A 268,025-nucleotide genomic window follows, 5' to 3' on the forward strand; every position below is an offset into this window, starting at 1 on the left:
GAACTACATGTTCCTTCTAATACATCTATTTCTATATAGATCACGCATAAACAACAGGTGAGCAAAGACAACAACAGCAGGAGCAGCAACAACAAAAATATAGAAACACAACAATAATGAAAGAACAGGAATAGGAAGAAAAAAAAAAGATGACTAAGTGGTTGAGCGATCAACCCAGAAATTGAATGAGTAATTCAACAACAGTGTGAGGTGAGGGACTAAACTGATCAACCTCCTGACTGACAGTGAAACTGCTGACTGGTTGCCTGAGTGACTGATATCCACGTAAAGCTTTACTGATTCGTAGCATACTAATCATGACATTGTACAGGCAGGCAGGGCGAGAGGGTGAAAGTGAGAGTGAAGGCATAAAAGAGCAAAAATGGAAGGAAAAAATAGTGAGAAATAGAGCCAGAGATGGAATAGCAGTAGGTGAGCAGAGGGAGCTATGTGAGGCTTCGCTGGAGTGCAGTTTCAGGTTGCTCCAGATAAGACTCAAACAGGAAATTGCAATATGGTGGTAAAGTGTCTCAAGTGGAATACTAAGAGACTCTTTCTGTTTCCATAAGCCTTCAGCAGAGGACAGTATGTCATTGAAATCTTTTAATGCATTTTCTTGATGATTATTACCACAGAGGTCAGCTTGGTAATAGCCCTTTAAATGTTTGTAATTGCCCTAGTTATGAAGCCTCAATTTCTGCCTTACACTGCACCAAGCCAGCAGTATGTTTTCACCAGGACAAGTGGAGCATTTTTCAGAAATGTTTTACTGTTTACAAGATTTTTTCCAATTGTAATTTTTAAACTACTCAAGAAAACATCTCATCCAGATAGAGGGTGTTCACATATATATTTTTTTCCTGCATATATTTCCTTCTGCTCCTGCAATCCTTTGAGAGGCTTCAAAGGACACATTTAAGTTTCAGCAGATCTGCCAAGTATCCAGCAGGGGGGAGTGCTGATCTCTACTAAAAGGGACAGAAAACACGCACATATAAAAACCACAGATTTGACCCACAGATCAATCTTAGAAAGGCTGTTTACAACCATATGAAACAGTGCAATCCTTTAACTTTATGATAAATATTTCTTGACCATTTCACCTCCCACCTAAGACAGAGCTTAATGTTTTAAAATGAACCATCAACCTACACTTAAAGAGAAGTTACTGACACAATATCATCAAACTGCTGACTAAACTTTTTTTTTCTTCAAAGCGGCAAAATTGAAATCTGCACGTGCACTTACAGTAGAATCACGTGCAGTAAATTAGGGACCACAGGTAAACATTCCACAGGGTATGCAGCATGGTGCAGATAGGAACACCACCTAATGAAAAATTACTAACTATAACAATACACCAATGCTGTGCCGCATTCTCCCACAGACACACACACACACAAAATACACTGGTGCTGCAACAGACTGTGTTCTGCTTATTGAAGAATGCAGTTCATTTTCAAGCATTTTATTGCATGTACCAACGTGATTGTATATTGGGTTCTGAATGCATTAGAATATGACGGTGACCTACATCTTAATACTGTGCCTGAAGGTATCCTGCACAGACCAACTCAGTTTTGCAGAAAACTGTGTGTGTTAATAGTATTTTCCAAATATAAGGTGTAATATTGAGCTCGTTCTTGTTATTTGAGTGGGTGCATTATAGAGCTGAAACTCTTAAAGCTTGGCAAAATCGCATATGAAACTTTGAATATGGTTGTGAGTGTAATTTAAACCAGAATATATTTGTATTTGTGTTATAAAAAGTAATAGCAACATGTGGAACACAGTGGACACAGAAGCCATCTATGTCCACTGTGAGCGACCATCTTTGAACAGAGGCGGTGGTTTACGACACCAACTCTCTGCCATCTATAATCCAGTTTTGAGATCCCTTCCCAGACGCCTTAACGCCCACTCACATCCTGGGCCATCTGATCTCAGGAATTCGCGTGATAAGGTGGGGCCAGGTTTCACAATGAACTCACCCGAAACTCTGGCTGATTGGGACCCACGCCCAGTTTCACACCTTGGCTCAGGCGATTAGAGGATCATCAGGGGGTCCTTTTGTCCCTCTGTGGGGGGATACTCCCACTAGGTTTATAGCTGGGACTCTCCACCATTTGACCTTAGAACTGAAGAAGCTTCTCGGATGAGAGGTGAAACGTCTTCAAGTAACCTAAAGAAGTCCAGACTCTTTTCTTTGCAAGCTCCTTTGACTACGATGACCAGGATGACTGAGAACCTTCACAGACATGTGGAACACTAACCCTCTCTTGAAAGTTATACAACTGCTTGGAGGGGTCCAGGAAAAATGACTCAAATGCAAGAGTTTCAGGTAAAAGGAGACAAAAGAAGGCTTTTTATGGCCTTTTATTAAGGCTGTTTTCAAAAGTTTCAAAATTCTAAAGGCCTCACGAAGAAGACAAAGTGACAATCGGACTATAGGGACAAGAGAGACAGGACTTACCTGTACACACACACACACACACACACACACACACACACACATAAAATAAAACACGAAGTAACTGAACTTGGAAATATGCAATACAGAGACAGAGACTTGACAACAAGAAAACACTAAGAAGGCTGGACTAATAAATACCAGAATTTGTATGAACTGAAAACAGAATAACAATGCTAAGGAAAAATAATATTACAAGAATAATCACAGAAACAACGACAAAGCTCAATCTACAAAAGTAATTGAAACTAAAGCTCTAGAATAACGAAAAGCAAACTAGAAACTCTCATTAACAACCAGAAACTCAATGAAACCCAATAAAAAGCCAACGGTCCATTACAGATGGAGTTTCTGCTTCCATGAGAATGTGTGGATTTACTTGGGTCTGAGTGATGCAAATTTTGATTTGGTGCAAGGCTATGTGCAGATATTTTTTGTATTGATATTCAGTGTGACTGTTTGGACTTGACTGTTGTCCAAGTGCTATCTGCAAGTGACTATGACACAGGCGATAACCAGTTCTTTAAATTCAGAATGTAAGTGGCACTGCAGAGTAAAATGAACAGAGCTTGACTTTGCCCAGGTTCTACGTTGGAAACAGTTTTAAGTTAGTGTGTCCTCCACAGCTGTGATAGTAACTACACAACAAGAAAATACAATATGAAAACTTAATTTAAACATTTTTTTTTTTCAAAAACAGCAATCACAGTTAAGTTAACCCTCTGGGGTCTAGGGCATAATTAAAAAATGTACCTTTATATTTCTCCTTTTGCTTCTCCGTTATATTTCTCCATGTCTGTCTAGTCAGGTCAACCTCATATGTCTGAATTTACAGTTATTTTATTTACTCTATTTTGACATGCCTTTTTAATACAATTGACCTAAAATCACACACACAAAATCAGAGTAGTAAGTAAGTACAATACTTTGTTACTTTACTTAAGTAGCTTTTTTCTGACTACTTTTTACTTTCTACATTTTTTAAACAAATATCTGTACTTTCTACTTCTTACATTTTCAAATCAGGCTCGTTACTTTGGCTTTAACGCTTTTGGAGGGAGTTATTATTCCATCACTGCCAGCCTCCAAACATCAAACCTAAACAGTAACACAGTATGACATGCAGTCCTGTTCGTTTATCAGTTACCAGAGAATGTCGCATAAAAGAGATGATATGTGCTAAAGTCAGCGGTTAAAAATGGGTTGTGTTTTCTGTTTTTGTTGGGGTTTTTTGCCACAATACCAAAATGACTGCAGGTGTTTATAAGTTGTGGTTGTGGTGCTTCAGCATCTAGCTAGCCCTACTGAAGATGAGCGAGCATAAAGGGAGTGACTTTTTTTAAGTGTCATGTAATTTCAAATGCATTGTTTCTATCGGGTCAATGAACATCAGTAAACACGCAAACCTTTTGTGTGCAGTTTGTCGCACAGTGGTTGCTAACTAAAGGTGGAGAAAGATAAGAAAGACAAGACAGAAGAGAAGCAGGTTAGTGCAGGATAAACAGGTTAGTTTGCTGTACTGTGACAGATTTAAAGTAAAGAACAGTGTGTGTGACTGGTGCACGGTGGCTGTGGTTTCATAATCAGATTTAGGTTACATCAAGTGTAGCAGAGATTAATATGAAGCCAGTAGAGATCCATTCACAAAATTCCACCTTCACACCAACTTACTGCAACTTACAACTAACTATACTGTCTAGTATAAAAACGGCATAAATAGTGTACTGTTGGTGTAGAGGATGGAAATCAGCCAGGACAACTCCTGAAACATCTGCTCACATCTTGCTGAATTCAGCTGTGTAAATCCCCAAAGAGCTGCTGATCACAGGAGCTCTCAATAGAAATTGTTGTGAGTTATGATTCTTTTTCCCACAGCGAACCCAATTTTAGGGTTTCCCCCACTCGCTGAATCTACTTTAACCCCTGACTGTACACATTTTCCTGTTTAGAGATAGATATATGTTTTTTTTATTTTGCGTCTTTTTCTTCAGATTCAAGCTGAGTATAGATACAATTTTAAAAAACTTAGACTACAGTTTGTATTCCCTTCAACTGATATTATTTTGGCATTATGTTAGTATAGCACAAGGTTCAGTTAGCTTTGCACAAAAATAGGAACAGCCTCCAAAGAGCTACTTTTTACTTTCTTATTTTCAGTACATTTAAGAACCTGTACTGTTTAACTGTTATGTGAGTAAAGAAGTTGAATAAGTTCTTTAACTTTTATTGGATAATTTTTAACAGTAGTATTTGTACTTCTAATTAAGTACAGAATGTCTGGAATTTTGCCAACTGTGGTTGCCATATAATTGTTGGGTGACAACAATTATATGCTGTGTAGCAGGTATGTTTGCTGTGTCTTTTTTGGGGGGGGGGGGGGGGGGGGGTTGCTCACAAGCAGAGAGTGCTTGCTAGCGCTGCCTTAGAAAACTATGTTTTTACCATTTCTTCCAGCACTAAATGTGGTGATAGTATTCAGAAAAAAAAATTGGGTATATTTTTTATCATGACTCTGATTTTGTGTGGCCTATAAACACAATTTAAAAGCTTGTATATAGTTTGAAGTCCACACTTTCAATGTGACTAGATCTTGTCGCTATGTCATCTTAAATCAGTCATTGTATTTGGACATGCCAGCGTGACCCCAGAGGGTTACGTCTCTAAAGTCAAATAAGCAGAGCTAATGTGGGAAGTTTATTTTAATGCAAGAAAGAGGCAGAGAAGGCTCTCAGAAAGCTGGATTTGATTGGCAGAGGTGAAAGTCCACTGAAGGTGTGACAGATTGTTGGCTAGAATAAGGCTGGCAGATCTGAAAGAGCTGTAACAGAGCTGAAAATCAATTGGTAGCTGCAGTGGTTGGGTTTGCCATCATAAAAGATCAGAGTAGTATAAATGGACATTATTATTCTAGGTTTAGTTCAGTGTAAAGTTTACGTCTTTCTGTTTTGTTTCTTGTGTCCTATTTTACTTTGAAGGTTCACATCTTATGTCAGTGTATTCAGTTTTACTTTCCCTGTCCCGTTAGCCTAATTTCTCCCAGCTGTCTCTCCCCCGTTTCCCAGTCCCTGACTACTCCCCTGTGTATATAAGCCCTGTGTTTTCCTTTACTTTCTGTCATGTTGTACTCTCGAATTATTGTGTGTGGTCTGTTTACCTGTCCGTTAGTTTATTTCTCCCCAGTTTTGCTAGTCTGCTGTTCAGTCTGCAACCTGCAATAAAGCTGTTTATTTAAAGTTCACCTTTGCCTCTGTGAGTCCTGCATTTTGGGTCCTTTCTCTCTGCCTGCCTGCACACAGCCAAGGTACTAGATGAATATACTGCAGTGTTTTAATAGGTGTGGCAGGTGAGTGATGATTTAATCTGTGAAGATAGATGGGGAAGTAGTGTTGAGATATATAATCAGAAGACACTGGAGATAAGTAATATAAAGGAAAACAAAATGACATTTAATTTGTGAATATTAAGAAATGTTGAAATGCTCAAAAGTGAAAAGAATTTAGTATGGTTTAGGTTAATGTGATTCTAACTGTGAAAGTAATAAATGCATTAATTAAAGAGAGCCTACTTCCTCTTATAGTAAATATTCTGCTTTCAAAATAAAATAAAAAGGGAAAAAATTGCATTAATTTATGAACACTTGATTGGAAACTAGTATATCTGGAGAAAGATGAATATGCTACGAATTAAAAAGTTGTATGCTCCGTTAGCCAAGAAGCTAAGATATGCTAAGCCAGCTGTGAAAACAACATTAGAGATAAGAGCTGGTGTCTGGCCTGACTTTACTGTGACAGTACTGTTCCCCAATGCCTTGCTTTAGGATCATCTCCATCTGGTCCTTAAAAGTGAGCTCTGCAGCCTCATTTACACCCCCCCCCCGCACTGATGCTGCCCTGTCTGGAAACCTGATGGGACAGTTCAGGGCAAAAGTCATCATGCTGGTTTAAATATAGCACACACAGAGCTTGAAGGGATTGAATAGAGGCCAGGGTCAGGGGATAAACCCCTCTAAAATATGGTAGTCTGAAGTGTTCCTTAGTTCATGGTAATATGGGTTTTAGAGAGAATTTAAGCTTAAGTGTAATGTCATGCTGTAAGTGTTAAGTGGGCTTCTGCAGCCTGTCTCATGCAGCACAGCATCATCATAGTTCCTGGGGATGTAGTGAAAACTCTTTTTCCTCACAGGCGTTAGAAAGGGGAACACCTGGTAAGAGTCACACAAGTGAGACAATTGCCATACCATACTAGGATTATGACACACTTATATTCAAGACAGGTACTTGGACACATAAAATACTATGCAAAAGTTTTGAGACACCCAACATTTTTAACCAAGCTTTCGTGTCTTTCTTCAGGAATTGTTCTCCAGGCTTCTTGAAGTAAATTCAAAGCTCCTCTGTGGCTGCCTTTTGTTCTGTTCTCTGTCAAGATGATCCCACTGTTCCCCAATGCTTCAATAATGCGGAGGTCTGGGCTCTGGAGAGGGCAATTCATGAGTGATAGTGTCCCATTGGGTGTTTTTCTATCCAGGTATGCTTTTACTATACTGGCACTGTGTTTGGGACCATTGCCAATCAAACACTTTGCTGTAGTGGATCAGAATCTGACTGTACTTTTCTGTGTTCATAATTCCATAGATTTTGATCCCTAAAACCACTGGTTGAAATGCAGCTTCAATGCATGACAGAGTCTCCACCATGTTTTACAAATTGTAGACCATTGTTGCTCTGTTCTGAAGTCCTCCAAAAACACTCATGGTGATTTGAACCCAAAATTTTAAACTTGGATTCATCACCCAATAAGACCTGTTGCCACTGTTTGCCTCCCTTAAAAATGGCTTCTTAACAGCTACCCTTCCACTGACCATTTCTGACAAAGATAACTAACTGATATTACAATGTAAGGTTGATGCTGGGAGTACAAGTATTATTTTATAGACATTTTTTTTCTCTTGAGCCCTATTGTCAGCAAATTTCAACAAACCCCCAAACCTTTTTGCTTAATTGAAAAGAAAGTATGTTAGATATATTGAAGAAAACACCAATCAACCAAAATATAAAAGTCAGTAATACCAGTAATCAATTTATCACTTTGACAAATTGATTGACTGTCAATGTACTGGGACAGTTCTAATCTACCCGGACCTCACTTTGTAATCCATAATCCCATGGACCTAAAGGCAGTGTCACTTTGAGTGTCTTGGTAACAGACACAGCACAATTCACCCAGAGGTCCTGTGTCCAAGCCCCAAAGTACAAGACCTGTTAGTTTTAATGTTGTGGCTGATGGATTTTTATGGGCTCAAGGTAATCCTATAAATAACTCTTGATCTAATAATGACTCAGGTAACTATGAGAGATTAGGATAGAGGCAATGCAAATACCTATAGGAGGTGAGCTTTATGTCTGACCCAGACACTGAAACACTCCATTAACATGCGATTATAGACAGTACCTATGGGCACATGAAATGAAGGTCAATTGCAGAATGGCTGAATGGTTTGAGGGCAGACTGCTACAGCTCAGGCAGAGATTCTTTAGCTAATAGCACATAGTTTGATGGTTCCCTTGAGCTCTCATATTACTGGTGAAATCAGTAGTTAGGTTGCATGCTCAGGTATGTAAACCTTTCTGAGTTTTGGGAAAAGAAATAAACAAACAAACAAACAAAACAACAACAACAACAAACCTGTATGCCACTAATCGGCCTTTCAAGACATTGGCAAAGTAAGTAAAGTAAATGAAAACGGTGGTTATAAAATTTTAGTGACAGTCCAGCTTTTACCCGCTGGCTCTATAAATTTTTTCACTGCTTGACTCAGTTATTTATGGGAATACATTGAAGCAATATACACAAAGCCCACAAAGGCTTAACCTGCCTTACAGCATCCCTTCAGTGATGGAAACAGAAGACAGATTTTACTTTGCCACAGCATCCTTTTATTTGTGACATGCTTCTGTCCTCTGTTTTCCCTTGATGTGTGGAGTGATTTAGTAATAAGAAAGATCAATGTTTGTTTATTAACCCCTAGCAATAATAGTGTTACCTGGATCTTAAGCAATATTCCAAACACTGATGTCAATTAAGAAAATATAGTGTACTTATTGTATGTGCTTCTTTTTAACTTCAGTAACTGCAACAGTAATAACTTTATTTTCATCTACACCTAAACATTTGACAAACTGGTGATATACTGGGACTTTCTTGTTGATACCAGAGGTCAACTGGCGAGACTGGCCAGACTGCACCAAAATTGGGCAATAGAAGACTGGAAAAAACTTTTCCTGTTCAGACGAGTCTTGATTTCTCCTGCAGGATTTGAGTGGTACGGGGTCAGGTTTTGCATAAACAACATCAAAGCATCCATCCTGCCTTGTATCAGTGGTTCAGGCTGCTGGTGATGGTGGTGGAACATTTTCTTGACACACTTTGGGGCACTTAGTACTAATAGAGAATTATTTAAATTCCATAGCCTACCCAAATATTGTTGCTGATCATGTTGATCCCACTGAACCCATCTTCTGACGGTTGCTTCAAAGAGCATAACATGCAAACGAACATGAAAATGAGTTCATTATATTCAGTGGCCTCCATGGTCACCATATTTCATTCCAATAGAGCACCGTAGGATGTGTCGGAATTGCAATTTGCGTCATTATTTTGCAATCTTGAAATCTGCAGAATCTATGCAATGCTATCATATCAATATGAATAAAAATCTCCAAACGTTTCCAGCACCTTGTTTAAACTATGTGAACAAGAATTACAGCAGTCCTGAAGGCAAAATGGAGGTCCAGCCCACCATCAGCAAGGTTTATCTAATAAAGTGGCTGCAGAGTGTATGTTCAGGATTTGCTATAGCTGGCAAGATATATTGTAATGGCTGAATCAAACAGTACATTCAGATGCAATCAATGTCCAATGGTCAAAGCTTGGGGCAAACACAGGTACATGGTTCAGGAAGCAAACAGTTAACTAAAGGGACACAATCTGAAAACAGCCCAAAGATTTCAACAAGCAAATCTGACGGAGTGCTCTAAAAATGTCAGGGGTCCAAATGAGAGACAAGAAAATACTAGAAAGCGCAACAAACTGCTGAGATAATCTGACAGTAAATAAAGGGAAACATTCACTATCTGTGCTGAGTGAATGATTTGCTGTTGGGAAACAGGTATGGCAGGCCTGTGTCTGAAAAACAGAAACAAGTGGAGGCAGCAGAACTAGCAATTATAAAATGGAGTGGGCTGTTACGTACATTATATCTATAGCTATGCATAACTTTGCTAAGGACATTTTTGCAGTCATCCACTAGGTTCTATAGCAGTAATGCAAATTTGGCTCAGGGAGGCTGCCCTGAAGTGTTGGGATAATGAAACCCTCTTTGGAGCCTCCATGTCAGTGTCAGCACATTCAGTAGCTAAAGTGGTAATAAACTGCTCTGGCATACAGGCTCCCAGCCTTCATGGGTACAGCTCACACAGTATTGGCTAATGATCAAGATCTGTGTGTGTTTTTTATGTTTGGACTATGTATGTCCCTATAGACAGAAAATGTTTCTGAAGTCCTGAATAACTTTTTTTTAAATGTTATTTGTTTTTGCATTGTATTCTCAATTTTATTGTTGAGACTAAGATGAATTAATCATCTGTAATGTGAAATTTCCCACAGCTTCCTTTGGAATGGTATGCCATACCATTGTGACTTAGTGGCTCTTAGTTTATACAGGTTTATAGTCTATGACATTTTATTTCATCTAAGGGAAGCTTTTACTGCCTTTACATTTGGGAGGCTGGATAGCGTAAACGTTTAAAACCCACAAGAACATAAATGGGAAAGAAGGTCAAAGCACACTGAGTGCGCTATTAATAGGACTTATTTTCTGTGGTGATATTTAAAGCACATTTCTAAACCTTTCTGAAGGTACACTGTTTTTATACCATCTTTCTTTTTGTCTTCTTTTCTATATTTTGTTTTCCTTTTAACCCAACAAATGAATTCTCTTTGAACTTGTAAGGACTTTTGATGATCAATAAATGAAACTGAAATCATTTGGAATGTAGTGAAAACTTCTGTGAGTTAGAACTTTACGTCTTCCCACACTGAAAATGTAAGCGGTTTAAAACTTAGCACTCAAAGTGAAGTTTTATAGTTTTATTCTGTCACAGTAATTATTGTAAAGACCCTATGCACAGAATATACATTCTGAATCATTTTAAAATTGCTCTCAACATGACACAAAGGGCATTTAGTTTTATTAGCTGTAGTTATTCGTTTTATATGAGCCACTTAAAGCTCTGTTGTCAGTCTGCATAGTCTTATGAATTCTCGAGTTAGTAAAACTGAGACAATATTTTTCAAATGAAGACTGAAATAGACTTACTGATATACATGGCATTTAGCAATTAGCTGACATTTGTCCAAAGCAATGAGTGAGCTAGCAGCAGGGATTCACTGATTTCCTCTTGATGATGGTGAAATTAGCTGCAACTCAGATTGAGAGAGCCTCTGATTACAGAGTAATGACTTTGGGTTTATTCTGGTATTCTTAGTATCTGCTTTGTAAATGAAAGTTCTCGTTGTTATGTTAATACAAATTCTCTTTTCAAAAACCAAGTGAATAAATTAATTAATATTAGGTGGTGACTGTGTTTCTTGGTATGGGAAGATGCAGGGAAATCTGGAAAGCTGTTCTCATTTAGCCGACAAGCTTTATTTCATTATGAAGTGTTCAATGGCTCTGCTGCAAAGTAATTTTGAATCCAAGTGGAAACCATGCAGTAATGCTCTATTCAGGAACAACAATGTGTTTTTTTTCTCTATCATGTGAGGTTTTTGTAAAGCTGCTCAAACACGAACAACCATTTAAACTCCCTCTACAGACTCAGACACTCCACACGTACACCTGCAAACAAATGTCAAAACCAATTGCACATCTATTGCAAAACCAAGTGGTACCTCCAAAAGAGACTGAAAATGGTTGCAGCTATGAATAATGCACAGGCCTGCAAATAGGTTAGGATTGATTTAAATGTATTACTTGTTGCAAAGTGATTTGATACCATCATTTATTCTCTGAATCGCTCAAATGCACAAGAGCACATGGGGCATGCAGGAAAGCCTCTGAATAATTATATGGCATTAGATGGAAATGGAAACTGCAAGCAAAAAAACTTAATTCACTAAAGGTGTATTGTCATGCATATATATGTACATGTGTATAATGCAATTCTGTCCCTCTGAGTGCATTTTAATTGACCTGAAAAGGGAAATGAATCTTAAATGTAATGTGTAGAAAAAGAACCCTCAAATACGTATGATCTGTGAGCCTACTCAGTGTTAGTATGCCAAAGAACCTGCTTGCTAGTTGATTTCAGCTCACTTTTGGAACAATACTAAACATAAGGTTTAGCTAATAACAGCGGACAACAAGTGAATGACCTCTACTTACAAAAGACAAGGATAGTTGCACCTTGTCTATAGCTACTGTACATTTAATTCTGACACCGCGTTTCTGTAGCTCAAACAGTCCCAATGAGAGCTGAAGCACACACAGCTGATAGTCACATACCCACAGAGTCTGGATAAGGAGTTTATTTTAACCATAACAAGTCCATATGTTTAATGACACAAATGTCCTAACAGCTAGCAAACCATGGTTTTGAATTTTGCAATGATATTTATTTTAACTAGAACATATAAATTTGCAGGCAGTTATCAGTGTTTATAACATTTCACATCACATCTTTCATGCATTGTTCCTTTTGGTTTGCATTAGCAAGTGAACTACATTAAAGATAGAGCTGTAGAAATCTACAAGAATAGAAGAGAACAGTGTCTATATTAAAAAAATAGATTAATTTTGAAATTAATTAGATTAAATTAAGTTAAATTCATGTGAAGAGCAAAACAATGCCATGTGAGGTGCCAGAGGCAAGTGGTAATAGCACAAGTCTTTTATTTAATAATAATAATGGAGTGGATTTATATAGCGCTTTTCTAGGCACCCAAAGCGCTTTACAATACCACTATTCATTCACTCTCACATTCATACACTGGTGGAGGCAAGCTACGGTTGTAGCCACAGCTGCCCTGGGGCAGACTGACAGAAGCGAGGCTGCCATATCGCGCCATCGGCCCCTCTGGCCAACACCAGTAGGCAAGTAGGGTAAAGTGTCTTGCCCAAGGACACAACGACCAGGACAGAGGGCCCAGGGATTGAACCGGCGACCTTCCGGTTACAGATGCGATTCCCAACCCCCTGAGCCACGGTCGCCCATGTTTAAGTTTGATTCCTAGACAGTTACTACTGCTAAAGGCTGTAAAACCTGTGAAAATACAGTTAAAAGACCAAAATCTATGCCCTCCTTTGTATAATTCCATTGGAGTCTTTGTCCGGCTGATTCTGACCCCCCCCCCCCCGGCCTTATGTTTGACACTCCTGGTCTAGGCAAGGCAAGGCAAGGCAAGTTTATTTGTATAGCACAATTCAACAACAAGGTGATTCAAAGTGCTTTACAGAGACATTAGAAACAAGAACAAATAAAAAGCATGATTTAAAATTGATTAAAACAAGCAAATAAACTAACTAACTAATTAACAAACAAACAAACAAACAAACAAACAACAGTATATAAAATCAAAACAGATAAAATCAGAACAGTAGATAAAATCAGTAGTTAAATGTAAGTTTTGAAATTTAAGCTTAAAGTGTGGATTTGGTGCTTTATTCAAATGCAGCTGAGAACAGGTGAGTCTTCAACCTGGATTTAAATAAACTGAGTGTTTCAGCTGATCTGAGGCTTTCTGGGAGTTTGTTCCAGATATAAGGAGCATAAAAGCTGAATGCAGCTTCTCCGTGTCTGGTTCTGACTCTGGGAACTGATAAAAGACCGGATCCAGATGACCTGAGGGATCTGGATGGTTCATACTGGGTCAGGAGGTCATTGATGTATTTTGGTCCTAAACCATTCAGAGCTTTATAGGCCAGCATCAGAACTTTAAAGTCTATCCTCTGACGGACAGGCAGCCAGTGTAAGGACCTCAGAGCTGGACTGATGTGGTCCACTTTTTTGGTCTTAGTGAGGACTCGAGCAGCAGAGTTCTGAATGAGCTGTAGTTGTCTGACTGATTTTTTAGGTAGACCTGTAAAGATGCTGTTACAGTAATCAAGCCTACTAAAGATGAATGCATGGACTAGTTTTTCCAGGTCCTGTTGAGACATCAGATCTTTTATCCTTGATATATTCTTGAGGTGATAGTAAGCTGACTTTGTTATTGTCTTAATGTGTTTTTCTAAGTTTAGGTCTGCATCCATCACTACACCCAAATTTCTCGCCTGGTTTGTGGTTTTTAGATGTATAGATTGAAGTTCTCTGGTGACCTGTAATCGTTTTTCTTTGGCGCCAAAGACTATTACCTCAGTTTTGTTTTTGTTTAGCTGGAGAAAATTGTGGCACAACCAGTCATTGATTTCCTCAATGCATTTACCAAGAGCCTGTACAGGGCCTCGGTCTCCTGGTGACATTGTGATATATATTTGTGTGTCATCTGCATAGCTGTGATAGTTTATTTTGTTGTTGTTTATAATCTGTGCCAGTGGGAGCATGTAGATGTTAAACAGAAGGGGTCCCAAGATGGAACCTTGGGGAACTCCACATGTGATACTTGTCTGCTCAGATGTGAAGTTACCTATTGATACAAAGTATTTCCTGTTTTCTACGTATGTTTTGAACCAGTTTAGTACAGTTCCTGAAAGACCTGTCCAGTTCTCCAGTCGTTTGAGTAATATGTTGTGGTCAACTGTATCAAATGCTGCACTGAGATCCAGTAAAACTAGGACTGACATTTTTCCACTGTCTGTATTCAGACATATGTCATTAAACACTTTGGTCAGAGCGGTTTCAGTGCTGTGGTTCTGTCTAAAACCTGACTGGAAGGCATCGTAGCAATTATTCTGTTTTAAGAAGTAACTGAGCTGTTGAGAAACTGCTTTTTCAATGATCTTACTTAAAAACGGGAGATTTGAGATCGGCCTGTAGTTGTTCATTTGTGTCTTGTCAAGATTGTCCTTTTTCAGTATAGGTTTGATTACAGCAGTTTTTAGTGATTCTGGAAACACACCAGGTACCGGAACAGCTTCTTCCCCACAGCTGTCAGACTCCTGAACTCTGCCTCCTGACATCTTACCCACGTTAAACTCATGGACTGAACATACACACACCCACAATGGACAACTGTACCCTCAAACACACAATAATAACATGGACTGAACCACCACTCACAACCACTAGCACTTTATATAGCCTCTGTAGAAACTACCTACACCCTCACTTATCTTAACTGCACTACTGTATAGCTCTGTGTAAATAATCATTCTGTACATTCGATAATCTTTAATCCTACAACTGTTTACAACTTGCATAGTTCCCATTTCTGTATAGCTGTATATCCCAGATTCTGTAAAGTTATTTATTTCATATTCTGTATAGTTTTTCATATTTATATCCTGTTCATATCCTGTACATAGCTTGTACTCACTACAGCCTGTACATACTTATAGTTATAGAATATTCACAACATACTTCATACCGTGTACATTATAACATACCATAATAGACCCATTTCTGTAATATACTCACATATCTATATTATTGCTAATATATATTGTAATATATCTATATCACTAAAGCACTTCTGGATGGATGCAAACTGCATTTCGTTGCCCTGTACCTGTGCATGTGCAATGACAATAAAGTTGAATTCTATTCTATTCTATTCTAATAAAGAAAAGTTGACGATCTGTAACAGGTCTGACTCTAAAGTCTTTGAGACCTTTTTGAAAAAACTTGTTGGCAGGACATCTAAACAGCAGGAGGAGGAGTTCAGTTGACCTAAGATGTCCTCCAGGTCTTTGCTGTTAATAGGTTGAAACTGTTTCATGGTGTTTAAACAGTTTTTTGGTGGACACAGTACATATCCTGGATCTGCTGTTGATGTACCAATTGCTTGTCTAATTTTTTGGATTCTTTCAGTGAAGAATTTGGCAAAGTCATTGCAGGCCATGGTCGAATGAAGTTCAGCTGCCACTGACACAGGAGGGTTTGTTAGCCTGTCAACTGTAGAAAATAGGACCCGAGCATTATGGCTGTTTTTAGTGATGATGTCAGAGAAGTAGGACCTCCTTGCATTCCTCAGTTGTAAATTATAATTGTGAAGTTTCTCTTTATAAATGTCATAATGAACCTGGAGGTTTGTTTTTCTCCATCTGCGCTCAGCTTTCCTACACTCTCCTTTTTCATTTTTCACCAGTGTGGAGTTTCTCCATGGAGACTTTTTCCTTCCAGAGATAACCTTCACCTTAATGGGAGCAATAGTGTCCATTACATTTAACATGTTAGCATTGAAGCTATTGACGAGCTCATTGACTGACCCTCTGGGCAGGTCAGGTGTTAATGGGAAGACCTGGTTAAAAATTGCACTACTGTGTTCAGTTATACACCGTTTTGTGATCACTGTTGTTGATATATTTGTGTGGGCTGAGATTTTACTTTCAAAGAAAACACAGTAATGATCAGACAGGCCCACATCAGACACAGTAACCTTTGAAATGCTCAGGCCTTTGGAGATCAGTAGGTCAAGAGTGTGTCCTCTATTATGTGTGGCCTCTGTTACATGCTGAGTCAGCCCAAAGTTGCCCAGAGTGTTACTCAGGTCTTTAGTCCCTTTGTCCTGAGGGTTGTCCACATGAATGTTAAAATCCCCAGCAATAATTACACAGTCAAAATCAACACAGATCACAGACAGCAGTTCACTGAGGTCATTAAAAAAGTCTGTGCAGTATTTGGGAGGCCTGTAAACATTAAGAAACACAACTTTGGATGGGGCCTTCAGCTGTAAAGCCACATATTCAAAAGACTGAAAACTTCCAGGAGATAGCTGCTTACATTGAAATGATTCATTAAATAAGACAGCAACCCCTCCTCCTCTCCTGCTCGCCCTGACCTCACTGATAAAACTGTAGTTAGGAGGGGTCGTCTCGATGAGAACAGCTCCACTGTTACTTTGGTCCAACCAAGTTTCAGTTAAAAACATAAAATCAAGGCTGTGCTCAGTGATTAAATCATTAATTAAAAATGTTTTCCCAGCTAGAGATCTAATGTTTAATAAAGCCAACTTAAGTGTTTTAGAGGTATTACTTGTCCCCTCGTGTTTGGGAGCAGTCTGTGGCACACAAGGTATGTTTACTATGTTTAAAGATCTTTTAGAGTGCAGCTCTCTGTGTTTTGACCAGGCCACATGTCTCCTGTCACCTAAAAGTACAGAAATTTTAAAACCTTCTAGTAAACAGGGTCCCAGCTTCTCCTGGGAAAAGTCATCACTGCCATAATCCTCACAGCCCGGACCCTTCACACATCACGCATCAGACTGCGGAGACAGGGCATGAAGAGGAACTAAGGGGGGCGAGGCTGGGCAATGTGACTTCGATTGCTCTGTTGAGGGTGGGGCTCAATGGCGAACCTCTGGTGGGGGGTTTATGGGGGACAAAAAGGGATTGGGACAGGGGGTAGATCTGAGCCCAGCATTGACCCGCTCCATCATCTCCTCAGTGAATTTCAGGTGTGGGGAGGAGGGAGAAAGGGAGGGGGAGGAGGGTGATGGCCTGTCAGGGGTTTGGGGGACTGGGGAAGGTCGTGGTCCCTTGTCCTGGTCGTTGGTGTTGTTGAGAGAGTTGGAGGCAAATAGGGACCCCTCTTCTTGCCTTAGATGTCTCTCCTTTCTGAGGCTCTTCCTCAGATGCCATGGATGTCTCTCCTTTCTGAGGCTCTTCCCGGGTGGGGGCAAATGGAGCTCCTCCTCAAGGTTTCTGCTGGGCTTTGTCTGTTCTTGGAGTACTGTTTGTTCCTCTTTATGAGATAACTCCTCGTTTATCTCAGCCTTGGCACCAAGCACGGATGGATGACGTATGGAATAAAACAAGTTGGAGGTGAACAGTTTCACCCCTGACTTGTTAAAATTAAATCCATTTGCTTTGAACAGATGCCTGTGTTCCCAAAAAATATTAAAGTTGTCGATAAAGCGCACTGAGTGGTCAGCACATGCTGATATAAGCCATTTATTCAGTGTAAACAACCTGCTGAATCTCTCGTCTCCTCCTCTGACCGGCGGTACAGGTCCACTGATGAATACAGCTGCATTCAGAGAGTTTACAGTATTTAATAATCCAGTAAAGTCCCGTTTCAGAACCTCCGACTGTTGTTTGGACACATCGTTTGACCCTGTATGCAGAACAATGTTTGTCACAGTTGGATATTCATCTGCAATTTGAAGAATTCTCTCCTTCAGGTTGTTGACCATATCGTTAGGAAAGCAGAGGACTTTAGTGTTCTTACCGCACATCCTTTGTACATCCTTTACGGCAGAGTCACCCACAATCAGAGTTTCAGGCCTAGCCTTTAGCTTTCCCTGTGGCCTTTCACTTTTCAACAGATTTTCAGACCTTATTTCGCTGCTTTTAGATGGATGGTTGTCCGATATAGATCCAGGGTCCTTTGATAGTGGAGCAAATCTGTTCTGCAGTTTCACATTCAGTTGTTTTGGAGGTTTGTTGTTAACCTTCCTATTCACGGTTGTCCAGTCCTGTTTCCTCCCGTATACAGGGGTAGAAGAGCTTCTCTGTCTCGTAGGAAGTGAAGGCCAGTCGGTTTCAGAGATTTCAGCTCGCTGTGCCCTGCCTGTGATACGTCCTCCCCCTTCCAGGAGACATGATTTATGTCTTGGTTTTGCACCAAGACAGTCTAAGGGGGGATTATCACTTGAGGATTTATAATAATGCACAGAGTCTACTTTCTTGGTCATGTTATCTGTGCTCCTTAGCTGTGTACTAGCTTGCTCATCGCCATTGTTTTGAATCAAAGGCAAGGTTGTTTCATTTCCACACAGTCCATTTACCTCCACGTTTACTTCTAAGCGATGAATTTTTGTCTCCAGTACTGCAATCTTCTGCAGGAGGCTGTGGTAGTCATCTGTGGAGAGGGAAGGCATCTGGTCTAGAGCTCCACTACTTGCCTCTGCAATTCTCTCCCACCAGACATCTGTGACACTGACACTCTCTCTTCACTTTCTTTTTAACCTGGCTGCTGACTTGATAGTTTTTTTTTTTGTTTTTTTTTATTCTTATTGCTTTTAACATTCTGTGTAATGTGACCTTGAGTGTTTTGAAATGTACCTAAAATAAAATGATCACTCATCATTTATTTTTGTTTTGAAGACATCTTCTGTCAGCAAAAAAACTACTGAAGTACTTGCTAAAAACTCAGCATTAGCCTTTTCTTTATAAGTCTTTCCTCAGTTATTTGTGTGAAGGGCAAGTCAGAGTTCTGAATACTTGGTGGTGTCAAGCAAGATTTTTTAGTTAGTTACCAAGCATGTTTTATCAAAAATGTTTAATGATGTGTTCTTCTTAGTTCATGTGATTAGCAGGTTAAAAGTTTATTTCTCCTAAATTATTTATTCACTTATCATAAGGTATTGTCATTGTTATCTGTAGTTTGTGGATTTCAGCTTATTTAAAAAATATGACTGTAGGCAGAAACTAAATTTAGTAGAGCTGAGCATCTCCAGTTATCAAAGCCCCCAACTCCCAAGTAAACTATAATAGACTAATCCTCATCTAGCATTATTATACCAGGCACTTTTGTATAATAGTTGACGTCTGTATATGTAGTTTTACTCACAGCTTTGTGTTTCATGCTGATGTTGGAAGTGGGTAACATATGAGACCATAGTCCTGTTTAGCAGTCTTTTTAATTTTTCTCCTTCCATTCTTTATGTCATCTTACTCTGGCTGCTATGTTCTTGCAACATGACTGGCTGGAGCAGTTAATTCCAGCAGTGTCCTGTCTGTTGTAATAAAAGTTCAGTTCAGTGATGTGCAAGGTTTAAAATTGAATTATCCTTAGATGTAGTAAGATGTGAACATAGCATGACTGTGCTTCTGTATGTCTGTGTGTTTGGTTGAGAAAGAGAAAGAGGTCAGGAGGTGGGAGAAAAGAATTGGGAGCTTTCCCCCTGTCAGCATTCAGAGACACTTTGGATTTCAGTTTATGATACATTTAATAGAAGATTTATAGTACACATGAACAGCCTGTAGATTTCCAGAGTACAGAATAATTTTAGACTTAAAAAACCCCAAACACAGTTCATGAATTAAATTGTTTATGTATTGCGGAGCACTGAAGATTGCAATCTCAGATTCAAGTGTATTACAATCCTATACTGATACAAGGAGCATAAAGCTGTCTCTTAAAATCATTGTAGAGAGCCATAGTGACAAACGGCAATGAGGTCGCTAGAGAAGCATAACATTGCCATGAACTGCTGTGTATGCTTGTGCATAAACCATGAAGTAAAAATCTATAAATCACTTGCGGAACTTGACAGAAGAATACCAGATGCAAAAAATGTTGTTTAAGCATAGTGCTGTTGTAAATTCTTTTCCATGTTGTCATCCATAGTATTTGTTATCATTTTTTCCAACGTTTGTGGGCCTCCAGATATATTAAATGAAGTAAAGGGAATTCAGGGTTATATTGTATCACTGCTTACAGTTGGATTATATTACTTTACATTCATTTACAAGCAGTTAAAGGTTTGTACGTGTTGTTTTCATGCCTATTAAGCTGTAAAACCCATTAATAGATTTGTCTTTTTACATCTCTGAGCCTGTGGCACCGTGGAACTTTGTTTCCAGTCACCGTAATTGTCATGAAATGGGACAACTTTAGTGGACTAGCATAGAGAAGGATAGACAGGAGAAGCCACTCTAGAAGTGTAGAGGAAGAACTAAATTCAGGACTAATGAGCAGTGATGGGAATAACAGCATTACAAGTAACAGCATTACTTTTTTCAGTAACGAGTAATCTAACTAATTACTATTCCCATCGTTACAACGCCGTTACTAACAAGAAAATGCGGTGCGGTCGCGTTACTATTTTTTAACAAACAGACGGTTGAAGCTGTCTTCACCTTACCGCTTCTTATATCAGTTGCATGGAAGTAGCTGTCTACATAAGTAATCTGGGTGCTACAGCTTTAAGATCTCCCGCGGACGGCAATCATTTGCTGGCAGACGATCACTTTTTGGCACAACACCTGGAGCAAAACAATCGCATGTGTGCTGCTGTTTGACTGAGGAAGAACAAAGTAGTCGTGGTAAGCCAATCACATGACTACTTCAAGATTACAAAGCAATAAGCTGATATATACCAGTTTTTCAAATTGTGTTGATAGGCCATGTAAAACCAGAGTCATGATAGACAATATATACGCGGCGTTTTTTCCTCAATAGTTTCGTCACATTTAACGTCCAAGGACAGTGCTAGCAAGCACTCTCTGCTTATGACCAAAAAAACAAAAAAAACAAAACAAAAGCAGCCCTTTCGTGTTGGTGGAAAAATGCACCATGTCGACCAATCAAAAAAAATGATGTGGTAACATGACATTTGGTTGTTTAGGAAGACAGGGAAGTTTTAGGCGTGACGGAGAGAGAGTGAGAGACAGGAAGACAGCAGAAAAAGAGAGAGAGCGAGTTTTGAGATGTGAGAGATTTGTGAAGTTTAGCGTGTTTGGAGTGTGCAGTTAATGTGTTGTCTTGTGTAGTTTGTGTGTAGTGTTGTGGATAGTTTTGTGTTGTGTGTCAAAACAATGAGGCGACTGCTGAATGAAAACAGGAGCAGTGATACACCTGCTGCTGTCAGATCTGCAGGTATCAGGCTGTGATGTTCTCCTTTATAGTGGACAGAAATTATTTTTTTGGAGTGGCACAAATAATTTATGTGGCATCTTACTGAATGCAGAACAGCTGATTGTTATATAAATAGTTTGAAATGGTTATTTTAAAAAAAGGTAAAAGGTAAATGGCTGCAAATAACTTTGTTGTTTGCAAAACTTGTACATAGGATTTTAAAATTGACAATTTATATTTGCATTTAAAGTTATGAAATATGATTCAATAAACATGTTTGTGGTTGTTACAGCAAAAAATATAACCTTTTTTACTCGGATTTTATGTTTTTTGTCTGATGTTAGATCAATTGTGTTAATACAGTATGTCAAAATGAAAACATAACTGTAAATTCAGACACGTGAGGTTGTGCTGAAAAGGATGATACCAAACAAGGCAAAGGAAATAGTTTTAAAGGTGAAATGTAGAGGGAAAATCAAAAGTAGTTAATAAAGGCCAATTATACCCTGGACCCCAGAGGGTTAAACATTTTTTTATAACGCAATAGTTACTTTTCAAGTAATTAATTACTTTTAGAATATTGTAACTCAGTTACTAACTCAGTTACTTTTTTTGAAGAAGTAACTAGTAACTATAATTAATTACTTTTTCAAAGTAACTTGCCCAACACTGCTAATCAGTACAAAGCTTGAACTTAAATAATTTCTTAAAGCAAAAGAAAAAAAATCAGGAGTCCACAACAAAACTCTAAACACTGGATTGAAGACCGAGGACCATGATAGAATGAACTGAGACCTGGCCAAAGTGTTAAAAAAATACAACAGTCTTTTATTACAGAGTACACCTCATATGATATGATGGGTTAGTCATGCACTTTGACTGTACTGAGAGTAAATAAGTGTTTTGCATGTCTGTCAGTTGAAAGATCATAGATATGAACAACATCATCGCGTTGATCTATGTGAATATAACAGTAAATACTAAATGTTGAATATTATTGTGCAGCACGTAGGATCGACAAGAGTATGGCACTTAATAAAATACTACTGTCATGGTGTGTGTGGGTGGGTGTGTGCATCTGTAAACATACACATGTATCTGTGTGCTTGTAAGTGTGTATGTGTGTCTGTTTATGGGCTCAAAATGTGGTCATAAATATTTTGTACTTGTAAAAAAGATTTGTATGTGTAAAAAAGATTTGTGTGTGCGTAAAAAAAGATTTGTATGTGTAAAAAAGATTTGTGTGTGCGTAAAAAAGATTTGTATGTGTAAAAATAATTTGTGTGTGCGTAAAAAAGATTTGTATGTGTAAAAAAGATTTGTGTGTGCGTAAAAAAGATTTGTGTGTGTGTAAAAAAGATTTGTGTGTGGACTTAGCCAAAAAACCCCTGCAAGTTACAACTACGAATTTTGACCCTATTTTTCTTCCTTTCATCTGATTGGTGATGTAATGTGTAACAATCCAATCAGAGAACAGATGGGTTTGGCTGTCGGAGGGGCGCTTTTTTTGAACTGCAGGTCTTTGAAGGGAATAAATGCCCTTTTACATGCCAACCCAGCGTTTTCCTTCATCACCACGAAGGAAAACAGTCTGTGGTCGTCCGAGTTTGGTGATTTTTGTGTCACAGGACTACGTGTTTAATACAGGGACTTCCACAGCCTTTTCAACAGCGCTGCGGACCGCGGGGCGGGGGCGGGCAGTGTTTTGGAAATGACAGTCTTCATTACAAAGCTTTCTTCGTTATGAATTAGCATACATGTTTTTATTGAACATTTGAAGAACCAGCAAAAAAAACAAACTCTTGTAGAGGACATAAAGTCAGAGATAGAAAAGACAAGGAGCAGGTGCATCTAGTACAGGTAGAGCTGCTGCAAAAACCCACAGAGCCCAGCAGCCAGCGCAACAAATTCTGGATCCTTTGCTTTTAGTTAGCAGTTAGCATTAGCAGCACATCCTGCGTCCGATGTGAAAGGACTTTTATGCTGCCACTGTGACTCACAGCCATGGTCCTGGGTCAGCCCTGACTTTGTGTTAAACTAATCCTAAAGTAATAATGGTATTTCTAACCACTGATATACCACAACTTTTTCCTTTCAACAGCTACTGAAAGTTAGGGGACCTAGCTGCTATCGGATATTTATATAGCGATCCTCCAGCTTCAAACTGTATCACCCTTCAAGGACCTGCAGTTCAAAAAAGCGCCCCTCCGACAGCCAAACCCATCTGTTCTCTGATTGGATTGTTACATTTGTGATTGACATGACATTGACCAATCAGATGAAAGGAAGAAAAATAGGGTCAAAATCCGTACTTAGAAAAAACCCCCTGCAAGTTACAAGTCCACACACAAATCTTTTTTACGCACACACAAATCTTTTTTACACATACAAATCTTTTTTACGCACACACAAATCTTTTTTACGCACACACAAATCTTTTTTACACATACAAATCTTTTTTACGCACACACAAATTCTTTTTACACATACAAATCTTTTTTACAAGTACAAAATATTTATGACCACATTTTGAGCCCATATCTGTTTTCTTGAAAGAGACCAGCTGCTCACAGAAGCACCATTGCTGGCTGCAGGGATGTGATTCCTCATATCAGCAATTCTTATGGATGAGAAATAGAAATGTAAAAAGGCAATGTATGATGCACATCATCAACCACATGCGTTGTATGAATGTATGCACAAGTTCTTTTTATTCTTCTATTTATTCTTATATAATTTGGTCACTCACAAACGTGCAGGTAAGGAATAATCAAAGCTTCCCAAAACTTGTTTTCCTCCACGTGTAAAGATAAGATAAGATAAGATAACCTTTATTAGTCCCACACGTGGGAAATTTGTTTTGTCACAGCAGGAAGTGGACAGTGCAAAAGTTATGAGGCAAAAATTAGAATACAATAAGAATAAATACAGTACACAACTGTACAGAATAGAATAAAATAAAATACTATATACAGTAGAATAAAATAAAATAAATATACAATAAGATAAAAATAGAATACAAATACAAATACTATATACAACTGAGTAAAAATACAACGATGACAGAAAGGATTATTGCACTTAGTATTATTGCATATGTATGGATATGGATGCATATGTAAAATCCACACATCAAACAGTTTGGGTGTTTCAGTTGGGTGGCTCTGAACCTTTATGACACCAGGTGTACTTGTCGATGTTAGGAATGTTTAACCTTGTGCTCAGTCATTCTCCAATGCTATAGTATGACATGTGCATTAACTGTACAGCTTACTTCTTATGTTTAAGGGCTACATAAATGTTCCAATGGTGCCACTTTGAGCAACCTGCTTGTAGAGTGTCAGTGCAGCTGACAGTGATATACAGAGGTAGACTGCAGTGAAAATGAGCTAAAGAAAATTTGTTTTGCAATAACTTAAAAATGACTCCCAGAATTTTCGGCATCTTTTTGAAGATGTCTGTTGATGTGCACCGTTCTTTGCTCTCGGGGCTCAAAATTATAAGTGCAGTAACACAAAACAACAAAATTACTAGTAAGCAAAATAGCTGCCTTGCAATAATGGTAAGATTAAGTGAAATTATGCATCCAAATGATTTAAAATGACCTTATTTGTATTCTGCAGCTTCCAAAGATGATTCTTAGCATTAAAAATCATTAAAGACTTTCTGATCCATATCAACACTCACACAAATAACAATTACGCAAGGACAATTTAAGTGATCATTTGGATCACACAGTTCATCACAATTATAATGATAAAAATTAAGTATAAACTATGGAAATTATTATCCACTGCATTATTCACGCACTGCCTAAAGCGGACAGAAAAGTGAAAAAAAAGCACTACTTTGTTAAGTCAGTTTTGCAATTTGAAAGGAAAGTAATTAATTGTATCTTTGTGTATCTTAAACATGTTTTACTCTGCTACTTTACTACATACTGTACATAGAAGGAAGTCAGCACAAAACATACAGTTCAGGTCAGTAGGTCATGGGATTACAATTTAATAAGGGACCACCACACTTTTTTATTAAAAAAAAGGGGGGGGGGGGGGTGGGTACAACTGTCTCAGCATTTCATAAAGGCTTTTTTTCTTAATTCTTTTCATAGTGTGAAAACAATACTATTGACTAAATATTTTGAGTAAATATGAATCTTGTAAGCTCTCATTTAGGGAGATGATAAAAAACAGTTTTATCCATTCTCAGTGCACTGAGAATGGATAAAACTGTTTTTTATCATGATGAAATGTGGATGTGATTTAACTCATATACAATGATTTAGCATAAACGGGTACATCCTTTAGGACATTAATACAAATACCCAGAAGAGAATTTAACTAAAAACAAGAGAAGCAGGAGAGCAGTGATGGTAAAGTATTAAGTCTATATGACAGAGCAGGACATGTTTAGTCTTTGGCCCTTTTTGTCATGTTGTTTTGATGTCATGTTAGACAATTTCACCCCTGATGCAGTACAACTGACAACCATTCAAAAAGGGCTAAAATGTGTGGGCATTTCCTTTCAGCTAGCCTCAAAGTGAAAACTCCTGTGTCTAGAAAGGGAAACTGGGCATGACATTGACTATGACACAATCAATCTGATTCAAGCGTGAGACTGTGCCATAGAGCATACAGTAAGCTTTTTCTAAAGACAATGGTGAGTGGCTCAAAGGATCACTGCCACCTGTTTGACACAAACAGATGTCTTTTACTTATGCCTTGGCAGCTGAGAAAATAGGTTTTGAATTTCCGGTCTTTTTTTATGTAGCTGTGATGAAAACGGATCTCTTTTAGTACATTGAAGGGTTTCTTGAGTCGTTCATATTAATAACCTGCCAACCTTATGTGCATGTACTGAAGGAACAAAACCACAAAAAGAGGATGATAATCAATGAAACTGGATTGTTATTGCCAGCCACACATAGATCAAAAAAGCAATTGGAATTCTGTTGCCCTGTGTATTTTAAAGTGCTTGAACAGTCAGCCCCATTTAAAAGCCAGGACAGCTGATTACAGGGCCACCTGCACAAAGTGTGGGGAGGACTACTTACCAGCGTCAGGTTCTATTTGCTGCATTTGCAGCGTTGGTAGGTTACGAGGACAGCTGACCTCAATAGACAAATGCTGGGTGCAGTGAGAATGCCTGCTTGTTGGCTCCAGTGCAGATCACTACAAGTGTGGGTGAGCGCACACTGTTAGACAAACACACAGGAAGACGATTGGAGTCACAGATAAATGCACACAGAGAAGAGTGCACCAACAGCCCTGTTCGTGCAAATATTTGAAGGTGCCAACCGAGGGCTGCTGCCGAATGTTAAAATGTGCAAAATCCTTTTTTTCTTTTTCTGCCGCTCTCTTTTGCCAGTTTCATGTGTTACTCAGTTATAGAACAACACAAACACCACACAATCACACACAGAGCAATAACAAGACAAACATCAAAAGGTCTCCTTTCTTTGTCCTTGACAAATATACATATGCAAACACCAATATTTAATACAACATGTGGCCTAATAATGAGTGCTTGCTCAATTCAAGACTATGAAAATGATTCTGCCACATAAAGAGGCAATTACAGAAAACGGCTACATCCACCTACATCGTCTTTAAAGCCTTGAATAGCTTAGTGTCTCTTTAAATATTCAGTATCTATAACTATAACCAGAACTTAATGATTTCTAATCCTAAACTGGTGACTGAGCTTCACTGTTGGTGTCTCTTAGTTGTGTAACTCACAAGTTGGTTTTCAAGAACAATTTTTTAAAAATTTGTCTGTGGCAGTAGTTCAAAGTTTTTCTGTCTCAACCCACTTCGGAAGCTGAAAAGTTCATGGCCCACACATCGCAATTTTTAATCAATGAGTAACAATAACAATGTGTCATGGTCCTGGGTCGGTGACCCAGCGCTTTAAGTTTATTATTATCATTTTCCAATTTATTATCATGATTATTATTATTGTTTGAGTTCTACGTGTTATATTCGGTCTGCGTCTGTATCTGTCTGTCTATGGTGTCACCCCGTCTGTTTGTGAATCTGTCTGTTTAGTTCAATGTCTTGTCTGGTTCCATGTGTCTGAGTTTCCTGTTTTATTGTGAAGGTCTGTGTCGTATGTGAGTGTGCTCAGTTTACGTTTCCCCTGTCTCGTCAGCTGTGATTTCTCCCAGGTGTGTTCCCCTCCTGTCTCTCATCCCTTGATTACTGCCGTCTGTGTATTTAAGCCCTGTGTTTCTCTGTGTCAGTGTCGCGTTGTACCATCAGATTATGCCTGTGTGTTTCGGTTCTCCATATTCCATGTTCACTTCATGTTTTGTTTTCGTACCAGCAATAAAGCTGAGGTTTTTGAGTTTCAATTCAGTCTCAATTCAATTCCAGAGTCTCAGAGTCTCACATTTGGATCCTCCTCTCCATCCGCCTGCACACAGAGCCCTGACACAATGATTCAAGATGGGGATGAGCTCATGGATGAACCTGAGTGCAAAAAGTAATGTATTATCACTATTCAGTGGTAAAGTCCCACTTTTTCAGTGATACAATTTATCAAGCAGCAGAGCTGTGCAGCCCACAGGCATGAAGAAGTATGATTAATACTTACCAAAGGGACAAATAGTTCCCTTAGTCTTTTCAATAGTAATTACAGCAAAATAATAGGTCTCAGGAGACTCATAAAAATTGTTAGCCTGCACAGGCAGTTTTATCAAAGTAATCATCTACTGTGTATTACTATTTATACCATTGCTAAAGAAACTCCTGAAAGCCACATAGCATATGATTCAGAGAATTCTCACATAGCACAAAAATGAGTGGTGGAGTTTGAAGTAGATGATGTTGCACTGGAAGTAAGTCTTTTATTTTGGAAAAACAAAGCAAAATAAACCAACTGTTATAATTAATTGTATATCATATTTATACATGTATGCAAGTATGGAAATGGACTAATAGGCCGAATTATACCTACTTGTGGTATGACTCGACTTAAGCGGTCAAAGAAGTGCAGGAGACTGATGCTGTCCAGTGTAGCAAGTGATTTATTCACCATTCTGTGGCCCAAGAATATTTACAAAGAAACAAATAAGAAACTCAACTCTATAATAAACTCAATTCAAATAAACATAACTGAACTTAAATCAACGGAAATTAAGGTCAAACTGCACACAGCTACACTGACCTGAACCCTTCTTCTGAAACACCTGAGTTCGTCTGCTTAAATAGTCCCCTTAATCAAACACTTTCTCCTCTGGACTATTCCATTCAGTAGGTAGGTGAGATGAACATGATTATATTCATCCTCTACTACTCCTCTTGACTGGCAACATAAACTCTGGTGTAATCAATACATATCACAACATTAAATCTATTTCTTTATAAACCCTTTAAAATCAACTTTATTAAATTATAAGAATTCTTCCCCTCCTGCCCTTGGTCTCTTCCTGTGACCTCAGATGAACCCAGAAGGTATAAAGCAGGAAGTAGAACTACATTTCCTCCTTTTGCTTCTGGAAGACAGGTAGGTAAAGGTAAGTTCAAACAATACAAATTAAAAGTTGAAATAAATAACATGTTAACTTAACAAACTTGCATGAATTGATTTAAACCAAGATGTTATATTATATAATCTGTAAAAGTGCAGAACATAAACAAACCCGGGATAGTAGATGTTTGCCTATTGCAGATTACATGTGAAATATGGTTAAATCAAAACAAGAATGTTAACTAAGAATGTAGACAAATGGTCTTCTCACCCACTTTGTCACACTCCCCCCCCTTAAGACCGTTACTCCTCTGAGTCACGGGACAGGAAATCAGCAATGACATTCTTATGTCCAGGTCTATACTGGACCTGGAAACGAAAAGGCTGGAGAGATAAATACCATCTTGTTATCCTGGCATTAGTGTCTTTCATATTATGAATCCATTGCAAAGCACGATGATCAGTCTCAAGAACAAACTCTTTCCCAACAAGATAATATCGCAAGGTGTCTAGAGCCCATTTAATCGCCAATGCCTCCTTTTCAATGGTCGAATACCTCATTTTCCTTGGAAAAAGTTTTCGACTGATGTACTGGACAGGCAACTGCTGCCCTTCCTCTCCTTGCAGTAAAACAGCTCCCAGACCCACCTCAGAGGCATCTGTTTGTACTGTGAATGGAAGGTTAAAATCTGGACACTGCAAAACAGGTTTCTGACACAAACAGTCTTTCAAATCATTAAATGCATTCTCAGCATCTTTCGTCCACCTGATCCTTGTAGGACTAGATTTTCTTGTCATGTCAGTCAATAAAGCTGCTCTTGAGGAAAAATTTGTAATTAGTCGACGATACCAACCTACTAATCCCAAAAATGATCTCAACCTTTTCTTTGTGTTTGGCAAGAGTGCTGCAGCAACTGCATCCACTTTTCCAACCTGAGGGCGAATGCCTCCACCCCCTATTACATAACCCAGGTACTGCACCTCGGGCTTGGCGATGTGACATTTCTTGGCATTTATGACAAGTCCAGCATTTGCGATACGTCGCAACACATCAGCAAGATGTTTCAGATGATCTTCCCATGTACCACTATAAACAACAATGTCATCAATGTAGGCAGCTGCATATTGTTCTGCACCCTTCAACACTCGATCCACCAACCTTTGGAATGTAGCTGGTGCTCCATGCAAACCAAAGGGCATCACTGTGAATCTAAACAGTCCACTCGGCACTCTGAATGTTGTTAAGTCCTTAGATGAATCTGTCAAGGGAACCTGCCAATAACCTTTACAGAGGTCAAGGGTAGTCAGAAATTTAGCATTTCCCAAACGATCAATTAGTTCATCAACCCTCGGCATTGGATAAGGATCAAAAGCAGACACAGAATTTAACTTAGAAAAGTTTACACAAAATCTAAGCTTAGGATCATCTTTCTTTGGTACAAGCACAACAGGGCTACACCACTCACTGTGCGATGGCTCAATGATTCCTGCAGCCAGCATCTCCTCCAGCTCACTTTTCAACTCAGGCAATAGCTTAGCTGGGATACGGCAAGTGGTATCTCTAATTGGCCGTTGGTCTGGAGAATGCAAAGTGATTTTGTGTTCAATGAGGTGTGTACGACCTGGCTTTAGACTGAAGAGTTCTTTGGTCATAAGTGATTGCACCTCCTGACGTCTTTCCAAAGGCAAATGGTTTAAATCTGGAAACACAGTTTTGACAGCTGAAGAAGGGAAGTACTGCTCCTGAGGCTCTTCCTCATCCACAACTGTACGTGCCCACATGGATGTTGAGTCCTGTGGCTGGTCAGTCCACTCTTTCAAAAGATTGACGTGGAACACTTGATGATTCTTTCGACGGTTTGGTAAATGAAGCTCATATGTGACTGGGCCTGTCTTCTTTGTGATTTCATATGGCCCCTGCCACTTTGCAAGAAGACTGCTCTCAGAAGTTGGCAAAAGTAGAAGAACTTTCTGTCCCTCACGGAAGACTCTTCTTCTTGACACTTTATCATATCTTTGTTTTTGCCGCTGTTGCGCATGGGCCAGATTGTTATTAGCAAGTTCTTGGAAATGTTCTAGCTTGTCTCTCATTTTGAGGACATGTGAGAGTTCACTAAACCTCTGCTCTGACATCGAACCCTCCCAAGCTTCTTTCAGAACATCCATTGGACCTCTGACAGGATGCCCATAAAGTAGCTGGAATGGTGAAAACCCAGTAGAACTTTGTGGAACCTCTCGGTAGGCAAATAACAAAAATGGGAGCCATTGGTCCCAATCTGACCCTGTTTCATTCACAAATTTCCTGAGCATTGATTTTAAGGTCTTGTTAAATCGCTCCACAAGGCCATCAGTCTGTGGGTGATAGGGACTGGTCTTGACACCCTGGATCCCTAACAAACTATATACTTCTTTAAGCATCTTAGAAGTGAAATTGGTCCCCTGATCTGTGATGATTTCTTTTGGGATACCTACTCTGGAAAACAACTGAATCAGGCAGTTAACAATCTGACGAGCCTTTATTTTCTTCAGGGGGAAGGCTTCAGGATGTTTTGTGGCATAGTCACAAACTACAAGTATGTACTTATGACCTGCTTTACTCTGTTCTAGTGGGCCAACAATGTCCATGGCAATGCGTGAAAAGGGTGTATCAATGATGGGCATACTGATAAGCGGAGCTCTATCTGCTTTCCTGCCTGGAGCTGTTAACTGGCACTGTGGGCAAGCTTTACAGTATTGTACCGTATCACTGAACTGTTGGGGCCAGTAAAATCTGGGAATCATTCTAGAAAATGTTTTAGATTGTCCCAAATGTCTTGCCCAGGGAATGGAATGACTCATTTTCAAAATGGTAGATCTCAAACTCTGGGGGATCACCAACTGGTCACCAATCTTGCTACGGCGATGCAACAAATCTCCCTTAACCACAAACACTTCCTGCCTTCCCTCAACTGTAGTTGACTCTGGAACACATTTAGAGAACAATGGTTTAAGTGTTAGGTCCTCTTTCTGAAGCCTAGCAACCTGACTAGCACTGGGGAGAGACTCAGTCTTTAAAGGATCTAAAATGTGTTCAGCTACTCTTGTTCCCTTCACCTTTTCATGTCTTCTCTGTCTCTTGCTCTTTTTTGGTTTAGAACGAGTGCTAGACTCGTCCAATGGGGCATCCTCATTTGCAAAAGGTAATTCATCCCAACCCAAAGCATTAACCTGTAGCTCCTTAGCTTTTGACCTTGTGACCGCTAACAAACTTTCAACGGTTTCAGTCTGACAGGGATGCTTGGCTATTAGCTCTGTGAGTATTGGGAGATCACGGCCCAACACCACTTGATAAGGCAGCGTTTGCAGCACTCCCGCCTGAAAGAGTGTAACACTGGCCTTCTACTTCAATTGCAACTTCAGCAACTGGGTATGATACCTTATCACCATGAATACAGCACACATCCACTGTTGCTCCTGAAAAGATCACATCCCTGGGAAGACTGTCTTGTCTAACCAGAGAGCGATTACTTCCTGAATCTAACAGAGCTACACAGGGTTTGTCTTCAACAAATACCCCAATTGATGGCTCACGTTGCTGACATTCAATTTCATTTTTGTGATTCTCACTGACTTCAGTTTGTCTAGCAGAACACATGTAATTTTTACTAACAGACATCTTTGTACACTGAGCTTTAAGATGACCTATCTGACCACACAAATGACATGCTTTATTGGTTTTATTTTTTGTCTCAGATCTGGCAGGATCTGAGTTATACCAGTTCTGTCTTGTGTGCTTAACTTTCAAGTCAGGGCCACCACCTAACTTGTTGAATGGCACGTTGGAATTTGACTTAACTGGTGTGAAGTCTTTTGATGGTCGACGACCTGCTAAGAAAGCTTCAGCCAGTTCTGCTGCTTCCTTGGAAGTCTTTGGGTTACGTTCCTTAACCCACGTCCGAAGATCAGGATTCAAAACCTTGAGAAACTGTTCCATGATGATGGCGTCTCCGATTTGATCCTTTGTCTTTGTTTCAGGATTCATCCACTTGATGTACAACTCCTTTAGGCGGACCTGCAGCTCCCTTGGTGTTTCCTCTGCTCCAAAGGTACTAGAACGAAACCTCATTCGATAGGTGTCAACACTTATTTCATATTTCTGCAAGACAGCACACTTTACTTTTGCATAGTCCATAGTGTCATCAATATCCATGGCTACATAAACGGAACGTGCTTTACCAGCTAGCAGTGGTGCTAGGTGAAGAGCCCACTCATCTCGCGGCCACCGGCAAGCATGAGCAATTCTTTCAAAGGTGATTAAATAATGTTCAATGTCCTCACCTTCATTGTAAGGTTGCATTTTTGGCCCCTTCCAGCCTGAATGTCTCACCAGTGTTGAAAGCTGTGCCTCACTGCGTTGATGTGCCGGCTCCAAGTCAAGCCTATTTGATTCTTGTGTGCTGGCAGATGGTTCTGGAGTAGGTGCTCTCGAAGAAGCCGATGTAGATGCTTGTACTTCAAGTAACTGATGCTCTAGATTGCCATGCTGCATCTGCTGTTGAAGCTGGGCAAACTGATGCCGGATTTGCCTCCATCTATCATCCTGGCGCTTGTGCTCTTGCTCCAGTTTAGCATCGCGTTCAGCCTGCTGTTGCATCAGAGTTTGCAAAAGTTTGGACAATTCAGCCACATTCTCTTGTCCAGAAATATGGCCACTTATTGCCCCTTGTTGGTCACTGCCATCTTGTAAATCATCTGCTTCACATTCTAGAACATGCCCTCTCTTTGCTCGGGTAGACATCTTCTCCACTCCTTAATTGGCCTGGAATCCCACTGCTGCTGCCACCAAATGTGGTATGACTCGACTTAAGCGGTCAAAGAAGTGCAGGAGACTGATGCTGTCCAGTGTAGCAAGTGATTTATTCACCATTCTGTGGCCCAAGAATATTTACAAAGAAACAAATAAGAAACTCAACTCTATAATAAACTCAATTCAAATAAACATAACTGAACTTAAATCAACAGAAATTAAGGTCAAACTGCACACAGCTACACTGACCTGAACCCTTCTTCTGAAACACCTGAGTTCGTCTGCTTAAATAGTCCCCTTAATCAAACACTTTCTCCTCTGGACTATTCCATTCAGTAGGTAGGTGAGATGAACATGATTATATTCATCCTCTACTACTCCTCTTGACTGGCAACATAAACTCTGGTGTAATCAATACATATCACAACATTAAATCTATTTCTTTATAAACCCTTTAAAATCAACTTTATTAAATTATAAGAATTCTTCCCCTCCTGCCCTTGGTCTCTTCCTGTGACCTCAGATGAACCCAGAAGGTATAAAGCAGGAAGTAGAACTACATTTCCTCCTTTTGCTTCTGGAAGACAGGTAGGTAAAGGTAAGTTCAAACAATACAAATTAACAGTTGAAATAAATAACATGTTAACTTAACAAACTTGCATGAATTGATTTAAACCAAGATGTTATATTATATAATCTGTAAAAGTGCAGAACATAAACAAACCCGGGATAGTAGATGTTTGCCTATTGCAGATTACATGTGAAATATGGTTAAATCAAAACAAGAATGTTAACTAAGAATGTAGACAAATGGTCTTCTCACCCACTTTGTCACACTACTGATCAAACTAAACTCAGTACAGCAATGTTGACTGAGGGGATCTTGATGTTCTGTATGAACAATGAAAAAAAACCTAGGTCTGTTTCAAGTAAAAAGTGGAAAATTCTCAAACATCTAATTTCTCAAACATCTAACTCAAACATTTAATTTCAAACCAATTAAGCATGTATTTATTTGCCTGAGATGGATCTAAATGCATAAAGATCTGGGTATAATTGCTGAAAAGGTCTGACAAAGTGTTAAAGGAGTAGCTTCCTTTTTTTCTTATGGTTTACATACTGCTGATTTTGCCAGTGAAAATCAGCAGTAGTAGAACAGGAAGTGAACTGCAGTGGTTGTGGGACTTGATATAATGAAATTGTGGATAGGTTTCAACAGTACAATAGTCACTAATTAGCGTACAGCTATTGGCTTTCTTTTGCTGTTGTTCCCAACCTATCTAGGTAATGTTTTCTGAAGTACAGAAAATGACTTTTGTTCTTTTGCATCAATAGGTAAGTTTACATTGATGATTAACATGGTATAATGGGTCCTTTTAACAAGGCTGTTCTGCATTAGGAAGCAGTAGTAAGTTTATATATTTATCATGATTTGGCAAAAAATCCATAGCAACCTTTCAGCTACTATAATTCAAGTATCCTGGGAGAAAACTAGACTTGCGCCTCCTTTTAACTTTGATTTCATGATTTAGAAAACAGTTGATGACATATTTGATTCAGGCCGTGGAGATAAAGCCATATCAAGAGCAAGAAATTCTCCAGAGAGAGTGAGATTTAGTGGCTTAATGGCGTAGGATCATGAATTTCAATCACATGAGTTTTCCTCCACTATGAAGCCACACATTTTATTTATTTTTTGCTTCACTATTTCCCTCTATATATTCATGGATGAAGCAACTACTGTAGCCACTGAGGCTTTATGTTTCGAATCTGGAATTTTGTCCCCCTTTTAAACGTAATTTGTAGTTATGCATCCTGTAAGTATAGTTCATAAATCATATAGCAACATACAATTAAGTTCTATCATGCTTTACTGCTAAAGTAAATCACTTCAACATAAAGTTGTATCAGAAAAAGAGGTCAATAAATAAATTTCATTTATTTGTTGTTGCACTCACAAAAATGTAGGTCATGCAAGTGTAGTAAACAGTTGCATTACTGACTGTTCCTCCAGGTGTTGTTGTTGGTGGGTGATGCACTTATTCAGATCTTTGAAGTAATCAATGAATTTGTAGCTTGCCATGAGTTCTCTTTGTGCTATAATAGCAGTCCAAGATAAAAGTCACTGCGGCATCATGGCTCAGCTGCTTGTTGCTGGTATTGAAATTTTTATTGTCCCTTCCAGTATATTTCCTTCTGGCTGGTTAGTCTTTATGCTGCTGACTGTATTTACACTTGCAAAAAGCATAATATTTATTTTCCTTGAGTCTTTTCCAGTGTCTTGGGCAGTGTATTGAGGCTTTTTATTGTTTTTTTTATTTCATTTTAGAGACTGAAGCCTTCACATTGAAGTATTTAAACAACATAATAATGTGTTTCCCCCAGTAATGCGTCATTTGGGGAAGTTCTGACTTTAATTGTTCATCCATTCATTTATCCACTTTGCTTCAGCCTGAAAATGGTTGTAATAATGGCTCAGCATAAAAATGACTATGTTTTACTTTCTTACTTTGAGTACGTTTCACATTTCATTCCTGCTGTAATTTTTACTCGCCATCCACACACATCCATCCATGCGTGCTCATACATCTCTCCCTTTCTTGTTCATCCTCCTGTCCTTCCTAACCTGGTGGGATTTGCTCCTCTTGGATAGGCTCAGAACCAGATGGTGCTCAAAGGCTTAAAAGTTCTGACTGGCACCGTTTCTGATTTATGTTTATCTGTGAGCTGCCTCGCGTGCGCTGAAAACATCCGGGCCAGTGGTTCATGTCTGTTTATGCATAGTGCAGTTGACCTTTGGGATTTCAGTCTTACAGTTTTCTGGGGACAATCTGCCCAATGAAGCAAGGCACTTGATGCTTCATAAAACCTTGACACCACAGGCGTACACGTGTGTGGGTTTAAGTGTGCATCCATGTACTTGAGACATGCTGAAAAAATAAATAAAAACACAAATTTATGTAATTATCAGGTCCATGGTGGGCTTAACTTCAGAAATCACGTACACTGTCTCACAGAGTCACACAACTGTGAAAAACGGCAAACCACTGAAAAGGGCAATTTAATATCATGGTCTGAAACTCTGAACAGTATCTTTCCTTATCAGCCTTGTCATGCAAACAGCAGTTGGTGTTCATACTGCATGTGCTTCTGAAGAGGTGAGCGATAAGGAAAGGGAGGAGGAGAACTTAAAAAAAAAAATGAGGATGTGACTGAGATACTAAAATGAATCTGTTGGTCTGCTCCAAAAGACAAACACCATGGCAACCACATGATAACACAAAAGAAGAAAAGATTGTCCAAGTCTCAATTCTTGAAATTGTTCCTGAGTTGATTGGTTCAAACATTCAAATGTGTTCTGCATTTACAACCTTGTGAATCCAAGTAAGGATTAATGCATGATGGGATTTTCTGTGAATGTTGTAGAAAAAAACACTTAAGTGTTTTATAAAACCTTTTTAGAAATACTGTTATGAAAATACACAAACTATCCAAATGACCATTATATTAACACCTATCTAAATAATCAGAATTTGTTCGTGACAAAATAGAAATGTCAAGGCTTTAATGTGACACTTCCACTATTTCCGGATCATGATCCCGGGTCATAAATCTGGCTGTAAAGGCTTTAAAGATATATCTAATTTAATAGCTAAAATAACCAAAGTGAGTCAGTCCAGCAATGGGTATTGTCGTGTATCAATTATTCACCACGCACTGTTTTTAATAAATTGAGAATAAACCACCAGGTGACACTGTTCTCTGTTTATAGATCTTTGACTTTGGAGTATGACTTGCAGGGTGTTTTGCCTCTAAAATGTTCCCTGAATAGAAAGGCAATGGCAGAGAAGCACAGTGACAAAGAGGGACAGAGTAACAAACAAGAAAAGTGCGTTTTTGTCTGGGCTTCTAATTGTCTCGTAACATGATTGATTCTGTTTAAGAAATATAACTCTTTACTAAGGACAATGCCAGCCAATTGACTGTAAAAATAAAGCCACGTTTGTATCTCTGAGAAAAGGTGTGTGTGTTTGTGTATATGTGTGTGTGCACTTTTGCCTGTGCTGCAGTTATCTAGATTTGATTTTGTCCTAGTTTGCTCAGGTCCGTAATTCTCGTGTATCAGCCATACTCAAAAACAATCAAAAGCAAAGCCCATCTCCTCTGATTGGAGGATGAAAATTAGTCAACTTTACGTGCCCTTCAGAAACACGACTCATTAAATTGGTGGACATGTAATCAGAAATGGATTTGTGTTTCAAAGGGATGCAGAGAATAGTGCGCGTGTTCAATGAATGGTACTGACGCACGAGGGAGTCACACCTTGTTCTTTGTGTACTTGTTGAGAAAACAAGCAAACATGTGACCGCTATCTAGAGAGGTTAGGCAGGATACAGAGTGCGTTATGTATGCTTTTTCATTTCAATGTAGGTTTAATTGTATTTTTTTACATCCAGAAATGACTGGGCGGAAAGGGTTTTTCCTTCGGGACTGTTTATCATCATATTATCTCAGGCCTCAGGTGCCTTACTCTTATACCCCCCCACCCACCCACCACCACCACCACCAGCCCCATCTATCCCATCAATGAAAAGCCTTTTCATTTTCCTCAGTTACCAACAGCTTCAAATATCAAACTATGGACGGTTGGAGGCGTTTTATCCTTTCTCTTGACTTTACTTACCAATTTTGCTATATTCATTTTATCTTCTCTCAAAATAAACAAAATTACCTTGATCTCTCTCTCACACACTCACACACACTCACACACTCACACACACACACACACACACTCTTTAGCTCCTCTGTGCCCTCATCATGGGCAACATTTTTCCCATTCCCCTTCCATTAGCAACTGAAGGTCATCTTAATGGGGCCACTGGCAGACCAGAGGAATTGCAATTTAAGACAAAGACAATTAGACATTGATAGGACAACCCACCCCCACCTCTGACACATCAAACCCACATGTCTATGTATGCACCCATACAAATCATTCAACTCCTCTCACAAATCCTTGGCTTCATTGTCATCATTCTCCCACTCTCAGTCATTCCATCTGCCATTCTCTCACTCAGTCACTCCATCTGTCCCTTTCAAGTCTCATTGACCATTTTGCTCATTAGCTTCTTACTCACAGTTGCCCACACGTGCAGAATGCCAGTGCTTACAGCTTCAGAAAATTGCTTATTTGCAGCTGGAGAAAACGGATTCAAATATATAAAGAGAAACAATGAAAACTGTGTACACAGATTCTACATTTAAAGCATTTGACTCTATATATCATGTGCTAAATGGTAAAAGAAATGTTTCAATGAAATTCATCACACTGTGTCTTAAATGGGTCTGCAACAAAAGCGCTTTGGCTGCTTTGCAGAGTTGTATATAAACATAACATATACAGAAATATGTATCTTTTGAGAGGGCAGCTGGATCACTGAAACAGGGCTTAGAAGGAAGGAGGGACTCAGCTATATATTTCATATATTTAAGCCATGGTTTTAAACCAAAGCCTATAAATATATAAATAATACAAAAAATATATTAAAATTTGTCCACCAACCCGTTGACCTCATCTATGCAAACAAGTGTCTTATAGAGCAGTTCATTAGCACAGTGACCTTAAATAAAGCTTAAAATGCCAAAGCAAAAAAAAGTGGTGCTTAACACAGGGTGGAGAGAAGTGAACAGGATCAGAATCAGAATCAGAATGGGGTTTATTGCCAAATGTTGAGCAGGTTTACAACATTAGGAAATTGCTGCGGTGCTTCAGTGCAAACATAGTGTCATAAATAGCACTTAAATAGACATGGAAAAAAATAAAAGTAGGGATAAGAATTAAAAGTGCTACGTGGAAAGATATGTGCATGAGATATACATGAGATATATACATGAGAATAAGAATTAAGAGTGCTACGTTGAAAGATATATACATGAGTGCAGGTGGTGATCAGTGCCAAACATGGAATGATGCAGTGACACAGCGTAGGGTCATGTGTTAGTGATGGGTACAGTCATATGGTTATTGTTCATGTGTCCAACAGCAGAGGGGAAGAAACTGTTCTTATGGCGAGAGGTTCTGGTGCGAATGGACCGGAGCCTCCTGCCTGAGGGGAGCAGGTCAAACAGACTGTGTCCAGGGTGAGAAGGGTCAGCTGAGATCCGAGCTGCACGCCGCAATGTCCTGGAGGTGTACAGGTCCTGCAAAGATGGGAGTCTGCAGCCAATCACCTTCTCAGCAGAGCGCACAACACGCTGCAGTCTCTGTTTGTCCCTGATAGTGGCTCCAGCGTACCACACGGTGATGGAGGAGGTGAGGATGGACTCGATGATTGCAGTGTAGAACTGCATCATCGTCCGTGTTGGCAGGTTGAATTTCTTCAGCTGCCTCAGGAAGTACATCCTCTGCTGGGCTTTCTTGATGACGGAGGTGATGGTGGGCTCCCACTTCAGGTCCTGGGTGATGGTGGTACCCAGGAAGCGGAATGAGTCCACAGAGGTGATGGGGGTGTCAGTCAGGATGATGGGGGGGAGTGGGGCTGTGTGCTTCCTGAAGTCCACAATAATCTCCACTGTCTTCTGGGCATTCAGCACCAGGTTGTTGTGGCTGCACCAGGACACCAGACGTTCAACCTCCCTCCTGTAGGCAGACTCGTCCCCGTCCGAGATGAGTCCAATAACGGTGGTGTCATCTGCAAACTTGATTAGCTTGACAGACTGGTGGGTGGAGGTGCAGCAGTTGGTGTACAGGGAGAAGAGCAGAGGAGAAAGAACACAGCCCTGAGGGGAGCCGGTGCTGATGGTCCGGGAGTCCGAGACATTCTTTCCCAGCCTCACATGCTGCTTCCTGTCCGTCAGGAAGTCAGTGATCCACCGGCAGATGGGATCAGGCACATTCATCTGGGAAAGCTTGTCTCGGAGATGGTCTGGAAGGATGGTGTTGAAGGCAGAGCTGAAGTCCACAAACAGGATCCTGGCGTAGGTTCCTGGGGAGTCCAGATGCTGCAGGATGAAGTGTAGGGCCATGTTGATGGCGTCGTCTACAGACCTGTTGGCTCTATATGCAAACTGCAGGGGGTCCAGGAGGGGGGCCGTGAGGGTCTTGAGATGGGAGAGAACTAGGCGCTCAAAAGACTTCATGACCACAGATGTCAGAGCCACGGGTCTGTAGTCATTTAGTCCAGTGATCCTAGGTTTCTTGGGGACAGGGATTATGGTGCAGGACTTGAAGCAGGCAGGCACATGACATGCCTGCAGTGAGGAGTTGAAAATGCCAGAAAACACTGGGGCCAGCTCGTTTGCACAGTGTCTGAGGGTGGCAGGAGACACACCGTCTGGGCCGGGAGCTTTCCGAGCATTCAGACTCTTAAACTGCTTCCTCACATCTGCTTCATGAATATGAAGAGTTGTGGTGGGAGGAGGTGGTGTGAAATCCTCTTTTGTGTGGGGTGAGGAGGGGGGTGTTGTAGGTGAACGGTTTGAAGGTGGTGATGGCTCTATGGAGGGGGGAGAGGTGGGGGAATTAGTGTCCAAAGTGTCTCTATTGTTGGGGCCGTTGGAGGTGTGAAGGCTGCCTGATGGCTCGTCAAAACGGCAGTAGAAGTCGTTAAGGGTATTGGCTAAGAGCAAGTCATCAGTGGAGTGGGGGGTTTTAGGCTTGTAGTTTGTGATATTCCTAAAACCTTTCCACACAGAGGCCGAGTCATTCTCTGAGATCTGCTGCTGCATCTTCTCAGAGTGCTGATGTTTAGCGATGTCCACTTCTTTAGTGAACCTGTGATGACTTCTGTCCGACCATGGTTACAAACATTATTATATTTCGGTTACTTTAGCTAGGTTAAATTTACTTTAGTCTTGTGGTAACCTAGTTGAAGAAGATGGAGTAGGTTTATAGCAGTGTTTCCCAGCCTTTTCGAGCCATGGCACATATTTCACATTAGAAGAATCACACGGCACACCACCAAACAAAAATGTCACAAAAAGCACCAGGTATAGCAGAATTGTCTCGGTTTGTCCCCAGCAGTGTTGGCCAAGTTACTTGAAAAAAGTAATCAGTAACTAATTACTGATTACTTCCCCCAAAAAGTAATCCTGTTACTTTACTGATTACTTATTTTACTTACTACTTATTATGCATCACTTATTATGCATCAAACAAACATTAAATTATATGCAACATTCACTCACCGGAAGAAATTTGTTTAACATTTAAACCTATTTTCTGCACATTCCTGCACATAAAATAAAATATTTTTTTGTGTTTACACTCAGTCTTTCAAATAAATACAAGTGAAACACAGCAGAAAATAAATAAAATCAAAGACTAGCGGTCCTGTTGCTCTATTTTCACCTGTATAGCGGGAGTGGGGTAGGTGGAGGTTTGCCCTGGTGCAGGTGTGCCGCAGCAGTCAGTGGAAAAATACGCGAGTGTCTCCGTAAATTTCACATTCTGTGGTAGCGCACTCGGTGCTTGCTTGGAAGTTAAGGGTTTTTTTTCGCTGTAAAAAGAAGTTTTCTTCCCACGCAGTGAACAGCGGACGCTAATGTTTTTGTCACTTTTTACGGAATCAAACTCAAAGTAAGGTCAGTACTTCCACGCTTTAAATGCTGCACGCTGATACTCTCTCCCACACTCGATATATTATCAATTCTTGATCTGGACACAGCTATTGCCACAAATGTCGCACTCGCTTACATCATTGTCATGAGACACTCACAAAAGAATCACAGTTTTAGTAACGCAGTAACGCAGCATGCTTACGGAAAAGTAACGGTAATGTAATTATCTTTTTTGTAATAGTAATCACTTACTTTACTCGTTACTTGAAAAAAGTAATCGGATTACAGTAACGCGTTACTGCCCATCTCTGGTCCCCAGTATACTTTTTTTGCTTTCTTCTGACCACTACTCATGCTAGGGCCTTCATCTGGGTCGGAAATTTCTCCAGGACCACGTCAGATTGAATGCTTTTTCTTTTCAAATATTTATCTATTGCTATTAAGTGCTGCCTCTTCTCACAGCATGACTATTATGTAATTTCTTCTGTCTTCTTCTGTTTTACTGGCAGTTGGTAACCCATTTAATTAGAGCAGGTAGTTGTACTGCCCTCTAGTAGAAGAGAATATAATTGTTCTGCCCATTACGCCGGTCGCTTAGAGCACCAATCAGGTGGAACCAGATAATCTTCCACGGCACACCTGATCATTTCTCGCAGCACATAGTGGTTGGGAAACACTGGCTTATAGCATAAGCTGAAATAACAGTGTCCATTCCCAAATGCTGCATTTGCTTTCTATGGTACTGATCACAAACTAGAAGGATGTTATTGATATGATTATTGCCATATGATTTTATTTTTGCACTTTCAGTATGTGTGAGAGAAAGAGACCGACAGAGAGTGAGAGAATGTGAGATAGTGTGTTTGCTCAGGTACAATGTGGCGGCAAGAATCTAAAAAAATGCCTGCCCAGGGGCCTATCATAGAGATGACATACATGGCAGTCAGGGCTGCTAACCCACACATTTTATTTTAACAACTCTATTGTGAAATTAATTTGACGGAAAGTGAGTGTAAAGAAATCATGATTCGTATTACAAGGAAAACTTTCAGGAGGACATATAGTCAAAGATATCATAGCAGGATTGATTTGGTTCGTTAAATATTTTGCTTAAGATACACTGAAATGCCAGTTAAGTGTACTTGCCTGGTCTGTAAGGATAAGTAGCACTACAAGTAGGAATAGTCACAGTAAGGATTTAAATATATCGCTTCCTCGAACTCATTTATGATAGCTACTGCATACTACAGTTATAATACAATCTTCATGCCAGACAAACTTTAAGATAATAATAGTGATGATACTAATGATAATCACAATTCGTAAGTCTCTTTCAGATGTGAAAGATGGAAATGACTACACCTAAATAGATCATTTAGTCAGCAAGAGAATTCATTCTTATCCAAAACAATTGCTATTGCAGGGCTCATTTAACGCAATTTTGACAGCGTCTTTTTTATGTTTTGTTTTGTTTTTTGATGGAAAATCTACCGTACATACCATAATGATAAAATGGAAGCAATGGGGAAGGGAAGATAAATGCTGAGATATCTAAATAGATTATACCTTCTGTCTTCTATCTAGCCAGTAAGATAAATCCCCCTAGGGTATGACTCATCTCAGGAAGTCAAAGCAGTGGAATCTAGTGTTTTCCGGTAATGCGTACAACACCAAGTCGCGACTGCTTTAATTTGGAGGGCTGTCGTGTTGAGTCAAAGGAGGCTAGGAAGCACTCTTAGATTTTGTACATGTTTGCACGTGTATGTGTGTGTGTGTGTGCACGCGCATGGCTGGTTGCATGGGTACACCTAACACAATCCCAGTTGATGAATAGTTTAGCTGAGTTTCATTCCATCTCATTAAAGGCGTTACATGTCTCTGTGGTTCTGGCTTCTTTCTAATCTCATTAAAGCTGTCAAAAAAAGAAAACCATCAGTGAGGAACCAGCAGGCCGAGATAAAGTTGCTGTCATAGCCCTTTATTGGATAAAAAGGGTGACGGTGTTTGGTCAAGTTAAATTATACGTCCCTGTGTGTGTGTGTGTGTGTACGTGTACGTTAGTGAGTGAGTGACAGAGATAAAGTGAGAGACACAGAGACAGTGAAGAACATTTGTCTCTACACAACAATTTGCATAGGCTAGACTTACATCACAGATTGCCAGGAATGATAAATTGAATGGACAGGGAACAGTCTCACCATCATCAGACTATCACTTTCTCCTTCTCTCCATTAAGATATTACCTAGATGTGGCTTATTAAAGTAATTTAGATAGAACTTTCTTGATATCATGGGTAATGAAACAAGGTCTAAAAGGATTATGTCTGGGGGTTTTTTTTTTCGAAATAAACAGGATAGCTCATATGCTATCCTGTTTGACTCCAGAATGATGATAGGGTTATATTCAATAATAATGGTAATAATAATAATAGGTAAAAGTAATATCATACAGTACAGTGTGATTTCATGTGTTAAGCAACATAATAACTATCTTCACCACTAGGACATACATGAAAAACCCCTACACACTAGTTATGCATTTAAAATCTGTAAAGCTGGGCACAAAGGCACAAATGAATGCATGCCTATGCAGCATTATACTCCTTTATGGTTTAACTAATTCATGCATATAATAATTAAAGGCAAAAACAGTAATAAACTTGGCATCTTTGTTAAGTCTGTAATCTTATAAAATCAACATTATACACAATGAAAACCAATATGGCAACAAAATATTTACAACAACCTGCTATTACCGGAGCCAAGCATGGCATGTAATTATAACTGTCAAATCATTAAAATCACTTTTCCGATTTCTTTTCTTCTTCAGAGAACATGCTAGGAAAACAGAATTATGCTGTGATTGCCTTGTAGTCCAGGCTAATGATTCACTCTCAAACAAATGAGTGATGAGTAAGCGATGAGTGACATTTTTTTTTGCACACACACAAACACACACACTGGTTTTGACTATCTTAACTACTATTCCACGTGTGTGTCAATTTTCCTGCCAGAAGACAAGTTCACTTGACATTAATACATGTCAGTAAGTGAATGAGTCTCCACCAGTCCTGAGTTGAAACAGGTGCACCAGCTGGCAAAGCTTGAGAGAAGCAAGTCCCATCTCTACTTCCAGCTGGTCCTCCAAACATACTCACCCATTCCATAAACAAATGTCCTCACAGCTTGCATCTCCACCACTTCCTTCTTCTAACATTTTCCTTTAAAGCATTCCCTCTCATGTCTAACCTCTTTAATAATCCATGACTTCTTCACTTGCTAGATACATTTCCCTGTCTTTTTTATGCTTTTATTTTCTAGGTAGCGTTGTGATGGAAATACTAATTTTGCTCCAAGGGTACTTAACTCAGCACTAAACTCTGCTTAAGTGTTTCTTTCAAGTGTAGCTGTGGTGGCATGAAAGAGCAGTGCATGTGTCTCAAACTCACTTACATACAGTATGCTGTTTAGGTTAGGTCAGAACAGTCAACAACAACTCCCGTACAGTTGCTTATTTGCATTAAGTATGTAAGTGTAAAGGAATGTAGTGATGCAAGTGCACACTAAACCACTAATACCTCCTCAAGTACCAGTAACTCAGTAAATGAAAGGTTGACAATGAAGTGCAATGGCAGAGAATGTGAAGAGAGGAGGAGGTCCCAAATGCAGACATTTACAAGCGAGTGAAGTTGAACAGGAAGCAAGCTGTTTATCGAAGGCTGGAACAAATAACTACAAATAAAAGGCAAAATGAGAGACTGAGACTTGACTAACTAAACCGGGCAAACTGAAGCTAAGCTAAAACACAAGGAAACCAGAACATAAGACATGAACGAGGGAACTGGACCATGATGCAAGAAACACAGAGAGCCAATCAAAGGACAGAGGAAAACAGTCACAATATAATCAGAAGAGGGGAATTAGGGAAACTGGAAACACACAGGGAACAACTGGAAGGAGTTGACCTAACGACACAGAGGAAGCAAAACTAAACACACTAAACACAGGACGCGACACTGTCAAAGTAAAACAGGAAACACTAAGACGCAGACAGGGGAGACACGGAATGATATCATGAGGGGAATATGTAAACCAGAAAGGGAGACAAGACAGAGGGAAACACGGCTGTAATTTAAGAGACAAACACAGAGGACATGACAGACTCACGCAGGAAACAGGGAATGACACATTGACAAGAAAACACAGATCATAAGACTAACTAAACTTAGAACCTAACCAAGACTAAACTCCATACCAACTGTAAACAATAGAACTTAAACATTTCCCCAAACAGCAAAAAGGAGTCAAAAATACGAAAGACATTCAAAATGCTGCATCAACAATCCAGCACCCTGACAGGTTCAGAGCAGCAACGTACAGCGCCACGAAAAAGTTTTAACTTTTTTCTGATTTCTCAGCTTTTTTTTAAGATCAGCAAACAAATTTAAATTTTAGATAGCCTGCTTAAATACAAAATTCAGTTTTATATCATTATCTCATTTATTAAGGGAAAAGAGCTATCCAAACCTCTTTGGCTTTACCACCCTTGCCATCATGTACTGCCATCAAACTTTTGTTATAACTGTAATGAATAATTTATGCTTTATTGTGGAGGAATGTTATTTACTTATTTGTTTAAGGTTATACCAAAGCATTTTGGACACAGACTTTGACTAGGCAACTCTACAATTGTCATTTTGTTTTTCTTGAACAATTCAGACAATGACTTGCCTGTGTGTTTCAGATCAAAGTTGAAATTGTTAAACAATCTTACTGCCTGTAACAAGGTCAAATACCATGGATATCGTATTGCAGATCAAATGTAAGACAATGGTGACATTTATAGCCAGTGTAGGATAACATATTTACAACTGAGTATCCTCTTATATAAATTAGTTTTCAGGCTGAGCACTTTGAGAACGAGACAGATAAAAGGTTTAGGACCACAAGTTATCGGTTCATTGTGGAAACACTGGTGTTGTTATGTCTTTGTGGGAAGGTGATTTTGGTGTAGCTTTTATTTGATTTTTTTGTTGTGGTTTTTTTTTTGTTATGTGATTTGTTTAATTTTTGTTTTAAATTGTGGACTTTAAGTCTGGAATAAATAAAGATTATTGCTGAATCATGAACACAAACCTTAATGGAGACAAGTAAGCCTTGCAGTTTTTTAGATGATCTAGGTTTTTTATGGCCTTCTGAATAAGCTCTCAATCACTCTTGGTTCACCAGGTTCACCATACTTCCAGGTATCTTTTTTCCAACTGTGGATAATGGCGCTCATCTCATCCAAAAGCCTTAGAAATTGTATTATGGCCCTTTCCAGACTGATAGATGTCTTGTTTCTCACCTGTTTCCTTAGATCATGTTTCATGTTTCTCTTTAGATTAGAGAATTATGTACTGGTTTTTGAGGTATTTCAGCCTAATTCACTTTGTAAGACAGGCTCTATCAAGTGATGGAATCAATTTTTCACATAAGGCAAGGTAGGTTTGGAAAGCTTCCCCCCTTAATGGATGAAATCATCAAGAAAAAAAAGTATTTTCTGTTTACTCAGGTTATCTTTGTCTAATATTATACTTGTGATGATTTGAAGCATTTAAATGTGACAAATATGCAAATCAGGAAAGGGGGTTACATTTTCATGGGACTGATAGTGAGTTGTTATTGGCATTCACCATCTGAAAGCAAATTTATTGTTTGGCTAGGGAGTGTTATTGATTACAGCCTCTTGGTAAAATGAACTAGTGTCATGACAACTGGGAAAGAAGTAATTAAATGATATTTAGGGACCACAGACGAGCAGTTTAAATGTGTCCTAATGTTTTGTTTTGTTCTGTTTTTTCAAAATAAAGCACATTGTTAAAATAACACATTTTTTTGTATGTATGTATTTAATAATTACAAAATATAACTTACTGTACACAAATATATGTTTGCGTACACTTGCCTAATGTCATATATCAGTATTCTCAGTATCAGTATTCTCAGTATCAGTATTCTCAGTGGATGCGTTAGATCAGTTTTGTTTTTTGTTTTTTTAAATTGGTGTTAATAAATACAGCATTGATCCTTGTTTCACTTCAATCACTATACTCAGTCTGGTGGAAATAAAAGATGAAATTTTAGACACTGTTTACTATTTTTAGAATGCCCAAGATTCCACAGTATAGCATATTATTATGGTGGTTTATATTATTGAAAACATCCCAATGCACCACAGCAGTTTGTTAGAGTGTGCCTACTTCTAAGTAATGTAGCAAACATTTCCCTATTGGAAAAGGCTAACAATCCAATTACTAAAAGGCAAAACCTCACTAATTAATCATAGTAACATGTTTGGGTTTCTGTAAGAGATTGATGAATTTCCCATCACATGTACCTTAATTAAACCGTGCCTAGGACATGTTTCCCACCCTCTTTTTTTCCTTGAGGTTGCATTGTCTATTGGATACTCTTTCAACACTCAGCATAAAATAGTGGGTTACATGTTATAATTACTTTCCAGACTAGCTTTTTACTTATTGGCTAATTTGTCCCCCAATGATGAATTCAAGCCTTGCCAGTCCATGGTCCTTTGAAATATGCATACATAAAAATAAGTAGATTTATGTTATGGAACAATGTAAACACTTCACGTTTTTGCTGTATAAGCGCCAAAGAAAATAGATGAATGTTTTTTATTTTTTTTTATTTTGCTGTACTAACTAGTAATTTATCATCACCCTCTCTTCAGCAAGATGGTTAAATCAAAATTAAAAAAACAAAAGGGCTACAAAGTCACACCAAGACATTCCGTCTTTAAATATAGTCCATAAAAACATGGCTTTAACAGCAGTACAATTGTTTATCAACAATGTGATTATCTCTCAAGAGAACAGTTGTAAAATTTCATCTCAAATTGGATTTCTCAACTACAAGAAATCCTATAAGACATGCCAATGAAGAGGAAGGACTGCAGGGCAAGTCTCATTAGGGCTAGAATATTTTAAATTCACCTTCTTTTGAGATGCAAGGACAACAACAGTGACTTTAATTTGTTTCAGATTACTTTGGTGACCTCTGTGACTCTACAAATAATTAAGGTTGCTATGTATCTTATTTTCAGTCTTTTATTTGACTGAAAGGACTACGTCGGTTTTTTGGAATTGATGCTCCGTGGCCATCCAATGATCAGTTGGAGAAGTTTACACAATTAAACTGTGGGGTGCTACATCTCCTTTTTGTTTCATCAAGGCTTCTGGCAATTACACCAAAAAAAAAAAGGCCTGATGTTATTTAAATCTAAAGCCATTTCCTTCTCATTTATGTTGAGAAAGAGTCACACAAAGTCCCATGAGGTAAGTGGTTTCTTCACAGTATAAATAATTCATTTCAATGTTATTTTTTTTAGAGGTTTTTGCTCATCTACTGGGAATAACATTACATCTAACTGTTGTAAAAGTCTCAACAGTAAAGAGATTTGTTTCATGCTGAGGAACCAAAGAGCCAAAAGCAGGAATTTGTCAATTACTTCACAAACGTTATGACATCTTGTGCTTTTCTTTCAAAGTCAGTTCTTGAGAGGGTGAGAATAATAGCATCATGTAACTCTGAAAAAGCATTAAATGAACGTTATATGAATGAAATGGATTGATACAATATAAAGGTGTGATGTCAAGCACGTTATTTTATTATCTGCTATTAACTGGAGTTAATAAGCTCTTATTAATAGTTATTTTTTTAAAATAAAAAAGCCTATTTTCATTGCTAAAACATCAACATCAAAGCATCATTCTTTTGTATAAAAATATTGGAAGCTGGCAGTGCTACCCGTCAGGCTCCTAGTAGATGCACCTATGATATTCGTTCAGGTCACCAGGATTTGAACTCAACCCAGAGTTTTAGTAGATGCATCTATTGTATTAACTTGAAAGTCTTATGTCGACTCATTTATTGTATTCACTTACACAACTCAATTGTCCACGCTTCCCGCCCGGCCAATGGGGTAACGACAATACCCCATCGACATTTTACAGCTTTGGAGTAAAACTGATATGGTACAATAAACAACAGATACTTACAGGAAGCACAGAAGTGAATAAGGCTGATATTGCTTACATACTAGCCAATCTGGGATGTATGTTGACAGATTCCATTAAAAACCAAAAATCCCTTAAGTAGTTCTCTACCTCGGCCCTCTGAGAACTGCAGCAATGTCCCTTTTGCATTTTAAATCCTACTAGAAATGCACAGCGCTTTAGAAATTTTTCAGTAATGCTAACACATCAATGTGGGCTCTGATTCAATTTTCTGACAATCCACACAAGGGGTTTACTCCATGTAAGACTCCTTGTTGAAAGACTTTCTCCCGACATCTCGTTTCAGATTCCCATGACACCCCAAGGAACAAATAGAATATTGCCAACACAGTGTTACAATTCAAGCAAGACGCTAAAATTGGAGAATGAGTCAAGGAGAGAGGGATTGGTTTTTTTTGTTGTTGTTGTTTTTTCATTATTCCTTATGTTTTGGGACACATGAAATAATTCACGGTAGTTCTTCAATTTCGTTTATTGTTTATCCATCTGCATTTGTCACAGCACATGCTTTGTAAGCTTCTCTTGAAAATGTTAAGCTGTTATTGTGAATAAAGTAACAGCAGTCCTGTTACAGAAATCAAAGCTTTGAGTATTGATAGTTTACAGCTCCTGCTGCTGTACTGTTTCATAACATTTAAACAGAGAATACACAAAAAACAATACACTGATCTTTAAATATTAGAATATAGACAGATTTGATTTCATTTACTTTACTTACTTGCAAAGTACTACGAAACCATTGCTGGAATCATTGCTGTGAGAGCCTGATTTTGCCCTTTTGTTTCCTCTGAACAGAGCTTCACTGACAACTTTGTGTTTTAGTGTTTACTGTTTAACATATTTCTTGCAGGGCCTTTGAGGTATTAACGTATGAAATTAGCTCCCTACCAAGTTGAAATCATCAGTATATTTTAATGTTTTTTCCTTTTGCAAAAAGAAAAACTTGTCAACATTGTTCAATTTCAGATGGTACCTTTTCATTGTCTTCCTCTTTGCATTTTGCTTATTGGAGTGTTTGCATTTTATAGCTTATTCACTGTGTGTACCTATCCAATGAATTCAGATGGAAATATGCTAGTGGCTAAATTTGCTTTTATGAGAACGGGCTTCATTCATTTGTATTCACCCATTAACTAGAAAATACATGTGCATGAAAATACCACTGGGTTCATGAATTACCGTATTTTATTCTTACTATTGTGCATGTGTCAGTCAGAATCAATCTAACCCAACAGACCTGTACAATCTGTATACTATCTGCATACTGCCAGACCCCCATATCTCTATGTAAGGTGAAGCTGAGAAAGCATTTGTGTTGTAAGAGAGGATCCTGCATTGCTGAGGCAAAAAAGCAGGAGAAAGTCCAACTGAAGAAACTGAAACAATATTGTCTGAAGAGCACTGAATGAGGACCAGAGATCGTTTGAAACCGAAACTGAAAATTATTGAAAATTGACACTTCCAAAGTAAAAACTGGTGTTTTTTTTTAAAATTTACCCCTTATTTATACAGGTAGTCCCATTGAGACCCAATGTCTCATTTGCAAGAGAAACCTGTTCCAGACAAAAATATTAAAATGTCATATTAAAATTAAATAATTATTAATTTAAAAACAAAAAAACAAAACAAAACAAAAACTAATGTACATAGTCATATTAAAAACAAAAACAACTTCCCAGAGACGATTTCACAAAAACATTTGTATGTATTTTGAAGTCTGCAAGTGAAATCAATTGAGAAAGCTTCAAATCCTTTTGCAACATGTTCCATGAAGATGGGGCAGAAAAGGAGAATGCCTTATTCCAATCTCTGCATGAACTGATGGAGTGATGAATGTAGGTGTTTGTGGACAATGACGCTTAAGTGTTTACCAAGAAGCTCTAGAATTTACAGTTCTTAAAACAGCCTCTTATTTTGCATGCTTTTTGTATTGTGTTGCAACTTACCCCTTGTTGTGCCCTTTAGTCTCCAACTCTTTAGTTTACCTCAAATGTCTTTTGTGAAGTAGACATTTTTGAGGTTTTAGTTTTAAAACCTTTTGTGTACATTGGGACCAAATGGGCCTCATCACAGTTTACATTTAGTTAATTTCTCTTCACAGCACCTATTTCATGGTGGAAAACCTGAGATGTATGTAGACATATATCTCATATAGACTTTCTTTTTTTTAAAACAAACAAAATAATAACGTAAATATGCAAAGAAAATTATGTTTTATGGAATCTGTGGCTTCATAACCAGGGAAAAAGGACTGTTTTCTATTTGCAAAAAAATATGAGTTATAATCATATCTTTGGTCTCTGTTCTTTTGCAGCCCTAATTTCTTCCCCTGTGTTTTTCTATAACGCTGCAAATAGAGATAGCCTTATTAAATCAACTCTGGTGTGTTGCCATTTGTTAGCACATCAATTAACACAACAGGCCAGTGTCAGCACCCTACATCTACTGTTCAAAATTGATTTGGGGATTGTAATATTGACACAGGAGCAGAAAGCTTGATTGAAGCTACAGGGGAAAAAAAAACTCCCAGCAAAATTCATTAACACACTCCTTGTTAGCTTGTAAACAATAAACAAAACTAGTTGTGTGTTATTCGTTATAAGCTCTTGAGAAACATAATATTACCATAGTTTAATTAATAAACTAATTTATTTGACTTCGATGCAGGTACAAACCTATGTGAACTTTGCAACCTCTCCAGCTGAGGCCCTTTTCTCCATATAGATGTGCAATAACCAATAATGCTTGGTTATTGCTTGCAGACATGCTGAGAATCAGCAAAGAAGCAATGCCAACATGAGACTGCTGCCAATAATGAGCTAAGAGCAGGTACTCACCAGGCACCGTCTGTGCTGTGGTGCCATTTCAGCACTGGCCAGTTTAAATGGCCACACATCTACTAACCAAATGGCCTTCAGGAGGAGCCAAGAGGGGCTGGCTAACTGAGCAAGTGGATGACTCATCGTGCACAGCCACATGGTTTCAGTAAAACAACACACAAAAATAAGGCTAGATGCTTTAGATGAAGCACATTAGAATTCACATACAATATCACATGCATCCAGACTCCTAGAACAGATACAACTTAACAATACTGAAGCTTGGTAACTGTATGAAAACTATGGTGTAAGAATTGGCAACATAATTTTACAGTTTGGGGTCATCAGTAAAGGTTATGCTTTATTTTGAAATTGTTCAATTTTCCTACCTCTAATATCTATGATTTATATGCAACACTTCAATTAATTACTTTTAAACTTCTATTTAGCAACAAAATGGGAAATTTTTAGAATTAATAAGGGGTATGTTATATCAGCTGTTAGAAATCCATCCAGCCATTCTCTTCCCAGCTACTATAGGGTGAGAGGCAGGGTACACTCTGGACAGGTAATTCAATTCCCCTTCTTTGCAAGCCAGTGTGGCAGAGAGCACATTAATGTTGGTGGTCTATTGAGTACACATTATTCTTCAAATAAAAGAAAAACTGTGGTCTTATATTTTTATTACTTATTCATGGGTCCACAATTATGCTAACAAGTAGCATAGCTTCCAAATAATATTCTGCATGAAGTTCAAAAATCAAAATGCACTCAACTGCTCAATGTAGGCACTGAATGGGTCTGTTGAGAATAACTAAAACAGTCCAGTGCATTTTAATGCTAAGAAGATATTTAATCCCTTGTGCAAGGACATATAGTACAAGTAACCCTATGGTAGCAGGGTAACATGTTTTTGAAACCAAAACCTATATAATCCCTTAAATTCCTAATGTTAGCCACCTTGTTCAGGTCTTTGTTTATTTGTTTAGGTTTTTTTCACTAAGAAAACTGAGAGCTAAATTCTTTAATTTAAGTGTTAAAATGTTTAAACTTTGTGTTGCGACTGCTGTTGTAATGTTGTGTTATATGCAAATCTCAGTGTGTAGGTGCCTTTCCGTGATTGGTGGCTCCAGAGGGCGGCTCATACGGATTGGCTAGCTACCTGTAGACAGCTTATATGATGACACCGCCATGGACGGCCAGTCATTTATCCTCGGCTCATTCCAACCAGCAGGCCTTTTGTTACTTGCCCAGCGCTGTTCACTTAAGTAGGGGTGGACTGCCTTTTTGTTGATTGTAGTTTTCTCATGTTTTTTCTTAGTTAGGGAGGCACGTTGCTGTCATTTGGTCTGTTTCTTTTGAGAAGGTAAATTTGTTAAATCCTCGAGATTGGCTCCTTTTGTTTGTTGTTTTGACGTCAGCTCCTACTTTTTATTACAATAAAACTATGATGGAAGAGAGAGTGAAGCAGGGTAATGTAGTTCATTGCAAATTAAAATGACACATCAGTCAGTTTTAATTTCTCTATATGTCCTACTCTAGTTCTTATTTGTTGTTTTCAGTTACATTTTTGTCCTTCACTTTTTCTGACTTTTATTCTATATTTATCCCTTTTCTCCCATTATATAAATTAAGGTCATTGATGCAAACATGGATTATATGCAGCCCATCCTAATGCAACTGATACTGGGATTTATCTTGTAACACAGGTTGGGTGGACAAATTGTTTATTCAGTGTTATGCAATTAATCTGTTTTGCCATTTAGAATTTCTTTATTGTTAAAGATAAAATGGGTAATCTCTATGTATTTGCATATGGATTAGTAGAATGGTGCCAAAATCCTTATGGAAATACACTTGGACATTTTTCAGTTCTTAAGAAAACATGAGTACTATTTTTTCAATTTCTCACCATCATATTAGTATAAATTCTGAGCTTATTCAGTACTTCGTTTATTGGAATAGATTTTTTTGGCTTCAGAAATTTTTCATAGACATAGCCAATAAAAATGAATGCAACACATGAAACTGGAAATTATATTGAAAATAATTTGCCCATGAAAGCAATATACTTTATGTATTATGCTTTCACGTTCTTAATCCCTGCTAATGTAAAGAGATTGCGGGTCTGTTCTCCCACGCAACCATTTCTGTTCCATAGCTTTTTTTATTCCTCTGGATCTTTCCACAGTGAAATTAATTAAAGACACATGGAATAACGTATTGAAATAATATTCCTGGCAGAGAAAAGTGATTTTATAAATACAATTGCCGGTCCTTTTAATAGCATCAAGTGCTTTGGAAGATTAGGGACAAACAAGGATTCATGCATTGTGTCTTCATTTACAGATTATCCTATTCAAGTGGATTTGTTCATTAAACTCGCTAACCACAAGGAATCAAAAACATTTTTGTTCAAGGGTGGCACAGAGAAACTTCTGTCTGAATTTCTTTTAAAATTTAAATAATGTTGCTAAACTGGCCTTATTTAATGCTACTAATGTTGTGTAACAGAAAGGATGTTAGTGCTTTTAAGTGGAAGTGGAGCTATTTCAGATATATTCAGCCATGTAATTTAGGGCTAATGTAGCTAATGTACCATTTTCTTGGCACTGACAGACAGTCCAGTCTTCCTTCACTCGTCTTTCCTATCCACATGGGCAAATTAACACATAATTGTACAACATTTCTGCACAGCTAGGGCACCCTGTGGGTTCCACCTGGTGTAAGCATCTCATGGTGTGGTATTCAAAGAGCCTCTCTTCCTCTTCTCATGCTACTCCCAGGAAGTAGAGGCCATGTTAAAAGAAATAAGTCATTTTCTAAGTGTTCAGTGGGCTTTTATACTGTACACAAGTTATGACATCACTAATCTTGACTTTAGAAAATGGCAGGACAGGAGTGGAGGGAGGAGAGTCTGGTTGATATATCATTTTCCATCTGGTCTATTTTTGGTCACCTTTGGATCTTTACCAAGAAACATTTCCTGGGGGCCATCATTGTCTAATTTACGTTGTCATATAGACCATACATGATGCGTTGAATACACCTGTAAATGTCTGGGCACGGAAACGTAAAATACATACACAAAAAGGAAATTGTGAAACACGTAAAAATATTTACAGTATTTGTGTTACTACACTATCCCATTTGTCCTACATATTGCGTGTACCCTTCTTACTTCCTGCTACCCCCTTTGCTATACCTCTGAGGGCAGCTGGTATTGTCAGAAAAATAGCAGCGAGGTAGAAGTAGCCAAGGGTATAAAGCCTGCTCTTTTGGTCCATTTTCTCTCCCTCTAGGGAGCTCCATCTTCCTCATGATTTTCTTGCTGTTTTCTTTTCTTGCAGCCTTATTCAATGCACATTTCAATCTGCCATCCATATACTCCATAGGTAAATTTCATCTGTAGTTTTTCAGGCATGCAGCTAATTGTAGTCTTTGGAGCTTGAAAAAGAAGGCGAGTAGACTTCTTTAAACTTAAGCAGCCCCAAAATGGACTTTTATCTCAGGGAGTTTATAACAACATTAAGGACAATGTTTAAAGAAGTCCAGTCGTCGTCTTTTTCAAGCACCCAACATTGCACATGTAGCAACACATTTGTAAGAACCTTTGCTATATCTTGATGTATGTTGATCAACCAAGTCACTGTCAAAAGAGACTAAATGAGACATTCTGTTTTTTAAAAGCATTAAAAATGTCTAACATCAAACAAAAGTGAGAACATAAATAATATTCATAACCAAATATGGATGACCAAGACAATAAAGAGTCATGTATTTGGTTTGTAAATGTGTTTGTATGCGGATGCATATTTCTATGTACTGTATCTATCTAATCCTTCTGGGTCTTTGCTGGTATGTGATATTCATTCATAATAGAATATACTAAATGCCTACATTCATCAGTTGGCTTTATATGACATTTGAATCAGGAAAATATACCCGATGAGAACTGCTATTGATATTAAGGTGTAGAAAAAGCAGTTTTCCTCACTGGTGATTTTTCTGTGAGCGTGAAGTGAGAAGTGACGCTGTTAAAAAGCACAAGACGGTAGCCACCTAGTGACAGTCAGTATGACCTTAACTCCATATCCTGAGTAGTGTTAAAAAGAAACCGAACTGCAGTTGTTTGTGTCTATGCTATGTGAACACATGGCCTCGTTAGAAGATTTAAAATGATTACAGAATTTACACTGGGAATGTCTGAAAATTGTTTTATTGTTGAAAATCTAGAAAAACTGTGCACACTCGTATTCAGCAGATTTGCTTTTTGAATCTTGGGCTTTGTGACAGCAACGTGACATTTTTTATCTACACTCACTTTGTGTTTTGCTCACTTAATGAATGCTTTATCAAAATTTCTTTAATTATCTACAGATTCCTGATGTAGATGCATAGCAAAATTGCTTTTACTATATATGTGTTTATCCAACCTATATTAAACATATTTCTGAATAGACTGCACAAAAGAGAATAATTAATTAAAGAGCTTAATGTATTCATCTAAGAAAACAAAAGACATTACTACACAAAGTTGGAACATATGCATTTTGTTGATTAGCTGCCAGTACATTTTTTTTAAATCACTGTTGAATGGAATGATAACTATAGCTAGAACATTTTTTTCAATTTGTGGGAAAATCTGGCTTTTAGCCCAGAATTTTAAAACAGTTTCTTACAATAGATTATGCTCATTCTAAGACCAAAGCAATGCATTAAGAAAATGTGTTTTCTACTCCCAAAGTAGACAAATTATTGCAGTTCTAAATGTCCCACAAATGGACATCAGTGGTTGTAGCAGATCTGTACGTTTGTTTTTCTTCATCCAACAACCTGTTTGTACATAAGGAGAAAAGAGTGTGCTTTCATGATGATACCTAATGACACCACCTTATTATCTGATGTGTAATTCTTTTAATTCAACCAATGTGTTTCTCACATTAGTACACATCGAAGTCCACTAATGCATGTACTGTATCAATAAAGGATTAAGATCAGACATTTTTGGGTCACTGCTGTCCCTTAAGGTATTGCTAATATTTTTCTAGATTATTTAGACCAGGGGTCGGCAACCTTTCTGATGATGAGTGCCATCTAAAATTTCCTCAGAAGTCAATGTGCCATAGAATTGCACTAGCAATACATTTAATAATGCTTTATATCAACAGTTACACACTATATAGAACAACTTTATAGAATTATATTTGTTCGCAGATGTTGGCAGCTATCAGCGAATAGTTTTCCACTATTTTGAAACAAAAAAAAAGGACACATTTTATCCATAACATGAACTCCATAACTGCAAATGCACTGTACAACAGAAAATGCAAGTGCTATTTATGGTCTCCTCACAACAATGATAAAAAAAAACAAAAAACTGGACCAATATGGCATGTTTGTTAATACAGGGATACTCATGTTAATGTGATCTCTGGTTTCCCACTCAGAGACACAGGTCTCTGAGTGTCCTGCATTCAGAAAGCTACCTGAGTACACTCTTCGTGTGAGAGAAAATCTGCTCACACTGATATGTAGAGCCAAATACTGTCAATAAGGCCTCTGCAATGTTCTGAAGACAGTTAAACTTGTCAGGTAGTGATGTCCAGCAGGTGAAAATGCAAGCCCCATGAACACACACAGCTATGGATTCCAGCTGCGTGCGTAGTTCTGCAAACCTTGACCCCCACAGAGTCGAGCTTTTCAGTTCAATCAGCTGAATTTCGATGTCCTCTGTGTCCAGCCAGTTAATGCGAGACAAATCCAGCTCATTAAATTTCTGGTTTGATACAACTTGTTGGTATATGTTGATTTATATACATTTTATATCAGATAAAAACTTTGGTTGTAAGATTCAGATAACTATTTATTAAAAGCTGGACATTTTAAATGAGAATAAGAAAGAAAAGTATTTCTTTGTGCCCCCCTTTCCCTGTTAATGAGACCCGCCCCTGCACAGTTACCAGCCGTCAGCTACAAAGGATCCTGGTGTTATTTGCCTCTCAGAAACAGTTCATAACTTTCGGTTCAACTCATTTATGTCACCTAAAAGGTAAACCTGTTTCTCTATCACCTGTTCAGCTCTGATGACTCAGTAAGGACATCTCCTGGTTGCATCTTCATGTTTCCCTCTCACCACATATCCAAACCGATATCATAACTGATACTGATGACTTGTAGACAATAAAGTGAAAGTGGGGAAAAAGACCCTGAAATAAGTACTTTTAAATACAGGTTTATTTAATATTTCATATTACTTTTTGGTCTCTTATCAATATTTTTCGCACAGACTTGACAATAAGTCCAGTATCTTCCTGATTTAAATTCTGCCTATTCTGCAATCCAAACTAGAAGTTTGTACCCTCTTATTTAAAAATCTACTGCTAATGTTATGTCTGAGAGAAATAATCAAATGGGATATTTTCATGAAGTATGAGTCACCATAAGAGCTAAGAATTAGTTTCATTTTCTAACCATAGACAAAATGCATGTTAGAGTTTGGGTGATTTCCTCAACAAGTAAACCAGAGGCAAGACACACATATAAGCACACATAATCATAAGGGCACACACAGTGGGACTGGCTGACAGTATCTTAAGTCTAATCAGAATCTTAATTAGTCTGCTAGCAGCGTCCCATTAACATATATTCCTCCTAATTAACTAGGGACACACACATGCAGAAGAAGAGAAGCAGAGGCAGAGAAATTAAAGATGTTTCATGAAGTTACATAATATGAGAAAATAAATTAACAAAGTAGAATAACAAAAGTAAAGCTTGAATCCACCAACCTTATTCTGCCTTTCTCATAGGAAAAGGTTATCTCAATAGATACGGTGGGAAAAGAGCTTTTCAAGCAAAGTCAACAAACACATTTAACCATTACTTTACTCTAGATACGGAAAAGGAATGTGAAAGTAATTGGTCAGTTATCTCACAGGTTAGTATCAGACAACAACTGAATAAACACAGATTTAATACATAAAGTATATAAAAGGAAAGCTGAGTGGAAGAGAAAGATGTGTTAGGAACAGGGGTACGAGGAACACAGATGACCACAGGCTTCAGAAGATTGTCAAGAATCATCATTTCATGGGTAGGTGCATCAAGTGCCGCTATGCACAGATTTGTACAGGAAATGGGCTACAACTATTGCATTCCTAATATCAAGCAATTCCTAAACCAATGTCAGAATAATCTTACCTGGGCTAAGCAGAAAAAGAACTGGAACAGATTCTGTAGCTGATTGCTAGAGTTGAGTCTTGGATTATCAAAAATTGAATCACATAAGCATTTATATAAAAATGGAAGGTGGGCTTTTATATTAGAATACACTGAAACACACACTAACACGCGCACATATACTTCCGGTGTCTATATTTATCCAGATGCTCTAACACAAAGTCATACTTTTGTATTGCAATTATCCCTCAACACTGAGTCACCATTAAAAAAAATGCTGGTTTGATATATTGGCTGAACAGTCACTGCTTCCCTTTGTAAGTTTAATCGCAAACTGAAGACTGTGGGTGATGACCAAAAAAGGTGTTGTGGGTGAAAGATAAAAAGACACATTTCACACTCGTTCTAATGTCTTTGTTGCGATGCCAAGCTTGCCTACCGCTCTATGTCATGACTCATGTACTCCTATTCAGAGCCACAAGAGCTCTATTTCTACACCACGGTGGCTCTGTTTCAAATCTCAGCATAACATTCTGCTTGTGTGGAATGGAAAAGGTTATGCATAGTTACATACAATTTTGTTGCTATCACATGCAAGTTCTTTTGATTTATCTGGCTTTGGCTGGACTACAGTCATGTTAAAACATAGGTGTGTGTGTGTGCGTGTGTGTGTGTGTGTTTCATTATAATGGGAAGAGTGTTTAGAGAAAACTCTGCTCCAGTGAAAATGGGCTCTTTCAATTATTCATTCAACAAAATTCTTCAGTGGGAAATGTACAGGTGCAGAGTCTTCTTATGGCAGTTTTACTAATTTTACAGATTTGTGTACAATATTCCAAAGTTCATACATATGTGAATGACTCATTAACCTTCTGAAGTGTTGGTATGTGCTTTCCAGAAGATGAATCACAAAAAGAAGCCATCATGTCAGAAAATGACCCGTTTTAGCTTTTTTGTACTGCATAAGCATCAACTGCATTATATGTTGCAGTCGGTCATAATTCAAGTGCATTTGTCTACTTTTTGTTAATTTTACACAACTGGGAATACTTGCCATGCATTGAGATCACTCTGCTTTTTCCCCCTCATTTGAAATAAGTGCAAAACAGGCATTCTCTGAACTGTATATAATATTTATTATCAGGGAAATAATTTCACTTCCCAAGAAAAGACATAATTTTTACAGAGCTTGTCTTTCAAAAATGTGCAGCTATGTTCTTATGAGTGCCATATACAAGGGTTTTCCAAGGTGGAGGGTGTTGAGAGTGAGTAGGATTGATGCTGCTTGGAAAGAGGTCCAGGGCAGCAGGAGGCTAAGGCTTCTTCTGTGACTGTGTGCAGACATACTCAGCCAGAAAGATGTGTCATTTAGGCTTTTAAGATGTCATTCGTTCCAGATTCTCCTAAATAGAATCTAGAATTTCCAAAAACCTTAACTTTCCAGGAATTAAGAAAAAAAAACATTTTCAAACCATTTACAACCATGTATTTTATATGAATTAAATTTTAAACAAGGTATCTTGACAGGATTTCGTTATCATACAAATCATTACATTTTCACTATCCCTAAGGGGCAATGCAACCAATAAGCATTGTATAAATATGAAAAATGCTCAAACTTGTTTTACAAGGTTTAGAGAAAAATGGGTTTTGCCATTTTTACATTGGAATATAGAAGTATAAAAATATATGAAACAAAAAAGTGCTGTGAAGTACAAACACACATCCAAACTGTGCTTTGGAAATGCATTGCTATCTGGCCAACATGCACCCACTTCCCACACTCATACTCAGATACATCATGTGTTACAGCACTATTATTAAGATTTGTTTTTAAAATCTGAGTTATCTTTATATGTCTACAGCTGATGTGGATAGAATAACTTTGTTTATTATTGTATATTTTTTTTTAAATACTAGCCATGTCTAGATTGTGGTTATGGTCAAATACTGTACCATACTTTTAATATAGTTACTGTGTACTGTACTGTATCATGAGCATTATATTAAACAGGAGAAGGGAAATAAATTACAGGGAGAACAGATAAAACAAATGCACCAAGCCGCTTTTTTTTCTTTTTTCTTTTTCTTTTTTTTAAGTACAAGTATATTGTAGTCGGTGTTGTTAATAGTGTGAACTGTGCTGACCTGAGATGTTTGACTTTTGGTCTGATACAAGGTATTATTAGCCTCTTAATCACATGACCTTTTGTATTTGTGTGTTTTTGTGTTAGTGGTGGTGTGGACTAAGCTGTGTTTAGCTAATTATTGGTACAAAAATCTCGTATACATTTGCTGAAACATTATAGCAAAAACACCCTGCAAAGGAACATCAACTACATTCATCAAGACATGTTTACATTTTGGCAAAAACAAATACTTATTCTCCGATTAATAGCATAAGATCAAAGTGATCAAGTGACATTGTTGAATAGATTATTTACATTACATCTGCTTTTGCATTCTCTCTTTCCATGTTACAATATAAATGCTATTGAAAATCTTTTTTGTTTTTTTTTTGTTGTGTAGAAAGTTCTTAAGTATTTATTAATATGTATTAATATGTTTCAATTTCTGATTAACAATATATATGTTTGCTATATACATATATAAATATGCTTTTGGAACATGTTCCCAAATTTTTTGTTGAACTCCTCAGAGATTCACACCAACAATCATTTTCTAGTAGATCCCTCTAAAAGTGACCCAAAAAGAGAGCAAGAGAGAGAGAGATAGAAAGCTATATTAAAACAACAAAGACGACAAATTTTGTGACATAATCACCATAACCATTGAACAAAAATACAATATTTCACTTACAATGCACAGTTTTCAATCTTAAGAAAGCAGTGTGAAATTGACTATTTTGATAATTAACATATATAAATACCAGAGCTGAAAGCTCACTTGAATCTGCACAGTGTGTCTAACTTGTTTGTGAGCTGTTGGAGAGTGACTATAATGGTTAAGTAAATTATTTCTAGAAAAGAAAATTGTATTTTTAATAACACCACAAGTAACTATTAAGACATTTTTTTAATAAACCTGTAAACATTATGTATATGTATTTGTGAAATGAATTAAACACAAAAACTGAGTGAATATTTGGGTAATTAGAAAAAAAAAAGATTTACTTCTACACAGAGCATGCAGTGGGTCATAACTGTTCTTGGCCACACTTTGATTAAACATTAACATATTAATGCTTAGAGTATTCACTCATGCCTTAAGACTCAAAATGAATATCACTCCAGAGGACTTCAGCAATATGCGCAAGATTGTGTTTTAGGTAAATATCTGAAGTTAGCTTTCCCCTCTTCCACTATATTTAACAATGTTTATGTAGGTACAATTTCACATGTGAGGCTTTGCTACTCTTTTTTTTTTTTTTACCTCTAGTTTTGTTTTTGTTTTTTAACAGAGCAATTTGATGATCTAAATAGTATAGAGCTACAGGAAAGGGACTTTGGAACTGGTGTATCGCTGCCCTAGGTTTGTTTTAAATTGAAATTGAAATATATAGTGTAAAAAGATCAATAAGGTTTCTCTTAAAACACTCCCATGAGCACCAGATGTTAGAAGAACTATTGAGCCTCTATGGCTTATAACAACTTTTGTGCATAATCAGTTGTTCCACATAAATTCCACCTTCTGGGCAGTACTGTTAGCAAGTATTTTGTCATTGTTCTAAATTCATTGTGTATTGACAGCTGTATATTTTGTGATTGTCAACATATTTTTCAATGTAAAAACAATACATGGTAATTTTATACCCATATATAGTATACAAGTCTAGCTTGGGATTAAGATGAATAAATAAACACATTTGAGTCAAAGAAACAGAGAAACAAAAAAGTCAAAATAAATATTCAAATCGTGGTGTCAGTTGCTACTATAATGACATAATGCTTGTATATTTATGAATTCTATTCTTTCCATCGAACACAGGCACCCATTTAATTTCACTGACTGTTTTTTTTTTGTACAAAACAAGAGACGAAGAAACAATCATTATATCATCAAGCAATTTAAAGCAAACCCATGTAACAACGATAAACAGATAAGAAACAAATTAAAGGAAAAACAATGAAGTCACTGATCACTGAAGTGATCAAGTGGGGAGAACCGGTGGCTTTGTTTTGCCGATAGTGGCATTTTGTGGGAAGGTGGTCCAAAAACCTACCAACCAATAAACCAAACAGAGATTTTGGTTATTACATTAGAATACAACTAAGAGAATATGTTTTGGATTAATTTTCCATCTCTTCAGCAGAGTTCCACAAAATTGGGGAATGAATGTGAAAATGCACTGAATTGATTTTTGTGACACATGGTGGCCCAGCACCATCTTAATAGATTATATGTTGGATTATCCTTTAATTTGTCATGCATCTGTTAAAATAAATCTCATTTAAGTGAATAACAGGAATAATATTGTTTGTTCCCTTAGCTGTCTGACACAGTGGATAGCACCCAACAATCATAATAAACTCACTGTATTTTCTTTTAACATGCAACTCTTACTCAATCAATCTGGAATGTTTTGGTAATTTCCCCATTTTCAATGATTTTTCAAATAACAAAATCCTAAAAAAGTATATTTCAGGCCCCCGTGTCCCATATAAACATGACATTTTGATATAATTGAGACAGAAAGCCCTATTAACCTGAAACTTGCTTCAAGTACTTTGAATTAGTATCGGTAAAAGTAAATGGTCATTATAAAGTGTCAGCTTATCCATTCATATCTCATTTATATAACAGTTTGGCAATTACTGTTTAGTTTAAATCTAAAGTAATAAAAACATAAGAAACGCAAACATTTTAAATAACGGAAAGATCCACACATCCCATAATACATAAAATGTTAAACAAATACTCAGGAACAGGCACCTTATGTTTGTAATCTCTAGTGTAAGGTTTTCACGTGTAAGCCAGCAAATGTTCTTTTCCAAGTTATGACAGATCCAGTCCGTAATTTACCGATTCAGTCTAGCAATTACAAGATCACATGGATAGAAAACAAACAAGACACAAAGACAAAATTAGCAACATATTTGCTGTTTGGTCTTGCCCTCATGAATGTCCTTTTTATTAAAAACATTTTTTTTATCCTAATTAACGTAATAAAGCCAGTAAACAACATTAAAGAAAGAAAATACAGTTGGAAAGATCATCCGTGACCATTTGTCAATAGAGTTTACATCAGACAAGTCAGGGATGGTGATTTTTAGCTGTGAAGCACGCCTCCGTAGTCTGCTTTTCTTTTGAGTCATGTGACGCTCCAATGCATTTCGGCCAAAATTGTGCCTGGCCAGCCCTGCTTTGCGATACTGTAGAGCTGAGCTGTCATATGTCAACATGGTATTCCGTGGGTCATTGAGACCCAGAGCCAGCTCTGAAACACCCATATCGTTCTTAATATCCAGGGTGCCCAAAAGGATGTTTTCATGTGGGTCCATCTGCCCAGTAAAAGAGTAAAGTTTGTTAGATTCAAGTTTATGTAGTGTTGGGTTTATTTTTGAGACATTGGCATTGACATTAGCACAAAACTCATTTGAAATCACCTGCACATCATTTTCAGATACCTTATTTTTTTGATCAAGTCCAATTGCTGCATCATCCACAAAGATTGGTTCCCACAATGACTCATGGCCATCCATATCACGTTGTTTCATTCTTGCATACAGCGTGTCATCTCTGCCAACTACATTCCCCACCAGCCACTGCAAGCACATTCAAACAAAACAATATTGCTGTGGTTCAGTTGATGGACTGGATTAAAAAAAATTGTTACTGTTACATTTTGCAGTTTATGAAATAATTATCTTCTAGTGCAGCGGTCCCCAACCCCCGGGCCTCGGACCGGTACCGGTCTGTGAGTCGTTTGGTACCGGGCCGCGAGAGTTGAGGCTCAGGTGTGAAATGTATGGTTTTCAGGGTTTTTATCGGTTTTCAGCGTTATTTTGTTATCGTTTTTATCGTTAACTCTGTTTTCCTGGGTCTTTTCACGTGTGTTATGAATAAATCTTCTTTTTTTCGGTACCGGTACTAGTTTTATTTTGTTGTATTTATCCGCGACACCTTAAAGGCCGGTCCGTGAAAATATTGTCGGGCATAAACCGGTCCGTGGCGCAAAAAGGTTGGGAACCGCTGTTCTAGTGTTTCCATTTCAAATTCCATGTAGACATAACCTAAATGGTTAACAGAACAGAATTCCTAAATTGCTATATAGACTGTGCACTCTTTGAAATAGGTCACAGGATATAAATGCAGTTATTTTTCTATTTGGTTTTCTTTGGCATTTTGCCTTGAGTATTTCAGCAGTCCAGGTGCAGCCATGTTAGGGTGATCATTTGCATTTTGTCAAGGCGAAAAGCCATCTGTCTCCGAGACCCTCCTCTTTTTCACGAGTCATTTTGGCTTCCAAACACGGGCTACAACAATCCTACTAAGCTGCTTTAACAGTGAATGTTGTTAATTATTATTCTGGACTCTTTAGACAATCTGAATAATCCATTTTCACTGTAAATGCGATTTCATGCATTTTCATGCATGTAGAGGTAAAACATCAGATGTGGTTTGCCTATGTATTCAAATATATGTTTCTAGTTTTTAATTGTTTATGTAAACATTTTTCTGAAAACCATACTAATTCTCAATAAGGGCCCCATTATACCTGTCCTCTTGTGGTGGCAGAGCAGCATTATACAACAAAGTTGACGTCAATTTGACACCAAGTTGCAATAATTCTGTTGCAAGCCACCCTTTTGCCAATTGTGTAACCCGGGACATTGTACTACTGCTGCCAATGCTGGGTTGAAGACACAAGGATCACATTGGTTCTTATCACCATTTTATTGATGAAGGCCAGAGATTTGCAGACTATACAAAGTGAGATGTTGCAGCAGTTTGAATAGGTGAGACTTTGTGGGGAAAAAAAAACTTAGCAATTTTTTGACTTCCAGTTTTGGCTTCTTATTATCTAAGTGCCAACACCTATCGTTCACGAGAATACTGTAGTGGGTACCTTACCTCAGGCGAGCATAAATGGATGTGGCTGTGTGAAGATGTCAACTATGTTGTGCAAAGTGACCAATGCAGTGAGTATACTGGACTCAACAAGTCCTTTCTAAATGCTCGTAGGCAGGTAGATGACCAAACTACAGGGACAAGCTAAGCTATTAGATAGTTACCTTGTTTGGATCCATTCTCATCTTTTCATTGTTGGCCATAGCTGTCTTCTCCGCTGCCTTTTTCTGACGCTGAGGGCCCCGGCCAAAGAAGATGTAGTTTACTAGGGCATACTCCAGCAAAGCCAGGAAAACAAAGACGAAGCAGCCCATCAGGTACATATCTATGGCCTTGACATATGGGATTTTGGGGAGCGTTTCTCTCAGGTGAGTGTTAATGGTAGTCATGGTCAGCACAGTGGTAATACCTTAACCACAAAAAACACAAAAAAAGATATTGAGAAATTCAGTAGTCAGATTTAAAACTGCAATTTTGCCCTTTGACCTCAAGATCAAGGTCAGAGGTCCAGTTTTCAGAAAATCTTGTCAATCTGATAACTCAAGAAAGAAGTCATACCATAGAGAAATCTACGACAAATCTTGGACAAGTCTGAGTCCCGGCCTGTGAGTCTAAGGTCAAGGTCAGAGGTATACTTCTCTGAAAATCTTATCAATGCAATAACTCATGAATGTGGCGATGTAGGATTTTCAAATTGATGCCATACGGGAATCAACTAATAATCTCAAATGAGTTCAAATCTAAGTGACCTTGAACCTCAATGACAAAGTCAGAAGTCAACTTTTCTAAAAACCACACGAGTACAATAATTCAAGAAGGAAGGAATATTAATAACGTTGTGAAAGTAAGGCCTTCACATATAAGGTGAAGGCCTTACTGTATAATATTGGGAAGTGTAAAATTTTCTTAATAATAGTGACCAAATAAAAGGAAATAAAATTGAAAAAAGACTGAGATTGTGGAAAATAGATTTCTTGCAAATAGCAGAGCAACTCAATAATATGTACTCTTTTTTAAAAATGTCAGTAAGAGGGACAAATATAGAAATGTGTGAGGAAGCTTATGTTCTGACAGTTGTGTTCACCTATCAGAAAAATGGAAAGCTGTTGTAGAGTTTTATAGAGAAAACAAAGAATGATTTCCAGAAGCATCCTTTGTTTCAGCAGGGTTGGATAAGTCTGTGGGAGAATGTGCACTGCTGGTTTTTTGTGGAATGCAGCTGGTGTGTTGGGTTGTCCAAGACGGACAACGGTTTGTTCAGTGACTTGCTGCGCACCATTGGCTGAAATGCCTCCAAATGCTGGCTGCTGATTCGATTGATTAGGTGACCTTGATCAGTGAAAGTAAAGGGTTTGCCCCATGATTTTAAAAATATGCTTTAGAAGAAGAACCTGAAGTGGAGTATTTTGAAATTCAAATGTCAACCTTGATCTTGTTCATTAGTGGAGAACTCCTATTGAGAAAGACAGTTTTTCCAAAGCCTTCCCAAGCAAACTGTCAGACTATGCATATCAATGTGTTGAGAATTTGCTTATTATGCACGGCACACAAACCCCTGCAAGAGTTATTACATGGCAATTTTTCCCTTTTTTTTGTAATTTTTAACACAATGTTCGCTCTTGGATGTACATGTGTTGGGCTTACATTAGCACTGTTCTATTCATATAAAGGAAATGAGAAATGGTAAGAGAAGCCAGATTCTAATGCTTATATGAGAACTTACTAAAATGGTTAAATTACAGTGCTTACGTGTCCTCCTACATATGCCTCATTCATTGAAAAAACAGCAGTACTATTTCAATTCTAGTGAACAATTGGAACAAAATTTCTAAAGTAGTGAGTAACATATAAATAAATTAGAATACATTAATTTAACAACCATTAAAATGCTGCATTTAAATTAAATTACAATAAGAACGACAACAAAAAATAACATCAAGTACTATAAAAGTGCAAACTCTGCTGAGGCAGCTCACTCATTTCATTTTAATGGAGTAGTATTGTGTTTTGTATATCAGGATTATCTTTGTTTGGCCAAGTTTGTGCACACAAACACTGCATATTCAGTGTATATTTATTTAGTTAATTTTGTTGTTGTTTTTAACGTACTTGTTGTACAGTAAAAATTGGTTAAGGGCAGCACGACGTGTGTTTACTTTGATTACACAAACATTATGTAGGAGTAGGTAATAAACAATGGGTACTACTCTGTATATAAGTGGTCATGAGTAACTTTATTATATATTACACTACAGTATATTTCTAACTAACTATGCAGTTCATTTTCTTTCTCTTGCCAATACTTTCTTTAAAGATTTAACACATTTTGGGGTAAACCTGAAAGAAAGGAAGATGTGAAATGTAAAACTGAGATCAGGGGTCAAATGGCATGACCTTACAATATTCTGTAGGGCCATGATATCCTGTCTCTCAAATGAAAATACCATGAAAATTTTTTAAGATGGCGCCGGTGAGGTCGGTGAGGTCGGCTGCCGTCACGACTGCTCCGACCACTTTTTCTTTGTCTTTGTTTGTCTTTGTTTTTTAAGTTAGTTTTCAGCGTTTCTAAATCGGCAAAATCATCACCATTGGGTACATTAGGTATGACAGTGACACTCTTGTTTCTATTGGTATACAATGTACTCACAATTCGAAGTTTTTAACTCCGGATCCGAGCTGGCCGAGTGAGATCTCGAGGGAGAACAAAGGGAAGCGGCGGCGGCCTAGAGGGAAGCGAGCCGGCGTCAGGAACAGGCTGAGAGCTCGTGCACACCGCACACCTCTGCCTAGCATCCTGCTCGCCAACGTCCAGTCACTGGAGAACAAGCTTGACGACCTCAGGGCCAGGATAAAGTTCCAGAGAGACATTCGGGACTGCAATCTCCTCTGCTTCACCGAGACATGGCTGAACCCAGCGGTGCCGGACCACGCCATCCAGCCGGCCGAGTTCTTCTCGGTTCACCGCATGGACAGGACACGGGACTCGGGGAAGTCAAGGGGAGGCGGCGTGTGTTTAATGGTGAACAACAACTGGTGCAACAGTGCGAACGTTGTTCCTCTCACACGCTCCTGCACACCAAATCTGGAACTACTGTCCATCATGTGTCGTCCTTTTTATCTACCTCGGGAATTTACATCGGTCATTGTAAGTGCCGTTTATATTCCACCACAAGCGGACACGGTCACCGCCTTATGCGAGCTGCATGAGGCACTCACACAGCACCAGACACAACACCGGGACGCTGCGCTTATTGTGACGGGGGACTTTAATAGCGCCAACCTCAAACGCGCAGCGCCGAACTTTTATCAACACATCACCTGCCCCACCAGGGGTGAAAGGACACTGGACCACTGCTACACTACGGTCAAGGACGGCTACAAGGCACAATCCCGCCCCCCGTTTGGCAAATCTGATCACGCCGCCATCTTCCTCATGCCAAAATACAAACAAAGGCTGAAACAGGAAGTTCCGGTTCAGAGGAAGGTCGCGCGCTGGACGGATCAATCGGTGGCCGCGTTACAGGACGCACTCGATGACGCAGACTGGGGCATGTTCAGAAACAGCTCAGACGATGACGTCAACGTGTTTACGGAAGCGGTTGTGGGATTCATCGGGAAACTAGCGGATGATACCGTGGAGACAAAGACTATCACAACGTTTCCCAACCAGAAGCCGTGGGTGGATAAAACCATCCGCGACGCTCTGAGATCCCGCACCGCTGCCTACAACACGGGACTCATGACGGGGGACATGGACCCGTACAAAGCCGCGTCATATAACGTGCGGAGGGCGGTGAAAGAGGCGAAGCAGCGCTACGGGAGGAAACTAGAGTCACAACTCCAACAGAGTGACTCTAGGAGCCTGTGGCGGGGACTAAGGACAATAACGGACTATAAAGCACCAACAACCGGTATGACGAACGCGGCCGTGACTCTGGCAGACGAGCTGAACACTTTCTATGCTCGCTTCGAGGCTGCAGCTAAGGTCTCCAACAATGCTAGTGTTAGCGGCGCTAACGGCTGCAGACAGGAAGATACTGCCAGCACCGGAAACGTGCTCGTCATCTCCAAGCATGAAGTAAGGAGAGCCTTCAAGAGAGTGAACACCAGGAAAGCAGCAGGACCAGACGGCATCCCAGGTCGTATCCTAAGAGACTGCGCATACCAGCTAGCTCCTGTGTTCACTGAGATATTCAACATCTCTTTATCTCAGTCGGTGATCCCCACATGCTTCAAAGAGTCCATCATTGTTCCTGTCCCGAAGAAACCCCACCCTGCTTCTCTCAATGACTATCGCCCTGTAGCCCTCACCTCAGTAGTGATGAAGTGCTTTGAACGCCTGGTCAGAGACTTCATCATTTCTTCACTACCAGACACACTGGACCCACTACAGTTCGCTTACCGTCCAAATCGTTCCACAGACGATGCCATCTCTCATCTCCTCCACACATCACTCACTCACTTGGACACTAGAAGGGGGAATTATGTTAAAATGCTCTTCATAGACTACAGCTCTGCATTTAACACCATAATTCCCTCCACACTCACCACCAAGCTGGAGCATCTGGGACTCAGCTCATCTATGTGTCAGTGGATCTCCAACTTCCTAACTGGCAGACCACAGGCAGTAAGGATGGGCGGACATGTCTCAGCCTCCACCACTCTCAGCACTGGAGCCCCCCAGGGGTGTGTTCTGAGCCCCCTGCTGTACTCTTTGTACACATATGACTGTGTGGCCACTACCAGCTCCACCACCATCATCAAGTTTGCTGACGACACCGTCGTGGTGGGCCTGATCTCTGATAACAACGAGACGGCCTACCTGAAGAAGATTAGGAATCTGGAGAACTGGTGCCAGAGGAACAACCTCCTTCTAAACGTCAGTAAGACAAAGGAGCTGATAGTGGACTTCAGCACTAAGCAGGAGAGGAACTACCAGACCCCTGTCATCAACGAGTGCCCAGTGGAGAGAGTGGACAGCTTCAAATACCTCGGAGTTCACATCACGCAGGACCTGTCATGGTCCTGTCACATCAACACCGTGGTGAAAAAGGCCCGACAGCGTCTCTACCACCTCAGACGCTTGAGAGACTTCCAACTGCCCTCCAAGGTGCTCAGGAACTTTTACTCCTGCACCATAGAGAGCATCCTGACGGGAAACATCTTAACCTGGTTCGGGAACAGCACCATGCAGGACAGACGAGCTCTACAGAGGGTTGTGCGGTCAGCTGAGCGCACCATCCGCTCCGAGCTCCCTGACCTGCACTCAATCTACAGCAGGCGGTGCTGGACCAAGGCCAGGAAGATCGTGAAGGACCTCAGCCATCCCAACAACAGACTGTTCTCTCTGTTGAGGTCAGGAAAGCGATTCCGCTCCCTGAAGACCAACACAGAGAGACTGAGGAGGAGCTTCTTCCCGCAGGCGATACGGTCTCTCAATCACACCACCACACAGTACTGACCCACACATATAGTTCTTACACACACTGGACTTTCTGGACTTTGTTTTTGCACAACACTGGTCACTATATTCTTCATTTCCGGTTAATACTTGTACAGCTGCTGTTATTGTGTATATATTTATTTATATTTATATTTCTTCATACATTCTTATATAGTTCTATATTGTGTATTGTGTATTTTGTTGTACAGTTATTTCATTTTTAACCTTAATTTATATTTTATTCCTTCCTAGTTAAATTTACCCTTTTTAATTTTTCATATTTATTTCCTATCTTATTCATAGCCTTTTCCTTTTTTGTTTTCTTTAGGTCACGAGCAGTTGTCCAAGCATTTCACTACATATCGTACTGTGTATGACTGTGTACGTGACAAATAAAATTTGAATTTGAATTTGAAAATTAGACACTGTTCATATTTTTGCAAGTGAGGAAACCCAGTGGTTCAGGGGGTTGGGACGCTCATCTTGTAACCGGAAGGTTACCAATTCGATCCCCAGCTCTGTCTGTTTTGGTCGTTGTGTCCTTGGGCAAGACATTTCACCTACTGCCTACTGGTGTTGGCCAGAAGGGCTGATGGTGCGATATGGCAGCCTCGCTTCTGTCAGTCTGCCCCAGGGCAGCTGTGGCTACAACTGTAGCTTGCCTCCACTAGTGTGTGAATGTGAGAGTGAATCAATATTGGAATTGTAAAGCGCTTTGAGGGTTTCGAAAAGCACTATATAAATGCAATCCATTATTATTATTATTATTATCATTATTATTATTATTATTAATGCATCACATTCAAAATGAGCAGCATTATAGACTTATTTTACTTTTTTTATATATTTAATTTGATTTTTATAGCATTTAAATTGTGCTAGTCATTGCATCCAGGCTTTAAGAAACATTTTTTCAGAGCATCCCAAGAGTTCTAGCCAATTAATATAAATTAATACTGGTCAAAATAGGATTCAAACAATTTTCCCAAGCTGTTGTGATAAGAGCTTAACAATAACAATAGATTTTTGCACATAGTGATCATGTGACATAGCCCTTACAAGTCCATTTTAATGCCTGAAAGGAGGTCAGGATAAAGTAGATTCTGAATCTAGTATGGCGAAGGATGTGGCCAAACATTTCCCAACTCTGACCTGCCTCTATTATAAAACATTAACTTTTTTCATTAAATCCCATGCATGCCTTCCCCTGGACCACTACATATAGCCCAGTCGTCAATCAGCAAAATTGCCTTGTTGACAAAAAGGAGGGGTTGGGTAGAAATATAGATTAAGCTGAATGAATGGAATTCGGTAAAAAGAAGACAGTGAACCACTGATAAACACAGAGTAGCTCGTTACAAATCTCCCAGGCAACATGGGATTTACATAATCAAGAATGACTGGAGGAAATTGCGGCTCCCCAAAAAAGAACAGACGGTTTCTGGTTTAAAAGTAGAAACAAATCAGCCTAGTCAACCATCATTATAGTTCTATGATTTAACCCTATACTTGATTAATATTTGACCCACTAACACCCACAATACTTGCAAAAGATACAGTAACAGTGTGGTTTATGTGTAAAGTTCAAAAAGTTCACAAAATCGAGGAAATAAGCAACTAGAGATAAAATGAGAAAAGATGAACAAGAGAATGTAAGATGCATGCTCTTCATTTTTGTATTTAGTACAACCAGCACACAGGTTGGGCAAGCTTTCAACTACATATTCCCCTTTTATTGGCCTATTTATTGTTTTATGAACCTTACCTAGAGCCACTCTGGCAGCAGAGGCATCGTAGTTGATCCAGAAGGAGACCCAGGAAAGGATGGTGATGAGAATAGAAGGCATGTATGTCTGTAGGATGAAGTAACCAATGTTTCTCTTCAGCTTAAAACTCAGAGACAGACGAGGGTAAGAACCTTTGGAGAAAGGAGAATAATAATTAAAAATAATGTTTAAAAAAGAGAAAATGTCACGGTCTGTGGAGAAGAAATGCTGGTGTGTGTGGTGGACCCAGGTGCGAACGCAAGTGAGTAGACGGGAGTGAACTTAAACTGAAAGCGAGCCTTTATTATGGCTGATGACATAGAGTTCAAACAAAGCAGAAATACCGTGACCAAACTAAACTATAACTAAACTGGGAAACTGATACTGTGATAAACTATAAAGACTCAGAAAACTATGACGATGACTGCAAAGACTGGCCGTGAAAACATGGAGGGTGGGAACACAGATGACGCGACACAGACTGAAAGAAACACAAAGACTAAATACACATAAGGGATGATCAAGGGAAGTGGAAACACATAAGGGGGAACAGCTGATACACATGGACCTAATGACAGGACAGGGAAAGCGAAACTACATACACTGACATTAGACACAGACTTTCAAAGTAAAACAGGAAACATGGAGATTAGACGTGACCTGAACTTAACCACACAGACATGACGCATGACAGGTAGATGCACGAACCAGGGAGACTGAGTACAGGAGGAGATGACATAAACAACTAAGAAACAAAGGGCTAAGCAGCACCCTAGAAATTAACTAGACGAACTAAGCTAGAGCATAAATGAATACAAAAGATACATAAAACTCAACACTGGGTCGCACAACCCAGGACCATGGCAGAAAAGATGTGAAATGCCAAAGATATCAGGTGTGTGGCAAAAAATATGAACACAATCATCAGTAATCAGGATCAGTTTGAACCAAGTAATTTAAATTTGTTCTTTCCAATATCACTGACTGATGAGCAACTGTTTTTTACTACCTTCCTTAAAAAAAAGGTCATGGCACACACTCAAAATAAAGCTTAAAAATCTGAAGGCTGAAACATGCTTCATTAGGAAAACAGGGGTTTGTGACCATGTTGATCACGTGGTTCTGTCAATGACAGTGGTGTTCTGTCAGGCCAGAGGAAAAATCTCTGCAATTCTTGACTAAAATTTGTTTTGTGGTATCCAGAGGATAAAGTCTAACTTTCGTGATCTTGTGACTTTTGTTCTATGAAGATGAATGAGGACAAATCCAGGTTATTCCTGTATAGCCTGTTATTTGAAATGTCAGCATATATGTGATAGAAACAAATACAAATTTGGTATACAATAAAGTCTTACTACAATTGTCCAACTACAACACATTTCTTTGAGGGTTTTTTTTTCCAATTACAGAGTTTTTCAAATTAGCACTATAATTATGACAGTTTTATAACCAAGCTGTATCCAGTGAATGTTTGACACCAGGGGAATTCCCCCATTTCTATATTGGGTAATAAAATCCAGCACACTTCAGGTAGACACTTGGGTAAAGTTTCTTGCATACTAATAGTATACCAATACACAACAACACACATACATACACGCACAAGCAGTGTGTGCAGACAAAACAAGCTTTCATTGGTGCAGCTGCAACATTCATATTGAATTTACGTTACGCTATCATTCAGTGCAGCGGCTTTAACTAATCACCAAAAAAATCACTGTCCTGCTCACAAATGCTTGTTTGCATGACAAAATCATGAATATGAAAAACTTGAACATATGAATATTTCATTATATCAGGCAGTGTTCTCTTTTGTTTGTTGTTAAAATGTCATGGTATCATCTGCCTCCGAAGACAATGATTCATTCAAAGATCTGTATGCCTGTTTGTTTTCATGATGTTTAGGATTTCTGGAAATTATTTTTTCATATATATAAGTTGAAACAGTGAAAAAAGTCAGTACTGATAAAGTATGAAACATCTAAACTCTTTTATGAATATACAGAGACACTGAGAGATATAATAATGAAGTAAAATTACTAGTAATAATAGTAACAATGATAATGAATCATGATTTTTATGATGCGTTACCTGTGGAGAAGACAACATTCTTGGAAATGAGCTTATGATCCACAATGGAGAACTGGGGAAGTTCGATCTTGTCTACTCCTGTCACAGCATTATCTCCTCCTCGCCAGTAGAATTCAATGTCATCTGTAGTGTAACCATCTGCGAGACAGTACAAGCAACAAGAATAACTGATTGACAATAAGGTCTACACACTATATCTGTTCACGATCTATCCCATGTCGTTCTTGTATATTTAATTAGTAATGATTAGGTTTGCATTTGTTACCAGTTTACAGTCTTTTGACTTTAGATGCAGTCACTGGGCTTTGGTTTACTGATGAAAAATTCATGGCAGTCCGCAAGGAAAAACTCTTTTATTCATTTGAATTTTTTTTTTTTTGTAAAAGCATGTGCATTTTAAATATGCTTCCTATTCCTATTTGCTTCCTTCTCCTCAAAAGGCCTGCATAGTGTATATATGGTTTGAAATGTTTCTAAGTTGTGGGTTTGTTTACCTGTTATTATTTTCTAGTCAAAACAATCGACTTTTGTGCTCTTAACACTCCTTGAACCACACATATAACAGTTCGCAATACTGCAACCTTGGAAGAATGAATGCTGGTCATTAATTTTTGTGTAACTAACATATTAATTCTGTTAGTTACACAAGTAAAGCTCAGTAGTGCAATTACTGTGTGTTAAAATCTTATTCAAAGCCATCTCAACATGAAGATACCCTTACTATTTAGATCTCTCACTACTGTGCACTTCGCAATAACTGCAATGTGGCAAAATATTTATATGTGAACTAACGGTTGTGAGTGTGAGAGGAGATGACCTGAGAGATAGCTAGGATTATAGCTAAAATGAAAACCTAGACCTTCTGTGGCTGATTACCAAGACTACGTGAAGTACCTTCTTAAGGTCTACTAGAACATGGACAATCACTACTGTGACACCACAGCAACTTTGATCACTGAGATGCTTGGCTACAAGATAAACAGCCACAAAAGGCAGTACCCTCCATCAAGATAAAGGCAGCATGGAGGAAGATTAGCCAACTATTGGTGCTGCTAATATAACAAATGGATGCATAAGAAGTAAGCTGCCCATACCTGAGGCCTTAGAAATTGTCAAGCAAAGTCTCACAGCTATGGCCAGCTGCTTGAACCTGAGAGACTGAAGCCAGGTGGCAACAAAGAGAGGGAAAGTAGTCAGAACTGAGGGGATTGTACTACCAGAAGGCAACACTACAAACAACGAAGACAGCTACAAGTACCTGCAAATTCCACAGGCAAATGGGAACCATCAAGAGGCCGCTAGGAAATCTGCAATCATCAAGTTCTTGCAGAGAGTAAGGAAAGTCCTGAGAAGAACAACATCTAGGCAATCAACACCTATGTCCTTCTAGTTGATAATAATATCGTGCTGTGATAATAAGCTGGCCAAAAGAGGAGATAGAAGCCACTGACGGCAAGAAAAGAAACTTCCCTATTATGCAGGGATGGTTTCACCCCAAATCCAGCACCTTGAGACAGTACACTAAGTGTAAGGAAGGTGGGCTAGGACTAGTGAATGTCAGAACCAAGAATGGGACACCCAAATCCAAGATGGCCACAACTGACCGTGTGCTTAGTGAATACCTCAGGCAGAAGAAACCCAAGAAAGAAGAGGAGCAAGAGTAGGAAATATCATGGAAGGACAGGCCCCTGCACTGCATGCACCACTGACAGGTAGAAGAAGTGGCTGATATTAAGAAAACCTATCAATGGTTAGACAAAGGTGGACTGAAAGACAGCTCACAGGCACTAATGATGGCAGCACAGGAACAAGTTCTAAGCAGAAGTTCGATGGAGGCTTATCTGTCTGCTTTTTATTTTTATTTATTTACTTATTGTAATTTTTTTTTGTTAATGTGTATGTGACTTTCGGTCATTCTTCTATAACAAAAAGTTTCCAAAGAAGGAATGGTAAAATGACTTCCTCAGTACAGGTGCCAGAAAAGAAAAAAATCCTCATGGAGTGAAGTGTATAAGGAAATTATATTAGTTGAGATGACTGAAATGAAGTCAGGACTGGTCAGGGGCAGACAGAAATAATTTTAGTTTGGATGAATTTTTTAAGCGACAAAAAATCCAAAAGTACTAGCTTACTACGTGTAGAAATGGATCCTGGTGTAGAAAGTAATATTAAATAAATTCTAACAACAGCTTATCAAGCTTAAACGTGCTGCTGTTGTTTAGCCGCTGGTTCCCTCTTTCTGGTGCAAAGTGGGCCAAAAACAAACAAGAGAGACGGACTCGCGACAGAAAAGCCGATCAGCTGATCATTGATCAGTTTCATGATTGAAGTAGCAGCAGGAGAGCGAGGGAGAGGGAAGAGGCAGTCACTCCATATATCGGTTGTTATGCTTAACGTTGGAATGCTTTACAAACATTCAGAGATGAACTTACACACTTGCTTTACTTCTCTCTGGGATAACTTTCTCTGAGATGAAATGCTGGTTTGGTAGCGACAGGTCTCGCACGCCACAGCAGCTCTATCACGTGACGCATACTGCTCTGACGTGCTACGGTTATGAGCCGAGTTACGCCATGTCGCAAGTTTTGTGAGGCGTTTTTGTGATATTTTTTATTTCTCTCCGATATCCGATCAAATTAGATTAAACAAGACTGTTGCAAATAATTAAATTTTTGCTTGATGCATAAAGTTAAAATATTAAAACTAATAAAACAAATTTTAAAACAAGACTTTTTCATTTAAATACATTTTATATGATCGATTATGCAGAAAAAATAGAATTGGGCTGAAAGGTCTATTGCTTTATTACGTATTCAGGTTGTGTATCATGTTTTTTAAAAGTAACTAATTACTTTTGAAAATAAGTAATCTGTAAAGTAACTGGATTACTTTCTTGGAGAAATAATCAGTAATTATTTACTAATTACTATTTTCAAGTAACTTGACCAACACTGATGACAGCCAATGAGTGCGAAGGATATCTTTGACTTGTAGAAGACCTGGTAGTAAATACATGAGAGGGTTACCTAGACAACAAGAGTCTTTCTGAGCCATGTGCTTATGGTGAATTGACAATATGAGGTCATAGCAGTAATTATCAATCTGTGTTGTGGACACACTCAGGGGGGAACAGAGCTACTGCATGACTGAAGTGGATGACTGAATGGGGGCATGTTAGGAAAAACAAACTGTCAACAAACAAGGACTACACACACCTCTGTACTGTAATAGCATAGATGAGTAGAAGTTTGACCCAGTGCTCTTATAACTTAGTTTTTAGTTACCTAAGAACTTTAACCCTTAGACTGACTTTGCAATTTTATTTTACTGAAGTTTTTGTGTCAAAGTGTTTAGCACATTCAGATTGTCTTAATTCCCATCCCATATGAAATTAACTGCAAGGAATATAGTAAGAGACACAAAATAAATAATTAGTTGAGAGTATATCTATTAATTACAAAATGGTGAAATAAGAAACTTGGCTTTGTAACTATTAACTGGCACAAGATTACAGAACTTAGATTAAAAAAAACAATAAGTTTTAAATAATAATAAAACACGGGGTGACGATATCTATTTTACACTAGCACAAAACCTTCTCTTATGGATTCCAATGTCAGAGAGCACCGCCAGACCAAAAGTAAATGAAATTGTTCACGATAACATCAGAGGAGATAGCAATACAATACTAAAGCTATTTAACTGGGACTCTGGCATATCTCCCTGACCAAATCTGACTCCAGGCATTTTTATCAAGCTTATGAAATAATGTCTCAGTTGATTTGTTTTAATGGGCAAAGAAGGATTTTGGAAGGAGATAAAACACTGGCTTTGATATTGCTATGGGCAGAAGATAATCAGGGATAATAAAAAAAGTGTTTTTTTATATACTTATTATAAAAGAATACCAAGTTCTAATACATATATTAAATACCACTGGCATGCAAGGTCATGATAAAGCATTATGAATCAAAACAATCATGTTATTCTTCACATCTATACTTTTTTTCTAAATATATTGTAAATAAAACTTGTAAACACATTTGGCATTTGCAAACATTTGAAATAAGAATACTTTGAAATACAGTATGCTGTGACTCCCTAAATTTTGACTGTTTATTGAAAATTATTAAAGTCACCAAGCAAGTCCTTTGGATTATTTTTTCCCCACAGTTTATCAGACGAAATGCATATCAACTTAATACATATTAATAGACATTCTGTGATGCGTAAACACATGTGTCCACATACACATTCACAAACATCACCATCACTCTCACACAAAAATCGATACTTGAAATCCACCCCCCGACAAATGCCTGCTTCACGCATAGCCCAGTGAAGCTGAGAAGGATACTCAACTCTAAATATGTCTGCAACTAACTTTGATTTTACAAAGTTCAAAGCGACTTTAATGTTATTCCTAGTAATTAAAAAATATCTTTAAAGTTTTGCAGTATACAGCAAGCTGCAGCTCACTTGGATGCCTGGACAGGGGCGGAACATCTAAAGATAAGATAAATAAATAAGCCATGCAAGCCCACGTGTGGAAACCATTCACACCCCAGAGAATGTCTGCAGTTTCCAAAATGGGCTCTGATAAGCAGTGATGGCAACAGCGAGATAGAGTGGAAGTGGCTGTCCATATGATGGGGATCACTGGTGCAGAAAATATAACTATAACTTGACAGAGATGCTGTAATGAAATGATAGTTTCATAGTGAGCACATATCGACTGAAACATCTAATGTAATGTGCCTTTTACTTTCCCCTCAGTACATGTAAAAGTTATCGAATACGTACATAGCTGTCTTAATTACTTTGTTTCATTTTATGGCTTTTAAAACAGCTTTGCTGAAATGACCAATTTTGTCGTCTTGTGTAGAGCCATACATTTTGTAAAGTTACTACACTACAAGTTTGTAAAGCTGCTACACGAAGATGCTTCTTGGCTAGTGTTCAATGTTTAACGGCTGACTGATCCTAATCTTGGTATGATTTATTGAAAAGGTTCACAGCTACTGTTGTTATGAAGTCAGTGTTGTATCTTTTGATCAAATCAGTTTTCTTTTGAAGGTAGGGCTATACAGCAGCATATAGACTGTATATTACTGTAACAGCGACACTGAGCATTATAAATAATGTATGAATGGCATTTTCAAATGCAAGAAAATCCTTCAATAATAGTCTAGGTGTGAAATTTTGTATACTAATACAAACTTTTGTACCATAGGATCTGAGTTGATCTGAATTGAAGCATGATTAATACTTTGAGATTTGTGTGCACGGTAACAGATTAATTAACTTTAACAGTTTTACATCTCGCTATGCTGATAAAGTGTCCACTGTTCCAAAACCTTATTTACTTGTTATGGAGCACTTTTGCCATAGCATGAATAAAAGCTGGTAAATCAGCGGTTTTACATTTGCCTCTAAGTCACATAAAGTTCAATTTGAAAATAGAATGGCTAATGGAGCGATACATACAGAGTAAGAAAGAAACACTTGTGGTGGAACTTTGAGAAAGGAAAAAAACACTGATGAATTTATAAAGGAGATAGATGGATGGAAACCAGTAGTCTACCCTTTTATATTAGCACTGGGAGTCCTTTAAACCTTTTAAGTGTGCATGTGTTTTCAGAGGTTTTGTCTATTGGGTATGTTTTAGTGGCTATGATAATTACACATACATAATCTATTTGATGGATGCTCACAGCCACAGTTAGTAATATCCAGCTAGTTTCTTAAGAGAAAGAAAACACTCCAACCACATTAAAAGAGAAGGATGTGCGCTTGTGGTACTAATGAGTGGACATATTGTGAGGTGAGCTCATATGTACACCACTAATGCTCCACTCCTCTCCATCTTCCTCTCAGTTGTTTACCATCATTCTCTGAACTCAGACAATTTGTTCAACTGGACACTACAAAGCAGGGGGTTACATTTGCAGTAAAAATATACATGAAGTTCCCATTTAGATTTTATTATAGTATTTTTTCTTGTCTGTCCCCTTGGCATGACAAACTATATATAGATGATATGTGGCAGTTGTGTGCATTTGTGTATGCAAACAGCAACAAGGACCTGCCATGATCCACTTCTATTCGAATATCACATGAGTGGCTAACAATACTCATACTGGCTATACCCACAAAGGTATAATTCGTATAAATACCAGGTAACAAACTGGTAGATAAACTTCTTCTACATAACATGGAAGCTCCACACATATGAGCAAAGCTCAAAAGGGTATTGAAACAACAAAATGTCAAAGGACCAGGAACTGGCGGGTAAAGCAGCAAATAGATAATAGACAGTGAGACAATATGAAGCCTCTTAACAATAATGAGCACCTTGAAGCAACTGTTATTGTAATTTGGTGCTATATAAATAAAGCTCAATTGAAACGAACAAGTGCTGATGAGCCCTTTCCATTGTAGGAATAAGACCCATACCATCAACGCTTTCAATGTCAAAATAGATATTGGCTTAAATAATAAAGTGGCCACAAGAGTTGGTATGGCAGTAACATCAATACAAACAAACTTCTGAGGGCACTGATGGTTCCATCTAAAGTCCAGCACCATGAGACTCCACCAGCCATGAAAAGAAGGATGGTGAGGATTAGTGAGTGTCAGTGCCAAGATCCAGTTGTGAGAGCCAATACATATTCCTGATGTATTCAGAACATTTCTGAATACATTAGGAAGATGGGTATTGGGGATGAACTGCTATGAGAGTGCCTTAGGCAGCAGAAGATGTATAGTATGTTGACAAGATGGCGCTGGAGTGACGGCAGCCTTTCCAAGTAGCTCTGCAACACCGCACCTTTTTTGTTAACTTTTTTAGACTAGGCTTTTCAAACTTTTTTTCACCTTCGGTGCAATAGACTCAATACTTGAAATGTGCAATTCACTTGTATTTTTATTTTTATTCCTATTTATTCTATTTATCCCCTTCGTATATTTTATTTATATTGTCTCTGTATTTATATATATGTGTGTGTGTGTGTGTGTGTGTATATATATATATATATATATATATATATATATATATATATATATATATATATATATATATATATATATATATATATATATAATATTCTGTAACTCTGTAACTTCTGTCGGTGCTGTGCTTTTTTGGAAATCGAATTTCCCAGAGGAACCCACCCGAGGGATTAATAAAGTTCTATCTAATCTAATCTAATCTAATCTAGTAATGAAGAGGAGGAGTAAAATCTATGGGATACAAGCCCCTCCATGCAATGTATGCATCATCAGCAGATAAAGGAAGTGACTGAGATCAAGAAATCCTATCATTGGCCACAGAATGCAGTCCTGAAGAACAGCTTGAGAGCAGGCCCTTAACATTAGATCCATAAAGGTAGGATTCTACCAGAGAAGAATTATGAAAAGGTGCCCTGGAGACTGTTAAGCACATAGTAGCAGTGTTAAGGTTGCAAGCTGGAAAGACATACACTGAAAGGCATAACAATGTACTGAAGATATAGCACATGTCGTACATACATGTGCCACATATGAATTCAAAGTACTTATGGAAGAGTTCCAAAATTTTTGAAAGAACAGAGCTTCGAACTAACCAACCAGACATGGGCGTGGCTGACATGGGGCTAATTATAACTGTGAGATCTAGCAGTTCTACAGTAACATAGGAAAGATGGAGTATGAGAACACTGAGAACTATCAGAGGCTGCTGGACCAGCTGGAGTAGAAATTGAAAGTAAAGCTGCCCAAAAGTAAAATGAGTATTGGGGGTTTAACTCGAGTATTTGCGAAAGGGGGGGGGGGGGGGGGGGGGGGATAAATGCAGCAATCAGTTTACTTTCTAAGCAATAACTAAATGACAACAATGACAAAAACTGACAAAACATGCATGATACATTTAAAATGTTTTCTTCCATTCTACTTCCCTTTATTACCCCTTTCCTCAAATAAATCACCCCATTTATTTATTTACTTACAAATGTGTGTATGTATTTATTTATTTTTATTTATACAGTTTCCACTTCAGAATATGCCTTGATGTATTTTGTAACTATTTAACTGAATACAGAAAGCTTGATTTTAATTATTTTCTTATTGGTATTTATTCTGTCAATTTATTTTTTGTTCTATAAATGTCTTTCAGAATGGATACAGAATATATCCATAACTGAAATGCAGTTATGGAGCTTTATATGCCTATCATGAACCAAGCAAACATTGTGGTACGAACAATGTGGTTTGTGTATAATAATCATGGATTACTACAACAATACTCTCACAGATACTTTTGTAGCAGGCTGCTAGATTACAAATAGCGTGTTTCATTTGAACAGTTTGTAAAGCAGCTGTGAAGCTGCATGAACCCTTAGCCATGAGTACAGAAAGTAAAGTTCCAGTCAAAATAAAATCATCTGACATGACAGTCATCGTAAAACTATGATAATCTTAATAACAGATAACTGTTACAAGAAGCATATTTGCATTACTGTTTTGTGTTAAAATCCATGTATTGTGTGATCCTGATGTTCTTTAAACCTTCATGCTATAATTCCCTTCATACATTAACACCAGATTTATGCCTTTCAGGGTGTAATGCACTTTAGCAGCATTGCAGGCATTCAGATGTATTTATCATTATTCACCATTAGTTCTTATTAAAGCTAAATTTCAACCACTTTTGTTTGGAGGTAAATTAAATTTCTTTGTGAATGAGTGGCACAGTCACTCATTTTACTTTAACTTTACTTTACTATTAAAGTACAAAGGAAGAACACGGGCTAAAAGGGACAAATTTAAATTGCTAGACATAAACCTAGAATTTTAAACTGTTAAACTGAGTCGACATATTAATTCAACTCTGATAAGAAAACACATTAATAAAAAAAAAAAGAACACATTATGGTCATTAATGAATCAATTACTTACAACTTTCTATCTCAAGTGTGCAGTTTTGCTCATCCAGTGGATACCTTCTCAGGTCCATCATACAAGCAGCAGTGGTAGTTATCCTGAAAAGAAATCACAGCAAAATTAGAGAGCAAACTCTATTTTTTAACAGGGTAACTACAGCAGGGACTAGACAAAGATATATAATATAGATGCTGTTAGTTGTGAGAATCAACTTTTTGTTTTGTTTTGTTTTTCTTTTAATTGCCTCATTTTATTTACTTTTAATTTATTTTCTAAACAGTTTTGATGACCATTTGCTAGCTGCATGGCACTGAGTAACTGAACAAAATCCAAATCTTGTAAAAATAAAATAATACATAAATAAATAACCCTAAATTATTATTATTATTTTTTTTTAAAGACTGGAACGGTGGTAGTGGTGGGAACTCCACTGGGCATTATAGGTGAATAGCTAATCCTTATGTCCCAATTCTAGCTTTGTTTGGATAATCCTGTGGGTTCTCTGTTAGGTTTCACCTGGGATATGAATCACTGTGGGGTTTATTCTCTGTGAGACAGTGGTGACAGCAGCAGAAGAGAGAGATATACTGTAAAAGTCAAAATGAATGTAATAATGCCTTAAAATGCCATATGGGATCAAATTAACCTTATTGAAAACTTTGACTTTGTAGGTCAGTATTATTGTGTGAATAAAATGATGATGATGTTAGTGTAACTGGAATCAGCACAATAAATAAAAAATTTCAGACTGAAAGATCAATATTATACTTTCATTTGTTTACTTATAGCAGTTACAAAAAATGTCATATAACTTAAATAAGTATGATGTTACGTTAGTGTCAGAGTTTTATTTAAGTGTGCACTCGTCTTGTCAGACATCACCTTTTCATGAACATTACTGTTTATTGTGAGATGCTGCACAGACAAACAAAAATGACATAAATTGTACAAAGCTATTCTTTTAATAATTAAAAGAAGAATCTAAGTTCCTTTGAATATTAAACAAGGAAATATCTTTATTATAGCATTATTACAGCATGGTACTGATGGGTTAACACTCCTAACATACAGCTATATAAAAACCTCAAATATCTGAGTTGTTCAGTTAATACATTCCATTAAAAAAGTACTTTAAATGACATTTTCACATAATTTCCTGTTTCCAAGCTTAAATGGGACTTGGCTTTCAAATATAGCACCTGATGTGCCACAAATGAACACTTCATGACTCCATGGAGCATGCGAACATCAATAAAATGATAGATTATTATCTTCATGGGAAATGGTAAAGATAGATAAAACAGCTTGGGGGGAAAAGAGAAATGTTAGATTACTGCCCCCCAAGGCTTAACTTATCCTTTCCCTTTAGCATAATAATTCAAATGTGAAAATATGTCATGACTTCAAATGAGGGATGAGAGGCAATCTAAATAGAATCTTGGTGTTTTTTTTCTTTGTTTGTTTTGTTTAACATTTTTTATTAGATGGTATTTCTATGTTTCATGTTTTACTAAAAAGACACTCGAGGAATTGATCTCAGCAATATGTCAAGACCCTCTTTGACCACATAACTCTGACTCTTTTGATGTGAACCACAATCAGGAGCATATAGAGCTTTATAGTTCCACTACACATACTATTCTGATTTCTGACTTGCTGTTTTTTATAGCTATTAATACTATTTAATGCTTTAGTTTGTTATAGTTACTCCACAGTGTCGCATTCACCTAACACATGAAAGCTTTGAGACCAGGAGGAGACACAAATTTCTTTGGGGTTGCATCAGGAGAGGCATTTAGTGTAAAAAAAAAAAAGAAAGAGGAAAAGAAAAAGAAAAAGTAGAGTTAGCTAAATTGGGCATGTTAAAACAACCACTGTGTTAACCCTTTGTGAATAACAGAGCAACCTAAAGCAGTTTCTATCTTAATTTCTTGTCATGGATTATGAGAAATTAACCAAAGAAATGTACTGCTGTGGTAAATGTGCTTATATGTGTAAACAACCCTGGTCAAAGAACCAGAGCTTACTGTTTTACTACTTCTATCCTATCATATTCTGTGGATACTGTATCTATCACCATAAAGGCATTCAGCCTTTCAGTCAATATCAAAACAAATAGGCAGCAAGGGATAATAAGGGATAATAACAGAAGGCAACCATGAGTCAATAGATAAGGTTATGTTGTCCATCAGACTTTGTGAAAGGAACATAAGGATGAGGCTGTGAGTAATAGGCTGCCATTCTTTCCTTGACTCTGGTCTTGTGTGAGAACTTCACTCCCACTGAGGGAGTTGCCACAGAGCAGCACAGCATGGTGGGTAATCGTCTAGGCACACCTGACAACATAGATAAATTTGTGCCAGAGGAGAGGCTCATCTTGAGTCCAATCCTCTGTTACACAGCAGAGATAACCATGCTTGTGTGCCTCTGTGCCTCTTTCGCTTTCTTTGTTCTATCTCTCTTTTACTATGCCATTATTCAAACAGCCACTATAATGCCAATACATTTATATTCATAAATTACAAACACCTACTATACAAACACAGAAAGATTAATGGACATTCAAATTAAGGATATAATCAAAGTCAAAGTCAACTTTATTTGTCGATTCTGCCACATGTACAGGACATACGGAGAATAGAAATTGCGTTACTCTTCAATCCCTAGATAAATAGCAAATGAACATTTAAATATATTTAAATATAAAAGTGATTAAAAAATGCAAGTAAAATAATTAAAAAGTAAAAATTTAAATAAATACAATTTTACATATAACAAGAAAGCTATATAATATACAATATAATGGGTAAGTGACATTGAGTGTAAACCAGGCAGAGTAGTGCAAATAGGCAAATAGTGCAAATGGAGATTTAGTAATGTACGGTAAGAGAAAGTGTAACAACAAAGTCTTATGAGGTAATGGCAGTCCAATGCTCCACAAAGTGACTGGTAACTGGTGCAGGCCAGTGAGTGAGTCAGAGAGTGTGTGTGTTTGTGTGTGTGTGACAGAGTTCAGTGAGACCGTGGAGGAGAGAGGGGAGAGGGGGCAGAATCAACATTACATGATATTATTTGTAAGCAAAGATTTGGAAACAATTATGCACCAGCGTTACAAGATTTTACTAACACCTAAAAGGCATCCCATAGTCTGTGTCTATGGCAAATATATTAAAACAAAATCCAATAACTGACAACATGTCTGCAAAGAAGCTAACAGCGGAATTGGAGACAATATTCTCCTTTTATGCTCCACTTGCTGGATTATGGGACGTTTTAAAAAAGGAGACCTAAAACTTATCCCTGCCTCACTTAAACTGAGCATCCATCACATCAGTTATTCTTCTGTGGCCCACTTCCTACCATGGAGAGGGGAATAGGATCTTTTAGGAGACTACTTAGTTCAAACACCTTGTTAACTTCAGCATGTCTCACCTATTGGATAAAGTTTATTGACAACTTCAGTTTATTCTGGAACTGTAAAGATCACTCCAAGATACTTGCTGCCAATCTATGTCCTGCTCTTGGAACATCTAATACTAATTAAACTCTGTGAATAATTCAATTAAATTTTATTTATATAGCGCCAAATCACAACAACAGTCGCCTCAAGTCGCAACAAGGACAGAATACATAGGCAGGACACCATACATAGTCAGACAGAATATGCTCCTTCCTCCTTAACTAACTCCATCCACCCTATTATCCAAAGCTTCCAGAGGATGTCCCTGTAACGACCTGCAGCCAAGCCACCTGGCTGTGACAGGTGGCTTGGCCTGAACTCACTCACTGGTCAACGTTCCACACTGAAGCTGAGCCAAATTGAAGATATATTACGCAGCAGTGGTTACACACATCACCAATCAGATGCGTATCATAGATGAGACAGACTCCATGCCACTTGTCTAAACAGTGATCCTATGTGGCAAGATCAAAAGCATTAACCAAGTGTACTCAGAGTGCACAGCTAATGCATTTAATTTATAAAGTAATATATTACAAAAAATGATCTTGATTTTATGTTTTTAACCCAAGCCTGGTTAAACGAACACAACAGTGCTATGATTACTTTTCAAAAATCTCCTCTGCGTTTCCATTTCATAGTTTCGACTATAAAAGGCAAAAAAAGGAGTGCGAATGGGCATTGTATACAATGCCAGTGACAAGCAGCTTTCATAAAGAAGATGAATTTAGAAGCTTTCCTGCTTCTAAAATCAGGTAAAACTGAGGTATTTGTACAAAAAAACAGTGGTAATGGTAAAAAACTGTGGTAGAAAACAAGGTGATGCCTACCAGTGTAAGTGTCTAACCAGACACTTGTTGCTCTCCTTTTGTGCAGGATCTCTCAAATTACAAAAACATCCTGTCTCAAAGTGATGCTGAAAAACTAGTTCATCCATTTATTGCTTCTAGGATATCTATTGTAATTCATTTATTATTATCATGTTGTTCTAAAACCTCCCTGCAATGCTTAAGTTACTCCAGAATGCTGCAGTACTGTCAGGGACTATAAAGACCATATACAGTGGGGCAAGAAAGTATTTAGTCAGCCATCGATTGTGCAAGTTCCCCCACTTAAAATGATGACAGAGGTCAGTAATTTGCACCAGAGGTACACTTCAACTGTGAGAGACAGAATGTGAAAAAAAAATCCATGAATCCACATGGTAGGATTTGTAAAGAATTTATTCATAAATTAGGGTGGAAAATAAGTATTTGGTCACCTCAAACAAGGAAAATCTCTGGCTCTCACAGACCTGTAACGTCTTCTGTAAGAAGCTTTTCTGTCCCCCACTCGTTACCTGTATGAATGGCACCTGTTTGAACTCATCATCTGTATAAAAGACACCTGTCCACAGCCTCAAACAGTCAGACTCCAAACTCCGCCATGGCCAAGACCAAAGAGCTTTCGAAGGACACCAGGAAAAGTATTGTAGACCTGCACCAGACTGGGAAGAGTGAATCTACAATAGGCAAGCAGCTTGGTGTGAAAAAATCAACTGTGGGAGCAATCATCAGAAAATGGAAGACATACAAGACCACTGATAATCTCCCTCGATCTGGGGCTCCACGCAAGATCTCATCCCGTGGGGTCAAAATGATCATGAGAACGGTGAGCAAAGATCCCAGAACCACACGGGGGGACCTGGTGAATGACCTGCAGAGAGCTGGGACCAAAGTAACAAAGGTCACCATCAGTAACACACTACAACGGCAGGGAATCAAATCCCGCAGTGCCAGACGTGTTCCGCTGCTGAAGCCAGTGCATGTCCAGGCCCGTCTGAAGTTTGCCAGAGAGCACATGGATGATACAGCAGAGGATTGGGAGAATGTCATGTGGTCAGATGAAACCAAAGTAGAACTTTTTGGTATAAACTCAACTCGTCGTGTTTGGAGGAAGAAGAATACTGAGTTGCATCCCAAGAACACCATACCTACTGTGAAGCATGGGGGTGGAAACATCATGCCAAGGGGACAGGACGACTGATCCGTGTTAAGGACAGAATGAATGGGGCCATGTATCGTGAGATTTTGAGCCAAAACCTCCTTCCATCAGTGAGAACTTTGAAGATGAAACGAGGCTGGGTCTTCCAACATGACAATGATCCAAAACACACTGCCCGGGCAACAAAGGAGTGGCTCCGTAAGAAGCATTTGAAAGTCCTGGAGTGGCCTAGCCAGTCTCCAGACCTCAACCCCATAGAAAATCTGTGGCGGGAGTTGAAAGTCCGTGTTGCTCGGCGACAGCCCCAAAACATCACTGCTCTCGAGAAGATCTGCATGGAGGAATGGGCCAAAATACCAGCTACTGTGTGTGCAAACCTGGTAAAGACCTATAGTAAACGTTTGACCTCTGTTATTGCCAACAAAGGTTATGTTACAAAGTATTGAGTTGTATTTTTACAAATCTGTGTTTGTATTTAATCATTAGTTATTATTAAACTCTCTTCCACTCCCTTCTTTTCTCCTCTCTCTTTCTCTCCCCTCACCAACAATAGATTGTGGTGAATGGCTGCCCTTTCTGAGCCGAGTTCTTCCAGAGTTTTTTTTTCCTATCAAAAGGAAGTTTTTCCTTCCCAGTGTCCCCAAGTGCTTGTTCGTAGGGATTGTGTGATTGCTTGTCTTTCTGATATTGCAGGGTTTTTACCTTACAATATAAAGAATCTTGAGGTGACTGCTTTTGTGTTTATGGTAACGTATACGTAAAATTAGGGCTGTTCAATATAACGATATATATCAGATGGCGATATGAAAACGTCTATCGTTTCATATTACGCTATTGTTTGTTTCGTGGAGTCGCAAAATAAACTGTTTACGGCAATATTTTTCATCGTTTTGATGGTCACTGTAGAATTTCTTAAAGTTCTCTCTTTCTCTTATACTTAATATAATCACCCTACGGACGGACAAGCGACTGTTTTTATGCGTTGTCGTTAGCAACAATGACGGTAAAACCATCGCGTGGCTCTGCCGTCTGCTTGTTTATTTTCCACATAAACCTTTCACAATAAAGCTGAAGATCCTGTTGAGATTTTTCAAAATAAACCAAATCACGTGAAATAGTATGCACAGTGTTTACAGACGAGAAGCTAAAAAGAGCCATCAGGTAAAAAAAAATACTCAGAGAAAACTGCAGCTGTTTCAACTTATGTAACACTCGACTCCAGGTACACGACGCCCAGCTTAAAACACTTTACGGAAGTAGAGCTGCCGAGATTCACAGAATTTACAGAAAATGTAAAATTTTTGTGATCTATATACCGGTATCGTTGTCGGCACAATAAATGTCTTATATTGGGATATGAGATTTTGGTCATATCGCAATGCCCTACGTAAAATTAAATTGAATTGAACAGTACCGAATCTGAACAAACAACACTTAAATGTGGAGTTCCTCAAGGGTCCATTCTTGGACCTCCACCATTTAACGTACAGTATGCATGTTCCCTGTTGTTCAGATTACATAATATTATAATTTCCTATCATTGTTAGCCAGAATATACACAAAGAAAAAGAAAGTCTCTGCCAATAGAAAGTGTGACACTTAAATCTTGAAATCGTGGAGTCATTGGTTCACCTAATTTTCACAGCCACATAGCGACAATTACAGTCTCAGGCTTTTCCCAGCTTTTCCCCAGCTTTTTCCCATTTAAAGCAAATACAAAAAAAAAAGTAGGAGATTACTTAATGTTACTTATAATTTCAATATTAATATTACACATTACTATTACTTTACAGGTATAGTAAAATAAGATCAGACAGCTCTTATGATAAACTTAAGTATTACTTTTTAAATATTTTTGCTAAGAAAAAGAAATGTTGTAATTTACTTAGTTATTCAAAAAATGGAGGTAAAATAATAAAAACAAAGCCATAGAAAGAATATTTTAGGACAGAGGATGTGAAGAGAGACAGTGAGCAGTCTATCATAACATTTCCTTCTAATGCCAGTAAAGAAGTTCAAAGGGAAGAGTTCTAACATTAACATGCTGTTTCATATTACACACCTCAGGGATTACCACCCCACAGAGTGTGACGGTGAGGTTGTTTGAGCCTAAGAGGTTTAGATAGATTCTCCTTTTCTTTCTCTCTTGTCCCCTGTCTTTGTCAGCATTTATTTCACACTGATGGATTTACTGCTGGTGATGGGGCACTGTGGCTTCCATGTGTTTAACCAAGGAGTAAATTGCCGGTTACTTTTCGGCAACTTTCTGATCTCTGTGTCAAGTCGGAGTCACCGGTGTAGAACTCAGAGCACAAGCCTCTGGCAGGGCTTTTAGAAAACATAAATGTTATGCATGTTTGTATGAGGTAATGTGTGAGCATGTTACGTAGCTGTTACACTGTAGAAGTGTGCATCAGATTGCCTATGTTTACTGCTGTCTTGCTCTCCATTTACCCTCTCATTTCCCCCAGTTGTTCCATCCATTAAATGATGCAAAGCCACATTTTTCAGTCTGCTTACACTCCCTGGTTGCTAAAAAAAAAAAACATTCCCTGAAAAAGCTGCCAACCACACTAAGTCCCATATGTTGCATCACCTGCAGTGACCCTCCATATTTTTCAAGCTGTGCTCAGAGATTGGCTTGCTGGATTGATCTAACTTGTGAGGTCAAATCAGGGCCAAGTAGCTTTAAGGGAAGAGACTGGATTTCAGGCCAAAGAAATGTGCGGGCTGTTGGTCACAATCACAATAAATATGAGTGATTAATGCGTTGCAATGATTTACTTTTGTTTTTTACTTAAATATTCTCAGTCACTTATTTGTACTCAATTTATGCTGGTCTTAGTTTATAGTAGTTGCAACAGAAACATTTGAACTTTTACAGTCAAAAACATAACAAATAATTAATTGTACAAAAACATTATAATTTAGTACAGTTAAATTATACATACATAAAAAAATAGTAGGACTCAGAGAAGTAGGTCCCTTTTATTTGGGGTTTTCAGTGAAAAATATCGTAAATGTTCCTTGCACTGTACTTGGAAAGGAGTACCCCTGCATAATTGTAGTCTAGCCATTTTCTGTGATTATAAACAAAATACTCCACTCTGATTGCTGGCAGAGCTCAGAGCTCATTGAAACAGTGAATGTGCTGTGCACCAGAGCTGCATTATTTGATATTTAAGATAATGACAGCATTTAGAGAGTCATCATTCCCCATAGCCAGCTGCTTTCCACCCACTGTTGTCCATGAAAATATAGTAAGTAGGATGCTCTAGGTAAAACATTAACATTTAATCTTAATATTCAAAGACATTTTTTTGTTAATTCTCAATCAGGCATTAGTTGTGTATGCTAAGAGCTCTCCTAAAGCTGGGTTTAAAGGTGGGTATTTTTCAGTGATAAACACCCTATCTACCAACAAATACTCCCTATATATAACAAAGACAAAACACCAACTCTTGTTTTGGTTTCTCAGCCCAAAAATGCTTGCAGTCTTATTATTTTATATTTGCTTTTGCACAGGTAATATTTGCCCTGGAGTCAATTTTAGCTTTTTGCTTTTCTTGAAAGCAGCAACAATTGTGGGTTTAGTTCTAAAACATCTGCAGATGCTACATTTAATTATATTTTCAAAACATTTTTCTTTGTGACAGTACATCTTCCCGAAACACCACAGGTCACTGAACATGGTTGTAGGGATATTTATTTTTGTCATCCTGTAACTTCATATGCCAAAACTGCAGAAGTCCCTGCACCTGGCTTGTTTTCATCTAGAAATAAATCTTTTAAAAGCCTTTATAAAGCCTGAAATTGCTGTTTTATCTTTATGCGCCTATAATAACAAAATAGCCAAAATTTATTAATCTGTCACGGGTTTTGTTAGATATATGATGGACTTAGTTCAGACTGCTTCCAGTCTAACCTAAATCTAATCTTTTGAATTGCATCCACCTATCCATTTTTCTAAACCATTTATCCAAATAGAGCTGTAGAGATAGAGGGCACGTTCTAGAGAAGCTGATAGTCCATCGTGCCACTATGTTTTCGTCCTGATTTTATTATGCATTATTGTTACATTTTTTCATTCAAATATTTTTAATTGATGTCAGACTACAAGAATTTCCATTTGCATGAATTTCATCTTAATGCATGCTTGTGTCTACACATTTTTGTAGTCTAATTGAATTTATTAACATAATAAATTGAATAACTGCACAGCTTTAGTAGGTCTTCAGTGGGCATTAATATGCTGTATCTGCATGTGCTGTGTGGATTTATGAGCACTCACTGACCTGCACAAGATTCCATGACCCAATTTAGGATTTGCAAAAATCTGGTCATCCTACTTACATGATATTGAGTGTCAAAGGTGATGGATTTCTTCCCCCAATTTCAGTCTAATCCTACTCCATCCAAAGTAATATTTGCACTTTGTGTCAAGTTCTTCAGTGGATGGGAAACGTTCAAACCCATATTTCGTGTGATTATGGATTTTTTTTCCATTTGGATATTGCATCAGTGTGTTGATAGCTGTTCATTTTACATTTAACTTGGATGACCTGACACAAGAATGATTTGTACTATTTGAGTTCTATCTCAGTATAATCTGACCTTCACAATCTGCTACTGCCTCGAGCTTTCTTCTGTTGGGTTTTGTTCACTTTAGACATTCTAGACATGAAGCACTTTGGCTTTGAAGCAACAGAGACTTTTTGGCTGCTGCTCGATCCATCAAAGTTTAAATCTGGTAGGTGTCCATTATATGAAAAGTTTATTGAACTGTGTGCAAGATAAGACAGTATAAATGAGAAATATATCAGTCCAAAACTGTTAAATACAAATGAATTAAAAACAAACAAAGGAAAACATTTCCTCCCAATTATAAAGGAAAGGTTTGTCAATTAAAATATTTTTATTATTCTTACACTACACTTTTAAAAGATTACTAGTGATATATTTTGCAAATATAGCTTGCTCTGCATAATTAATCAAGCAATTGATAGTATATGATGGGCAAACAAAACAATAATAACCTAAGAAGTGTAGCTAAGTGAACCCTATGATCAGGCCATTGAAATTTGCTGATGATACAGTGCTCATAATTATCACTTCATCTGCCAAAAGAAGGAGGAGAAGTGGATTATCTGATGGTGCAGCTCTAACAACTTGCAGTTAAACATGCTTGGAGACACTGGGCTGCAATCCGTACTGACCACTCAAGCACACAAATTATTGAATAAATAATTAAAAAACAAAACAAAAACCCTACCAGCAGAAACTCAAAGCATTTTAAAATTATATTGGGTTTATTCTTGGCTCTTTGATCAATTTGCTATTTAATTCTTCAACCATGCTTCAAAAAATTTGAAAAGGAGAATTCTCTCCAGCCTTTGTGCACCTTCAGGGTCAGGGAACATACAGGTAAAGTCATCCTGACCCCGAACATCTCTAGACAACCTTTTTGAGCTATCTCCCTAGCTGAAAAGAACAAATGATTTTGTTGATTTTCTTTCATGATTGGCCACGTGATTGGATTGTTAAAGTGGAGATCCTCTATAATGCAATGTGGCATAACATTTGAAAAAATCTTATAAAATTTAGAGTATTTATAGACAAATTCACAAATAGAACAATACATCTCTAAAGCTTGTGTATGTTGTTTTTTTTATCCCATTTTCTTTCATTTTCCCTTTTTTGCATGAGAGCTTTGGATTTCTTCCATGAAAATTGACTGTTGATTATTCTGATTTTAGCACAAGACAATGTATTATTTAGAATTTTCCACATAGTGCTTTCTTCTTCCATTTCTTCATCTCAGAAAAAATGTCTTATTCTTCCTTCTCCATCCTCTTTATCCAACAACAGCAATGAAGAGTATCACAGAAAAATATAATAGCAAGATTCCATTTTAATCCTCTTCTTAACACATCTCTCATCCTTTGTCTTGTGCTCTCTCAATCTCTATTAAATTTCACCGTCCCAGAGCAGATCCGGTTCATCGTCATGGTAGCCATTAAAGTGTTATGATTTTCAATAACATTTTATAGACTTTGGGCATAAGAGGCCTATTTACAAAATGAAATGATGAGACATCAGTGAGGAGTAAGAAACGCATGGTCATCATGTTAACTCAGAGAGGTTGAAACTCAGTGGAATGATCAATCAATTTATATAGTGCAACTAGGATTTCTGCTTCGGGTCTCTGGGAAAGAGCTAGGTTATGTCATATTATCATATCAAATACCTGCATGGAGGAAAACCATTGAGATATTTAAAGTAGTTGCCCTCCTAAAAGTTTGTTTTAAAAAACGTTGCAAAAGTTGTGGTGTTTTTTAGGTAGAGAAGTATCTTGCTGAATGTGTACAGCATCGTTGTCAGCAAAAATTACCAATCATACTTCATAATTTGTCACCTAATGCTCTTTGATTTTCAGTAGGTTAAATAAATTTAATGGCTTAAATATTTAATCATCTCACAGTGTTAGTCAACCCCATCAAAATTACTTTGATCGTGAAAATGTTTAACTATTGTTAGGAAGAAAAAGTAATCTAACATCATTTGTGCAAATCTAGTTGACATGTAGTAACATTGGGGTAACGGGAAAAAAAACCCCAATGTGCTCAGAAAGGTGTAGCTGGCAAGGCAACAACAGAAACGGTTTTATTAGCAGTGGTACTGAAGAACAAGATCTAAACTAACTGAAATGACATTTACAGAGTTCAGTGTGCTGTAGCTGACTATCTAATCAGCCTTCAAATGAGCAATGTTAGTACTGAACGTCCCTGGATCTCGAAAGAAACAAAAAAGTAATTTAATTTCAGATGAACTTTCAAGGCTTTACACCTACAGCTATTCTAAGTACATCTGCTTTTTATACTTGGTGGTGAGGTAAATTATGCAGAGAGCATGCAAAAGACTTGAATTTAGTGTTACACAAGCCTTTAGTGAGGCTTGGCTTGGTGATGTGCAGACGTCTTTTAAATGAGGACACAAGTAGGTCACTTCCTCAACATTATCATTTTTGCTTAGGGGGAATGTTGCACCTCCCATCAGTAGTTTTCTTCATCTGGCTCTAATGAGCTAATTACTGACTTGGTCCAGTGCAGCAATGGTTGTCTCACTGTTACCTCACCTGCAAGATTTTCTTTTTTCCAGGATGTTTTCAAGATGTTTAAAATAGAAAGTATGCTGACAAGGATTAAGTATGAATTGTTTGACAACATGAAGTAAAAGAGAACACAATTCTTGTGCAACATGTTTGTCATTATTTGTTACCAAGGTCATGCAGCATTTGTGCATATAACATTTTAGTTCTTGTTCTTGTGTTGACAAAAATGTTATTTTAAGAGATTAAAATCTCACCTTAGACCATATAATACGGTGCCATCTGGGTGCAGTCGGATCATTCTGTTTTTTACTGTGACACCATGGACAAACGATTTCTTGTCGTTGAGGAAATAGGTGTCAGGCACCCAGAGCTGGTCAGCGACCCGGTTATCTAAGGTCAGGTTGAGGGGGATGTCAGAGTAGGACAGCCGCTTGTCTCGCCATGCCTGCTGGAAGTACATTGTCAATGTGTAGTCCTGCAAGTGCACAAAGATGGGCAAAGGAGGACAGAGAAAAGAAAAGAGCAAGAAAATAGAGGGTAAAGATAAAATGGTAGGAAAGGAGTTGGGGAAGCATGGAGGAAAGATGAATAAAACAGAGAGATGGAGAAAAACAACAGAAGAGGTGGTTACTTCCCCCCAAAAAACAAGCATTTTACACAGCTGGTCTGTAAGACTTTTCTTATGCAAACTCCTAGATTAGACCAGACTAGACAGGCTTCAATATTGGATGAAGTTCACTTTAAAGCAAATGAAATAGTAGCACTACAGGCCAAAAAACCCTCAGTACAAAGCAACTGGGAATTCCTTCTGTTCATAGAAACATGAGGTTAAGACAGATAGTGTGAAAGAGTGTGTATGTGTCAGAGAGAGGAAGAGAGCGAGGGAGAAAGATGGCTCGTGTTTGGTGTGTAAGTGTGTGTATGTTTTTGTCAGTATGGCTGTGGAGTATAGCACATGTCAGTGGCATGTCCAGTTGGTTTAATGCGAGTGTTTGTGTATTTTTGACTCATGTGACTCATACATAGAAGAGAGAGAGAAAGACAAAGCAAGAGAGACCGCATATTTGAGAAAACTCTAAATAACCTCCAAGCAACCTCAAAAAATAAGTTTTACCGAGTATTTCCTACATGCTCTATTTCCTTTGACAGTGGCTGTCTTTCTGGGATTAAGAACTGTTTGGGTTTGCTGTGTTGTGCTTGCATAACATATTCACCCATCTACTGTTTGCTCAGCCCAAAAGTGGAACGCTAGATATCTCAGTCAAGTCAAATGAAGAAATGTATAGAAAGCGCACTCTCTCACAGAATGTATTCGAGTTGCAGAAATCACTAACAGGAAAGGATTTTGGCTTTTGCTTAATGTTCTCCTAAGACGTGGAAATCTAGAACCAACAGTAACTGTTAGTAATGAGACAGAGAGCTCACCTGCCTACCACACAACTAAGGGCTCAGCTTATCAAAGGAAAGCTGAGCTCTTCTTTAGTTCCAAATTTGTTAAAACCCTTAATAAATTCTATACATTTTGATCATTGTAGTTCTATGTGTGACCTGAATTAAGCTGAATGGTATTCCTTTTTTTTCTGCCACTGGCTTTTGGATTTGGGCAGTAGTTCTGCTGTGAAGCAATGTTTTGATAAGAGAGTTCCTGTTACAAGCATTCAAGGTTGAGGGTGCATGGAGTGCAATGCAAATTACTTCTGACTGTTTATTTCACTTTTGCAATTAGTGGGGTAATGTGCCAGGAAATGTACCACTGCAAAAACAACTACATTAGCAAACCTTAAAAAAAAAGATGATCAAATAAATCCCTCAAATCTACTATGTGAGCCAGGATGTTGACTGTGATCTTAGCATTTAAATTCAAAGAGCAGCAAGCACTGACTGTGATTTCTGTCACAGCTAATTTAGGCTTGCTATCACCTTGCTCTGTCTGTAAAATGTCATGACAATAATACAACATTACAGTAAATACTGACACCAACATTAAATCACACAGAACATGCAACTTGTAGGATGTTACTGAAAAAAAAAAGAGAAATGGTGATATGAGCTGCAGTTATGGAAGCACAATTTGCTCAATTTGTTTATTTCTGAATGCAATTGTTTATCACGAAGTTTGTATACAACACTGCACAGCATTGTCCACAGCTCAGTCTATTGAACTATTTATTTGTATTATTTAATCTTATATTTTTATATAGCTAACATTGCAGCTTCCTTCCACTTATGTTGTATTAAAGCTGACCTTGTGGCCTAGCAGGTGAATAAATGATCAAACTCTCTACACTAGCAAAACTGAACATGAGGATTTGTCAGTAAAAAACTGGTTTTGTCAAAATAAACCCATAAGTCATAGCGGTAGATGTGAAAAACATCTACTGCTGTAATAATACAGTATCATTCTATATTGTACTTTACAGTATAGAGCAGTAGTACAGTACTTTTGTGGTAGAAACTATGCTGTCAGTAACCGGCAATGAATATATGAATAAATGTACAAGGAAATCTGATCTACAGTGCACACATCACCTGAAACTCATAGAGCAGCTTAATAATTTATTTTTTAAAAAAATACAAGAAGTGTGATAAATTGCAAGAAAATTCCCTGTTGGTAAATCTGGGGCACGTTAAAAATAGTCAAGCCAGCAGTCAGATGCTCATGTAGCTTACTGCAGTAAGAAGCCTACCAATCATCCATGAAAAACTAAGTTAAACAAACTTGCTGTCTCAGGGAACTTTTTGTCATGACTGGCACATCCACTTCCTGGCAAAGAGGCTGAACATGCATTTTTGAGTATGCCTGTTGGCTACAGATCTGACATCCAACAGCACCTTGGGAACTAGAGGCTTGGATATCGACTGTATGGAGTCAGGAAAATGGGAGCAGCTTTCAGAGTAAAACCGCTGTCTGACTTAAATCGGTTTTGTCATGTTGTTGTTGTTTGTACCTTATTTGGCTTGGGTGCTGACAACCATGAGTTTGGGAACTGGGTTTTTCAAGACATAAACAGTAGAGTGGCAATACTAGCATCCAATACTATAATTAGACTTGGAATAGGAACAGAGTGACACTGGTAAATTTAGGGTCACACATAGTTTGGAATTGTGTAACCCATTTCATATAATTTCATTATAGTCTTTGTGCCATTTACATGGATTCATCCATATAATACCTTACTGGCAATAAATCAAGAATGTACATTATTTACTTAATTTATGATAAAAATAATAAAATAATAATAATGGGAAACCTTACTTCTGCATCTCCATTTAAAAGTTCATTAGGAGGCTTAATAACATGTTGGAAGACTTTTGGAAACAAGAGATGCTAAAACCCAACGTTAAAGAGACATTAAAATTAAAACAAATGTTTTATTGTGTCTTTTCAGTAAATAACTATAGTCATCTAATTTCTGGGTAGCCTCAGTCTTGCGCCAACAGATCCTTTACTGCACGTGCTGCCTTTGCAACATTTCTGTCCCGGATTGGAGGTTACGTAACAGCTCACACTCTGCTCTTTCTGCCATGCTATGCACCACAGCACGTGTGACTGAAGAGATGCTTGTTGAAATGTTCCCCTCCTATACTATCTCTGATGCCCTTATTAGACACAGCATCACACAAAAGCATTCATGTGATACATGGAACAATAGGAATGCTTTTGTACCTCTTCCTCACAAACACACAGATGTTTTTGTCTGGACACTGAAAATGACATTTCAATTATGTGTTGCACCTTTTTACAAATGTTCCCTGTAGAACTGCAGTTTGTACACAAGGGTCTGTTAATGTGTTGTAAATGTGTATGCTCTTCTTGTGGCATTACAGTCTTGACTAATAAAGGAATACAAGAAAAGAACCGTGATTTTTACCTACAACTCTCTACAAGTTTTCCATTCTTAAAGAATTCTTTGCACTACATAATAACTTTTTCGATCTTATGTTGCACTCACAGTTAGGTCCATATCTATTTGCACAATGACAATATTGTGGCCGACACACAGAGACGACACTGATGATACTTTCATCGTGATTTCTTTCACGCTCAAATTCAGAGCTCCAATGAACAGATGTTTCATCTGCATAGTCTGATCATTTAGGTATAGGACTCTGAACTGTTGGGATTATGTGTAAATTTGATTATAATTTGTAAACAGTTAATTCAATGCTTTTGATTTAAAGGTTAAAATTGTATCTTTTTGATTCAATATCCACTCCAATGGTGCACAGAGGCAACATCACAAAAAACAAAACAAAACTGTGCCACTGCCCAAAAACTTCATTTAAAGCCACAATTCCCACAAGGCAAAGTCCACTTTCTGAATTTGAAATACTCTTTAGAAATAGTGTAAAAAAATAAAGAAATAAAGGACAGCCTTGGTGGAAAAAGAAGGGTGTTAAATGGCCTGCGGTTTGGTTATTAAACTGAGTGAATGTTTCAGTTGTCATCCCTGAGAGCCTATTATTGCACACCGATCTGCTTGAGGAGGCTGTGGTTTGCTGAGCAGGACAGGCCCTGTGGAGGTGCCACTGTGGCTAGTTTACAGTGAACATAAAGCTCCCCTCAAAAACAGTTATAGTGCATCTCTCTTGTGGAGGAAAGAGGTTGTAAATCACCAGAATAACTGCAGCGGGTGTGTGCATGTAAGTGCAAGGGAGGCTGTCATAACAACAGTCATAATGAGCATCGGTATATAAACTATGCTGGAGAGAGATAGAGAGATGGAGAGAAATGAAAAAGGAGACAGAGTGAAGCAGGAAGAATGATATTGAATTTACGTGTGCAGAATATGCTGTGCTCCCACACTGTCAAAGAGGGGACAATGCGAAGTGATCATTAAATTTTCACACACAACCCTATGACATGATCCATTATATCTAATAACCAATATCCAATTCAGCAGGATGCTTTACACTCTGCAATAATTGTTTCTTTTTGGAAGGTTAAATATATTATTAGAGTTTTTTGGAACAACTAAAAAAAGAAATTCTATAATCTATAAGACAGTTGGTCAAACTGCTTTTGATTGCTTCTCTATAACATGTTGTTAGTAAGTAAGTCTGTTAAAATACTGTAGAAATTTTATTTTACAGAAATTACAACTCCATATATAGACACTGGAAATATATAGTACTCTTCTGAAAAAGCAGTAAAGTCAATCATGTCATGGGTGCACTCCACTCTATATCCTGCTGTAAGATTGTTTCTATATGCTTATTCTGCTCAGCTTGCCATCAGCATTCATCGCTATAGAGGTACTGTCATTATAAGTCTTAAGTTGCAGCTATCTCAGTGAAATGCAAATGGGAAAGGCGACAATTATTTCCCAGAGCATATTCAAGTAAGTCCTTTAGACTGCTTATAATCTTGAGCTATCTTACTCCTAGCTATGGATGATGACCCTCAATTAGTCGTAATGACCAGGATTTCTTCTAAAATAAAACAAATCTGTGTTTAATCCAAGCACGTATCTTATCTAAAAACAGTACACGGGAGAGTTATGAGTCATAAACAACACAGAAGAACACATGGAAAGCCCCTCCATCCACTTAGGAAAGTGATTCAATTCCAGACAGTTTAGGTCAGGCCATTATGTTGAAAGAGTGACAAAAAAGATACTCACAGTCACGCACTAAATTAAGTGATAATCAGTAGCTCTATATAGTATAAACTACCTAATGCCCATGTGTGTATATGTATCTTAAGTGAGCAGGTAATCTGCAACAAACTTCAACATATTCTGAAAGGCCATGCAGATGGTTTGTTCCCGAAATGCTCAAACTATTATTTCTGTCATAAATTGTCCTTGAATATCTTTTCTCCAGTACACTAGAAAAAAATAAAACTAAAGCTCCTTCTACATCTTTTTCAAATACATTGTTGAAGACCAGTTTTGTGAACTCACGAAGAAGAAAAACTACTGAAAACCCCAAAATAAAGGTGCTCCAGCTACCCAGTCTGACCTCGTCAACCCCACTCATCCTTCAAGCCGCCCTGTCTACTAACCCTCTCATCCTCATCGCTGCACGGCATTAAAGCTTTTTCTTCAGGTCTTTCTGTCTTATTCTTTTTTGTCTTGTGTTGTAAGCCCTTGTATAAACTCTGCTTTGTGTATCTGACAATTATTTTTTCTTCTTGTTTTTGGAAAAATAAGTAAAACAACAAAAAACAAAAACAACAAAAAACAAACAAACTATATAGTAGCATACTTTTTTTTATCAGCGTCTTACCAAGACGACACAAAAATATATACAAGCATCCATTTGTGATCTACATATTTGTTTTTGAGTACAGGTTTTACATTGAATGCTCTTCCTGATACAATTATCTCAATTTTTTCTAGTGAATGATAAAATATTTTCTTCATATTTAGGGGAGACAAAAAAGATGGTATGTTTTTGCATTCAACTTCAACCAATTATCCAGTATCAAGTCTGGGTCACAGGGGCCTCAGTCTAAGCAGAGGCACCCAGACATCCTTCTCCATAGGTAACTTTTCCAGTATATTGCCTTTAGCATGTCCTAGGACTCCCTCGGAGCTTCCAGCAGGACATGACCAAAACACCTGACTTAGGTGGCTCCAAAGAGACATCCTAGTTAGATGTCAAATTAACTCACTACACCTTTCTCCCTTTCCCCTTGCTTCTAAACAAAACAGTAACATTAGAACGCCACATTAGAACTTGGGGCAGCAAGTTCTCTCCAACCTGGAGTGTCCATCTTTTTCCAGTCTGAAGCCACGACCCTCTCATAGTTTCAGACTTGGTGTTGCTATTTCTCATCCCAAGCACTTCCCGCTCAACTACAAACCACTCCAGTGTAAGCTGGAGTTCGTGGCTTGGTAAAGTCAAAAGCACAACATCAGCAAAAGGCAGAGATAACATCCTGAAATCACCAAACCTGATAACCTCAACCTCTTGGCTGTGACCTGGCTGAGTGGCTGACTCTAAGTCTGAGTTATTGCTACCAATGTAAAACAAGCTCACGCTATGGTAGCACACGGACTGGACTCAGTAGCTTGCAACAACTGGACTGATATCTGACACTCTGAACAACTCTAAGGACACCCTGAAGGATGTGATTGGATACCTCGACTAAGTCCACAAAACATATTTATTGGGCAAACTCCCACTGGTCCAGTATTTTGCAACCAGGATGCAAACCAAATTGTTGCTATTGAATATGGGGTTTGACAAATGGAGGTAGCTTCTTCAGTACCCTGGAACAGACCTTCCCAGGGAGGCTTAAGAGTATTGGAATACACCCTCCAGCCAATCTTGAGGTACCAGTCCATGTAATGTTGCAGAGGTGTGTGTCAGCTAACCTAGGTCAGGCCCACAATATCCGGGGCATTAAGAAACTCAATGTGAACTTCATTTGACCCAACTTCTTAGTGGCAGGGTTGTTTAATTATCTACTCCAGTGATTGGCACATTATTTGCCTAGTCCGCAGACTTCTCCCAATATGGGAATTGGATTGAGGAAATGCAGCAGCATCCCATTATCACTGTATACTGTGTGAGCAGAGCAGCGCTTTCCCCTTCTCAGCAGGCTTATTCACTCCTTCACACACATTCATACAAGCATATTTTTTTTAGTGTCTACATGCTTTCTATCTAAACTTCACAAACACATTCACACTCTGATGAATGCATTGGGAGCAACTCAGAATTCAGTATCTTGCCCAAAAATACTTTGGCAGACTGGAGCAGCCAGTGATCAAACCACTAACCTTCAAACTACAACCTACTCCACCTTCTGAGACACAAACACCCCAACAGTTTGGAAAAATCAGTTTAAGACCAACATGGCTGCCAAAGCTGCATTCCACTTGGCCTACCACCCTTGAAAAGGTCTTTTTAGCTTGATGGCCCTCTGTTCACCTTCAGTTTATGGGTTGCCACCACAAGTATAGGCCCCAACTGTGTTAAAGCCACAGCTCCATACAGACATTTTAGCAATGCAGGTGTGGAACATGGTACACTGCCACCTTATTGAATGGTACACTAGGACGGTACACCACCTGATCCAGGTTACTACCAAGTTGTGTTCAGCTGATTGCTCAGCTCACACTCTATTTAGTGTTTATAGTATATATACAATTTTAAAGCTTAAGGAGTATATATAGCTATATATTCTAAGGCATAATGTAACTTAGATATGGTAAAGAAATTAACAAAAACTGTGAACCAAATACACAAAGCAGAAAAATAAATAGCAGAAGTCATGGAAAGTGATTTGTTTTGATTGTAAGTGAACAAGGCTGGACTAGAGTGGGAATACAAAGTCTACATCAAAAGAGAAAAGGTGAGGGCCAGAATAAGGATTACTAAATACTATAGATCTCCTTCTTCTAACTAACCTTGAAGAAAGTTTTCCTATTGAGAGATGTGGAACAGTGTGGTTAGTTTGCAGAAAGGAATTGTGTGTGTGTGTGTGTGTGTGTGTGTGTGTGTGTGTGTGTGTGTGTGTGTGTGTGTGGGGTGGAGTGGAGAGGTATGGGGGCAAATGAAAGGCACTGGAAAGCTCAGTGGAACGGTAATGCAAATTGCTTTTATTCTCACTGCTCTTCATTCCCAGTCAGCACCAGCTATGACCTCCCTCTGAAACATTGTCTCCCCTCCATTTTTATTTCCTCATCTCCTCCAACTATTTATTTTTTTCTTATTTCATGCTATTTTTTCCCATTTGAGCTCAGATTTTCCCCACTCCTTTGATGAATATCCTTCCATCTATTTCCCCTGGAGCTTTTCCTCTCTCCCTAGATTCTTCTCTCCATCTTTCTTAATCTCAGAGGACTTCTTGTTGCATTTACTGCATGTGGTTTGGGAAATAAATAGGTGGGAATTCATCAATGGGGAATTTTAATAGCTGGTATCATGATCACTAAGCAGATGGAAGCCATCTTGAGAACATGAAATTTCCCCTTGTGGGACTAATAAAAGTATCTCATCTTATCTTATCTTATGACAGGTGGTGTATCAGCCTCTAAGGTGCTATATGAGTTCTGTAGCTGTTCAATTCCATTAAGGATTCTGATTTAAATATCTCCTCTCCAGTTTATTACCCCAAACTGTATATCCTGCATTCAGGTAAAATCAACCAAATTTTGACTGAAAAAAACACAAAACAATGATTTTCATATTTAACACATTCACCTAATTTTGTTTAAATTTATTTCTGAAGTGCAGTAACCTTGAATACTGGGGTTGAATACTAAAGCATCCTGACTGTAAGGCCTCTATCACTCTTTCTGCTTCATTTTCTTTGTTCTTCCTCTATTTTGCAATATCTTTAGTGAGGACGAGAAGTGATCACTTCGCCACTCACCCATATGCCCATACTTTAGTACACCAGTACTTCAGTTCCTCCAAAAAAGCCCTCCAACAACAAGTGGCTTTCAATTTCCTGTCTCCCATGGCCCTCACGCCATCATCGACAGGGTACGGGAAACCTGGAATAGGGCACAGCATTTCTAAAGAAGTCTAATAATAAACATCCATCCCTCCAGAGCAGAGTGACATATATTTCTCAGTCTGGGGTTATGATTCAGAGCTGTATCTAGAACAGCTTGCACACTGCATGGAGTAAATAGGCAACAGGAAACTACACAAGGGCTGCTGCGGGGGTTTTGTTTGGCCTGTTTGCTCCAGAATTAATAACACTAGTATTTGTTTATAGGTGGTCAAGCTGAGAGAAAATACATATAATGTAATAATATATCAAACAGATGCAAAAAAAATAAATGAGTTTTTTTAAATCATATTTTTCAGTGATTAAACCTCATAATCACAAGTGTAAGCAAATTTAAGGGATTCTTGTAAAATTTTCCCAAATTATTAGGACCAGTATTATTAGTGTTCTCTTGATTAATACATGAGATTGGAGTGATAAGAGTAGCAAATGTGAGTTTATTAGAAAGAGTATGATCAATTTTGTTTGTTGCTCAGGTCTTGAGATTTAATTTCCATGAGGATATTTATCTGACCAAAACTGTTTATACTCTTTTTATATATAAAATACATCATCTGGTCAAAATCCAGACGATGTATTTTAATAACTGCCAGATTCTTGTTTGTTTACTTTGCTTAATCTTTCTTTCCATCATGTAGCTCCTGTCTCTCTATTTTGTCTCTTTCTGTGTGTCACCCATTTTCTCCCTCTATACTTTTCATCATTTACTTTGGCCTGGACATAGCTTTCAAAAGTGATCGCTGAAGGTGAATTGAATTTAGAGGAACCTTTATTTCCCAGAGTTCTCCCAAAGCAGAGGTTAAAATCTTTGCCAGTTGGCAGCTGTGTAGCGTAACTGACTACATACAATTTATTAGAGATGATTGGAGCATCTGCAGGCCCTTTTGCATCCCCGGAGAGTAGTAGAGTGGAGTGGCAATTCAGAGAGGGGGTCAGTGGGGGGTGATGGGGAAGAGAAGAGAGGACAGAGTAGGACGCAGATTATTAGGGTGCTTTTGAATTTCACTGAAAGACAGGGTGTAGCTGATGGAGCTTTCAATCTCATTCACATCAGATGGCTAGCTAGCCGAAGAGATGAAGGGGAAAAAAAAATTAGTCTGTCTCAGTGCATGTTATTTGTTCCACTTACCGCTCCTGCTTTCAAAGATTGCATGTGTGGGTTTTGGGTGGGGGTATGTGTGTGTGGGCAGGTATATGTGTGTGACCTGCATGTCTCATGACGCTAAATGTGTGGTGCACACTGCATGCATATACTCATTTGAAAACTTGTCAAATATCTACCTTTCTGATGCTCCTGAGGCTCTCTACAACTATCCTTTTACTACAGCACATATACAATGCACATAGAAATACGCTGATCTACTGGACTCCAGCATCTCATGCATTATGGACGTTTGGGGAACTGAGGAAGAACCTGTTTGTTATTCAAGTTGTGTAACAAGAAGTACACAGCACACATACACATTGTCAACAGTGAGCTAATGCAGTATCTCCAGATCGAAGGAAAATATACAACCACAGTGAGCATAAAAAAATTGGCTATAAAGATATGCATGACCCACAAATACAGTTTATTCCAGTTTACCTATGTAGCTAGGAGCAAATGTCTCTTTCTTTTTCATGCACATAGTTTTGTGACTTCAGATTTGATGGTCTGAATACAGTATCTCCTTGAGCTAGGATACCCTTGAAGAAGCAATATTTCCTCACAGCTGGATTGACCTACAATACACACAGGGGTGCTTTAGGGGTGTCAGTGCCAAAATGTATGTATTTATATGTGGTGCAATGCCATACAAGGATAACACTAGAAATGTGTTATTGTGGACCATAATTCTATCTGTCTTGACAACACTACAAAAACATATAAAATATCAGTGATGGGAAGGGCATAAAGTGGAATGATAACTGCAAAGCCATTTTAAGTACGAACAAATGATGATTTGAAACAGATGACCTACATACTTGAACTTGCATTGCTTTCACTGAAACTAAATGTAATAGGTTGCAAATGTATCACTTTTTAGGAAGGTGCAAGTCCATATATGATAGTGCGGGAGAGATCCTAAGCAAATAGATCAGTTTGAATTGTTTTGAGAACTATATTTGCCATCATGAATGTATACCATTAATAATCTCAGATGAGCATCAAGAAGCCTTAATGCTCAAAGTGCTCTACAAACAAAAATACAATTCAACATTTTTTCATATTTCACCTTCCATTTAAAAATATTTAAGTATCTGCTTCAAAAAGTACACAGAAGACAGTAACAGGTAAGTTTCTTAGATTTGTGTGCATTTACTAACACACCAATTAGGCATTCAAAAAACATTGAACTTTGATATTTAATTAATAATAAAATCTCCTTTGGCCACAGTTATTTAAACATTAACTTTTAATCGGAAACTTTAGTCATGCATACTATTCAAGATGACTATAGGGCAATCCGTTTTCACACAGCTGTGTTAGTGAAGCCATATTCTTTGAATGTCCAATGTGAATAAGTCCCTTGAGATCATGTCTGTTTGGTTAAGGTTTGAGGTCTTACATGGCAACTCCAAAAGGCTGAATATCTTTGTGTGGTTTGATCTGTCTAATGTGGAACCAACCTGGGGGATTCTGTAGTCTAACTGGGAGACTTCAACGCTCATGTGGGCAATGTGTGCAAACCACAGTCTGTCCATAACAAACACCATGTTCAAAAATAAGGGTATCCATGAGTGCATGTACACCAGGATACCCTAGGTCGCAGGTTGATGATCGATTTTGTAATCGCATCATAAGAGCTACCATTAATTCCGCACACACGTGAAGAAAGGTGCTGAGTTGTCAACTGATCACCACCTGGCCATGAGTTAGATCAGGTTGCAGGGGAGGATGCTGGACAGACCTGGGGTCACTAAACGTATAGCGAGGGTAAACTGGGAACACCTGACAGAAGCCCCCATCCATGAGTTCTACAAGTCCAACCTCTGGCAGATGTTCAACAGTGTTCCAAGAGCAAGTGGGGACATTGAGTCCTAATGAACCATGTTTAGCACTTCCAATGCTGAAGCTGCTGAACTGACCTGTGGCCGCAAGGTGGTTGGTGCATGCTATGGTTGTAACCCCCAAACCAGATGGTGCACACTGGAGATGAACAGAGCCATCAGGCTGATGAAGGAGACTTATCCATCTTGGTTAGCCTTTGGAATTCGGAGGCAGCCGATAGATACCAACAGGCCAAGCAGAACGTGGCTTTGGTGGTGGCTGAAGAAAAATCTCAGCTGTGGGAGGAGTTTGGAGAGGCCACGGAAAAAGACTGCCTGAAAGAGATTCTGGCAAACTGTCAGGCGACTAAGGAGGTTCTCTTTTTCCACTGTGTATGGTGGAAGAGTGTGGGTGAAGTGCTGCTGATTTCAACTGAGGATATTTTTGGACAGTGGAAGGAATAATTCAAGGACTTAATTAATCCCATCGACAAGTTTTCCATAGAGGAAGCAGAATTTGGGGACAAGGGGGATGACTCGTCCATCACCGGGGGCAAGGTCACTGAGCCAGTTAAACAACTCCTTAGTTGCTTGAAAACTCTAGATGTTGTAGGGCTGTCTTGGTTGACACACCTCCACGATGTTTAGTGGAGATCAGGTGCAGTACCTCTAGATTGGCAGATTAGGGTAGTGCTTCCCATTTTTGAAGAAGGGGACCGAAGGATATGCTCCAACTAGAGGTGGATCACACTCCTCAGCCTCTATGCCAGGGTGCTGGAAAAGAACTGGTCATGTCCATGGTCATGGAACACTGGAACACCTCCTTACCCCCTCAATGATACTTTAGAGTACATGACATTTTGCCCAAGTGGTCTACATGTGTTTTGTGGACTTGGAGAAGGCATTCGACTGTTTCACTTGTGTGTTCTGTGAGAGGTGCTTTGGGAGCATGTGGTATCTGTCCCACTGCTAGGAGCCATTCGATCCTTATATAACTGTTCGAAGAGAATTATTTTGTTTATCTACAATTGTAACTTCGACAGTGATCTCACAAATTCCCAAAGGTCTGATGAACATTTTAAGCCATTGCAATGTGCAGAAAAAAAACCTTATTTCATATATGGGAGTGACAAAAAGTACAGTACTTTCTTCTGGCTATCAAGTTGTACCACCATTTATCAATCAAGAAACTGTTAGTATTGCAATATAAAATGTATTTGTTTTGTCCGTTCTCTCTAAGCTTTTCTTTTCCCCCCTCTTTCTCATGATCTCCCAAATGGTCATGGCAGAATGCTGCCCCTCCCTGATAGCGGTTCTTCCAGAGGTTTCTTCTTTTCCTTCTCATTGTCACCAAGTGCTTGCTCATAGGTGTTTGCTCAACTGATTGTTGGGGGTTTTCCTTATAATAGTTTCTTTGCCATGTAATATAAATTACATGTTGTTGTTAATGGAATTGAACTTAGGAAATGTACTTATTATATTATACATACATAAACACAAATCACAGTTAGAGAGAGAAGTACGAGAGAGAGAATCTGCAACAGCAAAAGGAAAAGCCCTTCAAAAGACTCATTTCATACTTTATCACAGCTGTCTATACAAGGTTGAATAAGATAGAAATTGTTTCATGATTCATATTCAACACGGGTGCTGGACATAAAACTCCCTTTAATGGCACAACAGGCAACCACAGAACTTGTTCTATCTTGTTGGAAACAAATACGAGAGGGAAAACCATACCTAGCCCATACCTAAGACTATGATCAATAAGCTTGTATTGTCTGTGTTTTGGGGTTTTTTTGGACCGAAAACTAGCCATCTAAATTTAAACTAAACTTGTAACTTGCATAAAAGTAACAATGCTAAAATGCTTTCCCATAAGACAGAAGTGAGAGCAAACATATCCTTTAGGCCAAGTGCTACTGCTGCATTACACCGCTCAGCGCTATCCCATTATCAACTCTGTGCCACGTTCAACTGCTGTGAAAACCAATCCACACCCCCTGGTTCTCCTGCCAAGCCATTATCAACTTCTCGTATTTTGACAAGCTGCGATAAAGTAGGATATAGTCCTGTGCTCCATTGACAGCTAGTATCATGAGTTTTCACACACTGTAAAATCTATGTTATTGCCAGACATGAAGCAAATCATGTGACCAACAGTCAAATTTATAGCAAAGATAAACAGTCACAAACACGTTAATAAATCTGTTTAATCAGAGAAGGAAGAAAATATATACACACAAGAATATACACAAGGAAAAAAAATATTGTAACTTTGTAATTGCTGGCCTCATGTAAGGTTTATTAAAAGATTAGCGTCAAGAATCTTCCAAATAACTTTCTCATTTGGTTTGTTATACATTATAGTTATTGCAACTGACAACATTCTCAGTTGGTTGGTAAAATGAAATAATTTTAATGAAATAGTGATTCGATTTTGACTCCTAATGTAGCACCCCGGTAAGTATTACTGTTGTATTTAACAGGTATCACTGATTGGATCATTATTCTCTTATGATAGGAGAAAAAAACCCAGCATTGTTAAGAATTTTTGCGGCGGCTGTACTACAAAGCAAGTTTAGCATACCCAGGATAACTTTGTCTTATCTGGGCTCAGTTATCTTAATACTAGCAATTCAGCAATGTGTTCACACTATGGTGGTTATCAAATGTAGACTCAGCTTGCCTATAAATTTGGATTAAAAGTCAGCAAATGCAAATAGTTATCCTGTTTTAGGATTAAACCACTGTATCTCTTAGTGGCCACACTTTTGTACACACTGTATTTTATTGTATGTGAATAACATCTACACTAACAATAAACTGAGAGTAAGAAAAAAAAAGACTTGTGTCATTTTCCTTGTCTTTATGTGATTCAACTCAAATGTTTTAACTGCTGTGGTAAGGGTAGCCTGTGAAATCATTGTTTACCTCAAATGTCAGGTGTGAAGTCCATGTCTATGTGTTATAATTTACACTTTTCAATTGTGTTTTGGTCAAGGTGTTTACAATGTCCATCTTACAAATCATTATATATTGCTAATCAGAAAGAAAAACAAGAACAACACCTTTAACACTTAAAAAAACTTTAGTCCCTATTACTGTCCTATCACTGGGAGATAAGGGGTCTTCCATGTATGGTTATGTTATTTTCCTGAGCACTGATTGGTCAGTAGAGGGTGACTGCTAATCCTTTATCTCAAACATTACCTGCTGTAGTGCAGGTGCTTAACTGGCTTTAATTCATCAGTCATTATAGAATTATGAAAAACAAAAACAAACAAACAATTGTATATTACATATTATTAGTGTCTTATTTGCTTAGTTCTGATGACTATAAATGTCATCTGACTTTTATAACCTGTAACCTTTATGTCACTCTAAAATTTTGCCCTACTGACATGTTTAACTTTGTTCAAAAGGTTGTACTAAATGTGAGTGGCTACGCTGTGTCGTATTGTTCCCTGGATAATTACGGCATCTTTCTGTGTCATGACCGTTCTTGTTTCATAATAGACGTTTTAGAAAAAAAACATATTTTTACCCTTCCCTCTTGTCCAATTTTTGGGATGCATTTAAAGAGAACAAACACATACAAATAAAGAGAAGCAAATCTCTGTAAATGTGTCTGGCACCCTTTGCATCTGGAAACACTGTACAGAGCTATTTTGTTGTTTGACAACAGGCACTAAAGCAAAGACTTGCATCTGCACTCTCACACACATCATTTTGACCTCTGGTAGGTCACTGCAGTGGGATGAGCCAAAATGAAGCAATCTCCCTGCACTCACACTTCATGGGATATCATACTGAGTGTGTCAGTCAGAACATGTTACTTGATTAACAACCTAAAAATAGATCCCACGCAGTGATGAGTGTTATCCCTGGTACACAACACTCAACAGCAATGCTTACACACTAACACTCATATTTTGAACACACAGTCGATCGTGATTCAACTCGTGCCCTTCCTATTAAGAAAAAGAGCAGGCAAAATGGAAAGTGCACCCAAATGTGGCTGTGACTATGAGTATTATATGCATCTGTCTTTGCTTTTCTGTAACACAACTTCAGTGACACAACATACTGTGCAGCTCTCAGCTTTGAAGATAAATGTGTGCACAGTAAACTGTGAGTGTCAGAGACATATCATACCATCTTTAATGCATAAATAGTCACCTGGCATCCAGCCATGACAGCATATGGCTAAAAAAAATGTTTCAATCAAAGGAAAATAGCTGCCACTAAACATTTATCACTGATTAACACTGGGAATTAAGTAATTATATAGGCTCAGCGTCTTTGGCAAAAATAACACTAGCTTTGAGGAATCTGAGATTAGACCTGTTTGTGTCCTAGTCCAGTCCATTCCACACTGTGCTGACTGTCTTAGTTTCAGCAACTAACAGGATTTTAAGAATATTCATCAGTATGTGGGGTTGAATAAAAAGGTTCTAAAGCTCAGCACATAGTTCATGCTACATTTTCTCCTTGGAAGTCTAGGACTAAACTTGCAAATCCTCATTTGTGATTTAAACATGGACTTCAAACTTGTGCAAAGAGCTCTGAATGTGACCCAATCTTCATGTGCAGGATGATGCCTGGCGTGGAGAGTTTTCTGCTGCACACAAAAAAATCAAACAGCAGTCTCCAAAAAAAGAGTCCACAATGTCCAAACCTGAAGGCAGGAGAATCACCAGAACCATGCTCATCAACTGACTTTGTATGCAACCACACAAGCCATCTTGGGTTTATTTCCTGAAAGCGGATGGTTGATTGTACTGTCACTCCTAATTTGTCTCTCCAAAGGTGAGTCCATAAAAAGTTCAAAAGAAATATGTTGTGATATTTTTTGCTCGTTTTTGTTTTAACGAATAAACTAACAAAAAAACAACAACAACCATTGAGCAGGTGTGCGCAAACACTACAGTAATACACACAAACAAATAGAGTAGTGGGACCACTGAACTGAGAGATGCCTGCAAAAATGGTAGGCTAGCCGATTAACCCACTTTGATTTGTAACTCTGTCTAATCCCCCCTGCAGCAGGGCCTCAGCCTTGTGTCATTATCAAATAGGCAAAGAAAAAATGAAAATGAGAGATACACTTTGGAGGGAGAGAGAGAAAGAGAGAGACAGACGGGAAAATATAACAGAGCAACATAATATAAGGGTAGAAATTATTACCTTGCAATACTCAATAGAACAGTGGCAATATGCTGTTAAATCGCCCTGCTCTGCCCACCGACACGAAAACAAGATGATTTTAGACCTACTGCTGCAGGGAATGTGCTGTTGTCTGAACATCCAGCCCATCATTCTCTGTCACGGGCAGCAGTGAATCAGATGCTTAACTAGTGAGCTTGTTTAACCTGAGGGAATTGATTACATGCCTTCCTTCCCTTGACATTTAGAGCTATGGTACTAATTGTACAATATGCAATGTCTGTAATATTAATAGCAATCTAAGAAGTACATTTCTGGTGCATGTGTGGATACAGTGATGGGTGTATGAAACTCAGCTGATATTTCAAAGATAACCAGATTTGAGTTATATCAAGATGTGAAAATGCAGTGGCCAAACACTTAAAGGATTCCTCCATGTACAATTTAGTGTACCCATGGGACACCCAGCTTTTAATATTTTGAAAAGTTTTAGTGAATTTGTTTTTTTTCCATTTGCGAAAGTGTTGAACTCCATATGTTCCTTTCTTTGTTCTGCCTATCTGGGATGATCAGGAAGAGGAGTAAGTAAGTATCTTATCTTATCTTATCTTATCCAGTTTCCTTAACAGGAAAGAGTGCAGAGAGGCAAAGTGCAGTAAGACAATGGTATTCTGGCAGTAAATATATCCATCTTTGCTGTTTAGCTTGCATTCAACCCAGCACAGAAACGTTTTAACAGCTTAAGGTTCAACACTTTTAACCTTATGATGGAACAGGATGAAAAGTGAGAGGCTAAGTATAGCAAGGCTGTGAACTGTGCCTAAACTTTGAACCTAATTAAATACCATCCATCCATACGTACATGTTCTTCCACCTATCTGGGGCTGGGTCACAGGGCAGGAGCCTAAGCGGATAACCACCATCTCCAGTTTGTCCGTGGGAACAAGAAGGTGTACTCAGGCCAGCCCAGCGTGTCCTGGGTCTGCCCCATGGCCTCCTGCTGGTGGGACATGCCCGGAACACCTCACCGAGTAGGCGCCCATGAGGCATTCTCATCAGATGCCCGAATCACCTCAACTGGCTCCTTTCGATTTGTAGGAGTAGTACTATGAACCCCTCCCGGATGGGCAAACTCTTCACCCTATCTCTAAGGGAAAAGCTAGGTTTCCTTCGGCGAAAGCTCTTTTCTGCTGCTTGTATCCGTTTACTTTTTCCTTTCAGTCGCTACACAAAGCTTGTGACCATTGGTGAGGGTAGGGACATAGATTGACCGTTAAATCGAGGGCTTGGCTTCTACATTTAGCTCTCTCTTTAGAATGACGAACTGATGGACATACCGGCATTTTTGCAGTCACTGCAACAATCTGTCGGTTGATCTACTGCTCTTTTCACTCGTGAACAAGACCCCAAGATACTTAAACTCCTTCTTTCAGTAACTCATCCTTGGCCTGGAGTGGGCACTCCACCTATTTCCAGCTGAGGACCATGGCCTTAGACTTGGAGGCCACCACCTAATGAAGCCAACAGAACCACATCATCTGCAAAAAGGGATTGTTAGACTGCCCAAGTGAAAGCTTTTCAACACTTGGCTACGCCTAATTAAATACAGTGATCGAAAAACTACTTTTGAATCATAACTCGGGGCTGAGGACAGGTTTTGTAAAGACGAGTTGTGTGATTTTAAAAAGATACCTGCAGTGAGATGAGAAATAATGGCAAGCTAACTCCTTAGTCCCTATTTAGTCAGACATCTTTGTACACACGGCTTAAGAGATTTCGACTGCACAAAAACCTGTGGTAATCTTGTCATGGGGACAGCTGCTCCATCTTTCTCTCCTCCCTCCTCTGCCTCTGACTATTTCCTGTGCTCTCAGTAATATAATATCACTTTCAGCTATGTCATTCTTTCTTCATGCCCACCAGCCACTGTTTTTGAATTTTCCTGTTGCTTCTTGACACTGATCACAATGACCTCTCTTTCTACCTTATCTGAAATTAATAGCACATAGAAAACATTTTCCAGGTTGCCTAAGTTGTCTTATTCCCGTGTTGCTGCAGCCTTCACTGTGTTCCACTTGTCTGTACCTGCTTATATGATCATCAGCCTCCTTTTTGATTTACTGCCTACCCACGGCATTTTAAATGTGTTTGCTACATCTGATTGACTTTGGTTCCAACTGTTAGCTTGCTTATTGAGCAACTAAATACTCAATCTTCTCTACAGTTTCAGGCTACACTCAGCAATCCAGATTGGAGATCCTTCAGCACTCTCTTTATAACAGTTGTTGCTAGGCAGTTGTGTCATGGCGCTCAGTTTGGTACTACTTTAGTTGCTTTTAATTGCTATTAGACACTGTGTGAATGGTAAGTGGTCTAGTTAAGAAATATGTTAATTTGTTAAATTTGCAATTGTTTTTTAAAAGATAACACGAGTGGAAATCTTTGTTTTTATTACTGTAAAACATTTTAGGATAACATTTAATAAAATTGCATTACAAGTGCTTTTTGATGTCCATGCCCTGTCTCTAAAACAATCAATACTTAAAATAAAGAAGTTTAGTAATGAATAATTCCAGCTAGTTTCCAAAATATGTGAACACTGATGGAACATGTATTACTTGCTTTGTATGTGTTAAAGAATTTAAATTTACTTTACATACTATATTCATAAAGCCAACAAACAGAGTCTTAAGGCTCTGACACGTGGTTTTTTTTTACCCTAAACTTGTTGGTATTTATTGGTGAGGCACATCCTCGGTGATCACTTTATCGTGTACAGTGCTCATCAAAGGAGGAAATTCCTCATTTATGTTTATTCTGTTCAAGTTTTACATTCATTTTCTTAATCTCCCTGATGAAGAGGATCATTTAGAACCTTATTTCTGTTTACCTGCTTTATTATATCATGGTCTTATCGCAGAAACACAATTATTAGCTTCAGCCTCATTTATATTCTGCTAATAGCTTCTGCTAACACCTACCTGTAGGTTATGTGTTCTTATTGTTGACATAAAAAAGTAATCCTATGTTGTGTACATAAACACCCACATAAATTATGCCTTTTTTTAAAACAAGATTCAAGTGACCCATGACTTAACTGTAAATAGATTACTAAAACTCTATAGGCTGGCATCCATCCATCTGTTTTCATAACCATGTATCCAATTCAGGATCATAGGCAGAGCTGGAGCCTATCACACATAGGAAAGAGGTGGGGGACACCCATGACAGGTTGCCAGTCTACCACAGAGAGACAGCGACATGGATATAGGTGTGAATGTGAGCAGTCACAACTATACAGCCAAAATAGAATCACTTATTACCCTAATATGCACGTCTTTGGACTTGTGAAAAAGGTTGGTGCACTAGGAGGGAACCCACACATGCAGAGGGAGAACGTACTAACACACAAAAATGCCTCAGAACCTAGAATCTTTCTCCAGTGAGGAACAGGGTCATCACTAAAACACAATTTCATCTCCAACATCCTCTGCACAATGTCATATTTACTTGTTGATTTCTATGCAAGGTGAAGAATTTCCATTTCCGTTTCATGTTTTTCCTCTTCATGCTGATTAGACAGAGGAAAGTCATGGCCAGATTTACAGGTGGAAAGAGGTATCACAATGAAAACTGCCATGAAAGAAAATATTAAGAGAGTGAGAGGGTGGAGAATATTCTGTGACACAAGGGTTTCTGTCTGAAGAACAAACTATACCAAGGAAACAGGTTACACCTGGAAGCAGTGGGAGAGACAAGTGAATGCCAAGGACAGGAACTTATTAGAAAAGTTCAAAATGCATCACAGCTTAATAATGAGGGAGTTGAAAATATTCCCTGTGAATATAAATGTATGAGTAAACACGTTTCACTAAAATACTCACTGTGATAAATATTTTTATTTGGACTGACCTCCAAATCAGCCTTTTTTCCCCTTTCAAACTTTTGCTACAATAAGAGTAAACAAACCTGAAAGTATTCACAAATAAATTATAAGCTTTTCCTACCAAATAACATGGTAGCATCAATATACAATGAAGGAGGTCTTTTATTTCCAAATGTGTTCTTCTATTGATATATAAAGGTTGTTCACAATTCTTACATAACATTTTCCAGTGCTTTCATAATCAGCTGATTAAATACTACAAATTAAGGATGCTTCAGATGTTGTAGGTTTTGGAAGCAAAAGTTACTGTGGCAGACTGCAACGCAGCTATGCATCTGTCCATAGTCTCTTTTAGCTTATAAAGTAGTTTTATGGCCCGCAACTGTACAATTATTGTGTTCAGCTTGTTTTCTTAAATAAATAAATAAAAACCCTGAATGTGACCATGGGTGCATTTGTCTGGACTCTGGTCTCTTGCATTATTCCAACAACTTCACTGAGGATCTGTTAAAATACCAGTTTATGAGATGAGACATGACTATAGACCAGCGAGGGCTTTGGATTTGCGAATGTATGCATGTGCATGGGAGAAACACAGACACACTGTACTTCTCATTAAAGACATTTTAAGTATGTCCATGTCTGTTCACAGACTGAGGATAAGAAGTCACTTCACTACACGAGGCACTTCAATGAGCTTTTAGCAAGTGTAACTTTTAATGAAGACGTTTTGACTAGTTATAGCCTTCCCAAAGTTAGAGGCATGGTTATAACTTTTACACTGAAAAAAGAAGATTTTTTTTTAGTCATTTTAATCAAAGTATGCCATCAAGTTGCAAAATTTCCAACTCAAATAAATATTACCAATATTTTCTAAATAGCTTGTTTCAAATTTATATCTGAGCAAAGACGATTTAATAGTTTCACATTTAATTTGACACTTTGCACACCAAAAAACATTGGTGTGTCTTCACAAATTCACACATGTTGATTGAGTTTTAGCACATTTCTTTTTATTTCCTTCCACAAATGAAAGGTGTTTCAGTTTGTGAATCTTCACACATTGCTTCTTCGCTTCCATTAGTTACTATGCAACAACCATGGAGCAGGAGTGTGGGGGTAATTGGAGTACTGGCAAAGCCTGCAGCAATCAACCTGTGTATAGCTTTGGTGAAACCCTGCCAAAGTGTGTGGGCTTTGACAAAAAAAAGACAATAGAGCTGATGTATTCTTTAATGAAAATAGATTTAGTGGCGCTCATTATTTTCTAAGATTACATGACACCCATCAATTGGTTTAACCTTATTATGATCTGATTAAGCAGATGTTTTCTTCCCCACTGACATTTTATACTAAGTGTTCTTCAGTGTTCAAACCCATGTCATGGAAACCTATTTAAACTAATACTGACACGGTTGAACATTCCTCCGTACGTCATCTGCTCATTGGTATACAGCTCTATCCAGATTACTGAAGGTGGCTGTGACATAGATTTAGACATATCTATAGAAGCAGGCTTAATATCATTTTAAAGCTCTTAGGTCTGGGATGAGATATTGTGCAATACCACATAAGTGCTATCACAATCTTTCTTCCTTTTTAATATCATGTGGTAAGCAATAATCTCCTGCCTTTCAGCCAACATCCATTATAATGTATCTTTATGATATATAGTATAAGCGGTAGAGTTTTCCGTACAGTCTTCATGCATTTACACCAGACGTGCTGAGAGGTGGTACCAAAATTGAAGGGGGTCTGAAGTTTGCAGTCCCTCTCCAACAATCAATAAGCTCCTTTCGACCTTTATGTGCATCAATAATGGTATTTCTGCCTTTTGGAGGGGGATAAGAACTTTTCTTCATCCTCAGACAGGAATATTTCTCTCCTGTGAAAACTGCTGGCTTAAACTTCAACTGCTCAGGAGCTAAACCAAAAGTAAATATTGAGACTTGAGCAGCAGAGAAGCAGAAGACAATTACTGAGAGGATTGAAGGGAGATCTACTAATGCCTCTATATTCCCACTTAATTTCCACTATTTTTTCTATTTTTTATTTTGACCACGACATGAATCAAGGCTTGCAAGCCACTTGCCTTAGGTTGAATGTCTAACATGTCATTGGTATTCCGAGTGTGCGTCCCTCTCTGTATGTCCACCTCTGAGTCACGCAGAATGAACCCTCTGCAGCACTAGGTACATGACCTTCCCTCCAACACCAGCACCGCTGCTGGCTCTCCACATGGTAACTTGTTAATGTCAGAGCTCTTTCTCCTATCTGTCTCTCTCTCTGTCTCTTTATGTCACATACTGAAAAGTGAAAAATGTGACCCCTAGGTCTTAGACAATCATATCCAAAGTCCCAAGCCAAAGATTGTGACACTGGGTCCAAAACACAGGAACAAGTGACCTTTCACTGGCCACATCCTCTTCATTGTCAAGCCGCAATCCTTAAAAAAACCCAAACATGTAATATAGTTTTCTATATGGCACAATCATCAGTGAAGATATGCATGTACAGTTTTAATATTAAAACCCCTCATAAATATTATGAGGGGTTATGTGATGAATACCAGAGACGGCCACCCATGCTTAAAGGCTCTTTTAGGTTGAGAACTCATCTAAAGTGAGTTTGATGCAAATGGATCTATGACACTGAGGACAAATGCTGCAAAAGATGTATTTATTTTAAAAGGTCTTTTGCAAAATGTCAACAAATACATATGCCATCACCTGGTGTCTCTGCTTCAGATGTGAGGCCTCCAACATAGAGTAATGCCAGACTAGCAGATTCAATTGATATATACATACCAAAACATGGATGTTCTGTTCTACCATGAAGATAAATGCAGCTCTGCTGGATGCATTCCTCTGTGACATCTCTCCATTATCCTCGACCCTCAACCCTTTTCCGTTCAATAAAGAAAGTACACAGGGAGGTTCTATCCCTGCACTGAAATAAGTGGCAGACAGAGAGCCAGATGGGGTAGAGGAAATGGAAGAAAGGAAAGTGCTTCTACACCAGCTGCTATCCTGAAAAGTGGCTACATTTAGAGGAAGACAAGAGATCAAAGATGCTGAGACCATTACACACACATGTGGCCTCTTCTTTTTATGAGACTCCAGTGGGTCAGGTGGTAATGACTCTGCTTTCACATTAGAGGGTGTTTAGTAGGCCAAACCTAACAAAGGCTTCTCATGATCAAAAGAAGCAGCTTTTTTGTGTTTAGATGGAGAGTGGGATTTTTTTTTTTTGTTGTTTGTCCGTGTGGGGGTGCATGAATATAAATCCCAGCTGTGGTGTGCTTGTAGGCAAGAATAATGATGTTAGGTTAGGTCAGTTTTTTTTTCTGAATGTTGTTGGGAGTTGAAAGTATTAGCAAAAATAGTTTTGGCACACCATGGTATCTAGCTCATAATCTATTACAGTTTCCTGATTTGCTTCCCGCACTGCTCCATGTAATCTAAATAACATAAATATCATTATTTACTTTCTAGCACTATTGTCATTTAATAATAAGTTCCTGCTGTTGTGCATTTTCTGAGAAAATATACAGAGAGGACACAAATTAAATGAAAAACCATGATGCTCGACCCCCACTGTACAGTGAGGTGATGTAACGACCTGTTATGCTGTGGGAACCTGAACCCTGCCATTTGGGTAGACTTGATCAAAATAGGAGAAAAGTATAAGGTTGTTCTAATAATAACTTTTTGCTACGATGAAACACTTCTATCGTGTCATCCTGGATGACAATTTCCCCATCCATAGGGCATAAGGGTCCTAATGTGGTTTAATGAGTTTGAAAATAATGTGAATCACTAGTAACGTAACACATGGTATGCTGTCCTTTTTTCCTAACCAGCCTGCATCTATAAATTGCATAAACATGTTCACATGCTTAGTTATTCTATAATTAATCTGGATGAGGATGGAAAGAACATCATGAATGCATTTGATACATGAAAATACATCTTATTTTAGCACTTACAGTACAGTTCTGAACCTACACTCTCTTTAACAAGTACATATACATGAACAACCTCTATGTAAGGCAGCTTTCAACATCCTTCACACAGAGAAAACATGGCTTTAATTAAGAATTCAAAGCCACAGTCCTAGGCTCCAAAGACTTGCATTGTGTATGCATGTGTGTGCGTACCTGTGTATGTGGGTGTGTGTGTGACTGATTGTGCAAGTCCTCAAATACATGCAAATAGACATATTATCATCTGTTTTCTCACTCTTGCGAATCAAAAGAGGCACGAAGATAACAACACAAGCGACAGTGTTTGGGTGCTGCAGCCCACAATTTCCTAGAGTGAAACATATGCAACATATCACAGATAGCAACACCAAAACAACTGCTGCAGCAGGACACAGCTAGACATTTCATGTAAAAGTTGTAAATACTAATGTGCCAGCTCCCACTGTTGAAGTAAAACATTAAAAGAAGAAGTTTAAAAAAAATGTAGGAGTGACAATGCACCTATCAAAAGCTAATGCATAACATCATAAATATCATTTTGGCCCCCTTTGCTTGGTGTATTATAAGTGTCAAGCTGACCTTCCAGTGTGATAAAATACATGTCTCTGTTTCTCTCAAAACCGAGGTGATGTTCTATAATATCGTCACTAGGAGGCGCACTTGTATGAAACTTAATCACCTCTCATAGCTACAGCTGCTGAAGTTCCTCCACTGTCACTATTACTAGCAAAATCCCAGCTTTGACAGACTCGTCAAAAACGATGTTTCAGAAAATCTTGTCAGCGTTGAGACTTTTGTTAATATCAAAACTTCCCTCAAGATAGATGGAAGTACACTGCAGGTGCGTGCCATGTATGCAGATTGAACTTTATTCCCTAAAACAATTGATTGTGTTAGGTTAGTGATGCTTGGCTGTGCAGCCTTTTTGCTCAGAAAATGAGGCTGCAATCAGCTTAAAAGACCAAAAACCAATCGTCAATCTATTCCAGTCAATTTAAAAGCTCCAAAGAGGTTTAATTCGTGTCATGACACACAATGATCAGTGGCTTTGAAGTCTCAAACTCACGCCCACTGATTTGATCTGGCACGTTCACACAGCCTATGGTGGGCATCTCCCACCATAGGCTTAAGCATAACAGCTATCACTATCGTCACACACTGTCCCAAAAGTAGAGGTGATAATGGCCTACTTACCATATTGACTTCTGATACCATGTCTATGCTGGCTATATCTATATTCATTCCCACTCCAACCGGAGGACCTGGGCAGATGAAAACAAGCACACACAAAAAAGAAGACACTGCACATCAGATGTAGCCCGAGTGATTCGCTGACATATCGGTTAATAATGAGTACGTGACTAGGAAGCACACAGTTGTGAATTTAGCTCTTGTCAGCTGAATAACAGTTTACAGTGTTCATTTCGGGTGGGATTAGATGCGTTGGCCAGCAGTGAAAGTATTGGTATTGCCTCTAAAAGTTGCTGACTTTAGCTCAGATAGTTCTAACGTATTTCCGTGACAATAAACGCCTGAGTTGGACGTTAATATTAAGAAAAATGAGCAGATACTGTTTTTTTCCCCAACTCTGGAGACTCGTCATTCAAATAAATGTGCTGGTGCAATTTATCATCCACATGTGTTCTGGCGTTAGTCGTATTTTATCTACACTGTCATTCTAAAGCTGATATATCCTCCCCCCCTCCTTACTTGCTTAAAACTGCCCAGTTAACACATTAACTGTAATATTTCACAGGCTGACAACGCGCTGCCTTTAACATAGTATCGGAAAATAGAAGTACATTTACCTCCGAAATCTGGCCTCAATCGTATATCATAACCTTTTAACAGTCTGTCCACCGTTTCTTTGACCAAAGACATATTGCTAGGGTCACTGACACTGGCACTATGGACGAAGAAAACACAGAAAGAGACAAAATCAGATTCAAACAGGATATATTCTTCAAACAGAAGTGCCTAAGTATTTCCCATGCCGTCTGTAATACACTTAGTAAAACGAGTGGAGCATCCTCCGTCACTTACCTTTGAGCGCACACCATGGCCACAATGACGGGGAGCAAGCAGACGATAAAACACATCATTCTTCGTCTTCTGAACACTACCATATTTAAACTCTGTGTTTTTTCGCTCTTTTAGGAAAGACGAGGTCTAACTTATTCTTGCCAGCGCAGTAATTCCAATGCCGGGCGCATGCGTACTCCCGACCACAACACCGAGAGGCAGCACCGCTGCCGCTGATGGTACTGGCAAATCTAGGAGAAAATTTAAAGGAGAATCAAGACTTTAGGTTGCTCAGGGGCATATGGGGGTCTCCCCGTTTCTTTCCTTTTTTTTGTTTTGTTTGTTTTGGATATGCGTGAGAGAGAGAGAGAGAATGCGTGGGCGTGTGTTTTGATTTTTTACACGTTGAGCGGTTGTTTAAAAAGCAACAACTGTGATAGAAAAAGCGATAGTTCGACACTCGTGAGATTACTGAAAATTGTGGGTTGTGGTTGTGTCTTTCCACTAGCTTTTTTTTCCGGACATCAGTTAGCCAACTCGTCAGTCCCCGAGCAAACCACTGAAGGCACTAAATCTCTTTGCTCCTGCAGAGCAACTCGGCAGCTCTCAGTTGAAGTCTGCACGACACAGTTCATATTCTAAATTTAGCATCTTTGTTTGTGAAACAGCAGCACTGTGGTGAAGCATTTAACTAAAATCTAGTTTTATAGATTCTGGAATTGGTCACAGACCTAAGCGTTGGTGAAGAGGAAAGGATATGTATGATACGTTCTTAAACCAAAGATCTAATCGACATAGGATATGTGCAAATATTATCAGATATGAGTATACATCAGTGACATTGTTTGTCCAAACCAGGAGACAAAACTTTTCCTACAGCTGGGGTACACAACAGGTCCGCAATTTGCTCAACGCCCAGAGAAAGAGAAAAAAAAGCCTTTCTATCCATGATGCTTAAACCAGTGAATTCAGTCAGCCGCTCCCCTTGACATTGCCCATGGAGCTCTCTCTCTCCCTCTCTCTCTCTCTCTCTCTCTCTCTCTCCTGTATATCGTGATATCGTGTCTAAACCAGCAGTTGCTCACACATCGACCTCAACGCATTGAGGCCTCTGACAAAAAGAGCAGCTTGGCTTTACATTCTGGGAAGCGCCTTGCCAGCGCAGTGCCTCGAGGTTGGAAGCAGGTTTCATGGAGGAGAGCACTATGCGCTGAAGCTTGCACTCTGCGCGTCTCACACAGCCGTGCACGCTGGTGGCTCCACGCACCGGTAAGCAGGATGTGCGCCGCTGTGTAAACTCGGACACGAAGCGTCATGAATATGGTGGGATCAGAGGCAGATGCAAAAGGCAGTGAGCCCCGTGTAGGAGTCCAGTAGCGATTCACAGCTCTGTGTGTGTGTGTGGTACTGGTGGTGGGGGGTGGGGGGATCCTGCCAGGAAGCTGCAGAATTTTCTCTTCAATTCAAAGCACAACTCTCTTCATATTGAGACTTCTATTCATTACTGTGATTTATTCACATAAATCAATGGAATCCCTGTATTATCAAGACAACAGGTGGAATTTTTGCACCTTATTCGACCTGATGGCGTTTCTGGAACTAAAAATTGTGCAAAAATCTGAAAACAAAAACCAAAGTAAATTTAACTTAAAGTCTAAGTAAATCAAATAATAATCGGGGTATATTTGAAGCCCCATTGCACACATTGAAACTTTATCTGCAGGGGGCTGATATGACACGTTAAGAGACAAACATTAGGTTGCCAGATTTATTATTTATTTTTCGTTAATTCTATACAACCCCATACATCAAAACCAAACATTTTTTATTGCTGTAAGTTATGAAGTAGCTTGCATTTCACTACAGGGAGGTACAATCATTTCAATAGTCTTTAATGAACACTGGCCATTTGCAAATCATCTTTTGCACACAAATGCACAAATCCTACCTAAAAAAAAGAAAAAACCTGAACAAGTTTGAAGTTTTGCACATCAGCATTATGGGCTTTTGGCCTGTTTTACTAATAAGTCTTTGTACGGTTTTACACTGAAACACATGCACAGATGCTTTGGTCCTCATAAAGCCTTGAAAACTCATATATCACTGTGCTCCTCTTGGGTAGTTAACAGTTGGCATTCCACTTTACATGATCACCCGTAAGAATGTTTACCACCATTATTTTGGCTGAATTCATTCAAACTCAAATTATTTTTATGGTGCTTTAATGACTTTGTCCCCATTTTTGTCATCTGGAAGCCACCATAGATAAGTTTAATTGTGCTTCAAATCTGCTATAGTTGTAAGCTATTTATTTGGTCTTACTAAAATTATTTCTGGCACAAAGCCCAGCTATAACTATAGACAAAAAAGGACGAAATTTAGGGACTTGGAAACTCAAGATGAACACATGGAAATACAGTTTTAGTTTAATGAGCTATCCTTTCAATACCATGATATGCAAAAGTATTCCACCACGCCACATTTCTTTATATTTTGTTGGGAATTTAGGAAATAGGTGAAGCAATTTATCGAAACATGCAGCCATACATGGAAAAAGAGTATATAAAGCAAAGAGTTTTTACGCATTTAACAAGCTTGAAAGTCAGTGTTTGGTATGGCAATCTGAACTTTTTATCTCTTAGGCAACCTTTATTGTCATTTCCTCATCTAGTTTTCAGGAATAGTTCTCCAGACTTCCTGAAGAAGACTCAAATAATTTCTTTAGATGTAGGGTATCTTTTCTTCATTTCTCTCTCAAGATGATCCCATAGTTCTTCAATAATTTTGATGTCTAGACTCTGTGGTGCTCATTCGATGACTGATAGTGTTCCATTGTGTGTGTGTTTTGTTTCGCCATCCAGGTATGCTTTTACTGCATTGGCAGAGTGTTTGGAATCATTGTTATGCTGAAAAATAAAGCCATTACCAATTGGATGCATTCCAGATGGTGTTGCATGACAGGTCAAATGTACTTTTCTGCATTCATAAATACATTAATCAAGATCCCCAAGACTACTTGTTGAATTGCAGAATCAGAAAGTCTGTCTCCTTGGAAGCAAAATCTAAAGAAATGGGTCAAGACTTTTGTGAAATGTTGTACTTGGTCACTTGCTGATAGAAATCCAAATGAACAAGAGCATAAATCATATGCTTTCTGTTGATTTTATTAGTTGGTATGTTTGTGCATTCAGAAATGGGCTTCTGCATATGTTGGGTGTAACAAATGGTTCCTTGAGTTACTGTTGCCTTCCTATCAGCTCAAAGCAGTCGGACCATTCTCTTCTGGTCTCGGGCATTAATAAAACAATTTTATAAAGAGAACTGGCACTTACTGAATGTTTTGCCTTTTTTCAGGCTATTCTCTGCAGATCCTACAGATGGTATATCAGCAGTTTCTGAATTACAGGCCTGGCCAAGTACATTTGGCATTAACAGCCATCAGTGTCACTTAAATCACTTTTCTTCCTCATTCTCCTACACAATTCCCTGTAAATCATGATGTATATCCGAAGTTAGTCGGGCTTTAACGTGAATATTGTGTGCTTGTGTCTATTTATTTAATTTAATCCTGCCAGCATGTCTTATATGAAAGTAGCTCACATAATTAATCATACATGGTTGTATAAACAAAACAGTTTATAAAAGTATGTTGGTTTGAAGACTATGACATATCTTTGACTCACCAATACTCATTCGAAGATAAACAGATGGAGGAATTATACAATTCTACACAAGTTATAATACTGTGTGTATAAAAAACATAATGCTGTAATCTAGCCCTCAAATCTCAGTGTGTAGATTCAGACATTACCTTGAATCTGCCACTGAAGAAAGCAATTAAATATTTTGACCTGCTCTGCTGTTCTTAATGCCTGGTTTGGCCAATTGTTAAACATCCTCAAATGGGCTCTCATGCTTCCATTTCCTCTCTGTCTTTCTGCATCTTTGCACTAAGAGGAATGTAATGACTGCCTTTCTGAGCGTCCCAGTAAAACACTTCTTCCAAAGCTATACTCAGGCTGCCCTGTGCTGAGGAATGAAAAAGGATGTCCGCAATGTTTTCAAAGAAGCATTTGTGTTGTTTCATGTCAGTAAACATGCGTTTGTTTGCTGGGATCTTGGCAATATGATGGAAGTATTCAGGGAAGAGGCTTGTGATCTCGCTCTGCGTGTGTGTGTGTGTGTGTCTGTGTGTGTGTGTGTGTGTGTGTGTGTGTGTGTGTGTGTGAGAGAGAGAGAGAGAGAGAGAGAGAGATAGCATTCTGTGCCTGAGCACACAGATAGCAGATCTCAGTTAATCATCTGCCATAACGTTGATTTAGGTTTTGAACATGACGGAAAACTCAAACAATGGCAGAGGATGTCAAACACTGACTGTTTGGATGGGCACTACATTCAGTATTCTAATAGTTTGATCTTCACACATATACAAACATATTTAACTGAAGGGCGATCAGCTTTTTGGCCACAAATTGAAAATGACACATTGTGACTATAGATAGGAAATATATATTTTTCCATATGTCACTGATACGTAAATGTAACGTTCAAAGATACTGGATCTTTGTTTTAAAAATGGTCATTTATCGATACTTTTAATTTCATAGCAAATTCATTATGATGCGGAGCTCTTCTGCGTTAACCGTTGTACCTATAATGTCATCTCAACTCACCATTTATCTTATTAATGAATTGTTACACATTAAAATCTTGTCAAAGCTTTTATAAAACCTAAACAAATATTAGCAAAACAATCAGACCAAAGCAGTTTACTTGTATTTATTTATTTATCACGCATATGCTGTGGGAAGGTGGGAAGGGAAGAAGATTGATTACTGTGCAGTACTTAATAAACCTCTACTGGTTGTTGTCTTACTGTGGAGTTTGCACCTGGTATGTTCTCAGCAGGTAAGGCTTCCCATGGATTGACTGTCTGATATCCATCCAGATGGACAGAGATGGACCAGCAGCATGCCAAAGCTCATGGCCAAAATAAAGTGCCGTCATTTCATCCTCTCTCTCTCTCTCTCTGTCTCTCTCTCACCATGTCCCTGTGTTGGATAAAGTTGGATTGACTGTCAGATCTAAAATTACAAAACAACATAGTATCCAACAGTTAACGTACATCACATTTATAATATAATCAAACACAATTTGTCAGGCAGGGAAGGAAATTGCACTCTGCCTTTCCCTGTAATTAAAACACCTCTCTGTATTTCTCTTTTATGCGAACTGCAATTACAGCATTGACACCACTGATTAGAGCTCCTTAACTCAGCAGGAGAGCTCCATTAGAGGACTTGGGAAGGCACTTTTAAATTATGTCAATGCGAGACTGTCCTCGCGTAAAGTACGACCCAATAGGTTGTTTGTGCAAGCAGCTAATATGAATTATCCTTGTGTTTTTAAAATTGAACGACCTCTAGTGGTAAATGCATGTAAAATATGCGCTGGCGGTGTCGCTGTTATATGGGGCAGAACTCATCACCCTGGTAACCTAGAAAATGGAGCTTTCTAACATGTGTTTATCCTTGTAAAAGGTTCTGTTTTATCCCAAACTATAATCTGGTCCTAATCCTGACAAGTAGCCTAGTTTTAATGCCTAAATCTGGGCAAACAGCGAATGAAAATGAAAGTAAACATCGATTGACTCTAAATGTAAAAAAAATGATTCAAAAAATGACTCTAAAGCTCAGCCTCTCAGTTGAAAGTCGTGCATGTTGCTAAGTACCCAGAAACCCTTCTTTACTATTTCAGTAATTATTTTTATTTTATTTTGTTTCAGTTTTGAGGCATGGTGCAAACAACCATTGATTGTTTATATGGAGGGCTTTTTGAAAATATTACTTGTATTTTTTCATTTATTTTAGTGTTTGGGTCAATTAAATTGTAAAAAGGGTATTTGAGATGTACTTGAGGTAATGCAATATTTTAAAATATTCTCAATCAGCTTTCTGCTTTTGTGACAGTGGTGTATTTTTCCATCATCTTGAAATTATAGAAGTTATTTAAATATTTAAGTTTATTTAAGTTATGTTTCACTTATTGTGTGTTGTGTGTAACTTGAATCTGTTGTGTTGATCTGACTTGTTAACTTAAGTTCAATTTAAAATAAAATAATTAAATTTAAAAAAAAAAAGCTTCACAAAAAGACGATCACCAGTGTGTAGTGTAAGCATAGTTGACCCAGATAAAGTTATTGATAGCTAGACATGGAAAAAAAAAAAGCTTACGCGGTGCAGTAGTGAAGGAAATAGTCAGATTCTCTGTCTAAGCAACAGTTGCTTCTCAGGCATAACTAATCTTACGAGGTAAAAATTCTCTCGCAAGTTTAAGTTTTGTAGAGAAGACATTCACCTCCAGGCTGCAAAGTGTTATATAGTGGCCTTTAAAAGGAAAACAAAAGGTACAAATTAGCATAAAGTAGCGGTGCAGTACTTAAATCTGCCTCTATTAACAACCTCTTCATACTTAAAGGTCCTGAAATGAGTTCCCACACAATGAAACTCTCCCAGGTGAATCCTAAAAAGTCAATATATACTAGTTAAAGATAAAGAAGGAGAGACCATTTACAACCACCAACTGACAATGTCCCAAAAACATCCTAAACAGAGGAAGAAATGTACTACTTTAAAACAATCAATAATAATAATAAAGGGTCAATTAATGTGTAATCAAACTTTTGTAAATGGTTACTTCCAAGTTAGAAAAATGTTTTGTTTACTAATCATCAGTCATGCTATTGATGTAAGTAGCTTGTGTAATATAAAGCACATTATTGCATCCATTCAAAGCAATGGACAGTGCACAAGAAAGGTGAAGGAGAGAGTACCGGCAGGGTGAAGTAGATGGAGACGACTGTCAGCGGTGACTGGTGACAGAAGGAAAGCAAGCAGCAAAATTAAAGATGCGCTGATTTTCAGTGGGACTGACCAGAAGGAGGGCTATAGAGGTTGAGTGGTTTAGAGACGAAGTTAAGAGAGACAAGACTGAGATCATTTGGACTTGTGCGAAGGAAGGATAGTGGATAGACTAGAGTGATGAGTGTCTTTTAATACATATATCTGATCAAAGCTTTTTGACTTCCTTCATTTAGGATCCCATGATTTGAAGACTAAAGAAAAAGAAAAGAAACAAGTCATGCTCTAATGTACAACACATTTTTTAATTTCTTTAAATTGCATATTCTTTAAATGGCATATTGAGGATTTTGCATCAGGAATGAATTAAATAGAAACACACTTATCGGTCCTCTGAATAATGAATACATAAAAATATGACGGTCCTCTCTTGCACTTCACCAACATTTAAGTTCATGAATGTTTCACCAGATCTAATAGATTCAAAATCCTATATTGGCTGCACTCCATCCATTACAGTTAAAAACTACCCATCAGCACTGCTTTGAGCTGTCCGTGAATGTGTCCTGAACAGGGTTAATACTGACAATGCGCTTACACCAAACAAATTGTGAGGATGGCGGTATCGACCTTTACCATGTAGATTGAAAAAAATAAATAAATAAAAGAAGTCCATAACCCAAGTTTTATGCTTCATTAGCTTGCCTTAACTAGCTTCACTACCAGAGGAAGCACCACCTGCTAGCTTTTCAAGGTTATGGTGTCCTTACCTGCCCAGCTAACACCAAAACAGCAGATAGTTGGCCAACTCCATTTTCACCTCCACATTTTCTTTCTCTTCATTTCTGTCTCAGTATTTCACTCTGGCCCCAACAGACGTCGGTCATTGCTGCCAGAACTGCAGACAGGAGTCCAGGGTGAGTGTCAGCTTTAGCCACAGTTGGATGGGTGGAAAGATGAAGGGAGTGATGGAAGGAGGGAAGGGTGGGAGGATTATTTGGAGGCCTCTGCCAGAAACCTCACGTTTGGTGTCTTGGCATCAAAAGCGATGATTTAGACTGCGACACAGGATGACAGCGATGTAGTTGGCTTCTTGTGTCGCCGTTCCACCATGCCACCTGTGGATTTCAAAGATCAAGAGCTACAGTTACACAGTGAGGCTTATACTTGATGCACTTTAAAGGGGCACTTTTTTTTAACATGTGATCTCAGCTACAAAATTAAGGGAGCCTTACTTTTGTATAGCAAATTATATGTTGACAGCACAAAACCAAATCTAATCACAAATCTTTTTAATATATGTATATATATATGTATATATATATATATATATATATATATATATATAAAGTTGGACTCATTTTTTTTTCAATTTCAAGGACAAACTTAACAAGCAGACCAGTGATAAAAAGTATGAGAAAGATTGTCAATATATAATCAAAATGCCATTTGAAATTTTTTTTATTTTTTCTGCGTCTTTTCTTCAAATAATTTGATTCAATCAAGTTTAATCAACTCAGGTCGCAGATTTATGAAGGCACTGCCTCTGCAAGCACACTGACTTTAACTTGACATTGACTTTTTTTCTTCCCATGGAGACTGAATATCAACTCTTTATTCTTGCATATGGAAAATAAGGAATACCATACGCATGACAAGATTCCAGAATGTCAGCAATCAAATAATTTCTGTTTCATAATTAAACCAGCATCTGCAGAGCAAAACATTTAACTTTCACATCATACATATAAATATTATTATTTCCTATTATGTATTCTGTGGCTTTCTGTTTTGTTGCACCACTTTTATTTCCACTCTCCTTACAGCAGGACGTTGGCAGCTATCCAGCACAGTTCATTGTGAAGCTTTTGGCTGTAGTCAGGCAAGAGGTCAACTGAGGCAGCGAGGACAACTGTTTTCTCCAAATCAACATTTTATCGTACTATGATATGGTTTGGTCTCCATGGAAACTGCAATGGAAATTTCTTCCTAATGTTGAAAACCACGGGAACTGGTGCAGCACATCATGTGTAAGGAACAGCGATTTTAAAGAACTACTGCTTTGTGTGCGCTGTTATGGATGTGTGACTACGGGGGCTGACGGGAAAAAAAAGATAAAACCAGGCCAAGTCCCAAAGATTTCAAAGACTGAATTTAATGTAGGTGTTATGCAACGGCATTATTGATGGAGGAACACTCGCAAGCACCAACTGTATATTTCTAGCCATTAACCTACAGACGAGCGGAAAAACAAAATTCAGATACACAAAATGATTTTATAACCTCTACCACTAGTCCCCCTACAACAACCTAATACTAAACTCTAAATAGCACTTTGAAATACAAATTCCAACTCCTTTATACCACCACGTACTGAAACATATCAGTCACTTAATAAAACTTGATCCTGACGTTAACCCTAAAGTCATCCAAAAATTACTTTTAGAAGCACTGACCTAAAATTGTTCACTGTTCTTGAGCACATTTAGTTCATGCCATCTCCAAACACGCATCCACATTACACCACACATGCTGAGTTTCTTCTACTGTAAGTGGTTACCATAGATACTGCATTGTGAGGCACATGAAGTACAGTGGGTCCATCTCACGTGGGAAAAATCATTTATTTATAGAAGCACTGTGATGCGGCCAGAAACGAGTTTAGACAATGCACTTTTTTTTTTGACTAATCACAGGCACCGTAAGAGGGACTGTGGAGTATGGTGTGCAAGTTTGTCAGCAGTGACTTTGAATTCTTATTGTATTTTTCTTTGGCAAAATAGAACCAAGTCGCCTGTCAGAGCTGTCCATGGTGCTGAAGGACAGATGCACAAGAGCGGATATCTTCAAATCTTCTCTCATCTGTTTTTCTTTCTGTTTATCTACAGTGTAGCGTGCTTCCTCACACCAATTTCAGTCTCTTTAAAAAGAATTTTATTGAACATACAGCTTAACACACACATACACACTCCAGTTCTACCATCTGAAAGTTCCTCCTCCCTCAAAAAGGTCAGCAAGTTGTGAAAAGTTTCTTGCAATAATCTCCTAGCTCTGCATCTTGCTCCTTGAGAGGCTGCTATATGTGTTCAAGTACAGAGTGCATATCATGACATGTTTAATTAAATCCTGTTTTGTTGAATAATGAACTAATTAACAAACTCCTTCTGAAGGCTTTTTCCTCCTTCATCAAAACACATTGGATTTTCAAGTATGTCCCGTTATCTTCCCGAAGTAATTGTACTTCCTAAATTGACATAATTGAATTGCTATTCATCCTGGCATACGAGGTGTATTGTTCTCATGGAACGAAGCATACCTAATTGCAATCCATCAGAATCACTGTGCCTTTTTCATCTCAGTTCAGAACTTAAGACTAATGAATGGTTTAGTGATTATATTTTATGGAAATATGCTCTGTTAGATATAATGACCTCTCATTAATTGCAATTGTTCTCTTGACATGGGCTTTAGAATGTAGTGACCGGTTACAAAGAAATTATAAATTGGGAAGACAGAATTGCGACTAACATGTAAGATCACGATCACCATGCCAGGACAATCAATAAAACTGATGTAAGGAGTTGCCATAGCTGAATTTTATCTCTGCTGGCTGTTCATATAACAATATGGATTTAGACGGCTCCCAATTTAGCCAGCCTAACCATCTGTTTCTCTACTCGCTGCACCACTGATTGTGAATGTTTGGTTGGAGGACTGACAGAGTGCACTTCTAGATGTAGTCTCCAGGCAGGCAATGATCCAGTCAGCATTTTAATATCTGTCTATAAGTCAGTCATTATGCTATTTAGGCAAAACGTCGAACTAGCAAGCGCATTGTTCTATCAATCAGCTATCCAGTCAGGTAATTATCCAGGCAGCAACTTGTCTGTCTAGGAAAAAAATGCTATGATGGAAGGAAATTAGGTGAGCAAACAGGCAGACAAGTTACAGATATATTCAAAAGTGTATGTCAGTCTCTGATTTGGGTCAAGCCAATCTTCTCCCACACAAACAACATCATGTAGCTTCAGATCCTTCTCTTTTCAGAAGTGCTAATTTTTGTAAATGTTAAATATTCTTATAAGTGGTGGCATGCTTAAAAAAACAGTGATCTACTAAATGTGTGGTGCGTCCAGTACTACTTAAAGCAACCAAATTGCAGAGGTGGCTTAAATAGTGATGGCCCTTGTCTGCATCACAAGTATTTATGTGCGTACACTTGTGACTGCTTTTCTGAGATATCAGAAGCTTTACAAAGCATGTTTAGCACATTCACAGCAGGGAGGAATAGAATGTGTTCGCTTTTGCTGTGGCTCATCCAAAATCTCAGCTAGTGCCAGCAATGCAAATCAGGTCAGAAGCCTTTCATGGTCAGTGCACTGTGGTTGGTCAGATGAGTTGACCTCATGCTTTAAAAGATCAAGTTGATCGCGGCATTAGGGTCAGATAACATTATGTACCAGCAAGTCAACAGAGAAACTGAAACTGCCACTGCAATTGCTTCTAATACAGTACTACCTCAGTATATGCCTGGTCTGTATTTCCTACTATTGCCACTGTTGCAATTGTACCCACCACTTCTAGGATGGCCACTGCTCTCACCACAATACTCGTGTTGTATAAAGTAGTGTTAAAGCTTCTGCTCCCATACCTCTAACAAATGCTGTGTTCTATTTTGAAATATCAAATCTTAGTTTTATCATCCAGTATGCAAAGTGAAATTATGCCCTCCATGTTCTTCTAATAATGCAGCATACAGGATATTTCTTTAAAGAATTATAAATGTTCACCGAACTCTTTCTTAAACTTTCGATTTTTACTTTGATGATATGTCTAACAATACAAGATTGGGCGATCGTGGCTCAAGAGTTGGGAGTTCGCCTTGTAATCGGAAGGTTGCCAGTTCGAGCCCCAGCTTGGACAGTCTCGGTCGTTGTGTCCTTGGGCAAGACACTTCACCCGTTGCCTACTGGTGGTGGTCAGAGGGCCCGGTGGCGCCAGTGTCCGGCAGCCTTGCCTCTGTCAGTGCGCCCCAGGGTGGCTGTGGCTACAATGTAGCTTGCCATCACCAGTGTGTGAATGTGTGTGTGAATGGGTGGATGACTGGATATGTAAAGCGCTTTGGGGTCCTTAGGGACTAGTAAAGCGCTATATAAATACAGGCCATTTACCATTTTAAAGAGAAAACCAAGAGAATAACTTCAATTTATCAGACAAATTACAGCAATATCCAGTTTTCTTTTAAAAGAATCAAATCTGAATATGCTTGAACTGAAAGTGATCGTTTCCATATGATTTAAACAATATTTTGAGATCATTATATAACTTCAGCTTTGAGTACAAAGAGACCACAGTTGCATAATCAGTCTTCACAATTTAATGCCTTTAGAAGAATTTCCTATATTTGTATCCCTCATATGAATTATTGATGGAATCACTATGATATCACTTATGATATGATACCTCTAATGAAAAAGTAATGGTGCACTGGAAGAAAGTATTGTAGTTCATTGATCACTGAGCATATAACCTTACAGAGGCTTGCTGGCATTCGTCAGTGAATATTGGCTTTCACTTTTTTTTTCTCTTAAAGTTGTTCTGTTTTCAAGAGAAAAAATCAGTTTATGATTATTGCATATGAGTTATAATTAGCATTTTTTCCACATAGTGGTGGTACAGTAACTATTCCTCCCACACAATACTGTCTTTGACTTTTTTTGCACGAACCTAGATGAATAATAAATAAATAAATAGAGTGATAAATTTCGCTTTTGCACTTCATTTGCAGGGTTTACTTTTCCGATATTTTTCTTTCTTCCATACACCTTGCACAAAATGTGCTAGTGGAAACTCACTTAGCAGGGTGCAATTTCTTGAACTGCGCTTTTGCAACAGAAATAAATTCATGTGAACTCAGTTCTGACTTTTACAGTATGGTGTTTCCCCCCCTTGTTCTGGGTCTGTGGAGTTTGAAGGTGCACTAAATGTACCTACCGCCCACTCCACTCAACCACCTAACTACTATATGAATCATGCTTTCGCTCTACTTGCAGTTTTCGGGTTTTGCATGAACAAAGTCCCGCGATTACACACACACACACACACACACACACACACACACACACACACAGACAGAAAAATGAATTTGAAATCAATCTGTACTCAAAAAGGTCCCTTGCTATACTGTCCATTGATATAACAGTATTGTATTTGTGCAAGCTCTCTTTCTCTACTTCTCCCTCCTCCCCTTCTGTATCTCTCTTCGCGCTTTTCTTTTCCATCGTCTTTAAAAACACAAATAAATAAATAAATAAAGGACGACATTCTTCGTTATTTAACCTTCAAAACGATCTAAAGCAAAGTTGCCGTCGAGACCGATGTATTCCCTGCAAACTGCTTTGTCCCGTTAACGTTAAAGCTCGCGTCGTTCTTCCTCTTCACTCTCTTAAAAACTCTTCAGGTTTTTCCAGCTGAGCGATTCAGGCTGAGGCGGGCGCAACCGCACTAGAGGGAAAGTCAAGTCGTGCTGGACTGGCGCGGTATCCTCTCACGGTTTACAAGTAAAGCAAGAGCGGACTCGCATTTTATCAAGCTTTGAAAATGATGGAATATGCTGATTTTAAAAGTTGACCTGGGATTTCTAGTTGTCAGGTGTCGAGGCATGGCTTTCCTTGTAACTTGCTTATTTTTGTCTTGGTGAGTATGGCAACTCTTTTCTCTGCATGTTCTCGGACTTTTACGCATCTTAATCACAGACTGTGGATGCTTGTGCCTTTGAGAAACTCAGTATATTCAACTGATTTTCTATCTGTTGAAATGAGCTTTGAGCAGTGCATATGTACTTTAGTTACAGTGCTAGCAGTGTTTGGGGAAATCAGCACAGTGAGACCAGTATATATTTGGATAACATCACGCGTATATTGGATAGATTACTGGATGGCTATGACAACAGACTGCGACCTGGATTTGGAGGTATGCTAATGGACGTATTATACTGTATTTTGTATAATATTGCTTCATGATGATTAGATCCATATCCTTCCTTAAAGGATAAAGTTTTACTCAACTAGTTGTGTGTATCTCATCTAGTTTACGTTATCTCTTAGCCGTCTTTCCCCTCTTACATTATAATAAAATCACAAGTTTGCTATTAGAAACTTTTCATAAAATTATCATATCTAAAGCATGCTGTTTTGTTGTGTGTTCATTTTATCTGATGTGGTTATTTTAAGTCTGTAAATGGCACATTTTATACATATAACTTTATTCCTTAACCTCTTTATATTTTAAGAAATTAACAAATAAGCTAGTCCAAAATTTTTGTCTGCATCAAAGCAACCACTTATCTTTCTGCTGTAGGTCCAGTTACAGAGGTCAAAACTGACATCTTTGTCACCAGCTTTGGACCTGTTTCAGATGTTGAGATGGTATGTCAACTATGCCGACCACTGAAGTACTGATACAGGATACACAAGGAAAAATGTGTGGATGTTATTCACATACATGTGTTTGGTTGATTGTAAACAAAGTACATGTGAAAACAAGATTTCACTGCAATGTATATGGTCTTTCAACCTCAACTCATGTTACTCCCAGCATTCATTATTCCAACATTTGGGCAGGATGTCATTAGTGCAGCTTAGGATTTTAATCTGGTTGACAATCCCCCCCACCCCCCGCCATAGCGATGTGGCTGTGTTAGGATGGAATAGGCGAGCTACTTCTGCCACGGGATAGGCTGAGTGATGTATGTCTGTTGTACTCTACTATCTTTGGTCTTAAGCTTTAGATACTGCTTCACAGCCTCTAAAGCCTACTAGAACTGCCATGCGATATGCTAGGGGCAGTTCTATAGAGGGGTATGTAAAGCTTTTAAGGGAAGCAAGGCCATCCATGTGATCTAAAGGCTGGATAGACTCATAATACTGACTTACTGCTGACTCTACAGATGAAATAAACTGTGTCTATTTTAACTGTGTATTAATAATGAATTACTCAATCAATTCACTTAACTTTCAGAGCTGGTAGGGAATGAAACATGGAAAACAGAAAAGTAAAATTTGCAACAATTGAAGAAAAACTATATATATATATATATATATATGTGTGTGTGTGTGTGTGTAAAGGTGACCAAAGTGTACAATATGCTATGTCTTGAGGGTTTTCATCATAAACAAGGTTTTAGTTTTGGCAGTATTGGCATTAATAACATAATCCTCCAGAAAGAAAAAGAGACTGAGAAAGAGAAAACAATTCATCACATTGCCAATACTCTATCCAGCAGGTTCCTTCGAAACCATGGCTCACAAACCCATCTGCCATTATCTCCGGGGGAAGCAGATAATAATGGCAGGAGATAGTAGATGCAGCACCAGCAGTAGGAGTGGTCATAGTAGTAGTAAATACATTCGTAACCCACGCTCTCACCTCCGTCCAGGAATACACCATGGATGTGTTCTTTCGTCAGACGTGGATTGACGAACGACTAAAATTTGAGGGCCCCATTGAGATCCTGCGGCTCAACAACTTGATGGTCAGCAAGATCTGGACACCGGACACATTTTTCCGCAATGGCAAGAGGTCGATCTCTCACAACATGACTACCCCCAACAAGCTGTTCCGCATCATGCAGAACGGAACTATCCTCTACACCATGAGGTAACAGTGCTGGACAGTGAGATTCAAACCTAGCCAAGACCGGAATAGAGCACAGACCTGGAAAACAAATTAGATGAACAGGCATCCAAGAATATGCACAGACATGAAAAGAAACAGCGTGCCATTCCAAAAACAAGATATGTGCCATCTGATACTGAAAACAGCCCTGGAAAGTGATTCAAACAAACATGACTCCAGCTTTGTTCCAAAAGGAGATATGCAGAATGAAAAAAAAAGCCCCTAGAGTCAATAATGGCACAAAAACAGATTTTTTTTGTTTTTAATTAGATTATCTAAGTGGATGAACTCTAAAACATTTAAAAGTAAATAAAAAGGCTTTATCTAAGAAAATTTGTAAACTATATTACAATAAAGGGATGCCACCTTTGTCTACATTACAGATTTTATGAGGGTGGGGTGGGGGGCTATAGACAAGATGGCAGACACAAACCAACTTGTTTGTTTTTTTATTGTTTTTTTTTTTTTTTACATATATGAAGTAGTGCTACATTTATTGGTTCACTGGCTGAAAAGAAAATACATTCGAAGGCAATAGATGTTTAAATAACAGATAAGCTAACTGTAGTTTTGTGAGTATAATGATGCAGTTTCTACAGTCTCAGCTTGAATTTTGTCCTTGTGTTAGCTTTGGGTAAAAGATCTAAACTTTTTCTGAATTACTTCATCTTAAAGTTGTTTTTTTTTTGTTTTTTTTTTAAAGTAGTTTAACTTGAATCATTTCATTTGGGATCAGTTTCCCCCCCTTCGTCTGTGAGCCTGAGAAATTTCCTCAAAGCTCTGAGCTGCTTATTAGCTGTGAGTTCTTGTATAAACTGTCACTCTGGTAAACAAGAATATTATAACAACATTGTAGAACTGAATAACCTAAGTCATTTATTACATTAACAATAAAACCAATATAATATCACTGGAAATGTTTTAACAACTAAGGATATTATTAAGATGTTGTGTTCTGTGAATTTTATAACTTGAATAATTCCAAAGAATCAAATGTGTTTTACAAGTAAATAAACAAATAAATAAAATAAAATAAATACAAATAGAAAATAACATTAAGTTGTTATTAAAAAATAAGTTATAAATAAGTTATGAAAATATGTAAGTATATGTTTTACTTATGAGCAGACAACAAACATGGGATTCTTCTTCTGCCATTAAAAATAAATAAATAAATAAAAACATCCTTTGTGAAATGTGTTATCCACGGTTGTCCTTCGCCAAGTTGTGTGTTCACCGCAGTGAAATGGTCTTGCAGGTTTTAGGTCATCTATGTTACCAAAAATATTGTATAATCCTATATTCTGTACTTGTTTTTTTGCTATAATGCTGAATGGCACCACACCAGACCCAGCTTGAAAGAGCAGTGTTTATAAAGCTAGTATGAAATATAAATCATACACTTAATTAAACTGTTTTCTATTCCTACAGATTAACTATAAATGCAGAGTGCCCCATGCGTCTGATGAACTTCCCCATGGACGGCCATGCCTGCCCACTTAAGTTTGGGAGTTGTGAGTTAGTTTTTTTTCAGCCTTACTCACCCGACAGATGGTGTCACTTTCAATCACTGATTACTCTGTCACTGAGCAGATGACTGACAAGATATCGTCAAAGATCTTAATTTGAAATGCCATACATATGTGTGTATCTGTGTGTGAATTTTTGAAAGTTTTCATTTTTAATCGCCCTTTTTATCCATGCTGTCTAGATGCTTACCCCATCAGTGAAATTGTGTACACATGGAAGAAAGGTCCTCTGTCATCTGTTGAAGTGCCACAAGAATCATCCAGTTTGCTGCAGTATGACCTTATTGGTCAGACAGTTTCCAGTGAGAGACTAAAATCCAATACAGGTGAGCAGATGTTTAACATCACCTGTCATAAAGAGTGTGCAGTGGTCACTGTGTTAAAACTAAAACCTGCTAAGGACACTTCAGTGAATCCGTGAACTATTTACCATTACATGTTTGTGGAATGTTATGTCATGCATGAACTTGCATTCTTTTTAAAAATTTCATCATAAATAGAACAATACTTTTCACCAGTCAGTATTAAAAGACTGGTGTATTCATCAGATGGCAACCATGTCAAGTAAATTCTCAGCATTGACAAATCTTTTTGGTATTTACTCTTCCAGGTGAATATGTCATTATGACCGTTCATTTTCACCTGCAAAGGAAAATGGGCTTCTTCTTGATTCAGACTTACATTCCCTGTATCATGACTGTCATCCTGGCCCAAGTCTCATTCTGGATTAATAAGGAATCAGTTCCAGCTCGGACTGTGTTCGGTAAGAGCTCCTTAAATTCTCATACTCATTTAGTGTATAAATTTCAATGTCAGTTTCAAGATTTGAAAAAAATATCAGAAAAAGGGATTTTGACGTAGACTCCAGAGCTAACACATTTCACACAGCCATTGACTACTTGGATTGAAATATTTGGAACGCTGAAGAACATTTTCAGTTTGTCTTCCAAAAATAACTGGCAATTTTTTGTAAATATTCAGGTTTTCTCAGTTCTAATTTTGCACCATTGCAGTTAGCTTCAGATTATGACACAACTTGAGTGCCCATTAATTAGCTGAACAAAATAGCCAAGCATACATTATCCATTATTTTGTTGTGGCTTACTTCTTTTTAGTAAAGTATCAAAGTATCAAAAAGCCAAATAATAAACTGTCTGGATTTATTGACTTGCCGCCCACTGGTTGACCCCACAACTCCTGACTCTCACTTTACAAACTTTAAGCAACTATATTTTCTCTGTTTGTTGCACCCTAAATTAAACTGCAATGAGCTGTCTTTAAAATGAAACCTCCTGCAATAGAACAAAGACCACCACAGTCATCACAGTCAGGTTTTACCTTCATTATCTCTATTCCTCCTCCACTATGGTGGAGCTGAATTAATTGGGAATAGATGTCCTTTTTGAAATTGGTCATGCAAGGGCTGAGAGGGGGAGGATGTTTACTTGGCCCTTTTCCGAGCACTCACAGGTTCCGCTTGCTCACATTACATTACGCTACAGTTGCTACCAAGCTCTAGCCTCAGGAGCAGCAAGGGTGAGATACACTGAACAAAAACAGAGATAGACTAAGAGGAATGACAGCAACAGAAAGACAGAAAAAGCACAGATGCAAAAAGTGAGGATAATGTGCAAAAGTGCACAGATTTTGCTATCATTTTTAACTGAATTTCCATTATTTGTAAAACTCAAGATGCAGCTGTGCACAGAAGCAGTGCTAGCCCTTGTCTTTGGAAACGAGCCAGCGCTCCAACAAATCTGCATTCTCCTTCAGAGAATAGATCCCCGTCATTAATGTTTGCATGGAAGTTGAAGCCTCGTGTAGAAAGCACATCTGTGGCAACTTATTAGCCTCACTCATCCTGCTGTCCTCAATTCACTCAGTACTGGCTGGAATGAAAAGATACAGACAAGCAAAAAACCCCCGAAACAAACCCAAAAACCTGCTCATTCTAAATCGAGGACAGAGGACACAAGAGATTATGTACAAAACAAGTTGCATTGCAAGTGATGGCCAAAAAGCCACTGCTTGAATAAATTGAATTAACACACAAGTTTTGGGTTGTGACTAAAAGATAGACAGTTTAGTTACGTTTGAGAAGAACAGATAAGTTATAGGTGACCTATAGGTGTAAGAATATTAAACATACAAAACATGTATTAAGGGAGTTCAAAACAAACAATTATTGTGTCTATGAAGTCATAATTCATTTGTGAACTTTAAACACTTCTTTGACTTCACAAGACATACATTTGCTACAACAACAGAAAACAGTGAATAGCTGTGTGTATTAATCTGATAATCATTATTTGGAAGGTAACCAGAGCTAGTGCACTCTCATTTTCTTCAGATGCATCCTAGGTTGTTTTGTTCTGGAGACAGGCCTGACACTGACAGTGCATTAAACCATACCATATTGCGTGCTGAATTGTCAACAACCTAAGAGCTGAAAGTCCCTTGAGCACAAGTCTTACAGACTTAATTGAGTGTGGCCTAATTTGTACCTTGCTTTTTTTCTTATAAAAGCCCATAAATGCCCCAAGCATTTCATTTCTATCCTGTCTTTATACTTCATCCCTCTCCCTCCCACACTCTTTCTTTCTTTTTCTTTTGCCTCTCCCTCCTACCCTGACAGGCTTTCTTTCCATGTTCCTCCTCCCTTTTGCAGTCATTTAACTGGTGCTTCAGATTTAAACAGTCAGACTGGTTGACTGTTGGAGGAGGTTGCATCTGAGGGTTGTTAGGTTTTACCATCAAAGTGCTGTGTAGAAAATGTTTTTGAGACATTATTAGGTGCATTAAAACCCCCATAAGTTCCTACAATGCTAATGAAAAGTGCACAGCTACAGTGCACATTTGGTAAACCATGGGAACAGTGTTCAATGGCCCTTTATCCCTGCTTGCTTTAGCTTGATGAAAGTGAATTAGATATGTACTTTGGTAATGGGCTATTAAAAGAGATGTTCATTGTCGTGGCTCAAGAGTTGGGAGTTCGCCTTGTAATCGGAAGGTTGCCGGTTCGAGCCCCGGCTTGGACAGTCTTGGTTGTTGTGTCCTTGGGCAAGACACTTCACCCGTTGCCTACTGGTGGTGGTCAGAGGGCCCGGTGGCGCCAGTGTCCGGCAGCCTCGCCTCTGTCAGTGCGCCCCAGGGTGGCTGTGGCTACAATGTAGCTTGCCATCACCAGTGTGTGAATGTGTGTGTGAATGGGTGGATGACTGGATATGTAAAGCGCTTTGGGGTCCTTAGGGACTAGTAAAGCGCTATATAAATACAGGCCATTTACCATTGTCAGCATCTTTATCTGACTTAATAAGGAAGGAATCTGGGTGGGGAAAAGGGAAATTCTTATCTAAGGATTAAGAACTACGGATCATTTCTATTCATGAATTAAGTAGTATTAGGGGCTATGTCTGAAATGTTATATCTAAAATGGACATGTAATGGACCTTTTGTGTGATAAACTACTCTTCTCCCAAATGAAAATTACTTAGAAAAAAAATTAAAAAAAGAATAATTATATATATATATATATACATGTATATTGATTTCCTACTAAAAGGAAGTCTGTTAGTCTTAGTCTAAGCTTCAAGTTCATGTTCATTCTTTCTTCTGATCATCTCTCTCCATCATCTTGTCTGTACCTCATATTAGACAAGCAAACAAATATTAGCAAATACCATACAGCCTGGATGTCTTTCTCCAGAATGTTTATAGATATTCGGTCTCTTTTTACCGACGTGCCAATGTGGGGGCAGGGGTTAGTCTGCTTATGGACAGATTAGCATTCCCTCAAGTGACTTTTTGGCAACACTTTCTGATTTGAAATGCCACATTCTAGTTATATGCCATAAAACAGGACTGCTGCCACATGTTAAAAATATTCCATGGGAAAAATATGCTCTGCTTGGCTCTGTTATTTTCTTGTTACATCATATACACATATATTTTTATCAAAGATTTATGACATCAACATCTTAACTAGTGTTACACAGTATCTTTTGTTGTATGATGTGCAATGTGCCTTTTTTTAAAAGTATATCTTTCTCTATAAATATTAATAACACGATGCTACGATTTCGATTGGGACCTGGAGGTGCAGGATTAGAAATGAACAGCTGAAATGAACAGAAAAGAACAGCTCAGGTTCAATAATTTGGAGGGAAAGTAAGAGAAAAGGATGAGATAGTATGAATATAAGAAGAGGAGGGACACGGGGTATATTGGAGAAAAGATCTTAAAGATGGAGCTGCTAAGCAAAAGGAAAAAAGGAAGACCACAGAGATGGTTCATATATATGTAGCAAACGAGGATATGCAGAGAGTAGGGATGATAGAATTGGATATAAGTGATGAGGTGAAATTGAAGCAGATGATCCATTAGCAACCCCTAAAGGAAGCAGCTGAAGAAGAAGATGTATAAATGTGTATGTCAAGTTAGCTTATTATGATATTTATCAGTAACTCGTATGAGTCCATCATGATGGTTTGCTTGCAGTTTCATCATGGATATTGCTGATACTATTGATATTTTGATGAAAGTATAAATTTGAAATCTCAAATTTAGCAACTGCATGAAGAAACTGTAAGATTTCTCCCAATATTTAGGTTAACAATCATTGTTAACCTAAATTGTTAACTTTTTTGTTCTTTAGGAACAAATGTCCCAGTATTGCATATTTGTGTGTGGATTGTTACTGTCAGTGTCTTTAATGTTTTTACTTTTTGAGAAGCAATGAACACCTAAACATCCAGTTTTCTCAAATCCGTCTTTACAGAAGAGCTTCAACTTTGCATTGTTAGTGGGTTTGCTCGTGAACTGCTTATCCTGATCCTTCCACATCATTTCTGCTGGATGTATATCAGAACCTTGATGATTCCAAAAAACAATCTTTCTTTTACTACAAAAACTTTTTGGTAGAACGACCGATCAGTGTTTGTTTACTGGTTGTCTTTTTCTTTCACGTTTTCTCTGGTAAAATTAAGAATTTATTGTTTCATCACTAATGGCAAGCTGCCCTGGACCAGATGCACCAAAACATGCCCAAACTACAATACTCCCACCACCACGTTTCACAGATGGGATAAGGTTCCTTTGCTGGAATGCAGTGTTCTCCTTTCTCCAAACAGAAACTTCTCATTTCAACCAGAAAGCTCGATTTTTGACTCATATACATCCAATAAAATGTGTTCAGACAATCCTTTGGCCCTCTGTTTGAACAGCAGTGCTTTCTCTTTAAAATCCTGACATGCGTGAAATAGTTTTTTTTCTCTTTTTTGGTGTTAAACACCATTGTAATAAGTGGTGTGAAGATTTGGGTAAAATGATAAATGATTTCTAAGATTTGATCTACAGATTTTGAGAAAAAAAAAGGCTCAATTTAAACAGGCAGGCTCAGCATCCTTATTTAACAATATATCTACTGCTGTCTCCTTCCCATATGCAGGTATCACCACTGTCTTGACGATGACAACGCTCAGCATCAGTGCCCGCCACTCACTCCCTAAAGTCTCCTATGCCACAGCCATGGATTGGTTCATTGCTGTTTGCTTTGCCTTTGTCTTCTCCGCCCTGATTGAGTTTGCCGCCGTCAACTACTTCTCCACCTTACAGGCCAACAGGGAGCACCGGAAAGCAGCGGCCATGAAGGCAGCAGCTCAGGAGGCAGCAACTGCGGCCGCTGCTCCCGCTGTGGCCGCAGGGAATGACGTAGAGGTGTCCTCAGTAAGTCTAGCTCACCTTTTCAAACTTCTGTTTACATGTATCAACAAATATTCTGATAATTAGCTAGTTGAAGATGACCAGCCTGCTGTTGTTTCTTTCAGATAAAACATCTTAATATCACAAAAGTAGAGAAATGCCACCTTTACTTTTTTGCTTTTCTTTACTTAAACCAGTAAAGGACATGCAGAAAGTGATGGTATAGTATTAGCTCCAGCTTTAAACATTAGAAATTGGTTAATCCCAGCAAATGAATGAAGCATGGGATTTAAAAAATGTGGCTCAGTAACATCTGGCTAATACTAAGCAAAGTGTATTTATGTATTTTTTTGCACTAATTGCTCTGTGAAATGGCTTGCACATATTGATATGCCCCTATTTGAATTACACAAATTCTAGAAATTTACTTATTAGTTTTGGTTTTTCTGAATTATAACTCAAGGAAGGTGGGAAGCAGTTTTTTTTGTGAAGTATGAGTCATTTGTTTGGGAAGGGCTAAAAACACAAAAATGAGGTGGCCAAAAGTGCTTGTGGTTCTAAGGTTGAGGTATATAACATGCGCATTATGACATCATCTCTATATATTGCATATCAGGTTCTTCTCCCTAATCATTGTGTTTATTTAGATCTGAGGTTTGACTTGACTTCTGGTATCTTGCTAAGCTTCTGTATTTTTTTTTCATCCTGTCTAGCTTGTGTTTGTCTCTCTTTAGCTGACGAAATCCATTCTTTGCTCTGTGCTGTTATATAACAATTTCAGCGTTTCATTCTTTTCACAGTTTATGTTGGCTCTGTCAGCATGACATAAGCACATCTGTGTGGCAAACGGAGAGCAGTAGATAAAAAAAATAGTAATTGTGTTAAAAAAGGCGAGTACTACAATATGCAACCTTTTTGCTTAACTTACGTTGAGTCTAATTCTTGAATTCTGAATTGTCTAATCCTGAGTTAGAAAAGAGTTTGCTGAAAAAGACCTGAATTACCTGAACACTTGAATTTTTTTTTAGCTAACTCTGACTATATAAAAGTGTCTGACGAAGTTGTATGTATAATAAAAAAAGCCATTGTTAACTGAGCTCTGATGCAATGATTCATGATGGCAGTGATATAAAGAGCAGAGCTGTCATTTTATTCCAAGGAACTTGAAAAACAGCAATGAATCACACAACTTGAAATGTAATTATTCAAATTTAGTTCAATTCATTTCTGATATTTACAATAGGAGTTATCTTAGAGCACTCTACACTGTAAAGCCATACTGTAGGAAAAATGTAGGTAGTACTCCCTATGAGAACCCACGTGGGGAGAAAACACATATTCGAACTATATTCTGTCTATAGTGTAAAATGATTTAAACCACATTTACTTAAGTTTTATGATCGTATAGTTGTTTCAGCTTCATGCCAGCGATGACAAGAATATTTCATCACTGTGACCGATATCTCCATGACAAATGATTGTTCATTGATCAATGTTTAAAGCTTAGTCTGTACTTATTGCGTCAACACAGTGTGCATCAAAAGCCATGTCACTACCGGAGCCACACACTTTGATGTCTTTTTTGACTAGTTCTACAACTCCTGTTATTTGTGCCATTTTTTAGAGAATGCTCCATGGACACACAAATGCAAAAAGAGTTAGCTGGAGTTTTGAGTCTGTATCCATCATATAGCAGAAGACTCCTACATGGGCCAGTATTTCTTGGAGGGATACAATTACAGCAATTTGAAAGCATCAGACTTTCTACAGAGCAATGTGATGGATCACACAATTGTGCTTGTGTCCGAAAACTGCTTTATTAAATCTTAAAGGCCGCTTTGAAGGAGAAAGAGCAGGTAAAATTGGTTGTTTGAGCTCTGGTTGCTCCAGTCTGCATGCCAAATATCCTTGGTCAAGATACTGACCCCGAGTTGCTCTCCAATGCATCCATAAGAGTAAGAACTTCTATGAATTTTAGATTAAAAAACACTTACCAAAAAGAAAAAAAATCATAGGAAAATGTACTTGAATGAATGGGGGTGAATTAGGCAAGTTGTATAAAGCACTTTAAGAAAAGTGGTATATAGTCCATAATGGTAGTCCATTTACCAACCACTTTCATTTTCATATTTGTTGTTTATCCTCTGTTTAGTGAAGATTTAGTTTGCATTCCAATTTATTAATATTAGAAATGTTCCCATTTTAGTGTTACGGCAGATTCGTGTTTTTGTTCACTTTATTTTAAACAGCCTTTCAATTTAAAGAACTTTTTTTCGATACATGAGTGTTGTCTTCAGTCGAATATCTAATAAAAAGAACAATAACAATATTTTAAAAAATGTTTAACAGCAAAGCCTTTCATGAAAGACATTCAACAAATATAATAAACAGAAACATAAGAGAAATACCAAATTACCTGAAAAAAATCTTAAATTTTTGTTTGAATGTAAATGAGAAAGGCAGGCTTTAACAAGTGTAGACCATGCCAAGTCCCTGCTGCATACATGAAGTAATCATGTCAATGCAGTGTTTGTGATATATTGTGAAATTCTGCAAAGAAAATTAAAGGTTGTTCTGTGAGCAATGGGAGACCTTACCCCTGCTTTAGCATGTTGGTCCTGCTTGACAAGAATAGATTTGATTCTACTCTTAACCTTTTTCCCCTAAATTCTTTCTGTCGTATTTTTTGCTGACAGAACAAATACGACATTTGCCACATCTATAATGTAAATAGAACACAATACATGAAAAATCACAAAATCATGCTTTTGTTTGCAATTTATCCAATGCTTCTATCTCACCCTTTTGATCAATTAAATGTTACAATATTGCTTTTCCCTGCTTCCTCTCTCTGCTCTATGCTACTATTGTAAGACCTCTATTCTCTACTACACACACACACACACACACACACACACACACACACACACACACACACACACACACACACACACACAGATCTCCCTTCTGCGTCTCTCCTGCTACTTTTGCTTGAATGTGCTGTCCACACATAAACAGTGAAACATAACAACCTTCACTTTTTCCAGTTTTGCACTCATATAACTCACATGCAGATATTATCTGCAACACACACCTAACCAACCCGTGTATATACATCATCGGCAACAAACGATGTCCCCTGCATCCATATAGTTCACTCATCGCTTTCAACAATGCCTTATCTATCCATCTAGCTACAGTATATCATCCATCCAGCCCTTTCTCCCAGTCCTTTATTCATCCCTGTAACTGTGTGATAACCACAGTGAGTGACACGGGGAGACAGCCAGTGGCTCAGTGAATGATGTTGCTGCCGATTATGTAAGAGCCATAGATTAAGGGAATATCCAGCATATCACTGCACGCTCACAAGAAGGAGGGCAACCACCACCACAATAAAGCAGAGAGGGGGCTGAGAAAGCAGGCACAGTCCATTTAAAAAAAAAAAAAAAATTTTTTTTTTTTTTTATATGGAACAAGATGGAGAGATGGATGATGGGCCAGTGTGGTTTGTTTTTTGTGTTTTATGTGAGTTTGCATTCGTGTGTGTGTGTGTGTGTGTGTGTGTGTGTGTGTATGCATTAAAGTTACACTGAGAGGAGAAATAGAGTGGGAGGGATGCATCATGGAAAATGACTGCTTTCACCAAATATGTAGGAGGAAAGACTCTTTATTACATAGAAAAAAAACACAACAATGGCGTATCACTGGGAATAGAAATAGCCATCTACCAGTCACGATTTAAAAGACCACGACCTGTTATGACTGTCATGTAAAACACAGCAGGCATGGAAACCTCACAAAAGCAAATTGGTTCAGTTAATGAATCAAATATACAACTGTAAACATAATGGGGGATCGAGTGTTTGTCAGTGTGAGTAACGGGTGCTGAATGCATTTCCAGTGGTGAGTAGGTGGTGCAGTATTTAGTGCTGGAAATAAAGAAAATATTTTTTTCATATTAAGAAAAAAAAATAAGGTGAGAGATAGAAAGATGTGATCTTTATGCAGAGGTTGAGCCACGGGTACTTGCAATCACAGAATTTGAAAAGATTGCTTAGGCGATGAGACACTGATTAAATCAGGACATTTTTAAGGAAATTCTTTTGCTGTCCTGTCGGCTCAATAACTAGACTGAAAGAGAGGATTTTCAGGTTCAGGGATCAACACTAACTAAAAAGTAGCGTCATGGATGGTGCATAACATTTTGACTTTTGTTGCCAAGATGTCAGGTCTCTCTTGGAAATGAGATTTTTTGATCTCAATGAGATTTTTTTTTTACCTGAATAAATGAAGGACTAATAAAAAAATTGTAATGAAGTAACACTTGTTGAATGCACTGATTACAGGTATTTATTTAGAAATTTCTATTTCTACATCATTTAGCAGTCTTCCACCCCCCACCCCCTATTTTTCTATGTTTATAGCTAACTCTATAATAATTCAGTATGTGAAGCATAACCATAAATATCCACCTTTATCAACGGTATTATTAAATGATAATTTAGTCATGGTAATTCGATGGACATCCAGTTTTTGGAGAAAATTCTGCTGTGAAAAACACTGAACAACTGTTATCTTTCAGTCAACATGAGACAGGAAATAATCAAACCACCAGGGACCGGCGCTACATGAAGCTTACATCTCTAGCCTATTCATTTTTTATTCAGCACAGTTAAAGTTTCCAAGCCTAAAATGACTGCCTGCCAGGCTTAATCATTGGGAAATTTTGTATTTTTAAGAACTTTTTAGAAACAAGCTACAACCATTAAGCCAGTTAATGTATGTCATTAGCCTACTTTCACTTCCCATAATGGCAGTAGTGTAGGAAAGTTAAGTAACTTTCCCACACACTATGCAGAACTGCATGCCTCCCACTGTTTCCCACCAACTCTTTATTGAAATTTTCAGAAGTCATACTAGTAGCAGTTTTGCAATGTAATTTAGTCATGCAAATTAATTTAGTCATCTAAAATGTGCAACTGTGCCTTAAACTGTGCAATCACCTTGAGCAACCATGCTATGATTCAAAGAAGTCACCTGAATTCACTTCGCCTAGGGCAAGATCTCTGTGTTACTGAATTTGCGAGGTTAAAAGAGTTATGTTGTCACCAGTGTTTTTGAAGGCTTTGATATATGTGTGAACAATTTGTTTCTTATCCTTATTTCTCTGCCAGTAATCTCTTGGTACTGTACATAAAAGTAAAAAAACAAAACAAAAACAAAAAACAGTTTCGTGAACCCTGTGAGATTGTGAGATTAATATGGTTTAAATGTGCAAAATGACAATGATCAGGAAATTTTTTGTCTTTTCATTCATTTATCCGTATCCTTCGATGGTTCATCTTATTGGATCATAACTGTTGTGTGTGACTGTGTGTGTAATATCCATGGCTTTTAATTTGTAATAATTATTTACATATATTCACCCACTTACATCCAAACACCCAGAGATGAGGCTCCTTAGTGGACAGAAAGTGAAATCGTGCTGTCTATTAACCCCTTCGCACACTATGAAACATAAACACACTCGTGTGTAGCTCTTAACCTGCTCTACTCACGGAGACCCACATCCAAACATGATCCATATATCCGTTAGTCAGCACCCAACCTTTCTGTGAGTCTGTTGAAAACTAGAGCAGTGAATAAGGGACAAGGACTTGATCTCCCATGAGATTTAAGAGGAAGCCAAGAGATCCTGTTGTCATCATGAGCAATAGCTTGTCATTTGGCTCAACTGCAGACATGTGCAGTACACCATGCAGAAGTAATGCATGCGGTGTGTGTACTCACTGCATGTTGTTACCTAAAAGGGAAACAGAAACAGGTAGCTGACATTTGAAGCTACAGCCTGGTGTTGTGAAGCATACAGTATACCACTCACAGATAAGAGGATACACTATTATTCACTGAAGAGTGAACTTAACCTCGAAAATGACTGGTGGTAATGGTGGACCTGCTCTCTCTCTCACAGCCCTTCCCCAGTGTTGCTATAGAACTTTACAGAGCTTGATATATTCATCAAGCCCATAATAATACAGCTTAAAGAGAATAGAAAGGTTTAAAATGCTGCTCAAACATTAGCTTTTTTATCTTTGTCTAACACCTCCATATCAAATGTTTGTGACTTGCACTCCTGTGAACTTCCTCAAATGATACACATTTAAACCCCCAGACGTATAATATATTAAGATTTTACAGCATGATTGCACTACTCAGCATAGCTGCCATGGAATGACTGACAAATATTTTATATTTAATTTGATTCAGTATTAATGTTGTTAATAACTCTAATTTAACTGCTAATGGATATTTAAACTGGCCACCATGGATTTTATTTATTTATTTATTTTTTGGAATGTTTCCCCTAAGCCTTAGGATTGTAACAGTTTAATAGTTTCTTAACCTGTAGAGGAGCATGTAATCCTGTAGCCTCACAAATCCTGCCTAAATCTCACAAGTTCAGATTTTGTTCCAAGACTGCCAAAAAATATCCACACTGAAGTGAGAAACACTGAATGCTTTAGTAAACTACTAGGAGTTTTTCCCCCAAAATAAAATGTAAAGAACTGTTCAAACTCTGCTCTGCAATAAATGTTCTAGAAACTTGCAAATTTAACAAGGAATATATTTGAAATTTCCATGTAAACAAAAAGTGTCCTATAAAGCATAAATATGGCACAAAACAGCATATTTAAAATAAATATTAAATTATATTATTATAAAGTTCAGTGCTTACTCAGTGAAGCTGCTGATCAATAAAAGGCCATCGTGGAATGACTGTATTTTTTTATGCTGAAATTTGTTCCTTTAAAAGGGAACGTGTTCTTTCTCACTTACTCTACCTGGAGGCAACACATTGTTACTTGACCCATTTTCCAGATGTACACTCCCCTTACTTTCTGTACACATACTGTATATGATTTACAACTATTGGAGCAGGGAGCATGTGTTGCGATCACACTAGTTTACTCAAAGTTGATGAGGCGTGAGAAACCCATGCGTCAATATATTGAGCTTCTTTCGTTTAATATGGTTTGTTTGCCTCCCACAACTACACCAGCCTTGACAGAATGGGCTGAAGTTTCAATCAAAATCAAAACATCATTGATTTTCTTTTCTGGGTGTAATTACTGTGATACTCATACTCATTTTAGATATAGATCACATGCTCCATAGAACATATGGACTTATCTATTTACAGTATGTTAAACACACCACTATCATCAGAATGGATTTTTCCTTTTTTCCTTATTTCCTCCCTTAACACTAACTAGCATTGATGTTATAAGATACTGACATTATAACATTTTGTTTTTCCCTGGTCTTTATATACTTTGTATCGTTCTTATTTTCCTCTCCAAGGTGGATGCCAGTAGTGTGCTTAAGAAGAGGATGAACTCCACCCCGATGTTTGAGCGTCCTGCCAAGACATTTCCCAACCCACCGGTCAATGCCCAAGCATTCCTCCAGCAAGGTTCGGCTGTACCGGCCAACAATGTTCTGACTGGCACCAGCATCATCGACAAATACTCACGCATCCTTTTCCCCCTTTCGTTTGGCGCCTTCAACCTGGTCTACTGGATTGTCTATCTTACCAAGGACACAATGGAGATGTCCAGGTGAACAGATGGCATGTTGTTACAAATGATTCCAGCATTTGTTTTTATGTGTTTGTAGAGAGACAACAGACAGATTTTAGGATGACTACTGCCTTACTGACTATAACTGAATGGGTTTTTTCCCCCCCACTCGGCTAGGAAAGCCCGATGGGATATTGTCAGCAACCTGCTGGGTGGGAGGGTGGGCGGGCAGGCGGCGTCGACACCCAAATTTGTGAATGCAATAACTTGAGAACAACGCAACATAGTAGTATCAAATTAGCACCATTGGTACATCTACTAAAATCTCACACAAGTTTGAATCTCACAGATCTCAGCCTCAAGGTCAAGGTCAGAGGTCAAGCATTAACTTGACTACTACGAAACAAATGTACAGCTTCTGTACTTATATAAGATATAATGATATATGGAATGTTCATCAAATTATTGACATATGAACAAGAAAATTATTTGCACTTTACATTACTGCTTGGTAACAGTGTGGTAATAATAGAGTAATAAGGTGGAAATGACAAGGTAATAATATGGAAATAGGAGTTTACTATGACTTAAATACAAATTAATATCAAAGTAATAACTAAGTAATATCATGCATAATCAGTGGCTTTAGCTGAGTAATAGAGTAATAGTAATAGCTGAGTAATAATAATATTGGGTGAGAAGGTGGAGTCTGAAGGAGCAGTGAGGACGTTGGATGGGAAACTGCAGGTTTAGTTATTTTGCTACTTTCATATTAATACCACACTACCACAGTATTACCAAACTGTAATAGAAAGTCTTTTCTCTGTCAAGTTTGCATGCTGAGGTTCTCACACGCAGTTGGTGTTAGTCTTTTCATCAGTTACAATTACCTACTTTGATTCCAGATCTTCATAATAAACTTGAAGAGTCAATATGTGGTAAATTTTAAAAGACGCAAAAGATGCTTTTTGCTCAAAAAAGGCTCATAAGGTTCCACAATATGACTGTGTAATCTGGTTTATGTCCCCACAACAATAATACAATACACATACATGCATACACATTTCTCACAATTAAGAAAAATGTGAGAGTTTTGGATGAAAAGAAAGGCAGTATGCTGATTATGTGGGCAGGTGGTTCTGGAAGTTTACATTTTGCTAAGTCTCCAAGTGTGTGAGAAATAGCTTATATTGTCTTCCTTATTGGTGGATTTTGTTGCGCTTAGGGACCTTTGGCTATTGAGCAAAATATAACTGAAAATATACCCATCTGTGTTCTAAAGTTTGTCTGCTGTGTGTGTGTGTACTTGTGTGTTTGTATATCAATGGGTCTCTGTGTGTAAGAGATAAAGGAAGTTAGAGACAGAGAGAGAAAACAGAATATGGGAATGTGAAGTATTCATTATATATATTGTTTTACATTTTTTTCTTTCTTCATTGTGCATTTGCTATTCTGGAAGGGCATATATTATTCATCAAATACACAAAGATCTTTCAACTTACAGAGAATTTTTCCAATATGACTTTTTCCAAACGTGTTAGAGACTGGTCACGGGGTTGATACTGAACAGACTGCATTATTTACAGGTTTTATGAGTATGTACTTTCAATACATAATGAATTCTTGCCCAAATAGGATGAACATGCAATTATCTTCTGTTTCTCTTAGCAACATTACTAAAAATATATCTCCTAGCCATCATTTGCCATGCATAGATTGCACTTGTAAACAGGCATAATAGCTGTGTGCAAAGCTTTAATGAGCCATGCCTGTCCAAGCCAGAGAAAATAAAGAAAAAATAATTAATGTATAATTGCTTGACCTCTTTATAAAGTCATAATTCTCTTATATTTGGGCTAATGTGGTACAAAACTGTGCAATATCTGTAATGGCCAGCAGGGGTTGGCTCTCCTATCTTAAAACAAGTCAAAGTGTAGAGAAGACTAGGATAAAAGTAGCCTAATTCACGCATAATTTATTGTCTCAGTCAACATTTCACTAATGACTTAATGGTCTCATTTGGGAATTTCAAGTCATATTGAATGCAAAATTAACTTTATGTTGAATCTGCAGTCACATTAAGTGAAATATATGGTAAAAAGGGACCGCTTGCTCTCTTTATAATTGGCAACTTCATTAATCTACCAGAAAACAACCCTTCTACTCACTTAATCTGTGACCTCAGTAAACACTTTCCTGATAGGTTTATTATCTCAAATGCTAATTTAATGTCTTATTAAAACTTTAATTTATAGTCTAATGAAAATTTAAAGTTTGTTATTGAATCATGCTAACTTTTTTAATCAATCCACTTTTTAACCTCCTAAGACCCGAACTCTTCCACTGCATGGATTTTTAATTTCTCTTTGATATTTGGACATATTGGGGCCCGATGAATGTAAAAACAAAGATTTACCAGATTTTTGTTTTTTGCCTTATTTTTGTTTTTAAGAAAAATGAGAGCCACATATGAGCATATTCGTTTAAAATTTTCATAGAACAGTAGCAGTATAATGTCCTCGTAAGTGGATATCAGGACCTTGTAGAGCAAAATTCAGTATTTTGGTCTAAATAACCCAAAATGTGATTTCCACATATGTGGACACCAGGTCCTGATCAGACACACACTCTGTATGATGATCTTTTCTTTGCTGTTTGCTAACTAAGCTCCCACTAATATTTAGTTTTTTTAAATTTTCGTTCAAATTTTCATACAAAATGTGATCTCAAAGAAATCCTTTAGCTTTTTGTCAAACATCAGGATTTCTACATATTGAATTCAGCGAAGGCGACAGCTTTCAAACAATACACCTTAAGCTTACACTAAATCAGTTTAGTAAACAGCATCAAATCATATATAGGATGTGACTTGAAACAGCAACTTGAGAGGCTAATACTCACAACAGACTATATTATGAATACTTATAGTACAACATAGTAAACTAAATCTGAATCTATTTTTCTGTTTTTTCAGGTGCTGTCTTTTAAATTGTATACTGCACATAACTTACAGTTATTGCTGATATACACAGCAGTCGTGCTGCGTCTTGGCTTTGTTATTGCTAAAGCACAAATAGCGCTATGGTTCTTTTGATGACATCATGAGATGCATTGTGCTCTCTTATATTACATCTATAGCTCCCGTATGACACTTTGATAGGATGTTGAGATTTATACTAGTTAGAGATAAAAAGGCTCACTTTATTGTGTATGTGTGCAACTTAGTGTGCTTGATTTGTCCCGGCCATATGCTCTAAACAAATGTGTCTGCCTGGTTGTGCATTTATGTTCACACTATCGATATGCACACTATCAATGTGCATCAACACTTCTGACTCTGGGGCTTTTCAACTGTGTGGGTTCAGCTCCTTTTATTCTCCTTTCTTGCTCTTTCTCTAAAAAGAGAAAAGCCCCCTGGCATGAGCTGAGACAAGTCAGATGACATGACAGTGTTGGAAGGGATCAGGATAGCTGTGTGTGACTAACCCGCTTAGTGACACTCTCCTAACTGTTTCTGTTAATTGATAGGAACTGCAAGCTTGAAAGGAGATCCTGACAAACGTCCTGTAGAAAAATTGCAGAGTGACAGCATTTCAGCTCTGGGAATCAGGAGCAATTAAAAATAAGAAAATGGCATATAATAAAGTATGCATGTGTTTCTTTTGGAATTCATGTACAGTGCATTTAAGTGTGACTGAGAAAGTGCAGTGAGTGGGGAGGATTGATGAAAGGCAAGAAGGAGGTGATACAATACACAGAGCCCCAGGGCTAATAACTGAAACCCCCAGTGGTCTTAGAAGCAGCTAGTGCAAAGAACAAGTATAACCACAGGTTGTCATTCTGATCGATAACGGCTACATGACTGTAAGAGTTGAATCGTCTAACATCGACAAAAACTGCCACTGAACACGCTTGCTGCAGGTGGTGTTGTAGAGATGGTTCTTATATTCATCCTGAGAAAGATCAGAAGGTCTTCTCCAATACAGAACATCTCATGTCTGAAATCCTACTTGCGAACTTGGCATGTCAGCAGAAGACAACAACCGCAAACAGACCCTTTTTGGGGAAAATAATCTTATTGACAGTGATATGCTGCGAAGAGATGCACCTGTTAAAATGTTATCCATTTTTTCAGCAGTAGATATTACATCTTTGGAACAAAATTACTTATTTTCAAATCACAGTGGGTCTCAGAGGCAGCAATAAGTTACTATCGGGCTTGGCAAGGGAATAGAGTTCATGGCAGGATGATCAGAGGTTTTTGGTGTGCTCGTCATGTCAGGAGCTGGGCAGTTATCTGCTGAGATGACTCTAAAAAGTAACAGTACTGCACCTCAATCCATTCCATGAAAATAGACAAGTGCAGAGAAAAACTCACAACGCTTTTGTTGACATAATGATGATTTCTAAAACACTAAAAACAGTCATAAAACATTTCTTGGCATGCATTTTGTTATTATGAAATATATATAGTTGCTTGATAATTCACTTTTGGCATCTTGCCAACAGATTCACCCAAATGATAACCTTTACAAGTAAAATCACACTGAAATTTGCTGCCAATCTTTATGCCACATGGAGGTAAACATGAATAAAGAGGTTATAAAGCTGCCAATAGTTGACTTTTCTCCATAAATAAACTGTTTGGTATTGTAAAGTTCACCCTTTTCTCAATTAAACATCTGATTATCAGCATGAATGAAGGGAAACATATCAACGTGGGTGAGAACCTGAATGGTGAATTGCATTTTTACCTAATTTGCTTGTTGCCTGGGATAATTGAGATATATTTGGCTGATATTTTGAATTGTGGCTAAAGTGGTGCAAACACTGCCTAAGATTATAAGTTAAATTACAGTTAAAATAGCGGGAGCGCTATAGATTATGACTGAAACACGGTCCACTGCACAATACTTTCACAGTTAACACTTTACATTTCTTTGCTCTTGTGTGCAGCACCACCTACACTAGTAACCTCTTGATTCTCAGTAAGACCCACATGAATCCAAATATTGTATCCATTAAATGAAAGTGAGCAGCTCTTTTCATTTCAGAGAAATAAATATACAACTCCAGCGGCCTAACTGAAAGCAGATAGCTGTGCAAGCAACAGACCCTTTTTCTCTCTTTGTGTCTTTGCTTTTTTATTGAAGGGTCTCCTGCAAAGATGAGGTGAACCAAAAGAAAAGATTTTGGTCTGCTGTGAGTGTAGGTGGATTTGTGTGCAAGTGTGTGTCTACTTCAGTGAGGATACAGGCATACAAGTGTATAAATGTGCCGTGGCAGCAGTGCCTACCGACTGCAGGCTATTTTAATGAATAGCACCATTCAGGGCGAGACATGAAGGAAACAAATTTGCTGAAAACACTTCCTTCCGTGAAGGGCCCCAGCTGGTTGGTTGACTGGTTGCTGGCTGCCTAGCAGGCTAAATGGTGTATGTGTGTCAGAGTGGGTACAGCAGGCGATAAGCCTTGCTCCTCTTTATTGGCCATCAGAGTTCCAGGCTTGAAAAAACAACTTCCCTATTGTTGCTCATAAATCAAAACCACTAAATGCTCTTTCAAACTCAATTCCTATTTTCAACTGCAGGGCCATAGCCATAGCTTTGGTGTAATGATCATTCAATTACAGGCCACTCATACAGGGAGTAGAGAAGACCGATATAAACAGTGATCCCCTATCTATCATTTTTCTCTCCTGGGTCTTGTGAGAACTGTTTACATCTGCCTTTGTCTGTCAGGCGTTTATCACACATCTACCTTTGTTTGCATGGAAGCCTGTGTGCACACTCATGCAGAAAAAAAACACAAGCATTTACAAATCTTAATAGGATAATTTGTTATCAAACAAGAAATCTGTTCTCTTTTTTCTTTTTTTCGCATCGTCTATCACCCCTTGCTCCCATTTGCTTTTTCTATTTCTTACTCTATCTAGTGTCACTCTTTTAAACGCTTCCTTTCTCAGTCACCATCTCTCCACTATATTACCACATCTTCCACTCTGCCATGGTGCACAGTCTGCAGTCTGAATCTTCCTTGATAAAACGGGACAGCCTGACAGGCTAAGCAGAGTGCTGTCCCTCTACCTCATTTTCTCAGCATTAATCACCCAGGCTTTCAACTGCAAAGAAGAGACTTGTCTCTGTGGGACTCTCCCAGTGCTTTGCTGATCAGTCCTCTTTAGCAACTGTACAGATGCAAATTTGTCATTTGGTTAGTTGAACAAATGCAGTTAATAAGGAAAGGCAGCCTTGTTTTAAGATAAATGGTGCTGTTACCAAAAGGTCACAAGTTCACTTCCTTTAAGAGCCTGTCTGCAGTTCTTTGACCTGTCAGTGCACCCTAGAACAAGACTGATGATTCATTTCAAGTCAGACTCTTTGAATCTTTTTCTTAAAGACATATGAATTGTTTTGACAGTAAAATATTGTGAGAATGGAATGACAAATGTCGTAGCAAATGTCACATATATAATTTCTGTCACCTGGACACATGTATATTGCAAATTGTTTTGTTTAATCTATGCAGTGTTCCCAGGGGTCGCCAAGTGGGCTTTGCCAAGTGGAGGTAGTGTAGGTAAGGGGGCAAAAGGGGAAAAAGACTCATTTACAACTAAGTCTTACAATAATTTTGTAGGGTATATTCATATAAATGTTGCTCCTTCTTTAGGTTTTCCTTTGCTCTTTGTCGTACATGCTACATAGTATATGCAGGAGTTACGTGAAATATTGTATTATGGCTGCTTTCCAAAACCTAGCCTTTGTAAACATGGAAATTGAGAAGAGTTGCTAAAGAAATTCAAATTCAACTCGACCTCATCTCGAAACAAGTCCTGTTACTTAGCAACGACAATGAATCAAATTTGGGGCAGTTATTTTAGTAATTATTTTGAAACATTATCAAAATTACCCTTCATTTCAATGGTCAGGGGACCATAAAAACTGCATGTACAAAATATCCAAATCCAATCGAATATACTTAAATATTTGTTGACTTTACCCATAAATAAGACTTTTTTTTTCACTTTTTCCAGCATATTTGCTGTTATAAAATCTCCCATGAATTTCATTTTTAGAAATTGTTTGAGTTTCATGTCTATCTTTCTTATGATGCTACTGCTGCTAGCTCAACCCAACAGTTGTGTAGCAAAGAGTCTGCCTACTGTACAATGTGCCCAATAAGTCTATTGCACCCTGCCCAGTTTGGCCGGCACCTGTTGTCCTCCTTGACTTTAAATAAGATGAATTTCAATCATCATTTAATTTGTTGTCAAAGAGATTTCATTATATGAATTGCCAACTTTAGCCATAAATCATATAGAGATCCACTGAAAGCTAATATGAATTAGTCCTAAGCCTTAAATTTCCAGCTTACCAAATGTCACATGCTGAGCAGCACTTACATTTGAAAGTAATCTCTCAGTGTCCTCTCTTTGTTGCATTTTTCTCCACCTAAAGTGGGACGTTTTAAAACATCTTTGTTCTTCCTGGAAAATACGTGAACTGTGCACATCTAGCTAGCGCACAGATTCTGTGCCAAACTGCACAGAGAACCTGTTTGTCACTGGTGATGTTTGTTGAACTGCTAGAAAGGTTTCATTTGAGATTACCCATAAAAAAGTTATTTTGTAGTGCTAGCTAGATGCTGAAGTACTGCTGGTGCAACATTATTGATATCTGCATACTTGTTATTAATCTCTGGCTGTCTTCACCAGCATGTCTTTTATACTGTCTTCCTTCTCTTACCCCAACCGGTCGTGGAAGATGGCCGCCCCTCCCTGAGCCTGGTTCTGCTGGAGGTTTCTTCCTGTTAAAAGGGAGTTTTTCCTTCTCACTGTCGCCAAAGTGCTTGCCCATAGCGGGTCATTTCATTGTTGGGTTCCTCTCTGTTTGTATTATTGTAGGGTCTACCTTATAATATAAAACGCCTTGAGGCGACTGTTGAATTCAATTGAATGCATAACAGGAATGAATCAATGGTGGAGAAGGGGCTGCAGTAGGTAGGGTAGGGTCAAGTGGTGAATTAACTGTAGCATCAGCTGGAAAGATGGAGTTAGTAAGTTAGGCAGTTTCATACAAAATACTAACTATCAGATTTATTTAGTCATTGAATCGAAGATTCTGTAATGCTATTCTAGATCATTCCAGCCCTCTTAAACCCCAGAGTGTACCAATAATACAAGGCAGTGACAATAAATTATAACAAATCAGTATACAATGGTACATTTGTTGTCATACTCCACTGTGTTTTACTTTTGACTGGAATGACACTATGGTTAAACACTTATGTCTACTCGATTTACAAATGCTAAATGCCTATTTTTAATCTGTCTCAGCATATCACAGTTAAAACTTGATGATATAAAGGATGAAGTTAAAAGACACAAAAAATACATTTGCATACTGAAACTATTAAAGATTTTGTTTTCATTTTTGTATTGCAGTGGATTCTAACTAAAAACACACAGAAAACCTCCAACTTTTGCCAGCAGGCATGTAAAGTTCTCTGGCTAAAAATGGCTCTCAGTGCTGTCAAAAGTGTCACCGGCTTCAACACATAAGGCAGAGATGGTAAAGATGTAAACTACCTAGCTAAGTTTTCCAGATGGGTTTCACAAAGTCTTTCAGGAGAACAGTGGCAGTGAGACACTGAATAATTTCAGATTTATTTTACCTTTAAATTCAGTCTGGAATGGTGTTCAGGCAGATATGGACAGATGCAGATTTGAATAGGTATGCATGTGTAGGTTTCTGTAAGCATATATTAGTTTAGTTGAATGTGTTAAAATCCATTCTTCATGATCATGATGCTTTCTATTTTATTTTAAATAATTTTTACTAATTCAACATTTTCTTCTCTGATTTTTGTCTTACAGGGATACCATCTAGGCCTAGTGTTTGTTCTTCTGGATGGCACACACACACTTACATGCATACATTTACATTTATATGTATCAGCCACAACCTTAAAACCAGCGACCATTGAAGTGAACAACATTGATCAGTTCATTTAAATGCAGCACTCTTCTGGGAAACCTTGGGCTCTGACATTCATATGGATTTTACTTTGACTTGAACTGCTTACCTAACCTTTGTTCCCGACTAAGCACACCCCACCATTGCAACAACATTCCCCAACAACTGCAACCTTCCCAAGCTGTATAATTTACCCCCGTGATATAAAAACTCCTCAGGAATGGGTGAAGAACACAACAAAGACAAAAGTTCCCAGATACTTATCTGATGATGAATCAGTGGAATTCTCCAGAATGAGCCACAAATTCACAGGAGATACACTCTAAAGAAGCCAGGCACCAGAGGACACCCAGCCTCAGACACCCCATGTCCATATCTGGACAGGTTAGATTTGCTTTTGCAGATCAAGTGGAACCCAGTGCTAGGCAATTAGATTCATTGTTATGGCTAATCTGATATAAATTTAAGAGGCACAAACAAAAAGTTCCACTTCTCCATAAAAAAGCAAAACCCAGTTAAGTAAGTTATTAAGTTCTTTTGATGTTTTGCACTACTTACAATGCTCCTACTCCATTTATCATATCAAGTAGCCAACTCATGTAGGTAAGTAATAATGGTGGTAAGTGACAAAAAACTGCTATGTACACATTGCAACACAAGCCGGATTATTTGTGCCAAATGCTTCCCCTTAAACACTTCAGGATGTAAGCGAAAAGTCTGAACCTGGAGTTACACAGTACATGAAACAAAAGATAACCATGACTCTGGTCATGCTCCTGACCTGATGTACCACCTATTTGGACATTATATTCCCTTCTACTACTGACTGCTGCTTAGTCACTTGGCTCTATCTGACCCATCTCTAATCATTGTTATTTACATTTTGAAGAGATCTAGTTCCTTAATCCAGAAAGAATACCACAGGAGATTCAGATATTAATTGTAGGATATGTTTACCTGGCTGCAGAACTAGGGCAGCCACACATCTATAAGTTATAAAAGTTATAAGTTATTTTTGAACTGCCAAAAATATTATGCTTATCCATTTATTCAGATAAAATATTTTCTAATTTAATATCAGCTCACTGACTTTTATATGGCTGCAAATACAAGTAAACATAGTATAGAAAGACTCCAGATAAAGGCTTCAAGGCTACCTGTAGAATTTCTTCTTTATCTTACAACATTAAGATAAAGAAGAAAGGGTTCAATGGGTTACAACATTAACCCATTGAACCCTTCCTAACAGCAAAGCAGATATAATCTAAAAATATAATATAGAGTAAGTTTGCCACTAAACTTCGTCTATAAGTTACACAACAAAAGCAAAAATATATTTAAAAAAAACAAACAAACAAAAAAAAGCAGGTTGCCGGATTCTAGTGCTGGAGAAGATAGAACATTTATGGGGAGATTCACCACATAGAGCAATCTGATCACTTAATAAACTGGATTTTCACACAAAGAAAAAAATACTTGCCAAGCTCTCTTTTTGCCACCTCAGTGCATTGTATTTCATTTTATCTTGTTGCATGGAAAGCAAGTGCTTTGAGAGCAGATGTACCTGATCCTTTTGCCAACTTGACCAGGCAACTCAAAGCCATATGAGCTCCAGAGCCCCATGCTCTGGTATAATTTAAAACAGAAACTACATCTCTCTACCACTCTTTTTCATTCATTTCAAATCTCTGAGATATAAAAAAAAATTACCCATTAGTAATAGCTGGGGTAGGACCTACTTTGGGAGAGCAAGAGCTAAAGCATCCACAAAGATCCACTTTGTTGTATGTATTGATTTTCTGTGTGCATGCAATTCACATGCAGTTCCAGACATCAGAATGATATTGCATCTGTGGTTGAAATGACACATTTCCTGCTTCAATATTTAGAACACATGTAAGGGAATAAGTGTACTTGTCCTGATACTGCATCCATTGTGACTGAGTGACTGAATTGCAGGAACTCTCTCACTGCCAGCTCTACTTTCCACTATTCATTTTTTCCCTTCCAACACTCTATTTTTTGGTTCATTGGCTTAATTTCCCTCTGCTGGAGTATAGAGGATGTGAAGAAAAATCTTCAAAGGGTTTAGATGGTGTGTTCCACAGATTCATTGGCTGCACTGAATATTTAGTGTCACATGCAGATGCAGATAGAAAAAACGTGTGCATACAGTTACTAGAGGGTTAAAAACATCCACGCATACTACTTATTTGAGCCACATTTTTGGACTAAAATATTGACATTACTTGCAACCATTTAATACAGCGAGGCATGGCAATAACCCCCTTTTCACAGAAAATATTTAAACCTTTATATGCTAATGTAAGCATTTTATTATTCAATACTTATTTTTTCTCCTTTTTTTCATAATTTTAATTGGAGTTAAATGATTCCTGCATTGGTTCCCAATAATTTGTCAAGATGACAGCCATTGCTCTAGTTTTTCATTAAAAAGCAGCAGAAATAGAAAATTAAACCTATCATCACCAATTATACAAAATGCCAAGACATATTCATTAATAATCCACTTATGTGGATTAGCATATGATTATGCAGTGTTTCCAATTAAGTACAAAGGGTAACATGTTCAAGATATGTGGTGTCTACATCTAAACCAGTGTGTTTACTGCCTCATTGCATGCATCATGCACGAAGGGTGTTTTGATTTAAAGTGCTTTTATTGACAAAGACACAAAAAATAATATTATTTAATATTTGATAGTATTAATAATTATTATTCATATTAAATAAATAAAAAAACACCTGACTACAGCACCAAAAGATTGTATGAAGTCTGAAGTCTGTGTCTGTTGAGTGGCTGTTTGATATTGATGAAACATAAACAAACTTTATGGTGGAGAAGTTTTTCCCCATCTTCTTGTTCAGTTTTGAATATTTAGTTTGAAACAAGAAATAACATCATGTTTAATAGTATTCAATCATTTTATGTAATTATTGTATCTTATATGAACATTTGTGAAAACACAGATATAATCAGTAATGCAAAGGTCAAATGAAGACAATATGCAATGCAACAAAAAATGCAATAATAAATCAATTTGAACTCTAAGGTTCAGATCAATTTCATAGAAAATGTTGGTAGGATGCAAATGTTTTCTTTTTTTTTCTAAATTAGCATTTTAAATCTGTTAATAATAATAATAATAATAATAATAATAATAATAATAATAATAATAATAATAATAATAATACATTAATAGAAGGGTCTTTGAATATTGCCAAGGATTATACATAGCTGTTTTGTATGCCATCACTGCATGGTATGATCACAGTTGCCATTAGGTTAGCCACTTTATTAGGGTTAAGCAAAGACGTGTTCTGCTTGTTCTGTTTTAATAAGTTTGTAGATCTGTGAAAGATAGAATGTCTTGTATCCTACATGAAAAATCTGATGTTCTAGGTAAATTGTGTTTGAGATCCTTGTTCAGTTGACACTGAGATAAAGTGTATTGTGATCTACGATCTTTGTAAACTGATTTTCAAAGATTTGCTCATTTTAAAACCTGTTGTGCATTTTTTTTCACATGTAAATTAGAAGACTAAAGTAACAATAATGGCAGTCTCTATAAACTGTCCTTGTATCTTCCTTCTTTCCCTACTTTATTCATCACCCTCTTCCTTCCCCTCTGTCTATGAGGCAGAGGCTGAAGAGATGGGACGTTTCAACCCTTAATGCCCTGTATGTCAGGCTGTGTTGTGGAACTGCCAGTGAAATCAGACTGCCAGAGAACTATTGGTGCAACCCCAATGGAGCCTCGGAGCACTGACTTTGTTCCACCTCCAGCAGTGACTGGGCATTTTCTCTGCAGAACAATATTCAGTCAAATAATCAGTTTAAACAGTGCTGAGAAACTTTTTTTCTATACTGACTGAACTTGTATGCATTTACCCAAAGCCTAGTTGCAAGAATCACATATGCATGAACTCTGACCCTTTATGTGTATGTTAGGGTTGTTGAATGTAGAAGATAACGGACTCTATATAAAATAGAATTCTATTGTTCTGGTGACTTTGGCCACAAATTGGCCTTTGCAGTTTTTATTTTTATTTTTTGGTCATTCCACAGACATGGCTTATTGATTCTTTATCAAATAATGTTTTGTTCTGTTTTTCTTATTTGCCTAGAAGTTTTTACCACACCTTAGAAGACAGTGAATGCCATATACTGTTATATTATGTGTATATTTTGTGAATATAATGAGATATTTATGTATGTACTCCTATTGTATGGCTCTGCTTGATGATCATCTCCACATCTTCACAATATTAGCCATTTGTACCTGTCTGAATGACTACAGCTTTTTACAGTTTATGAATTTAGTTGATCCCTTTTTGCTCCTTTATACACTGTTACCAAGTAAGGCTTGCTTTTTGTTTGTGTTTATTTATTAATTTATTTTCAAAAGATAATATGTGCATATGTCCATGTTTTGTCAATAAATGACCCCTGCTCATTTTCACATATATATATATATATATATGCATTGAAACATGCATTTATATATACATTGAGTCATCACTCAAAGTGCAGACTGAAAAAAGAAATCAGAACAACAATGAGATGAGAGTACATATTTGCACTATTTCTCCTTATAAAACCTTATCAAACTCTGAGTTCACGCTACAGCATAGTGTTAGGGTTCATTTCAAGCCTTTTTTCTTGTTTTCCAAACATTCTGCTTTAATTTGCATCAGGTAATTTTAATATTGCAACACCCAACCTTTAGATCATACACTATTGCTCTGATTTTTTTCCTGTAACATTTCTTTTAAGAGTTGCAAATTCACTGTTCCGTCAGTGATTACGGAATAACCCGAGCTTAAAAATAGGAAAAGAGTCTCAAACTGCGATGCTCTATGTTAGTATTGGCGTGCGGTGCCTATTCCCTCTAACAAAATGCTGTGCAAGTTATCTAGATTTCTTCTATTTTTCACGTCTTTTATGATGCATGTTATACTCCCAGTGTGCTCTTTTGAGGGAAGCGCCTGAATTTCCTGTTTGTAGGCAGTTTTGGACTGGTGAACACCTCTCTGTATAAATGCCTTTCTAGCTTTATATCAGGTTCATACATCTATGTAATACATCACTTATGGTCCTATGAAAGTTGTTTCAATTCAGGGATGGTTTAGACCAGCTCCCAAACTTAGCATGTTTTTATTTATAAGGAGAGAAATCTTTACAAACCTCATATAAGATGGCATTAACTTAATTGGAACACCTGACTTCAAGTAGCCTCTGAAGAAGTCATTAAAATAGGTTCATCTACTTTTTTGTTTTAGCCTGCACCGTGAATGATTACTCTGTGTGTTTAATAAAGACACGGCAAAATTACCTTTGTTTGTGTGTTATTAGTTTAGTCAGAAAATCTTTGAAGCTCTTGTGAGATTTGTAAGACACAATCTGTTGTTTGTAAAACTTTCAATATGCAATTTATGTAGTTCTTCTCAATAGGACACATTTCCTTATTATTGACAAAATAGAAACTCAATACGGTTTAATATAGCTTAATTTGTTTCCTTTAACTACATTATATGAAGACCATATCTTGCAGTTAAGGTGCTGCACAGTAACTGTAATTAACACAAATATCAAATCAGAAAATCACATGCCTGTAACTCAGTGGGTTTAGGCACATTCAAACTGAGCATTAGAATGTGGAAGAAAGGTGACTTAAGTGACTTTAAATACAGCATGATTGTTGCTGCTAGACTGGATGTCTGAGGATTTATAAAACTGCTAATCTAATTGGATTTTTCCACAGAATCATCTCTAGAGGTTACAGAGAATGGTCCGAAAAGGTGAAAATATCCATTGAGTACCAGTTGTCTGAATGAAAATCCCTTTTCAGAGGTCAAAGGAGAATGGTGAGACTGCTTTGAGCAAAGGTATGCAACAGTAACTTAAATAGCCACTTGTAACAACCAAGTAAATCACAAGAGCATCTGTGAAAGCACAAGACATCTGGTGGTATTGGTGTAAAACTGGGGGGGATATTTTTTGGCACATTTTGGGCCCTTTAGGTGCATGCGAGCATAATTTTGTTGCTGACCATGCCCATCTGTTTATGACTATAGTGTACCCATCTTCTGATTGGCTTCAATCCATCAGAAACAAGCCATATTATTAGATACAAATCATCTTGAATGGGTTTCTTGAACATGAAACAGTTACAAGATCTCAGTCCAACAGAGTGTCAAAGCAATTTCATAGATCAGAAGATTAGCATCATGGATGTTCAGTCAATAGATATGCAGCAAGTGTGCGATGCTATTGTGTCAGTATGAACCGGATCGCTAAGGAATGTTTCCACTACCTTGTTGAATTCAAGCCATAAAGAATTATGGCAGTTTGGGAGACAAAACAGGGTTCAACTTAGGACTATAAGGTGTATAAGGTGTACCTAATCAAGTTTCCACTAATTGGAGCATGTCATGACAAAAAAGGTAGAGGAATGATTTATGGTGACTCATTCAAGCATTTATGTAATTCACTCTGAGTATTATCTGCTCCATGAGTGGGGGTATGCTACAATAAACTACAGCTGATCGCACTGCAAACACAGAGTGCACTGCAAACAGGTACACAAGCAATCATGTTTAGACAGCTAATATACAAGCATGAACACGTATACAGGCAACACATGGCCAGGTGTAGGTGAAATAGTGCTTTAAACCTCTATCACACTCTACTCCCTCTGTATTTCAGCTTCTCTACATTAAGAGCAGCTGGCAGGCAGAAATAACCCAGACCACGGAGGGAAAAAGTACATTTTATTATCCAACTTCCTCTTCCGTTTGGATGGTGCTTGTGAGACCTGTCTTAGTCTTGGTCACAGCAGCCAATCAAAAAAGGGTAGAGTGCCATCTATTGGCGTATAACCTGAATCCTCAATTTTCTCCATCCCCACCTATCCACTCTTCCTCCCCCCACAGACACACAGGCACACGGCTCCGACACACTGACTCACCATATGTTTTTACACACGCAAAAGGAAACACAGTTTGAGCACACACTGTAACCCCGCACACACAAAGACTGACACATGGAAACGTTCTGTTTTTTTTTACCCACACAGTTGCTAGGACACACAGATTCATACATTTATTAATACTAATAAATACAAATCAGCAATAATTTCTACAGAAAGTTAAATAAAATAACATAAAATATCATAAAAATAAAAAATGAATAATATTAAACACTACTACATCACACTATTAAGCTATATTAAGGTATTAGTAAGCTATTAGCAAGTGGTTATTTCATTTAATGGCAATACTCCTCCTTAGTATGTCATTTATAAATACATAAATATAATTATGACTGTGATTATGATTTTTAATAGCAGTAATGTAGTAGCAGTGATAGCTGTACATTGTGTAACAGTAACACACCTAAGTAATGAGGACAATGATACATAAATGATTAGTTAAGCACTTCCTAATACCTTGCTAATGCTTAATAGTGTGACTTTATATGTATGTAATTTGGGGTGACTTTTTTCTGAGATTCTCCCCTTTTTTTTGGGGGGGGGGGGGGGCAGGAAGTTATCATAGCCAAACTATTGTGTAAAATAGGTTTTGCACATGCTTTGTTTCCTTTATGTAAAAGTGTAAACATAGAGTTCATCCAGTAAGCCTGTCTGGCTTCCAAGGTCACTGGAGTTTGAACTCTTGAAGGTAGAGCTGCAAGAACAAGGATGACTCGTGTAGGTAGAGTAAATTGAAGGCAGCTTATTCTGCCGACCTTTGACCACTGTGAAAAAAAATGTTTATTTACACCCACAGTTGCACACATGCAAGTAAACAAGTGCACCCTCCATGCAGACATGCTAGCCGCAAATAGAGTGTGCAAAGTTGGGCCAAAATGTAGCTGTCTATGAGTGCTCATGACGATTTCCACAGCACTGTCAGCAGGCACCATATTAACCACATCAGATTCACTCAAATGCCAGACTGTCACATGCAGTCTGATTCATCATCTTTCCACACTGTCAACACAGGAGAGAACGAAGACAGAGAAACAGAAGGAGGGAGTGAGCGAGGGGAAGCAGAAACAGAAAGGTGAGGGAAAAGATCCAAACATGCAGAGGTGAGAGAAAACTGGATAGTGGAAGTGGATAATATGACAAACCGGGAGGAGTGAAAGAAAATAAGCAGGAATAGGGAGGGGGAGAGTGGATTCAGATAAAAGACGAATAAATAGAAGCAGCACACAAGCAGAACTCAAGCCCTCTCGTGCCTGACGAGGCAAGTTGGTGCTCAATAAGAAACGTAACGGCACAAACCAGCCACTAACCCGGGAACTCTGAGTGTCACACAGATGGGAAACAGTCTCAGGCTCTCGCTTGTTGTCTCTCCTTCTGTGACAGAGCCACCGACACACTAACTGTAGCGTTTTGTGTGGAGGTGCTTCCTGAATCTCATTTCATTTTGTTCCATGTTGTTTTCTTCTGGAGCATTAATATAGTTTGATGCACACAGATCTCCAATTCCATTTGCTGCTCAGTAGCAACACAGCACATGAAGGTTTGGAGGCTTCACTTGATGTGGAGTATTTTGAATGAAGCTAAAACCAGACGTATCACAGTTCAGCTGTTGAATATATGGAAATATATAGACCTGAAGTATTAAAGAGCACTTCTTCAACAATGCTTTGTGGCTCTTTCCAGTGTATCTTTTTATAAACCTAAAGAGAAAATCTTCAGTGTTTCATGATATTATGCAATGTGTCACTGTGTAAAATGTAAATGAGATCTAAAGTGGCACATTACAGCTGGAGTGACTTTTTAACTGTCACTTGTTTCAAAATAATTTTGAACAGGGAGAGAGTGTGCTGTATGGTGATGATGATATACACCTAAATTACAGCTTTTATTACCTGCTCATTTCTTAAATATGGAAATTTTAACCGAACTTGGAATACTCTACAATGAAAACACTACATAAACAATACAACAGCAGGAAGAATGTCTTTTAAATTTGATCATGCATGCGGCTGTAAAACAATTATTTTTTTGTTTTCAGTTCTTTTATGCTTCATGATATGATGGCAGCTCTGTTCATCTGTGTGACAGATTATTGCTGATTTATCTGATTGATTGCATATTCACAAGCTAGTCTACTCCTACTGCTGGGCCCAAGCCTGGATAAATGGGAGGGTTGTGTCAAGAAGGGCATCCGGTGTGGAAATCTGTACCAAATCAAATATGCAGATTCATCCACTGCAGTGTTCCTTGGGAAATAAGGGAGCAGTCGAAAGTACTTTTAGCTGTAGTTTCTACACCATCCTGAAATACTTTACTGACACAGAAGCAAGATTGGAAACCACAGAGATGATTATTATGTAAAATATGACTTTGCTTTTGGTTTAGCTTCCCCCCCAAAGCCACCTGCTCTCTCTCTCTCTCTCTCTCTCGCTCACACACACACATGCACAGACAAACACAAAAAACAAATATTTTTTGTGGAGGAATTAAAAAACTCAACCGGAATCTGCGCTAAACAACATTAAATTTCCTGCTCAACTGAAGTGGGTCTGCTAAATCAATGTAAGGCCTACATAGACACAGTCTCATTTCATGAAAATATACTTCCTGGTTAATCTGATGAACATCCTGTTCTGATTAGACCTGCACGTGGGGAACGGTTAAAAATAACCACAGAATCGGTGACAAATGACCTCCTTCAATACACTCCAGTGCCCCCTGTACATTTGAAACTGAAACATCACATTAGGCAGATGAGGAGCTTCAAAGAGTTTGTAGTTCATTTACGGTTCTCTTTGAACTCAATAGCACATAAGTGTATCCACATGAAAGTAGATTCTGTCCCATGCACATTTACTTCTGGTGAACAGGTGTCATTGAAAATTTACGTAGTTTGAATCTCTTTTATTAAATTGATTTAAAAAATAGACATTATAGCTATGTTATATAAACTTTTGTGGCATTTTGTCTTTATTGGATAGCAATACTGAAGATAGACAAGAAGGCGGAGAGAGAGAGAGAGGGGAAGACACATAACAATGGTGTTCAAGCATTTCAGCTTGAACTCTAGAACCAGTTTTCACAGAACATCTAAAGTCAGGACAAACATCTTTATCTTAACATCATCTTCTATAGTTTATTAATGTGTATCTACAATGAATTTCAAGCATCATTGTTCTACCAAAAAGACACTAATTCTAACAGTGTGTTAATGTGTGCAGGTGCCAGCTCTTATATGGTCGAGTTTTTGGCAAAAATTAGGACACTGGTTACATCTTTTCCACATGTGTAAATATGTCAGTGAAAAAGCAATAACATTTGTTTTGCTGTATATTTTCTCCTAAGCACACTAAAATTTATCAGCATACACTGATGGCTAAACAGTATGCAGTGCAATAGTCATAAAATGGAACACAACAGGGCACTACCACCTGGGCCCCACTTAAAACAATACATTGTTCTAACCACCTTTGACAGTACAAATAACTATTGCTTCTGTCGCCTTATTGGCATGGAGATGTAGTGCCCTCATCTGCGTTCTAAAGCTGGTTCCTATGAAGTCTCTTCATACCAAATCCTTTAAGTATATCATTAAAATTCTTCTCGATACCATAGCAACTGAGCTTTTCCTGATGCAGGAGGTCAGTGGGAGCCTTTAGAGAAAACAGCAGGTTACCAATGGCTGGGTCTCCCACGCTGACAGGTGAGAGGTTACATCTCAACTTCTGCATCAGGTTTGAACTCTCCTCCACCAGATTACTCATGAGTATACATTTGTATTGTATTTGGTGTTACTCCAATCCTATGTCAAAGACACTCAAGGGGCCTGCTTTTTTAGTATTCTCATCTCATCTGTTATTTTGGTTCTTGAATTGTTAGCATAACACTTTTTGTACAGAAGATGATGGTAGCCTTAGTTTATCTGCTGCCTGTAGTTTTGACATTCTAAGAGTATATATCACCAATTTTAACTCATCAAGCATTCATGCAATAAAGGAAAAGAGGGTTTGATCACACAGTGAAATAAATTAATGTAATCTAAAGGCCACTTCCTGCAGTTTATGAATTGATTTTGAATCAGCATCAGCAAAACCATCATGTTTTTAGTGTTTCACTGTACAAGCAGTAAACACTAAAAACATTCATTGCTTTCTAATCTAAAACCAAGTCAAAACAACTGGGAATTGTTTGTTTTTTTTCTTTTAATGATAAGTACATAGCAGAATGATAACGTGGATGCTCAGAGAATCGGGATAATGAATAGCCTCCTGAAACCTGTATTGTGAAACAACTGACAAGCTGGAGGAGGTGAAAGCATAACCTTCATGACAATCATCAGGGTGTTGAACATGAGCAATCCACCATATGTGCCTGTGTGGGCTTGTGTACTTATATTCATCACATTATGGGTATATACTGTAAAGCTGTAAACACACAGTCACTGTTTTTTTTTCATCATTAAACATATCACTGATATGCCAGACTTGCAATCTTTATTTGGTTTATAATGGAGCACTGTAACAAAAAATAATTTCCCCCAGGGATCAATAAAGTATTCTGATTCTGATTCTGATTTATTTAATTTTATTTTATTCTATTCCCAACTCCCCTGTGGTTTCAAACCCACTCCAAGCTTCACTTTTTCCCATTATTTATCTCCCCTACCTGAATCCACTTGACTGATAAGCCCTGTCAATATTTTTCCCACCTTCTACTTTTTGCCAGATAGCTTTGGCCCGCTCTGCTTGAGCTCTGTAACCTTGTTTTTGACCTGTTTTGATTCCTGTGTTTCTCCCTGCTTCGATTTTGCCTACATGTTGTAGTTTATTTTTTTATTTACTTTGGAGCCCTGTAAGAGAAGTTTCCAAAAAAAGATTCTCAGAAACAAGATTCCAGTAAGCAATTCTAGAGTGCTTTCTCTGTCTTTGCTCAATTTTTGGACTAGATGTGTAAATAAATCACACTTCCGAGCACATCCTTGTTAACAGGGACGATAAAGCTAAAAACTTCTAATGCTTTAGAAGATTAATGAGTTACATTAGTGATGTTTGTAATGCAAACCAAAACAGTGCCGGTGCCTGACTATATTGTCTGCCTTTAAGTTTGCACTGGCATTTGCCAGTGCATTTGTAATATATTTATCTGTCCTGATCACAAATGGTCAAGGACTGTTAGTGCTGTATTAAAAATCCTTTTTTTTTCAAGATTTAAAAATGATTTAAAAATTAAAAATCAGCAGTACTTTCCAGCTCCTTGTGAAAATGTATGAAAATCAATACAGTCATCTTTATTTCCAAACAAATAATAAAATGGTAAATGGCCTGTATTTGTATAGCACTTTACTAAGTCCCTAAGTACCCCAAAGCACTTCACACTACATTCAGTCATTCAAACACTGGTGATGGTAAGCTACATTGTAGCCACAGCCACCCTGGGGCACACTGACAGAGGCGAGGCTGCCGGACACTGGCGCCACCGGGCCCTCTGACCACCACCAGTAGGCAACGGGTGAAGTGTCTTGCCCAAGGACACAACAACCGAGACTGTCCGAGCCGGGGCTCGAACCAATAACCTTCCGATTAGAAGACAAACTGCCAACTCTTGAGCTTTGAGCTATGAGCCATGTATTTATGGCACGTGTTCATGCATGCCTCTAAATGTCTCAATTGTATTCTACATACATGTTTAGTCCATTAGTCCACTCACACTAATGGACTAAATAACAATGCTGGTTTGGCTGCTATCCAGTAATGTTTAGCTCTGTGCCTAACCACAAACATGTATCTAATTCCTTACATTTGCATAGTGTGAAGAATAGTGTTACTCCTAACCCTGCAGTTTAGATGAAAAAAAAAACTCATTTATTGCAAGCATTACAGCAGGGGAGGATGACAGAAAGAAACATTGTGAGAGAAAAAGAGCACATACTGGGTGATGGGAAAATCTCATCTGTACTTAAAGAGAAACCAGTGCTATTAAGCAGCTTGGTGTGAGCTTGACGTCTAAATTATACTCTACATTATAAAATACCAATGATGCGCTTGGCCATTAATCCATATACCGCAAATAAGAAGCTAGCTCATAGTCTGCAGGTAGTCGATTCAAATGTAAAATATTAACATGGTTACCACATAACAGGTAATAATGGTTTTACATTGGGAGAACAATATTTAGAATTTCAGCACAGAAAAGGAAGAATATGAAGATATGCGCATCTTGAAACGAAGCTGAAAGGAAGTTCTTAAGTTGTCTATGGGGGGGTTTAGAGTTAAAGTGTTAAAGGTTCACTGTAAAATGTAATTGCATGGTAATTTGAAATTACCACATTTTTATGTTTTATGTTAATATGTTAAAAAAGTAAGTATGTCATATCTAGCTTTATTGAGGATTATCCTGCCTTGTAGAAAAAAATATACTGGGGACTTTTATTTCAAATTGCTAACGGATTTGCTATTTTTGACCTGTAGCCAAAAAGTCGACGTGAAGTGTAACAAACCTGAAGTAGACATTAAAAATATAAAGAAAAATGCGCTATAATCCATTTAGGGAAATTCCTAAATAACAGATCTACTCTGCCAACAAGATAAAGCAAAAAAAAAAAAAAAAACTTACAAGATTACCTTAAGTAGAAGAATGATAAGAGGCTAGATTGTGTGGACAGAATTATGCTAATATGGAACACAGGGGACCTCCCCTGGGTATAGGAAGCAAGCTGAATGAGAAGAGACTACAGTGCACAGTTGGTAAATTTGTGCATTTTTATGCTGTTGTTATTGTTATTTGTATTTAAAAAAAATCTTTTTACTGTTATAATGAGTATGAGCAATGAGAGTTTGATGTGCTTAAGTCTATATGGCTTATGTTGTTTGTGAATATATGTGAATATAGACTACCGTTTATGTCCATATTGTTAAAGAATGCATTTGTGGCGGGTGCAGCATTAAAGACAAATAAGGTCAAATCCACATTACCATGGTAACCCACCAGAAGAGACCAGCTGGTCCATCTGTTATTCAGCTAACTTTGAGTCGGCTCTCCCACACCTCATACCAGCTGCTGCTGTTATAGTCATACAGGATCTGCTTGTTCACTCAAGCAGCAACATCCTGTGCTGCGCTGTTTCCCTGGAATATAATTGTGAAGGATTCAGTCCCCCCCCCCCCCAAAGAAAAAAAGACTGTCATGCCCTTTTTTTTTTGTAAGCGGAAAGGTCAGACAAATGGAGGTATCTTATTTTGCCTTGCTGCTTAAGGTAGAGAAAGGGGTAAGACAGGGAGAGTTTTCTGTGCTGTGGGTCATAAAGGTAAGCAGTTTTGTCTGGTCTGTTTTTTAGATGTTTTTTTCTATCCAACAAGTAATATTGCCTTTGTTGCAAGCACGGTGGTTGTACTGACAGCTTTCAATACACCTTACCAAGTTTGCTTGCATTAGCTGAACTTAACACTTCACCATCTTACATGGCCTCTTCCCTCATTAGTCCATGACAAATTAAGATAGGAGTGTGTTGAACTTGTATTTGGTAGATTTTCACTGGAACTCTTAACCTGAGGTCCAATATCATGTTGGAGATATTGGAGGCTGATTCAGAATGAGGCTAACATTAGGCTGAAAAATTGAAATAAACCTATCAGAGAGACAGCAAAAACTGGTGTGTAAATACTGTAATTACAGTTAGAATACTTTTGTTTATCCCGTTGAATTAAAGCTGAAAGTCTGAACAGAGGCAAAAATGATGAAAACTGTGTCATTGTCCAAATATTTGTGAACTTCCTGTTTGCTGCCTTCTTTATAATCGTATGTACACAGATGACTTAGCTGTTCTGGCTCCCTGTAGTTCTGGCAACTGTTATGTTATGGTGTGTGGTATGACACTGAATTTAACACTAAAAAGACTTTGATAATGATTGCTGAATCCAAGTAGAATCAGAAGCAAATTTTCCTCTCATTCTGTTTGGCTGATCAAGAACTAAATGTGGTGATTAAGGTGAGATATCTGGGTCACATGTGATGATGATTTTTTGCAACATAAGTGTTGTATCCTGTATGCACAAGCAAACTGGCTGACACGCAAATTTCATATGTGTACAGATGATGTCAAAATAGCTCTTTTTATAGCCTAATGATTTCTGCTTTATGCAGCACATTTATGGTGCAATTATAATAAAGTAAAAATAAAAAAATCTTCACTTACCATATAATGATGCATTCAGGATTTTGCTCAAGCTACCAAGACGGATTATGTTTTGTATTAGTAATGTTCCTACATTTAATGCTCTGCTGATTAATTTTATGTGCAAACTTATGTGGCTTTTAGTTGATTCTGGGGATGTAATCACAGTTGCCTTAACTGGCCCTATTCTACATTACACCTTTACCAGAAACTCAGCAAACTTTCAGATCACAGATTTTTTTCACATCCAGGTGTTGGCATACCTGTTGTTCTGTGTGTGCGTGTGTGTGTGTGTGTGTGTACTTTTTTCTATTTATTTTCTGTTATTTTGGACTTCCATCCATCGATTTTCTTAACTGCTTGTTCAATTCAGGGTCACAGGGGTTGGAACGTACCCCAGCTGGAAGTCAGAGGGGCAGCACACCCTGGTCAGGTCACCAGTCTGTTGCAGGGCAAACACATAAAGCCAGGGAACCATTCAAACTCACATTCACATCTACAGCCTATTTAGTATCACCAATAAACCTAACATGCAGGTCTTTGGACTGTAGGAGGAAACCAGAGCAGCTGGAGAAAACCCATGAAGGAGGATTATACAGAGTCCACAAAGAAAGACCTATGACGGATTTACACATCTGAAATGGAGTAATTACATAAAATATATATATTTTTTGGTTAAAACAAATCTGAGATAACTGACACAAAAAGGAAAAATAAAAATATCGTCAAATTTCACAATACATTTGTATTCACTAGGTCCTTCTTTTAATGACTCAATGCAATCAAGGTCATAGACTCTCAAAAGTTTGTGCAAAACATAAGGCAGGGTACAAAATCCAGCTTGACAATTTATAAAGTACTTCTTGCGCTGCAAGGGGATGCTTGGCTTTCTCACATTTCAAGTAGCCTCATAAATGTTCAGTGGATCTGATGTCAGGTGACTGCGAAGAAAAGTACATGACAGTCAGCTTTCCTTGGTCCTCTTTGATCTTCAAATAGTTCTTGTAAAGCTTTGAGGTTTGTTTGGGATCATTATGCTGCTACAGTAGGAATCCTCCTCCACACAGATGTAAACCACAGAGTGTAGCATGTCTTTGGAGAATGCATTTGTACTTTTTTTTATGAGGTAGTAGTTTATTCAATAATGCAGGTGTCCAACTCCAGAGTTCAGAAAAAGGAAAATGTAAAAAAGCACAGACACATATTGTTTTTTTTCTGGCATTGATACACTACTGGATCATTTATTCTCCTTTTATATGTTGATGCACATTCAAATTTATAACAAGAGAACGAAGACTGTAAGCTTATTTACTTAAATAAGGATTTGAGCTTCTCATCTAATATCACATATATAAATATCACAGAGTTAAAAAGCTTGGTATCTTATCTTTACAGTCATTTTAGTGTATATTTTAAAATATAACAGATTTTCAGATTTTCTATTTTTTCCAATTTAGCTCTAATTTATGTACGATTTCAATATACAACAATGTGTAATGCATGCAAAATTGTAATTAAATGGCTGTATTTCTATTAAACATTTACCAAAACACTTTACATTATCCTGCTTATACACATGTGCATTTTTTTAAAACAATAGCAACGATCCACAATGCAAGCTGCATGTCTAACCAATAGAAGTCTGGTCTTACCCAAGGACACATCCATGATATTAAATCAAAAAACATGTTTTTCCAAAGCTCACTTCAGAAGGTTTCTCTTGTACAAATGCTGAAACTGTAAAGGTAAGTGAAATAAGTGAAATAAAGCCCTTGTATCTTGTGCTTTTATAAAAGTGGCTTTTTCTGCCACAAATCGCTCTCACTTTTGTAGCACAAAGAAATCACAGATACAGCTGCCTAGTGTGTCCGGCTGGAGTATTTTCAGTCTAGATGTCAAATGGATATTTTTCTGGTTCCTCACCATGGCAGCCACTCTTATTATCATGTGAATCTGGGTGGTGGTGGGGGGTGTCTGGAACCAAGAAAACCTAATGAATTGGTTACATAAAGTCTTCTGCAAAGATTGTCTCAGTCTGTCAGGATGTCTGGGAGAAAAGCTCACCGCTCATTGGAGCACAGTGTCCATAACATGGACGAGCTTTAGAAGAGAGAGAAAGCAAGCAAGAGTGAGAGGGGTGGAAAATGGAGAACAGATGAGAGAGGTAGATTTAAGGATAGCAGAGAGCAGGAGAAAAGTTGAGAAAATAACAGATGGCCAGTTATACTGTAGCTGAAAGAGTGGTTGGGTGGGTCGATGGATGAGAGAATAAGTGGGGGATGGATAGCGTTAAACATTCTTAGATATATAGCTGGATGGCTTTAACTCAAAATCTGAGAAATGAGAGGACCAAAATGACAATGGTTTGTTGCAATATATATATATAGTTTTGTAAAATAGCACAAGTTATTGAATAAGAAAAAATTTTCAAGTGATTGATAATCACTGATCACCAGAGATGGGCAGTAACGCGTTACTGTAATCTGATTACTTTTTTCAGGTAACGAGCAAAGTAAGGGATTACTATTGCAAAAACGGTAATTAAATTAACGTTACTTTCCTGTAGGAACGCTGCGTTACTGCGTTACTAAAACGGTGATTTTTTGGCGAGAATGCCTCATGACACGTTGGGGTGACTGTAGCTCAGGTGGCAGAGCAGGTCAGCCACTAATCAGAAGGTCGGTGGTTCGATCCCAGGCTGCATCCTGGCTGCATGCCAAATATTCTTGGGCAAGATACTAACCCCATGTTTGCCTACTGGTGGTGGTCAGAGGGCCTAGTGGCGCCTGTGTCCGGCAGCCTCGCCTCTGTCAGTGCGCCCCAGAGCAGCTGTGGCTACAATGTAGCTTGCTATCGCCAGTGTGTGAATGGGTGAATGACTGAATGTAGTGTGAAGCGCTTTGGGGTCCTATGGACTAGAAAAGCGCTATACAAATGCAGGCCATTTACCATGACAGTGACGTAAGCGAGTGTGACGTTCGTGACAACAGCTGTGTGCAGATCAACAATGGATCATATATCGAGTGCGGGAGAGAGTATGAGCATGCAGCGTTTAAAGCTTGGAAGTACTGACCTTATTTTGAGTTTGATTCCATAAAAAGTGACAAAAACATTAGTGTCCGTTGTGCGTGGGCAGAAAACTTCTTTTTACAGCGAACCCCCCCCCCTAAACGTCCAAGCAAGCACCGGGAGTGCGCTACGACGTAATGGGAAACTCACAGAGAAACTCGCGGATTCTTCCACTGACCGCTGCGGCACACCTGCACCAGGGCAAACCTCCGCCTACGCCACTCCTGCTTTACAGGTGAAAATAGAGCAACAGGACCGCTAGTCTTTGATGTTATTTATTTTCTGCTGTGTTTTACTTGCATCTATTTGAAAGAGTGAGTGTAAACACACAAAAAAAAATTATTTTATGTGCTGGAATGTGCAGAAAATAGGTTTAAATATTAAACAAATTTCTTCCAGTCAGAGAATGTTGCATATAATTAAAAAAATTTTTGCATAAAGTTAAAAGGTTAAAACTAATAAAACAAGTTTTAAAAAGAGACCTTTCCATTTGATTACATTTTGTATGATGGATTATGCAGAAAAAGTAGAATTAGGCTGAAAGATCTATCACTTTATCACCTATTCAGGTTGTAAATCGTGTTTTTAAAAAGTAACTAAGTAACTAAGTAATGAATTACTTTTGAAAATAAGTAATCAGTAAAGTAACGGGATTACTTTTTTGGGGAAGTAATTGGTAATTAGTTACTGATTACTTTTTTCAAGTAACTTGACCAACATTGCTGACCACATAGTTTTGTCATGTGGATCAACTCACACTTCTTTCATTGAATTTTTTGATTGCCTGCCAGGCCATGCAGCTTTTGTTGATTGCCTAATTCTCAGGAACTGGATGAAAAAATAAGATAATGAAGGAAACGAATGACAAAAATGTAAAAAGGGGAAGTAATAATTTACAATGTATCTACAATATAATAGATAAAGGACCAGTGATTCATCAGTGATTGAGCTCATACAAAAAACCCCCAAAAAACCCAGAAATATGCACTCTTAAGATGTAGTTACGGATTTAGTACGGAAAAGAAAAATAAATGTACTGACAGTAGTTTATAAGCAGGCACATATATTTATAAATTACACTTAGCAGTTATTCGAGTTCCAAAACATTGACCTAAGATGACAGTAGACCAGCAGTTATTCGTCTTTATTATTATTAAGTCAGTCCATTATTATTTATCATTATTTAATTTAATGTTGTTTTACTTCATTACTAGATTACTTGTTGTTAATAACAAGGAAAGTGTTCAGCAAACTAATGTCAAATCACATCAGATTGCGGAGTTCTCTCTTTTGTAACGTTCATGCTCGAGATTCCTGGGAATTTTGCAGGCAGTTAGCTACTTCCTCAACACTCCTGTAAAGAGGAAGACATGTCATGTCACTGTCTGACCCCAGTAGCAGATATTAGCCTAATATTGGGATAGAAACTATCAGGAAATTGAACCGTCATTTCTAATCATTAGTGGCTCATTAGACTTCCTTAGAATCACATTTTTAGAGGCGAGCAGCACTGTTATGAGTAGAGTAGCAGCAACTGTTGCTCACTGAACTGTCTGTACTGTGCTTGTGATCAATGCACCCATCACCTTTGGTTAGCTGTTGAGTGTTGTTATTCTTGTGTTTTGAATGCATATATTTAATGATTTCACAGCTTTACTACATGATTATATGATGTGATACCAGGAGACTCCATAAAGTGCATCCTGTTGTTCATTGTTTTTCTCGTTCTTGCCCAGTTTGCTGGTTTTTTTGAGCTAGCTCATTTACTGTTTTGCCTCTTTTGCTTTGTTTGTTTTATTGAACTGAAAACCAGTGTACTAAACAAAGCCTTCTCTTTGGAGTCATGCGTTTGGGTCCCTATTCTGAGTATACCAGTCGGTAAATTACCTTCACGTATGGTTTCTTATTGACACGAGTTCACACTTTTTCCACAGTATTGTTGGTGTCATTTTATTTGAGATAAGCCATTTTCTCTTTTCTAACTGCTGTCATTGAATTAGAAGATAGTATTTAGTAAAGTATTTGCATTTTTTCTATTACTAAAACCTCAAAGTATTTTGTTTGTTTAGTTGTTTAGTTGTTTGTATTTAATTGGATGTGCACCTACACAAACAACGAGGCAGAAAACTAGCTTGAATGTTTGAGTGAAGCTTCTGCACTACAGTGAAAAGGTTGAGCAAAGGTTAAGAAATGAGTGGGTTGTCAGAAAAAGAAACAGCAAAATGCATTTAAACTGCTGAAAGTGTATATGAAAATGATACTATACTGTACAATACTGTAAGTACATTACAGTAGACTACGAATCTGTTTTATATTCCTTTTATTTGTCTTTAAGGCTCTTAAAGGTTGTGCCCTATCTGTCCCGTCTTATTCTCTCAGGTCAGCAGACCAGACGCTTTTGCTTGTTTGAAAGACACAGCACAAACTCAGAGGTGATACAGCTTGCGCAGTTACAGTTACAAAATTGTGGAACAATTTGTCATTGCACATCAGGCAGGCTCCTTCACATACAGTTCATTTGCTGGCCTTCGACCCAGTGTGAGACATTGACTGTGATATATATATACTGCCTATTTAAACAAATGTACAGGAGTAAACTGGAGTCAAATTTCTTAGTTGTTTGTCATTTCTGTTTGGTGTTATTGTACACCAAACAAAATAACATTATGTTTATGTAATATGTTATATTATATTATATATTATATGGGTGGTGCAGTTGTCAGCACGTTTGCCTTACATTGTTGCCCGAGTTCGATTCCACCACAGCCCGTGTGGAGTTTGCGTGTTTGCGTGGATGCTCTCCAGGTTCTTTGTGGGTTTTCTGGTGAATCGCAACCACCCTAGGGAAAATTTTGACCTTGGGATTTCCAGGCCATGTTTGGTACAGATGTTCCTGTATACCAGTGGTGTCCAAACCCAGGCCTCGAGGGCCGGTGTCCTGCAGGGTTTAGATGTGTCCTTGATCCATCAAAGCATCACACACATCACAGTTACCTCCTCAATATGTCTTGAAGTTCTCCAGAAGCCTGGTCATGAACTAATCATTTGATTCAGGTGTGTAGACCCAGGGTGAGATCTAAAACCTGCAGGACACCGGCCCTCGAGGCCTGGAGTGGGTCAAGCCTGCTGTATACTATGCCAGCCACTTTGTTATGGCATTCCATGTATGCTTGGTCCAGGATTTCTCCATATCAACCACTTCTTTTATCTGGCGGTGGTAAATGCCATACAGAATCCAGACCTTCCATGCGTAGTTCCTGTTCTTGCTCTTCTTCTTTATCGGGTTTCTGCTGCCTGAGGTATTCACTAAGCACATGATCTCTTGTGACCATCTTCTCCATGTACTCATGGACTCAAAGGTATTTGTATCTCAAATACCTTGGAATCCATGCCTTCTGGTAGTGTGATCCTCTCACTTCTGACTACTACTTCTCCACTCTAAATGACATGTTGTTTCTGTAGATCTTGTTGGTTTGGATCAGTGAATCCAAACCACCATAAATGTAGAGGAAGCGGCTGATGTCTCTTTACTAGACATTACTCAGAATGTCTAATAACATCCTTTTCCAAAATAGATCAATGGCAGTTTCTTCTCATCTATGTTAGAGCCACGTGACGTTGAAAAAAGCATGGAGAATCAACGGGAAAGCTAGATCTCATATCTTGGAATTTACCACACGCTTTGATAAATGCAATGATCATAAAGTGGACTGGTCATCTTAGCAGAGTGAATAGCTCCAGGCTTCCAACACAATTCTATTCCCTCTTCAAAGATAGATGTCTTAGCCCCAGGGGTCAGAAGAAGCATTTATATGACAATTCCAAATCATGAGGCACACATGACACTGGCGACAAAACAGAGGAGGGTTACTACATTGGATTTAGGGCCAGTGTGATATATGTAGTATATAAAGCATGCCCCTCAAATGCTTGGCTGACAAGGCAGCAGCAATTTGTACTTCAAATAGCATCATGTTGATTTAGATTAAATGCCATCCCTATTTGAACACTAACTGTTACATATTAACAATTACACTTCACTGGATTATTATACAGAAAATGCCTTGCCTTGTATTACTTTCTTTCACCGTGTCCATGTATTTTAATTCAAAAACTGATGTGCTAAAGTAGACAAATTTCAGTTTGTCTTTGCTTTAAACTACATATCTTAGTTTGACTACAAAAAAAACACAAAAAAACAAAAACAATGATAAGATAAACAAGAAAGATACCAACCTTTCAAGTACTATGCATTAGGAGCATGCAGAATAAGCCCTTTTCAATCATGTTGTCAAATACTGACAAGTTCTATGAATGTATAAAAACCACAAGGTCAATTCTAAAAGTGTTATGGCTTTAGAGGCATCAGCCAGGACACTTTCTGTAAAATGGGATTGATGCTTAAAAGAATCTGAACCTACATTCTACTGTATAAGGCACAATACACCCACTGCAACCATCTCAACACCATCACACCCTATTACACATGTAAGCTCCAGTGGTCACCCCCTCGCCAATATGGTCTAGTGCCCTCCATCAATCAAGATCAACTAGCTATAGAGGCTGAATGGAGGTGTGGTAGGGACTGAAAAGCATTTGGGATATGCTAACGCAGCCCCAAATGACAGCCATAACCACTATTTAAAGATGTGTGACCTGACCTTAAATTAATTCACATTGCTTAAACAGCTTCTCTGTAAAATGAAACACTAGCAAAGGCTGTTTTAAGGTTGGGTTTTTTTTCAAGTGTCAGGCTTCAATTTTTTCTCGTCCATAAGCACAGAAAAACACTATCGGAAACATTACACAGTGCTGTCAGTTTCAGTCAACATCACACAATGTCAATCTTGATTAAGCATTTGACCTTGGATGTCACCACTAAAGGGTGGGTGATACCACCTGGCACAGCTCTTGGTTCATGCGTGCTCAGTAGTGTGCTGCATTTTCATGCCGCAGCAGATCCGACTCTCCTGCATATTCTTAAACAGTGTAAGTGTAAAAGGCAAAACTTGTTTACAAGACTGCTATGTTAGTAGTGCATGTTAAAACACGCACAACAAAAGATTGTGTCTACAATCAATCAATCATTTTCAGAAGCTGCAAGGAGTTTGTTATTGTTTTTTTATTGTATGTTTTTAACGGCATCAACTTAGTTTTGATTCGTCTCTATAACTGCCATAAATATGAATATTTTAATATTGCATCCCAGAATGGCAGCAACTACATCAGCAGCTTGGCCATTACTCATTATAATGTTTACTACATAGTATTAATTACTACTTTCTGCTAATTTACTACTAATTGCTACATGTTTAACTAGTTATTGAGTTCTCCGCTGTTACCGTGGTGTATCTCCTCAATATTCCGTAGAACCCTTAAGCTGGTTTCCCAACTGCTACGTCATTCGGCTTTTGTCCTGCTCTTCGAAACCGTCGCTTGACTGTGGGTCATAGACGAAGGCAGGATTTTCTGAGCAAAGACAATTTTTCTCATGCCAGCTGCTGAGGTTTTTTCTCTCTGCTAGGGCTTAAGGGGCTGAGCCAAAAGCAAAAGCCAAATCACAGGCTCCACTCTCTGGTATTGATTCGCTGGCTCTGAGGTAAAAGGGACAATTCAATCATTTACTTTTAGTTTTTTGTTCTTCAGTGTTTAAAATTGATAACATGTCACCAGCATCATTTTACTCATTAAAAAGATGGCAGGTCAGATGACATAATTTCAAATCAAAACACAGTAAGTCTAGTCCTGTATTGGGCATTGTTTGCAGTAAGGTAACACATAGAATGGATTACTGAGTATCCACAACTCTGAGATTCTCACCTTTTTCCTCCTCACTCCACAAAAGGGAATGTGGAGTGTGGTTTACCAGGACAAAGACAACAATAATTTCAAATCCTATAGAAACAGATGCATGGTTATAACTGCGAATGTCACCATAGAGTTAAGAAGATCAGCACTCGTTATTATTTGAATATTTGTAATTACCCAGATGTCTGCACTGAGCAGCATCTGAAAGAAATGCCTGTATTGATAAAATATCTGGGACCATTATAATCTGAATATGTCATGTTGGTGTGCAACAATCTATTGATTTTTCTATTGTTAATAAACTGTGCAATTAAATATTTCAGTGCTGTGTCTTTTTTTTTTATCTTTTCCACGTTACACTGATTAGATTTGCTTTAATAACATGAAAGTAGGACTGCATGTGGCCAGAAGCTTTATTTGTGACATGACTTTGTGAAAATATTTTTTCACTGGTGCTCAAAATATCAATTTTTCTGCATGTCTGTCTTTTTTTTTATTTTCTACTCCTGCTAATGTATTCTGAGTGGCAGCAGCTCAACGAGTGCCAAAAGAGCAAAAACAAAAATAAGCATCAAGTTTTACCACTTGTTCCTGCTAGACTCTGATCAAAGGGGGGTTTAATTGTAGGTCTGTTTCTGATGGATTTTCGTATGAAAGCAACAAGAGACAGAAATGATGATGCCTGCAGCCATTTAATTAGGTATCTAAGCTTTATCTTTTGATTATGATGCCAGAGTTGTTTATTTTCTTCATCCTCTGAATCCTGTGCTGTACTTAACTGCTTCTAGCTTCTTCAGCCACCTTCAGTTGTCTGTAGATGCCAGAACTTGTCTATAAATTTAGCAAACCTGGCTTCACTAACAAGCAAGTAAAGCTTGTGTTCACAATCTTTAAGTTCACACGTATACGCCCACACGCAGATGTGGTTGGCTGGGTCCCTTCACACAGCTAGCAGTTTTAACTGTTGAAACAAAGCTGTGAGAGACAGGACAGAGAAAGTCAATCCAATGATGGAGATGTGATAGAAGTCAGATGCAGATGAGGAAGAGCGGATGCAGAAAGAAGAAGCTGTTATGTACATTACATAGACAAAATTTTGGCTTCAGTGAACAATTTACAATTTAAGAAGCTTTTTCCACAACCCTCTTTGTTTATAAGTGTTGGAAAAATTGCATTTTATGTTAAGAAGAATCATTGACTGTTATTACACGGGGTTTATAACCAGTGTTGGGACTAACGCGTTATTAAGTAACGCGTTACAGTAACGCGTTACAGTAACTACATTATTATTGTGGTAACGAGCACGGTAACTAGTTATTATGCCAAAATCAGGAACGCGTTAATCGTTACTGGGATTTAGATAGGCTCGTTAGTCGTTACTTCGTGTGGTGGCTATCGCAGAGCTTCCACAGATTCAGTAACATTAGCAAGTGGTGGAAGCCAGCAGGTGGATGAGGGAAAGGGGAGTCAAGAGGAGAGACCCGCCAGTCCGAGTGTCAGGTGAAATGAACTTCAGGTAAGAAGTTATGACCCGCAGTTTATCTGGGTCAGATATAAACCAAGTTTAGGTGGAGTTTATTTTCGTTGTGCTTTTTCGTACTGCGTGCTAGCTAGCATGATGGAGTTTCTACACAGCTGGGTGGGTGCTATGATGTTACTGATGTTGAACTTTATTTTGTTCATAAGGTTAATTATTAGAGTTGCCAACCGTCCCCTAAAAAACAGAGTCATCTCGTATTCAGAGCAAACATTATGCGTTTCGTATTGAGGTGAAAAGGAACACACTTTGTCCCGGACTTCAGCTACAATGAAAAAGACACAAAGCTGGGTTTATTCTGTCTTTATGCTGTCAGCTTACTCTTCTTCACTCATTCTCTCCCCCTCCCTCTCCCATTTCTACTTCAATCACGAAACTGATCAATGATCAGCTGATCGGCTTTTCTCTCGTTTGTTTATTGCCCACTTTGCGCTAAACGACAGCAGCATGTTTAAGCTTGATCAGCTGTTGTTAGAATTTATTTAATATTACTTTCTAGTATCAGCTGATGTTTGCTGGAGCCACAGCTGTAAAAGCTGCTGGTCATGATGTCGGTTTGGTTATCTGGTGAGAGGGAAACATGAAGATGAAACCAGGAGATGTCCTTACTGAATCATCAGAGCTGAACAGGTGATGGAGAAACAGGTTTACCTTTTAGGTGACATGAATGAGTTGAAGGGAAGTTATGAACTGTTTCTGAGAAATAACACCAGGATCCTTTTCTACATAGCTGACAGCTGGTAACTGCGCAGGGGCGGGTCTAGCAAAGTTTTGCCAGGGGGGCAGGTAGGGCATTAACAGGGAGAGGTGGGAACAAAGAAATACTTTTCTTTCTTATTCTCATTTAAAATGTCTCGCTTTTAAAAGCAAATTATTATCTGAATCTTACAACAAACGATTAATGCATATATACCATAAAAACAGTGTTCATCACTGTCACAACAGCGTTTGTTTTCATTCAAAGGCTTTATGAGTTTTCCTATAATGGCGGGCCGCTCTATAGTCAAAACGCCCGGGCCGATTTTTTGTCCCAGTCCAGCCATGTATGCAGCTCATCTGCAGTCTGGTGTTACCTACATCTTCCTATTCAGAAGGCAGAATTTCCGAGTTCTGAGTACAATCGAAAGCACCACGACTGCAGTTTTTGTGTTGGATGTAAAAAGCGCACATGACGCTGTGATGTAGGCTAGAATTATGGCGGCGGTCAACGGCGGTCCAGGCGTGGGATTTCTCTTGTGGAAATATGCACATTATCTTTTCCTTTCTATTGGTAGGTGGCACAGTGCACTTGTGTCAAGTAAGCAAGCTAGAAGACTGGCAATCTTGCTGGGTATCCAGTTACGGAAGCAACATATTAACAAGAGAATTCTGAGTAAAACCAAAGTTGCTTTCCCTAGTAACTAGTTACTTTGAAAGTAACGAGTAACTTGAAGTAACTGAGTTGCTTTTGATAGAAGTAACTAGTAATGTAACTAAGTTACTAATTTAAAGTAACTTACCCAACACTGTTTATAACAGAACAAATAATGTACAACTGATGGTTCAAAACAAACCTAACATTCACTGATTAGACTTTAACAAGATTATCAATCAAAGGGGAAATTTGTGCTTGTTTTACAGTAGTTCACAGTAAAAATGATCTTTGGAAAGAATGCTATGAATTCACTCATATTTTTGCAGCGTGTGCATATATGTGTATGTATGTTAAGCCATTTTTCAGCATAATTCAAATTTTAAGACTCTGAAATCTACAAACTGCTTTAGAAATTGAGGCCTAATTATAAAAAAAATACAGGTTAAAAAAAGAAGGAAGAAATAGTGTCTTTTGTTGGCTGTATGGTGGAAAGTGAAGCGCAGCTTTTTGTGGCTGCAACCTAGAATAGCACCTCCATACAAATTTACAGTTTTGCTGAATGAGTGAATGATGAGCTCTAATGAGTTAGGAGATGTGTGAAAAATATTTCTTTTCCTCCATTCCCTCTCTCTGTTTTTTTTAATGCTGTCACTTTCTCCCTTTCTCACACATTCACATGCACGCTCTGACACCATTCGTTTCTCTGTCACGCAGACACACAACAATTTGCACAAATCCACACTCACACATGCATACACAAATACTCCTACACCTCCAGAAATAGAGGCAGCAACAGTCTCACTGAATCTCTCCGCCCCCATGTTGATAATGTCACCTTTTCAGAGTTTCATTACCTTGTGCTAACAATCAGAGAACATCTTTCTCTCTCTGCCGATCTACTCTATCACGTTCGCTCTGTCTTTATTTTGGGATCAGTGGGATGTTTGAAAGGAACTGTCATTCCATATAATTGCCACAGTTAATGCCGCTGCACTGTAATTTCTTCATCACATCTGGGCAGGAAAAAGATTTTATGATCCATTAGTGTCAGCACTTAAATGTAAACTGCACTCAGTGGAAATATTGGGCAAAGGGACAACAACATGGAACCGAGGTACATCATGAAGGAGGCTTCGTCACAATTACAAATTAAGAGAGCCCCTCAACTCTAACATCCCGTTGATCTTCATAGCTTCGAGTATTACTTAAAGCTGATTCGTTTTAGTTACAATGCAGTCCCAGAAAATCAAATCTTATTGTGTGCAGCCTGCCACAATTTGATTTATAAACACAAACAAGCAGTAAGCACATGGTAAAACAATGGTTGAGAAACTGAGACTTTATCCATGACTGAAGGTAAGACCTCAGGAGGTCTAATGGTCAGCGAGTCAGCTAACATGCCGAAGAACAACAAAAATACTCAAAATGAGCATCTAATGCTGTAATTACATTTTCAGAGCTTGCAGTTGTGTTTGGCTGTATTCACGGGCTGGCTGGGATAACATCCACTGATGTAAGGAGTACTGCCAAGAAAGCTTTGGAAGAATATACAAGACAACAATCAAATAAACATTCCCCGCTGAACAGAATGAAAACCGGTCATCCTGAGACATTAATCAACAATACCTATAACAAAATGCAAAAAAAAAATAATCTTCCTTACATACTGTATTGGTATACCCTGAAGCATTTACAACATCCAAATAAATATCCATCCCCTGAAGGGAAATTGGTTTCTTACAAGTCTAATGTGTTTCTCAACCTGGCTCACTTTGGAGAATAAATAAAATACAAAAACAAACCAACATACACTTGACAAGGAAAGTTTGATATCCTGCTCAATGCAACAGAAAAGAATTGGCCTAAGTGTGTTAATAATATCTTATAAATTCCAAAGATAACATTATAACAGAATAAAAAAAAACAGCATAAAGGGCTACATTGTATCTGCAGCTCATTTATTTTGAAGGTGATTTGCTGTGAAACCACCGTGTGAGGCATGACCGGCAGCAGCGGACAATTTTACTAGGTAGAATAAGTGTCCAGGAAAACTATTTGAAGGAAGTCAACTATGCAGTTGAACAGATGGTCAGTGAAACCCAGGCCAACTAAACTGTTGCGCATTGGTTGGCTAAATCTCAGGGTTATAATCAGTGTTATGTAAACTGACGAGTGAAAGCGCTGCTGCTGCTGCTGTGTGGTCTGCCTCTGCTCTGTGGCCTGGCTTGGATGCTTCCGCAGTGCTGTTTGTGTTTAGTGTGCTTTCATGTGCAGGCGTCCATGTTTTTGAGATGACCCCCCCCCCCCCCCCCCCCCCCCACACACACACACACAAAAAAACCCTAAAACAAACAAAACAAAAAAACTGAAGGCAGTTTGGCTATAAATCAAGCAGGACAGTAGGAGCAAAAGAGAGCTCAAGATGTGTGAGAGAGAAGCAGATAAATTCAGACATTTAGTGCAATTCAGATGCACTTGGTAGAGCAGAGATATTTAGGTGGCATAGTCACATCTCTTTCATGGAGACCCGAGTTAAACACTAAAATCAAAACAGCCGAATGCTGCAGTTACTGCAAATAATCCTTAAGTTGCATTTCCTCTAGTGGCCACTAGAGGCTGGATAAAACAAGTTGTATTGAGGTGACTGTGTGAAACTCTGGGAAAGGATGAGTTTAGTTAGGACCTGGTGAAATTCAGGCACCACATGAAGAAATTGAAAGCTTTTCTAAATATAGAAAATAAATAAAACATATTTTAAAGCACAACTTTAAACAAACGGTCAAAATTGAAGTTATATTTGTAGCAGAAGACATAAAAATCAGATAATTCTCAAATAAATAATGCTGGCAGAAATAATAGTAAAATTACTTCTAATTTCCGTAAATATTCTAAGCTGTATTTAAATTGTCTTTCTCCCCTTTTACCATTCCTTGGAAACTCTTTTTTGATTATAAAATTATTCAAGTTTTTTACACTGGTCCCGTAAAGGTCCTTTAAACGAATCCCTGGCTGTTTTCTTCTTGTATTCAAACATAAGACACACCATAAAAACTAAATACATTGTTTAGATTTTAGATAGATTTTAGCACCACAAATCAAACCACAGAGTAAATTTTATATATGCAGTGCTATTGTTGCAAGCAGCTGTAAGCATGTGTGCATTTGTGTCCATATTCAATATGATTGCTTTATTTTACATATACCCATGTGGCCTGTGTGTGTCAGCAAGCATTTCAGCTTGCATGGATGATTCATACACACATCTACATAGGTACCATATCTGTATATGAGTGTGCATGACTGCATATATGAGTTCATATAAATGTGTGTGCGTGTGTGTGTGTGTGTGTGTGTGTGTGTGTGTGTGTGTGTGTGTGTGTGTGTGTGTGTGTGCACCTATGCTAGCGTGTGGTACACTGGACTTGGCCTAAAACTGTGAGTCAGAGAAGATGTCAGCCTTGGCTGATTGCAGAAAGCAGCTCACAGAGGGGAAGCACTCTTTTGTCCTCTGCACAGCCTGATTTATTTCTCTGAACAACTGATTGAGGCAAGTCACTCCTAATACTCTGCAGAAGGAGAACTACAGACAACAGTGACAGTGGATTTGTGTCTACATGTGAAACTGCTAGAACGACAGGTACCCAGCAATTTGGTGATATTAGCTTGTGACTACATTCAGGTTCACTTAGTGCCTCCTTAAAGTCATTTATTAAAGGAACTATGCAAACACTAGTAATATATGGATTCACTGTTAGTGTCCCTTCTTCTTAGTACCACTTATGGATAACACTGCAATGAAAATCTTTCCACTATACTTGCAAGAGTTTTGTCCTGATTGGAAGGCTGAAGCATAAATGATGAAATTGGAATCCAGGTGGAGACGAAGACAACACACTACAGAACAGTGCAAAAGTCTTGAGACTTGATACATTTTGAGAAAAATATTTTGTTAGAACAATGGGGGAAAAGGTGTGATGACTTGTTGAAAAATGCACAAACATACATGAAAATTAAGTATATAAAGCAAACATTAAGTGTGTAAGCTTGATAGTCAATATTTGACATCACCTTTAATCTTCAACATAGTTTGAACTCTCTTAGTCAAGCTTTCTTAATTGTTCAGATTTATTCAAGCAGTCTTCCAGGCTTCTTGAACTGCATTCTGACCTGAAACAGTTACACCTGTACATTTTACTGTCCTGCTGTACAGTCCATGTGACAAAATAATATGGGTTTGAGGGTTTGGGATCATTGTCATGCAGAGAGATAGGCATTTCCAATCAGATGATTTCCAGATTCAAATCAGTTCAATTAAATATTATTAATACAGCACCAAATCACAACAACAGTCTCCTCAAGGTGCTTTATATTGTAAGGTAAACCCTACAATAATACCCCCTATGAGCAAGCACTTTGGCGACGGTGGGAAGGAAAAACTCCCATTTAACAGGAAGAAAACCTCCAACAGAACCAGGCTCAGGGAGGGACGGTCATCTTCCACGACTGGTTCGCGTGAGAGAAGGAAGACAGGACAAAAGACATGCTGTGGAAGAGAGCCAGAGATTAATAACAAGTATGATTCCGTGCAGAGAGGTCTATTAACACATAGTGAGTGAGAAGGGTGACTGAAGAAGAAACACACAGTGGATCATGGGAATCCCCCAGCACCCCTATGCCTTTGCAGCATAACTAAGAGAGGATTATGGGTCACCTGATGCAGCCCTAACTATATGCTTTAACAAAAAAGAAAGTTTTAAGCCTAATCTTAAAAGTAGAGATAGTGTCTGTCTCCCAAATCCAAGCTAGAAGCTGGTTCCATAGAAGAGGGGCCTGAAAACTGAAGGCTCTGCCTCCCATTCTACTTTTAAATACTCTAGGAACAACAAGTAAGCCTGCAGTGCGAGAGCAAAGTGCTCTAATAGGGTGATGTGGTACTACAAGGTCATTAAGATAATATGGGGCCTGATTGTTTAAGACCTTGTATGTGAGGGGCAGTATTTAGAATTCAATTCTGGATTTAACTGGGAGCCAATGAAGGGAAGCCAATATAGGAGAAATCTGCTCTCTCTTTCTAGTCCCTGTCCGTACTCTTGCTGCAACATTTTTGATGATCCTACATGGTGGGTCATAGCTGACAACACTTTTTTGTATTATTAATTACATCATGTTTGACAAGATCCACAACACCACTGTCTGAAATCTAGTCCCAAACCATGACAGAGCCTCCAACATGTCTTACAGAAGGCTGTAGACACTCACTGTTGCACTTCTCTCCTGACATCATCAATACATACTGATAATGATTTGAACAAACAATTTAACATTTTGATTCATAAATCCATAAAACCCGCTGCTAATTTTAGTCCAGTTATTGTGTAATGTGGCATACCTCAGTCTTTTCTCCCTGTTTCCTTGCTTAAGAATAATTACCTATCAGGTACCCTTTCATTAAGAGCATGTCTGAAGAGGTTTTGGCAAACTGTGGATAGATCACACAAATGCATCTCTCAGGTCCCATGTCACGTCTTTGCATGATTTTATTTTCTATTTCTTAAGGACATGACTTTCATATACTGTTCACCTGCTGTTTTAGGCCTCCGCTTGTCCAGCTTCTTCCATCTTTCAAGGGACAAACTGCAAACTGTGCAGTTTGAAAATGAGTAAAAAGGCACTCAATGCCCAAAGAAAAACTTTGACAGACATTCAGAAAGCCTGGAGAACTACTGGTCAAGACCTCTTTCAAAATGGCAAAAGGTCTGACTCTTTGGAATTAAAACATAAAGAAATAAGGAATGATTCAAGACATTTCCACAGTACTTTACATCCAGGTTCAAAGGCCACACCAGCACCAGAGTTTAAACCAACTGACACCATGAAATGCACTAGCCCTGTGGATAATAAAAAAGGCAAGTGCAAATCACCCTTCACTGCAGTAATTGAAATAAAGTACTGCACTTGAGTTTATATCTCCATCTCTATCTCCTGGTAGAGCCTTAGATGGAGTCAGCCAAGGGGGGAGCCCTGCCTGTTGTTGCATATGGACAGAGTAATCTAGAGTGGACTAAACAAAGCTAAAATGTGCAATTGGCTAGAACAGCCCAGAATCATGGAGACTGGATTTCCAATCTAGTGACGTCACATCCCAAATTAAGACACTTTTGCCTTGCGATGTGCATACTCCTCAAGAAATATACTGGGACTCTCTCATATCATGCTTCATCTATTTTTTAAATGTTCTTCAAAGCCTGCAAATAATTTGAAATTAGACTGGAGCTACAAATAAAGCTGAGGTGTTAAAGATTGTGTCACAGTGAGACTGCATGTGTTGACTAAACTTAAAATAAGAGTACAGTAAAAGCTTTCAGGGTCATGGGCCACTTTTTCTCTGAGACACAACAATCCTGATGCTTCAAGCGCATCCACAGAACATCCCAAACAGCAAATAACTGTCTTCTGGCATGTGCGGTCACGTGGCACTTGGGCAACAGAGAATGCAAAAACATATTGACTCTGTGAACACATAGAGGAGTTGGCAGCTGGTTGCTATTTGCGTTAATGTGTCATTAATACAAGACTGCAACACGTGGTGTATGAAAGCCAATTTACCGCAGTCAGTACTTTAAGATTGTGTAAAATGAAACAACTTATCACCACATACAGCACTTTGATGGATGCACAAAAGGAAGGAAGAGGGGAAGTGAGAGGGGGTGGAGGCGTAGTTACTCAACGCTTCTTTCAAAATTCAAAAACACTGTTCACAGCGAGTGATTATTTCCACATAACCTGCACACCTCTCACCTAAATTACCATCATCCATCTCTCTCTGCAAACACATACACACAGCTCACTTCACTATCCGTTCCCATCACCTGTCCAGAGATGGAGCTGTGAGGAGCCAAGTCGCCTTTGTTTGCCATTTGTTTAAGCGGAGTCCCTAGATATTCATCTTAACTGATCACTTGCAATGTTTGGTAGAGGCTCTACGTTGTTCCCCAAGAAGAAGTCCCCCTCTTCGGCACAACGGAAGGTTAATAAAACGCCAGGAGGAGGAGAAGGAGGAGGAGGCGAGGAAGCAACGACAGTCATACTTTTCCCTCTCCACTATCCATCGCGGGCGTGCGCGTCGATTTGAGCGCACACGGGCACGTGTTGGTTGTGCATGCGCTCAAATCGAGTCACATGCAGCGGTGGCGTCTGGCTTTGGGAGAAGGGAGGCAGCTTGAGACGATACCCCACTTGCATTCTGATAGCATTATGAGCTGGGTGGGGTTGTGGACCTGTTAAATATATATACACAAACACACACCCGTGCAGCATCAGGTTAAGAGCGGAATGGGCAGAGTGCAAGTGTGTGTATGCGTGTGTGAGGTAGTGGATATGGTGGTAGGGGTCCTTGTGGAATACATTTTCATAGATAGATTGATAGATAGGTAGATGAAAGACATGTCTTATTGAATACAGACATAAAGGAGGCATACAAACCCATGACGTCCGTCACAACTAATCACTCACATGCACTACTTTAACCACGCGTGAAGAGGCACACACATACACACACTCACGCTCACAGAGGAAACGTTGCACTGCAGACAAGACTGACGTGACTACACTGCCAGCTCACTCTGCCTGCTCTGATGAAAATAAACCCCCAGTCAAAACTGAAGGCGAAAAAAAGAGTTGTTCCTCTGTCAAAATCATTCTAGGATCAACAGACGAGATTTATGAGAGGCTTATGCGACCATCAGTCATAGTGATATGATGTAAACTGCCCATAAGAATGCCCTTGCTTTCCACTTATGCCTTCTTTCAGAGTCCTTGGTGATGAAAATGTCCCCTGATTTGTAGTTTAACTTGAAATACGCAGACGACTACAAAAATATACGCCGGTTATCATAAGCTCGTTTTTTTCCCTCCCTTGCAGATGCACGCAGCTCAGCGCTCCTCGTCGTTCTGTGCTCAGTCTGGAGCGGCGCGGCTGTAGCAGCAGAATATTTGGCTGTAAACAGAAACAGTGTTGGGGTCTCGATGCGAAACGTGGGTTTTTAGTAGACGGCGAGTGATTCGAGGAGGATTTTTTTTATTGCAGAGAGAGAAGCTCGTGTCATCAGTGCAAGCTGGTGAGGGAACACGATTTTCTTAACATTGTGGATGTGTCTTTTCCCCCCGCTGGTGCGCGGGAATCTGTGCCATAGCATCGTTTTTTTAATTCATTTTTCCTCTTCATTGCGAGAACTCACTGTCCGTTTTATAGCCGTAACTCTTGTCCATACGATGTCCTAGCTGTTTCAGGTCGTGAGACGGTCTTTTTGATGAATGTCAATATAATCTCTTTGGAAATCATCACGTAGGAGTCAGGGAGAGAGGGAGAGCGAGATGGTGAAAAAATAACAAGGAATTCCAATCAAAAAATGTAAGAGGATTTTTATTTAGCGGCCAGTGAAAAGAGATTAGTGCGACAGCAGTGGAAGTTAAATTGTGCTGCATATAAAATGGGCGGGCTTTTCTTTATATTAGGTCTGCACAGCCTATTCTAAAATTAAATAGTCTGCGCTTGGACATAGTCTGTTTGGTGTGCGCTTTATTTACAGATACGGTCGGTGAACAGCAATAATTTGGAGGGGGATGTCGGTACACAGACCAGATTTGGTAGTTTAGCAGAAGATTTCTCCTTTTTTTCTTTTTTTTTCTTTGCTGCTGACAGACTGAGAGTTGAACTCACTACGGCACCACCAATGAACAGTGAGAGAGACCTGCGCATATCGTCAGCAGCCGCTTCTCCAGCCTCAAGCTAAAATTCGTCAGATCTGAGATCACAGAGGATTTTTTCTCATTCAGTCCGGCTAGAAAAGCTATTCGTAAAAGTTTGAGGATATAGGCAGCGGGCAACGAATATACCCCGACTCATCTGCTGTAAGTGATTTCTTCGTTTTTTTTTTCTCGCCTTTCTGTCAGGCAAAAGCGCGAGAGAACAGTCGGATTCAGAAAGGGATGGTTTGTTGCTGGACACCGCTATAACCGAAGACGAGTTTTACAGGGGAGGAAGGGGCAGTTTGTCGTCGAAATTAGAAGCGATTTGGGGGATTTTTAAAAATGATTTCTGTGGAGAACACGAGCTGCTTGATGTTTTGAAGGGAGGCAGCTTGGTTTCATCACCACGGACAGCGCTCCGAATAAAATAGCATCAACGTACATTTGCTTAATTACTCTGCCACGCACGAATCCGATCGTCATGCATGTATTTAGAGCATCCATGCAACGATGCCAGTTGCATGCCAAATGTCTGTCCGTGTCAAATATGTATTCATATGTTGTTGGGGACAGGGTGACATTTCCTCTGAATAACTTAGAAAGTGTGCCTATGCGGGATTTTCTCCTCCGTTCCTTAATCTGTAGTATCCTCGCTTATCAAGTCCTTGTCAGCCTCGGGATTTATTTTCATTTCATTTCATTTTAACAGAGCAGTGCATGTTCATCTCACTGTGCATCCCGCTCACTGTGCATCTTGGCACACCACAGCCAAGTATCAGGGGTATTGTCTTCTATCTGGGCTGTGGTTCTTTGGCACCATTTTATGGTCGTTTGTGAAATTTTAGCGCTTTTTTTAATAACTTAGTAACTGGCCCTCTCGTGGACACACTGAATATGCTTTCAGGAATGGATTGTGATTTGGGGCATTGTGATCTACATGCACAATAACCCTTTCTATCGTCTGTACACTTTATGACCCGACTGCCACAGCTAAATGAATAGAGAAGATGCAAATATTGGTCTTTTAGGGAGATTTGGTTTAATACTGCGGTAACGCAGTTTCAAATTATAGGGTATTAGAGGAGGCTGTGTACAGGTGCTACAAGCTCACGGGGGTGTTATGTGGTCAGTGATGTGTTTCCTTGTTATTTCTGCTTAATTATTATGCGCTACAGATGCAGCCATATCCTATGCATATGGATTAAGCATCAATTATGAGAAATGTGTTTACACCGTATGCCTTTTTGGTAATCAAAACGTTGATCAGTTCTTATCTCTCTCGTGGCTTGGGTGTAGAATGTGGCTCTGTCAACGTGACATGTAATGCAAAATTTGATGTCAAATCTTTGATGTAATGTTGGATGTAATGGCCCAATACATCAGTGCATGTGGCTTGGCTATTTGGTTTTTGATTCATGTGCTGTCAGTGAATCTGTTAGTGATGTTGAGAGTCAGGACCAAAAAACCTCACATAAAGCATCCTGGTCCATAATCATGTTTGCTGGTGTTTTACCACATCCTATTTGCTGACACTGAAATATTAGGAATGACGGTGTGCCACTGGCTCATATGACTTGATAATGATGTCCATTCTCTCTCTCTCTCTTTCTCTTTCTCTCTCTTTCTCTCTCTTTCTCTCTCTCTTTGTCTCTCGCTCTCTCTCTTTGAACCCCAGCAGTGAAAGGTCTTCATATTGCAACCATGTGTGGACGGGGCCGGACGCTCTTTCTGTATCTGTGGGCTTGCTTGCTTTTTACCAACAGCGTACTGTTTGGGAAAAGGTAAGAATAAACTTGAACTTGTGATTGCACATATCCTGTATTTCTATCGGATTCACTGGACAAATCATTAAAGTCACAAATCTGCATAAGATGCCTCACAGATTCATATCTATGTCTTCACACTGTTAACATGTTTTGGTTTTGAAGGCTTGCACAGTGCTAGAGGGGGAAAAAACAATGTTGAGGGTGGTCATTCTTGTAGGCATAGATACAGCCCATACGATCATGCTATTATTGGAACTCTAATTGCACATCACGATTTGAACATCAGATTGCATCAGGCAAAAAATAAAAAATAATTGTGGGCACTTTTATGAAAAAGCAGAAGTACCTTTTAAAGCTGGTGTCTTTGCTTACAAAATGGTCAACAGGCTTGTACTGTAAATATGTCAGTGAATCAGCTAAACATGGAGGTAACTAGTTCTGTTCACCTGAAATGCTGATAGTCTGTCTTACTACCTATTGCTTGGTGTATTGGGCTCCTCTCTATTAAAGCATATTCACTGTGGTTGTAACTGGGGCATCCTCACAGGACACCTCCATGCTTTTAATTGCATAGTGGTAATATTAAGTGGCGCATAGTGGGGGGAAGATGAAAGCCAAAATAGCCTCTATCAGCTTTATCACAGTGTTACACTTTTTTTGGTTCACTAGCCATGCAGGACACATTTACATTCCTAGATTTCAGTCCTGGGTTGTGTACAGTAGATGGTGTGTGTTGCACAGAGACATTTGGCAAGGGTTATTGCACATGTGTTTTTTGACGGTGGCTTCAGGGACAGCGGGGGTTGAGTTACACACACTTCTTCTCAGTGTCAACACTGAAGTGTTGGACGTCAGCTAAACCTGAAGCAAACCAGCAAGGACAGAGAGGGAGAGGAAAGTTGAAAAAACATGACACAATTTAAAAAAAAAAATACTGCCATGCATTAATTCCTATGCGATTCAACAGCGAGAAAACATAAAAGCATACGGTTAAAGATTCAAGAACACAAATCAGACCGTTCCAAAAGGACAAGTGATTTATTAAATAAGACCATTGGAACTTTAACCCCTTTTTAAATCACGTGTACAATATTGGAGAAACTAAAGGGATTGGATCTGCCTCACAGCTGAATAATCCAGGAAGGCAGTTAACTTCACTGGAGATGACTTGATGGTCCAGAATGCTTTTTCTGTGTCACAAAAATACACATGGAGCATGAAGGTTGTGTCTCAGATAACACGCCTTGAGAACATGCAGAAGACATATAAAATGTTTCCCATTTTAAATATTTGATGAATTGCAGCATCTCTGTATTTTTAACTCATTGTTTCCAATTAAACACAACAGCAGCTTTAGCTTGCGAAGCACTGACTTGCAAATAGAGGGTCTGATTCATGGGGTTTGATATGTTGTACATTAGAGAAAATCTAAAAGTACTCATTACCTTACTGAGGAACTGTCAACGCAAACTGCTAAGCAATTATCACCCAAAGATTTACTGTATAATCCAGTCCCCTTTTTGAAGTCAAATATAAAATCACGAACACAAACACACAGAGACGCGCGCGCACACACACACACACACACACACACACACACACACACACACACACACACACACACACACACACACACACACCTTGGGGGATTTAAACAAGACACGGTAATCAGGAAGACCTAGAACTCTGCTACAGCATGTTGCCAACGAAAGAAATTGCCTTATAATTAGATATCCGGCTGACAAGATAGACAGATATAGAGAGAGCGAAGGAGGGAGAAAGAGAGAGACAGATACAGGTTAACAGAGAAAGAGAGACACTGGCAGAGAGTGTGTGAGCAGCATTGTTGCTGTTCAGATGACCTGTAGATGGGGATGGTGTACAATGTTTCAGTAGGAAGTAGCCCCTGGCTGATAAACATGTGTATTCTTCCACATCACCTTTTTTCTGTATTCTTTTCTTGTCCTCGACGTACAACTCTAACCTCTACACTCAACTATTTCCCACATATAGCTTAAAAAATATCTGCCCCTAATGAGGATCAAAGTTTGTCAAGTTAAGATAAAATAAATGTCATTCAAGAAATGTGAAAAATGATTTAATAGATAGATTGACAGTGAATTTTTCCAATTAGTTTTACCGATTATGAATATTTTCATTGCATCCTGTTAAATACCTGTTGACCATAAAGGAGCGTGGCTTGTATTCTATATTGGTGGAGATTATAAGAGGAAGGCTATATTTTGGGGTGTCTTACTCTAGTTTGGCAAATCTGAAAAATACCAGATAAATACTGTGAAAATGGGAAATACACAAAACTAAGGCAAAGTAGACTGTGATTTATTTTAGTCTTAGCTGATGTGCCATGTATGCGGTTTGTGCTGTCTGTTTTTATACATAATTGGCTCCTCAGACCAGAACAAAAAAGAAAAAAAATTATTATTATTTTGAATTACAGCACTTCAAAGCAGTTACCGACTGTGTTTATGGGCGAAGAAATTGCTCATCAGTCTCTAAAGTTTGAATGCTTTTTTTAAATGTATTTATTAATTTTCAGAGAAAAGTGGACACTTGTGAATTAAGGAAAACTGGAGGCAGAGTTAGATTAAGCATCTCTTAAAAACCCATGCGGATGTGGATGGTGCATCCTTATTTACAAAGAAGTGTTTAGCACATTAATGTTGAAATCTGTAGGCTCTGCCTCAGACCTATAGCTTTTTTTGAGAACTATGTATCTATGTGGTTGTGGCAGTCGAAACTGTATCTTCACTTTTCCAAGGCTTTTGAGTCTCTATTCCCTTGTTTTTTGTCTTTTTAGACTATACATTGAAGCTTTAACTCCCATTCTTAATAGGCGTCACTCTCCCACCCGCTATCCCTCCTACTTTTCCCTCCAACCTTTTGCAGGTCCCCGCTAACTAATCTCGATGACCTCTCTCTCTCCTTGGAGCTTTTCAGCTAGCAGAGCTTGTTTCCAAACACTTGCTGTTTATTTTGCATGCAATCAAACCAAATCCCTTTGGCACAGCAAAGGAGGCGAAGATGATAGCAGAATAAAATATGCTGTTGAAGATAATCATTGTGCTCTCATATATGGAAGCTTGTGGGTGCAGATGGTACATGCATGCATTCCTTCATAGACACACGTGCTCTTTCACTGCAGTCCTTGTGCTACACATTGTAATTAGGGGCTGTATCCCAGATTATGAGTGCGTTGAAATATTTATGTGTGGAGATACAAACCCTCCTCTAACAATTACTGATTGTGAGTGTTTTCAGCATTGCTCTAAGCATTTTGTTTCATGTTGTTCAAAGAGCACATTCAGCAAGGGCTTTGTGATCTAAAAGTCCATATTAAGGCATCAATAATGTATTATGGTTTCTCTATGTCTACTCTGTATTTCACTCTCTATTTTCTCTGCTGAGTGTACCTACACATACGGTACATGCTATGCAGCCCACACGCCCCACTAATAATAAATAAATAAATCCAGTGTCAAATTGGTCTCACTATCAAGTCAACACATACTGACGTTTGGGATGGACCCCCCTTGGCGTAGCATTTTAACACACTGGATACCCCTTGAGCCATTTGTCATTGTGCATGGTGGCCTGTAAAACTATAGCCAAATGCACCCTGCTGTGCCATCACTGTTATGGGATGAGACAATGGCAGAGAGGTGGCTAACATGTAAAGTTGTTCTACTCCTAAACCTAACCATATAGTAACTGAGACTAATAAGTCAAAACTAATGTTTAGTTGAAATCAGTTCAATTCAATTTGATTTCTACAGGGCCAAATCAAACAACAGTTGCCTCAAGGTGCTTTATATTGTAAGATATAAACCCTACAATAATACAAAAAAACAGAAAACGACAACTGTCATATAAGCCCCTATGAGCAAGCACTTTGGCGGATGTGGGAAGGAAAACTCCCTTTTAACAGGAAGAAACCTTTAGCAGAACCAGGCTCAGAGGGAGCCATCTGCCCCGACCGGTTAGGGGTGAGCAAATGAAGACAAGAGAGAGACATGCTGTGAAAGGATCCAGAGATTAATAATAATTAATAATTAAATGCAGAAAATCACTCAGTGCATCATTGGAATCCCCCAGCAGCCTAAACCTATTGCAGTGTAACCAAGGGAGGTTTCAGGGTCATGTGAGCCAAAATAAAGTTTTAAGTCTAATCTTAAAACTGAAGGCTCTGCCTCCCATTCTACTTTTCAAAACAAAAGCCAAAGAAACTGGAACTCCTGCTATCACACTGAATAATAGCGCTCTTCAATGCTATCCACTAGCCCAAGTTCAATTTATCCAGTCATTTTTTTCAGTTGCTATACTTTGTCATCTGGCAAAAATGTAATCTGTGCTTTGGAATGTAATGCTATAGTGTGTGAACATGTTACGCCAACTGGTTCTGACCAAGCGTCAGTGATGACTTGGAAGTGAGAATGTGCTAATAGTAGAGAAAAACTTGGCCTCATGGGATACGTTCGTTTCCAGTCCACCTCTGAACAATCACTTGCTTATTTATTTCATATCAATATGATCTGAAACCTTATGCTCGTGCTCACACACTGAATTCTAATTTAGCAGCTAAATTTGTCAGTGTCATATAGGATTTGGCTGAGTTTTCTTTGTGTTATCACAATGTGATTCACGCTGCATTGACGCTACCCATGTGCATTAACTACAAAGCTGAAACCGTCCTTCTTCCCCCTTTGATTTATAATACAGTTTACACAGTTGAGAGTTCTGACTGTGGTTTTAGATTCTAGCTGTGACTTTAAATCTTATTCTTTGCGTTCCCAGCTCTGGGCAGAACGGCATGACAGATCAACAGAAAGATAACACTACAGTCTTCACAAAGATCTTAGACAGCCTTCTGGATGGCTATGACAATCGCCTCAGGCCAGGACTAGGAGGTCAGTAAACCCAAGTCATTGCATATATTTTGTCCCACATAATGGCTGCTGTTTGTCTTTTTTTTAAAACTTGCAATAGAATAATCTCCAAGGGTTTAAATGTTACAGAGGGGAGCTTGCAGTAAGTGTCAGACTTTAAAAGGTAAAACAATCTGAGACCTGGCCCTTCTATCCTGCTTTTGTGTGTGTTTGTTCCTTCTATTGTCAACTATCCATTGACAAAAGACGGAAGCAAAATGGCAGGAATTCAAGGACAAATCCAGGAAATGAAAAGGTGCAAACTAGATAAAGAAAGAAAAACAGAGAGTAAAAGGGAAAGGAGGGAGTGATGATGTGAGAATTAGTGTGTGAAGGACACTGAGGATTGCACAGTATGATGCAGCAGGCATCAAACAGACAGGCGAATAAAACAACGCCTGCTAGAAGTTCAGCAGCCAAGGGGAAGAAATTATGGATTATGATGGGTATCATTCATAAATTGTTCTGCCACAAACCTTTCACACACACACACACACACACACACACACACACACACACACACACACACACACACACACACACACACACACGCTCTCTGCAGCCCATTCCAAATGAATCCTCAGTGGTCCCATTTTGGCTATCAGCATTATGGGACTAGAATGGCACATTTCCAACAATGCAGCAATGCACAAATTTATTAAGAGATTAAAGCCCTGTCCGGTTTCAATAACAACAGAAATGGTTATTGACATCCAAAGTGGACATTTTTTTAAATGTTTTGTTTTTTTGTTTGTTTCTTGTGTGCATGTCTAAGTGCTAAAAATATTTCCGAATAGATTTAGTGCTTCAGAGGCTATAGCCAGGTGGTCCTGTGTTAACAGGTAGTTAGAAGCTAATGAATGCCACTGATAGTCACTCACTCAGCAATTTCCTGCTTCAACAGAGCGTGTAACTGAAGTCAAGACTGACATTTTCGTGACTAGTATTGGGCCAGTTTCGGACCATGACATGGTAAGACTCTTTTCGCCTCTATAAATGTCATTAGTTTTCTGGTATTCCTCCCCTCCATCTTTAGCCCTGTCTTATAGCCTTTCTGGACACAGTGTTCTTTAAGCTGTGAAATATCTATTGATTTGTAGATTCATTCTATTAACTTATGATGTGTTAATAAAACTGTCACCTGCAAACTAAATTTTCCAGTTCATGGTTTGTAAGCTCATGCTACAAAAATGCTGTGGTACCAGTGTATACTAAAAAAAAAAAGCCTCAAATATCCTTCTTGTACAAGTTGGAAGGATAGACAATAAAATTACTTGCATTATTTTGGAACATTCACATGAACTAAAGTATAATTAAGAACAAATCAATACAATAACAAGCAAAATTGTGATTATGAGTGATTGATTATGACAAGCTTAAAGTTTAATCTGATTTAAAAACAAGTCATACTTTATTGTGTTTTTCTGCAGTTTGAAAGGTCAAGCTATTTGAACCCATCTGAAATTACAAGAAGCTACAAAATGCAAAGAAATATTAATAAACGTTTTTATTTTTTTGTCTTATTTAACATTCAACCTGAAAACACACACACTCACACACACACACACACAAAATGTAAGTTGTTCCAACACAAGTGATCTTTACCCTGTTCACCAGAAACCAATTAATCTCATTTAAACGACTCACTACCCAGCCTTGATAAAAAATAAAAAAAACACTCCTGTTATAAGCACGTGAAGTGTGTCTGCTCTGTTTGATATAATCTCAGTTAATTGCACTGGTTGACATACAGGCCACAACTATTTTGCTTCTGTTAAAGCCAGAAGGAAGAGCTGAGGAACATTTTCTCCATCTCCAGCCTTTCCCTATCCTGCTTTATTGCCTTGAAGCTCTGTTTCACTTCATACTAATTATCTTACGGGAACTGAGAGGCAAAGAGGCGGGGGAGAATAAAAAAAAAAACCCACGCTGTTCTGTAATTTTTACTGGCTCCCTTTACTCTGCCGGGCGGTCATGTGGAACCATTAAAATCTGCTCTCAGCTAGTCATTAGCTGGCTTGAAAATGAAATGTCCTCCTAATTTTGTGTCCGGTGCTTCCTTTTTGTGTCCGGTGTAATTTAGATTACTGAGCAAAGAAGTCCCCCCAAAGATAAATGCTAACAATGATCATTTTTGGCACTTACCTGACAATGCAAAACCAAATGGCCAGATAATTAATGATTCTGTATTTGCATAGTGCACATTAAACTGACCAGACAATAATTATGTAAATAACATAAAAGAAGAAAATGGAAAGGCAAAGCCACATATTACTGTTTGAAACACAGCAAAGTTACTGTACAAAGGAGGCATTCTTTAAAAAAAAAAGAATACACTTACCAGCCAGGAAACCTTCTTCTTCTATCCTTCTTCTTCTTTATGTTCGGCAAAACCGTTAATGTAAAAAGACAGTTACCAGCAGGGAAACTAGGCCAACCATAAGAAAGTCAAAGTGACATGAGGCAAAACGAAGAAAAAAAAGAGAGAAGAAAAGTGAGAACATGGCAACAGGGGAAAAATGAGGTTAGATTACTCAGCATCTTCCTCAAACCAGCTGAAGGTAAAAGTACAAAGAAAACTGCTACGAGGTGGTGGAGCACGACTTTTTGTTGACTTGTGTTTTTTTTGTCTGTGCCTCACCTGCTTCTTGTAGGAGTACACAATTGATGTGTTCTTCAGACAAAGCTGGAAGGATGAAAGATTAAAGTTCAAAGGCCCCATGGCTGTGCTACGTCTCAACAACCTGATGGCCAGCAAGATCTGGACCCCCGATACTTTCTTCCACAATGGCAAAAAGTCAGTGGCGCACAACATGACCATGCCAAACAAGCTTCTGCGAATCACAGAGGAAGGCACACTACTTTATACCATGAGGTAGGCCAATGTATTCTACTGCACTGGTGCAATAAAGATTTTAAAAGGAACTAGATAATGTTTTGAGATTGACTGAAAAGCGACTGGTATTATTTCATTACATGCAACATTTGATGAGGAATCTGGGCTAAAGGAACAGTAGATCTTAATGGTCTTAGCTGAAAAAGAAGAATTCAGTTATGGAAGACTGATGTGGAGAAATTGTGAGGAATGATGTGAAATTACTTAGCCTAGAGTTTCGCTTCGAGTTCTGAACTCCCTGTTCTAGTTGTGTCAGTCCTTCCCAAGACCATGTATTTAAAAAAAAAAAAAAAGTCTGACATAGTTTGATGAGGACAGTAAAAGTTCATGTCAGTCCCTACAGCTGCAAGCCACACAGATGTATCCCCTAGTACTAATAACTGGACCTCAAAGTAACTATGTGTATCTTTTTTGAAGGTCTAAAAGAGATAAATTTGTTCCCAAGCAGTAAAAAAAAGGTACTGGAGAGCTCTCACTAAAGGCACAGTGCTCTGCTTTTTTTTTCCACATTCTGAAGACGTGTGTTATAAGCACATTGTAATTCATGAGTAAGACTAGGAAAGCGTTTCCAAGTGTATGAATAAATGATAATAAAAATGCACAGTGTAAAATAATGAATGCCCCCTTATTTAGCATTTTTTTTAGAAGGTCCATTTCTGTACTTTTTACATTACGGTATAAAATTGTCATCAGAGGTTTAAGACTGAGCTCTATAAAATGCAAACCACAAATAATTACCCCCTGTCAAGGACACACATCAAATGGTACTGCTCCAGTGACAAGGCACCATAAACCAGTAACAAGGTTTTGTATTTTCTGTGTCCAGCTAGAAAACGTATATAGCACACGACTCAGACACAACAGCCCGTTATTTATTAAATTTTTTGTTTCTCGAGACACATTTGGTGTATTAATAAGTAAAAAATTATATTTGATTGATTCATAATAAATTTTAAATGCCATGGTCATAATAATGAAAGATAATGTCATCCAAGGTTGTCTTTATTCATGTATTTTTAATGGATTTGGTGGTCATCATTGGATTTTGGCAGCTAAACTTGCAAATGCTATAGGTCAGGTCTTGGTGTTTGGCATTAGAATGTGTTAAAAGGTATGAAATACTGGGTAAAAAAGCTTCATGTTACAAGTCACTATGTTCTGGAAAGGGCTGTCGACAGTGTTATCTGAGTTAATGTTTTATGTGCACTGCATCTACCCCATTTAATATAAAGAATATACTTTTTTTTGGCTCCTTCACACAAATATGATTTACCATACAACTATATTTATATTTTTAAGTTCTGTCACATTGATGAAGTGTTTCAATGCTTGCATTTTAATGTCTGTATTACGGTAAGGCACCATAAATTTCCAGCACAGATGTTAATGTCATTGTAACTGCAATAGCATTCGTCAGGAAAATACATTTGTATTTATTTATTTATTTTTTAACCATATTATGATTTATTGCTTTGAAGATGCCGCATGAACCATTGAGTTGATAAGGTGTGACACCTCAGTATCCTTCCACAGAGTTGGTTAAAAAAACCCATTTATGACAGTGCAAACCTCGATGCACAAAACAGACTGATGCTAATGTGAGATGTCTAAAGCAAGGATCATAAAGCATTTGTTTCAACATGTTTACTAGCAGGGGGAGGGGTGATAGGCGGAGCCCATATTGCTGTCACAGATGAGTGAGATGAGGGATAGATGGGAGATTAGTGTGTCACGGGTGGCCTGACATGCTGTTTTTCACCAGGCTGTCAGGAAATAGAAACTCACAGCTCAGGGAACTGGAGCACTTCTGTTGGTTTGGGGAAAAGTAGTAGAGCTTTGTTCAACAGGCGCTGGTCCCAACAGACTGGAAAGAAGAATAATATACCACATGTTTCTTGTGCCTAACTGTAATGAATTGTCATTCTGCCTTAATTCTACTGTCATCACACTTTCATTATTTTTCTGCCCGCTTTGCCACATGCTCTGTTTTCCTCTATACTCTGTTTTTTTCTAATTCACTGCCCATGTCTTTGTGAACATTTTCTAGGCTTACAGTAAGAGCAGAATGTCCTATGCATCTAGAGGACTTCCCTATGGATGCTCATGCTTGTCCATTGAAGTTTGGCAGCTGTAAGTAGCCTCTGTTGTCACTTATAATCTTATGCAAGTTAGGTTTCAAAAAGCTTGCAACACTGTGTAATCCTGTGGAAATTAAAACAAAATGCAATGATTTGCAAATCCATTAAAGCCCTATTTCCTTCAGATTAAAAAACCAGAAAACATTAAATGTTTGAACTGAGACCGTATGCTATTTGATGGAAAAATATTAGTTCACTTTAAAGTTTGATGGAAGCAACATGTGTTATAAACGTTGGGATAGGTCAGAAATAAATGTTACTAAAAAGAAATAACTGAAAGAACATTTTGAAATTATTTGGGTTAACTGAGAACAGATCAGTAACAGTGACTGGGTATGTAAAAAAAAAAGCATGTTGTAGAGGCAGAAGTTCTCAGAACTAAAGACAGGCAGAGATTGATGGTCTCCAAAAAAAAAACTGTCAACAAATTGTGGAACAATTTCATGGATACTCCAGCATCTACAGTACACAATATCACACGATTTATAAAATCTGGAGAAATCTCTGTGCGCAAGGGGCAAGTCCAAAAATAAATCTAGGATGCCTGCGATCTTTGGGTCAGGGACATTTATAGAAATTGCTGTCTATTAATACAAATAAAGGCCTTACATATTTCACCAAGACCATGCTAAACTGCATAGTACATACAGGCATAGAATTCTGACCATTGATAGGTAAAGTGAATAACAATCATTATCTCCTGATTATATTACCTGTCAGTGAGTGTGATGTGTTAGTGAGCAAGTGAACATTTTGTCCTCAAAGTTGACATGTTAGGAGCAGGAAAAATGGGCAAGTATAAGAATTTGGGTGAGTTTGATAAGGGCCACATTTTGATGCCTAAACAAATCAGTCAGAGGATCTTCCAAACTGCAGCTGTTTTTGGGTGTTCGGGGTCTCCAATGGTTAGTATCTATTAAAAGTGGTCTAACGAAGGAACAGTGGTTAACCACGGACAGGGTAATGAATGGCCAAGGCTCATTGATGTTTTGGGGGAGCGAAATCTAGCACGTGTGGACCGATTCAACAGACAAGGTACTGTAGCTCAAAATGCAGAAACAGTTAATGCTGGTTGTAATAGAAGGGTGTCAGAACACACCGTGCATTACAGTTTGTTACATATGGGGCTTCAAAGCTGCAGACTAGTATAATATCACAAGATTTATAAAATCTGAAGAGATCCCTGTCCACCACTGAAAGCACCAGCAATGAAGAAGAACAGAGGAAAAGGGTAGCTGGTTTCATGAATCATGGTTTCTTTTACATCATGTGGATGTGTGGACTTGGTGCATGTGTGTTGCTTACCTGGGGAACACCTGGCACCAGGATGGACTATGGAATGCTTTGGGCAACGTTTTGCCTGGAAACCTTAGGTCCCGCCATCCATGCGGATGTTACTTTGACATGCAGCTACCTAAGAATTGCTGCAGACCATCTAGGTCCTTTCATGGAAAGGTCATTCCCTGATCACTGTGGCTTCTTTCAGGAGGATTTTTTACCCTAACACAAAGCAAGCATGTTTCAGGAATAGTTTGATGAGCACAACAATTGGTTTGAGGTGTTCACGTGACCGCCAAATTCCCCAGATCTCAATCCAATCAAGCATCTGTGAGATGTGCTGAACAAACAAGTCCGATCCACGGAGTCCTCAACTCGCTACTGCTAACATCTTGGAGACCAAATGTTACTTGGTCTCCTCGGGTCTTAGATGCTTATGGACTATTTTTAAAAGATGATTGGATGCTACACAGTGGTAAATGTAGTAAACATGTCCCTGTACCAACTTTTTTTAGATAAATTGTTGTCATGAAATTCAAAATTACCTTTTTTTTCCTTAAAATCGTACATATGATGATGGCATTGTATTGTGAATAATGATTTTCAAATTATTTGATTTTGCAAATCACTGCATTTTGTTATTATTAACATTTTTTACAGCATCCCAAATATTTTTGAAATTGAGTTTGTTGATTATCCTGCTAGACACGCGAAGTGTAGACCTGTGTTTATCGGAGTACTCTAGATAGTATTGATAGTACCTTGCCAACTGTTCACTGGTGACAGCTACCTGTACCCTATATTACATTTGAAAAAAACCAAACAAGAAGAAAAGAGACACAAATAAAGAATATCAAGAAAAAAAATATGAATGTGGCAAAACTAAGCCAATAGAGAAGTGAATGTAACACCGTCTCTGTGCCACTTTTCAGACAGCTGCACAGCGTGACTGAGAGGACCAAGCCTTAACTGCTTTTAAATTGAACTCACTCCCTAAATATTTTAGTGATGAGCTCTCTTCCTTATGCTGCAGTCTGCAGTTGAGCCATCCTTTTCTCTGCAGTGGTGGAGCCACACTGCAGCTTTGACAGGTTGGGTGGCCGGAGGGAAGAATAGACTGACTTGTCTGGTTTAAGGTCATGTTGTCCTGATGGGAGGTTGTTTGCTTGTTTTCTTATAAATTAAGAGATGACATGATGTGTCATGACATAATGTGACACAACATCAACTCACATTATAACACATGTGAGAAGATATAAAATATATATAGGCCATAGACAAAAAAATAATAATATAATAAAGATAATTGGAAAAAATGTTTTCTGAGGTCTGTGGAAACTCACTGGATAAAAAAGGGGCATAATGTGCTTGGATAGCAAATAAGCCATGATAGACAGCACTGAGGTGGTAAAATGGGAGAATAGCAGACAAGAAGACAGGATGGTACAAAATGAAATGAGGTAGGACATGAAGAATTAAGAGCAAGACATCACTTCAGATTTATCTTTTTTTCCACCTGGTATCCCTGGCAGCTCCAAAAATATAATGTTCAAGGCAGCTAGGGACGGCAAGACACCAGGAGCACAATAATTCATAACTTCTTACTCTTTTGTTTCTTGTCAGATGCCTACACTAGAGCTGAGGTGGTGTATGTGTGGACTAGAGGGGCTGCCCAGTCTGTAGTGGTGGCAGAGGATGGATCCAGATTAAACCAGTATGATCTGATGGGGCAGCATGTGGATTCTGGTGTGGTCCAGTCCAGCACAGGTAGGTGTCATTGTGGTTGTAGGTCTGCTCTTCATTAACTGGTTTGTTGTAAATTAAATGAATGTCTTTTAAGGGATTTTTTCTTCAGTTACTAGACATTTTAATATTCACATGGCATTTATTTGCTGGGAAAGATCAATACATAAAGAGCCATGTAGATCCTTTTGTTATCCTCTTGAGGTCTTCTTGTTAATTATTTCTAAATGCTCAAAGGATGGTGTAGACAGTCTGAATTTACAAATTTTGAGAACTGCATCAATGCATTGGCATCTGTAGTGGCATCACTTTGAGCCTCACAAATGACAGACTATGTCCCACATACTTATTTCCCTACTGGCCACCACATCTTTTTTCCATCCACCTCATTTTGGTTGATTGATACTGGCAAAAATTAGTCGCAGCATAAAATGGGTGACCTGTTTGCAGTGATGTTAGCTGCTGGAAATAGAAAGTAATGCTTAATCCCAGGCCTCCATCCTTTGTTTGTTTTACTGGAAGCAGGCCCCCAATTGACTTAATACCATCTTATTATTATTATTTTGTTTTGTTTTAGTTATTTGGGTCTCTGGAAAACCTCAAAATCAATGCATTCTTATGCCCACTTTAAGTCCCACAAGACAAACCATGCCAATAAATCTCAAGCACAAAAACAGAAAAAAAAAACTGAACAGAAGCAGAAGGGCAAAATACAGCAAAGCATTTATGGCACATAGACAGACTCTATGAGCTATTTCAATCTTGTACTTGTTTTGCTGGTACAAATTTGTTGATGAGTTTGTTCATTTGGAGCATTTTCCAATTGGTGGTTTATTTTCACAGAAAAAAAAAAAACAAAGAAAAATCCATCACTTAACCTTGTGATAACTTATTGTTCACCTGTATCTGAAGAGGGAACAAGAAAGGGAAGGGGGCGTTGTGTTCTAGTCACTGCCATGTACTTTAACATGAGACAACAACAGTGTTAATATGTTTTCATGACAATGTCAAATATCTGAGCTAGATAAAACTATTCTAGGAAAATTTACTTGAAAGAAACATGAAAATACTATCTTGCTCTGTACTATAATATAAGATGTTTATGAAGTCCGACGACTGAGCGGAAAAAGAGATTTTATAGTCATCATTTACAGTATCATGTTGCAGGTGTGAAAGTCTGATCATGTTCACACCACGAGCAAATAGTTTATTTTGTTACCAAACCTAGACCACATCATTTTAAGCACCTCGATGTGGTTCTTTTGGGCTACACCCAAGCACATTAACTTTGCTCCCACCTGCCCAAATGAGTTGTAGCAAGGAAGAAAATGAACCTGATTTAGGCAGAGTTAAAAACCAGAGATGTGAAAACACCCAGTGTTCATGGGGCATTCACATTAGTAACTGGAATTGAGAATAATAAATAAAGTCCAAAGTCCATGCTCTAATTTTAATAGCTTTATCAATAAGTTTGAATAGTTTTGTCAATACAGAATAAACTGTATTAGAGATACAGTCCTTTTTAGTGTCTGATGACTAGTAGTGATAGAGACTATATAATCTCTGTAAAATCAGGTTTATTCCAGTCAGGACCACTTTTCTCAAAACAAGACAATTCTCTCCATCTGCCATTATTTATGCCATGGCTCTTTTCTTGAACACAAAGCAAAAAGGTAGAGAGGACTATTCCCCACCATTCCCCTTCCATGTTCATGTACAGTGGTGTGAAACAGTGTTTGCCCCCTTCCTGATTTCCTATTTTTTAATGTTTGTCACACTTGATTGTTTCAGATCATCAAATAAATTTAAATATTAGACAAAGATAACACAAGTAAACAAAAATATAGTTTCTAAATGAAGGTGTTTATTATTAAGGGGGGGGGGGGGGGGGGGGGGATCAAAACCTGCATGGCCTTGTGTGAAAAAATGATTGTATAGCAACTGCAATCAAGTTTTTGCTATAAACTGGCAATGAGTATCTTACAGCGCTGTGGAGCGTCTTTGCAAATTTGTTGTAATTCAGCCACACTGGAGGGTTTTCAAGCATGAACCGCCTTTTTAAGGTCACGCCACAGCATCTCAATCGGATTCAGGTCACTCCAAAGTCTTCATTTTGTTTTTCTTAAGCCAGTAAGAGCTTGACTTGCTGTTTGGAATCATTGTTCTGCTGATGATGTTCTAATGTTCCTTTTGCTCAGCAGTGGTTTTCGTCTTGGAACTCTGCCATGCAGGCCATTTTTGCCCTGTATATTTCTTATGGTGGAATCATGAACATTAACTTTAACGGAGGCAAGTGAGTCCTGCAGTTCTTTGGATGTTGTTCTGGGGTCTTTTGTGACTTCTTGGTTGAGTCCTTGCTGTACTCTTGCGGTAATTTTGGTTGGCTTGCCACTCCTGGCAAAGTACACCACTGTTCCACGTTTCTGCCATATGTGGATAATGGCTCTCACTGTGATTCGCTGGAATCCCAAAGCTTAAAAAATGGCTTTGTAACCTTTTTGAGAAATTGAAACAAAAATTCCAAACATGTTATACACCATAGTTAATCTATGCTCTAATGGGGGTGGGGAGGGGGGCAATCACTTTTTCACACAGGGCCCTGTAGGTTTGGATAACTTAATCAATGAAATCATCATTTAAAAACGGCATTTTTATGATGTATGTTTAATTGTGTTATCTTTGTTTAATATTTAAATTAGTTTGAAGATTTAAAACATTTAAATGTGACAAACATACAAAAAAACTGAAAATCAGGAACACTTATTCACACCACTGTATGTGGAAAACTGGAAAAGCTGATGTGAAGATGACATTAGTTGATCTGCTGAGATTGAGATAAGTTTGTCTCCATGTTGGGTCAGGCGTGGCTAAACTAATGCTAGGCTCGATTTTGTACATGTACATATGACCACAGTGTATAAATAATGCTCTTCATGAAATTTAACAAATAGCTTTACTTGCTTTAACATTTGTCAGACAACAAAACAAAATAAATGAAAATAAAAAGATGTTTCCAGGCTGGAAATATTGCCTGGAAACATATGTAACCTAGCTCAGTGAAGCTAAGGGTAGACAGATACAGAGAGACAGGAGTAAGATGCACTGCCAGGCTCATCAACTCACTGTTATTTGCTATCATTAAAACTGATTGCTTTTCGATCTCGTAGTGATTTGTTTGTTTTTTGTTTGTTTATTTGTTTTATCAGAACTATTTTCTACCTTATCAACGCTAGCTAATTTGCTAACAAAATGGGAACCATGTCTCTAGCCTAATTTGTAGATCACTACGTGGGATTGGCCTGGCCACCTCTGGTCAGTCTCAGTCTTAAGAAGTAAACCAAAGCAGTGGTGTTAACGCTCGTGAAAAATACACAATAATTCCAAAAACAGACTTTTATTTCCCCAATTTAACAGCTAAAACCATAACTTTTTCCCAAAACTTAAATCATTGTGTACAGCTTTTAATTGATTTCTGCATCTTCAGGACAATCCTCTCAGGTAATTGTCTAAGAATCTATGCTTATATCCTAGGGAATACTCTTGGCTTTCTGTGAAAACATAAAGGAACTTAAAGACAACACTGTTTCCATCACAATGTTACTTTAAAATATGGCAATTAGTGTTAAAGAGATACCAAATTGCATTGCTCCATATCAAAAGAACTAAATGCATCATAAAAGCTCTTTCTGTGTTGATAAAAACCATGGCTAGGTACTTCAATCTAGTATCCATAAGTAAAGTTTTTTTTAATGATTGTAAATGTTCAATGCTTTCTGTCTGTGAACAACAGGAGAATATGTTGTGATGACAACCCACTTCCACCTGAAGAGGAAAATTGGTTACTTTGTGATCCAGACATACCTACCCTGCATCATGACAGTTATCCTCTCCCAAGTGTCTTTCTGGCTCAACAGAGAATCTGTCCCTGCCAGGACTGTCTTTGGTGAGTTGTTTTTTTTTTTCTTTTTTCCCTTCAAAACATCTTTGGCTAGAGGCCATCGTCAGAAGTTTTCAAAACTGCTCTTGAAAAGTCTGAAAGATAATCAAATGATACATTAGGTAGTCACACAAAAGCTAGGCAACAAATCGACTAATTGCTTAAATCTATAATAACAATAATTAATATATTAAAAACAATAATAAAAAAGAATACAACAAAAACTATTTAAAGCCAACACATGACTCTTAGACACACTGATATGAAATTATTTTCAATTGCATTTTTTACAATACCTTCTTTTAATTTACACATTTATTTAATGAAGAATACTTACTATTGATGAATACTTCAAACCAATAATATATCGCTTAAGAAATGCTTTGCTTTATTTTATAAAGTAATGCCATCTGCATTGTTTATTCAAATTAACAAAACAGAAAGTCCAAAAACACACTCAACATAATATTGTTTTATTCTGCAGTACTACATCTGGCATTTTGATTTTTGCCTCAATACATGCACAGAAAAGCGTGTGAACAACATTTTTCAGATTTATAACACAAGCTTGAGTTTAAGTTGTTTCTAAAAAGCTGTTGCTTAATGATGGTTTGATTTTTTGCTTTGTTTCGTTTTATTATTCTCTGATTTAGGGAAAAAAAGTATTTTTCCATAAAGTACTATTTCACTATTTTAGAAATATATAAATTGAAATAAATGGATGGAGGGGGAGGGAGTCAGCCTGGCTATGCTCAATGTTTTTGTAAAAAAAGACAGCCTCTAAAATTCACAAATTAAAATGTGTGTCTCATTTGTTTGTGCATAAACAGAAATGTAAAAAAAGGCGAGCTGCAAGCTACTTTTTCGGGGGGGTGTCGGATTGCTGGGAAACCTTATAGTCATGAACAACAACAACTGGCCATCTAGTAACCACAGTTTTCGAGGGAAAAATGGGTATTCTTAGACTGGTTGTGAGTTATTGCTGGAAGTTGCTAGCAGTTGCTGTGACATTACTAAAACTTCATGAGGTATACAGTGCTGCACTGAAAAGCCTCTTTGTGAATGCTTTGATAACAGTTTGCATGGCAGATGCTGACACAGCTGCAAAACAATAGCAAACTACTTTCTAAGCAATAGCGAAACTGTGAAAAATGCTACACAAACCAAAAGTCTTTTGAAATCTGTAGGTTGCAGTAGTAAGACGCAACTCTGAAATAAAATGTTCCAGTTTTCCAGTGTGTATCACACCTTTTCAAGTGGCAAGTGTTTGCAGACAAGTTGGTGTCTTTCATGCAAACTCTAGGTGACCGAATGTGGTTATAATCAAAGCAATCGAAAGGAGTTTTAGTGCATTGGTTTTTCTGACTGACTTCACCCAGTATCAGCCAGTAACCTCCCGCAATCACTCACCAGCTGGCCAGGGAATACACGTTTTCCCCTTGTGACCGGTGGTTGCCAGATGGTTGATAAATAGCCTGTAGGCTTTTTTAACTGAAGGCTAAGATGGCTATGTCAAAAACATATTTTAAAATACGTGAGATATACCAGACATTTTATTGTCTCTGTTCAGTACATCCATACTGTTCTATTCTGTTTTGTTTTTTACTAAGGCAAAAAGAGCATTAATCACTTGTGGCAAACTGCAGTAGAATTTTAAGCTCAGTGTGAATTTAGATTTACGTGCTTAGAATGTTTGACTACAGCTACTGCGTGTTTGTGCCTGCTTGTGTACATCAGTGCATGTGAGAATGCGAGTCTACACGTGCACATTGGCCTGAGTGTGTGTGTTTGTTATGTGAATGTGTGTTTGTGTGTGTCTGATGGTGTGTATGTAGAGTGTATCTGTCTGTCACACTAAGGTCTTACATAATACAGCCCACAAGGAAAGCTCTTGCTAGTCTGCAGCATGCTCTGTAGCAGCAAAGCACGGCAGCAGGCAGAATGTCCTTGAGTTACCTCACCCTCCACACTTTCTTCTTCTTTTTTCTTTATTCTCCTTCACTCCCTCTTTCTCTCTTCATCTTCTTCTCATGAATGTCAGTGTCTCCCCTGGCCCACTACTTAAAGAGCTTTCCCGGAATCATTATACAGACACCAGATTTGCAGCTCTGCAGTCTCCAGCAGGTTTTTCTACTCTCCCTGCAATGTTTTGGAGTCCGTTTGTGTGAGCTGTGAGTTTCTTCGTGTGTGTATATGTATGTGTGTGTTTGTATGTGTGGGTGTGTGTATGTGTATGCCACAGCTTGCTACCTGAGGTGCTTGTCACGTGTTTAGGGGGGGATGAGGATGGCCTAGATTAGATTCAATCAACTATCTAGGGCGTGTGTGTGTCTGTGTGTGTGTATGTGTCCCTCAATACTGGTTGTGCTTCATGGGATTACATGTATGTAGTATGAGCATGACAGAGAGCAACACAGTGTCCCAGCACATTAGGATGACCATTCATATGATTAATATGCATCAGCAGATGAATGAGCCTGTTCTTGAAAGAGGTTAGTAATGCCAGTATCATCATGAATGAAGCATTATAAAGACAATCGATATCTTTCATTTCCATCTTAATCCTTTAACTATCATCAAAGTCAAACATTTATATGATCTTTCAGACCATTGTACACATGTTTTGCGCTATTATAATCGTAGGGTAGAATGAGTGCAGTATATATGCTTACTGTATGCAAAAGACAACATCATTAGGAAGGTACTTGGCATCATAGAGGGATAAGACAGGATTTGTTGTTCCAAAGTGTATAAACACTTTAAATATCACATCTGCTGCCAAAACATATGTCTAACATATTGCAAGTAACCCACATTTCCTTAAATCTTTGTCATTTTCATTCCTTTTTTCTTGTTATTTACTTATTTTATGGGCATTTTAGGTTGTTTTCATTTTCAAAGACTCTCAATAATGGTGAAAATAAAAATGCTTGATTACTATAATTACATCCATAGCTTTCCACACATACACATGGAAATGCATAATGTACATCTAGTGATATCACCAATAATTTTATGTGATAGGTTATGAGATATCACATGTGTCGGTGCTCTGGATGTTTGCTGCAGACTAGGAAAAAAGTGTTTGGGCACCTCTGTCCCTGTTTGTTGAAGGTCTCCTCCATGTATAAATTCACCTTGATATGATGTGTACAACTTTCACAGATTTGAAAGAAAACCCGTGGCACCTAAACCCAAATCTCTTGTCTTTATATACAGTAATTTTAGCTTCCTTTCAGGAATGTTCCTCATTATTTAGAAGAAACTGAAATTTTATAGTAGGTCTGATATTTTTAATCTATTTCTGTTACTGAAACTTCCATTGCTGGGTTTAGTAGATCTGATGTAATATTTCAAATAAGGAACGAGTTTGATTTCATGGCAAACATGTAGTGATTTACCTTATTAGGACTACTAATAAAAACAATGAAACCATTAAAAAAACTCATCATAGTCAGTGCCTTTTTTGGGCGGGGGATTGGTCGTGTGATCAACCAAAATGATATTCAGAGCCACACTAGCTCACTATATTTTGTATTTTCAATTATACCAACTTCATGGATGGATGGACAAAAAGTATTTTTGCAAAATGTACCACATCCATGTGGGTTAATAGGAATTAAATGAGTTTAATGCCTTGTCATTCTATTTGTGTCAGACATTATAAATGTGGCTGCACGCTTCTCTGGTAAATAAGGAGATTTATGAGGAGTATTATTTGGAAGATTCCCTGTGAGAGGCAGGAAGAAGCATGACTCAAGTCCACATTAGGTCATTAATGAAATCTTTATCATAAATTCATTTTCAAAAGCAAAATAATATTTTGCAATATAGTAATGATGCAAACGAATGCACCTTTATATACTGTACATAAAAGCTCCGCAATATTGCGTAAGCACAGTGGCTCTGTCAGTCCGGCTATACCCGAATATGGCTCTGTAAACTTTATCCATGAACAGAGATCTAGGAATAAAAATAATGCTATTAATATTGAACAAATTACTAAACCATGCAAATTCTATTTAGTCATCCTGCCACAGATATTTATTTATACCTTGGTTTTTCCTCATTTTCATCTCAGAAACAGCTACTGTAGTACTGTGTTTTGTTATTGCTACAGATGTGATCAGGTTGATGTTGCCACACAGTTGTGCACAGCTGACAAAGAAACAGTATTAACAAAAACAAATTGAACATTGAAAACCCTGTTTAAATTACATTATGTCACTATGAAGCACAGCTTCTGCACTAAATCTTTTTTCCTAAAGCCTGCCCTGTAGATGAATAGGCAATTTAAAAACACAGCAGTGGGTAGAGTTATCTTATTTATCACTGTACCGATTAAGAGGCTGATTAGTTTATAGCTAGTTCAGTGTAGTGGAAAACTGTTGGCAATTTATTTATTTAGTCTAAATGAAAACCAAAAGGAAACAGCCACTGATGGCTCTGATTTGAGCTCTCTCTTACATCCCACCTCCCTCTCCCGCTCCATTTTTCTGTCTCTAAGCTGTCAGGGACAGCAGGGCTCAGAAGATAAGCTCCCTTTCTTCCATCTCTGTTTTAAGAGCGATTGGCTGGGTATTTATGGGTTTTCCCATGATGATGTTTGAGGTATCTGTTCATCAGGGAATAACACCTTGTATGTGAGTGGGTGGTGTATACTGGAGTTCGCACATGTGCGCTCATGCATTTGTGTGAAAATGTGTTTGTTTGCGATATGTGAAGAAATTGGGTACTCATCAATTTCTAATTAGTAGCTAACAACAGTGTAAGCACTATGTGTCTCCGAAGCTGCCTGTCTGTGTGTTACAAATCTCACATCTATAGTGTTGGCAGAGTTATTTAACTCACCTGCCCATCAATGTGTCCGTTTATTTCTTCATTATATGTCAGTCAGAGGTGATGTAATAATGCTGAAGGTATTGTGTGTGAGTGTAGCTTCCCAAGGGTTTCAGTTATTGATAAGGCATGAATAAATAAATAGCTGCTGCACAGCGGGGGTGTTGATAGACATCCAGCAAAGACAGCTCTGCACTGGGGAATGTTTGAGGAAATTATTTTTTAAAAAAGTTCTCCACACAACTCCACACACAGCTAACATATGAATTTACTCTTTAATACACAAGCATGCAGTCAAACTGGTCATCTTTGTCCTCCCACAAGCATAAGAAAACTGTTAAAATTAAAAACCACTTGTTATATTTCCTAATATAATATAGTGATTTAAATTGTGATTTCACAATGACAATTTAACAGGAAAATTTTAAACCAATGCATTTCATATTTTTCATTTTCAAATTCTTTACTCACATAATTCATCTGTTTACTACTTTCAGCTATTTGTTATTATGCCTTTTAAGGTTTGTAATGAGATGGCTGGTAGTAAATGTAGTAATAGGCCTCGTCTAACCTCAGTCGGCTTTTTATCTCTAATGTCACAGACCTGTGGTTGCATGCAAAATATCTGTACAATTAAATGATGGCATCCTGCCACACTATTGAGATTCCAGAAACATTTTAGAAAGGTCATTATTAGGATGAAACATGTTATAACAGGCTTTTAAGACTTCAGCATAAACAAAGTTCGATGAACTTTACAAGTGAAACGAGAATTGAGTGTTGATGTTGTTTATGCATAAGTAAGCTGGTCATATTTTCAATCAGCCAGTTAGACACAAGGTTTAACTTGCACATAAAGTTTGCATATTCTTAAAGTAAACACATAACTCAGTTCATAAAGTACTTTTGACCTCTTGCAGCGTTTTGAATGTCATGTGTGACAGGTTGCCTGTAGAAAACATTCTAACTGGAACCAGGGACATTTTGCTGAAGGCTCACTCCTGAACAAAGATTTGTGGCTTGGCTTCAATGTGGTGGCTAAACAGTATATTTTTCTTACTCACGTAGGATTTGCCAGATTATTTGAAGTCTGTCATTTAAGGGTTGTCAGTGAAGGGCTAAATATAGAACAGAACAATCAACTTTGAACCTTACTGAAAAATGTTTTGACCTTGAGTTCAAGTTAATTTATTTTGCCGACAACAATTTCTATTAGGCTGATTACTCTAATAAGCCTTAAATCAATTTTCTGTTATTTTTCTACCCTGTGTTTAACCAAGTTAACATTTTTGGCTCGCATTTCCCAAAGAAATAAAAATATACTTTTGAAGTTAGTAACCATTAACCTCTATACATGTGTTAATATTTAATAAATAAGACAGAAAACCTTGTTAGAAGATTTGTATCATATAAAAAAAGTTTGTGCTTGTGCACACTGAGTTAAATTGAGTGGAAGAAACTCTCAAGAACTGAGTTACACCACTATTAATCCAGTTAGAACTTTCCAGATCAGTGACTTTGTTCATTAACAGCCTTCAAAGCCTCAAGTCTATTAGTTACAACATGTCAAAGAGAGTCATTTAAAACTAGCTCTGGAGACATGTTCAAATGAATCAAAATACTAGGGCTCTAAATGATTCCAAGTTGGCCTGTTGCTTAACAGGCACAAAGGGAAATTGTTCTTACTAGAGTTTAAGAAACACACCTTGTCGGCCATGTTAGTCAAGTCCCTGACATGCACACACCGACAAAAAAAAAACAGCCAAAAAAAAAAAAAAAACCCCACACAAATGCACACACACACCTTTAGACTTGTGTGCAGTTGATTAAAAGCAGTGATACACCTGCAAATAGTTTATGCAGTAGTTTGTGTGCAATAAAACATAACATCACTTAATGTTCAAATCAATGGAATATTTCATGTTATAAAAGCAAAATGTTTTTATTTTCCTTTCTCCTCTTTTCTCTTGTGGTAATAAGACATTGGAGGAGTTAGAAGACTTGTTTCCATGACAACGGTGCTTACCAAACATAGTATATATGATACCAGCATCAGGGTGCTTTTGTGAAGGCTTGTGTAATACCCAGTGGTGCTGTCTTCATCCTCCCCCACAAAATTAACAGATTTACAGGCAAACAAAGTGTCTGACAAATTGACACTACTTTGTTGTCACCCATTTCTTCCATCTACCAATCTCTTCCCAAATATATATATATATATATATATATATTTATATATATATATATATATATTTATATATATATTCATTTATTTTTTATTTTTGCTGCTGTATTCAGTATATTTCTAAATAAATATTCTTCATATGCAGGATGTAGTTTGTGAACTGTTGAAAAATCGGAATATTTTAACTTAAATATGACCTAAAACATTGTACCACACAGGTCCTTAAAGTACATTAAAAAAAATCAATTGAACAAATTAGAAGAAAATATTACACACTGGGCCAGATTTTCTAACAATTTTCACCTCCTTCTGGATGGGGAGGAGAGTATTTGAATGAATCACATGATTAACCAAAGCTTGCAGTATGCAGTTTACTGCACTATACCGAAAAATAGAATGTCTTGTTTTGCAACAGACATAGTCATGATAGTTGCCTCTGGAAGTGCTCATATATTTCAAATGAGAGGGGGGTAGAGGTTGTCAGAACGAGTTTGTTATTGGCGCGGGTGGATGGCTCAAAGCTGTGCACGTGGTGCTAAAGCTTTGGCTCTGTAGCTCTTCACTGAGTCCTCAAACCCCAAATCTTTAGAGCCTAGCCCTACAAATTTGTCTTCCTCAGTAATATTTTGTATATTTTCATGAGAAAGAGCAGAACTTAACTGGACTGGAGGAAAATCTCAGTACAGCACACATACAAGGATTTGTCTTCATTTCCAGGTAGCCAAATTACTTTTTATAGTAAGATGATGGTTTTGGGCTTTTAGTAAGATTTATACACAGAAATTGCTATATAATGAAAACATCTGCAATTTCAGATCTGTTACATATCACAATTGCATATGCAGCTATTAGCAGAACTTAGATCAGAAGTGTGTTAGATTAATATCTGGAAGTTACAAAATGTAATACAGTCTCTAAAAAAATCTTCTCACAGAAGAAAATAATGCAATAAACAAGAGTGATGCATGCATTTATGCTCGTGGTACAGAAACAATAATTTCATTAACACCCATGTGAGTCGGGAATGGGCAGGAAATAATGTTTGTCATTATAACATCATTGTAACACAACACAATAATTAAATAACACAATATAATAGTATTAATGTAATAATAATGTAATAATAACCCCCCTCTGGATAGGTTCTGTGCGTAACCTTAGTTGAAAGCTTTATCCAAAGAATGCCTGTCTCAGTCTACATGCCTTCACATAGTTCCCTTCTGACAGAAGAAGAGTAACCGTTTAAATCATATAAAGCCTCCTTCGGCTATAGTACATCTCATTGTTCTGGATTGTCTCGCTATTGACCAAGAGAAACACTTGCATAAAAACCTGTGCTTACACAGTATTATTTTGGTTAGTTGGTTAGCTAATTTGCATTGTTTTTGATAGAATGAAATCATTTGGCTGTCGTAGTTTATGAATTAGTGTATATTAATCAGATTGCTCGAAGAGCTTTCCGCTCCCATTGGTAAATGTGGCAGCTAATTTGTCACACTTAGTAAATTTGGCCTTTGTTCTTTAGTTAGTTAAGAAAAATGATCCAATATTTTATATCTATGAAAAGGAAAAAAAAAATCTAGGATTAATTGTATAATTGAAGGGGAAATTAGATACAGGTGCTTTCCATTAATGGATGTGAGTGTGTACTTTGTTTGCTTTTTGTTTTTATCAGGAACTACCAAAGTCTGCTTCTCAGAACACATTTGAGGAAGTAAATCACTCCATTAACAAATTAGATTTTTGAGGAAAAGGTTGTTCTTGCTCATCAGACTGGAAAGGGGTATTAAACCATGTTAAAGGGTTTGGAATGCTAAATGAGTCAGACTGTGTATAAATCGAGGACATTTAAGAGCATTGTTTTCTATCTCAGGAAAGGTCAACTAACAAAGTTTCCTACAAAAGCAAAGTAGACAAAAGTTTGGGATGGCACAAAGGAACCCAGGGTAGCTTCTAAGCAACTAAAGGTTTCTTTCACAGTGACTAATGTTTATCACCCCACCATCAAAAGAGCACAATGACAAAGCCACAGTCCTCCAAAAATGAAAAGTGCTGCCCATCTGCAGTTTCCTAAAGAAAGTAAAACCGATTGATGAGACCAAAATAAAACTTGCTGGTTTAAATGAAAAGGGTTTTGTTTAGCCACAAAGATTTATCACCATTCATGGACTAAAGCATGTTGAATTTTACCAGCAAATTCTAAAAGAAAATAGACCACATCTGCAAAAAGCATTAACAGAGAGAAGCAAGACAACAGCCCTCAGCACACATGTTGTTCTAAAGTAAAGACAATCCCCTTTGAGCAAGCACTTGTTGACAGGAGGAAGGATGAACTCCTTTCTAACATGAAGAAACCTCCCGCAGAATGAAGTTCGGGGAGGGGCAGCCATCTGCTGCGACCAGTTGGAGGGTAAAGGCAAAGTGAAAAGAAAAAACGAGAGCATAGAGAGACAAGGACAAAACAAACTATGGGAGAGTGAAGGCAAATATTAATGTAATGCAGTTGTGGCACACATGGTGAGGGAGGTCAGTGGAGAAGAAATTCTGAGCAGCCAGAGCCAATGGAAAATTTGGTCTTCACAGCACCATTTGCCGTGCATTCCCTTAGCCATCATTCAGTGCATAGCCTGCTTAGCATCTGGTACAGTGCAGAACATGGTCACACATAGATTCCTAAATATCTGCATTAATACTCTTAACAAGGCATAAAATGTGCTTTTCTAGCCCTCGTTTTCATAGCATGTATCTAACTGTAGCAGCATTTAGTCTTCATGTAGCCACTCTTCATCTGTGAGCATCACTTGTGTGGGTGGCTGTGTTTTATCCTTATACCAAACAGGAATTGAATATAGCCGTTTTCATCTGAAGCTGTCATTTGTTTTTGTTTTTGTTTGTTTTTGTTTGTTTGTTCAGCTTGTGCTTATGCCAAGTGCAATTATGCCATCCACGAGAAGCAGTACATTTCAACAATAAATGACTTCACAATAAATAACTTTGACCTACTTAGTTGTTATTCCCCTTAGAGACATAATAAGCACAAAAAATGTATGACCATGCACGTTGTGTTCCTAGTATGCAGATGCAGCAAACCCATTTAAGGTGCATTGTTTGCTCATGGCTGAGGACCAGTCGTTTATTTGGCTATGAGTAATGATAACATAATAATCATTCTTTATGGTCCATGTCACAGCACCCAGTCAGCAATGGTAAAGGCTTGTGAAAAGAGAGTGGGAGGACAGGGAGTCTGTGAATCATCACTTAACACTTCACCACGAATGAGGAGGAAGCAAAAAAAAAAAGAATTCAGAATTATAAAGGGAAACCGTAACTTTTAATCTCAGTACAGCTGCTTTTGCTTCTTGGAGATGGTGGACACATGAATAAGAGCAGTGTGCAGTATATAATTGGATTACGGTAAATGATAGTTTTAGTCAGCTTTATAAGCTTGTTTTAGAAAGATGTTTAACTCAGTATTAATCATTTGAAACTAGTTGGACATCTTTTTTTAGGTTAGCTGATTGAGATTGTTTTTGTTTTAATATAGATTCTCTATTTGCATACAGTATGTGACTGTGATATAATGTGAAGTGTAGTAGTGTTTTATTTTTTGATGGCAGCTAGTCTTTACTCTTTAACCGATTTGTAAAAGATCTTGTTGAGGAGTGTGTGTGTCTGTTCCTGTCTAGCTATCTTTGTGAGGACCGAAATCTGCATTCTACTATACTTGTGAGAACCAACAGTCACTTGTGAGGACACACTCACCAGTCCTCACAAGTTTGATGGCCTTTTTGAGGCTCAAAATGTGGTTTTAGTGTCAGGGTTACGATTAGGTTGTGGTTAGGTTTAGGGTAAGGATTAGGGTTAGGCATTCATTTTTAATGGTTATGGTTAGGGTATGGGGCTAGGGTAGGGGTCAGCAACCTTTAACACCCAAAGAGCCATTTAGACCCGGTTTCCACACAAAAGAAAACACTGGGAGCCGCAAATACTTTTTGACATCTAAAATAAAGATAACACTGTATATATTGTTTTCTACTTTTATGCTTTGTGTGAACAACTAAGGTGTGTTGCTTATGAAATCCATGAAGTGCTACAGAGAAAATTACATTTTATTTATGTAATTAACACATTTGAACTCTTAAAGAAATATAACAAAAGGAAAGACACCCAGATGAACTAAAATGATCCATGTAGCAAGCAAAAACTGTTGTGAGCCGCCACCCTTATATCGCCTAATTCCTAATTCTAATTCTGCCTAAATATGTATTTTACCTGGTTAATGTGTGTGGCGGGGCGTGGTCTGCTGCGCCGCTGCAGGGGAGGAGGACGCACCTGAGCGGCACCCGCAATCACGCCTGTGCTATCTATGCTGTTGTGTTGGTATGTGTCGGGCTGTGAGCTGAAAAGCTACAGCCGGCTGTATGCGTACAGCAACCGTGTGTGAAAAGCGTGTTCATGCAAACATTGTCGGGTCTGCCGTGATATGTTTACAATGGGACTTCTGCTCCTGAACCTCTGCGCACAGCGTCTGCAATTCGGGGCTGTACGAAGTCACTTTCATCTTTACGCAGGACTGTAAGCTGTCATCTGTGAGGCGTGAGCGGTGTTTGTTTTTAACATAGTTCACGGAGGAGAACAGCTGCTGATATAATGTGGATCTGAAGATCCATAATTGGCCTACCTGGGGGTGAAAGTCTCGATAAATGCACGGCGTTTCTGCGGGTGTGACGCTTATTTTGAGCGATGAAAAAATAATAGAATATAATTTTATTTTTATATTTCAATATCACAATAATCTTCCAATTTAGAACTACTAGTTAAAAAAAGAACTAACATAAATAAAATACACTTCAGCTAAATACTTTTCCCAAACCACGCGGAGCTGCACTTCAAGGACTAAAGAGCCTCATGCGGCTCCGGAGCCGCAGGTTGCCGACCCCTGGGCTAGGGAAACCATTATGTCAATGAAGGTCTTCACTAAGATAGCTGAACAGGCTTGTGTGTGTGTGTGCGTGTGTGTGTGTGTGTGTGTGTGTGTGTGTGTGTGTGTGAGATAAAAAGTGCTTAAACTGCACAGAATAAAATGCTTTATGAAACTGTGTGTGAATGGGTAAACATGACTTGTTTACCCATTCACACATGAAAATACAGGCCATTTGTACTGTAGAAACACGTTAAGTGCTTAATATGATTGGAAAACGTTATATAGATGCCTGTCTACTCTATATTGATGAAAACTGTTTGCATGACTGATATTACTGATGATTACTTATCCCTGTATGGCATAACAATTTACAGAAAGTTGATTTTTTTTTAAGCTTACAAAGGATTAGTATATGCACATATATTTACATAAAGATCTCTCTGTATCGGAGAGGGTCTTCTTTCACACTCCAGCTGTTCTGCATGATATTCCAGACCAAATTGGTGGATTATTTGCTGCTTGGGTTAATGTTATTTAGTTTGTTAACATCTGCAGTAACTGCTTGTGTGATATGCCTCTCACTGCTTGAAATGCTGTGCTCCAGTTCCTCTTCTTCTCCATCTATTCTCTTCGCAGCTTTCATTTGTTCAGGGTGTAGACTAGCAATTTGATTTTCAGTAGCTGAAACACTGGGACACTTTTTAGTGTGGGGCATTTTAAATTAACACATGTATTTAAGCAGCTTGAAAAGCTATTGTAGCAGCTTGAAAAAAACATGTTCATGTTACTTCTGCTACTCTTTATTATAAAATGTGCACACTTTTTGTTTTCATCGATTTATGATAATGATCAACAACGTGAGATTTGATGTCTATATTCTCTCTGTGTCTGTCTGCAGGAGTGACAACTGTCCTGACCATGACCACACTGAGTATCAGTGCCAGGAACTCTCTCCCTAAAGTGGCCTATGCCACAGCTATGGATTGGTTCATTGCTGTCTGCTATGCCTTTGTCTTCTCAGCCCTCATTGAGTTTGCAACAGTCAACTACTTCACCAAGAGGGGTTACGCTTGGGATGGAAAAAGTGTGGTGCCAGAGAAGGTATTTGACCCCTTTTTAAAAATGGTCTTACTTATTTAAAGTGTGCTTTTATTATAATAAAAACATTTTTTTAAAAGCATTACCACTGGTATCAGTACATAGGAAAACCTTATCATGTTACCGTCCTCTAATGTTTTTTAAAAACCCAAACAAGCAAAATATGAACATTAAAGTGTTTATTTTATTATTATTTTTTTGCACCAGCACATCACTTAACTGCTGATGGAACTGCATCAAGCAGGGAACATTTAATTATTGTCATCTAATAGAAAATGCAATTTGAGTAACATGACATGAACATTAATAGTTTAGTGTTCAGCTTGTGCTTTTCTGCTCTACTTGTCTCTGTGCTGCAGTTAGCAACAACATACTCTGCAGTCTCCGGGTGTTTTTAAAAAGGCCCAATGCTGATTATAAAGATGTTATATTTCTGACATTAAAGCTTTCATTTGGATATATGCCAATGAGAGCAATTAATATTTCCCAATTAAATACCTATTTAAACCCAGTTTGATTCACCAGGGTTTTGCATGCAACAGTGAATAGTGGTAGTTTGGGAAAGGATACAATAGCAGTGTGCGCAGTATTGCATCTCACAAAAAATGAACTCTTTATCCTTTTGCCTTTCTCCGACAAACAAATCAGCAAAAGAAAAAGAAGGAATCTCTCCTTAAGAAGAACAACACTACGGCCTACCCAGCTGCCACTGCTACAGCCTTCGCCCCCAATATTGCCAGGGACCCTGGATTGGCTACTATCGCTAAAAGCGCCCCACCACCCCCAACTGAGCCTAAGGAGGAGCCAAAGCCCAAGCCTCCAGAGGCCAAGAAGACCTTTAACAGTGTGAGCAAGATAGACAGGATCGCCAGAATAGCCTTCCCTCTGCTCTTTGGAACCTTTAACTTGGTCTACTGGGCGACCTACTTGAATAAGAAGCCCAAATTGCAGGGGGCCAATCCACACTAATCAAGTTTTTCATTCCTTTTAAACTATACCTGTAATTATTTCATTTTCTTATTCCTATAAACAGTGTTTATTTTCAGACAACATGGTGTCCATGCTGGTTTCCAATTCCCAGTTGTTGCATTGCTTCTATGTTGAACAAAATTTTGAAGATTTTGAAAAAACAAAATATAGGAAAAAAAAATGAAAACAATACAAACTTTTGAAAGAGTGTTGTTCAGGTCTGGGATGATGCTACTAGGAAAATGCTACTTTAAATATATAGCCAAGAGAATGCTATTCTACAACTGCACATAGCCCAAACTTGTTGAGAGGCATGTTTTTGTTGATTTATTTGTTACCTTTTATTTGATTCTACTTCATTTAAACATGGAATCACAGATACAGTGGGCATTTGTGTATATGCATGGACAGGACATCTTATAATTTGTATTTATTTATTCAAAATACAACTCATCATTGACTGTTGGCTTGGTTTATTTGACATCAGCAGCAAAATGCTACAGTCAGTCTCTTTCCAAATATCTTCCATTGTTTGTAGATGTTTTATGAGCCTAATTATACCATTCTCCATAATATGTTAGGATTTCTGCAATAGCAATAAAACATGTCTCAGTGGACACACCATTTATTTAGAGATCAAAAGATACAAAGATTCAATCATGGTTGTGATCAACATTGAAAAAAATATAGTAAGTTATTTTCACAGCATTGTAAATATCAGGTGTTACAGATGTCAGTATTATGTTTAGGCTTTGCAAAGTGTAACTAAAGGGTAATTGTACACATGGAGAGAAAAGAATTTTTTGGATTAATTTGTTTTTGTTTCCTCTTTATCATACTTTCTACAAAAAAAGAGTATATACTGGTCTAATTCATGCTTAAGTGACTGTTTTTCACCAAGTTAATGTTCCATTCAAAGCTGCTTTTACATTGGATTAAAATATTAAACTGTGTGCTTGTGTACACATTGACGGCAACAACATCAACAACAAAATCAGTGGTAAACTGACACTGGCTAGTTACGAATAAGAATGTAAAAAAATATATATCACAAATCATGGAGTGCATTAGATTTAGAAATAAAACACTCATTACCTATGTATATTTGTTTTTGTTTTTTGGGGCTTTTGACTACTTATGGTGGGGCCTCCTTTGTCAGAAACACCATTGGTAGGAAAGTTCTGTTAGCATCAATTGAAAAAAAGGGGCAGGGGCACATTGAGAGGGAGAAGTGCCTTTTCCATTTTCAGAGTTGAAGCTGTGAAGGCTGTTACTTTGGCGATTGACGGCACATCTGTATTTTCCATCCCACTGTGTCCCCTGACCATTTTTACCATATTCACCCCCATCCCCATTCAGTTAAATATTGAGACATAACACTCAGAAAGTACCAGCTACACTGCCTTCAGTATCACATGCCCGTTAGGACTCATTTGTTGCTGCTTGTCGGTGTGCAACAGCGAGAGACAGGGACAGAGACAGAAAGGGACAAAAGAGAAAGGAGACATTTAGGTGAAGTGGCATTGTAAGCTTACTTTAGCCAGCGCTGTGTTTCACACAGAGGAATTGTCTTGTAGTTCTACGATAGTGACAAAGATGAATCTATTTTTGTAGCATGATGTCAATCCCTCTTCCGAGAAAAACCAACAGAAATTAACGCCAGTGTGAAAAGAATGCTTTTGTTTTTGTATTGAAAATTGCTTGCTACCTTCATTTCTTTAAAAAACACACACTCTTTAGGGAAATGCTCCTTCTCTGACGTGGCATGTTAAGGTTTCTGAACAGTCCAATTTAAATTATGTTAATGTAGCAATATTAATTAGCAAGGGCTTTTCTTAGGACCTGAACCTGACACTCAGTCTGGAGTTGATATCCATTGTAGCTTTACACTGACCCCTCTCTACTTGTAGTTTCATCTGTATGCTGTACTTAGAAATTTATTCTATTTAGATTTTGTTAAAGAAAACAGGCATCGCATTGTGTGTCCATGCTGGGTTCTAAACCCTTTGGCTCGCACTCAAACTGTGTTTGATGAAGAATCAAGAGTGCTGGTGCATTGCGTCATATTACTGATTCAATGTCTTTTGCTGAATATATTTTACAGGGCACTAAACAGGCCAAAGGGCAAATTAGAACTGTGCAGAATTCTCTGTGTGCTTGTGCACTAAGGTGAAAAGATCATGCCACTACCAGAGGGAATCAAAAAGAGATTGGTTGCTGTTGCTATTGTCATTATTTGCATTATCATCATAACCAATATGGAATCTATCCCCTTATAGCAGACATCTTTACAAGCATATGCAAGCAGTCTACTGTTCACAGCCACTTAACCTACAAGCTGAGGGTCATGGAACTGCAAAGTTCAGGGTGAAGAGTTGTATAAAGATATTTGAATTCTAAACTATTGTATGTATGTTTAATATCATAAAGAAAATCTATATATATATATATACATATGTAAAATACTTAATGCATATAGTATTTGATTCTATCAATGAAGATATTAGCTAAGATGATGATGAATATTGTTTGTATTATCAACCTATTGTTATGCATTTTGCACATTTAGAACAATAACATTACATTTATGTAGTCAGCTTCGTGCTATGCAAGGACAGCTTTCAACCACATCACTGACCTTCTTTCCCTGACCATTGTGCTTCAGATTTACAAGCTATTACTACAAAAAAAGGAAAAAAGCTTAGCTTTTATATCAGCTGTGCACCCATTAGCATTTTTTCTTCTTTTTTTCTCTAACCATGGCTATACAGGGTGACATCAAAGAAAACAGTGGATTATCTCTTTTGTTAGCGCTTTGGATTTGTCAGTGGTTGAAGGGAAAATGGCTTTCATTGTTGATTGCACTTTTTCTCCAGAGACATGCAATAAAGTGATTGAACTGGAAAACCAGGAGCAAAACCGTAACCTTGTTAATAACATTTCTGTTAAGTTCTTGAGCTTATTTGTCATTCTAAAAATGGAGGCGGGTGAAAATGTTACTTTACTAAATAGATCATTTTGTTTATCTTTTGCTTTCCAAAGCTCAGTGATATTACAGGAAGCAACAGTGAGTTTTGTTTCAAGTTTGTAAAGCCCCGAGTTCTACTCCAAGCAGAATGAAACAAAGGATCATTTCCAAATATTTTTGAGCGTGGTCTGTCTAGGTAATGCTCCAGAGAGAATGTGATATATGAGGCACAGTGCAATCATGAGCTTCCAACCTTTACCCTTACACTCATAGGCAGAGCATACATGTAAATATCACATCGGTAGGCACATCAGTCATTGATTTCATTGTTCGATGCAGTTCTCAGCAGCACTTGCTGTTCAACATTGAGTCTTTGGTTATTCCTAGATACCTACTGGAGTTTTTCTTGTATTTTTATCAAACAAAATATGTTCTGATTTTCACTGAAATGTAAAAAAAAATAATTTTCTAAAGCACAAAAGTTGACTAGGGTAGAAGAGATAAGAATGACACTGTATACATATGGACATCAAAGAACAAACACAAAACGCACACAAGCTCACAAACCTACATACAGTTCATGCTGGCAGTTCAATGATACTGACAAAAGGTTCTGGTGGATGTAGATGAACTGGTGAATCTTCTGTAAATGTTTTGTTTCTTTTGGTTATGATATGGCCCTGTAAAATCTGATTCTCTGCATTAGTCTTTAAATAAAAAGAAAACAAACTAATGTCATGGCTATACTTCTGTCTCTGTGCTATGTGCTACCTGACCAAGGCTATGATAGATTTTAAAAGTTAGACCTTGTTTTTGAGTGTTTAATTAATCATAAGAAACATTCTCCTGATCATAATTAATAAGATATAGAAATAAATAGACTGTGTATGATAACTGGCATCTGGTATCGGGCATGTGAAGAAATCTGAATGATTCAATTTTTGAGCTAAATGCCATTTAGATGATACCTGTGGGAAAGAAGGGTTACGTTAGCTTTATGTGGACAAGGGGGCAGAGGGATAGAAGGTGGGACCTCACCTAAAGGGATTGGTGCACAGGTGATTTTTGTTTATGTTGGCAGTTTACTGTTTGGACTTCATCTGGATTTACAAGATCCAAAGAAGACTTGCTCTTAGATGACTAAATGCGGCAGGATATCACAAGCTATGAAGATTTGTTCCAACCATATAAAGTGAGTGTAACTCTCCCACGGGCAGAATAACTCATAACACACCTCATTTATTCATTTAGTTGCACCACAGACAGGATCGGTCAGGAGACCTCGGACAGCTGAGCTGTTACGCACAGAGTCACAGTTTTCAGCTTAAATCATTTGTTACGCAGCAGCTGTCTTCTGAGTCTCAGCCCCGATCACAGCTCTTAGGACATTTTAAGCCTGATCCATTTTGCTAATATCAAAAATACATATTTTTTGCAGTAGTTTCAGCAGTTTATATTAGAAAAAATGGCGATAGATAGATAGATAGATAGATAGATAGATAGATAGATAGATAGATAGATAGATAGATAGATAGATAGATAGATAGATAGATAGATAGATAGATAGATAGATAGATAGATAGATAGATAGATAGATAGATAGATTTTGAGGCCTTTTATTGTGTTTATTGCTAACTAGCAAGTGTTAGCATACAAACAAAACCACTGCTTTTGATATGATATGATAAAAATGATAAAAACATGATAAAAAAGATCTTTCTCAAAATAAGCATCCTGTCACTGTAACCTGTTTTCATTCCAAGAGTGTCTAATAACTCGTGTTCATAAAGCTGCAGGCATCACCTGTGCATGTGAAGTAATATTATTTGCTTGTGACTATCTGGCAAGAACAGCTATGTTCTTCAGCATGTTTTCTCCTGAATATTCCCTCTCTGCTCTCGCTGCCTCTGCTCACAAGCCTCCACCTCATCCTCGTCTTCTCCCACCGTGCCATGAGACTTCAGGTGCAGGGGAACGTGCGCTTCTTCCTTAAAAGCATGTGAGCTGCCAAGTCCTCAGGCTGTTATGTAATAAAGCTGCTTCTCCCTGGCAAGAGAGCAGAAAGAAGAACAATTTTTCCCTCTCTCTGTGTCTCTCTGCATAGTTCTCATCTTCTTCCCGCTCTCTGTTTGTGTCACCTTCCACTCATAAGCACAGATTAAAAATGGGGTTGTTAGGCGAGGAAATGATGGACATTTGGACAAGTTCCATTCAGTCTTAGGCACTGGATGAATTGTGCTTAAAGTTTAAGCATCCATTGCACATGCAGTGTTTTTACTTAATCACGGTTTAAGGCACGTATTGGGATTTAACTTCATTTGGAGGTGCATTTAACAGTCTGTCCATTAATTGTTTGTAGTGTTGCCTGAAAAAAAGGCAAATGAGGAAAATGATTATTAACTTTCTTAAATCAAAACAATCAATCTCAGACATCATCATTGCTAAATACCCTTAAAGGGCACATATCATGTTGCTGTTAAGAAACCAGCTTCCATTTTTGGTAATATAAGTGGAACTTGATAAATGTCTCAGGCAATCATTTAGAATGGCCCTCAGTGGCTACCATCTATTGTGACTGCAGAGAAACAAAACTGAATAAATCAGAACAGTCAAGTTGCAAACTCTCAGAGTCACATTTTAAGCATACAAGTAGTGGAGTTATACATAAAGTAAATGGATTTTGTCATTCGCCAACAATGACATTATCAGCCTCAACAATGTATTGTGTTACCACAAGAAAACAATAAGATTAACACTGTGCCTGGAGTACATGATTATAAATTTAAGGCATTTCTAAACTAAATCTCTATTTCTCATTGAAGTTAACATCCTCCACATTGAGATGATGAAGACTTTGGTTCATGGAGAAGAAAAGGAGGAATCTTTCTCGCACACATCCAAGTTGTGTCACGTCCAATTCTTCAGGGCCTAAATTCTTAAGCAATGGCCATATCAGGGACCCACATCTCCTGAGATTTCTATTAGCTCTCTCTCTCTCTCTGCTTGCTCGTGTTTGCTTCAGCTTCTCACTCCATAGATTGCTTGGCCAGGTATCAGGATCTGAGATTTGTTTTTCTCCTTCAACTGAAATGAATAAATGAATACATAAACAGAAAAGAAATGCAATTGGGGGAAAAAGATAATTACTTCACATTCTGCACCTCCTGAAAGTAAATGCCTCTGTCATAGAGGTTTAGGGCAAGGACGTTACTGTTTTGGGGGGGGGGGGGGGGGGGGTTGTTTGTTTGTTTGGTGTTTTTAATAATTCGTACATGACGGAAAGTGATTGTCATACAGAATTTTTTTGTTTCTATATAGGTCTTAATGAATAAGTATTTGGCTGACCTTTTCAGTGCTATGGTTTGGAAGGTTGCCGGTTCGAGCCCCGGCTTGGACAGTCTTGGTCGGTGTGTCCTTGGGCAAGACACTTGACTAGGGCTGGGTATCGTCACTGATTTCTAGAATCGATTAGATTCCGATTCACAAGGTCCCGAATCGATTCAATCAACGATTCGATTCGATTCGATTTAAATCTGGGAAATTTTGCCTCAGACAGTCAGAAATATTATAATTCTGACATTTACATATTTTTGTATCTATAAAAAGGAAGCTGACACTCACAAGACTTTATCCAAGGTGTGAGCATCACAGCAGATGTCTTTGTGTCAAAGTAGCTGAAGATAAAACACAGAAAAACATGAAGGTGATTTTCCTGGCCTGGGATTTTACAAAAATATTCTGCAGTACATCAAAAACAAAAGAAAACCATTAATCAAAATATAAACATTACCTCTGAAGTTACAGCGGTTTTATTACAGACACGGCTAAGCGTTTTGCATTTTGTATAATTTTAAAAAGTTTACATTTGTTCAGAAGCCTATTGAATGGCAGAAATGAGGTTTTCTTTTCAGAAGTACAGTAGGGCAAAAAAGTATTTAGTCAGCCACCGATTGTGCAAGTTCCCCCACTTAAAATGATGACAGAGGTCAGTAATTTGCACCACAGGTACACTTCAACTGTGAGAGACAGAATGTGAAAAAAAAAATCCATGAATCCACATGGTAGGATTTGTAAAGAATTTATTCGTAAATCAGGGTGGAAAATAAGTATTTGGTCAATAACAAAAATACAACTCAATACTTTGTAACATAACCTTTGTTGGCAATAACAGAGGTCAAACGTTTACTATAGGTCTTTACCAGGTTTGCACACACAGTAGCTGGTAATTTGGCCCATTCCTCCATGCAGATCTTCTCGAGAGCAGTGATGTTTTGGGGCTGTCGCCGAGCAACACGGACTTTCAACTCCCGCCACAGATTTTCTATGGGGTTGAGGTCTGGAGACTGGCTAGGCCACTCCAGGACTTTCAAATGCTTCTTACGGAGCCACTCTTTTGTTGCCCGGGCGGTGTGTTTTGGATCATTGTCATGTTGGAAGACCCAGCCTCGTTTCATCTTCAAAGTTCTCACTGATGGAAGGAGGTTTTGGCTCAAAATCTCACGATACATGGCCCCATTCATTCTGTCCTTAACACGGATCAGTCGTCCTGTCCCCTTGGCAGAAAAACAGCCCCATAGCATGATGTTTCCACCCCCATGCTTCACAGTAGGTATGGTGTTCTTGGGATGCAACTCAGTATTCTTCTTCCTCCAAACACGACGAGTTGAGTTTATACCAAAAAGTTCTACTTTGGTTTCATCTGACCACATGACATTCTCCCAATCCTCTGCTGTATCATCCATGTGCTCTCTGGCAAACTTCAGACGGGCCTGGACATGCACTGGCTTCAGCAGCGGAACACGTCTGGCACTGCGGGATTTGATTCCCTGCCGTTGTAGTGTGTTACTGATGGTGACCTTTGTTACTTTGGTCCCAGCTCTCTGCAGGTCATTCACCAGGTCCCCCCCGTGTGGTTCTGGGATCTTTGCTCACCGTTCTCATGATCATTTTGACCCCACGGGATGAGATCTTGCGTGGAGCCCCAGATCGAGGTTGATTATCAGTGGTCTTGTATGTCTTCCATTTTCTGATGATTGCTCCCACAGTTGATTTTTTCACACCAAGCTGCTTGCCTATTGTAGATTCACTCTTCCCAGTCTGGTGCAGGTCTACAATACTTTTCCTGGTGTCCTTCGAAAGCTCTTTGGTCTTGGCCATGGCGGAGTTTGGAGTCTGACTGTTTGAGGCTGTGGACAGGTGTCTTTTATACAGATGATGAGTTTAAACAGGTGCCATTCATACAGGTAACGAGTGGGGGACAGAAAAGCTTCTTACAGAAGACGTTACAGGTCTGTGAGAGCCAGAGATTTTCCTTGTTTGAGGTGACCAAATACTTATTTTCCACCCTAATTTACGAATAAATTCTTTACAAATCCTACCATGTGGATTCATGGATTTTTTTTTTCACATTCTGTCTCTCACAGTTGAAGTGTACCTGTGGTGCAAATTACTGACCTCTGTCATCATTTTAAGTGGGGGAACTTGCACAATCGGTGGCTGACTAAATACTTTTTTGCCCCACTGTAAGTAAAAGGGGGAAAAAACAGCGCCCAACAGCGCTGTAAACAACGGTAGACTTGTGTGTAACAAGCAAGCGAATAATGCAGAAAACTGATTTTTAGATGGGAAACTGTTCTTGAAGTATACAGAGAAAGCAAGAGAGAGAGAGAGCTGTGCATGAAGTGAGATTTTATTGTGGTGGAAGCAAAACAGCAATAGTCAGAGGGAATTCATGACGATGTTTATGTGAAGCGTAGTTTGGATCTTATTTGGCTGCTGGTTCGGTCAATAATGTTTGGAGAGAGATAAAACTAACAGCTTTAGAATCAGCGCAAAAACGAGGTAAACACAAAGCGCGGACCTGCCGAAACATCGGAATCAGCGAGCTGTCGGCTTTCAGCCCCGACCGTGTCTGTGCCGTTGGGTGAGAAAGCCACATCTCACTGAGTCTGATCCACGGGTGTGTTTACTGTGTGTTTACGTCTCTGTGCAGAATCTGTGTTCCTGCTCTCATTTACTGTTTTAGCTGTTTGGTGGTTGTTGAAATTTTGTGAGGTTTAACCTGAGATTCTGGCGTTTCGGGCAAAATAAATGAATATTTAAAAAATCGATTCAGGATTTTAATGAATCAATGTCATGTTATCCAAGCCAGAATCGATTTTAATCGATAAATCGATTATCAAAACCCACCCCTACACTTGACCCGTTGCCTACTGGTGGTGGTCAGAGGGCCCGGTGGCGCCAGTGTCCGGCAGCCTCGCCTCTGTCAGTGCGCCCCAGGGTGGCTGTGGCTACAATGTAGCTGCCATCACCATGTGTGAATGTGTGTGTGGATGACTGGATGTGTAAAGTGCTTTAGGGACTAGTAAAGCGCTATACAAATACAGGCCATTTACCATATGGTTTCTTTTGTGAGTTTCATTAATTGCAAAAGGTTCTTCATGAAAAAAATTTTTCATTCATTTAATTTCATTTCCGATCTCTAGACTCGGAATTTTATCTCTAAATTTCTTTGGAAATATAAAACCCTGGTATAAGTTTAAAAAAGCTACAGAGGACCAAGGATAGAGGAGGACTAGATCTGCCTAACTTTTACCATTACTTCAGAGCCAACAGGCTAAAATACATCTCAATATAGTTAAAACCTCTTACATGAGCCCTGGATAGACGTAGACTATATATTGAGATTTTGGACCTATTATTCATTAGCTCAGATGACATGTATGCTTTAAAAGCACTAATATAAGCTCATCTCTGACAGCATGGTGGATGTTTCTAAAAATGACCAAGTCTTCACTAATCCCATGCAAATGTACACCCATCTGGAACAACCCTGACATCTTACAAAAGTGTGGTTTGGTGCAATTCCTTAATCTCCAAACCCCCAAATTACTGTCTAAAGTATACTGGATGCTCTCTCGATCCTTCCTCTCTTCTCTATTTTTCTCTCCCTGTCCTTCTGTTGCTAACTTTTTCTTTTTCTTTTTTTTACTTTTCCATCCCCCATTGTGGCCAATTATGGTTGTCATAATCCAAAATAAAGAATTCTAACAAAGTTCCACAAAATATGACTAGCAAATGGACAGTGAATGCTGCTTGATAATTTGCTTTGTGTTCATAGATTCTTTATACTGCAAACACCAGTTTCCACACGCCCTTTATTCCCATGAATGGGTGAGTATGTCTAAACTTTTGACTCTTGCTCTAAGTGGTATCAGTAAACCAAAGTTTTGGTTTTATAATCAGACATGATTATTATCTCTTAATGGGATAGTGTAAAACCCCTTTCACATCACACACTATGGATTGATTTAGTTAAGAATATTATATTTTGGATAAAAAGTGCTTGAACCTCCCTTTTTGCCTAGAAATTGCAATTTTGTGTATTTTGTTTTTAAAAAAATATTTGAAAGTTGCCCACCAAGGCTTCGGCATGGATTTCAGAAAAACAGCTGTGTTAAATGTGGAAAGACCTGTGAGATCACTGAATAGACTTTGCTGCGAGGAACAGCCTGGTGAGCACGGTAAACAAGACAGCAACAACATGGCTTATGAAGCACTACTACTGAGTGTATCGTTACTTCTGCAAGTGTTCATGCTTTAACTGTCTGCCACACCACACCATGCATTTGTCATGAGCTGCCAATATTCTACCAGGCATGATCAAGCAGTGCACCATAAAAGTGCAAAAATTAGGATAATTTTGGTACCTCAGCCACTTTTTGCTGGTTTCTTTTGACCCATTTGCAACAGCTGGATGAATGTGTTTACACTAGTCTAAGTGCACTTTGCCAACTTCTGAAGCTGTGTAGAGAGCAGCAGATGACCCTATACATTCCTTTCATCTTCCTCATTAAGTCATATGATTTTCATGATTTATTAATTCAGTGCAATTAGCTGTCAGCTCCTCGTGGCCCTTCACTGTCAGCAGAGGCTTCAAACAAGAATGTGTGCTTGCTCAAACACTCTTCACTCTACCCTAAGGCAACTCTTTGGCACTGCAACAGAGTTCTACCTGACTGAGAGCAGCATGTTTTTCAATCACCCAAACTGCCCATCACAGAGTCAGGACAAGCACATGTGGCGTGGAGTCCCTACTGTTAGCAGCTGTAACACATCCAGCCAAAACCTCGGGTCGCTAAACTACTTCTTGAAGGCCTCCAATCACTTTGGGCTGGCCATCAGCAAAAAGAGGGCCGGTCTTCCCTTCCTAGCATATTCACTGGGAAGGCAGTGAATATGCTCTCAGGCTGAGGTGTCATAAATGAAGAGCCAGCATCATGGTGGAGAGTCATTGGTCACCTCAAAATGTGCTACAAAGATGTCTGTATGTGTTCAACATCAACTTGAAGTCATTGCCACTGTTTGCACAATGTGGAATAGTACTCTGACTGACAACCTAAAGACTAAGAAAGAAAATGATGAAGGCATCAGCAGAGAATCAGGTGCAGAAATAAGTGAAATTCATTTGGAATGGCCACCATATACAAATGTATCCTTGCTGGACCGGGTTCTATAGTCCCAAAACAATTGTTTTGGACAACTAGAATAAATCATCCATAGTCAAGCTTGATCAATAGAGGCTTTCTTATTTCCCTGAGGAAATGTAAAATGTATGACATAAGCATAATACATGTATGAAATACTTTTTTAACTTTCAGAACTACGGACTGTGCCAGTGATATTCAACCTCAAATTAAGCACAAGAACTGTGCTTTTTCATTTTAGCCTCCGTAGACGGTAGCACTGTTTTCAGATGAATACTATTGATCTGTATGAGATTTCCATAACATTCTGAAAACACAAAACAACCCCACAGACAAGTTTTAGGATCATATTTCAGTATTATAAAATAAGCTCCTGTTGGGAGATATTAACATTTACAGTTATAATGTTGCCCAAAAACAACTGCCCTTGACCATACCTACTTGTGGAAGCGGCGCAATGCAGACCTTAGCCTACAAGCTGTTCTTTTGAAAAGCGAATAATGTTAGTCATGTAAGATTTGCACAGCCACCTTTGTGAATGAGCTTTTAAGTCTTGGTTGAATGCTGCAGTACACTGGGCATCAGATAATGATCATGGAAGCAGCTGAAGGCAAGACTTGTCAGCCCAGAAGACAGACTGGTTGATGGTAGGGATAAGAATGGGACTATTCTTCAGGCAATTATTATGTCATCATCATACTGTCATTTTTTTTCCAACTTGCATCACAGCACAAAGGCCTTTGTCCTTTATCTCATTCACATTTAAATGTACTTTGATAAACTAGATACGAAGCCGTGGATTCTGTTTATATGTTTATTTTCCCTCTCATCGTGTTCCTTATTGTTTTGAAGGCTTTTTGCTTGTTCCTCTGCAGAAGAAGTCAACTTTTGCCAAGACTGAAATGAGGTACAGTGGGCAGACAGCACAAGTAACTGAAATAAGAGGAGGAGCGGTGTCGCATGGGAGAAGGAGAGGTTGCAGAAGGGCATTTAAAAAGATAGATTAAAAGGAAGAGATGATCAACAAGAGTAAGTGAGGGTCAAGAGACAGAGTAAGTCAGAGAAAAATATAGGATATGAGAGAAAGGGGGAAAAACTAGATGGAAGACAAATGAAAAAAACAAGAGTAATTACTGAGAAAATCGAAGTGGAAAAAGTTGGGAATTTGTGGAAGGGACTACAGTGATATGAAAGAAGGCAACAGACAGAAAAAGATGTGCATAAAAGAGGGAAAAAATGGCATTGAGCTGATAGAAGGGCACATAAGAACTTGGAGCTTCTGCAGGAATAGGAACAGATGCAGCAGGGATGCAGTGTACAGAAAGTATGCAGAATATAAAACCACTTGTACAGTATTGAATACAAAACTATAGGGAAATATAAATCTGAATAAAAAATGGGATTTTCTTGTATAAAGTATTGTATAATTCTAGCCAGTGGCTACAATGATATTAAGCCTGTCTCCCGAAAACTTTACCTCTTTATTCTTTGATTTCTTTATTGACTTATTGAAATCTGCTGGGGTGGAGACATGCGTTTTCCTAATCATAAATAACACCTTTTCTGCCAAACCTAAATACGTTTACTAGTCTTTAAAATGTCAAAAAACACTTTCCTTTTTATGTCGTATATACATTCAATTTATCTGCAGTGTTGCCTTATATAATGGCAGTTATGTAATATAATTAAAAGTTGCTGTTTTACCATCATTCGATTACATTTATGGGCTTTTCACTTGCCGGCCAAGCATCCTAAATCAAGAGAGGTCTTAAGCTTGTTGCAATTCATGGTTATATTTAATTCCAGACAACAGAAGACTAATTTATTTGGCTTACATCATCAAATGCATCCTATTCTATTAAATTGCTAGTGAGGGCTTTCATGTGGAATTATTTCCCGACTACTTCTGGAAATGCTATTTCAAACTCACCCATTCATAAGAGTCACAGACATGCAGAGGCACATAGAGCGCCCTTGTTTGTTTTTTGTTTGTTTATTTTCAACCCAGTTAAACCGTATTTAGTTTTGTTTTCATGAAAAGACATTTTTCGCAGCAAGTAATGAGAAACACTCATGACAAGTTATCTGTAGACATTCTACTTGCTATTCTCTTCTGAGTTTGTACAGCAAGAAGGTGATACTTCAGTATTCAGTCACCATATCAGCAGGATATAATCCATTGTTTATAGCAATACAACTGGATTTATGTGGAGCAAATTCAGCCTGTTTGCGGTTATTAAATTCTTTTCTTCCAAACAATGGCTCTGGCTTCAGTTTTGCTGCTGTAAGCTAGTAGGGTACACAGTCGATGAACACTGCCTAATTCTTGAAGGTCATAGCATAAATATCCTTGGATCCAGTGTGGACAATATGGGCAATTTGGAAGTACTTTTGCTTGGAAATTACTTTCTTTACAGGGTTTTATCAGAATGTATATGCTGCCAGCTGTCATAACGTAAAGCTGTAATAATGTAACCTCTATTTGGCAATATAGATACAATGCAGCTGAAGCACCACACCCAGAAGGCTTGTTGAGCACTGGCTGTATGCACACTTGCTGAAAGGTACATAAAGCTGACTAATCATCCATCCATCCATCCATGCATCCATCCATTCATTACTTAACTGTTTATCCAGGCCTGCGAGGGGCTACGACTTACCCAGCTTTCATGTGGAAAGAGGAAAGGTGCACCCTGGCTAGGCTGTCAGTCTATCACAGTGCACAGAGAGACAGACACCTATTAATACTCCCATTCACACTGCCAACAAACTCAACCTATAAATTTTTAGCTTCACCTTGGTCAGTTTAAAGGTATGATATTTCTCTGTTTCAGACTGGTAAAGATGTGCTTTATGTGCATATGCTAGTGTTCATATTCATGTGTTTGTGTGTGTCCAGCATAAAGCTGTGCTGATATCCTGTTTACTCCTATAAATCACAGAGCAAACCCATATTTATGGTCAGCAGTATCACCTTGTTTCAGTTCTTCTTTGTCTTGTACCCTGTTCAGCTTGACCACTTCTTCACCCTTTGGGGATTCTGAAGGAATCACTTGTATTCCTTCTTCTCTTGCCATGTTCTTTTAACCTCCCTTTCCCTTGTTCTTTCTTTCTGTCTCCTCCTATCCTTCCCAATTTCCCCACTATCTTCAAAGCCTTCTGGATGTTCATTGTCAAAAGCAGCTGTTACCATGTTTATCTCTGAGAAGCTCTGTTGTTCTTAAGGCAGTGACTCTGACTTTCCTTCGACCAAACATTGCAGTTGAATCAAAGCATTGTACAATGACATGCTATGTTTGAAAGAAAACTAGCAACTTAAATGTTCTTTTTTTCCCTCTCATCACAGTTTCTTCTTATAAATATTTTTGTGCACTATGAAAGTTATTGCATAATACAGATGTAACATTAAATATATTGGAGTAGAAGTAAAACATTTAACTTCCTCTGCAGGGCAGTCGTTTGTTAGCCTTCTATTAGCCTTTCAGCCTTTAAACATAAATTAATAAAGAACCTACAGGATGACGAACCTACAAGCTAATGTGTTACCAAGGAAGCGCATTGTGAGATACTTTATAGTTAAGCTATATCATGCAGTGGTGAGGGGGGGAAAAGGGAAAATACTTGAAAAAGACAAATTGCACCTCTTCCATTTCACTTGTAAGATTTTCTTGTTTATTATAGGCAACACATACTGCTGTTTGTGTAACTATAAATCACGATTTGATTGACAGCACAGACTGAATCGACATATAACTCACATAACCTCCTAATGGAATTCTAAAGCATCCATCAGAAGTTACCAGGTTGGTCTGATTGGTAGATGATGTATAATCTTTCATGTGTCTCTGTAAAGTAATGGCCACATTTAGGGTGTACAGTAAGCTACACTGACACTCTCTTACCAAACAAAAATATTGTCTGATTGAATCGGGCATTACTTGACACAACTTAACATGAGATTTGATAAGGAAAATACTTTAGTCATAGGGTACGAATGTAACACCACCTATTTTGGTTAAATCCTTCTCTCTAAACAATTAACACAAGGTCATCTTATATTTCAATAAAATCAGGGATTACTGTTTGTATGGCATTTGTCAGCATATCCCTTGTTTTCATTTTATAATAGTGCTCATACGGTTATAATGTAAATCTAACTTGAATCTGTGGAGTCCAGTGCAGTCCAAGACCAATATTTTAGTACTAAATGTTCAGTACATTCAGTGCAGTATTATTATTAATCTCTGGCTCTCTTCCACAGCACGTGTTGGTCCTGTCTCCCTTCCCTCACCCCTAACTGGTTGTGGCAGATGGATGCCCCTCCCTGAGCCTGATTCTTCCTGTTAAAAGGGAGTTTTCCTTCCCACTGTCACCAAAGTGCTTGTTCATAGGGAGTTGTACAGTTTTAGTCTCTGTATTATTTTGGGGTTTATGTTACAATATAAAGTGCCTTGAGGCAACTGTTATTGTTATTTGGCACTTTATAAATAAAACTGAATAGAATTGAATGAACTGAAATAGTATTTGGTCTGTCTATTAAAGCCATGAAAATGAAATAAACCAATCTAATAGTGTGCATTGTAAATGAAATAATTTACCATATTCAATTCATCACAATGGTAAAGATAGCAGACTTAAGATATAAGCAATACGGTGCTATGTCATTACTGCATCTAATTTCTTTTTTAAACCACCATAGAGAAAACCTCAAGATTAATCAATCCAGATGTAATGCTGTTGTTTTGGAGCAACAATTCCATATTACATGAGTGCGTTCATGCAAAAAAAACCTTGCAGGCTGCACTTCATGTGGGCATGCTGTCCAGACTTGTGGTCAGTCTTCCACATATTTTATAATCTTTAATGAATCATTTTTGAAATCATTCATTTGAGGGTGTGTGTGTGTGTGTGTGTGCATGCTTGTGTGTGTTTGTATCACAGAGATGCTGCTAATGATGTTGCACTTCATTGTGTTCATTTGATCCCACCCACCAAGTAGATAAATAGATACATACACACATACATATACAATATCGGGCTATGAAAACGAGGGAAAAGTTCAGTCGATAAGACAGCGAGAGAAGCTGTGAGATATGCAGAAACAGAGAGACAGCCCCTTCATTATTCATCTGCTCATTTCACTGCAGTAGATCCAGCAGGGGGAGGTGTTGCGATATATGGTTGGTTTTCTGCCTGTCTGTTGAAAGAAGCCAGTCAACTACATAATCTCATTCACACTTACAAACAAATGTGTACAACTTTTTCTTCACACCTGAGAAGCGTTCCTCAAACAAAGGAATACAAAGCCTGCATGACATCCCTAATAGAGTAATCTGATACTGAATAGAGAGCTTATGTGTCTGTTCTGTCTCTCTATAGGCCAGAAAAATATATCACTCTGTCTTCTTTCTTTAGTGTGCAAATCTGACTCACTTGGCTGGAGGAAAGGCAAATGTGGAGCAGAATGGCAAAAAGACCTGTTCAAAACCATGAAATGTCTCCCCTCACCCGGGAGGTTCTGACATTTTGCCCGAATGAAAGCAGGAAGTGAGGGACACGGATGTCAGGATGAAACAAAACAAAGACAGAACTGTATATCTTTATCAAACAGAGTGTGATTGTTGTGTCAAATGGGCAACCACTATCACAGAAAAAAAAGAATCATCTAAGGTACTGATAAAATATTTTTAGGCCTTTTTCTATTTATTGTGATTCAGCTATGCATGAAATATCACACATACAAATACAGCAGTTTAATGAAATTACTACAAGCTAACTGACCCACTGACCCTGAAGTTCACTTTTGTGCACTCTTGGGATTTGTAGCTTGAATCACTTGCCTGATTTGGCTGGATATGAACCATCTTGGGATGAAATACGACACAAATTAAAAAGCAGAAAATATGTGGTTCGCGTATAAAACACATTTGTATCTGTATCTTTGGAATTCCTAAATATTCGAAACAGATAAAACAAGTCAATGTCTCATTAACCTTTTGTTGTATGTACACTAACTTCTACATTCATTCAAGTGTTTATTGCAAATATTTTTCTTGAGTTAAAAGAAAGCCACTTGCAAGTTTACAGTTAAATTAATTAACAAATTAGTAAATGATTATTCATTTTCCAGCTATTACAAATTGTTGTTCTACCCTTTCTAAAATTTCAAAGCAGACATGCTGTTGCTACAGTAAATGAAATTAGTTTAGAAGTTATGATTTGTTTCATTTGGAGTAAAGGTGACATTTTAGCTCCCTGTTTATTTTTTTAGTCTTCCCTTTTACATCTGTTGAGGCTATTATATAATATAAGAATTAGTTCACACACCTACACAAACAAATACATAGTCCGTTATGAAGATTATGATGTGATACACAAAAAAAGAACTTTTGCCATTACATCAAAATCACAACAAACAAGAAGCATCTCATTTCTCACGGGTGGGCATTTTGAAGGCTGATATGAAGTCTCATTTCTTTATTAAATTATTAACACATAGCCAAGGCACTTGCAGGCCATAGTGTGTCTTGGGTAACAGCTATTATTCATTTTGTGGCTGGCCACATGATTTTTTTTTAGCACTTAATGAATTATTGTTGCATTCCAAAACATTCACCACTATCAAGCCTCTCTCCCTCTCTCCATCTCTGCTGCTTTGCGGTTCCAAATCAGATTTCAAAGTGAATCCTAAAATTCTGCTTTTAAGTGTAATTTGTTTATTTACTTTTTTAATATGATGGTAAACACATGTATAAACCTATTTTTAATATTTTCAACCAGTCAATAACTTTCATTAGATTTCTTTCGTTCTTGCTTAACCCTTTCACGCGTAGTGGTCACCCCAGTGGACAGCTATTCAAAGGCTGTTTTCTTGTATTTGTGTCAGTGTTGATGGTATACTTGCACATAAAACACTACATTGGACACTGATGTGTCACTCCATACCCTGCCACCCACTTTTCAGCCAGTGTAAGTACACAAAAAATGTTTCAAAATGTAAAAAAATCTTTTTTTCATGCCTAAAGATGAATAAAAATACTGATTGAGGTTGTCATAATTTATGCATGAAAGTTTAATATTGATTTTTATATGGACAAATATGCAACATAAAACACTATTTTCAGTTTTAACTTAAAGGAAAGCCAGTGATCTTAAATGCTTATAGTGTTACTGTGTCTGGGTTTAAAAAAAACAAAACAAAAACAATACCAGATGTTTTTCTTATACTCTGTATGCAGTCAATAGATCCACAAATACAGCAGCTTTATACAGGTAATTTCTTATCTTTATACATATCCCTCATTCTACAACTATATCATATGTTAGAGCCTGCATGGATTTCATTCATTATGTTTACTTCAACCTGAGATTAATACCATCACCTAGCATTTCATATACATATCTTTAAATGTAATATTCTTTGACAAATCCACCTTCAGCATGAATGCAGTGACATTTCCAAAGGTGAAGGTTTTTTGTGTTTTTTACTGTTAAAATAGTATTGCTTCGGTAGATAGAAGATTACTCCAGTCACCAGCAGTTTCCATGGAAGGTGGTAACAAGTCTGCGAATACTTGGTAATGACTTGCACTAGTGAAAATATTAATATTACAAGATTAAATAACAAGACATTCATGTTCGTTACTAAGACTAAAAGTAAAAGCATTAAAAAGGTCATACAGATATGTTACACAAGACAGTTTATAATGTGTTTTGAAAAATTGTTAAAAATATATATATAATGACCTTATTAAAGATTATCTTTAAGTGTTTAAAATGGTCCCTATTTGTTTTGTTTTTTATTTAACCTTTATTTGACTAGGAAACTATCACTCTTAAGACCTTCTGCAAGGTTGTTCTGGTCAAGATAACAACAGTTGCAATCAACAAAGGTCTAATGCCTGAAGAAAGGGTAATGATAATGAGGCAGGGCATTTACAGCCTGAAGTAACTGCATTCAAGTCACTTAGAATCACCTATCCTTCATTTAGCGACACCAGTTCTTAAGCCATGTTATCATAGAAAATGTCAGCAAAATAAATAAACCACCACAAAAAGGAAAGGAAGGGAGTGCAAGAAGCAAATGAAGAATATATTTTGTGGTATAAAAGTATGGTATAAGTTTTAAAATGAAAAAAAAAATGAAACCAAAATATGTTCTTTACTTCAGCGTAATATATCTGTCAGGTTCAGATCCAGACGTTATCTGATAGTGTGGCTGACAAACTTGGGTAATTTTAAGTTTCTGTGTAACAAAGATTTATTTAATTGAGTGCAGCAAATATAATCACATTTAATGCAAATTTTATGACGCCTTAAATTAATCAAAACTGTTTTTGCTCTTAAAAGTAATTATAAAAGTTTGGATATGGAATTGCTCACCTTACTTGAAAGCAGTTGAGTGTATTATGTCATGGCCACCCATCCTATCTCTTTAAGTGGATTTTTCCAGTCTGTCAAACAGGACAATTTGCTCTCAGATTCCAATATTGTTGAACCAGGTGAGCAAAGAAACAACTGCTAAAGGGCACTTTGTTCATATCTCTGAGACACCAGCTGTGCTCTGAAAAACTGTGGTATTTTGACACTCTGGCAATAAAAATGGATTACCATGGCAGTCCAGACTTGTCATTTTGTTACAATTGGACTTTTTGGATTGTCAGCTTTGCTACCTTGAACTTGGTTGCCTATTGTCACTACCTCCCCGACTAAAAGCAATACAGTCTAAAAATCATTTTATGGAATTGTTAAATAATCAAAATTATCTTCACAAAAAAACCCAACAAATTCGGTCACATGAATAAAAGCAAAAGGAAACTGAAACTGAAGAAGACATTTAAATGTATTCTCTTCTGAAGGTACAGTATTTTGTGCACTGAATCTCAAGTGCACTGTAGGTTAAGATCTGATTGACATAGCATCAGATATATCATTGGCAGGGCAAAGTAAGACCACTGTTATCTCATATACCCCACTGACACTTCCTTGCTGTCGTGTAGTCATCCAATGATTTTTAGATTCAACCTTACTGCCAGATGGAAGCAACAAGGGAAGCAGAGGACAGCAAGACAGAGGAAGGGATGAGCATGAGCAATTATGTAGGGAATGCTAGAGACAACACAAAAGAAGAGGGAGGGTGAAAAATCCAATAGGGCTTTTGAATGCTCTCCAGAAAATGCATTAAGGAGTTACTTCGATAAATCTATTATGCCTCACAGGATGTGGCTGCTTTTTTGCTCTAAATCAAATCATGCATCCAGGTAATAGTTCTCACATTAGAAAAACAACCTCCGTCTTCTATGTCTTGAATGCTGGCTCACCCTGTTCCATCTGTCTGAGATAGGGAATGGTTAAAGTGAAAGGCGAGGAATGAAGTATTGATGAGATGATGATGTTTATAATGTTGATAATGCAATACACTCCACGAGGAGGGTTCCAGCATTGTGTTTCTGAGATGAAGTGAGTTCTAATAAAGCCAAAACAACAAGGACAGCATAATTGGCAACAGCGATGATGATGACGTGATTACCTTGATTTACAATTGCAAAATTTACTGACTGTGCTTCTGTGTTTCTGCACTGCACTTACACACTTTTATGTAGGCCATTCAATACAGTGCCAATAATCTACTGAGTATCACTGCTGGTGTCTAGAAAGGAGACGAATTTGCCATTGGACCGTGATAATGTAATACTAAATCTTCTATAAGTTACGATTTACATTTTTTTTAAAGTTAATACAGCTTAATTTATAGTTTTGAAAGAAATATAGTACATAACACAATGCAACATAATTTACACCATACTGCAGGCAGGCCACATTAGTTCTCATTCGTTCTGCTACAAGTAAGAAAAATGACTGTGCCATAGCAAATGAATTACTCAAACCTTCAATGTGTGAAGCCCAAATTGACCTTTACATGGAGCCTATCAAAGGGGAGCACTGCATAATTGAAAATCTTTAAAAAATAAATGGACACCGAATCTCATCAACTTCAATGTAGAACATCAACAGCAGTGAACTCATAAAGTGTCTCTACATTTTGATTTGTGTTCAGGTATTCAGTTTGATCAAGTTTCATTCCTCGCCCACAAATTAACATTTTAGTTACTCCTGCCACACCAGACTAGCTGCACAAAAGCAACTAAGCAGATAAGCTGAAATAAATCTGAAATACACGTCAGTCACATCTTGATGATTTGATTTTACATCCACTGTGGTGGTTTACAAGGCAAAATGACCAAAATGTGACATTGTCTAAAAATGTATGGACCCAGCTATACATTTATTTAGCCTCTTTGTCAGGATATCATTATAAAATTATATGTACTACTTTTAGTACTGTAAATTATTACATCAAGATGTTTCGTACTACAATTATAAACACTCACCAGCAACTTCACTTTGCTAAAAGATTGGACCACCTTTTGCTTTCAGAACTTCTTTAATTCTTCAACAAGTGTTTAACAGGATCTCAATCTGGTTTTCTACTGGACTGAGCTCTAGAGGCAAGGGACATCATTGGCATATTCAAGATATTAGTGTGAGATGATCTGATATTGTCTGAGTAGGCTACATCTTTCCAATTTTCGATTGTCCAATTTTGGTGAACCTGTGTGAACTATAGCTTCAGTGGCTCCATGTGTGATCTTCTAATGTTGTAGCCCATCTGCTTTAAGGTTTGATATGTTGTTCATTTAAAGGTTCTCTACTGTATACCGTAGTTGTAACAAGTGGTTATTTGGGCTACTATTGCCTTCCTGTCAGCTCAAAGCAGTCTGACCATTCTTCTCTGATCTCTGGCATCAACAACTATGAGGCTTTTTTGCCCGGTAAAGTGCTGCTGACTTCTCTTTCTTCTTTTTCTCTTTTCAGACCATTCTGTGTGTGGAAAAATCTCAGCAGATCTGCAGTTTCTAAAATACTCAGACCAGCCCTTCTGGCACCAACAACCATGCCATGTTCAAAGTCATTTAAATCACCTTTCTTCCGCATTCTGATGCTGGGATTGAACTTTTGCAGGATGTTGAGTTACTGCCATGCAACCGGGATATTAGATATTTTTGTTACCCAGCAAAGCGAGTGTACAGCTAAAATATAACTTCATCTTTCTCACTATGTCTTCTATATCTCTCCTCTGAATTAGCCTAAACCATGAACACTGTGGTTTCTTTGACAAACTTTGAAAGCACTCGTGGATTAAATCAAATATTGTTTAAGTGTACACTGTCTCTATGACCTTGGTTCTTTAAACCCATCTCTGCAAATATTAAAAAATGTGAAAGGCTCACAAAAGAAAGTGAAGACTTTTGATGTCATCACAGAATACCTCCTGGAGCTGTTCCATTTGCTTGGATGGAACAAATTTGTCAATAATGTGACAGCTCTCAGTGGGACTTTCTTGGGAAACTGGTAATTCTTTGGGTTTGGATCGCTCAACATTTTTATCACAGAAACAAATGTGGGTATAAAACACTGTTTGTTTGTTTTCTCTACAGAGACTACAAAGTCAGTCCCCCAATCTCAAATATGAGGAACTATAACCGTGATGACATCATTGTCACTGGCCTAATTTTAGGGCATATTTCTTAAGGTTAATAACTATTAGAAATGTATTTCAGACAAGGTATTACTTGTCACATTTAATAATTTTATGGTGAAATCAATATTCAGTGTCATTACACGGCATGGCTCTGTGGATGCTTTCACGCAAGGTACAGTTAATACAGTGTATTATGTGTAATTTAGAAAGCAATATAAGTTTAAGAGGTGTTTATTACAATAATGTGACAGTTTATTATGCTGGACTGTCTATATATTTGTGCAAAGTAGCACTGATTTGAACAGTCAGTGTTCTGCCTGGATTTTTTTAACGGTACAGTTAGTATTTTTTTCAGGTTATTTAATAGAAACAAGAATACTGTGCTCATAAGTAAACATATAATAGCATGTAATAACATCTTCCAAAAAAAAAAAAAACAGATGCATTCCCATAAACTTATAATTACGTTATTAAAAATACATAAGAGCAGGTTTGTGGTTTGTGAAAGCCACCAAGTTCCCTCACCATATTTGAATACAGTGGCCAGGAAGGACATCTTTCTTCCAACTAATGGGGTCTTACATATGTGGCTAGAGACCAAATAAGTAGTACCCAAAGGCAGAGGAGAGAACATATGTGCTTGCTTGCTGTGGAGGGACATTTAAATTTGTGCTTGCGCCATCAGAATCAAGATATGAAGGTTCATACCTAAGTTTTATCAGTGGAGAAAGAGTCCCCCTGATCAGCAAAATTAAAACGCAAAGGAAACAGGTAAAGCAACCGGCATCTTAATAAAATGTCATCATCTTCCTCTTCAAATCAAGCTTCAATCTCTTAAAGTCTCCTGAACAAACAAAAATGTGCATAAAAATGCTTATTTATTCTTAATATTTTCACACGTACTTATTGTTTGCAGATTAGATATGTGACCCTCCTGACAAAACCCAGCTTAACAACAACATTAGCTGGTTACAGTGTTGCCAAATCGCTATTGGCTGTCCTAAAAGTCTAGAAGTCAATGTCATCGCCCAATTTGCATAATTGGTCATGCTTATGTAATTGTAACCTGACATAAAGTAAGTAAAAAACACCCTAAATGCATTTAGAAAATATTTAGAACTACAAATGAAATTTATTTTAGCAATTATTGTGGTTTTTTTCAATGCCACAATTCCAACCTTCCTCCTTTATCGGGGGTTGGGACCGGCAAAAGAGAACTGAAACAGACACTCTGGCAGACTTACTTGTGTGTGTGTGTGTGTGTTCTTAAGTAATTTAAAACATTGTCATCCACAAAAAGTAACAGTAAAAGCAGAACTGACTGCTCAGGGCAGGAGCGGCTTCACTCATGCACGATTCATTTGCAGTTTGGACTGTAGGTGTGAACATCTCCTGCTCTGACAGCAGCTGGGGGCAACTGCTGCAAGGACTATCTGCCGCCTGTAAGTGCTTTGGAACGGGCGAAGTGCCCACGGCAGCACCCGCTGCTTGTTGAGAGTAAGAGGGATATGTGCTTTCACATCAAAAAGTCGTCATAAGTCTCCAATAACACTAGCAAAAGTCGCCAGATTTGTCGCTAGTCCCTTTTTAGAAAAAAAAAGTGGTTAAGGGGGTCTGAAAACTCGCTAAATGTAGCGATGTAGTTGCTAAATAGGCAACATTAGCTGGTTATAAGCTAACGTTAAGCAAGCTAATGTTAAACTTGCCTGTTGTAAAAATCACACTTTCCCTGTGATAAACAGTTTGATTACACTCACACAGCTTGAGAGTTTATTCACTAAGCATCAGCCTACAACAATCTTACATCCACCTGAAAAGAAGAAATAAGCAAATGCCAGGCGAACAACAGCTTACAATGGCAAAAATAGCAGAGCTTACTGCCAGTTAACCACAGCATCAACAACTCACCTCAGTATGGCTGTCATCGGTCAGAAGTGAACTTCTCTGACTCGTTGACTCATATGGACTCCTTTCACAAAATTTTACAACCTCTTCCAGAGTAATTAAATGTGGATGCTTCTCACAGCAAACACAGCCGTACACAGAAAAGGAAAAACTCATGGACTGGTCCAAACAGTAGTAGCTACAGCTGAGTCTAAATGTATTTGTTTTTGAACTCTCTTGGCTAAATAAATATGTTTGTCCTATAGCAGCAAGGATTATGCTTACATTTAGAGGGGTAGGAAAACAGAACTCGATTCTACTGACATCTAGCAGGGAAAATTTTACACACTGTAAAAGAATAACATGTAATTTAAGAATAATATTTTTTTAAAACAAAAATTATTCGTACTTTATTTCCTCTCTAAATTATAATTATATAAGTATGCTTCAGCTTCCCAGATAAAAGCAGATGGCCTAGAGTTTAAACAGCTGCAGTAATTCCAGGTATCATCCAGAAATCAATAACAAGTCTAATTTGTTTTCACTTCATATTGTTTTATTCCAGTTTTACCCATCATTTTTAATATTATCCCTTTTCTCATTTCCATGTTTTTATCATGACTAACCACTGACAGATATGCCTTTCATATTACAAAAACCAGTTTTGTTCTTGGTGCATTTCTAAATAAAACTTCTCCAGCACACTTTACTTCTGTTAAAATTGGTGATATTTCTGTGTGAGGAAGCCAAGGATCTGAAGTCAAAGAGAAAAAAACCCCAAAAAAATATATGGTTACAGCTTTTCTGTCTGAGTTCATACACTAAGCAGGGTTGAGATCAGGGCTCCCGCCAGGCTCTTTTAAGTCTGCTGAGCAGAGAGATCGTTTTTCATAGACTTCTCACTGCTTGGTAGAGTAAAGATAAAAAGACCTGCATTTGCTAGATTTAACGCCAGAATCTTAAGGGTGGTGTTGACATATACAAGTTGGTATCCATGACACTACAGGTTGTATAAATCCTTGAGGGTCTGCGCGTTGTTTAAAGACACCTGAACATTAAACAAAAACATTTATTATTTTCAAGGCTGTATTATAATTATTTAAAAAGAAAAAGTAACTACCACAAAATTAGTCACAGAGTATGTGTAATAAGAATGACAAACCCGTAAAAACATATGGGCCACAACTAAAGTTCCTCCAGCATTTTATTGCATTTTGGTATTCTGGGTTTTATAGCTCAGCCATTTATTGGCAGATTTTTACATGAAATGTTTGGTTGTTAGCAGACTACCTGCTAAGTGCAATTCATTTTTTTTGACAGTTGCAGGAAGGTAATTATCAGTGGTTGTTGTGAGTTACTTTGAGTCCTGCCGGCTGTGCACAATGGGTCAAAGTTTTATGTCCTTTGGCTGAACAACGTGTTATGTAAGCATCCCAATGGAGATGCAGAAAAGAGTGATGACCTTTGGACAAGGCCTTCTCCTGCACAATGAATTGAAATTAAAGATATTAAAAAACACAGGAGCAGATGCAACAGTTCGTCTTCGCCTGTCTGTGTTGAGTTTTGGATAATAGGATAAGTGGAAGAGGATGCATAGATGGCATTGTAAAACACTGAGGTATGCAAAGACGTACCACACTGACTAGACAAGGTAGGACCAAGATTCATAAAAGTAAATCTGTAGTTCTGAACTGGGCTCATTCTTTTATTCTCTGGCTCTTTTTTATTCTCCAAAAGGGATTGTTTTACACTAGTAATAACGTTTCCAGTCAAACCAGGTGTTATACTGAGCATTTCTTACAGTTAATAATGTATGATTAACAGTGTTGGGTAAGTTACTTTAAAATAGTAACTTAGTTACATTACTAGTTACTTCTCTCAAAAGTAACTCAGTTACTTCAAGTTACTCGTTACTTTCAAAGTAACTAGTTACTAGGGAAAGTAACTTTGGTTTTACTCAGAATTCTCTTGTTAATGTGTTGCTCCCATAACTTTGCAGTCTTCTAGCTTGCTTACTTGCAACAGTGCACTGTGCCACCTACCAATAGAAAGAAAAAGATAATGTGCATATTTCCACGAGAGAAATCCCACGCCTGGACCGTCATTGACTGCTGCCATGATTCTAGCCTACGTCACAGCGTCATGTGCGCCTTTTACATCCAACACAAAAACTGCAGTCGTGGTGCTTTGATTGTACTCAGAACTCGGAAATTCTGCCTTCTGAATAGGAAGATGTAGGTAACACCAGACTGCAGATGAGCTGCATACAGGGCTGGACTGGGACAGAAAATTGTCCTGGGCATTTTGACCATTATAGGAAAAATCATAAAGCCTTTGAATGAAAATAAACACTGTTGTGACAGTGATGTTCACTGTTCTGATGGTATATATGCATCAATCTATCAATCGTTTGTTGTAAGACTCAGATAATTATTTTTTAAAAGCGAGACATTTTAAATGAGAATAAGAAAGAAAAGTATTTCTTTGTGCCCCCCTCTCCCTGTTAATGCCCTACATGCCCCCCTGGCCACACTTTGCTAGACCCGCCCCTGCACAGTCACCAGCTGTCAGCTGCTTAGAAAAGGATCCTGGTGTTATTTGTCTCTCAGAAACAGTTCATAACTTCCCTTCAACTCATCCATGTCACCTAAAAGGTCAACCTGTTTCTCCATCACAGCTCTGATGATCCAGTAAGGACATCTCCTGGTTTCATCTTCATGTTTCCCTCTCACCAGATAACCAAACCATATCATGACCAGCAGCTTTACAGCTGTGGCTCCAGCAAACATCAGCTGATACTAGAAATTAATATTAAATAAATTCTAACAACAGCTGATCAAGCTTAAACGTGCTGCTGTTGTTTAGCGCGACATCCGCTGGTTTCCTCTTTCGGCGCAACGTGGGCGATAAATAAACAAGAGAGAAAAGCCGATCAGCTGATCATTGATCAGTTTCATGATTGAAGTAGAAACGGGAGAATGAGAGGAGAGGCAGCTGTGCAGCGTAAACACAGAATAACTCCAGCTTTGTGCCTTTTTCATTGCAGCTGAATTACGGGACAAACTGTTCCTTTTCACCTCAATAAGAAACGCGTAATATTTTCTCTGAATACCAGACGGGACGGTTGGCAACTCTAATAACTTATGAACAAAATAAAGTTCAACATCATTAACTTCATAGCACCACCCAGCTGTATAGAAACTCCGTCATGCTAGCTAGCACGCAGTACGGAAAAGGTCAGAATAACGAAAATAAACTCCACCTAAACTTGGTTCATATCTGACCCAGAGAGACTGCAGGTCATAACTTCTTACCTGAAGTTCAGTTCACACTTGGACCGGTGGCCGCCTCGGGTCTCTTTTCCTTCTGCGTCCCTTTTCCTTCATCCACCTGCTGGCCTCCACCACTTGCTAACGTTACTGAATCTGTGGAAGCTCCGTGATAGCCACCACACGAAGTAACGAGTAACGACCCTATCTAAATCCCAGTAACGAGTAACGCGTTCCTGATTTTGGCATAATAACTAGTTACCGTGCTCGTTACCACAATAATAACGTAGTTACTGTAACGCGTTACTTAATAACGCGTTAGTCCCAACACTGATGATTAATCATTGCAATATATGTTAGGCACTCATATCTTTGGCTAAAATAACATTTATACTTTATGTGTGAAAGAATTTTAAATTCCAGTTAGGTTGGGACTCTTCAAAAGAACCATGTTGGCCAGAAATAACTGAAGATGTAGTTCTGTGCTCTGAGTCATAGCCTTTGGACATCATTGGGAAACCCTAATACTATCAGAATGCGACATAAACAATTTCCTTGAGAACCTGTTTCCCTGCTGTTTTCTTAACGGCTTAGGTGATGAGTTCTGTGTCTAGAAGGATGCAGAATGTATAGTAGTACAGAGGAAGTAAATAGGAAAAATGGCTCTTTTCCTGGTGTGGTGCTTTGGATGTCATTGAGACAAAAGAGTTTATGGCTGATGGTTGATGTGATGGTGAAGTGATTCCTAGGGACTTTCCATTTAGTTACAACGAGTGTCCTTGCGCTTTCCAAGTGCAAGGACACTCAGTAGGCTCCACTGGGGCTTTTTTCTATAGAAAACATAGCTTTTTTTAGCTATTTTATAAAAAGGACTCAAAATAACACATTGATTTGCAGTAACATCTTTTGTTGGCACATGAAGTATAAATTTTAGTAAAGCAGAGAAGACCATTTGGAAGTGAACACTCCTGCAATTCTTTAAGTGGTGAACATCGTGATGTGACGGCAGCCACGGGAAGAAAGGAATTCCTCTATAAAGTTGTTCTCTGTAGCAATGAAAGTAGTGCTTGAATTCCCAGTGCATTAACATTCTGCCAGAGGAACAGCTAATCTTGATGGCAACTGTTGTGTAATGATAGGGAGATTTACTTTTGATAGAAAAATGCATCACACTGTAAGTACATCTCAAAGCAGATAAATACGCTGGCAGCTCCACATCTGTGTGTGTGTGTGTGTGTGTGTGTGTGTGTGTGTGTGTGTGTGTGTGTGTGTGTATGGGGGGAGGGAACATTTGTGTATTACAGCTTTCTAACACTTCCGCTCTCTCTCTCTCCTCTTTCTCTCTCTGGGTTTAGAATGAAGAGACAAATTCCTAATGGATGAACACAAAAATGTTCTAAAACCTCTCCGCATATCCCAATATCCTCCTGTTTTCACTTACTTGGCAGTGCTATGTAAGCAACTTGCAACACTTCCATTCTGGCATCCCTGTTTTTTTCCCCTTATATGCATCCGTAGTGTCTGCATCAGTGATTTTGGGTTCATATACAGTTTGTGTTTGATAAAGCTTTGACGAGAAGAGAACAAAAAAGCCTCCGAAATAATACGAGAACTGAAAGCAGGAACTCAATGTGATCTACCTTTGGGAGTGGAGATTATACCTGCTTAACGTCAAACTAACCAAATACCATACAAAGAGGCTATGATTTCAGCCAGCTGAATTTGCCCCGAATCACAGTGGAGAGGTTAGATGCTGGCATGAACGTCATAAATCACATTTCTGGGACATTTGTAAGGCTCATGGGCAGCAGATCATCGAATCTGCCCATTAGGGATACATAGCAAACTGAATTTCTAAATAACTATTATTGTTTGTTTAGTCTGGATCAGAACAATTGAGACAGAACAAAATAAGTTGTGTATTTGAACTTTTTTCAAGGTGGCAAAAAAAAAACCCCCTGAAAACTTCAATAAAAGATATTGTTTATATTTTTTTCACTGCCTCTCATCCCCTTTTGATTTCAAGATCATTTGCCAAACTCAGATGGTGTAGCCTTTCATATTTTCTTTTTTGGAAGAAAAACAACAAAAAGGCATTTTTTTTAGCACAAATTTTGCAGCTGCACCTGTATGTGGTTTGAGATGTATTCAATGCTCGCAGTATTGAATGCTCGCAGTATTGAATGCTCGCAGTATCTTTATCATTAGCCCAAAGGAGCTACCACGAATATATGAAGGCTGAAAGAATAAAATAATGGAAAAATGCATAGCTAATTCAGTCATGCCTTTTGCAGTGTGCAATAGTCCTCAAGTTTCAACATCGGGCTCCTTGAACATTTCCTTAATGAGGAGTGTCAGTCTGTGAGCTGCAGGCTAATTCAGTTGTCACTTAGTGAGAGGTAGGATACAACCTGGACAGGTCACCTACTCACAGGTGCCTTTAAAGTTCCAAGAAAGTCAATTTATTAAAGTCACGTTTCTTTCATCCAGAAAATACAGGCATGACACAATTTATGTGTTAAGAAAAAAACATCAGCAAGAAGGTAAAAGCAAACTGCAGAAAATCAAGAGGCCTGGAGATGTTCCTCTTAAGGGGGGCCCTCATTATATCAGCAGGGATCACTAAATGAAACAGCATGGCACGCTGATAGATGAAGGAGCAATTTCCTGTTGAGTTTTAGTAAAGACATATTTGAAAGAATATTGGACGTTGCCTTATAAAACACAAGCAAAATAAAGAGTGAATATTAGTTTGAGTGGTCTCCATCCTGGCCCCAATTCAGATGTGGTTTAAATTTTTAGTATTGTCAGACCACAGAGAGTGCTTTCTCGTGTTCATGTCCGAAAGTGCTCAGTATGGATGGATGTGTTTGCACATTTTCTAGGCTTAATAAACAGAATACCTATCTGGCCTTTTACTCTGGCTGTTTGTGGTGAGGGTGGTGGCTCTCACTTTATTTTAACTAGAATAAGTTTCAGATTTTGTTACGTGAAATTGACTTCTACTGTGTTTGGATTTTTTGCTTTTGATGTTACATCGTTTTGTCTTAATTGCCAGATTGTTTCTAATATGCAATAGTGGTTACAGTAGATCATTCTGTTCTCACAGCTTGATGTTAACCAAGTGGGGCTGTGACAGCATATGTGTGGGTTGTAAAACTGGAATGATAGTGGAACTGGGCATCTGTGTGTTCAGTGTTGCCATTATAGAAGACTATACCTCCCCCAGCTCTTATCTAAAGATGACACAACATATTATCACAGCCAGACTCACACATGTCACCCTGTCTGGATAGAGAATGGATGCCATTAAAGATGAGATCATTACTGAAATTTTTCAAGCAGACATGTAACTAAACTAAGCCTTCACATGCCAGTGCTGTCACTGTCCTAATGTACCCGTTTTATTATAGAAATAATGAAATGTGTATATTATAATACAGCATAACTGCGGTGACAGTTATGCTGTGTTATGAAAAAGGTCTACCAACTTTTGTTGCAGACCAAGCACACCCCCTATTGGCAATGGCAATGCCCAGCTGGACAATGTGCCCATGAAAGGCTTCATTAAATGACAAAAAGTCCAAGGCGTTAACCCAGCCTACAAACTCCACAGATCACAATCGGATTGAGTGTCTGTGAGGTGCGCCAGAATAAGCCTGATCCATGGAGGCCTTATTTTGCAACCCACAGTAAACAAAGGATCTGCTGCCAATGTGCCGATGCCAGAAACCCTCACAGTTTCAGATCCCAGATAGATAGACAGATGTCCTGTACTGCAACCTACATTGTTTTGACCAATAATTTCCATTTCAGTCTAAACCAAGTGTGTTAACTCAGATTTCAATGAATGTTACCAAATCATTGACTTTCTAAAGCATAAACAAACTTCTTGTTCAACTTCATGCAGGTGCAGTCTGCAAAGGATATGCTGTCTCTAGAGGAGTTGAGAAAATACCCAGTCAACAAGGACATGTAAGGTTAAGGTGTGGGCACCAAGATAATTTTACGAGTAGGCTTCTAGATTTGGTTGGTTATGAATAACCACATGACTATGATCAACAGCATTTTTTTTTGTCAAAAAATGATTATCTCTGTCTTGCTCACCTTTAAAATGAGGTGGTTAGTACACCATCTGATAACTTACTCATTTTTGAATGTCTGTATTGCAATCACAATCATCTGAGTAATTCTGTGCATGGCTGGAAGACTAGCCATTTTTGTTAGCATGTGGAGTAAAAAGAACAGGCTTGCTAACATGGGTGTGTGGAGCTCCAGTGCTAACTTAAGGCTGAGATAGACCTTAACCCACTGAGTCCTATTTGCCACCGGATAATCATAGAGTTGACATCAGACTGTTTAAGCTTCTGAATGATGGGGCTGGAGAGTGTTAAAAATGGTGTGGAAGGCAATAAAAGCAACTGAGCATAAGCTGCACTGTCCTCAAGATGTTGTAAAACCAAATGGATAATAGCAGAAACAGCATCTGTACCCCACCTCTGTCTATGAGTAAACCGCAGAGGGTCTAGTTTACTGTTCACACCTGATTTCAACACAGACACCATGCATTTCTCCAGGCATTTCATTGTCCAAGTGTTGACAGGTCAGAGGTATTTTAATTGCACAAGGGGGACCTAAACAATGTTAGGTAGCTATGTTTCATGTTGTGGAAGATGTGTGTAGCTGTAGCTGTTTAACACTTACTTTATGTGTTAATCAGGGTCCACATACTTGCCAGTATGAGGTTACTAAATCATAACAGGACAAACACACCCAGATGAATAGGATTTTTTGAGGTAGGTCACTGCAGTGGAGACCAGGTGCATCACTGACACGAGGATGCACCAGTTTGGCTCAAATTTCTGCTGTGACTACTGAACCAAGTGGATCTAACCTGACATCTCTGCCTATGTGAGAGACAGTATAAAAAAAGAGATATTGGGATTTTAGCTGACTTCCTTGCATCACCACAATAAATGTTTGAAATAAGTTAGTCAATATGTCTATTTTGTGTGCACTTAAAAAAAATCTAGTTTAATGTCTTCCAGTAGTGAAATAAATATCCGTCTGCCTTTGACTTAATTGACTGTTTAACTTTAGTGGCAGTTGGGTGTATCAGCATTTATCTAAATTACTACTTCCATCTAAACTAGATCAATACCTCCTTGTGCTGAACAGATTATCTGATGGTGACGTTTGGGCCAAGGCCCGCTAGGCCAGAGCCTATGACAGCTGGAGAACTGCATTAATATGACTGCAGAGGAAAGAGGGATATACTGGTCCCTAGAGATGCTCTGTGTGTGTGTGTGTGTGTGTGTGTGTGTGTGTGTGTGTGTGTGTGTGTGTGTGTGTGTGTGCGCGTACGCGTGCACATGAGCTGATAACAAATAACCTTAAACCCTTTTCTTTCAGGAGGATATCCCAGCTATCATAAGGAGAGAGCCAGGGTACACCCTGGATAGGTTTCCAATCTGCCTTTGGCAAACAAACAATTAAATAAAAAATAAATAAAAATAAATAAATAAATAAATAAAATAAAAATCCCTGTTTGGCTTCGGGGGATTTCTTCAGTACAGTTGAGTATGGTCAAACAAGTGTTCATCCAACTGATCATAGAAGAATCTAGGTGATTGCCAATTTATTCCACTTTGAGAAATGTTGCAGGGTTGATGAAGCATCTGCCAATTTATTTAAGGTGATTAGTCTACATGGAACTCCTCTTGCCACAAATAAACACATAATAATGTTTTCAAATCAGGTACACCTCATCTTCCATGCAGGTCACACTTGCCAGCTGCAATCAGTGCTGATTGCTGGAATCCAATTTTAATAACTAATACTTAAAAACTAGAATCAGACTTTAGGTGATTAACATTCTGGGTCAATGAGTGTATGGCAAAAAGAACAACAAAAATGACCATAGTTGACCATGACTGTAAACTAGGGCAGAAAAAAAGTGATATTGAATGCCTGAATACCTCTGGAATTAATATAAAGAGTGGAATTTGGAGTACCAGACTCCAGATGAATAGAGACAAAAGAATGTGAGGATAAAAATATTTTTACTTATTTGACTGTACAAACATGCAGTAAACTACTGCAGAAAAAAAAAACTCAGGTTAAAGATGCATACAAATAAAAGTTTCAGTAAAACCAGAATACAAAACATCGGTGATGAGAACATGTGGCTTCATCTTCCTGCCACCATTTCTGTCAGTTTCCCAAGAACCAGTTGAATTCTCTATGTTGTTGTGTTTTATTTTTTGAGTTCCTCTATCTTTGCTCTTCTGGATTAACATTTAAAAATAATTCAAACATTTTCTCGAAATGGCTGTTCTGGTCTATTTCTGTAGATGGTTGGGATATGGCACAGGGAGAAGAAAAGAGCTGTACTGCAGCGGAATCATTGATTTATGAGTCAGGAAGGGAAAGGCTACAGTTTTTGTATTTAGAATTATGATATTTTTCTTCTTAAGCTTCTTTTCAAGAATTCACTGAACTGTAGTTAGCAAAGATATTGCATTAGCATACTTACACGAAGATACTGAAATGGATACCAAAGCATTATACATATCTCACCTAAAAAAAAACTTCCCAGACTGGATTAAGATAAAGAAAGATATAATAAACATGTTTATTAGACATGTCAGCTTGCTAACTGAATACAAATATAACCTGCTGCATGTCATATAATCAATTTATGTACAAACATGCAACAACGCA

The 268,025-nt window shown here is 38.2% G+C and overlaps 3 protein-coding genes across 8 annotated transcripts; 2 read left to right on the forward strand and 1 right to left on the reverse strand.

The window, feature by feature from the left end:
* Nucleotides 1-61,254: 61,254 nt before the first annotated feature.
* Nucleotides 61,255-125,955, reverse strand: gabrb2b (gamma-aminobutyric acid type A receptor subunit beta2b). Its single transcript, XM_082547995.1, has 10 exons — nt 125,438-125,955; nt 125,203-125,300; nt 124,589-124,656; nt 98,164-98,384; nt 85,371-85,453; nt 76,437-76,574; nt 74,345-74,497; nt 67,301-67,545; nt 65,693-65,830; nt 61,255-65,566 (listed from the first exon to the last, which is right to left on the reverse strand). Exons 1-10 carry the CDS (start codon nt 125,518-125,520, stop codon nt 65,219-65,221), a joined length of 1,575 nt encoding a protein of 524 aa, XP_082404121.1. The 5' UTR covers nt 125,521-125,955; the 3' UTR covers nt 61,255-65,218.
* An 8,327-nt stretch (nt 125,956-134,282) lies between these two features.
* gabra6b (gamma-aminobutyric acid type A receptor subunit alpha6b) lies at nt 134,283-170,082 on the forward strand. Its single transcript, XM_082547996.1, has 12 exons — nt 134,283-134,306; nt 138,737-138,836; nt 138,921-138,972; nt 139,124-139,248; nt 139,636-139,703; nt 140,714-140,934; nt 142,384-142,466; nt 142,664-142,807; nt 143,092-143,244; nt 147,928-148,205; nt 155,547-155,803; nt 164,639-170,082. The coding sequence occupies exons 3-12, from the start codon at nt 138,938-138,940 to the stop codon at nt 164,649-164,651; spliced, it is 1,377 nt and encodes a 458-aa protein (XP_082404122.1). The 5' UTR covers nt 134,283-134,306; nt 138,737-138,836; nt 138,921-138,937; the 3' UTR covers nt 164,652-170,082.
* A 29,435-nt stretch (nt 170,083-199,517) lies between these two features.
* gabra1 (gamma-aminobutyric acid type A receptor subunit alpha1) lies at nt 199,518-236,845 on the forward strand. Of its 6 annotated transcripts, none has more exons than XM_082547787.1 (11): nt 199,518-199,806; nt 199,970-200,099; nt 202,113-202,218; nt 207,016-207,128; nt 208,051-208,118; nt 209,801-210,021; nt 212,090-212,172; nt 215,082-215,225; nt 218,992-219,144; nt 231,985-232,187; nt 232,833-236,845. In XM_082547787.1, the coding sequence occupies exons 3-11, from the start codon at nt 202,139-202,141 to the stop codon at nt 233,151-233,153; spliced, it is 1,386 nt and encodes a 461-aa protein (XP_082403913.1). In that variant the 5' UTR covers nt 199,518-199,806; nt 199,970-200,099; nt 202,113-202,138; the 3' UTR covers nt 233,154-236,845. The 6 variants fall into 6 exon arrangements, with proteins under 6 accessions (XP_082403913.1, XP_082403914.1, XP_082403911.1 ...); XM_082547784.1 differs by lacking the exon at nt 199,970-200,099 and adding an exon at nt 200,391-200,599 and having other exon boundaries at nt 199,520-199,806; XM_082547788.1 differs by lacking the exon at nt 199,970-200,099 and having other exon boundaries at nt 202,116-202,218.
* Nucleotides 236,846-268,025: the final 31,180 nt, after the last annotated feature.

This window comes from Aulonocara stuartgranti (assembly GCF_965226115.1).
Source record: "Aulonocara stuartgranti genome assembly, chromosome: 10".
Taxonomy (NCBI): Eukaryota; Metazoa; Chordata; class Actinopteri; order Cichliformes; family Cichlidae; genus Aulonocara; species Aulonocara stuartgranti.

What these genes read in the sequence shown, in the direction of transcription:
- gabrb2b (XM_082547995.1), bottom strand. Translation starts at nt 125,520, where the DNA reads ATGGTAGTGTTCAGAAGACGAAGAATGATGTGTTTTATCGTCTGCTTG. An exon ending in GAATGTTGTCTTCTCCACAG is followed by an intron (nt 74,498 to 76,436) that starts GTAACGCATCAT and finishes CTTTCTCCAAAG; the next exon opens with GTTCTTACCCTCGTCTGTCT. An exon ending in GACTTGATCAAAAAAATAAG is followed by an intron (nt 65,567 to 65,692) that starts GTATCTGAAAAT and finishes TTTACTGGGCAG; the next exon opens with ATGGACCCACATGAAAACAT.
- gabra6b (XM_082547996.1), top strand. Translation starts at nt 138,938, where the DNA reads ATGGCTTTCCTTGTAACTTGCTTATTTTTGTCTTG. An exon ending in ACTTGCTTATTTTTGTCTTG is followed by an intron (nt 138,973 to 139,123) that starts GTGAGTATGGCA and finishes TATGTACTTTAG; the next exon opens with TTACAGTGCTAGCAGTGTTT. An exon ending in ATGACGTAGAGGTGTCCTCA is followed by an intron (nt 148,206 to 155,546) that starts GTAAGTCTAGCT and finishes TTCCTCTCCAAG; the next exon opens with GTGGATGCCAGTAGTGTGCT.
- gabra1 (XM_082547787.1), top strand. Translation starts at nt 202,139, where the DNA reads ATGTGTGGACGGGGCCGGACGCTCTTTCTGTATCTGTGGGCTTGCTTG. An exon ending in TCCATTGAAGTTTGGCAGCT is followed by an intron (nt 212,173 to 215,081) that starts GTAAGTAGCCTC and finishes GTTTCTTGTCAG; the next exon opens with ATGCCTACACTAGAGCTGAG. An exon ending in AAAGTGTGGTGCCAGAGAAG is followed by an intron (nt 232,188 to 232,832) that starts GTATTTGACCCC and finishes CAAACAAATCAG; the next exon opens with CAAAAGAAAAAGAAGGAATC.